At 35.6% G+C, this 287,837-nt stretch overlaps 2 protein-coding genes and 1 pseudogene across 12 annotated transcripts; all 3 read right to left on the reverse strand.

Annotated features, from left to right (window-relative positions):
• Nucleotides 1–5,622: 5,622 nt before the first annotated feature.
• On the reverse strand, nt 5,623–86,528 carry LOC141499054 (O-acyltransferase like protein-like). The gene is made up of 15 exons (XM_074202002.1): nt 86,378–86,528; nt 58,599–58,738; nt 53,321–53,399; nt 43,575–43,710; nt 35,420–35,658; nt 32,271–32,450; nt 30,040–30,142; nt 27,426–27,527; nt 25,968–26,133; nt 16,349–16,428; nt 12,836–12,949; nt 8,774–8,906; nt 8,000–8,186; nt 6,796–6,938; nt 5,623–5,757 (listed from the first exon to the last, which is right to left on the reverse strand). Exons 1-15 carry the CDS (start codon nt 86,526–86,528, stop codon nt 5,623–5,625), a joined length of 2,088 nt encoding a protein of 695 aa, XP_074058103.1.
• Nucleotides 75,855–77,003, reverse strand: LOC141500046 (V-type proton ATPase subunit E 1 pseudogene; annotated as a pseudogene).
• An 11,802-nt stretch (nt 86,529–98,330) lies between the features above and the next one.
• On the reverse strand, nt 98,331–223,428 carry ZNF532 (zinc finger protein 532). Of its 11 annotated transcripts, none has more exons than XM_074200648.1 (10): nt 221,280–222,212; nt 196,567–196,670; nt 166,601–168,966; nt 154,850–155,031; nt 149,140–149,316; nt 131,580–131,742; nt 127,019–127,300; nt 108,854–108,966; nt 105,992–106,139; nt 98,331–101,760 (listed from the first exon to the last, which is right to left on the reverse strand). In XM_074200648.1, exons 3-10 carry the CDS (start codon nt 168,944–168,946, stop codon nt 101,266–101,268), a joined length of 3,906 nt encoding a protein of 1,301 aa, XP_074056749.1. In that variant the 5' UTR covers nt 168,947–168,966; nt 196,567–196,670; nt 221,280–222,212; the 3' UTR covers nt 98,331–101,265. The 11 variants fall into 11 exon arrangements, with proteins under 11 accessions (XP_074056749.1, XP_074056748.1, XP_074056755.1 ...); XM_074200647.1 differs by lacking the exon at nt 221,280–222,212 and adding an exon at nt 198,464–220,677; XM_074200654.1 differs by lacking the exons at nt 196,567–196,670; nt 221,280–222,212 and adding an exon at nt 223,405–223,428.
• Between the last annotated feature and the right edge of the window lie 64,409 nt (nt 223,429–287,837).

Below are 287,837 nucleotides of genomic sequence, written 5' to 3' on the forward strand. Positions count from 1 at the left end.
TTCTCCTTCAGTAGACACCTTCTGTTGATGGTCAAACTAAAGGCATAGAGAGAACCCTCAAACCTCATTATTCTTTAAGATAAATGAAAGAAAATTTCAACAATACCACTTAATGCCTGCTTTCCCATCTATACAAAAATCTCAAAGAGACCTCTATCCATGAATTAAGGGCATCTATGACAAGTATATTTTTAAGATACAAGCAAGTTTTTGAAAGTGATATTCTTTAATATCAAGTTGAATTGCAAGCAATATTCTATAATAGATCATATATTTGTAATTTGGCAATTTACTGAAAGATATAGAGATTACAAGATTTCCCTGTGCTTGTTGTTTGTTAACTATGAAAAAGCATTTGATTCAGTCAAATGAAACATCATCTTAAAAATTCTCTTTCAACAAGATGTCTCCCATTCATACGTTGAAAGCACTCAAGATTCCTTGGAAGATATAACAGAAATCACCCTGTCCAACAACTTCCTGGTTATAAGAATCAAGTAATGCATAAAACAGGATCTGTACTAGCATATTTCTGAATGCTAGTAATAGTGATCACCAAAGGAGATACACCACAGAGTCCAAGTTAAATAGGTAGAAAGATTTTCCAAATGTTTTTGTATATGGATTATGCTGGTTGCATCAGTTCAAGACCCAGATCATTGCAGTCTTCAGGAATAGATCCATAACCACCAAAAATTTGTCCTGACTTATTTTGAAAAATGCTGTCCACCTCCAGAGAAAGAACTAATGGATTCTGGATACAGACTGAAGAATCCTTTTTTTTTTTTTTTTTACTTTCTGTGCTATTTTTGGTGTTTCGGTTTGCATTTTTCTCTTGCAACATAGCTAATGTATAAATGTTCTGCAAGACTGCATATGTATAATATGTATCAAATATTAGCCTTTTCAAGGAGGGGATAGAGGAGGGAGGGAGGGAGAGAATTTGGAACGCAGAATTTTAATTAGATTTGTTGATGATGAGATCATAAATCTTTTGAATTAAACATTTTTGTTTATATTTAATTGAGAAAAGATTAAAATTAAATAAAACAATAAATAAAATGTTTGGCTTGAATATGTGGTTGTTATCTACATGTTTCCCAGACTTCAACCTATGTCTGAATAGACAATCTTGTCCATGAGTATATGTTGTTGAAATAGACAGCATAAATGGACAATGTGTTGAATCTAGAATTAAACTGGAGTAGGAGAAAAGATTGGATTACCTTTGAGAACCTGAAAAGTTCGTTTAATGTCTCCACTTCTCCCAGAATCAAAGGCTCATATTTTTGCTGTTATTACATGAAGAGTGCAGCATGAGACACCATAATTTCTGAGGAATAGGAAATTAATATTGCATAGAAGGTAATTAGGAAACCCATTGTGAGTATGAGCAATCTTCAACATATAATCAATAAAGAATTTGGAAGAACTAGAGTTAAATATTTCATCAGTGAAAAGCATGGGCTGGTAATTTGAAAAGAATGAAGGATAACAGCTAGTCCACATGGTCCACCAATATTTTCTCAATGTCATGGGCCCTCCAACACACTGAGGGTGGACCATTTGTGAATGAATGGTGGGAGAACATGGGCAAGTGTAGACCAGAAAGGGAAAGCTCAGATAGACTATGATCTGCATCACTGGAGAAAACATTAAGACAGTTGAGATCAGAAAACTATCTGAATCCCAAAGAGAAATCTAATTAAAAGTTATACTCTGTTGTTATCAGGTCTTATGACATCCTGATGAGGCAGGACTAGGGTTGGACCTTCATCTCAATCTTACTATAGGATTATGTCATCTTCCTCAAAGCACCAGCTTTACATTTCACCAAGACCAGGTGCCAAGAATTTATTACTAGGCTACATCTACAGAGGCAAATGAGGAAGGGGTCTGTCACTAAGTAACTCCCACTGGGATCAGTGACCTTATTCACAGTCTCTTAGCATTTCTGGGTGAATAGACTTTGGGGAAGCTAATGGCTCGATAGATAGAGGGATGGGTCTGCAGTCAGGAAAACATGAATTCATATCCAGCCTCAGACACTTATTCTGGTCCTGGGCAAGTCCCTTAACCTTTGTTTACCTTAACCCATTGGAGAAGGAAATGACAAGCTATTCTACTATCTTTGCCAAGAAAACTCTATGGACAATATAGTCCACGGAATCATAGTCAGACACAATACAGTGATCACCAAGGAGATACAACACAGAGTTCAAGTTGAAGATGTAGAAAGGTTCTCCAAATATTTTCTGTACTATTTTTGGTGATCACCAAAGGAGATATAGCGTCCCTTATGAAGATGCTCAGTGTCCTATTCAGCATTCTTTCCATCAACTGGAAGTCACAGTTTCCCTTTGACCAGACTGGATGGATGTTGAAGTATATCTGACTCTTTGGCTAATTGACTGAAATGACTTGCTCAATATTACCTGGCTAGTAGCAGAGTCCAGGATCAATTCTCTAAGCTTTACTGTAACATATCATCAATGTTTTTTCCACTGCTCCATCAATTCTTTCTGCAGCAGTCCATCACTCCTCATCAATTGGTTGGTCTCAGGGAAACAGCATGAAACATTTTCTCTTTCTCATTCTTTCAACTCCCTACTCCCTCTTAAAGAACAACGAGGCTCAAACTTCATATTTCATTGAAGGTTGTATGTCAAGAAATGTTATGGTAAGTATTTATGGGCATTTCATTGATATGGGCCTGTCACGTTCTTTTAGATCATTTTAACTGTAGCTGCAGATTTTTAACATATTACCAAAAAGCAAGATGATAGCATAGAACTTTCCTGCTATCTCTGTACTGAATAACTCAGTTAGTCAACTAGTATTCATAAAGCACTTACTATGGTTTATAGACACTGTACCCAAGGCAGAAAATAGCTACCATTTATATAGTGTTTTAAGATTTTCAAAGCACTTCATACATGTTATCTCTTAGCTTCACAACAACTCTAGGAGGTGAATTTTGTTATTATGCCCATTTTACTGTTGAGGAAACTAAGGCAGCTGGTAGTTAAAGTCACTTGTTAGACTCACACAACTAATCAGTATCAGAGATCATATTTGAACATGGATCTTCTTACTGCCAAACCCTTTGTTCCATCTACTGCACCACCTAAGTGCCTATTCCTAATGCCTCTCATCTCTAACTATAAAGTTCAAAGATCTTAAATTTCTGTGTAAAAACAATAAGCAGGTCTGCATTCAACTGCAGTCTTTAGTTTATATTTTCTGAAAAAGGATATCAGAGTTGCTTTGATTTTCTTAAAAAGGGGAAAAACTTCCCTAAATTGTTTGTGATAAGATGATCCCCAGGCTTGCTAGCTTTTGGGGACATTTGACAATTCTGCTGCCCAACAAGGCTGTCAGTTGGATAATTTCCCATGAGGGTTCATCATTACTGTAGCATAAGTCTTTGTAATACCACTCTGCTCATCATGTCACCTTCCAGGCCTTATTACAAGATATGGTTTGTAGGTGCTAAAGCAGACACCAGGGGGCTCCCGAGGAACTCAATGAAGTCTTGATTCTCTTAGAAAGTCAGCAAGGTTTTATGTAAGAAAGATGTGGAGCTTGGGGGTGAAAGGATAGATCTCACACTCTGGCAAAATTCTGCAGCCAGAATAGGGCAAATTTCAGGGAGGTGACAAGTCCCACATTAGTTGCTATTGATTTGTCAAGCCAGGCTGAAAGGAATCCCAGTATCATAGAATATTAGAGCTGAAAGTAAGGTTGCCAACTCCCTGGGTCTTTGCCCAGCTTGGCTGGCATTTATATTGCAGGAGCCAGTTTCAGCTAATTGATATGTCATGGCATAGCTTATTTTGTTTTCTTTTGGCTTTTTAAAAAACTGTAGCCTAAAGACATGCTAATGACCATCTAGCTCACCCCATTGGTTTTAGATGAGCAAAATGAAGCTTCACAGACCCCGACCCTCCATCCATAATCAATCTGTACCCAAGGTCAGGCAATTTTACCTTCTTAACATTTCTCCCATATGGTCCTTCTCTTCTCTGACAATGCCACCTTACACTTGGACTACTGTAATAGCCTGTTGGTGGATCTGTCTGTCTTCCCATTCCAGATCATCATTCCTACAGTGATCTTCCTAAAGTGCATGTCATTGCTCTGCACAATGAATTCCAGTGGTTCCCTACTCCCTATGGGATCAAGTATAAAATCCTTTGTTTGGCATTCAAAACCCTTTATAACCTAGTCCCCTCCTGCCTTTTGAGTCTTCCTACACCTTATACCTCCCCTTGATCTATAAGGGCTATGAAAATAGTTCAACCCTGTCTTTTTGGAAACTTCATCCTTGGTATTATTCTGTTTTCCTCTCTTGATTTTCTGGGAAATGGGGTGGGAAGGTGGGTGAGGTCAAGATTTCTCTTCCTTCTCCCTCAAGCATTGTTAGCTTAAAAAAAAAAAAGCATAGAGTACAGGGACCTGAGTTCAAATCCTACCTCAGACACTTCATTACCTAGCTGTGTGACCTTGGGCAAGTCACAACCCCATTACCTTACAAGCCCCCCCCCAAAGAAGTGGATGGCAGTTGCATGTAAGAAACATGTTCTTACCTAGGTAAGCATGAAATTTGTCTTTAAGGCCCTGGTTGCCTTCCTCTTCCTTTTTTTTCTGAGAATAGGTGGGTGCTTAGAAAGACAGAGAAATGGATATTTCTAATCTTAGTATTTATCCTGAGTTTGAGAGTTCCTGAATCCAGAACTTGCCACCCAAGAAAAAATTTTTTTCCTTAATAGCATGCTCCATGGAAAAGAAGAATAACATTACTAGGACTATCTTATATCTGAAGAGCAAAAGTCCTGGATGTGTAAGAGATTTGACAACTTGCCATGATAATTGCTTTGAATTGCTTGGACAGTGTGTGTCTGAAATGAATGCAAAATACCTATTCTTCAATTCAACAGAGGTATTTACCTTTCGGGGACTATAATGAGTGTAATTAGCCGCTTGATTATTTAATGTTTTCTATAGTTGTTCATATATGGCTTTGTGTCTTCTGTATCTTATGCAAATTCTGATATGAAGGAAATAAACATCTTTCCATATTATGCACCAAATATCTTTTGGGGAGGACATTCCATTATCTACATTTGGGGAAACTTTATACATATTGTATACCTAAATATTGTTTTAGAGACTTCCCTGGGTTGGAGCAGTGCCATAGAGAGAACCTAGCCTGGAGTCAGACTCAACAGGATTAAACACATAATCTGAGCTTGGAGTATATACATAAGAAAATATAATAGATGAAATTATATGTCATTGTTTTAGTAGAAGGCGAAATAAAAAAAATCATGTTATTTCATTTAATAAAACATTAAATTTACCTTGTTTTGACAGATTCAGGTAATTTTTACTAAACATGCAAAAAATAAGACATAAAGAATTACATATAAAACTAATAATATTGAAATAATTATCAAAATAATTTTTAAAATTTCTGAACTTCAGATTAAAACTCCTGTTTTAAATAATGAATTCCCACTTTTACAATAACTAATTCATACACAACTTTTTTAGAAACACAACTACTATATAAGGTAAGCTATTCTTGTGTTGGTCAATCCCATCCTTAAAATATGAGGATCATCCATTCTGTTGATTGATGATCACTGCCCCAAGTAGATAATGCTTCAGTTCTTGAAATGGCTTCTCAATGAACATAGTTAGAATTAGCCCAGTGGTAAATGTCAAAAAGCAGTGTCCAGAGAAAAGGTAAAACTAGGGAATGAAAGAAAGGCAAAGTGAGTTGGATTATTCTTTAGAAAAAAAATAATTAACTCTCACCTTTCCTTTTACTTAGTAAACATTCAATTACAAGCACTGCTTCAATACAAACATGTATTTATATATACTTATATACATATATATGCATAGAAACATATGCCTTGGAGAAGAGCCTAAGATTCCTTCTAGTCATCTCATATATTATAACATACTTCCCAGACCTTTCCCCATATATCATATCATACTTCTCTCCCATGGAAGCTATATCTCAGGAAATTATCCCTTACACCCATCCCTCTTCCCCCAGAGATCTAAGCTTGTATAAGACAAGTTGCATATTTGTGTGGAATTATCCTACTGATGAAATAATAATAATAATAATAATAATAATAATATAATCACAGTTAGTTATAGCTATTCAAAATTTGATGTCAATTTTTAAAACCCAAAAGACATTGACAAAGAAAATGTTTTGTAGGAATAGTATAAAATGGGACAGCTGGATGGCTCTCTTGAGACAAGGACTTTGAGGCAAGAAGACCTATGTTCAAATCCAGCTTCAGACACTTACTAACTGAGTGATCCTGGGTAAGTCATTTAATCCTTCTTACCTCAATTTCCTCATCTGTAAAATGAGCTGGAGAAGGAAATGACAAACTTCTCCATTATCTTAGCCAAGGAAACCCCAAATGAAGTCACAAAGTGTCAGATATGATTGAAATGACTGAACTACAACAAATAGTATAAAAAGCTATTTATCTATATTTATATTTATATTTTGACTAGTTCCTTTCCTCTTTAAATATTATAATCCTAGGATTCACATCAAATATCTCTTCTGACCAGTTGATCCCCAAACCCTTGCTATACTAAGAAAAATTATAAGGATGTCATCTTATGCCAAAACCCTTCTTCCCACTTTCAAAGAAAACCAAGAACAATTAAGCTCAAAGAAAATGGCTTTTTATTGCTTTCATTTCCCAATGAATGAGCAGATTGTAAGTGTCACAAAGAGCCAACTAGAGAACTCACCATGTTGGTGTCAGTGTAGTGAATAAGAGTTTCCTGAAGGCCATTGTAGAGTATGATCAGCATCGGATGTACCAAGTAGCAGGCGTAACTAATGTTGGCAAGTAAATTCCAAATGTCACAAGAAAGGATTTGATTCACCAGACCTATGAAGAAACAGTCTTTGACTCACTGTGGTAGTAAACACTTTCTTTTGGCCTATGTGAGATACTCATTTTTGCTTCCTTTGGCTTAGAAGGCAAAATCTAGGAAAATTATTCTAAGAAAGCATACTTATTTGGATTTAAAAGGGTTTAACACCCTTACCAAAACATGAAAGAATAGCTTCTTTTCATATTATCAAGCCTAGAGATGTTAAATAGTCTGTTTGTACCCATATCCCCTGGCTCCAAAATAACCCTTCCACTACACCATGCTGCCCCCCACCTTTTACCAGTCTTCCTGGCCTTTGAAATTAGGCCATGGCAAGGTAATAACATTAATTTCTTTAGATTTTTACTATCTATGTGAACTTGGGCAAGTCATTTTACCCTGATTGCCTGGCATCCAAAGCCATCTCCAGTGGTCCTAATTTATATTTGTCCACTGTACCCAGATGGTTCTGGAGGAGAAAGTAAGGCTGGTGACTTAGCACAGCTGCCCCTCATTCAAATCCAATTCACATGCTTGTCATGGCATCACCTCCCTGAGGTCATGGTCTTTGAGTAGGAAGGGCAGACATCATTATTAACCATTATAGTTTCTAGAACACCACTGAACATACTTCTTAAAGGACTGTGTCTTTTTTAGAACTCAAATGTGAAAAAATTGAAAATTGAAGAGATTCAAACAAAATATTATACAATTTTAGCCATAAATATGAAATGTTTTACATGACCACACATCTATAGATTCTATATCAAATTGTTTGCCTTCCCAAGGAGGGCAACGAGAGAGAAGAAACCTAGAATTTGAAATTTTTAAAAAAGAATGTTAAAAATTATTTTTATATGTAATTGGAAAAATAGAACAATTTTTACCCCTACCCCAATGAAATGGAGTCATAATGACTTAGCTACAATAAAATTTTATAGTGACGAGTCATTTCACCAAGAAAAAACTCCTTTCTGGTCATCTTGTGACTTTCTTCCCATTTTTTTTACATCAGTCAACTTTCCCAGAAACAAGACAAATGACTCAATAATACCTGCTCAATGCTATATTATACCTCCATAGCCTTCTTGACATGCAAAGATGATCCAACCCACAGCAACAGCCCACAGAGTTCGGTGGAGTGCTTGATAGATGACAGTTGCCCCTGAATAAGTGTCAAAGGAGTCATCTACCATATATGCCAGAGCCACTACTGCTAAGAGGGTGAATAAGCAGTAAAGCCACCCAACAAGAGCCTGTACCTGGGGGAGGAAAAATATTATTTATAGGTTATTTTGTACTTGCTCTTTTTTCTTTCTTCCATTTCCCCAATGTATCTCCTTATTCACTGTGATTGCTAAAGCTGTCCCTGTGGAATGCTTTTGCAAGTTCTATCTCAAGGCCAAAGAATGGCAAAAAGAGGATCCTTGGATGTTTATTTGGGGGTGGGGAGGGGAGGGTTGTGGGATTTGTAATGTTCTGACTCCAGTCTGTGTTATTAGTTCTAGGACACTCCTAGTGCTTAAACCCCCAAGATCTCAGGCTCAGGAAACATGTAGGGAAGTTGTCTGTTGCCTTCATTGACTTTCTTCTCTCTGATTATCTACTCTAGATGGTGGGTCAGAGAGGAAGAGGAGGATCATAACAAATTTTAGAATTAAAATAGATATTAGTAATTATTTTATAATTCCCCTACCATTTCAGAGATGAAGAAACTGAATCTCAGAGAAACAAAATGACTTGTCTAATGTCCCACAACTAGTTAGTAGTAAGAGCAAAGCTAAAAACCTTGTCTTTCTGATTTTCAATCTGTGTATTCCCCTATACAATCTCTCAAGGAAGGACTTACCTTGCTCTTGAGAATATTAGACTGGTCATCATGGTTCATGAAAATACTAAGCAATACACCCACAAGGAAAGGTCCATATCGACAGTAGGGCTTGGTGTAGTACTCCAAGAAATACAAGTCAGCTACATGTTCTCTGAAAAACAAATTGAGAAAATTGGGGCAGGACAATGGATAGAGCACTGGTCCTGGAGTAAAGAGGACCTGAGTTCAAATTCAACCTCAGAAACTCGACACTTACTAGCTTTATGACCTTGGGCAAGCCACTCAACTCTGATTGCCCCCCCCAAAATTGGGAAAATTAAGATGGTCAAAAGATTTAGGCAAGAAAGTTGGAAGTTGAAGCCTATAGTATAGATCCATGGGCACAGGGAGAAGCAATTTGATAAAAGTGGGAAGATAACTGGCATAGATGAGTTTGGATACCAGCTCTGTTACCAAGTAACTCCAGTCAAGTGATTTCATCTCAGTGAGCCTCATTTTTTTCAACTATAAAATGAGAGAGTTAGATTAAGTGATCTCAAAGTTCCCTTCTACATGCCTTTAGGTTGCACAGTGGGTAGAGTGGTAGACCTGGAGTTAGGACTCTAACATTTATTAGCTGTGTCCCTGGGCAAGTCATTTAATTTCTGTCTGCTTCAGGTTCCTGAACTTTGTATATGGAGATGATAGTTATACTGATATCCCAGGGGTGATGTGAGGATGAAATGAGATCATATTTGTAAAGAGTATAATGGGTGCTATATAAATACTTATATTTTTCCTTCCCCTTCTAGCTTTAAGCCTATGAGCCTAAAATAGAAGCACAGTGGTTTTTAGAAACTAAAGGGAAGGAGAAGACAGGAAAGTATTAAGGTGTGAGAGAGGATTGAGGGAGTTTGAATCAAATGGCCTTGAGGTGAGATCATCTATTAGAGAAAGTGAGAATTTGAATTCAAGCAATTAGAAAATATCAAAAAAAATTTAAAAAGGCAGACATAGGGGTGGCTAGGTGGTGTAGTGGATAAAGCACCAGCCCTGGAGTCAGGAGTACCTGGGTTCAAATCCGGTCTCAGACACTTAATAATTACCTAGCTGTGTGGCCTTGGGCAAGCCACTTAACCCCATTTGTCTTGCAAAAACCTAAAAAAAAATAAAAAGGCAGATATTGTCTGGAACCATAGAATGTCATAACTATGTCTGTGCTCTGTGACATTTTATATCTTATTCCAGACGCTCTTGGACTCATTAAGAAAAGTACCAAGACTTGTTCTCTTTATCTGTGTGAACCACATAGCTGCTAATGTCATTCTATGTCAACCCTCAGATTTCTTTAAGAGACACATATAATCTTTATTTAAGTCCTTGGCAAATAAAGAAGTGGCCAAGAGAACAGCTAAAACCAATTCAGTGATTATTGTTGAGTTCACACACACTTTGGAAAGAGTCCATGATGTAGCAGAGTGCTGAACAATTTCAAAGGAAGAGGGGACCTTGATATGGTTTGGATGAAACCTGGGTGGAAGAACTCAGAAACTTGAAAGAGGCAATGAATGTGTCCTGAGCAGAGAGAAAGTAAAAGACTTGTTGGGTGGAACAAGAAAAAGAGAGGTGGTTAATACAGGCATATCTCATTTTATTGCACTTTACTTTATTGTGCTTCACAGTTACTGCATTTTTTACAAATTGAAAGTTTGTGGTGACCCTGTATCGAGCAATTCTATTGGTGTCATTTTTCCAATAGTATATGCTCAAATCTTGTCTCTGTGTCCCATTTTGGTAATTCCCACAATATTTCAAATATTTTCTATTATTTTATTTGTTATGATGATTTGTGATCAACGATCTTTGATATTACTGTTATCATTGCTTTGAGGCACCATAAACCATATCCATATAAGATAGTGAAAACTTAATTGTTAAAGTGTTCTCCTAGAGACTACCTATTTCCTGAGGCACAATAATATTGAAATTAGGCCAATTAATAACCCTACATTGGCTTCTAAGTGTTCATGTAAAAGGTGATCCGTTGTCTTTTTTTTGAAGAAATTGTTACAGTCACCCCAACGTTCAGCAACCAACACCCTGAATCAATCATTAGATATCAACATGGAGGCAAGACCCTTCAGCAGCAAAACAATTACAACTTGTTGAAGGTTCAGATGACCATATTTTTATTAATAAAGTATTTTCAAATTAAACTATGTATATTTTAGACAATACTACTGCACACTTAATAGCCTATAGTATAGTGTAAACGTGATTTTTATTTGTGCTGAGAAACCAAAAAAAATTATGTTACTTGCTTTATTGCAACATTTACTTTATTGCAGTGGTCTGGAACCAAACCTGCAATATCTCTAAGGTATGTATGTATGTATGTATGTATGTATAAATGAGGTCTAGCTAGGGGATTTACTAGTGGAGAGCCTGGAATTCAGAATAAAGAGTTTTATTGAGTTCAAGCATATTTGGGAGTCGTATTCTTACTGTCACATTTTGTGAAAGGAATTTTAAGAGCGAGTACAATCCATATTTCCCTTATATGTAAGTGTAGAATTCCAGATGCAATTTTAATGACTTAGCAGTTTAAGGGGAAAATATATTAAAAAGTCTAACCGGTGAACATTTACCTCAAATGTACTAATAAGAATAGGAAATAGATTGTGATTTTATTGGGAGAAAGAATAGACTGGTGAAGAAATTCCCCTTACTAATAAAACTTAGCACCTTCTCAGAAATAAAAATTATTATAGTTGCCTAAATTGGTGGTGTCAGATTCCAATAAGAAAAGGGGTCACTAAAGCCTATATATTAATAGTTAGTAACTATATTTAGTCTCCTGTACTACATATTTACTTAGAAAACATTATTTTTTATTTATTTAAAAATATTTTCCAGTTACCTTTTAATCTAATTCAGGTGATATTTATTGTGAGATGCTCTGACTTAGAACTCCTAGAGTTTAAGTGACTTATCCAAGGTCACATGGACAATATATTTCAGAGATATGACCTCAACCTACATTTTCCTGACTTAAAAGTCAGCTCCCTACCCTCTGCTGTTACTAATAGCCTGTACACACACAAGCACACACACATTCATACTGTATATATGTGAATATATATATGTGTGTCTGTATATATATATGTATTTGTCTACATATGTATATATAGTATGTTTATATATGCGTATATGAGATACACCTATGGTGTTTTGAGGTTACAAAGTGCTTTCTTTTGGATACACCAGTGAAATAGATAGTGTGTAAATGCTAAAATGTGATAGTAGTAGTGACAAAGATAAAAGGGTGATACTAATAACATCTATCACATTAGATTATTGTGAGGATCAAATAAGATAACATATCAAAATACTTTGCAAACTTTACATCCTTTGGTAAATGTTAATCATAGGTAGGATTATTGTTGTTTATTTCTCTTCTTGACCCCATGGACAGTATCTCGGCAAAGATCCTGGAGAAGTTTGCCATTTCCCCTTCTTCCAGTGGATTAAGGCAAACAGAAGTTAAGTCCAGGTTTACACAGCTCAAGAGTGTCTGAAGTTGGATTTGAACTCAGGTCTTCCTAACTCCAGGTTGAACCATTTGGCTGCCCCCTAGGTAAGGTACACATTATCATATCCTTTTCTCATCTTTTTTCTAGTATCCCAATGTAGAGCCAAGAGCAGGGTTTATCAACGATCAGCATTTATTTACTACCTACAATGTACCAGATATTGTGCCAGATGATGGGGACATGGAGACAAAAATGAAGCAGTCTCTGTCTTTAGGAAGATTAATATTCTATCAGGAGAATCAACAGTTAAATATGTAAAGAAATAAAAGATATACAGGCAAGAGAAGCTGGAGCTGAGGAAAATGAGGATGATTTTCACATTTGTGCTGAGCTTTTAAGGAAACTAGGGAAGTTAAAAGGTTTAGACAAAGATGGAATGAAGGTTATTCCAAGAATAGGAAAGAGCCTGAATAAATGTGCAGAGATGGAGGCTGAGAGTGAGGAACAGCCAGAGGCAAGTTTGACTGGATTGTAGAGGCCAGAAGGGGCTATGGAAATCACTACTTACCTTGCCTCTGATGGGTTTGCAACAGGAAGTTTCAAAGTCAGTGAAAGTTGAGCAGTGATGCTGAAGGATGTTAGGAAGAGGACAGTTCCCAGCAAAATCAGGGCACATTTTCCTCTGGGTTGAAAAAAAAAAGGACAACTCTGAAGGGTGGACTCTTCAGCCTCCTTAGGCTACAAAGTTTCAACAGGAAAGGCTGGAGGAGCAAAAGCCTTATAGAAGTTGTCTAAGTAGTGAATCAGAAAATATTCTAGGCAGAGCCCTGGCTCACAGTTGCCATGGCTCAAGAGGGACCAAAGTATCCTGCTTTCACTCATAGGCATGTAGGCATACTTCGTGTATCCCTAGGCCTTTGAAGCAGTGAATGAGAAGAGCATTCCCAACTCCACTATAATCTTTTCTGGTATTTTGTTTGCTTGTTTGGTTGGGGGGAAAGACACCAGAGCATCCTCTCAATACCATTCCTTCTTCTCAACTCTGACTGGACTGGTTTTGCAGGTACCCTAATACTAAGAAGTACTCAATCTCAAGTCAATGAAGGAACATACTCCAGAGCCCAGCCTTTTACTATGTCTCTTCATTTGGGAAAATCAAGATAGATCTACATGTAGTAGGGAGAAGGGAGGGCTATGTCAATTATCCTTGGTATCATGATAGAATTTCCAATTCTGAGCTTTCTGCAACAACTTCCTACAAATTTATTGATCATGACCTAGGACTCCCTCCAACACAAGGAGACTCCATGATCCTGTGATTATTGTAGTTATATACATTAATCTATGGTTCTCAACTAAGATTTAGTCTCTCCATCTTCCCAGAACACTTTGAACCTTCCTGTTAAGACCACCCAAAAGAAGTCAAATTCATGTGATAATTGTCTCCTAGTACCAGTGGAATCATAGGTTCCATATATTTCATGTATCTGCTTGGAATGAAGAACCAAAGGGTTCTTCTACCAGTCATGGAGTCCCCTGAGCCTGATGATGCCACATCTCAGAGGTGTCTCAGTGATGTGGGAAAGACCTACACTTAAAAAGTCAAGGTCTTCTTTTATGTCCTCATCAACACCAGTTGTTCTGCTCTGCTATATCTGGGTCATTGGGTCAGATGGTTTGAAAGACTTAGGGAGAATGGCTTCTTTGCACAATACTCTCTCACTTCAATCTATAGTATGTGCATACTATGACTTCACTGACAACAACAGCAAGCATTTATTAAGTGCTGATTGTACTTCAGGCACTAAGCCAGCACTAGGATAGTCAGATGGTGCAGTAGATAGAGCACCATAGACAGGAGAATCTGAGTTCAAATTCAGTCTCAGACACTTACTAGCTGTATGACCCTGCTGTCTCAGTTCCTTATCTGTAAAAATAAACTGGAGAAGGAAATGGCAAACCACTCCTTGCCCCCCCAAAAGGAATCATGGAGAGTTGGATATGACTGAAATGACTCAGTGATGCTGATATTAGCACTGGGGATATGAATTTAAAAAATAAAAATAATTAGTATCTTCAATGAGCAGGGAATATCGAAAGAGGAGAAAGGAGAATAAAATAATAAGTAAATTTTAAAAATAAAATAAAATAACAAATACATAGAAGAGAACTACAAAGGAGTTTAAGGATTGAGGATCTCTAACAGCTTGGAGATTTAGAAAAGGATTTTGGTGGGAGGTGGTGCTTAAATGGAAGTTAGTTAAAAGGGAGGAAAGTATTTTGAGAAGAACTGCAAAGGCAAAAGGGAGATGGGATATACTATGCAGAGAACATCAAATTAGATGATTTGGCTGGAATATAGGAGAATCAAAAGCAATCAACCTGGAAAGATAGTTCGGAGCCAGATGTAAAAAACTTTAAATGCCAAGCAGGAAGTTTGTATTTTATCCTATAAGCAATAGAGATCCACCCCAAGCTTCCTAAGCAAAAAAGACTGCCATGGTTGAATCTTGCTTTGAGACCATTCATTTGGTAGCTCATGTGGCAACTCTGGGAGGAGCGAGGCTGGATGAAAAAGGTGTAATGAGGAGGTTACTGTAATAGTTTAGGAGAGAGTGATTGGGTCTGAATTGGGATAATACAAACAATTGCAGTTGAACATCATGAAACTCCCCTGGTGTGATGGACCAAGTTCTTGGTCCCTAGTCTTAAAGAGAGATAAACTCTTCTTTATCCACTTGAATTGAGGCAAATGGTGGCCCTGATAATTCTGAGGCCCTGAACATGCATACATGCATGCATATATATGTATGCATGTGGATTTGTGCATATGTATATATGTATACATTTGTCTTGAGAATATATTATTTGTGGGGGAGGGAAGAAGAGTTTCAGATTTATCTTTTGTTTACTATGTTGTTAATAGCTTCATATTAAAATGACATTGCATTGTCTTTTTTTGCATTTAATGAGTGTCTGGAAAAGGTGGCAAATGGACTGTGGGAGATTAAACAGGTGAAAACTCTAATACAGATAATCCACAAATTGCAAGCCCACCCATAAAAATTAAGCCCTTAAAACTTTTCTGAAACAAAATAAGTGATTAAAAATTGGTGTTGGCAGGGTTCCAAGGAAAAACAACCTAGACATTGCTGGCTAACAGTTTAAATTGGTCTGGTCTTGCTGGTGAATAGTCTTGGATGCTATGTATGTAGCAAGAATTATGAAGCTGTTCATACCTTTTGACCTGGTAATCCCATTCTTGGGAATAAACTGAAGGAAACCAACCCGATGAGTGAGAAAATAATTTATGCAAAGTTATTAGTAGACCTGTGTATGATGGCCAAAAAATCCCCACCCAAACTGGAAACATCCTGAATGCACTATAGAAAGGGAAGTAGTTTATAAACTATGAATTATTGAAATGATGAAATATACAGGAATTTTAAGACTGTAATATGTAAAATATATTTATGAGACAATATTTAGTGAAAGTCATAGCACAAGCTACCATGAATATCATAATAGTAACTATAATGCAGCACCTTTTTTTACTTTTTTTTTACTCCTCAAGACTTGTACATGTCTAGCTCACAGTAGAATATTATTTAGACATAGACACAGAATATTCTGGGCCTGAGTCAAGAAAACCTCAGTTCAAATGCAGTCTCAGGTACTTGCCAGTTAGTTGGGGAACTCTGGGTCTCAATTTTCACATCTTTAAAATTAAGGGTTTAGATTACTTATCCTAATTAGGCTAATTCCAATTGAATTTCTCATTTAACTGGACAGAAATGAGAAGAAAACTTTGAGAACTCTTAATAGGTTAGCATTTGATATGCATTTATGTTGGTTTTTTCAGAGAAAGATGTTTAAGTGATTGTTGTTAAGTGTTTCTGATTCTTTGTAATCCCATTTGGGTAAAGATACCTTTCTTGGCAAAGATAGTGTAATGGTTTGCCATTTTCTTCTTCAGCTCATTTCTGTTGCTTATGTATCTAACTTTTAAAAAGCTTAGCTTCCCTTTACTCAGGCCAGTGGGAGAGACCATGGCAGCAACCCAGACCCAAATAAAACTCACCTTTTATGGATGAAGATCACAAAAGGTGTCGTAAGATGGAACTGGAAATCATCAGCAAGATACCATGACCAGCCGTTGCACTAAAATTGAGGGGAAAAAAAGTCACATCTTCCTCACACTTTCCAGAAAAAATAAACTTCTTGAAGTTACAGCTTTTCCTGACTACTCTATCCATGAGAAGGTGATAAAGGGCAGTGTTTGGACAGCTGCTAAACACTTCTGTGGGCAAGTTGTCTCTAGTGGGGCTGAAAGGATGTTTGGACAGCTGGTGGGTCATTCTGTGGGCAATTTTTGCCCTCTGAGTGATGATGGGGAATAAATGTTGCCATATTCGGAGTCACAACCTGAGTGAGGTGGCTGGGATTCTGCTACAGAAGCAGCATGGGGGAAGAGGGAGAAACATATTTTCCCCCAGAGCAGTCTGTCAAGCCCACTCTCCATGCATCTTGTGGTTTTGAGAATGAAGGACAAACATCATTACATCTACAGGAATTCCCTCTTTCATATGAATATTGCCCAAGACCTCTTCTGTGGTGTCCTTGTTGAGTATCCATTTTTCTGTTTAGTGTACCTTTTGTCATTGGGGGGGTCACTGAGCAGAGGAATCTTTGGAGACTGTGATCATTATAATTCATTTATTATCTGCTAGTACCCTTATGGCCAACAAAAGTCCCACCATCTGTTACTCTCCTTATCCCTTTATTATTTAATCATCTCCTACATAGGAATAAACCAAGTCCTGGCTCATTATCATTATAATCTCACATTCATGTTCCACTCCAATTCTGTCTACCTCTTCCACTATGCCCTCTAAGATTTCCATTTCATAATGAACAAACTTCCCTTCATTTTGGATTTCTTCCTTTCATGTTCCTTCCTACTGAGCACATAGAGTCCTACCTTCCTCTGGATGTCACTGCCTCCCTAGGCATCCTAAATGTGCTCTTCATACCCTTCTCTTCAGTTTTTGTCATCAAAACTCCTCAATCATCCCTTTCCCTTTCTCTTTCTCTAATCTTCAGTCTCTTTCTTTCTGTCTACTTCTTCCTTCCTTAGAGCCTTCAAACATGACCAAGTCTCTCTAATCGTTATAAAATTTTCTCTAGATTTTACCATCTTCTTTACCTTTACTCCATATTTTTTCCTCCCCTTCTCAAATTCCTAGAAAGAATAAACTGTTTTCTTCCTCTTTTCTCCCAGCCACTGCATATCCCCTTGCAATCAAACTTTCAAGCACATTACTCAGCTGAAATTACTTCTCCAAAATTTCCAACAATCGCTTGTCAATCTGAATTATCTTTTCTCATTTCTCATCCTTCTTGACTTCTGTTGCATATAATGATATTGATCACTCCTCTTCCCTCCCTCCTCTCTGGGGTTTAATGACACACTCTTCTCCCCTCCTATCTCCTATACATGACTACCTCATCTCAGTTTCTTTTGCTGGATCAGCATTCAAGTTAAATTCTCTAAATGTGGGTGTCCTTTCAATGCTCCATCCTTGACCTTCCTTCTCTTTCTAAACTTCTCTCTTGGTAACCATATCAGCTCTTTAATTTAACATCTCTAAGCAAAGATTCACAGGTCTCTAGATCCAATCAAGCTCATTACTGAATTTCAGTACTGAATGACCAACGGTATTTTGGACATTTGAAATAGATATTCTAGAGACATCTCAAACTCAACATGTACAAACAAAACTTGTTACCTTTCTCCTACAGACCACCTATCTACCCCAAATCCCTTTTCCTGTTAAGGGAGTCACCATTTTTCTAGTGCCCTAAAATTGTAACCTTGATTCTTCAAACAGTAACACCACATATCCAATCAATTGGCAAACTTTGCAACTTCTAACTCTACAGTATCTCTTGTATCTGATGCCTTTTCTCTACTTACGATACCACCTTTGGACCTTCATCGTTTATCATCTAAACTAAGTAATGCAATGTTTTCTTAATTGGTCTCCTTACCCATAGCCTTTTGTTACTCATTTTACTCCAATCCATCCCCACACAATTGAAAAAGTGATTTTTCCTAAGTCCAGATCTAAGCATTTCACTCTCCTATTCAAAATACACCAGTGGTAACCTCTTGCCTCTAAGATAAGACTGTTTGGATTGTAAATACCTTCAAAACCTGACCGCAATCTATCTTTCCAGACTGATGACACATTATGTTTTTCCCCCTAATTCTACAACCCAGCATCACTCTATTGCATGAATAACCCCATCTTCCATTTTTAGGCCTTTGCACAGGTACTCTGGCTATGCTCCATACATGGAATGAAGTTATTCATCACTTCCAATGAAGTTTTATATATATATATATATATATATTATATATAAAATAAAAATGTTAAAATTTTCTTAGTTAATTTATATTTTTATAGTATATAAGCTCCCTAAGTATTAAATTACAGAAATAAAAAACAATCATCTGGAGGAACAAAGGTTAAGATTCTCAAAAGGAGATAATGAAAAAAGTAGTAAGGACAGGAGTCTAGCAATATCAGTCTCAAACTATATAAGACCACAATTATTAAAACCATTTGGTAAAAGCTAAAAATATAGAGAAGTTGATAAAGGGAAAAGATTAGGGATACAATAAAGGAAAGCCAACAAAAAACAGTGGCTAATGCTTGACAAACCCCAAAGACCACAACTACTTAGTCAATGACTCATTATTCAACAAAAACTACTGGGAAAATTGAAAATGAGTTTGGCAGAAAATTAAACTAACTTCTCATATATTTGCTAAGATAAGTTCAAGATGAATACATAACAGATAAAAAAACATAATATGAACAAATCAGAAGAAGCAAGAAAAGATCTGTCATATCTATGGAGAAGAAAAGGTTTTAGAGGATAGAGAAAATCACAGAAGATAATGAACAATTTTGATTGCTTAAAATTAAAATTTGCATACAAACAAAACTATTTTAGTTAAAATAAGAAGGAAAACCATTAATTAAGGAAAGATATCTTGGCAGCAAGTTTTTCTTATAGAAGTTTGATGTCCAAAAATGGATTCAATTATATAACAAGAGCCATTCACTAATAAATAAATGATTAAAGGTAATTCTCAATCTAACCTGTCAACAAGCATATGAAAAAAATGTTTCAAGTTAAAGATAATTATAGAAGTACAAATTAAAATAAAACAGGTTCTGCCTCCTGCCCCTTAGATTAGCAAACATGGTGGTGACGATGATGATGATGACAATGGACAACAATGATGACAATTATTGTCGTATTGATCAGAGCTTTAAAATCTTTATTTTTCTTTATAGTGTTCTTGTTTTGTGCTCTACTTACTTACTTTACTCTTTATCAGTTCAAGTTTTCCAGGTTTCAGCATATATATATATATATATATATATATACACTAAATAGGGTATAGGCATCTGGAGTAAGAAAGGGGGGGGACAGAGGGAAGGAGGGTGATGTGGGTGATGGAGGAGAGGATGGACCATGAGGAAGAGTGATCAGATATAACACATTTTCTTTTTTACTTCTTGCAAGGGGCTGGGATTGGAAGGCCTGTCTGGGACCATAGGGCCAGGTAGATTCTGGGCCTAAGGGGTGGTATGGGGCTCAGGGCCTCTTGGCCCCAGAGCCAGAAATCTGTCTGCTGCACCACTCAGCTACCCTACAGCAGAGTCAGAGTGAAAGGAGAGAGAAAATATAGTACATGGTAGTGGAGAAATATGAAAGGAGGGAGTTGCGATCAGCAATGGCAACGGTGGAAAAATATGGAAGTAACTTTTGTGATGGATTTATCATAAAGAATGTGATCCATCTGCAACAGAGTTGTTGGTGTTGGAACAAAGACTCAAGCACCTTTCCCTGAAATTGTCTTTCCTCATTTCCTTTTTAGATGTTTTTAATTTTTCAATTTCAGATTTTCTCCCTCCCTCCATTCCCTCCTACTCATTGCAAAGGTAAGAAATACAACACCTATTATACATATCTTTCATAATTTCTTAAGGGGCAATAATATTCCATTATATTTATATACCATAAGATATACAAGCAGATACTTCTCAATTGATTGCTACGATAAAAATGCTGCTTTAAACAATTTAAATATATGGTTTCTTTTTCTTTCTTTGATCTTTTTAAAGACGTGATCTATCTATGATATATCTAGGTCAAAAGGTATGCCCATTTAAACAGTTCTTGGGGAATAGTTTTACATTTCTTTCCAGAGAGGCTGCAGCAATTCACAGTTTTGGTAACAGTGTATTAATGTAACTGTTTCCCTGCAATATTAAATTAAAAACTAAATTAATATATAATTAATTTAAAACCTTAAAGCTTTCTATAAATGCTATTATGATTATGTTGCTATTATTATATTCAGTTATAAAAGGTCTAAGACATTTGCCTGCTCTGTTTAGTTTTCTTCTGCCTAACTCACTCTGCTCCTTGGATCAATTCTAGTTCAGAACCATGGAATCAGATAATCAACACTGACTTTCATAGTCTGCTGCTTTAGCCCAAACTATGGCATGCAGGAGTTTGGGAGCTACCCAGGAACTCTTCTACAACTCCACAAGACAGTTGATCTGCTGTCTTCTTCTCTGGTCCAATGGATGGAGTCTGGGAAAGCCTACTCTACGTCTTCCTAACGTATAGCTAGAATGAGTCTTCTTAATTGTACTCAAGAACTGGTTTTCAATTTTTGTTTGCCATCAAGACAGGATACCCACTTGGTAAAATATATTAAATTATTCTTATCCAAGGGGAGTGTGATTTAGAATTCAGCCCCTTCAAGAAATTGCTACCAATTCTCCAAACCTACCTTAATTGCTAATAATTCTATTTCCATTATAGTTGATTCTTTGCCTAGAAGATAACTGTCCTGAACTACAGCAATTGGCAGTTACATGGGTTTTTAAATATAAGACCTATTCTTTATCTTATAATTCTTTACATCATAGCTGTTACAAAGTTTATTTCTGATGTGACTTTTCTATCAAAAAAGTATACTTAGGGCTAGAGCACCACAACAAAGAAACCAACATAAGTGTCTTCTTCTAGGCTTGAAAGATGCCTTATTTTCATTCCCATTAAAATCTCATCCCATTGGGGTAGCTAGGTGGTACAGTAGATAGAGCACTGGCCCTGGAGTCAAGAGGACCTGAGTTCAAATCTAATCTCAAACACTTAATAATTACCTAGCTATGTGACCTTGGGCAAGTCACTGAACCCCATTGCTTTGCAAAATAATAAATAAAAATCTTATCCCATTTTAGGAAATTGAGTCAATATCCACCAGTCACCTACTTCCTCAATATAGGTTAGATTAGATTTTCTCTAAAAGAGAAATAACAAAGCTGGAAACGTGATTGACTTTTGGATGACACAATACTCAAGCTGTGCCACCTTTGATGCACCTGGTGTCTTTTGATGGGAGTTCCTGGTCATCTGGGGCACAAAGGTGCTAAATGGGGTAGCATCCTTTAGGCTTGATGTTTGCTTAAAAATGTGTCACAATATCCCCAGTAGCTGAGATTTCAGGTATGCCTTCTACTACTGCCACATTTCTTCAATAAGAAAGGAAAGTTATCCTCAAGTATTTAAAGGGCTATCCTGGGCAGCTAGGTGGCATAGTGGATAAAGCACTGGAGTGGATAAAGCCTTGGAGTCAGGAATACCTGGGTTCAAATCTGGTTTCAGACACTTAATAATTACCTAGCTGTGTGGCCTTGGGCAAGCCACTTAACCCCATTTGCCTGGCAAAAAAACCTAAAAAAAGGGCTATCCTATCAAAGGAAAAAAAATTTAAGATCACAAATTTTAACAATCACAAATTTAGTACTGGGCCATCTGTTCCCACTTCTCATTTTACAGATGAGGCAACTGAGGGTCAACTATAATTAAGTTGACATTTTCCATATATAGGAGACAATTTTTAAAATATCATCCAAATCTGCAAAGACAAATTAAACTAGAGGGTCAGAAAGAGCATTGTAGTGACAAGTGGCAAGATAACAAGTTTCTAGGAAGTTGATCAGTCAAAAGGTCATAATTCCGTATTGATGATGCCCTTGTCTAATATGGAAAACTATCTTCCACTCATCCCTAAATCTAAATCTCACAAGATTATAAGCCCCATGTATATTCAGTGTATATATATATATATATATATATATATATAAGCCTGGATTCATACTAATCCATATAGAACTATAACTTTCTCTTTTTCCTGAGGAAGCAGGGTACTCCTGACAGTGACTGAAAATAGGTAAATCTCTTCATACTTCCCTCACTTATTCCCTCTAGCATATTGGCTGGTTACATACCAGGAAGGAGGTGATCAGGTGGTGGACAGTGATTGGCCAAATTCCTCTTAGCTAAACTGTTTTCCTGGGACCCCTTCTTTATATAAGGGCAAGGCTATTTGGGAGGAAAATCTGGAGAAGGGGAAGTAGAGCCAGAATTGAAATGGGAAGGACTAGAAACTTCAGGAAATGGTGGTCCAGGCCTGGCACTCACCAATCAGAAGAGAGGACCCTAGGGCAGAGGCATCTCCAGGATGAGAGGCTAATGGAGAGAAAGTGGAAAAGGATGGTGAGGGTGGATGGAATTAGGAGTGAAGGGAACCATCCTTATTGGTGCAGGTCCTTTTTCTCGAAGAGAACCAATGACATAATGATTTGAATAAGGCAGAACTGTGCAAAGTTTCAGCCTCATTTACCAGAAAAGTGTCACTCAACTTTTTCTTGAAGACTTTTTTTTAGGTTTTTGCAAGGCAAATGGGGTTAAGTGGCTTGCCCAAAGCCACACAGCTAGGTAATTAAGTGTCTGAGACCGGATTTGAACCCAGGTATTCCTGACTCCAAGGCCGGTGCTTTATCCACTGTGCCACCTAGCCGCCCCCGAAGACTTTTAATAAGGAGGGAATGAGTCTCCTGAATCAATGCATTCTACTTTTGAATACTTCAAAATGGTAAGGAAATATCTCCTTACATCTTCAGATTCTCAGTGAGCTCTCCCTCCAAAATCATAATTTCCTCCCATTCAAGAATAGCTCATGATATTAATAATTCCCTTAATAAAGCAACATCTCTCATTCTCCACACATCTCATTCTCCAAAGATTATGGAGAATTGAACTCTGAAATACAGATAGTTCTCTAATGAGAATTGCCCTCTACTAACTAGAAACAATCTAATCAAGTTTCTTCTTGTTTTTGAAAATGTGGTAGATCAAGTCTCAAAAGACCAGCTCACATTGATCAAGAAATGTCAGTCTTTTTCTTCCTTTAGTTGCCCCCAAACAGTCAAGAATTATCAGAAGACTCCTAGAGAAGAGTTATAAGGGACAAGAAGGACAGCTACTCCAACTGACACTGCCCAGTTTTTATTATTTAGCCATCACTAAGATGATTATTACCTATAAGTTTTATTCTTCTTCTCCCAACATCTTCACCACATGTGCTATCCCTTCCACAGTAACTGAGGTTTTATTTTTCAGTCATTTATGACTCTTTGTGACCTCATTTGGGGTTTTCTTAGTAAAGATACTTGATTCATTTGCCATTTCTGTCTTCAGTTCATTTTACAGATGAGGAAACTGAGACAAATAGCATTAAGTGACTTATCCAGGGTCACACAGCTAGAAAGTGTCCAAGACTGAATTTGAATTTAGTTTTCCTGACTCTAATTCCTACACTCTAGCCACTGTACCACATAGCTAGCTGCCCCTGTTGACATAGATGGCTTCTTTAGGGCTGCTCTGATCAGGGCATTTCAGCCCTAAAGTCTTAAACTAAGAATGTGTGTTCCTGGTACTCATCTCCTGGGTCTACACTGTTAGAAATGCTCTTCTACTCTTATGCCTGTTCCTAATAATGGACTGCAAAGACTACTATTCCAAATTCGGTCCCTAACTGTGCTAAATGAAGCAGCTGTTTTTTCCTAAAGCCAAGAAAATCCTTGGAGCAATTCATTTGATTTGTTCAGGGAGAGAAGGACCCTTTCTTTGTTGCAGCCTAACAGGGAGGGAAACAAAACAATCAGATTCCAAGCACAGCATTGCCTCTATTGAAAAGGAAATTCCTGCCAGGGAGGGATTTTGTGCACACTTGCTGTTGAGAACCTGAATAATTCTGATTTGGGGGATTCATGATGCCCTGTAATTGTAATTAAATGGCCCCAGACTCATGTCCTTACCACCCTGATTCCCAGAGTGCCATAGGCTGGCCATATTGGGACTAAAGTTCAGACTACTTCAGCAAGGACAGAGCAGAACCATCCTCCATGCTCTTGTACCCATCCTCAGGGAACTTTCCACGCCTGCAGGTATTTAGACAGTGATTTATGCTCTAATCTAAACTCCTGGGCATCTGTAAATGGAAGGCAGCTGTTTTGTTTGTCAACTGCGTTATGTTGGGTAATTAGGAAGCTGCCGCACATGAGTAGTTTGCCATTCAGCAGACTTTGTTGCTACATACCCAGAAACAGGGACATCATTTAATTACAGGCACCAAGCTTTTCTTCACAAGAAGCAAATTACAAGAAAATTCCTTCAGCGTCTTCAGAAGCATCCATGGGACTGCTGCCAGTCCAGTTACAAATTGAAGGCCAACTGTGATGCGGGGGTCAGGAGGTAAGGTTAACAAATATTCACATATGGACTTTCTGGGTATAGAGTAACCAATATGCACAACTTATCTCAAAGTGCTCAGAAGACAAACCACCAGTTAACATACATTTATACATTATTACTATGTATAAAATACAGGCACTATGCTAGGCTCTGGAGATTCAAAGACAAAATAAAATAATTTCTGGCCTCAAGTAGTAAGACCAAAATATGGGCAGAGGTCAACACTCCATGACATGTTGTACTAAGATATCCTGTAAACCATTTGTCTTCCTTGCCTTCTTCTCTGCCACCTGAGAGACTCATCTTTTTACTCAAAAGTGAATACCATAAACCACCCCTCCTCAAGATGATAGAAAAGGGAAATGACCGAGATTTGAGACGATTTGAGGAAACTGAACATTAATTCCTCAAACTGAAAATGACTAATCCGTAAACACGTTATGAAAAATATGGATGTACAATGTTAACCTGGCTGTTTGCCAGTGAGGGGAGGTGTAGGAAGGAAAGGTGGAAGGAAATTTTGTAACTTAAATTTTGTAACTTAAAAATATACATATGCATATATAGATGGATTTTGAAAAAAACTTTCATAACATGTATTTGGAAAAATAATTATCAATTAAATATCAATTAAAATCAATTAAAATATCAATTAAAAATTCAGTGTAATCATTTATACTTCAAAAATCAACAAAATCCTGCTGTTTGATTTACCATTCTAGACTTAATAAAGACATAAATCTAGACTTAATAATGTGTTAATAATGCAGCTAGAACTTAAAAGTGTGCTTGTTAAACTTTTCTAGCACAGCCTTAACTATAATCCTCCATTCCCCACTAGTGATAGAATTTGCAGCTGGAGATTCAGTCTTCAAACTGCTAAGATATTGCCCAGAGTTTCCTATCAGCCCTCTTCTAAACCAGCAAGTATATCCAAAGAAAAAGACTCAGATCCTTGACACATCACTTTTAAAAGTTTATTAACTCTATGAGTGAAGACTTACAGGATTCTGCACGGAAATGAAATTGTTCAGAAGGAGCAGATTCGTCCACCATATCCTCCTGCAGTTATCCAGATGGTATATGGGAATCTCCCAGAGAGATCCCCAGGGAACAAGGGAATACAATCCAACTAGCAAACATATTGAATACAAGTGGAGAGGCTGCAACCTGGCAAGAGATTCAAGAGAGTGAAAATGTAACTTACCAATGAGCCATTTGATCCTCCATACAAGGTGTTTTATTTGTTTTGTTTTGGATGGAGATGGGCAGACCACCAGACCTCTTCTGCCACCCAAATCATTCCTGTGACTTGGATTATTCATGTGATGAGATGAGAACCCTTAGGTGTAATTGCGAAAATGTTGTATTTAGGATCAAAGGTTTTGAGTTTAAATCCCTCTTCTGCCACTTCCTAGTTAGGTAACCTCAGAAAAGTCACTGACTTTCTATGAGTCTATTTCCTCAGTTGTAAAGTGGGATAATAAAATATATACTGCCAACATTAAAGGATCATTTTAAGGAAGGAGTTAAAGTGTATTTTAACTCCCTTTGTAAAACAGAAATCACTAAGACCCAAAGAGATGAAATTATTTGTCCCAAGTTCAAACAGGGAATAGATGATAGGACTAGAATCAAACCCAGATTTTTTTTTCTTAACGTCAGTATGCCTTTTACCATAATATACTGCCATCTTAACCACAGTAGATGTAAAGAATATGGGACAATTCTTGTGCAACTAATTTGAAGGAATCATCCCAATTCCTTAAAGAAATGAAAATGTAGTGATACAGAACCCTGCTTGAAATAACTGAGATATCTCCTAGGTTTAGTAGTACCATCTCTGAGATCCATACCACAGGGGATGTTGAGGCTGATGGATCTCAAACTTGGGAGTTCTGAGTTGCCATGATATTAGGAGATTAAGTGTTCAAACTAATTACATTAATATGGTGAGCCTGGGAGAAGGGGGTTATCAGATTATCTAAGGAGGGGAAAACTGGTCTCTGGTGGAAACAAAGTCATAGTTCCCATACCTATCCATGTGACCAGGTGACTGGACCAAGAAATAACCTCTACACTTAAAGTCTGACAGATATAGAGACCCCATGTGAGAGGAGAGAACAGGAAGGGAAGGTTAGGGAGAGGAGCCAGGACTCCTTTGGGGGCTTGTGAATTCTTTTGTAGAAATCCTCATAATCATACCTTAATTTGATCCAAATTCAACATTAAAATCCAATTTACAAAGGAAGAAATATCTTTTTTTGTCTGGTTTTCCTTTTCATTGAGAAATCTTCTAAAAATTCCTTTCTGGATTCAACAGATACTTTCTAAGCACCCACTATGCATACAAAGTCAGAGAAACATGATGCCTACTATGCCTACTATTTATATGAAAATACAAATTAGTCCTATATTGTTTTAAAAAGTGATAAAATGATAAAATATATAAATGAACATGCCTTGCAAGTCGATTGAAAAGGTATCTCAGTATGACTTTGAGGGTTATTCCTTTTTCAGCATTCTGGTACAGTTTTAAAAATGACCTTGCACTTAAATAGCCACTGAAAGAGAATGATAATTCAATAATCAAAAGAGATTTACTTATAACACTGTTGATGAAAATAAATCCCTTCCCTTTAATATTGTAGCATATAGCTTTTGAAATCCTTGCAATGTATAGCCCCAATTGATCTTCCTAACAACCCTGTGAGCTTGAACTATACCCCCTTTTGATAGATGAGAATACAGAAGATAACATTACTAAAATGTTTAACCCCAAATGATTTATTGACAAAGTTCATTAGCTACCCTTTATGAATAAACTGAGTTTTGGCTTTTGAAGCCAGTTATTTTTTTTCTCTTAGGTGGGAGGGAGGGTTCTGATGTATGATTTCATCATTAATGGGAACTCTCATTGTGGAAACTCTCTTCGTCAATGCAGATCAAAGATTCATTTGTCTTAAAGAATTAGCCAAGACACTGAGAGAGCAATGAGGCCAATTAATGATTCAAGATAAAAAGAAAGAACTGAATCCCAATCTCCTGACTTCCAAGTCTAGTATTCCTAGTCAGTAGTCCTTACTGATGGACAGCTGTGGTGGATATAATGCTGAACCTGGAGTCAGGAAGACCTGAATTCAAATTCAAATTAGCAGTATGAACCTTGGTAAGTTTACCTCAGTTTCCTCATCAGTAAAATGATCTGGACAAGGAAATAGCAAAACACTGCAATATCTTTGCCAAGAAAACTACAAAAATGGGGTTATAAAAATTCTTAATGATTGTTTGAATAAGGACTCAATATGTCTCAACCTGCAGAGAAAGGATGAAAGTGACAGTGATATAAGATGAGATTTCTAAGGAAATTTTTCATCTTATATTTTCCTGGGAAATTCAGCAAGTATAATGACTCACACTAGAAACTAATATCATGTAGCCCTCAAAGGATATGTAGCCAAAATGAGAAGTAAAACAACTAGTTCCAATTTCACCTCCCTCTTCATTTTAAGGTAGAATTAATGGTTAAGATCAAGAAATCCTTAGCCTTGCCATGGAAATTTAAATGTCTTCAACAGCCCTGATTTGTTTTCACAAATATGAGGGTACAAACTACAGAGAGGACCAAACACAAGAAAATGGAACCAGAAAAATATAAACAAACTCAAGGGATAGGAATACAGATAAACTCATGAAATTGAACCTCCCTCCCTCAAAAGACCAGAGCTCTATAAAGAAACATGGCCCAGTGAAAAGAGCCCTGACTAGTTGTTCTGAAACCTGAGTTTGTGCCCCAGATCTGACCTGTAATAGCTATGTGACTCTAAGAAAGTTTCAGTCACTGTTTTCTCTTCTGTAAGCTGGGATCACATTAGTGCTCCCTAATTGTCAGGACAGTTGTGAGGATCTAATGAGATAATGTATATGAAAGCTTTATGTGCCTATAAATGGAAGCTGTTATTATCATTGTACAAGCTTTTATTATCTAATCTGAAAAAGTAACTTACTTCATTCATTAGTTAATAAATAAAAATCATCCTGGTTCAAAAGGCAGTTTTATGAAGGTTGCCAAGCTCATTTGATCCACAGACACTGAAGAAAATGTGCAGATGAAAAAGAGAGGTTGAGGCAGATATGCTCAAGTAGGATCTTAGAGCTCTCATAAAGCTGAAGAGATCACGAAAAAAAGGTAAGACCCCACACGTACAAAAAACATTTACAACAGCTCTGTTTGTAGTGGCAAAGATTTGGAAATAGAGTAGATGTCCATCAATTGGGGAATGGTTAAACAAGTTATAGTATATGAATACCATATCAGAAATCTATTGGAAATTCTATTGGAAATCAGTGGGGATTTCAGAGAAGCCTGGAAAGACTTGCATGAATTAATGCTGAGTGAGTGAGATGAGCAGAACCAGAAGAATGTTATAGAGTCTAACAGCAACATGGTGGTGATGATCAACCTTGATGGACTTGCTCACTCCATCAGTGCAATAATCAGGGGCAGTTTTAGGGGATCATGTTGGAGAATACCATCTGTATCCAGAGAATGAACTATGGAGTTTAAACAAAGACCAAAGTTTATTATCTTCTATTCTTAAAAGAAGTTGTCTTATGTATTACATTATTTTACTATCTTTAATATTTTCTTTTTTTCCTTAAGGACACATTTTTTTCCTCTCAACATATTCAATTTTGATATATGCCTATCAGGGAAACAAATATAAAGACTATCAGACTGCCTTCTGTTGGGGGGAGGGGGGAAATAATACAATTAGAAACCTTGCAAAAATGATTAGTAGAAACTACTACTGTATCTAATTGGAAAACAAATAAAATATTTATATAAAAATTTTTAAAAGGTGGTAGATTGTTTTTAATTGAAAAAATATGACATTTTAAAATAGGAAGAGATTATTTGTGTCTTTAAAGTAGTGAATAGAAATGGGCAGAACAAAGTCAAAGTTACCTAAAATTAAATTTGTACTGTATACCTTTTTGTTTAGAATATAATTGAGGGTAGGGACAGGAAATGGGATAGAAAAGAATTTGAAAAAAATGTTTGACATTATTTACCTTATTAAAAAAAATGTGTCAACCCCAAGGTAGAATGGACCACTTCGAGAAAAGAGGTATAGTGGATTTTTAAGCACTCTGGTTTTCCATTCAAGCACATTATCTATAATGAGTATAAAAGTGCATTTAATTTAATTTAGACAATTTTACAATGAAAGATAAACTTATATACTTAAATATCTATGATAATTTATGAATAACAAACACTTTAACCTTTTTTATCCCTTGTGATATTTTTTAACAGTATTGGTGGGATAGAGGGAAATAAATTCTATTCTTTTAATTTCATTATTTTTCCTGTAGATTTAAACTTTTCCTATATTTCTGTAAAACTTTTATATTTTCCTCTTTTAATAGTGATATAACCTTCATTCGATTTTTTTAATATCTGAGTTGTTTCCAGATTTTTTCTCTATTATAATTAGTGCAATCATGACTATTTTTGTACAAATTGGTTTCTTTTTTGCTTCAAATCATTTCTTTGGAATGTGTTCTCAGGAGTAGAATTTTTGAGTCAAAGGATCATAAGAAATGTTGCCAGTCAGATGGTATTTGACCAGTTATGCCAGGTTTTCATCAAAGAAGCCAGCTGCTTATTTCTGACAGTCCTTCTTAATGTTGTTTAGTTTTTTTTTAATAGTTTTGATTTTCATAACTCACTCAAAAGTCACTTTTATGATTCTTGCTGCATGTTGCCGGAATGGCTTCCAAAAAATGGATACCAATATGCTTTGCCACCATCAATGTACCTATTTCCCCATGGTGTCCTTTTATAAAAGGTTTTTATTAAATTTATTTTTGCTACATATGATATAAGATGGTACTTCACACTTGTTTTAAAGTGAATTTCTTTCATTACTACTGAGGTTAAAAATTTCTGCAAGTTTTTTTTTTTTTGCTATTCCTCCCCAACCTTGCTTATGAAGTGCTTATTACTTTGGTCCATTGGGATCTGACTATTACCCACCCTGTTTTAATGGAAACAAGGTCATCTAATGTTTTGTGGTTTGTATAAAATACAAAATATAAAATAAGCAAAGAAAATAAGTTTCTTTCATGTCTGAAGATTGTTCAAGTACTACTGAAACTCCAAGGCAACATGCCGTGATGGATAGTATATTATGTTTAAGATCAGAAGTCTGGGGATCAAATCTTGACTTAACTTCCTGGCTTTCTCCCTGGTATCATATGTAACCTCTATGGACCTCAAATAACTTTCTACTTTACCTATTAAGACATAAATCAAATTCTCTAGGGATATTAGATATTATCTAGTTCAGTCCCACCATTTTAAAGACAAAACAGGGACAGAGAAGTAGAGAAGTAATGATTGATACCAGTGTCAAATTAAAAACTGAAGCCTCACTTTATCTAGGGATTCAATTTTTTTTTCATTTTTGCTTAAATTTGTAAATCAACCCTGAAAATTTATTTTTTAAGATTGCTCATTAAAAGTGTGCTCCAATATAAAATCTACTCCTTAAATTCTCAATGGCTATGCCAATAGAGCACAAACTTAGACAAGTCCCATCAAGTTAAAAAGATTTTAAGTGCTGACCCAGAAATAGACCACATACCTATTATCTCAGGACTGGCTATATTAAATTAGCTCCTGAAAAATGGCTATCCAGTGACAAATATTTTTGGCCATAGTTAATTCATGAAGATTGTAAACTAAATCATGGAAAGGATGTTGCCTTTCAATGAACAAAGATCTTTTGAATTATTGAAATAATAAGTCAATATTTATGCTTAGCTGATTAAAATAAAGCGTTCTACTTATCATTAAAGAAAATTGAGTTAAATTAAAGTTGTGTAATTTTTGGTCTTAATAGTCATGCTTATAGTGGTCTAGTAGTTCCAGAAATGCCAAACTTGCCACCACTATCCCCAAGTAGTTATGAAATTCCCAGCCTGAACCAGATTAAAAATGTAATTGGAAAATAAATAATACACAATATAACAGATAATATTAATTTGTGGGATTTTGAGTCAATATGTGGCCCACAGGGATCCATTTCTATTTGATTTTAACATGACTGGTTTAGGCATCCTTGGCAAGAGGGACAGTAAAAGAAGGCAGATACTTAGGGCAGATGTTTAAGGTTATTGAGTGAATAGCAAAATGATATGTAAAAGTCTCTTTGTTTCACTTTCAATAATAAAATGCAATACTGACCAAACTCCAACTGTAAATATGTCTAATTTAAATGTGCATTAACTCTCCATACCCAGAGACTGCCATGCAGTCATCTGACTAGTGTGTCCAGAAATGACCCATAAAAGACTCAAGACTCGGATGCCATTCAATGTGGAGCAGGCCCCTTCAGGGAGCTTCTGTGTCCAGACAGCATGCATATTCTTCTGCCAGGAAAAACATTTCAGAGTTCGATCCAAGATTCCTAAGAAAGCTAAACAACAAAAATGACTTCATGAGGAAGTCTGACCAAGGCAGATCATATTTTCACCCCAGATGACATCTCTAATTTAGTCAAGGTATAAGGAGAGGGTATATTATTTCATTGATGAAGAGGTCCCTTAACCAACATTTTAAACATTCTTTATATATTTGGGTAGGGGGAGAAATTAAGTTACTGTATTTGAGGTTGTTTTCTTTTTTAAAATTAATTTAACATTCATTAAGCATAAATTTTGTAGACTATAAAAGACAAAAATACCTCAGCAAACCAGGAAATGTCATCCAAGTTCTTATGTCCAACAAATAAATGTTTTGAATTTTGACTATGTACTGAACACCTTTGCCTTATACTTAGCTAGTTTATTACTGATGAGAATTCCAATGGCTTCAATGATAGCATCTCTAAAAGTTCCTGGCTAGTTTCTGAAAATTAACTTATTTATTATCAGAATCTGGTCAAACTTTTAAAAACACTAAACTTTTCAAATCAAATATAATTTTATTTGAAGAACACCAAATTTATTTTACCTAAATTTTTGTGTTCTGGCCTCAAACTTCAACCTCTTAGAGCTTCAGTTTATTAATCTCTATCGTAAAATAGAGATAATAATACTTTTGCATTACCTGCTCCCTAGGACTGCTGCAAATATCAAATGAGAAAATATATGTAAGCATTTTTAAACTACAAGTCTAAATCTTTATTATTTTTTATTTTTAGTTTTTTTAGTTTTTTGCAAGACAATGGGGTTAAGTGGCTTGCCCAAGGCCACACAGCTAGGTAATTATTAAGTGTCTGAGGCCAGATTTGAACTCAGGTACTCCTGACTCCAGGGCCGGTGTTCTATCCACTGTGCCACCTAGCTGCCCCAATCTTTATTATTTTTAATAGCTGTTTCCTGGTTTATAGCTGAAGTTATTCTCCCTCAATCTTTTTTTCCAGGAAGAAAAAATTAGAGGTAATAAAGGCAAGAATTTCTCAATTTGTATTCTGTACTGATCAATCTTTTCTCTGTATCCATAGTGAGCAAGGCACCATTCAGAATGAGGAAGGAGCTTTAGGTTAATTTATATAAATATATATATATATATATATACATATATACATACATATATATATATACATAAACTTTGTATTGCTATCTTTTGTTTTCATATAACCTTTACCCCCAAATATGTCCCTCTCTTCCTCAGAAGAAAAACCACGCCTCCTTTAACAGAGAATAAAAGAAACATTTTGTTGTCTGTTGGTTTCAGTTGTGTCTGATTTTTCATGACCCCATTTTGGGTTTTCTTGGCAAAGACACTGGAGTGATTTGTCTTTTCCAACTTCAGCTCATTTTACATTGGGGAAATTGAGGCAAACAGTATGACATGACATGCCCTGCATCAAACAGATTAGTAAGTAAGTGTCAAAGGTCAGATCTGAACCCAGGAGGATGAGTTTTCTTGATTCCATTCTGCCTTCTGTGCCACCTATTAAGAGAAATAGAAAAATGGAGAACAAGAGAGCAGTTCTATACTAACCAACTCAGCAACTGTGTCTGATGGTTTGTGCAGTATGGTATACTCCAGAGAAGGGAAGTAAGTTGGGAAATGTTCTCTTGCTTTTTGTAGCCCAAGTTTGGTCATAGGGGTATTCATCATGTTTATTTTTATTATTCTTGTTTTTGTTGAGACTAGAACTTTGTAAATAAGTGTGAGTTGTTACTTAAATAAGGCTTAATTGAAATCCATCCTAGTCAGATGATTATAGAAATTAGAGTGAGAGAGATCTTCCCCAACCACTTCACCTAGCCAGGTCACATATCATAGCCATTTCTGGTTCAGGATACAGTTTATCTTATTAGGTCTTATTGCTTACCTTTGGTTTATGTATATTTACACACACACACACACACACACATACATACATACATGCATACACATACAGCCCATTCCAGGAAAATGCTTAGAACCTTGGCACTGGGTATAAAGATAGACAACACAGAATTATCCCTTAGAGAATTGCTAGAAGGAAGCCCTTGGGCGTAGGATAAAGCCAGATCATTATTAAACAAAGTGGCATCTCTCAGCTGTTGTGCCCATAGATCAGTATTAAAACCCAGTCTGTGACCTAGTAAGAAGAGCCTGGATTCTAGGGTACAGAGTCCCTGAGTTCAAATTCCTACCTCTGATGCTTACAATACTCAGGTCATCTTGGAGGAGACACTTTATTTCCTTGGGCTTGTTTCTTCATCTGTAAAATGAGAGGGTTGGGATAGATGTTCTCTAAAAATCCCTTCTGAGCAGCTAAGTGGTGAAATGGATAGAGACTTATCCTGGAGTCAGGAAGATCTGAGTTTTAATAAGACCTCAGACACTTACTTACCTGTGAGACCCTGTTTGCCTCAGTTTCCTCATTTATAAGAATAAACTGGAAAATGAAAATGGCGAAACCACTGCAGTATCTTTGCCAAAAACCCTTCAGAAATGGGGTCACAAAGGCACAACTGAATAACAGAAGTCCATTCTAGACTTAGATCAGGGGCCTAGATCTGGAAAGAGTACTTTGCCTGTGGTTGGGAAGACTTGAGTTCAAATGTGACTTTAGATATCTATTAGCTATGTGACCCTGGGCAGATTACTTAACCTATCTGCCTCAGTTTCCTAAAATAAGGATAAAATAGGACCAACTTCTTAAGACTCTTGTGAGGATAAAATGAGATATTTGTAAAATCTTTTATAACTTTAAATCACTCTGTAAATGATGACTATTTACCATTCCATGATCCTTTCAAAGGTCTAGTTATATTGGAATATATAAAAAAGTCTAAAATTGTGTGTGAAAGAATACTCTTTGTCATGATTTCTCAAGGGACTTCTTGTCTCTAGGTCACACACTGGTGAGTGTGAGTGCACCCATACCCACACCCATGCCCCCCCATACACACACATACATCTGGGTGTCATATAAAGACCTACTTTTTCTTTGGCAGGAGATATTAACACAGGTTCCTGACAGTGGTGAGAAACTCTGAGACTCAATCCATCTGATATTTCTTCTTGATTCATCTCCATCTCTCTCAGCCAAAGACAAACTCCCATAAGAGGCCAGACATAAATCAGCAGATGGCAATTCACTTCGATTTCCTTCCCAGCCCACGGCTGTCACATAGAGAGTGCCAACCACAGGCAAGACAATGAACAGCAAGCTGATGCACCTGTAGAGAACAAAGACCATGTCTTCTGTTCACTTCTGCTTTCTCTCCCACCTAGGTCTCATAAAAAAAGATTTCCTTTCCTCCCAAATAGCTCGGTTTAGCCTTTTCTTTATTTTTTATATGGTGCTACAAGGCCTTCTCTAAATGAGCTGTGAAGTAAGTGCCAAATAACTCTTTTTAAAAGCCTCCTTTCCAAGAAGTTCTGTGATTGGGCTAGGATTGTATTAGTGTCTATAATTGATACACATATGCTTATATATTTTATATATTTAATGCCTCAGCATTAGTCCTCAGGGTTATTTGATAAAAATAGAAAAATCATGTCTTCCATAATGTATCAATTCTCCTGTCTATGACTCTTCCCATTTCAGTGCCCATACCAACCATCTTCTTTGCATGTCCAATGCTCACCTTCCAAGCTTTCCCTTCATACTATGGAGACTATTCAACTCCTTACTGAAATTTGTCCTGTTTACCCACCTGTGAAACCTTTTGAAGTAATTAGATTGCTAATTTCTGGTGACCTAATTAATGTTATTGTGTTAAAGACTGGTAATAGCTTGGATTTTACCCAGTTTTCATGGTAAAGCATATAGGATTCTTGGACAAATTAATCTCTAGTGTAGATATTTCAGATAATATAACATGGGAGGAGGCAAAGAGATATTTGAGTGCAGAGGAAAATTCTGTGACACTCTTCAGATCAGAGTACAACTCCACATAGGCAAAATGCTTTGCAAACTTTAAAGGGTCATATAAATATCATTTCTCATTATTGTTGTTCTTTCACCTGAAATAGAGGTCTTTAATGAAGTGACACATGATTCTCTCCTTGTTTCTTCTATTCAATAAGTTTATCAGTGATTTAGATAAACATGTGATCTATATGCTTATCAAATTTATGTATGACTGAATTTTTTAGCAATTTAATATTTTATTTTCCCAATTACATGCAAAAAAACAATTTTGACATTCTTTTTCAAATTTTTTTAGTTTAAATTCTCTCCCTTCCTCCCTCCCCATTGAGAAGGTAAGGAATTTGACAAAAGTTATATATGTGTAGTCATTTACATGTTGGATAGAAGAACTGAGATGCAAAAAGATTTCCACATGGAAAGATTGCTGGACCTGTGTTCAGGAAAGACCTGGGTCAAAATTCCCCCTTTCAAACCAGATCTATGATTATCTCTTAATCTCTCTTAGTCTTAGTTCCCTAATCTATTAAATGGGAATCATAACATGTCTTCACAGGATAATTGATCAAGATATAATATTGAAGCTCTTTGTTAAACTGAAAAGCTTGTATAAATGCCAACCATTTATATTTCAAGAGACTGGAACAATGAAGTAAATTTAAGAAAATGTAATTTAATGAACATAAATATAACAGCCTTAATCTGGAGTTCAAATATTTATTCCACAAGTACAAATCAGGGAAGATTTATCTTAATGGTCATTTATGCCAAGGAGGAAAAAAACAGATACTTTTGGTGGTTTGCCGGTTTAATATTAGCCAATAGTCTGATATAATTGGCACATACCCAATAATAATGCAATCCTAAGCTTCATTAATGGGAATAATTTGCTTGTATCCTCCTTCTAAAGTCTTACTCTGTATCACCATGGCCCAGAAATGAACCTGGGTTCTTGAAGACTATGCCAGGGGATCTCCAACTCTGCCAGGTCCTTCTAGGCTGCCAAGGTTTCAACTGACTCTATGCCAGTCATTTGAGGACACTTATCTAAGAGCTAGGAGAAATTTTATGATGAACAGTACATTTTTTCAGCCACCAAGAATCAAAGAAAATCATAGAGGGATTACCGTCTACTTTGGTGGAGAGAGTGGATGTAGACAAAATTACAGATCCTTGAAGAAGTGTTTAGGACCAAAGTGGAGGAGGAACAGACAGTCCATGGTACTTTGCACTCAACAAAGCCCATGTCGACTATTAAAACTCAGCTGTGAGTACTACATTTTAAAACGGATCAATGACAAACCGTAGCAGGACCAGAGGAAGATAATCAGAATGATGAGGACCTGGCATTGCAACTCAGAAGAGAAACTGGGAATGTTTATATTGAAGAATAGAAGATTTAGAGGGAAATGATGGTTATCTTCAAATATCTAAAAGGGGGGCAGCTAGGTAGCACAGTGGATAGAGCACCAGCCTTGGAGTCAGGAGTACCTGGGTTCAAATTAAGTCTCAGACACTTACTAATTACCTAGCCATGTGGCCTTGGGCAAGCCACTTAACCCCATTGCCTTGAAAAATCTAAAAAAAAACCAAACCAAATATCTAAAAGGAACCATCTGGAAGAAAGATAACATAGAAATTCCAAAGTATCAGAGGAGACAATTAGGAACATGAGGTTCCCTCCAACAGAAATTACAGGGAAGCTAACTTATTAAACAAATCATTGAATTTCAGAAACAGAATGGATCTTAGACATCTTGTCCAGGTTTTGATGCCTTAATACATGGTCAGTTTTTGTGTAGGTGCCACATAAACAAAAAGGTGTATATCTTTCTATTCCCAGGCAATTTTCCCAGAGGTCTATCATATCTACTTTTCTTAAATTCTGTTCACCTCCATACTGAAGTGAATGATTGCAGACAGTCAGTCAATAAACATTGTCAGGAAAGGCAAAACAGTCCTTGCTTTCAAGTGGCTCATAGTCCAATAGGGAAGACAACATGTTAACAATTTTATGAAAACAAACTAAATGTAGGATAAATTAGACCTAGCCAATAGAAAGAAGACACTTGAATTAAGGGGGGATGGAGAAAACCTTCCCATAGAAGGTCAGATTTTAGTTGTGACCTGAAGAAAGTCAAAGAAGTCAGGAGATGAAGATGAGGAGGAAAGCACTTACAAAATGGGAACAGTCAGTGAAAATTCCCAGTCAAAAGCTGGAGTACTTGTGAGAGGAAGAACAGGGAGACCAAAGTCCCTGGATCATAGAATGTCTGTGTTGGACAGGGAGCAGGATGTAAAATGTAAGAAGACTAGAAACACAGGATGTGTCCATATCATGAAGGTCTTTGAAGGCTGAACAAAGGATTTTATATTTGATTCTGACAGTGATGGAGAGCCACTAGAGCTAATTGAGTGGGGACAAAGTCAGACCTGTGCTTTAGACATTTTGTCAGTTGAATGGAGAATGAACTGGAGTGGAGAGAAGCTTAAGCTGGGTAGACTAACCAATAGCTTATTGCAATAGTCCAGGAATGAATAATTAGAGGCTTATGCAAAGTGATGGCAATGTCAGAGGAGAAAAGAAGGTATATTTGGGAGAAGTTACAAAGGTCAAATGGATAGGCCCTGGTAACAGACTGGATAGAATGAGTGAGGAATAATGAGGACTGAGAATTATGTGAGTAGGATAGTTGTGCCCTCGATAATAATAGGGAAATTTAGAAAGTAAAAGGATTGGGGGGGGGGAAATAACATATTCCACCTTGGACACATTGAGTTTAAGATGTCCATGAGACATTCAGTTTGCGATGTCCAGTAGGCAGTTGGGGATGTGTGTATGGGGGTCAGCAGAGAGATTAGGACTGGATGAATAGATTTGAGAACCACTGAGATAATGATTAAAGCCATGGGAACTGATGAAATCACCAAGTGAAATAGTAGATTTAGAGAAAAAAACAAAGCCCAAGACAGAGACCTGTAGGATACCCACTATTAGCAGGTGTGTCCTAGATGAAGATCCTGTGAAGAACATTGAGCAGTCAGATAAATAGAATGAGGAGAAAGTTAGTGTGCTGAAAACCTAGAAAGGAAAAATTTTAAGGACAAGAGGGTGATCCAGAACACCAAACACTCCGGAGAAGTCAAGAAAGATGAAGATTAGGAAAAAGCTATTTGATTTGGCCATTAAATGCAAAAGGGGCTTTACATTTATAAAAGTATAACACTCTAGAGCAAGGTTGAACCAGAATAAAATATAATTAGGAAATGCTTAACAAAATAGACAATTCAACATTTGTTATTGTTCACTTGACTCATGATCCCACTTGGAATTTTTTGGGCAGAGATCTAAAGTGGTTTGCCATTTCCATCTCCAGCTTATTTTAAAAGATGAAAAACCTTAGGCAAACAGGATTGAGTGACTTGTTTGGGTCACACAGATAGTAGATGTCTGAGGGAGGACTTGAACTCAGTTTTTCTTGACTCCAGGCTCAGTGCTCTTTCCACTGTACTGTCTGCTGCCCACAATACAATAATATAGTTATGATAATCTGTGATTCCCTAAATCAGTATGCCCATTTCTGTTTGAGTTTACTGCTACTGCTTATAGCATGTTCAGTTTGCCTAACATGGAGGTATTTTGAATAGCTTGTCCTAGACATGTTGAAATCTCCTAAGATGGAAGAATTTTTCCTCTTCAATCACCTTTGATGAGCTGATGAAACAGAATAGGTGGCACCTTTAAAAGTAGAGATTGAGACATTCACTCTTTTTTTCTGACTCTGATCCAACCACTTTCCTACTGTTTCCAAAGGGGGAAAATCACAGGTTACCCACAGTGGTAGTACCCTGAACTGAATGAAAAGAGAGGATACCTTTTCCTCCCTCTCTTCTTTTCAACCCCATGACTAATTGTTTACTTGAGTTTCGTTTGTCCTCCTCAGTTTCTGGTACCAGCAGTGATCCCCACCAGACCCAAATATTTCAGCAATAGTGATCCTGAAGCTATGATTCTGGGTAGGATGTTGCAGCCAGTTAACTTGGCAGAGAAGCTGTGGGAAGCCAGGGTGACCTGGCCTGGAGCCCAAGGAAGGTTTTGGACTTGGAACTGAGACTATACTCTAAAGAACTAACCTATATTTGTTTGTATATTTTTCATATCTTTGGAGTAAATACTTCTTTGTCAATTTTTTATAACTTTGAGGTAAATATTTCATTGTAAAAGTTAAATTAACTATCAGCAATTAAAGGAAACCAGGGTTCAGGTAAGGAACACACCATTAGTGGGAGCTGAAGTTATTTGCAAAGAACCTAGATAATCCAATCTCCTTAAGGGTACTAGAGATCTCCAGGGGAGGAGTGATAGGTAATACCCCTGACCATCAGACAGTAGGGGGCCAGGTTAGCTAATTTTATAGCAACTTTGGAGAGAGCAGTTTCAGGTAAAATGACAAAGTTGAAAACCAGACAGTAGAGATTTAAAAAGAGAATGAGAGGCCACAAAAGGAAAGAGGACTATGGAATGAAAGCTGGGGTTGGGGATGGGAGTGAGATGGATGGATAAAAGTGTTGTTGTGGAGGAGGTAGTTTTTGAGGATGGAAAGATATGGGTATGTTTGTTGGTGGTAGGGAAGCAGTTAGTAGACAGGGAGAGACTGAAAGCAAGTAAGAAAGTGGGAATAAGAGAGATGGCAATCTGATGAAGAAGACAGGATGGATGGGAGTACTTGTACATGTGGAGGGATTCCCCTTGGCAAAGAAAAGGGACTTTTTGATTGACTTTGAATAAATGAGCAGTTAAATGGCAATACTATTTGAATTCATCTCTGTTAATTCCCAGTGTAATGGTCTTTCTGCACCATTCATTCATTCATTCATTCATGAAATATTTCTTAAGCTCCTATATTTCCTGAAAACTTCTGTTCTAGTAAGGGATCTAACATACATCAATAACTTCAGTAACAAATACAAAGTACTTGAGAGGAGATAGATCATCACTGATAGATAGAATGAAGGAATTTTATGTGGAAATCACAGAAAATTTACATGGAATCACATGGTGGTATGTGTGTCCTCAAGGTCAAAATATTTTTCATAATAGTACTAAGATTTTTTTTAATATGGTAAATATTAATAAATGTTAATGATGTATCCCAAAATTCTTTAAGATTTGATTCATTTTTATATGTGCTAAAGGGTCCCAAAAGTTTGAAAAGGAAAAAAGATACATTTGTTAAACAGTGATTTTGTACCATGCCTGCTAAGTGCCTTACAAATATCTCATTTGATCCTTACAACAACCCTAGGAGGTAAATATTATTTCCATTGTATAGATGAGGAAACTGAGGTAGAGAGGTTAAGTGACTTGCCCCAGGGGGCTGAAGTCAAATTTTAATTCAGATTCACTCCAGCCAGAACTCTAGTATACTGTACCTCATTTGAAGTTTTCTTGACAAAGACACTGGAGAAGTCTGTCATTTCCTTCTCCTGATCATTTTACACATGAGGAAACTGAGGAAACAGGGTGAAGTGACTTGTCCAAGGTCACACAGCTATTAAGTGACTAAGGTCAGATTTGAACTCATAAACATGAGCCTTCCTGATTCCAAGCCTGGAACTCTCTCCACCAACTTATCTAAACCACTAAACTACCTAGTTACCTCTTAAAGTGGCAAGTCTAAAGTAACAACATCAATTTAAATAGAAATGGAGGCCTCTAAACTATCCATATGGATCCCTATGAGCTACATGTTGACTTAGAAATCTGTCACATATATAGATTTCTTTTTTATTAATACATCACCACATTAAACTCAGATAGGAATTATATTTTTTATCTGGCTGGAACTGCAGTTTGGAGAGTTGTGCCAGGTCTCTGCAGGTCATATATTTGATACCTCTGGTCTAAGGCATAAAGTACTTGGAAGAGAATAATATGAAATAAGGATGAGAAAATAGGGTGGAGCTGGGCTCTGAGCGATTGTGAATACCAGACTAAGGAATTTAAAGTTTCCAACCAATGGTAATCTATAGAAAAGTTTTGAACACTAATGCTGGTGGAGTTGTGAATTGATCCATCCATTCTGGAGAGCAATTTAGAACTATGCCTAAAGGGAAATAAAACTGTGCATACCCTTTGATCAGCAATATCACTACTAAGTCTCCCAAAGAAATCACAAAAAAGGGGAAAAGTACAAGAATATTCATAGCATCTTTTTGGGGTGGCAAAGAATTGGAATTTGAGGGAATGCCCATCAATTGGAGAATGACTGAACAAGTTGTGGTATATGAATATAAGAAACATTGAGCAGGCAGATTTCAGAAAAACCTGGAAAGACTTATATGAACTGATGCTGGGTGAAGTGAGCAGAACCAGGGGAGCATTGTGCACAGTAACAGCCACAAGATTTAGCTCTTCTTGGCAATATAGCAATCAAAGACAATTCTAAAAGATCTGAGATAGAAAACACCATCCACATCCAGAGAAAGAACCATGGAGTCTGAATGTAGATCAAAGTATACTATTTTTCACCTCTTTAAATTTATTGTTTGCTTTTTTTCCTTCTCATTGTTTTTCCCTTGTCTTTTCATAAAGTGACTAATATGGAAATATGTGTAACACAATTATACATGTATACCCTATATCAGAGGGGGATGGAAAGGTGGTAGGAAGAAAACTTTACAAAATGATTGTTGAAAATTACCTTTACATATAATTGGAAAAATAAATAATAAAAGATGTTTTGAGCAGAGGAATGAGATTATCTGCAATACAAATGAAGATAACATTGCTACAACATGAAAAATAAATTAAAGGCAGAGACAGTGGAGGATCAAAGATCTTTCAGACTGCTCAGTTTTCTCATCTGTAAAATGAAGGGGGAGGATGGAGTGAAGACTAAGAGGACCTAGTAGATGCTTATTAAATATCGAAAGAATGAATAATCTTTATGTTTTTTCCAATGCAAAGAATCTATGGTTTTCCAGATTAGTTATATCTAAAGTCAACTCTCCCCTTGGATGAATTAAGTTATCTTAGGTCTTTTTTCCTTTACTTTGCTTGGACTAGATTGTGATTTTTCAAAATAAAAGACTTTAATTACCTCAGAATCACTCAAATAGTGAGAAGTCATTTCATTTGACTTTAAAGACTGAGAGACTGATGTTCCTGCCCTTCAAGAAATATACTTTAACCAGTCAGACCAAAGCTTCTATACTCACAAACACAGGCCAGCAAAGGCATCAAGTGGGAGCAGTTCAGGTGCACATTTGGCAGGACCCCAAGTTGAGGAAGTCGAATTTGAAGTGACGTCTAGAAAGGAGACTAAAAATGAGATGTTCCTGAATTTTAAAATATCTGTCAAAAGAGAAAAAAAATAATAATGCTTTTCTCTTTAAATTTTATTTTTATCAATTGTCAAGCTTTTTTCCATCCTTGTCGTCTCTTCCATGATTAAAAAAAAGAAAAAGGAAGTGAAAACTCAAGTAACAAATTAAGCAAAACAAATCACATCAGCAATGTCAAAAAAGTATCTCATTCTATGTTTTAGTGTCTTTCCTCCCCATCAATAGCTAGAAGCATGCATCATTATTAGCACTCTGGAATCATGGTTGATCATTTTATTGATCAAAATTCTTAAGTCTTCCAAAGATCGTTTTCTTTTCAATATAGTATTATTGTATAAATTGTTCTCCTGGTTCTGTTCACTTCACTCTATATCAGTTCATACAAATCTTCCCAGATTTCTCTGCAACCATGTCTTTCATTATTTCTTATAACACAAAAGTATTCCATTCTATTCATAGGCCATAATTGGTTCAACCATTCCCCACTTGATAGTCACCCCCTTAGTTTCAAGTTCCTGGTCACCATAAAAAGATCAACTACAAATATTTTTGCATATGTGGGCACTTTTTCTTTGATCTCTATGGGAATAGTGATACTTCTGTGTTAAAGAGATATCTCTCAGGGACATAATTATTTTAAGTGAAATTTTTTATTTTATTTTTCCCATTACACATAAAAGTTTTAAAATTAATTTTTTAAAAAAATTTTGATTTCTAAATTCTTTCCCTCCTTCCTTCCTAAGCAATTTGATATAGCTTATACTTGTGCAGTCATTCAAAACATTTCCATATTAGTCATGTTACTAAAGAAAACACAGACTAAAAAAAAAGGGAATAGGTTAGAAAAGCATGGTCTGCTCTGCTCCATCAATTGTTTCTCTGGTGGTGGATTGCATTTTTATCTTAAATCTTCAAAATTGTCTTGGATTGTTGTATTGTTGATAATATCATTTACAGTTTATCATTTACTATCATATAGTATTGCTGTTACTGTCTACAATGTTCTATTCTCTTCACTTTGCATCAATTCATATATTTTCTCAGATTTTTCTAAAAGCATTCTGCTTATCATTTCTTAAAGCACAATACTCCTTCACAATCATAAATCACAACTTGTTTAGCCATTTTCTAATTGATTGGCAGCCCCCAATTCTTTGTCACCAAAAAGACCTGCTAAAATATTATACATTTAGATCCTTTTCCATTTAAAAAAAAATCTCTTAGGGATATAGAATTTGTAATGGAATTGCTAGGTTAAAGGGGAAATAGAATTTTATAGCACTTAACACATAATTTTGAATTGTTTTCCAGAACAGCTGGTCCAATTTGCAGCTTCACCAAGGGTGAATTAATATATCTATTTTTCCATAGTCCCTTCAGTTTTTGTCATCTTCTTTTTGGGAGTGGGACAACTTTGTCTAATAGATGCCAGATATGATCATTCTCAGAGCTGTTATAAGCCTTTATGTTTTTTAAAGTGTTTACCTAGCTTTGGTCTTATTTGATTCTAACAACTTTTTAAAAGATTTTTAAAATATCTATGAATGTATTAGTTTGGGTATACCCCCTGATCCATTGATGATAAGTTATTTTAGAAGTAACTGAATATAGTTGAGTAGAAGACAGACTCTTGGGGTTGACTAACTCTCCATCTCCTGTGACAGGTTGCCTTTCATTTTTAAAATATAAAATGGAAAAAAATTAATCTTTTTGAAGGATTCTATGTTTTATAATCTCTGGTGTGAAAACTTCTTCCACTTGATCTTGCCTGTAATTTTTAGTCTTAGAGAAGTCTTTGGAGGGCATGGACATAGAGAGGTTAAATGACTTTCCCAGAGTCACACAGCCAGCATGTGTCATAGACCAACCCAACAAGAGCTCAGGTTATTCTGACTATAAGACTGTCTTTAACTACACTATCCTTAAATGAAATCACAGATCCAGGCCAAAAATGGCTACAAAACCACAAAATCAAATTAAGAAACAAAGAACACCTCCATGGACCCAGCTTAAATTTCCATTTTTTCCAGGATTTTAAAAAAATATAACATTTCCCTCATTCTTGAGTCCTCAGTTACCAAAATGTACCAGCTAAGAGCAGCTTGAAAAATCACAATTCTGTTCGATATGAAAGACTCTCTGCATATAACTCATACCCCTACTCTCATCAGCATTATAGCCAGATGTAAAAGCAAGTTACAATACACGTTATCTCAGGATACAACCTCCTACAGAGTTGGCAATAATTTGGAGGTAGTTCTCTTAGAGAAGAAATCTGAAGCATTATTGCCCAAGGATTAGGAGACATGAGGTCTGGTTTCTGGACCTGCCCTCTACTGCTGATGAATTGAATGAACAGGGTCAAATCATTTAACTTCTGAAACTCAGTAACCCCACCCATAAGTAAGACAAATGATACTCTTTGTCCTTATTCCTAAGAAAATTCCAGGCTAGGTCATTGCAAAATGACTTCGCTATGGAGTTTCCCAGCAGAGCCAAGCAGTATGACCAGTATGCCTTATGACTCAGCAAGCAAGTATCACTAATAAGCCGCTGAGCTACTACAAAAGAAATGGGGAAATCCAGAACAGCTTGGAGAGTTTTTGAGGCCACACCAAAGGGTTCAGATGAGGTCTGCTCTAGACCTAAGGAGACTGTTCTGGTCTCTGGCTAACTACTCTCCATGATAGATTCAGGTTGAACCCAAGTATCTAGAGACCTCCAAGATTGAGATGGAAGAGGAAAAACTAGATTAGAAATCAGATCTGGTAATTCCAAGACCTTCTGAGAAAATACAAAGGAATTTGGAAATAACCAGAGCTTCCTTAGATCTATCCTACTTATGAGGTGGAGAAAGAGTTTGAAGCTGGAGAAGTATTCCCTCTGAGACTAAGGGCTTATTGACCAGTTCTGGTTCCTACCCAACCCTCTCTGCATGTTCTTTCCAGTTGTCCCAGAGCACCCCAGGATGTTTAGCACGTGAGCTACAATAGGTCTTACTATCTACTATCCCTACCTGTTGTGTTGGGTGGAGAAACACAATTCAATTAGGAGCTAAGAGGACTGGTTTTCCTTGGTTTGTATTATATGGATTTTTTACCCTGATGGAGATGCTAGCAATTTAATGCCAAATAAAATACAGTCCTGTTTTTTTCATATCTAATCTCATCTGCCATTCTTCACCATGAAATCACCTCCACAGGTAGGCCAATATGAACTGTTTTGTTCTTTCATGCCTCTGTATCATTACTCATGTTATTATTCCCATTTGGATGACCTCTTCTCCACCCATGCATATCTTATTTGATAAGAGAGAATGTAGAATCAGCTAGGTGGTGTGGTGGAGAGAGCATGATTCCTGGAATCAGTAGGACTTAAGTTTAAATCTAGTCTTGAGAGTTTTACTAGCTGTGTTGGCTCTGGGAAACTGTGATTGACTTTCCCCTTCCCACAAAAAAGTAGGAGGAATGTAACTTAATGGGAAAAGCCCAAGATTGGAATCAGGAGACCTGGATGCTAGTCCTAACTCTACCATTCACTGTCTTTAAGTTAGGGTAAGTCATATAACCACAGTATTCTGGGCTTGATTTCCATTGATCTTTCTTGATATAAAATCCTATGATTTTTGAGAACAGAGAATAGGAACAAAATAGAGACTATTCAACAAAATTCAATCTTCAGATTATTCAACTTCTATAGTGTATCTTACCCTTTTCTGAACTCCTAAAACCTCTAATGTTAATTCTTCTCACTCACTCACTAATTAGATTCAAAATGCCTGAAGAACAGAGAATATCCTCTTATCCTTTCCTTCCATGGTCTTAAGTTACAAGCAAGGCAAGAGATAGCATCACCTAGTAGAGTTCTAGGTCCATCACCTTGGCTATCCGACCTTGAACAAAATCACTGCACCTCAGCCTTCTTATCTTTAAACAAAGGCATTGAACTACATTAAACTACAATTGCTAAGAAAATTTGAATGTTACTAAGGTTACAGAAGTATAGAACCATCAAATTTAAGAATTGGATGACACTTCAAAGGCCAACTCTGACTGTATCTTAGCAAGAATACCCCATCATTCCCAACAGATGTTCATTCTATCTTGGTTAAGAGACATCCAAGGAAAGGGAATCCAATATCATCCCTTCCAGTCACTTTAACATCTGGATAACAAATTGGTCAGTAGACTTTCCATTTTTCAAGTCTTATTTTGCCTTTTTGCAAACCAACTTTTGCTTTTTCTAGTTCTTAATTAATACCCTAGATGATGGTTTTTTGCTAAACTGAACTAGACTGCAAGTAAGGTGTCTCCTAAATGAGATCATTATGTAAAGCCCTTTGTAACTAGGTTTCTGTATGAGTCTACATATAAATGTAACTCTCTATAAATGTAAATTGTTGGCATTCTTTGACATTTTTATGCCCCTTAGCCAAAAAATACAACTATACACAAAATCAAGAAATCTAATGAGCTTTATGCTTTGATATTTGGGAGAGTAAATATCTCTGAGAGAATGTACAAACTGTGATCTTGGATTTTACCAAGACAAGGTCTTTGATTATACCCAGTTACAGACATGGCATAGATGGTGAACCAACAAAGGAAACAGATAGAAAGGACAGATAGTTTGGAGAAAAACCAAGAAAGCAGTGTTATAAAAAACACAGAATGAAGAGGGTGTGTAGGAAGAGAAGTCATTCAACAGTGTAAACAGATTCAGAAAGTCAAAAAGGTTGAAGACTGTAGAAAAGGTCAAAAGAATGAGGAATGAGGATTTTACAATTAAGAAATTGATAATCTTGGGAATATTTCAGTTGAGTGATAAGGGTAAAAACCATATTGCAAGGAGCTGGCAAGTAAATTAGAGAAGAGAAAGCTGAAACAGTGATTTCAGAAAGCTTTTTTCTAGGAATTTGGATAGAATAGAAGACAACACTAGCTTGAGGGCATGATAAGTTCAAGTGAAATTTTTTTCAAGAATGGGGGAGATATGGCAACAGAGACTAATGGCATTAGTAATGGCATAATTAACTGGCAACAGAGACTGAATGAAAATTTATTATTTAAATGAATGCAGTTTATTCTTTTTTTAAGGGCTACTGAGAAAATAAGTGGTGGAGAGTTTCTCCCAAAGGTTAACACCAACTGGCAAATGGGATTGTGAATTAATAAGTCACTAGATTTTCTTTGTAAATTCAGAGCAGTACTTGTTATGTACACTCCTTTGATGATTTATCTATTTGTGTTCAAGGTCTTTGAGTTTTCTTCTTCCTGAAATTTTTGGTACTTTCATATTTCTACCTCCCCTCCCATTTTCCTTATCATTCACTTCCTGACTCCCTCCCTCAGATTGTGATTTCCTTGGAGGCAGAATCTCAAAGCATTTCAGTCTTCTCCTACACTGGGCAATTTGTGGTATACCATTGTTCACCTCAACTGGATGCTGTGTTCTTTTCCTCAGGCTTCATGGAGTGTTGTACAGCCCCCTATATGGTCTTGTTCTGGTGACTTGTCCTGCTCCCTTCTATTTCCCAGTCTGGCTCAACACAGGTAGTTCAAAGACTCTTTTCCCCAGCATTGGCAATTCTGAACTTCATAGTGTTGGTGCTTTCAGACAGCCTCGCTGGCCCCAACACCCCAATTTATAGCATTTTGCTCCTTAAGGACAGTGACCTATCAAGGTCCAGTCAAATTTTTACAGCTTGGAAACAGGGTGTGCTTGTTATATCCTTAAGTCTGCTGGTGCAGCCTCACTCCCAGCAGCATAGAAGGTTGGGGAAGACTTCTTAGTGAGCCCAAGGTCAATGATTGTCAGTGAACTTGGGTTTGTTCATTTATTAAAAAATCCTTCTTTTGGATTTTTGCTGTCCTATATGCTTATCATTGGAACATAATTTCTATTTTTTTGAGAGGTTTGCATAGTTTTGAGGATTGGAGACAATATCTGCCATCTTTTTTCTCACATGACCCAGAAATCACCTCACATTTCTTTTTGAAGCAGCCTTCACATAGAATGGCCTCCACACCTCCAATAGATTTTCTAGTTTCTCTGCTTTGACAAAATAGAAACTAAATATTACCTGCTTATGATTGGGATCTCATTGAGCATAATTCTTTGTGTATAATCATAACAACTCTCTGACCCAAGGGAGACCTATCCACTAGTCCAGAAGACATAGCCATTTCCATCAGCTGCTTTTGTAGAAATATTTTGGCAGAAATCTAAATTACACAGATAACTTCATGTCAGATCTGCTGAAATATTAACAGAATGTTTTCCTTTCTTTCTCCTCACATGGCCCAACCTAGCTACTCAAGGATAGTCATCACACTATGATAGAAATTATACTATGGCCTGGAAAAGAACATTGAGCAAATGAATTTTCTTTGCATGATGTTTGTTTATCATTTTGATTCTTTTATGTTAAATGATAAGGGTTTTGTATAGGATTTTGTTCCTTGTTCCATGTCTATTTCTTTTATTATTATTATTATTATTATTATTATTATTATTATTATTATTATTATTAAACACAAAATAAAAAATGTTTAATTTATTTTGCTTCCTTTATCTTTCTTTTTTGTTCTTCAAAATGGCCCAAATGTGTCATTAATATTATAACCAGGAAACAGGAGAATACTGTACACATTAACAGCAACATTGTGAGATGATCTACTATGACAAACTCAGGCTCTCTCAGCAGTTCAGTGTTCAAGGGCAATTCTTTAGAATCTGAATCCAGAACAAAGTATACTATTTTCACTTTTTAAAATTTGTCACGTTTTCTTTTTCTGTTTCCTCATGATTTCCCCCCCCCTTTAGTTCTGATTCTTCTTTCACAACATGATTAATGTGGAAATATGTTTAAAATGATTGCACATATACAACTTATATTGACTAATTCATTGCCATGTGTAGAAAAAAATGTGGAACTCAAAAGCTTTCGAAAAGATGAATGTTGAAAACTATTTTTGCATGTAATTGGAAAAAAAGAAAGAAAAGAACTGAAAAAACATAAGCAAAGTGTTCTATGGTTTTTTATTATCATTTTAAACTATTAAAGCTATTCAAGTTTAAAATATCAGTAAAAGTTTTGGAATATCAAAATATCAAGTATATATATCAATACTAGGTTACAATAAATTCCAAACCGACACTATTGTTTAAGGCAGCTAGGTTGCTATAGTAGATAATAATAGATCTGGAGTCTGAATTCTCTTAAATTGAATTTAAATGGATACTTTTTTGACCTTTGGTAAGTCACTCAACTTCAATTTCTTCATCTATAATATAGGAAAAATAAAGCCCCTCTCTCACAGGGTTGTAGTGAGGATTAAATAAGATACTATATGTAAAGCACTTGGCAAATTTAAGGGGATATGTGTTTCTATATGCATACATATACATGTATAAAAACACATGTATGCATATACTTATACATACATACATACATATACATATACTTGCCCCTGTTCATATCATGTGGCTAATCTTACTACCAGTCAGATGTGGAAAATCTATTTGGAAAATATCATGAAAGACAAAGGATGAAATTTCTTGTGAACAAAGATTAAAGATGTGTCACCTCATAAGAAAAAACTAAGCAGATGAAATTCCACTTATAATTGTTCATCTTGAAGGTGTGATTTAATATGAATAAATTTGTGCTTTATCAAGAAAAGTATAGATTATCTTATTTTGACAATCACTAGAATTTGCACCTCTTCCATTACTCTTTAACTGATACAAACACATATTAAACTATATGCAACTCCTGTGTTCAAATCTAAAGAGCCTAAGTGTGGCTTGGATGGGAGTTTATTTATTCTGCTCAGTATAAGTCAGAGCTAATCCAAGTGATAGGGCTGAACAAGACCTTGGAATGTCCAGCTCCCATGCTTAAATAACTGAAAAGGATGATGTTGGTAATTGTCTTCAGACCTCAAGCTTAGTTCTGCAGCTGTCTTCACTCTGATACCACTATACTCCAGTGCTTTCCCTTAGTCCTAGTGGTTTGGAATGGTCATAAGAGGTTGTGAATATGGGCATCTGGCCATTTGCACATGAGTGTGGTTATCTATGTGCTTATCTAAAAGAGGAATATTTCCACTTGGACCATATTGTAGAAACATTTAAAGTATGATGTGTCAAAAATAAACAACATAATAAAGTAGCTAAGGGAAAAGTAACAAACCCAATTAGAACATAATGAAACTTTGTGATCAGATTTAAAAGAACAGCAGCTATTTAACAATTGATTAATGGTCAAAGTTTATGCAAGAGAAGATATCCAAACTATCTAATGCCAAATGAAAAAAAATGTACTAAACTATTAATAATTAGATCAATGCACATTAAGGCACCCCTGAGGTTCCTTCTTATTCCCATTAGATTGACAAAACTGACAAAAATAGAAAATGATAAATGCTGAAGGGGCTGCAGGAATATAGATACATTGTTGGTAGAACTGTGAAATGGTTTAGCCATTCTGGAAAGCAATTTTCAATAAAACAGTAAAAGCTATTTAACTGAATCTATCTATTACTATTTCAGAGACCAAAGAAGAAAGAAAAGGACCTATACTTATAGAAGTTTTTTTTTGATGGGAAAAAAACCTAAAAACTAAGAAAAGGATAGGATGTCTATCAGTTGAGGAATGACTGAACCAATTATGGTATATGAATGTAATGCAATACTGTAGTGTTATAAGAAATGATGAAGGGAACAGTTGCAGAAAAACCTGGGTAGACTTATCTGCATTGATGCAGAGTGAAGTGAGCAGAACCAGAAGAATAATTTATACTATAACAATGATAGTGTCAACGGGATCAATTTTGAATGACTAAAGAATTCTGATGGATGTAACGTCAACCATAATTCCAGAGGACTGTTGATGAATCGTGCTGACAGAGAGTTGATGGAGTCAGAGTATAGAATAAGACACACATTTTAGACATGGCCAGTGTGTTAATTTACTTTGATTCAGTTTGTATATTTCTTTTAAAAAATGTTTTGGTTTCAATTTTCTTTTCTTCCCCACTGGAGAAGTTATGGGGTAGGATTGGTGGGGTAGGGAAAGAAGAATACAAAAATATAAATTCATATAACTGAAAAAATAAGATTATGTGAACCTGAACAAATTATCTAATCCCCCTGAGTCTCCTTCTCTTTCTTAAAAAATTTAGGATAGTAACATTTGGAACTTGCTACTTTGCAAGGTTTTTTGAGAGTACATTCAGCAACTAGGTGTTGCAATGGATTGAGCAGCGGCCCTGGAATCAGGAGGACCTAATTCTAATCTGGTCTCAGACACTTAATAATTACCTAGCTATGTGACCTTGGGCAAATCAGTTAACCCCATTGCCTTCCAAAAACAAAAACAAAAGAGAAGTGCATTAAAATCTTAAAAGCACTGTACTACATTAATATTTATCTTCTGACTCCTTTGACTTGTTGACCTTCCTCTTCAACCCACATAGCTCTGCACCACTTAATTCCTGAAGTACTAATTCATTACTGAAGGAATTGTCTCAACTTTAGGAAACTGAAGACATAAAAATTTTATACTCAGAACCCCCAATGTCTAACTCTGTATGTATTATTTTTTTTTGTCTTACCTGATTGTGCTATCAGAGCTACATCCTCTTCAGTGCAGGAGTCAGGAACACACAAACCAATACTGTAGCCAGTTCCATCCTAGGAAATTATGTTGAAAATCGTGAGTTCAAATGATCACAAGGATATGTGTGAAATTTTCATAATAACTCAATTATCTGACAAGAGAGAGTAGCAGATCTTATTCTCAACTACTTCTTGTTGATTGTCTCACTTATTCTGCTTTTTCCAACCTATTGTTACTACCAATGGTATTTTAACATTGCTCCTATATACAGCCTGAAGTTTAGCAAGGCCTGGATAAAAAGATCTCACCCTCTCTTTTTTACATTTTATTTGTATTGACGTATCAATACAAATTTTGTTGTTGTTTCATATTTATGCAAATATACCCTTCTCCCTTTCCAATTCAGCAAACCACTTATTGTAACAAAGATTTTAAAAAGTAGCTCAATAAAACCTACCAAAACCTTAGCCACATATGGCAGCATATGAAATATTCCACATCCATTATCTTCCAACTCTTTGAAGAAAGGAAGGAGGTGAATTTTATCAACTCTTCTCTGAATTCAATCTTGGTCATTATAATTCCAAAGCAATTCCTTTGGTGACAGCATTTTTTCTGTTTATAATCACAATCAGAATTGTAACCCTGTGCTTATTACCTTTTGCATGAGACTTTTCCTATTAATAAAAATTGATTACTCAATTCCTCATGTCTTTATGAGGAATAGAGTTAGTGAAAGCTTTTGATAAATGAGAAGTTTATTAGGTTTCTGACTTCCAGTATCAAAAGAGAAACATTGTAGATTCAGATTCTCTTTTGGGATAAGGGAAAAAAGGCACTGGGAAGAAGCTAACATGTAGAAAAGCCAGTTCTTTGATCATGGTCCTATGCCCAACTTACCACCCAAGAGACTTTGGGCAATTTCCTCTTGCATAAGACCTGAAACTCTTTCTCTCTCGAACTTTAATACCTTGCATATGGTGGTAGTTTTCACTGAGCACAATCTAGTACTTTCTCACCTATGTAAATTGTCTGATTTTTTTTGCTAATAATGATGATGTTTGTCCATTCTCAAAGAAGAACTTGACCTAATGCCATGACAAGCACATGAATTGGATTTGAGTGAGGGGGTTCTGTGTTAAGTCACCAGCTTACTTTCTCCTTCGGAGGCATCTGGGTCAAATAGCCAAATAGGAATCAGGACAACTGGAGATGGGCCTGGATGCAAGGCAATCAGGGTTAAGTCACTTGCACAAGGTCACAGCTAGTAAGTGTCTGAGGCTGGATTCAAACTCCCACACTCTTGGAGTCCTCCTGACCGCAAGGCCAGTGCTCTATCCACTGTGCCACCTAGTCAGGTTGAATAAATGGGTTTATTTGCTATTCACTATGTGTGATTATTGTGTAAATAGAATTTGATTCAAGGTATATAATTTGGGGACTCTGCTTGTTGAGGGATAGTAATGAGGAAGGCATTCTGAACCAAAAAATTCTTTTCCAAGACTAACAAATATAGGGTGAGCCAAAAGTCTTAGTGTAGGTTTTAAGCTATTAATCAATAAATAAACATTTATTAAAAATCTACTATATCTCAGGCACTGTGCCAAGTACAGGAAATATAAAAAGAGGCAAAAAACAATCCTTGTCCTCAAGGAGTTTACAAACAAACATAAGCAAAATTAATCTATGTACAGGATAAACAGGATTTTTTTTTACTTTTGTGGGGCAATGGGGTTAAGTGACTTGCCCAAGGTCATACAACTAGTACCAAGTATCTGAGACTGGATTTGAATTCATATCCTCCTAACTCCAAAACTGGTGCTCTATCTACTGTGCCACCTAGTTACCCCAAAATAGGAAATAATTGAAAGAGAAAATCACTAGAATTATGGGACTGGAGAAGGTTTCCTGTATAAGGTGACTAATATGAAACATATTAAACATAAATGTACATGCACAACTTTTACCAGACATCATGGGAAGGGTGGAGGGAAGGGATGATGGTAGAAAAATGTGTAACTTAATAATTTACAAGTGGAACAATGTTGAAAAACTACCAGAGAATGTATCTGGAAAAATAAAATAAAATATCATCTAAGAAAAAAGAAAGAAAAAAAAAACAAAGAACATTTGATCCCTAATCCCTATGGAGAGATAAATCAGAAAAACAAACCAATGTAAATTCCTGCTTAACTCTACTTTCTATAGAGATTAAATCAGAAAAACAAACCAATGTAAGTTCCTACTTAAGTCTACTTTGTAGAGAATGAGAAATAATGAAACAATGGCATGATGAGAATTAGATTAAGAGAAGGATACAAAGTAAGAGGCAGAAGGCTAAACATATTTTCTGCTTCTCCCTGTATCAGATCTTTAGTCTTATTTCATCATTTAATTTGCAAGGTCCAAAATATTAGGTACCTTTATGTTTAAATAGAAGTCAAAAAAACCAATGGCAAAAGTTTTTTGTTGTCTTTTGGGAAAAACTTTGCCTGTGACTTTCTCCATAAATACAGATGATTGTGAGGCAATCGTCCTTCATATTTTGTATCAGTAATTTAATGATAGTTAAAAATGTATCAACTACAGATTTTATTAATATCCTAGGCTAATAATTAGAATGTCATTCCTGAGGAAGAAAATATAAAATCACAAATTAAAACCTCAGGCATGTTTTTGTCAAAACCAAAATTTGTGACTAACATTTTTGATTCAAATTTATTAATCTATTTCAAAATATCAGAAAAGAAGTGTATATGCACTGATTAAAAACTTAATAAATCATCACTATCATTAGCATTGTCCAACAGAGCTTCAAAGTATAAACAAAATGATGAGGACAGTCTTATTTGTTACCTCTCTTTAATAATATAAATCAGTTTGATAGTATTAGGGTATGGCATATGTTGAAAAGCTCATTTTTCTTATGCTGTTTTTATTTAATATTTGGGTCCCAAGAAATGTGACTTTCTTTTTGACATTTGCACTGTTATTTTTTTCTTTGAGCCTAAAGAGAGAGTAAACCTTCTTGTCAAAGCAGGAAAAAAAGTTATTTAATTTGAAAATAGAAAAGTCTGCTTTTTAATCATCATCTGTGATCATAGATTTAGAAATAGAAGGAATTTTAAAGGTCATCTAAAATAGCTCTCACATTTTATTTATGAGGAAACTGAATTCTAGAGAAGTTAGAAGACTTTCTTAACATCACATAGGTAGTAAAGTAAGTAGCAAAGACTGGAATTCAACAATCACATCCTCTGATATCAAATCCATTGTTGTTTTATTCCTTTTCATCTTACTATAAATCATCACAGATTATTGTATTCATGAGCTCAATCTTCCAGATTATTCCTAGATTTGTGCTTCTCATTCTCTTCTCCAGGAAAGGAATTGTTGGTGTTAGGAAATCCAAATCTTATCTTAGCAACTCTAATACCTGAAAGGGGGGAAAAGACTTGCAAAAGTGGGGAACACATGTTTACAATATGATTTCCACAATCCTAAGCAACCTTGGGTTTCCCATTACTCTTCATTCAACTTGGGTTAGTGATTTAGTCCCTGGAAGAATTGAAACCCAGAATGGATTCACTTTGGAAGAATTATGGAGATTCTCAGAGTCATTTCAGTGGTGGGTAAACCCTGATCAGTCTTTATGATTCAGTAAATTCACTGATGTATGCTGGGTAGAAGAGAATAAATGGAATATTGGCCATATTACTTACTCTCCCATCTCCCTGTGACTGTAGAAAGATCAGGGTAGGGAATTAGTGGCTGATTCAGTTGCAAGAACCTCACACAGAGCTAAGACCTTTTCAGCTGAGGAATTAATTCTCCTAAATCCTAAACTCTAACTGATGCAATATATTACAGATGAGACCACAGATGCTATGAGTCATGGGCCTAGTAAGGTGGTGTTGAGGGATCTTGATCTCATATAGTTTGTTAGGAAGAATATTACAAAACCTGAATTGGTTGCAGAAATAGAACTTCATGTAGTTATTTGGAATCTGAATTTGCTGTTCAGTTATTTGAGTCATGTCTAACCCTTCATGGCTCTAATAGGGATTTTCTGGGATAAAGATACTCAAGAGGCTTGCCAGTTCCTTATTCAGGTTATTATATAGATGAGAAAATTGAGTGACTTGCCAGGGTCATACAGCTAGTGCTTGAGGTCAGATTTGAACTCATGAAGATGAATCTTCCTGACTCAAGGTCTGGGTCTCTATCCACTACACAACCTAGCTGCCACTGTTATTTGTAGTTGTTTGTCCTTCCTTCTTCTCCAAGAGAATTAATGATATCCTTGATTCCAGAGTCATAGGAGTCCAATGGCAAAACATAAGTCAAGCTGATTGGTGATGGACCAGCAGAAGTCTGAACATATGGGTTCAAATACCTCCTTGCTACTCATTATTTGTGTGACCTTAGGCTACTCTAATTGACTTTTCAGGGTCTCAGTTTTCTAACTGTAAAATAGAATTAGAGTGGAAAGAAACTCCAAAGGTCTTTTCAGATCTAAGTCTATGAAACTATGATTCTAAGTAGGAGCTTTTATTGTTATTTGATTCTCTGCATTAAGAGAATGCTCAACAAATAACACAATCGGGGAAATACCAAAGTTTTGATCAAATGGCTCTAATATACTAGAAGAGAAACTTAACGTTTTATTTAAAGATAAATTAAAAGACAAAAAGTTGTGTGGCCATTGTCATGACTTACTGAGTTTCTGTTTTTTCAACCATAAAATTAGGATTATCATACTTGCATTGGCCAACTTATAGGGTTGAAGAGAGATAAGCTATTTAATGAAACTTGTCAAATTCATGAGGACTTTCTGTTAATTCCCCTGTGATAGCACAGAGGGGAATTAACAAGAGGGAGCAGTTTAACACAAGATTTTTAGGGGATGCAAGTTCTAATTGAAATCCTATGATACCTCAAAAACCTCAGTTTATTTATCTGCAAAATAAATAGATACTTTAGCTCTTTCTCATGGGTGTATTTAACTGGATGACAATGGCAAATCACTTTCCAAAATTTTAAATACTGAAAAAGATTAAAAATCAAATAAAAAGAGAGATCACATATTTTAAAGTGCTTTTTGTCCTTGTGAAAAACTCCATAAATCCACAGGAATTATTCTTAAATACATGTTAGGAAATGAAAGGCTTTTGAAAGAAGTTGAATTTCATGGAAGAAGGAACCAGTGGGTTGGCAGTGAATTACAACTATGTCCCAAGGCTGCACAAAGAGAAATAAATGTAATACTCTACCTGCTGTATCTGAAGCTTGCAGTATCTCCCATGGAAACTCTCTGTAGGAGATCTGGCAGAGAGGCATTCACTGTAGGATCCCAGTCTGTCCACATTTCCATTCAGAATGTTGCTACCCAGCTTCCCAGTGGCATCATACACTAAGGATTGAGAGCACAATCACTCATGTCAAAAGGCTGCATGTGGGAATCTCAGCTCTTTGGAAGGGCAGCTGATCTTCAGCTTAGGAATCTTATCTGACCAGGAAAGGACACATACTATTTTGTACACATATTCATTTTCCTCAGTAAAAAAATAAATAAATTAGATAGATATATGGATGGAAGGATGGATGAATAGATAAACAGATAGACAGACAGATAGATAAAGGTAGATTCCCAACTGGTATTTTTTTAGACAGATAGTTTTCCAATTTAATTTTTGTTAATAAAAATGTTATTAGAAGTGAAAAACTATAGCTTGATTTCAGATTTTTTTAAAAAAAGACAAATATATAATGTTTAAATAGAATTTTAGGCACTATCTGGTTCAACTATTTGTCCAACAGATAACATATAATAATAATGACCAGTATCTTATTTTAAGGTTTACAAAGTGCTTCACAAATATCCTCACAATTAATTTTAAAAATGTTATCTTATGTAATTCTGCTATATCTCATACTTTGTTTCTTCCTTAAGGATATGATTTCTCTCTCATCACATTCAACTCCCATTGCATACTATGGGAATTATGTAAAGACTAATAGAGTACCTTCTGTGGGGGGTGGGGTGGAGGGAGGGAAACAAGATTGGGGGGGCAATTGTAAAATTCAAAATAAATGATTGGGGGAAAATTGTAAAATTCAAAATAAATAAAAATCCTTCAAAAAATAAAACATTTTCACACACAAAAAACCAAATATCCTCACAACTCTGTGAGATAATACTGTTATTATCATCATCCCCATTTTATGGAAGAGGAAACTGAGACAGATAAGAGTTAGATGACTTACCCTGAGTCATAAAGCCAGAAAGAGTCAGATGTCAAATTTGAACTCAGTTCTTCCTGATTCCAGTGCTCTGTCTATTGGTTGATTGGTTCTAGTCCTTCATTATCAAAGAAGACCAAAATGACATCACTATGTTTGAGATAAATTAAGTGTGTCTGACTGTAGCTGATTAGACTGATACAAGCTTGGAATGCTCTACCACAGGTTGGGCACAAATAGCCCATGTGAACATCCAGGGTGTGTATTCTAAACATATGTATGTTACATTTCCTTTGAGTTGCTTCAATTCTGCCCTTCTCATAAAGCACAACACCCTCACTAATGAGGGCATGCCATGCTGGGCAGTTTTGTGCCAGTGTCTCCCATGCTGTACAGTCAATGCTAAAGTTCTTTTTTTTTTAAGGTTTTTTCCAAGGCAAATGGGGTTAAGTGACTTGCCCAAGGCCACACAGCTAGGTAATTATTAAGTGTCTGAAACTGGATTTGAACCCAGGTACTCCTGACTCCAGGGCCGGTGCTTTATCCACTGTGCCACCTAGCTGCCCCGATTCTAAAATTCTTAAGAGAGACCATCAGGGAGTCCCAGTATTGCTTCTTCTGACCCTCTTGTGAGCCATTACATTGTGTGAGTTCACAATAGATTAGTGTTTTTTGACAAGAGTTCCTTTGGCATTCTAACAATGTGGCCAGCCCATCATAGTTGCATTTTCTGTAGTACTGTTGGACTGCTAAGCCGTTTAATTTGAGAAAGGACCTCAGTGTCTGGTATCTTCTCCTGCCAGGTGATCTTCAGAATCTTCCTGAGACAATTGAAATGGAAGCTCTGTCTACTAGCTGCCTGTGGCACTACCAGAGTGAAGTGACTTACCCAGGGTCACACAACTAATCAGGATATGAATTCAGGAAGATGAGACTTCCTGACTCCAGCCCAGTGTTCTATCCACTGCACCACCCAGCTGCCACAATACCTTGTGAAATGGAGAAACATTTTGGGATGAGATTGAGTCTTTGTGGGAGGTTGCTCTAATAGTCTTCACATATTTCCTCCGGATTGTATTGTGATCCAGTTTTGTATGGTATAAAGACTGCTAGGTACCAGGAATCAAGATTTTTTTTTTTTAATCTCAGCTCAACCACAAAGGAATAATAGATCTCTCCCATGTTCCAATTCTTCATCTGACAAATGGCAGGTGGCATTTGAACTATAGTCTCTAATGTTTCTACAGAGCAATGATTCTCCAATGTCACTAATTTAGATGAAGTGTAAGAGAGGACCACCTTAGAAAGACTTTTGGATTTTGAGTTAGAAGACTTTGTTTAAACCTTGGATTAGGTATTTAATATCTGTGAGAATTTGGTAGATTCCCTTACTTTCTCTGGGTCTCAGTGTCCTCATCTATAAAACAAGGAGGAGAAGACTGCATAACCTTTAAATAAGGTATTTGCAGCTCTAATCTATAATTCTATTCACTCCTGTGGAAAGCTTGGTGGGGCAGTAGATAGAGCACCAGGTCTAGATTAAAGAAAACATGAGTTCAAATCTGACCTCAGACCCTTATTGGTTGTGTGACCTGGGCAAGTGACTTAACCCTGTTTGCCTCAGTTTCCTCATCTGTAAAATGTGCAGAAGAAGGAAATGGTAAACTCCTCCAGTATCTTTGCCAAGAAAACCACAAATGGGATCATGAAGAGTCAGAGACGACAGAATTAATTGAACAGCAACAACAGTTTGTTACTCAAGTGACTGATAAGGAGATCTGTATCCTCTAGCTCAGTACAGTCTTAAGTGACAGACTCTGATCTTTGAAATATCTGAAGCTACAGTCAGTAGCTAAGTCCCTCATATTTTCCCCTTCTCCTCCAATCTCTATGCTTCACCCAAGTCTTGTATCTGAAGATCAAACCTTCTGTTCAGCTCTGGCCATTCCAACAGGAACATTTGAAATTCCCCTGGTTTGTTGAAAGTCCGTCTTTTTCCCTGGAAGAGGACATTCAGCCTTGCTGGGTAGTTGATTCTTGGTTGCATTCTAAGTTCTTTTGCCTTCCGGCATATTATATTCCAAGCCCTATGAGCTTCCAATGTAGTTGCTGCTAAGTCCTGTGTGATCCTGACTGCAGCTCCACAATATTTGAACTGTGTCCTTCTGACTTCTTGTAATATTTTCTCTTTGACTTGATAGCTCTGGAATTTGGCTATAATATTCCTGGGGGTTGGTTTTTTTGGATCTCTTTCTAGGGGAGATCGGTGGATTCTCTCAATTTCTATTTTGCCCTCTGCTTCTAGGATATCTGGGCAATTTTCCTGTAGTAATTCTTTGAAAATGATGTCAAGGCTCTTTTCCTGATCATGACTTTCAGGTATCCCAATAATAATTTATACATGACTTAACTAATAATCTTTCACTAAAATAAAAAATTTTAAGCCTTTAAATAAATCAAAACACAAAAGCTTAAATAATTGGTTATAAAACAATATCTCATATGATATTTCATCACACTTTGGGCACTAAACCATCCTATCTTTGAAGCTAGAAGGGACCTCAGAGGTAACTGAGACCATCCCTAATCATCTTACAAATAAGGAAAATGAGTCCCCAAGTGGCAAAAATAATATCTTAAGTCACACAAGTATCAAATGACTATAAATTTAGAATCCTTTCCATTTTGTCACACTGCTGAATCCTTATAACTGAGTTCCCAGAACTTTTGTTTTTGTTTTTGTTTTTGTTTTTGTTTTTGTGGGGCCATAAGGTTAAATGATTTGCCCAAGGTCGCACAGCTAATAAATATCAAGTGGATGAGGCTGGAATCTGAACCCAGGTCCTCCTGACTCCACAGTGGGTGCTCTGTCCACTGCACCACCTACATGCCCTTTATAACTTCCTTGAAAGTTAAATGGAATCTTTTCTTTTCATATAAATCAGCTTGAAGTGACTTAAGGTGTTTGTTATTTATGGTGTAAGGTTTTTTTTTTTTTACTTTGTTTTGCTTTTCATGAAGCCCTAAAAGCCATCATTTGGAAAGTATCATACTAGACCTTGGTCAGATCTGGTAACTAAATCATTGTTGCCAACAGACTCCTCTTCTTTTGGTAAGCTCTGTTGTTCAGGGTAGAGAAAAATAGCCACTGCATGTGAGTTAACATTGGCCTTTTAGAAATAGCTTGGTATGACTTCCAGTTTGCTATCATATGATGAGAAGAACTGCCTATCCCATCCCCCTCCACATATACTGATTTCTGTACTGGACTTAAAAGTCTTTGACTAGGGGCAGAAGTCATTGGCAGGTACCCTTGGACTAGCTACTATGCTTAACTTTACAGAGATGTTGTTTGTCCTTCATTCTTTTTTTAAAATTGTATTTATTTTATTTTTGCACAAATGATGCTTTTTTATGCATTACTAAAATATTCTCATTTAAGAGTAAATATAATACCCCCTCCCCCCAAAAAATATAGACCCTCATGAGCAATAAAGAAAAGAGGAAAAAAATTAAAATTAAAATTAAAAAATATAATAATAGGGGCAGCTAGGTGGCACAGTGGACAGAGCACCAGCCCTGGAGTAAGGAGCACCTGAGCCCAAATCCAGCCCCAGACACCCACCACCCAGCTATGCAACCCTGGGCAAGCCACCCCAACCCCATAGCCCCACAAAAAACAAAAATCAAAACAAAATAAAATAAAACGATAATAATAGGGGCAGTCAGGTGGCACAGTGGACAGAGCACCGGCCCTGGAGTCAGGAGCACCCGGGTTAAAACCTGGCCCCAGACACCCAATGATCACCCAGCTGTGTGGCCCTGGGCAAGCCACCCAACCTCATCTACCCTGAAAACCACCAATAATAATAATAATAATAATAAATGTGGTTCAGTCTGTGTTCTAACACCACCAGCTCTGTCTCAGGTGGATCACATTCTTTAGGATAAGTCCATCACAAAAGCTACTTCCATATTTTTCTACCATTGCCATTGATGATCACAACTCCCTCCATTCGTACTTCCACTCTACCATATACTATATTTTCACTCTTTTTTCACTCTGTCCCTCTTCTTAAATGTGTTGTAGGGTAGCTTAGTGGCACAGCAGACTGATCACTGGCCCTGGGGCCAAGAGGTCCTGAGCCCACATACCACCCCTAAGGCCCAGCAACCACCTGGCCCTGTGGTCCTGAACAGGCCATCCAATCCCAGCCCCTTGCAAGAAGGAAAAAAGAAAATGTGTTATATCTGACCACTCTCCCCCATAGTCCACCCTCTCCTCCATCACTCACATCCCCCCTTCCCCCTGCCCCCCTTCTCTCCTTCTTACTCTAAATGTCTATACCCCATTGAGTATATATACTGTTTCCTCTCCAAGCCACCTCTGATGAGAGCAAAGGTTCCCTCATTCCCCCTCACCTTCCCCCCTTCCATATCATTGCAATAGTTCATTGTAATAAAAAAAATCTTACTATATGAAATGACCTATTCCATCTCACCTTTCTCTTACTACCACTACATTTCCCTTTTAGCAACTGACTCCATTTTTACAATATATTATATCTTCAAATTTAGCTCTCTCCTGTGCTTCATCTATAAAAGCTCCTTCTACCTGCTCTATTAAATGAGAAGTTTCTCATGAGTATTATCAGTATCATTTTTCTATGTAGGAATACATGTAGTTCATCATCATTAAGTCCCTCATATTTTCCCCTTCTCCTCCACTCTCTATGTTTCACCTGAGTCCTGTATTTGAAGACCAAACTCTCTGTTCAGCTTTGGCCATTTTAACAGAAACATTGGAAATTCCCCTGGTTCATTGAAAGTTCATCTTTTTCCCTGGAAGAAGATGTTCAGTTTTGCTGGGTAGTTGATTCTCAGTTGCATTCTGAGCTCTTTTTATCTTCCAGAATATTATATTCCAAGTCTTTTGAGCCTTTAATGTAATTGCTGCTAAGTCCTGTGTGATTATGACTTCAGCTTCATGATATTTGAATTGTGTCCTTCTGACTGCTTGTAATATTTTCTCTTTGACTTGGTAGCTCTGGAACTTGGCTATAATATTCCTGGGGGTTGGTTTTTTTGGATCTCTTTCTGGGGGAGATCGGTGGATTCTCTCAATTTCTATTTTGCCTCTGCTTCTAGGATATCTGGGCAATTTTCTTGTAGGAATTCTTTGAAAATGATGTCAAGGCTCTTTTCCTGATCATGACTTTCAGGTATCCCAATAATCTTTAAATTATCTTTCCTGAATCTGTTTTCTAGATCAGTTGTTTTTTTTTTTCAATGAGATGTTTCACATTTTCTTCTGATTTTTCTTTCTTTTGGTTTTGAGGTATTGTGTCCTGACTTCTTGTAAAGTCATCAACTTCCTTTAGTTCCATTCTACATCTGATGGATTTCTTTTCCTCAGAGAGCTTTCTTATCTTTTTCCATCTGTCCAATTCTACTTTTTAAAGCATTCTTCTCCTCAATAACTTTTTGAACTGTTTTATCCATTTAACCTATGCTGGCTTTTAACATGTCATTTTCTTCAACAGTTGTTTAGATTTCCCTGACTAAGCTGCTGACTTCATTTTCATGTTTTTCCTGCATCTCTCTCATTTCTTTTCCCAATTTTTCTTCTATTGCCCTCACTTGCTTTTCAAAATATTTTTTGAGCTCTGTCATAGCCTGAACCCAATTTCCATTTTTCTTGGAGTCTTTAGATGCAGGAATATGGACTTCCTCATCTTCAGATTGAGTATTTTGATCCTTTTGGGGATCATAGATATTATATTTCTCAATGGTGTTCCTCTTTTTTCTCTGTTTACTCATTTCCTCAGCCTCTGCCTGGTCTAGGGGTGCTTCCTGAGTTTTTCAGTATTATTGGGACACCCCTACACACAAAGATTTCCGTGTGTGAACTCTGTCTTCCCTCCTGGTCTGGGAATGACCATAAGCACACCCCTTTGCCACAGGGCTGAGGTGGGGGGTCATGATGTTCTATGGGAGGCCTAGACTGTGATCAGGATCTGAACGTAGTCAGAGCCCCAGAGTACTGTTCCAGGTACAGAGGGCAGACCTCAGCAGTCTCTCTCTACTCCCCTCCCTAGGCTCAGCACTCACACCTGGGGGCTCCTGCTTACCTGCTCTTCCTGCTTCTGGTTCCTGGATCTGGGTTGCCACGGCAATGCTACTCTCTGATTGTCCTGAGGGCTGGGCTTCATATGCTCCCTCTGGTAGATCTTCCCCACTCCCTGCTGATCTTCCAAGTTGTGCCCAGTGTTCCCCAGGGTGTAGGTCAGGAAACTTCCCCTGCTGCCATCAGCCATGGCTCCCAGGTGCCCTGGAGCTGCCTCCAGGAGGCTGAAGTTCCTACGCTCTAGTGGGCCTCCCCTCTAACTCCATGGAGTGGAGCCTTTCTGCTATTTTCCAGGTTACCTTGGGCTGGAGAATTGCCTCACTGGATCCCTTTGTGGGTTCTGTCTCTCAAAAATTTAGTTAGAGTCCTTATTTTATAAGTTTTGAGAGAGAACATCTAAGAGAGGCTCTTCTCCTGTCACCATCTTGGCTCAGTCCCCTGTCCTTCATTCTTAAAGAGGATCATGACATGAGTGATGTGATGCCATAACAGAAATGTTCCATTGAAAACTTAATTCAAGTCCCACAAATAAAACATTGCCAAGTTTCACCACTGTGATTCATAAGAACATAAATCTATGACAGAAGGGACCTTAAAGGTCCTTGTGTCCAATGGCCTCATTTTATAGATAAAGAATACAAAGCTCAGAGACAACTAAAAAGACAGAGGGTCCACTAGGACTAGGAAAGGAATCAACACCTACAATGTTTCACATATATTGTCTCATCTTTGTAACAATCTATTATCATCCCATGTTACAACTAAGTAAAATTTTTGAATGTTTTAATGAAAGATTTTATTTGAGTTTTACAAATTTACCCCTATGCTTGCTTCCTTCTGCCCACCCCCCACAGAAGGCAGTCGTTTAGTCTTTACATTGTTTCTATGGTATGCATTGATCTAAGTTGAATGCAATGAGAGAGAAATATGTCCTTAAGGAGGAGAAATATAGTATAATAGATACAATAAGTAAATTGAGGCAAATAAAGGTTAAGTGGTTTGCCTAGAGTCACATAGTCAGCAAGTATCTGAGGTCACATTTGAATTCAGGTTTTCTTGACTACTGACCCAGTATACTATTCACTGAGCCATCTAGCTGCCTCTGGAAGGGTTTGAGGTAGGACTTGAACCCAGGTCTCTCAGAACTCTCAGTGGTCTTGTACTGCTCTTTTTACTACAACTTTACAGAATGTGATAATTCCTCATCAACACTGACCTGTCCTGAGCACTGTAGCTGAGGTTGATTTGATTGCAAACTATGGTGTTGACACTAAAATTTAAAGAAGATAGAATCAAGGATTAGACACAACCCAGAGGGAAGAATCAAGGATTAGATACAACCTGGAGAGAAGATCCCCCCCCCACCTCAGGCCTCACTTTGCACAATAATTTGTTGTTCATGAAGCTATTGCTTCATTCCCCATTTCAGAGGAGCCTGGAATTCAGGATTAGAAGCAACCTCAGAGATCATTTAGGCAGTGGTGTCAAAGTCAAATAGAGACTGATCCCTGTAAGTCATATATATTGACTTAGAAAACCACAAATTCAGGAGGACATGGTTCAATTCTGACTTCAGACAATTGACACATACTAGTTGTTTGACCTTGGGCAAATCACTTAACCAAGAAAAAAAAGAGAAAGAAAAAGAAAAAAAACACAAACTATCAATATCTGTCTTATTGTGTTTTTATTCATTTTGTTAATGTTTCCCAATCATATTTTAATCTGACTTGGGCTGCACTCAGGAGTTTTGCTGGCATCAAATTTGACTGATTCACTATAATGCAATCCCTTCATTTTACAGATAAAGAAGGTCTTTTTGAAGTTCAAAATGACTTTTCAAGGTCCACAAAGATAATGAGAAAGTAAAGTTATAATTCAAAATATGTCTAATGATTCCAAATTCTATGTTGTTGTCACTAAATAATAAACCTCATTTCCTGTGCATGGTTTATTATAGATATTGAGTTATTTTGGGTTTTTTGAGGGTTTGCCAAATGATGTAATTCTGGGTACCACAGGGAGACTTGGATTATATTTGTTTCCTCTCCTATTATGAACTCCCTTGAGAAAATTGCCCTTTTTCTAGTTATCTCTTTAATGTGCTTTTATTGTGGCCACAAGAGACCTAGAAGTATTTCTGTATTAAAATGAATGTTGTTGTTGTTGATTATGATGATGATGATGATGATGATGACAATAAAGGGAAAGAAGAAAAGTGATTAGAAGTGCCTGCTGTTTAAAGTAACATGGTGCTCAATGCAAGTTTTCATTTCCCAAAGATTAAAAGCAATTCATTCAATTATGTTGGAAGGCAGCCATATTGCCTTTTCCACATGGAAATGTGGAGACATTATCAGGTACTGGTCTCTGAAATGGAATGGAAAAGAAATAAAAACCTTGACCAAAGCCATTAAAAGGCCAAAATGTGCTCATTTTCCTGGAAAATCTATTTGATATCCCAAAAATTGCCTGAGAAGGCAGAGAACTGAGATACCTGCTTATATGACTCCATCATATGACAGATGGAGACACCTTAATGGTTAATCAGTTTATTAAACATCACACAACTAATCTGAGGAGTCATATAGCCCATAGCTTCATACATTTTGCCAAAAGGGAACAGAAGTAATGAGGAAGTGGCTTGCTTGAATAACAGTTTAAAAACATAATTTGAAACTCAATCTTTCTCCAAAGAATTATTTACTTCATTTCACAAGAGCAGTGTAATACAGGAGTAGGAGTTTTGACTCATTGCTCTGCTACTAACTAGCAGTACAACTTCAGATGAGTCATTTAATTTTTCCTGAGTGATCATTGGTTTTCTCATCTTTGAAACAAGGGAATTGAACTAGTTATTTCCAGTTGGGTCATTTTAATGCTGAACTTGGAGTCAAGAAAGATCTAGGATGCATGTTGCCTCTCACATTTGCAGACCATATGAGCGTGGATAGACAAACAACCTCTCTGAATCTTTTTCTTCATCTGTGAAATGAGGATAATTATACTCTTACATGTCTGTTGCAAGGATCAAATGAAATATTATATATGTAACAGGTTTGAATAATGGCTTTGCAAATGTTAAACATTTATATCAAGATCAGCTCTAGAGAAAGTGGCAAGGGGTGACACTGCCTACATGACCTAGTAGATTGCAATCACCTTGAAGGCAGGGACCCTGTTATTTTTTCATCTGTATATTCCCAGAGTCTAACACAGCACCTTGCAAATAGTGGGTGTTTAATAATTTTAATATAGATATGATTGTATTCATTTACTTACCAACTTGACTCCCTCCCACTGTAGTGAGGGTCAGCCTTAGTTTCAACACATTTACTTTACCTTATAGGTTATTATTCCACTTCAGTTGGAGACCAGCTTTTATTCCACTGGGGGACCTCCTTTGGACAAGGAGAGTCAAATACAGAGCAGATAATAAAGAAGGCTTTGACATAGTGATGAGGAGAATGACATGAAATGGGGACACTTATATGAGAGTACACCAAATCTCAGACCCCCAAAACAGATCTAATACTCTAACATATAGAGCATTTCAAAGGACCTGTTAGCTGATATAATCTATGGTTCCCAGTCATTTCCTAAACCATTTTGGGGCCCCATATAAAGCTCCACTACCTTTTCTTGGGAAGTGTGTGTGAGTGGGGAAGACCAAGATACCTAAATCATACTCATACTAGATTCTAAAGCAATCCCTTCTGTTTTGTACAACACTTCTCAATTGCCAAAGTTATAAAACTGGCAGGTGGAGGCACAGACAATAGAGAACTGGGCCTGGAGTCAGGAACCCATTTAGCTTGAATTCAGGCTTAGACATTTACTAGCTGGGTGATCCTGAATCACTTAATTTCCATATGCCTCAGTTTCCTCAAAGCAAAATGGGAATTATAATAGTCACCACCTTCTATGATTGTTATTAATCAAATCAAACTGAGGCTAACACATAGTATGCATTTAATAAATGTCCCCTTTTCAAAACATTGTCACAATTACCACATTATTTTAGTCTTGCCTTTTCCAGTTGCTGGCTGTGTGACCATGTGAAAATACATAACCTCTCTGAATATGTTTCCTCATTTGTGAAATGGGATAATAATACTCCTATATATTTGTTGCAAATATCAAATGAAATATGAAAATATATGTATAATGGGGCCTTGTAAAGGGCTTTATAAACTCAGATTTCTATATCAAGATTGTAAGAATATATGCTCTTACAATCCACCTGCCTTCTGTAATATTTGACTGAAAAATCCTGAAAGAAATTATCTTCTCATTCAACTTAGTCATTTTTAAGTATCTAATTGTTGAAGATACAAACGTGATCATCACTATCTAAAATTGGAAACGCACTGTGATTATTGGCTTTTCATTTCTTTATTCATTGACCATATCTCACAGTTTCTTATGTGCAAAGTATTAGGGCAGGCCTTGAGTATACAAAGAGAAAAACAATCCCTATCTTCAGGGAGCTTACATTCTATTGGGAGTAGACAATGTTAACACAAAAACATAGGGATAGAAACTAGACCTGTTGTCTATTGGTGTAGGGAATTCCCTGATGAGGAAACTCCCTCTATCAATTTAGGGAAGCATCTTTTTTAAGCAATTAGATGTAATGTAGACTCTTAGAGAATCAACTATAGCTCTGAGAGATAAAGTAACTTACCCATTGCTACACAGTTGAGAGGCAGGTTTTGAACTCATATCTTCCCAGCTTCTAAGTCAGCTCTCTATCTCCTATGAAATGCTGCTGTTTGTTTTCAAAGTAAATGTGAGCCATTTGGAGAAAGAAAGGTACTATAAATGAGGGATGAGGAAGAACTTTTGGGAGGTGATTTCTGAGCTTAAGCAAAATAAGGATCATGAACCACAGAGGTGAGAAGAAAGTGTTCTTTAGGAAGGGATGGCAATGACCTTGGCAAATATAGCAAAATAGGAAGAAGCCTGGTAGCACAGTGGCTGGGTCTAGAGTCAGGATAATTTGAGTTCGGCCTTAGATATTTTCAAGTTGTGTCTGACTCTTTGTCAGAAAACCCATTTGGGGTTTTCTTGTCAAAGATAACTGAGTAACCTGTCATTTCCTTCTCTATCTCATTTTACAGAAGAGGAAACCGAGACAAAAAAGATTAAGTCACTTGTTGAGGGTCTCACAGATAATAAGCAGCCGAGGCTGTATTTGAACTCAGGAAGATGAAACTTCCTGATTCTGGACCTGGTGCTCTATCTACTGTGCCAACCTAGCTGCCCCTGGGCAAGTCACTTAACTTCTTTGCCTCAGTTTCTTCAACTTTAAAATGGGAATAATTTCAACAGGGTTTTTCTCACATTGCACCTGGGGAGTCTTGCTGTCAGAGATTCAGAATTCATTTTCTCTGCTTCTTTATGTAGACCTCTTACTGGAGAAGAGCATTGTCTTAAAAAAAAGCAAAGCTGCCTCCTAAAGCATTAGGGTCAAGGTCTCCAGAGTGGCTTCTTCCTCTCCTTTCTACTTCTTTCATGTTTAGAGTTTACCAAATCTTGTCCCTCTGGGCAGGGTGGTCAAGAAATGCTCCACTTGGTACTGTGTCCTTAATCAGTGTTGATTGATCCAGGGATTAACTGCTCCTTCAGCTCTGCTCTGGAAGCTCTGGTGAAGGGACTCAGAGCAGGATTCCTCTAGTCTAGGGTCTTTCATAACAATGATGGACTTTGTCAAGGTCATTTTTCTGTTGATCTGCGCTAGATCAACATTGGAGATCCAAAGAAGAATCAGGCCAGATCCTTACCCTTGAAAGACTTTACAGACTATATACATGAAAAGTTAAGGGACTTTGTTCTGGTTCAATTCTTTTGGCAGAAGTTTACCTGACTCTGCATTAAATGTGATATAAAGTTTCTTATGTCTAACCCAAGGCAAAAAACATAAATTGTGTACTAATGTAGTCCAGGAGATCATTTTGGAGTACATAAATATCATTAACTGAGGGAGAGAGGAACTTGTAGCTGGTGCACAAGCATCACCAAATGATTTTCCCACCCCCATTCCCATTTCTTCACTAAAAGCTATAGTTATGACCTTGGCTTAATACTAAAAGCTATTGTTCAAGGGGATGAGAAATACTGCCAACTCTTGATTCTCCATGGAATTAATGGTGGAAAGTTGAAATCTATAGATGATCCAGAAAAGTCATCTCAGACAACAGTGCTAACTCCCTGAAATTTTTTTTAACTGATTGACGTGCATTTCACCTCTTCTCTTTGCTGTTAATTCTTTCTCTAAAATAAAGTTGCTCAAACAGACTCAAGTTAGACAAGAGTGGACTACAGTTACTCAACAGAGGCTGAATAATTTACAAACTAGATATTAGCACCCAATAAATCCAGGGTTGGTTATACTTGGGCAGAAAGTGGAGGCAGAGAATAGGAGGAACAGAGGAAAGTAAAAGCTGTCCTGTGAATCAGTTGTAAATAGTGCCCAGAAAGACTCTGGTATAGATAAAAGGAGAGCATAACCCTGGCCTGTCATTTATTACTCAGCAAATCATTTCCTGCCTGGATTTCAACTTCTTCATCTGCAAGATGAAGGGGTTACAAATGTTGCTATATTGCATACCCCTAGTCCCAGAGATACCACTATTAGGCTGGATTAAAGAAAGAGAATAAGGTCCTATAGAACAAAAATATTGTGCTGACAAAGAACTGGAAACTAAGAGAGAGTTCTTCAATTTGGGTATGGATATGGTATGATATCCAGATGGAATACTACTGGTCTCTAAAACTGGCAAAGGAGAACATTTCAGAGAAACCTGAACGGATTTGCAGGAATGATTTCTATTGTAACATAAATGTAAAAATGAAGAATTTTGAGACTTGAAGAACTGCTCACTGAGGTTATATCCCATGATTTCAGATGCTGATGATGAAGAATGCTATCTACTTCTCAATAGAGAGGTGACTAAATATGGAGAATGAGATATGTTTTGGGAAATGGCAATTATAGTATTTGCTTTGCTTAATTATACTTAATTGATATAAAGGATTTTTAAATTTTTATTCAGTTATTTCTTGGTTTTTTTGCAAGGCAATGAGATGTCTTGTCCAAGGTCACACAGCTCGGTAATTATTAATTGTCTGAGTTCTGATTTGAACTCAGGTCCTCCTGAGCCCAGACCCCATGCTCTATCCAATGTACCACCTAGCTGCCCTATTCTTTTTTTTAAGTGGATAGTAGCATGAATAATATAAATCAAATTGCTTACCATCTAAAGGAGAAGGAGGGAAGAGAGGAGGGAGAGAATTTAGAACTCAATTTTTTTTTATAAATTATTTTTTCAGATAATTGGGGCAAAATAAAATATTCAAAAAAATAAGTGGCAGGTAAGAAGTAGAAAAAAGAAATGCTCAGTAATTGAACAAATACAATTTAATTAAAAATAAAAGATTATAGTAGAAAATAGAAATTCTAACTTAAAAATTAAAATAAAAGGGCTAGATTAAATGACCTTAAATCCTGTTATTTTTCACAGTCTTCTTGTCCTTCATGAACTTCTGATCTAGTAGGGAGATAAGACTAATACATAGAAGACAATTAAATAGCAAAAATTCAGTGACTACCCTAGAATTCAGAGGCAAAGGAGCTCCACAGAAGAATGCATTATGGAGAAAGTAAAACTAAAGCTAAACCTTCAATGTCAGCTTTTGATATTAAATAGAACTCTAGAAGAGGGGTATTTCAACAAGATTTATGGTCAAGAATGAGTGTGATATGACTTTGATTTTGAGGATGGTGAAGAGAAAAGAAAGCAAAAGTACAAGATTCCTGTTGAGAAGTGGTAGGGTTAGTTTGCATGGGCAGGATGAGCTAGGCTTTGGAAAGCCTCATCAATTAGGCAGGGAATCAGGGACTTCATGAATTTGTAAAAAATAGTGGAAAGATTAATGACTCCTGAGTCAGAGGACTCCGGTTTGAAGTTGGCATATCTGCTTTTTTCTTGTTTGACCTTATGGAAACTCTTTAACCTCTCACCTCTACTCCACTGTAAAAGAAGAGGTCAGGATAGTTTATCTAGGGTTACTTTCAACCAATGACTTTATCCTATAGGTCTGGGAAAGAAAACTTTCTTTTTCCTAAAAAAGGGTCAGAATACCATAGAATGTTGTAACTGGAAGGCCTCATCTAACTCAAAACTCATTTTTCTGAATCAAGAAGATGAATCCCTTAGCAGTTAAGTGCTATGCCAAGGATGCTGACCACAGAGCCAGATCTAGTTCCTAAATCCTAGTCTGCTGATCTTTAAATCTCAGCAAAGAATTTCAGTGATCAACAGAAATAGTTATAGGGTCTCAATTTTCTTTTGTGTTTTGCAAAATAGTGGGGTTAAGTGACTTGTCCAAGGTCACACAGCTAAGGTAATATTAAATGTCTGAGATCAGATTTGAATTCAAGTCCACCTGACTCCAGGGGCAGTTTTCTATTCACTGTGCCACCTAGCTGAATCTGTTTGTTTTATAGGTTGTTTGTTTTGGTCTTAAATTTAAAGCTCAAAGGAGACCTTTAGTCTCTAGTTGAATTCCCTTTTTTATAGTCAAGGAAAATGAAGCCCAGAAGTGAAGTGATTTGCTAAAGGTTACATAGGCAGTAAGAACTGAAGGGTGGTGGTTTTCTGGTTCAGGAAGGAGGGTTGGAAATGGGAGGGAAAACAGAAGAGGTTAGCTTTGAGTTCAGTGGAGACCAGTGCAATTTGTGGTGCTTGGCTTCTGGTTAAGAGTTGTATATTTTCTAGCCTTTCAGTTTTCCCTAAATAAACTACAACTGTATTCCTTCCCATTTTCTCAGTTTCCTAGGCTGTCTTTCTATTCTTTCCTTTCGTCATAATTTCAGGAAGTGGATAAACCCAAAGTTTTCCCCTAAGTAGTGTCTCTTTGTATGGACTTTCTCCTCTTAAGATCTTAACTGTTCCCACATTAGTAATGCTTCCCTTATTAGCTTCTTTGAGTTCCCTGCTCATTTCCAATTGCTTGATGGATATATCTTCAAACCCAAGTTCCAAATATTTCTCACCATCCTTTTCTTCTAAATCTGCCATTTCTCTTGGGGCAAAGGGGGATGAGAGCAGTGTGACTAAATGGGTGACAGTTTTATAACAGAGGTTTGAATGATCTAGGGTCCCTTCCAGCTCTAAATCCTAAAATGTTTAAATCTCACGCCCCTCACTGCTGTGTATCTGACTTTTGAGACTTCAACACCATGCTTCAGATGCAAGCTCATGCTAGATGTTGTCTCAGGACCTGAAGTCTCCTAACCCTCACACATGCATCCTTCTCCATGGTATTCTCACCTTGGAGTATCTCTCCTTTATACCTACACTCTTCTTTTGTAATTGCACTCCTCCTGATTCCTATGGGGAGGAAAGATACTGCAGATATGAGGTGACAAGTTATGAAGAAGAAAGGTGATGAAGGTCCAGATAAAAATGATATTTGTTTTTCATTTTAGTTTTTTGTTACTAATTTTTTTAATATCAATTACTTTTTATGTGTGAATGAGTGCTGCATTGGGTTTGTAAACTCTTCTACCATCAATGGCAGATCTTGGAGAAGTCATTTAACCTTGCCTTAGTTAAAATTGTTCAGAATTCCCTAATTCTGCTATGAGAAAAAAAAATGAGCTTACAAATGTTTTAGTTTCCCAAGAATGAACTACTTTAAAAGCCCAGTCTTTCCACATTTCCCAAGACTACTATATAGCAGGAGAAAGCTTGTAGAGGATAGTATTTACATGGTTACATGCTCTTAATGAAATCCACCATAGTTCATATCCTTTAGTCCAAATGAATATTTTCCTACCAAATATCTTAGAATCCCTAAATCAGAGCTACCATTGTATTGAAGCATAAAAGATCAGGGAGTAAGACAATGACCTAGTATGACCCTAAAAAAGTAATTTATGAAGTAAATGCTCCAAAGTAGGAAGAAAGCTATTTTTCCCTAGATAACATTACCTCATCTCTCAAATCTGTAAACATCCTGAATAAGAGATTATTGTAGTTTGATCCACATATATTTTAATAAATAAAGCATATTCATAGCTTGGATGTTTGAATCACATACAACTGAGGAAAGTCTCTAAGCCCAAATAGTTAATAAGGGGTAATACTATTAATGCTGGAGTGAATGCATGCTCCATATATACATATATATATATATATATATATATATATATAAAAGTAATATACAGAAATCAATACAAAGAGGCTAATGTACCGCACATACAGAGCTCACTCCAATCTAAGGCAGATCACAGAAGGAGGATTCTCTGTGAACACCATGCAACTGATATGTAGTCCCCCTGCCCCTAGGATATAGGAGATCAGAACTTAAGTTACTTCTGATTAACAGTTTTAAGTCCATAAATCCTCTCCCAAAGTTAACAATTAGGCTGGCAGCATTCTACACAAAGGCTATTCCACTGAAGAACATAGGACAGTGTCAAAGCATCAAAAAGGAGTAACATTGATAGTTGTTTCTTCAATTTTAGATACTTTTATAACTTATCAATACAGAAGATGGAATGGATTCCACCTCATCAGATGCTTAGTCCAAAAATTTCCTGTTGACATTAGCACCAAACAAAGCCCCATGGACTTCTGGCATCATCTGTTGGGCTATAAGGTCCAGTCTACTTTCTAGGGTATTAGAAACTTTTATTTTATGATCCCCATTATAGATCTCAACACCTCCAGCTATTTCGTCTGGCAGGTAAGCCTCCTGATCAGCTTGAACATCAACATCTCTTTTGGTTGCAATCTTGTACATAGGAATTGCTTTTTGCACTGCAGCCTTGACCAGAGGAAGATCTTTCTTGCAACAGACAATCATTCCTGGCTCAAATAACTGGTATAAACCCTGAAGGACCAGACCATCCAAAAGCACCTGATACCTGGTTTTCTCTTTCACTATCTTGAAGAGTCTCTGCTTTGCTTCATTTAATAAGTCTGAGATAAGGTCATCTCTGGCTCTGAGGACTTTCAATCTTGCCTGATTCATCAAGTTGGACATCTGAATTTTTTCTGCTGCTCAATTTGTTTCTCCTTCTTTTCATAATATTCCATTATCTTCAATCTCTGTGTTTGCACAAGCCGACCTTTCTCAATGTTGAACTCTTCTTCTGCCTTTGTACTTATTTCTTCGGCCTTCTCATTTGCTTCCTGTTCAATGAAAGCCATCATGTGTTTGATCTGCTTTTGGACGTCGGCCTCGCTGAGAGCCATGGTGCCGGCGGCTGGGGAGCGGTTGGCCTCGGAGCGCAGCCGAGATGAAGCCTCAGTTTAGTTTTTTTAATTTTTAATTTGGTTCCAAATTCTCTCCCTTCCTCTACCCTCTTCCACCCATTTAGAAGGTAAAGCCCATTATACATTTGAAATCATGCAAAACATTGCCACATTAGACATATTGTGAGAAAAAAACAAGAAAAATAAAGAATAAGAAAAAATATACTTCAATCTGATTTAAAAATCCATAAGTTCTTCTGACAGCCAAAGCAGCTGTCAGGGAAGGTATCATATCTTTAAATCCTTGCATGAATAAATTAGAGAAACAGGAAATCAATGAACTAAGCAAGCAACTAAAAAATTAGAGAAAGAACAAATTAACCCCCCCATTAAATACCAAATTAGAAATTCTAAAGGAGAAATTAATAAAATCGAAAGCAAGAAAACTATTGAACTAAGAAATAAAACCAAGAACTGATTTTATGAAAAAACCACTAAAACTGATAAATTCTGGTTAATTTGATTTTTAAAAAAAGAAAGAAGAAAACCAAATTGCTAGTATCATAAATGAAAAAGGTGAACTCACCACCAATGAGGAGGAAATTAAAGTAATAGTTCAGAATTATTTTGCCCAACTCTATGCCAATAAATTTAATAATCTAAGTGAAATGGACAAATATTTACAAAAATATAAATTGCCAGGGTGGCTAGGTGGTATAGTGGATAAAGTACCAGCCCTTGAGTCAGGAGTACCTGGGTTCAAATCCGGTCTCAGACAATAATTACCTAGCTGTGTGGCCTTGGGCAAGCCGCTTAACCCCATTTACCTTGCAAAAACCTAAAAAAAAAAAAAAAAAAAAAAAAAAAAAATATATATATATATATATATATATATATATATATATATATATATATATAAAAATTGACCAATCTAAATGAAGAGGAAATTAAATACCTAGATAACTCTATCTCAGAAAAAGAAATTCAACAAGTCATTACTGAATTCCCTAAGAAAAAATCTCCAGGGCAAGTGAATTCTACCAAACATTTAAGGAACAATTGGTTCCAATTCTATATAAACTCTTCATAAAAATAGGGAAAGATGGAACTCTGCCTAACTCTTTCTATGAAACCAATATGGTGCTGTTACCTAAACCAGGAAGAGTTAAAACAGAGAAAGAAAATTATAGGCCTATCTCCCTGATGAATATAGATGCAAAAATCTTAAATAAAATCTTAGCAAAATGACTACAACAAGTTATCATTAGGATAATACATTATGACCAAGTAAGATTTATTCCAGGAATGCAGGATTGGTTCAATATCAGGGAAACTTAGCATAATTCATTGTATCAATAACATACCTATCAGAAATTACATGATTATATCAATAGATGCTGAAAAAAAGCTTTTGACAAGATACAGCACCCATTCCTAAAAGCACTAGAGAGTGTAGTAATAAATGGACTGTTCCTTAGAATAATTAGCATCTATCCAAAACCATCAGCAAGCATTATATTCAATGGGGAGAGGCTAGAGGCATTCCCAGTAAGATCAGGGGTGAAACAAGGATCCCCATTATCACCACTACTATTCAATATTATATTAGAAATGTTGGTTTCAGCAATAAGAGAAGAAAAAGAAATAGAAATAATTAGAATTTGGAAGGAAGAGACAAAACTCTCTTTTGCAGATGATGGTATACCTAGAGAATCCATAAAATCATCTTAAAAACCTACTAGAAATAATTAGCAACTTTAGCAAAGTCACAGGATATAAAATAAACCCTCATAAATCCTGAGCATTTCTATATATGACTAGTAAGCTGCAGTAGAAAGAGCTAGAAAGAGAAATCCCATTCAAAGTAACTTCAGACAATATAAAATACCTGGGAGTCTACCTGCCAAGGCAGACTTGGAAACTTTTTGAAAACAATCACAAAACACTTCTCACACAAATAAAATCAGATTTAAATAACTGGGCAAATATCAACTGCTAAAGGATAGGATGAGCTAATATAATAAAAACGACAGTTCTACCAAAATTAAACTACTTATTTAGTGCCCTATCAATCAAAATTCCAAAAAATTACTTTAATGAGTTAGAAAAAATTGTAAGTAAATTCATATGGAGAAATAAAAAGTCATGAATCTCCAGGGAGTTAATGAAAAAAAAGTGCAAAAAACGTGACTTAGTCCTACCAGATCTAATATCATATTATAAAGCATCAATCATCAGAACTGTCTGGGGTTGGCTCATAAATAGAGTGGTGGATCAGTGGAACAGAATAGGTGCAATAGTAGGAAATGATTATAGTAATCTGCTGTTTGATAAACCCAGAGTCCAGCTATTGGTATAAAAACTCTCTCTTTGATAAAAAAAACTGTTGGGAAAATTAGAAGTTAGTATGGCAGAAACTTGGATTAGACCAACCCAACACCTCATACCCTATACCAAGATAAGATCAAAATGGATACAGGATTTATACATAAAAAAAACAATATTATAAGCAAGCTAGGAGATCAAGGAATAGTTTACCTGTCAGATCTATGGAAAGGGAAGCAGTTTATGACCAAGGAAGAGATGAAGAACATCATTAAAAATAAACTAGATAATTTCGATTTCATTAAATTAAAAAGCTTTTGCACAGTCAAAACCACTGCAACAAGATCAAAAGAAATGTAGTAAATTGGGAAACAGTTTTTATAACTAGTATTTCTGACAAAGGACTCATTTCTAAAATATACAGAGAACTGAGAAAAGTTTTTTAGGTTTTTGCAAGGCAATGGAGTTAAGTGGCTTGCTCAAGGCCACACAGCTAGGTAATTATTAAGTGTTTGAGGCCAGGTTTGAACTCAGGTACTCTTGAGTCCAGGGTTGGTGCTCTATCCATTGCGCCACCTAATAAAAAAAATTAAATAAAAACAAGACATTCTCCAATTGACAAATGGTCAAAGGATATGCAAAGGCAGTTTACAAGTGAGGAAATCAAAGTGATCCATAGTCATATGAAAAATGCTCTAAATCACTACTTATTAGAGAAATGCAAATTAAAGCATCTCTGAGGTACCATCTCACACCTCTTAGACTGGCCAATATGACCAGCAAGGACAATGATCAATGTTGGAAGGGATGTGGGAAATCTGGGACACTAATACATTATTGGTACAGCTGTGAACTCATCCAACCTTTCTGGAGAGCAAGTTAGAATTATGCCCAAAGGGCAACAAAAATGTGCATACCCTTTGATCCAGCATTACCTCTACTAGGTCTATACCCTGAAGAGATCATGAAAAAGGGTAAAAACATCACTTGTACAAAAATATCCATAGCAGCTATGTTTGTGATGGCAAAGAATTGGAAATCAAGGGGATATTCATCAACTGGGGAATGGCTTGACAAACTGTGGTATATGTATGTCATGGAATACTACTGTTCTATTAGAAACCAGGAGGGTTGTGAATTCAGGGAAGCCTGGAGGGATTTATATGAACTGATGCTGAGCAAGATGACCAGAACCAGAAGAACATTGTACACCCTAATAGCCACATGGGTGTAATGATCAACCTTATTGAACTTTCTCATTCCATCAGTGCAACAATCAGACACAATTTTGGGATATCTGCAATGGAGAATACCATCTGTATCCAGAGAAAGAATTGTGGAGTTTGAACAAAGACCAAAGACTATTACTTTTAATTTTTAAAAAAGCCATTATCTTATTATATAATTTTGCTATTTCTTATACTTTATTTTTCTTCCTTAAGGATATGATTTCTTTTTCATCACAATCAGGCTAGATCAATGCATACCATGGAAACAATGTAAAGACTTAACAGACTGCCTTCTGTGGGGGGTGGGGGGAGGGAAGTGAGATTGGGAGAAAATTGTAAAATTCAACATAAATAAATAAATAAATAACTTTAAAAAAAGAATCCATAAATTCTCAGTTTGGGGGTAGATAATATTTTTCATCACGAGTCTAAAAAAGATATTTTAAAGGAAAACTCAATAATACTTGTAATTTGGAAATAGAAAGAGAAAGATTCCTTATAATGTGGAATGTAAGATTAACTGGGTAAGAAGAAGATGATTAGCTAAGTTTCCATTATCTCAGATTTGATGTAAAAGTGAGCGATATAACAAACAGACTATAACAAAGAGGACTGTGAATTTAGATTTGAGAGTCATAAACACAGAACTGACATTTGAAGTAATGAAATGGGATGTAGAGGGAAGACAGATTGAGAGATAAAGAAAGGCAGAGTGATAGAAAGAAGTAAGGGAAGGAGAGGAGTACAAAGAAAGGAAGGAGTTATCAAGAAGGAAGGAAGTAAAAGAGGGAGGGAGAGAAGGAGACAGAAAAGTGAAATGAGGAACAATATTAATTTAGAACAAAAACTCATTTGTAAAAGTAGTCAGAGCCTAGCCTTAGCATGGGCTCAGGTTAAAAACAGAAAGAATTATCAGAGAGAAACTAAAAAATGGGAGGATGTCTCTAGAAAAGTCAGTACCACAGTACAACAGAAGTGAGGAGTCTCATGAAAGAAAATGGTTGTGGTCATTAGTAATAAGCATTACAGAGAAGTCAGGTAGATTGTGAAGACTGAAAAAAAGTAACAAAACTGATCCAGAGGAAGGTCACTGGAGATCTCTGAGAGGGATGAAAAAGAGTAGAGGGAATGGAGCCCAAATTATAAGGAAATGAGGAAGGAGTGGGTGGTAAGGAAATGGAGGCATCAAAATTGTCATTGATAGGAGGCAGAGAAATAGAAAAGCAACTTTTTTGAGTCAATAAAATGCTAAAGTAGTAGGGCTTAGTTTTGTTTATTTTTGTTTGCTGTTTTTTTAATGGGCAAGTCCTGAGTACATTCGAAAGCAGAAGGGGTACCAGTAGAGAAGAAGAGATGCACCTTCACTCTCATACCTGAATTATCTTCATAGACTATTCAATAAGTATCCCTTCTTCCAGGCTGTCTCTATTTCACTGGAACAAGTCTAAAATTCTCATTTATCTTTTATGTAATCTGGTTTCACCCTACATATTCAAACTTATTTTCCTTAGCATATATGTATATATGTAAATATAAATATATACAGACATATTTATCGTACACACATACATATATATTCATATTCCCTACTCTTTATTAACCTGCTCATATGTTAATCTTCCTTCCACATAGGGGCCTTTGTTGATGCAGTTTCCACTACCTGAAGAGTCCTCTCTTATTCCTTCATTTTACCAACCTTTATGAAACAACCAAAGCTCAATGTAAGTCCCACTTCCTCCTTTATGAGGCCTTTTCTGATTACTTCAGCCATCTTTATGTTCTCTTAACTATAATTTTGCTTAAATGCTACAGAGCATTTTTCCCCATTATTGTTTTCCTCTGTCTAGACACATAGATGGGACAGTGGATAGAGTTTTGGACTCAGAATCAGGAAAACCTGACTTAAAATTTGGGCTTCAGTCACTTACTGTGACTTTATGTTGTAATAGAGGCCCCAGTTTCTATCTGAATTTGACACCATTGCACTGCATCATATTTCTCTGGACATATTATCCAGGGATTTCCCATAAATACCTGTTAGTTTTCTCATTTATTGATTACCACCATCAGCAGTCATTGTTTGCTGATTAGATCTATCTTTTTTCACCTAAGAATGACTATATTACTGGAAAAAAGATGAGAGAGAATCCCAAACACTACAAAAAATACACCAAATTAAAGAGCAGACAGTGCTTAAACAAGAACTTACTATTATATGATAATGAAAATCATTTCAGACATGAAGGAATTAAATCATATTCCCCATATAGCCAAGTGACACAATGATTCATTCTATTCAATTTGGGACCAAATAACTCTTGTCCTATTTTTAACTTTTCAAAAGAAAACATATCCCATCTTCCCCTCCAGCCCCACCCTTCACCACCAATGATCAATTTTCAGAATTCTACACATAATACAACCTTCTTGACATTATATTCAAGTAATGAAGCAGTAAAATAGATAGCTGAAATGGAATGGAACTAAAGAAACAAAAGCTCTGGGTAATCATATCAGCAGATGCTGCTCTGAAATAGGCCTGGTCCAGCCTACTAATTTGGCCTTCAGTTTACTAGACTATTCCCTGTCAACATCAGACAAGCCCATCAATTCAATAAATAGTAAACAAAAATATTTTGCTAGTCGTAACTATTTCTTATATTTTTCTTAAATAACAAGTGAGTTAGTTATTTGATAGCTGGTAGAAAAGTCAACTGCTTTAAATTATATGCTGTCATAAATAAACTTCTGTTAGTGAATGGGTTTTCCTGCTTCTTATTGCATGTTGAAATAAAGGATATTTTGATTGTTATTAGTGTATATTTATAATAATATAGAATATAGGTCTTAAAATAGATAAAAATGGAAACTATCATTTTAATTATTCCATATTAAAAAATAATGAATTTTTACAAACAATACACACACACACACACACACACACACACACACACACACACACACATGCACGGACCCTTGACTTTTTGTCTTAGCTCTGGATTTCCATTGATGTCACTGTCAATTCAATAAACCTTGATTAAGTGCATACTATATAAGGTACCAGGATGGTTGCACATATTATCTATAGTAGAGGTATCCAACACTGGTGCAGTCAAAACCAGATTAAAATGTTGGAAAACATTTAATAAAATAAATAAAAATACAATAGAACATAGGTGATGTTCATATCTGGTTTTCTAAGTCAATCCCCTGCAGGAATCCTTAGGCATGGCTCAGTGATCCCCATTTCTATTTGAGCTTGACACCATCAACCTACAGTGAATATGAGGAGTAGATCCAGGATGGAGGAGTATTATATAGGAAGATAGAATCAATCTATCAATCCAACTATTACATTTTATAGATGAGGAAACTAAGAGGCAGAGAGAGGTGACTTGATTAAAACTACAAAACTAATTAGCCATAGACCTGGGACTAGAACCCAGGTTTTCTTGTCTCAAGGAATCAAATAATCTTACAGTTGGAAGGGACCTCACAGGCCATTTAGTCTAATCCATACCTAGCCAAGAATTCCCTTTATAACAACTCCAAGGGGTGGCTAGGTGGTGCAGTGGATAGAGCACGGGCCTTGGAGTCAGGAGTACCCAAGTTCAAATCCAGCCTCAGACACTTGATAATTACTTAGTTGTGTGGCCTTGGGCAAGCCACTTAACCCCATTGCCTTGCAAAAACTAAAAAAAAAAACCACTAAAAACAAAACTCCAATAGACCTATTTTTTCTCAGCAATGCTGTTACTCAAGAGAACTCTGAAGGACTTACAATAAAGAAAGCAATCCATCCTAAAGACAGAGATGATGGTGTCTGAAAACAGACTGAAACAATACTTTTTTTCCCACTTGATTATTTTGAGGTTTCTCTTTCATTGTGTGTGTGTGTGTGTGTTGAGAGAGTTATGTTTAATTTTACAGCATGACTATTGTACTGAAGTTTTTAATGACTACACATTTTTAACCTACTTGTTTTCTTAATTGGGGGGATGGGGTAAAAGTAAGAAGAGAATTTGCAACTCAAGGTTTTGGAAGTAAATGTTGAAATTTGTTTTTGCATGTGGCTGGGGAGAAAAATTTTCAAAATAAAAAATAAAAACAATTAGTCATTCAGCCTTTGCCTGAAGACCACAAATGAGGGAAAACCTACAACTTCTCAAGGCAGTATATTTCATCTTTAGAAAGAGCTTCAATTGTTAGGAAGTTTTTTCTTTGTATAGAGCCAACATCTACCTCTTTATAACATCTATTCATTGTTCCAAATCATGCCTTATAAAAATGAGCATGAAGAGGTAAATCTCTCTTCCACATGAACATATTTTCAAAAATTTGAAAATAGTTAACACATCCCCCCCAGTTACTGTGTCAAACCTCTCAATTCCTCACATAGCATGATGTCAGAACTCTTCACTATCCTCTCTCTACATTCTCTAACTTATAAATGTTCTGAAATACTGTACTAACAACCAAACATGTCCAAGATGAGATCTCTTAGCTCAGTGTTCATTCTCTGCTACCTATTTATAAATGGAATATATGGTTGGCTTTGGGAAAACTGCTTCACCCACCTAAGTCTCAGTATCTTCATCTGACAAGTGAGAGGAATGGATTAGATAATCACCAAGGTCCTTCTAGTTAATTTAGCTTTCTTTTATTTTATAATTCCATATATCTATATTAAATTTGTCTTACCCCTTAGGAGAAACTCTATCTTTTCTGTTTAGTTGGCTTTGTGAGTGATCGTGAACAATGATTTTGGGAGATCAAGGAAGCAAAAATAATGCTTACCAATTTATCTTTGTTCCCTGCACAGAAACATGGCTAAAACTCCTCACTGCCCCCCTCCACATTTGGGCCCTGTACAGATTCACTAACAACATTTTAAAAGATTTTTATGGGTTATTTAGGAAGCAAAATTTATTGCCTGAAAAATAAGGGAATGAATTAATTTTGTAGATTAGGCCAGACACCAAGAAACCAAGAATAAACAGCCATTTCTAGCTAATCAATAGAGTGTTATTTCAATTAGAGTCAACAGAAATGTTTATTGAAATGAATTGCTTGTTGAAACAACAAACAAATATATTGAAATAACTTTTATCCTAGTTACAGAAGCTGTTTATAATTACTTTTGATTAGATTTGTAATCATTTGGAGTCATGTTCAAAAAAAAGTACCCCAATGTAAATGGAAAAACATTTAAGAAAATAAATCAAAATACAATAGAATATAAATAATGTTAATATGTGGTTTTCAAAGTTAAAATGCTGCTTGCAGAGATCTTTCTATGTAGTTTAGTGGTTCCTATTTCTGTTTGCACTTGACATCATTGGTCTACAGTAAATATGAGGAATACGCCAGAAGGAGTGCTATTCTATAAGAAGATAGAATCAGTCAATTCATCAATCAATCTAAACCTCTTTTATAGATAAGGAAACCAGTGTTAAGTGAGGAAAGCAGATTTGTTTTCTCCTCCATGAATTGTTTTCTTTTGGAAATTCTTGAATGTTTAAAAAAATAGTAATAATAATAATACTGACATTTTTTCTAATGTGTTAACTTTTGCAAAGCATTCTATTTCCTGCCAGCTTTTCAGCAACTCTATATATTATTATAATGGTATCCCCATTTTGTAGAAGAGAAAACTGAGGCTGAGAGAGCTAAAGTGACTTATCCAGGAACCTACAATAAACAACTCTATATGGCAGAATTTGAACCCATCTCCTGACTGTAAGTCTAATATTCTCTCCTCTGTATCTCGCAGTATGAACAACTACTCACAAGTCACTTTCCAAATCTACCCACCCATGGGCTGCCCTGCAGCCTATCCCCCAGACCCTGCCACTTACTTCTGATTGCATAAGCCTTGGGAACCACTGAATTCAGATCAGAAAGGAACTCATCAGTGTCTTGAAGGCACTTCAAAGAAAGGTTTCTTCCAGAAAAGGTACAAGACCAATGAAGAAGGAGCCAAAGTGCTAACAACCTGAGGATCATCATTTTCCTTTCACATGCCCAAATGGAATATTCTTCTTGGAGGTAGATTTCTATATTTATGGAACAGTGGTCTTAGACTGTGTGTCAGAGGAAATGTGACCCTTCTTTCCCTTAATATGCTGAGGCAGGCTGTGCTGTTTCCAACACCTGAAGAATAGCCAAGATGAAGAAAGCATGAAAGGCAATTTACACACAGCTTATTACTGTTGAATAGAATAGATCACTGGATTCATGTGTTCTCCAGAGCACCTGGTTTCCATTAGTTATGCAGCTCAAAATGTCCATTTCATATGGAAGAGCCTAGTTTCCTTTTGTTGGAAAGCCCTCTGTATATTCTGGAGGTTTAAATATCCAAAGTATGTTCCACTTAAAATACTCTTTTTTTTTGTCTCAAGAATGGTCATAAATTTAATCCTTAAAAAAGTTAAATTCAAAGGAAACAAATTTTGAGTCTCCCTTTCTTTTTGCATTTAATACCACTGCTCTACAGTGAGTATGAAGAATACTTTGGGAACAGAGGAGTGATATTTTATAGAAAGATAGAATCTTTCTTAAAGTAGACAAACACTAAGAAAACTTTTATTGTTTGTTGGGGCATATTTATATACATGTAGTCTGTTGTGTCAAACTTTTTATAGAGATATATGTCCTCTAGCTTTTGGAGGATTGATATGCTCTTGAATCAGAGTTTTGGTAGATATGATTTTTTTGGTAGGGGGAAGATTCAGGTCTGAAAACAATGATGTCTAAATTATATATTTTTTATAAAACAGTTTGTCAAAATCATGGCATAGGAATAGTACCAAATCTAAGAATAACGATTTTTGTTATGACTGTTCAGTTGTTTCAGTCATATCCAACTCTTTGTGACCCCATTTGGAGCATTCTGACTGGCATTTCACTGCCCTAAATATGAACTTACAAAGAAGAAAAATTAGGGTATGATTATTATATTCAAGACTATAAGGGTAGCTAGGCAGTTCAGTAAATAGAGTGCCAGGAGTAAGGAAAATTCATGTCACTTGACTAGTTTTGCCTTAGTTTCCGAACATGTAAAATGGGCTGGAGAAGGAAATGGCAAACCCTCTGGTACCTTTGCCAAGAAAACCTCAAATAGGGCCATGAAGAATTGAACATGACTGAAAAATGACCAAACAACAAAAAGAATCACAGACCTGGATGAGCCCATAGAGATAATTTAATTTGAACTATCTAATGGCTAAATTTCCTTTATGATGCCCTGGATATATCAGATTACAGACCTACAAAGGATCTCAGAATCCATGAAGTGCAACCCCCTTCATTTTTACAGAAGAAGAATCTGAAGCCCAAGGGTTTAAATGACTTCCCAAGGGCATACAAGTAGTAAATGTGGGGATGAGACTTACTCTTTCTATCATAATACCCTGTCCCTCAGTAGGTCATCCACCTACTGCTTAAATCCCTACAGTGTCAGACTTCAACTCATAAAGCAGACCATATTTCATTTTTGGAAAAAAATCTAAATTCTATGTAGTTCTAGCTTACAGAGTTAAAATTTGCCTTTCATGACCCATTGGTTGATTCTGATTCTTCCTTTCAGAATAAAGAACAAATTTAATCCTTCTTTCGAGTGGGACCTAAGAGGGTTCTGTCTTCTTACCTTCATAATTCCTCACTGAGGCTGAATCCACACCTAGACAAAAGCCTAATTAACCTAGTCTGGGACCAGATTTCACTAGCAATCACTGCCTTAAGCAACCTGACCAGTTCAGACCTGTCCTGACTCCTTTTATGTACTTCAGAATAAAGTGTAGCAAGTCTGTTTCCCTTACTTTTTTTTCTATTTACCTCTGGAGATCACTTTCTCAGCAACTCAAGAATGAGATATATTTCCTATGGCAAAAAAAGAGCAGTTTATTTAGATCACCAACATTTGACTCTGCTGATTCTAGATTAATCAAAATGACTGCCCAAATGAGGACAAGCAGATCACTTTTCTATTACCAAAGTCAGCAAAAACCTAAACATCACAGCAGGCTGACTAATACTGAAGAATTATAATGAGAAAGAACAATGAGTTACCTCTTCTGTGCCCAGACCTTGGAAGTCATCAGTAGTGGCAGTGACCAAGGTGAACTTGGTTTTTGTTATTGTTCTTCAGTTCTGTCTGACTTTTAATGATCCTATTCAGGATTTTCTTGGCAAAGATACTGCAGTGATTTGCCCTTTCCTTTTCCAGTTCATTTTACAGATAAGGTAACTGAGACAAATAGGGTTAAGGGACTTGCTCAGTCATCCAACTAGTAAGTGTCTGAAGCTGAATTTAAACTCAGGTCTTCCTGACTACAGGCCTGGTGACCTATTCACTGTACCATCTAGCTGCCCCATGAATTTGATAGCCCTCAGAAAAAGACACTACAGCAAGGCTCAAAGCACCCTATCATTATTTCTCCTGACATGCCATAGAAAGTCATGGAGATTCAGTACTCTGAAATTCAAATATTTACTTCAGAAGATATTTAACCTCAAGCAGTAGGGGTTAACGCAAACACAACACCCAAATCAAAAATGTAGCAGCCACTATTCCATCCAACAGTGGGACAGGGAGCAGGACCTTAGTTCAAGAACTAAGACTGTATGGATGAATAAAACAAAGAACATATCAGCCACCTTAAAAAAACTATTATATTAAAGATCTAGAGATATATTAAAAACTCACACTAAAAAGTAACTATCTTTGTAATAGCTCCAAACAGAAATTCAAAGGGAAAAATGGATTTTCACAAGAACTTCAAGAATATCTAGAAGAAATAAAGCAAGAGATTTACCAAAATGAAATAAAAAACTTTTCTGAAGTAAAAAATTGGTAAGAAAATAAATAGCTTAGAACAGAAACTGCTGTCTTAGGAAAATAATAGACTTCCTTAAAATTAGAAACCAAACAAAAATAAATGGCTTCATAAGATAGCAAGAAATATTAGTACAAACTCAAAAGATTGTATAAACAAAAGAAAATGTAAGATATCTGATATCAAACAGAATTGAACTGGAAAATGGATCAAAGAGAGATCATTCAGAAACTGTAGGACTCCTTGAAAACCTACAAAAAAAGTCCTGAATTCTATATTTCAAGAAGTCATAAGTGAAAACTGACCATATCTATTAGAACCAGAGGGAAAAATAAAGACAGAAAGTACTGATTAACTCTTGAAAGGAAAAGCCCCAGAAATGCCATAACCAAAACCCAGAGCTTCCACATCAAAGAAGAAATGTCATAAGCATTTTGAAATAAGGAACTCAAATAAGTATGAGAGGCAGTCTTGATCATACAAAACCTGACAGCTATTACTCAGAATGACAGGAAACTTGGTAATACAATATTCCAAAATATAAAAGGCATGGGTTTTCAACCAAGAATGACTGACCCTGAAAAACTGAGTATATGAGTATACTGCTACAGAAAAAAAATAGAGCTTTAGTTGAAGTGACTTTCTTTTTTTTGTTTATTCATTTTATATTAATTAAGGAAATAAAACAAGCATTTCTATAATATCATAGAATAATAAAAAGGTGATGGAAAATAAAATTGAAAATCATTTATGTACTACTTGCTATTCATTTTAAATACATAATCAATTTATCATGTAAATTTCTTTTTTCCACATTTGTTTCTTTCCTCTGACCACCATGGCTACTATTGAATTCAAATATGTATACATCAAGCAAGTATATGCATGTATGAAAAATCATTCTATAGATATTTCTATTTTATCTCTTCTGAATGCAGATAGCATCTTCCTTCATATGTCTTTTTTTAGTTAATTTGGGGATTTATAATAGTCAAAATGACCTATTCACTCAAATTATTCTTAAAACAATATTGCTGTTTTTGTATACAGTGTTCCCTTGGTTCTCTTCATTTCTCTCTTCATTATTTCATCCAAGTCAAACAATAGTTTTCTAAAATCATTGATCATTTCTTATAGCACAATAGTATTCTAACATGTTCATACATCACAACTTGTTCAACCATTCTCCAACTGATGGGCATCATCCCCATGATTTCTGGTTCTTTGCCTCCACAAAGAGAGCTACTATAAATATATAATCATCTTTAGAAATATTTAATCATCTTTAGAAATTGACCAAAATTATTATTATTGGGTAAACAATTTAATAATTCCTTGGGCAGTATTTCAGATTGATTTCTAAAGTAGCTGTATCAGTTCATGGTTCCACCTGAATTAGCAACCCGATTTTTCTTCATCCTTTCCAGCATTTCTTGCTTTCCCCTTCAATTATTTTAGCCAATCTGATAGGTGGAAAATGATATCTCAAGGCTGTTTTAATTTGCATTTCTTTAATTAGTAATTATTTGGACTTTAATTTGATTTCTTTATCAGAAAACTGACCACTTAGCAATTGGAGAATGATTCAAATTCTCATAGATTTTACAAAGTCCTTTACATATTTGAGATATGAGACCTTTGAAAGACTTTATAAAAAATTTCCCCTCTTATTTTCTGTTTTTCTTCTGATCTTGGTTTCATTTGTTTTATTTGTGCAAAACTGATTTAACTTGATGTAATAAAAATTATTCATTTTATACCTTTAAAGATTTTTGAATGGGAACTTTGAAACACAAAGCTGAGTAGCAAGGAAAATACATAAATGGAAATTTATGTGATTAATTCAAGGGTCTCTAAGATGATATAGTGCTACCCATCTATTAGGAGGAGAGAAAAACAAATCTCCTAATGTCTTCCAAAGGAGGGGGAAAAAGGAAAAAATCAGTCCTGGTGTTAGATTGTTTCTCTTCTGTGGGTTTAAGGGGAGAAAGGGGAGAGAAAAAAGCATACTATAGCAGAGAAGTGAAGAAAAAAGGGATAGAACTTGATTTTCTCTTAATTGGTGTGTGTTTGTGTGTGTGTGTGTGTGTGTGTGTGTGTGTGTGTGTGTGTGTGTGAAAAGAGTATACAAACATGGAGGAAAGGCTAGGGGAAGTGGGCATCAGATGAATTGCAACTTTATCTGAAATGGACAAAGAATCATGGAAAACACACACATACATACACATACACATTCACACACAGTTTTATGTGGAAAGAAATTAAACTCAACAAGAAACAAGTGGGGACATAAAAAAGGAGGGCTAAGAGGGAATAACAGGAAGGAAATAATCAAAGGCAAAAGAAACTTTTTGATCCCAAAGCAGAGATTAAAGGAAGAAAAAAATTAAATGATTGGAGCCTAGGGGGCTATTTGTCAGGGAAAGGTTGAATAATTTGTAGTATAAGAATGTAATGGAATAATATTGACATGCAAGCTGGTGAAACAAAGGTTATATCAGAGAATCCTAGCAAGCAGGATTTGATGCAAAGTGAAGTAATCAGAATCTAAATAAATACTAAAACAACATATCTATCTATCTATCTATCTATCTATCTATCTATCTATCTATATATATATATATATTTACAGAGAGAGAGAGAGAGAGAGAGTGAGCAACAAATCAGAAAAACAAATCAGAAAAATAATTCTGAAAGATTTAAGAACTCTGATCAAAGTAATGACTACTAATGTCTCTAGAACCCTAACATAGATGTGATGAATTGGATGTGCAGAAAGAGAGACATACGTTTTTGGACATGGGCATTCTGAGAATTTATTTTGCTTGATTATGCTCATTTGTTACTAGGATTTATCCCCCTCTACTTTTTTTTTTAGGTTTTTGCAAGGCACATGGGGTTAAATGGCTTGCCCAAGGCCACATAGCTAGGTAATTATTAAATGTCTGAGGCTGGATTTGAACCCAGGTACTCCTGACTCCAGGGCAGGTACTCTATCCACTACACCACCTAGCCACACCCTCCCCCCTCTACTTTTAATGATAGTAAGTAAGACCAGAGAGAGGTCAGCAACAGTGATGAAAAAGAAATTTAAATATTGTGAAAAAATGTACAGAGAAAATAAAATGATGTTCAGGAAGAAGCAAAAATGAGAATGATTTTGATAGTAACATGAGGAATTGTATATACATATATGCATATACATACATATATTAGATAATAAAAATAAAATAGTTATTTAATATATGCATGTATATTAGACCAAGTGGTATGAAATTGAGACTTGCAGTTTCATATACAAATCCTACTTTTTGTTCTGATGTTCATATGGAAATATTGTTTCTTTGTGTATTTAAGTTCAAAATTTCTTTTTTAAATATAAACTTCAACTGTCTCTGGGAAGGGTCAGTGATTAATAAGCACCTTGGGTCTAGTGGTATTTCATGTAAGGTTGTTTCCAGTCTACTACACACCTGCACCCTCACCTCCCCTGGGCATCTCAGCTGTAATGGCCTGAATTAATGACAGTTGCTGATTGGTAGGCATGGCTCCACTTGAGCATGTGTAGATATGTTTACATCCCGCAGCACCTGAACCACTAATGCCTCAAGGCTTTTCTAATGTAGAGTTGTCTCTGTTGTCGACTGGGCAAACCCCAAACCACTGATAAGCCCTTGAGATATTTGAAAACAGTGACTTGAGTCCAACAACATGAATCTATTTTTTAAAAAAGGTTGCTTTAAATAGCCACCTGTAAAAAGTTCACATGCAAAAAGTTGATTCACTTAAAATATGATTGAATTGACAAAAAATTGAAACTATGCTTCAAGAACACATATATAACACAGAGCAAGTCAACTGTATTTCATATGATCTCAGCACCTTTAATCTCTTTCTAAAATGTATGTACAAGGTTTTAAAATTTTTCTTTTATGCTTTTTTCTTTTTGCTTGTGGTTTTTCTCCCTTAGTTCTTTCACAACATGACTAATTTGGAAAGTTAAACAAAATTGTACATGTATAACTTTTACCAGATTGCTTGCCGCCATGGGGAGGGTGGAAGTGAAAGGAGGGTGAAAGAAAATGTGGAACTCAAAAGCTTGCAAATGAATGAATGTCCAAAACTACCTCTGCATGTAATTGGAAATAAAAATAAAAACAAAAGTCTGTGCAAGGCACTGTGCTAGGTAAGGACTGGTCGTTAGTGTAGGTTACAGCTTTTTATGAAAACATCTAACTCTTGTTGTACCTTAAATGTGAATGGTCATGTAGGTGCCAACCTGGGTGCCACTAGAAAACCCCTTTCTTCCCAGAGGCTATTCCTTAGAATTTTTAAAAATTGTTCTTTCCCTCTCCTTGAAGCATTCTTACCTGTGGTTTGATACCTCAACTTTCTCCAAATTTCTCTCTTTGATCACCTTGATTCAGTGATAGTACAGAGCAAGATGGCAAAGAGAAGTGGGAGGGAAGACTTTCCGCTCCAGTTGTTGAGCCTCCAGTCCCAGGTGCTCCCATTGGCAGTATGTTTCGCTCCTTCTCCCCTACCTCCTCTCTCCTTCTTCTTAGGACAATGGCCTCTTCCTCCCCCTTCTCAGAGCTTCAGGTACAGTTCCCTTGAGGAAATGTCTAGGGCACTTACTGGAATAATAGAGCTCTGGGTCAGTTAGGTGGCACAGTGGCTAGAGCACCAGCCCTGGAGTCAGGGGCACCTAAGTTCAAATCAAAGCTTACTAGCTGTGTGACTTTGGGCAAGTCATTTAACCCTGACTGCCACACCTCCAGGGCCAACTTAATTCATTCTGATCTATATCTGGCCACTGGACCCAGATGATTCCATAGTAGAAAGTAAGGTTGGTTGGTGATTTAGCATAGCAACCCCCCTCACTCAAATCCATTTCATGGGCATATCAAGGCATCACCTCCCTGATGTCTTGGTGTTCTTTGAGAAAGAAGAACAAAGAACCATTTCCCCAAAAGAAGGTAAATTACTCTTATTAAAAGATTCTGTTAGATACTAGATACAACAAAGGGGGGGGCAGCAGGAGGGGAAAGGATTTGAGGGGAGGAAATTACAAAGGAAGGTGACTTCTTAGATCCTTGCCTATTTCTGTTTCTCACCATAAAATATAATTGAAAAAAGCCTCAAATGTTTGTATGTTTACTTCAGAAATAGGAGGAAAAATAGAAAAAATAAAAGACTGCATTTTTCTCTGTTCCATAGTATAACAGAGGAGAAAAGCCCTTGTCAAAAGCAGCAGATGGTGCCCAAGAAGTAGGTGATAAAAAAAGAAAAATCCTCAAATAGACTTGATAGCAAGTCAATCTTGACTAATAGGTGTTGGGATTTACCCTAACAAATAAAAGTTACTGACACTTCTCTATAAGCTCCTCACTAAACCCTGCTTCCTCACTTGTAACATTTCTTCCTTTTCTAATTCTCCTCTTTTTTCAAGGCTAAAATCAGGGGAAATTTATTATTGGAATTCTGAAAAATTTAGATGCATGAAATGAACAAAAACAATTTCTGTGTAGGTCTTTGAACCTAACCATCTCCCTTCTTTAATTTGTTCCTTTATAAAATTAGGAAGTGGCACTATATTATCTCTAAGGTATCTTTTCATATTGAATGATCACTAAACTTCTACAGATGGTATTGTTTCTATAAGAAAACATATTTTAGATTTATAGGCTCAAAGAAGGTTCTTAGAGATCTAGTCTAACCTCCTCATGATAAATAAGGAAACTGAGGTCCAAAGAAGGGGAGTAACATAAGCATGTTCACCTTAACAGTAGGCAAGAGTCAAAATTTGAACCCAGAACCTTACCTTCCAAATCCCACATTAATTCCACCACAACATACTATCAAATGAGTGACATAAAAATGAGGAGAAAGGAGAAAGTTATATTTGTATGTAATTTCCCAAGGAAAAAAATAAGAAATTTATTGATGGTCATTACTTGTACAAAATTTATTTTGTTTTTAATTCTGTGAAATTTTTTAAATTTAAAAATTTTTAATGTAATAAAATAAAAATGTAATAGAAATTAATTCAATTAAACAGAATTATTTCATTTTATGAAGAATTTATTTTTAAATTTTAAAATGTAATTTTACTTTATTTTTAATTCTGCATAATTTTTTAAAAAATCTTTGAAATAGGTCTTACTAATTATGATAATTCCATACGGGAAAATTTAATAAATGTAAATCTATTACCATATTAATAAAGACCAAAAGAATATAAAAAGTGCCTTGGTCAAAATTGGTTGACTTATCAAGCAAAGAGATGTAGCAACCAAGGGCAACAACAATTCAGAATATCACTTTTTTCCTCCTAAAAATCACACAAAGAAGAATGGTAGAAGATTAGAAGCACTATAACCTCATAAACTGAGAGGATCTAACAAGTATAAAACTAGTTTCAAGAAAGCCTGACAAGAGACCCATGAAACAAAGTCATCCTGAGGGCATTTAAGGACAAAACTGAAAAGAAGAAAATTAATACCTGATGAAGCTGGAGCATATAAAAAAATATGGAGTAAGTCTAGACTTAAAAACATCAAGGAAATGTAGAAGAAAAAACTGACACGTCTGGTTCCGTGGAAAAGCCAAGGGATGACAGGTGAATGTCCCACGTGATATGCTGGTGTGTCCCTGATGTCAAGACAAAGTGAGTTAAAAGGGGGTGGACTGTGTGAATTGATTTTATAGGAAGATATAGACATATTAACTGAATAGAAAAGGCATAGATGAATTGAGTTTCATATTGGAAACATACACATTGATGGATCAAGGATCTGTTTTGAGTGTTTCACAAATAAACAGTTTTAAGCATCTTAACATCTATAAATGAAATTGAGAAAACAAATCCTTGTTGAATCAAGAAAAAGTCTTCAATTCTACAACTATATGTGTATATGTATGGGTATAAACATATGTGTACCCATATATATACATATAATCCATACATATATTTATATACACATTATTTATACATATAGTTACACACATATACATATGTATCCATTCAGAATGTTTTGCTTCTAAAGTAACAGAAGGAAAAGTACTTGCCACTTAGTGTCAGCAAGTATGAGGCAGATTGTAAAGCAGGTGGAAACCACAAACAAGAAACTCTGCACAGGGTCTATCGGGGCAACTGTTTGAGGCTGCCGCTGAAGTTGCACTTTATCTCAGCATCTGGGCCACTTCTGTAATAACTCAAATTGCTTGGCATATTTAGGCAGAATCTTCATTCACGTGAGACATGATTCAAAGAATGGAAGCTGATCACAGGGTTGGATTAGTGTTGTCCCTGTGTAATGACAGTTGTGCTTGCAATGTTCCAATCACTACTTAAATATTATCTCATCTGATCCTCACAATAAACCAAGGGAGGAAAGTGCTAGTATGATTTTGTAGATGGGCTGAGGGAATCAGAGGTTAAGTGATTAGCCCAGGACCACATACATAGCTAGTAGATGTCTGAGACTAGATTTCAAAGCAGTATTCCCAACTTCAATCCAGTATTCTATCCACTGTACCAAAACAAATTATTTTTAAACATGAACTATGTTGTGAGAAGGGGCACAAAAGAGATACCACATACTGCCATGTGACCCTGGGCATCTTCATGACACCTTTGGATTATATTTCCTTACCTGTAAAATCAGGGGATTGAACTAAATACCCTCAAAGTCCTTTCCAGTTCTGGGTCTATGATCCCATGGATTTCTCTTTGATTATATGGAGTAACTAACTCATGGCAAGAATATGGCCCCTCAAATCTCTCCAAATGCACAAACGTGAAAATACATTTTTATATGTGTATGCACATGAGAGCATCAAAAATTACAGTAGTGGAACAAGAAGGAATTGATTTGGAGCCTTAATTCTATATCTTCTAGGCTGTGTGACTACCAGCAAGTTAAAGCCCTCATCTATAAATTGGAGAAAAGCATATTCACAGCATTATTTTTCAGAATCAAATGAGATAATTTCTGGGAAAGAATTCATAAGCTAAGGGTGGCTAGGTGGCGTAGTGGAGGGCGGCTAGGTGGCATAGTGGATAAAGCACCACCCTTGGAGTCAGGAGTACCTGGGTTCAAATCTGGTCTCAGACACTTAATAATTACCTAGCTGTGTGGCCTTGGGCAAGCCACTTAACCCCATTTGCCTTACAAAAAAAAAAAATTCGTAAGCTGTAAAGAACTATAAAAAAAGTGTGCTCCAATTTATGAAAAGAGAAGGAAAGACAAATTGTTCCTTGAAATCAATTCTCAGTCTTGACTAAGATCATTTGAGTGTACACTCAGAGGAAAAAAAGTAATTTAATTTGAAGCAGCAAATTTTTCATCCTAAAATGTTATCTACCCTTTAGTATCAATCCAACTTAGCCTTGGCCTGAAGTTGGAGTTTGTTTTTCTTCTGGGGCAAGAAAAATAAACTTTTGACCCTGCATATAGTTGATTAGCAGATGTACCACAGGTGAGTAGGAATGAAATTCACATTTATTAAATACCTACTGTATACCAAACACTGTGCTAATGTATATATATCTCACTTGATTCTCACAACAACCTTCTAGACAGATGCTATTATCCTAATTTTATAGATTAAAATCAGAGGTGATGTGACTTGTTCAGGGACACAGTATCTGAGACCACATTTGAACTCAGGAAGCTGAGTCTTTCTAAGTCTCATACCCAGCAATCTATCCACTTCTCCATCAAGCTGACCAATTTCATCCTAAATGCCTTGTAATTCTAATGTAAAGAAATAATGAGATTTTAAAAAAGAATTGTAGCTGGTATTCCAGATAAAATAAAGTTACTCTCCCACCCCCAAATTGAGCTCCTAAGAAAAAAACTTAAGCTATACACTACCTCCCTTACCCAAAAAGAAAAATATTATGATTCCTAGTATCACCACTAGTATAATTTACTAACTAATCTCTTCTCTTTCCCAAGCCACTTCATTTTCTCTCTCTAAGCTATCTTGCAATCAGGTCTGTCCCCCATCATTTCTCTTTTCAAAATACCCTCTGGGCCCTCATTCACTTCTAAATTACCAGATGGAATCCATATCTACCACCAATCTACCTTTCTAGCATTGGATGGATGACTAGCTGTTCCATGAATACACCTTGGCTTACATAACCTTTCTGCATTTTATTGAAGTCATTCTCACCATTTAAAATATCCATATTCCACATTGTTATTGTTGTTGTTCTGTTGGGTCTGATTCATTGTGACATATGGACCACAACAAGTCATTTCTGTCCATGGAATTTTCTTAGCAAAGACAGTGGAGTGGTTCACCATGTCCTTCTCCTTGGATTGAGGTAAACAGACACTAAATGACTTGCCCAGGGTCACACTGCTAGTAAACGTCTGCATCTGGATTTGAAATCAAATCTGCCTGACTCTAGGTCTAGCACTCTATCCGTTGAGTGACCTAGATGTCTCCCTAGTTTTGCCCTATTAAAAAACCCAAAAAACCCAAACTATTTTCCTTTCATCTTAATGACATCATATAGGAAAACTCTTTTATTTCCCTTCCTCTCTCCTTCCTAGGAACTCTTACATTACTTTTAAATGGATAGTGTTGGATCTTGAATCAGGAAGACCTAAGTTCAAATTAAGCCTCCCTTACTAGCTAGCCTGGATAGATTACTAAACCTAAACTTCAATCTACCTAAATTTTCTCATCTGAGAAATGGGAATAGCAGCACCTACCTGCCAGCAATGATTATGTGCAGATAAAATTTGATATTAATCATTTCTTTGGAAACCTTAAAGTACACTTTGAACACCAGTTATTACACACCTTATCTCTCCTAAGGCCATTATTCTTCTCCTTTATAACACAGCTATTTAAGTTTCATTTCCCAACCAAATTGTCGCCATCCTAAAGGCAAACTCATGATATAGTGGATACAACCCTAGACTCAGAGTCAGAAAGACTGGAATCAGAATCTAAATTCAGGTATTCACTCTGTGACCCTGGACAAGTGACTTAAGACTATTAATTTCTGTACCTTCCTAAGAAGGTTATTGCAAGGCTTATATAAGATATTTGCAAAAACTTTAGTATTAGTGCTTGATGCACAGTAAGCACTTGCTTATTCCTTTCCCTTCCTGGCCCCCTATTGCCTACCCCAATATAACCACATGCCCTGAGAAAGTCTAATAATATATTGCCTTTTACCTAGTAGAGGGGCTAAAAAAATATTTGTTGAATGAATAGTGGAGATCCTCAAACAACCAGCTGGTAATGGGCATGAGTACTTCTATATTTCTAGAATGAGAATTTTAAAAATCTTCCTATAGTTCATTTTTTAAGAATTAATCTTACTAAAGTTCATAGAATTATCAGAATTATAAATAAAAGTGACTCAAAGACACACAAGGGCAAAATGTGCCACATTTATTTACATATGAAATGTGTTTAATACAGTTATAATGAACGTAGTGTATAACATTTGACAGCAGCAAGACCCTTTAAGGAACGGAACGATAACTACAATATATCATGCAAGTATCTATATATACACAAAAGTTTTTTTTAAAAAAAAGTACAAAACTTGTTTAGGGATAAATACAATATATAAAATGCAAAACAAAAAACACAAAAAATATAACTCTCACAGAGAACTATATATGGAAGGGACAGAACGGTACCTTTGCTGTGCTTCATTAAAGCATAACTACCAATATTAATTATACTTATTGAAATGACAAAATGAAAACCTGGCAGCTTCGTGCTCTATCTGAAATGGCCAATTGTGATTCCATAGGCTGCTGTATTAACACATCAATAGGTAGCAGCTTCAGTTGTGCATCCTAACTCTAAGTACCAGAATATTTGGCATTAGCACCCAGAATAGGAAAAGTCAATTCTTGAGACAGCACAGGGTAAGTGAACTACTTTCTTCCTTTAAAAGTCAAAGAAATACTTGATTTTTTAATTTGTCTCTATGTTTAATAAATTACAAGACAAAAACCAGACTGTATAAAAATCTATTGATCTAGTTACATATTTGTTTCTTCTACAGCAGTCCAGCCCTTTCATCAAGCTTACATCCCTGTGATCTTAAAACAGTCTTGCAAAAAAATACAAAAAAAAAAAAATTTGCCAGATCACAATTATTCTGAGCTACTTTTACAATGGATTCCTTCCTTCTCTCTTCACAGACAACATAAAGGAAAACATCATTCCCTTTGACTTGCCTGGTCTAAGTTCTGGCCCACTAGTAGCGAATTACTTGCAAGGCTGCTTTAAAAACTTTCTCTTGTAGACCTAAAAATATCTAGAGATGCACAGATATGCAGTGATGAGTTTCAAGGCGCACACATACTTTTTTCAAAGTAGATACACTGAGTACTAGTGCTAAGACACTTGAAGAGCCTAGTGTTCTTGACACCTATAACCAGCTACAATTTATGTAGTGAATTCTAAAAAAAATAAAAAAAAATACTAAAAAAAAGGCATTGTGTTAACCTGTAATTTAATTAGCTAAACCATTCAAACTCATGGTGTACAAAACAGTTTATCTGAATCCAAGGAACTGCCCCCAGTGCTAAGAACTCTGTTTTAAAGAAACTTAGTACAAAAAAAAAGAAAAATTCTAAACAAAAAATAACTCAAAACATTTTTCCACTAAATACCGATACAAACACGTAACAAAGTATAAAAGTTATTAGTTTAAATATATACAAACTCTTTTTAAACTCAAATACTGTTTTAATACTTGTTGAGGGTATATATGATGAGGTGAAGAAGATACATTTAAGGAGAATATATTGCAACAGCCTAAACAGTACTGTCAACTCTATTATACTGCAAACTTTCTGTAACAAAAAAAAAGTTTTTCCATTCCAATGTGGAGAGAGATTTTCCTTCGGGAATACTCATTTTTCAGCTGAACTCATTCTTTTAGACTTAATGAAGGCCATGCCATGTGTTCTCATGTGAGTATTTAAGGCAGCTTCAGTTTCAAAAGTCTTTGCACACACTTTGCATTTTCTGTCTGACATCAGGTTATCGGATGATTCGTCTTCATGGCTGGGTTTGTTTTCCTGTTGATTATCTTCCCCAGAACCGTTCTGTTTAGATACCGGTTGAGGTTCCTTTAATTTGTGGACTATGAAGAGATGCCGGGAGAGAGACACATGGGAAGTGTAGCAAAGGCCACATTCTCGACATTGATAAGAGGAGCCGTCAGACTTATGCTGAGGGATGTGTTCGTGAAATTGTAGAAGATTTTCTGTTGTAAAGCCACAAACAGCACACTTATGAACTTTAAAAACATTTATCTTTAGTTTCTTTAATGGCTGAGTAATTGCTCCTCGTGGGGGTCTGAATTCTAAAACAGGTTCTTCTAATTTCCGTTTTGGACTGGGAGCCTGTTAAGAAAAAACAAAAACCAGAAATTGATCAAATTAAAATGGTTCTGCTATTTCTCTGAACAATGATCACCTCTGAATGAGTTAAGTCAGTACAAAGAGATATGATCATATTGTGAAAAAAACATGCTTCTACAAATATTTACTCTGTTTCCAATATTAATGTGATCTCACCCTCATTACTGCCAGTCTTTGTTCAATAAATATATGGACATATATCTCTGGCTGAGCCCACAGCTAGGTGATGCAGTGAAAAGAGAGCTTAGGCCTAAGGTTAGGAAGACCTGAGTTCAAATATGACCTCAGACACAAGCTGTGTGACCCTGGACAAAGCATTTAATCCCATATAACTAAGTTTCCTCATCTGTAAAATGATCTGGAGAAGGAGATAGCAAAGATTGTATCTTTGGCAAGAAAACTCCAAATAGATCACAAAGAATCAGATATAACTGAAAAAGATTGAACAAAAATCTTTTTCTGAATAGAGTATTAGAAAGATTGTACTCTATCTCTGATATTTAATATTTTTGTCACCTAACTACTCTTAACCTCAGTTTCCATAAAATAAGGAGGCTGAAATACTTGATGTCTAAGCCTGTATACAGTATAACCATAAATTCCCCAATGAAAATTAATACAAAGGCAATGCCAAATTCATTCGACTTCCTCCAGTTAGAATGCTTATTTTAGCCAATGGTCTTGTGATTCTTTAAAAGGAAAAACTATTTACCAAATGCTGGAAAAAGTTTGAAATCAGTACCCAGGCAGGGAACTCCACTGCAATAAAAAATGTTATTAAATCTACCAACTGTATATGTTCTACTCACCATTCCTCCTCACATTTGTTCATGCTGCTCCTCTTTTCTCCTCTCTCACTAAATCTTATTCCTTCTTCAAAGAATCCCTTTTCAAGATCCAGAGTCTCCACTTTCCTAGATAGCTCACAATGATCTCTCCTTTTGCATTCTTCTATCACTCTCTGACAGTACCATTCATTTGGCCCCTATTCATTTATTGCTTTGATAAATCAGTTCTCTCTCCACAGGTATATCTTCAACAACTTCAACAACAAATAATTCTTAAACATATTATATATGCCATGGCATCTAGGGGTCAATGCATAGATTCCTGGACATGGAGTTCAAACCCAACCTCAGAAACTTATTAGCTATGTGCCCTGGACATTTGCCTCAGTTTCCTCATTTGTAAAATGAGTTGGAAAGAAAAATGGAAAACCACTCCAGTGTCTTTGCCAAGAAAACTCCAAATGGGGTCATGAAGAGTCAGAGAGACTAAAACAACCCCACAACAGCATATGTGATGTACCACTGGGAGATACTGAGAGATTAAAAAACAAAACTTAGAAACATAGTCCCTGTTCTTCAGAAGTCTAAGACTGAAAAGAGGTCAATGTGCTTTTAAATAAGGATCAGACAAAATAAAATGTGACCAGGCAAAGATCAAAACAAACCTTAGAAGAGAGAGAACTTACTTTCCCTTGAGAGGGAAAAGGGAAGCACATGAAGTTGGGCTTTAAAGAAAGAGAAGGGTTTCAACAGGTGAAGATGAAAAGGGAGGCCATTTCAAGTGGGGGGAGCATCTACATAAAAGCAGAGATGAGAGGATAATAGGGATGAAACTGGGGAAAAGATAGTAATTCAATGTGGCTGGATCACAGAGTGTATATAAATGGAAATAGCAGGGAAAGGGTACATCATAGCCAAATTGTTGTCATTTTAACTGACAGGCTAATTGTTTTATTTTACCCTCCAGGCTAGCAGTTCTTAAAAGGTGATCCTCTTAAAGATTGTTTAAAAGTAGGTGTGTCCAACCCACAGTACACAGGTTGCATATGACCCCTCAAAGCCCATTCATGTGACATTATTACATTTTATTATTATATTCATTGGTAATATGGGTTACATTGTAGTCATAAATAAATATCAAATTTCACAGGTGGCCCTTGACAAACTTTTGTTAGGCAATATGGCCCGGAAGAGCTAAAAGGGTGTACATCCATGCTTTAAAGGGGTTCCCAAGCTCAAGATCATTTTCATAATATTAAAATACTTCTACTTTTAGTTTAACAAATATTGATAGATGTGTTCCACATATACAATAGCTCTTTGGGGGATCCTCAATAATTTTTAACAGTATAAAAGGGTCATGGAATGAAAAAGTTTGAAAACTACTTCTCAAAGTAATAGAAAGAATCAATCAAGGTTGTCTGGGCTGAGTTTGAGATAAAGACAGACCTATGTAATGTAATGTAATATTTTAGCTTACAAGAGGCCAAGATCCTAAAGGTAGAGACAACTTAGGAGTCTATTATAACATGTGATATAATATGATATTGCTGTGAATATATCATAAGAGCACTGGCTCTGAATTTAAACCCATTTATATTATGACCTGGGTGACCTTGAGAAATTCATTTATTCTCCCTGGGCTTCAGTTTCCTCATCTCTAAAATAAGGCAAATGGCCTGGATATTTATATTGTATTTTACCATATTATACTATATCACATATATTACACCACATCATTTCATATTATAGTTACATTATATTAGAGCAGCTAAGATGATATAATGGATAGAGTGCTGAGCCTACAGTCAAGAACATTCATCTTCCAGAGTTCAAATCTGGCCTTAGATACTTACTGTATGATCCTGGGCAAATCATTTAACCCTGTTTGCCTCAATTTCCCCATCTATAAAATGAGTTGGAGAAGGAAATGGCAAATCACTCTAGTATCTTTGCCAAGAAAATCCCAAATAGGCTTACAAAGAGTTGGACATTAGCAAAATCACTCAACAATAAAACATTAAATTATAATATTAATAGTTTAATAATTAAAGTTAAATTAATAATTTAATGATATTAAATAGTTCAGGTGATATTAAAAGCCTGAATTAGGGTAGTATAATAAATTAGATAACTGGAGAAGAGGGGATAGGTATAAGAAGTTTTGTGGAGACAATCAACAGGAATTGCTTAGATGGGGGTGGGGGAAGGATTAAAGAGGAGGAAAAATATTTTAAAAATTCTGAGATTTTAAATTTTATGTGAATCAGAGAGCGACAGTGCCATTAACAGATAGACAGAAGTTGGAGAGACAAATGATATTATGAATAATACATCAGGTATGAAGTAGTAGTGGTACATCCAATCCAGATAGTTATATACAGTTTATATATAGAAGCGTGAAGCTTAGGGAAGAGACTAGGTTTGAATTTTCTAAAAAATTATCTTTCCTCCTCAATTACATAATCAGTGAGGGGATTAGAACAGCAAATGGTAGTGGAGCATGAATGAACCACACTCACTTCATCTTGTGACTCAATTCTAAAGGTAGCTTTGTTCCCATTCTATTCAATTATGGGTCTAGTTCAATTTTTGTATTGTAAAGAAAACTTTATTAATTGTGGTAATTGAGAGAAAAGTTTCTCTTTTGCTGGTCACACTCCCTAAGTATAAAGACTATATCTTATACTTTTCTCAGTATTCCCCATATATTTTGCATAGAGAAGGTATTTGTTGATTATCTGTATACTGAATTAAATTGTAAATGTGATCTTAAGCCCCAAAGATAGAAAAAAACAAGATGGAAAAAATTGGTGTGCTATATTAAGCCCCAAACACCAATAAATTTCCAAATCCTGGTCTACATTTTTTCTGTTATAACTAAACAATTTATAATAAACAATGTATCAAAGAGAATTAAGGAAGTACTTTATAAAATACACAGAAGACAACATAAAAAAGTTCGGAAAGAAACACAGACAGATGAGAAAGTAACATATTGACCTTTATTATATTCTTTGTTTAAAAAGCAAGCTCATACAAAATAAAAAATTACAGTTTCACATATAACCTTTCTGTTCTATTTTGCAAATGAAAAGTTTCTCTCTTTTGTTATCTGTGGAGTATGTGATAAAAAAATTAAATTAAAAATAAGTAATATCTTGTAGTGTTATGTAGTGGAAAAAGCACTGGACTTAAAGAGTCCAAAGACCTGGTTTCAGATTCCCTATAAGGTTTTTCTCAGGACATTTATCAAATGAAGGGGTGAGATTAGATGACTTTTAGGGTACCTCCAACTTTGATATTCTATGATTATCCTCTAAATATCTATTTTTCACTATATTAGTATCAGCATTCAGATATAAATCTACCTAGCTTCCTATACTAATATTCACTGCAAAGAGAGCAATTCTTATGTGTTTTACCTTGGTCTCTTCTTTTATTTCTGTTTCCTCCACACTGGTAGATTCTGTCATTTCTTTTAAATCAGGGTCCTTAATCCCATGCATCAGCTGAATGTGTTTCTCTAGCATTAACCGTTTTGTAAATGTGCGCCTTGATTCTGGGCAGTGCCTACATAAAACAACAAAAGTCATGTATACATTTTACTTAGAGGGATTTTCAAAAGAACTCTAGGCCCACAAAGATGTTTATTGGGTCTTCAAAATCTTCACAAGCCAATCTCATACTTACCAGCATAAAAGGCATAGGAGAACAGCAACAGCCCTAGAGCAGAGGCTCTGGAATCAAAGGACCTGAGTTCAAATCCCACTTATGACACTACCTGGGTGACCTTGGAATTTATCCTCCCTGGTTTTTAGCTTACTCATCTCTAAAATGAGCAATTGGGTATGATAAGCTCTGATGTCCCTTAGAAGCTCCAGATCCATGGTCCTGTTGGTCTTGTTTTACCCTTTTTAAAAATATTTTAAATTGTTGGGGTCACTTAGGGAAGGGGGGGAAAGGGTGGATTCAGGTCAATTTGTTTCAAATTTACTATGAAATATCTTTGGTTAGCACCAGTATTCTTTACAATCTCCTGAAAAAGAAGGTCTCAATTTAATTTGACTTCAAGAGTGCTTTAGTACGAAAGGACAAGGTGCTTTTCTGCCATCTAGTAATTAGGGATGTCAGCTACATAACACAGAGAAACTTTCACTTTATATTCTGGAATATGCAGCATGGACAATTCTTAATAAAAATAATAATCTAATAAATATATTAAAAACATTAACTTTATGTAAAAACTGTTTTTCAGTGGCTAATAAATGGGTTATACAGCAGGTATTTAAATACATTCATCTATGTTAAGTGAAAGTATCACAGATAAAAGGAGAATACAATAAGTTCCAATTTAATATTGCACTTTACAAAGAAGAAGCTTATTGACATGAAGTGATTTGTTCACAGTCACACAGTTAGGAAATGAACCCCAAGTCGTGGGACCCCAAGTCCAGTACTTTTTCCATTTTACTATTCCTCTCTCTAAAAACAATTCTGTAGGAGCAAGGGGTATCTATGTAGAAATATTATTTTGTTTTCTTTTTCTGAAATGAGAAATCATCATTTTTTTAGATAACAGCTTAGGAAATCCCATAGTTTGTTAACAATAGCTATTTCAGATTTGTACAATATAATGTGGACACCAAGAGCAGTATTTCAGTGAAGAGACAAATAGGTGATTGAAAATTCTATGGGCTTTTTCAGAACTTTCCAGAAGGCTCAAAAAAGCCTTTATATGAACACTAAAAAATAACTTAACATTTTCTAAACACTTCCACACAAGCAATAACGTGATACACTGATTCACAGGTTGATAGCATCCTTCTGTTTAATCATTTTTAATGACAGCAATTTTGCTACCACCAATGAGTTTGCTGGATTGTTTTGTGAGTCTCCAATGGCTTCCCAATACATTAAAAATCAATGATGTTATGCTTCTATATCAAAAATACTAACATTATGTTTCAAAGCTACTGTTTCAGTAGGGTCACACTAAATCACCTTAAATTCCTTATGTTCTACTTTTTGGTCAAATCTCTATGCTTATCTATTGCTTCCTTAGCATCATAATTCCAAGCTTAAACCTAATTCTTGATTATACTCTATTCCTAGAATGGTAATCACCTCAATAAACTTGTACTTTTTTCCATTTTATTCAGACAGTTCCTATGTCCTGTGAGTTTCCCTGACAAACCTCAAGAGATGCAGGAATTCTACTTCACCAAATTCTTGTCCAAACATGAAATTCCCATGACTGTTTCAAAAAAAGTACTTAACTTACTTCTCTGTCTGTAGGTTAACCTACAACATGTGTATTGCGTGTGTGTGTGTGTGTGTGTGTGTGTGTCTGTCATCCAAAGGGACAGTACCACATTTTCACACTTCTTTTTAGGCAAAAATTAACACAGCCACACAAGTAGGCTATACTACTTCAAACACACTTGTTAGTGATAATAATGTAATGATACTACGACCTTAATTATCAAGATGATAGATTTGGGTCAGCTTCTCACTTACTGATGCCCTTATGGACAATGATACAAACTGGCTTTAGAGCTAGACATCTCAGAGCATATAAAAAAATGTGTCTGGTGAGGAATGAATTCATGTCGTATTGACATAAAGCTTTAAACAATTGGGCAATAATGAAAATAAAGTTTTACAGGTTGGCACTGACTGGAAAACCATTAAGTTATTCTGAAAAAATATTCTCTGTAATACAATTTATCACCATGTGATGCTTTAGGCCAGGTTAAGCATAGAGCAATCAAGGTTATAATGATTTTTAACTTATTTTAGAAATCTGTTAATGTCATGTTTTATATACATATACACATATATGTATATATCTCAAAGAATCAGGTAATAAAATTATGCACAAATAAGATGAGTTGAATTCTACAGCAAAACATAGTAGTGTAAAGAACCTTGACTATAACATCAAAGAGAGTGGGGTTATTATCTTCCCTCTGATGCTCAGTACCTGTGTAACAGAGCAAATCACTTAGTTCCATGGTCTCAGTTTCTTGCTCTGTAAATTGAGGAGAGGGAGATGAATCAGATGGTCCCTAAGGTTTCTTTCCTTTCTAAATCTATGATTCTATGATATATAAAAATGAATAGGTGAGATTAGATGGTTTCTGGGGTCCCTTCCAAAAGGCAATGGAGAATGTAAAAAGAAAGATAGCAAATATTAGTTAAAATATATCTACTTATAAAGTCAAGCAAACAAAAGGTGATTTTTAAATTCTCTCATGACCTTTACAATGAAAACCATCACTTACGAGCAGGTGTAAACTTTCCTAATGCCTTTGTGTTTGATTCGATTATGGCGACAGAGGCTGTGCGATGAACTGAATGATTTGTCACACTGGCGGCAAGGATGCTTCTTCATTTGCTTTATTCAAGAGAAGAAAGGAACATGTTAGTGGCAGGTTTATAAACCAGAACACTGTGTTAGAGGTTGAGTTTAAAAAGTATTTGCTATGATTTGATGGCTCTTCAATGTATGAACCTAGATGAGGAAGTGGGGAGGGGGGTGGGAGAGGATTAAGGGATAACTTTACCATGGGAATAGAAAGTCAGGATTTTCTAGGAAGACTTTTTTGGGGGAAGGGAGAAGGATGGGGGTTAAGTGACTTGTTCAGGGTCACACAACTAATAAGGGTCTAAGACTGGATTTGACTTCAGATGTTTCTGACTCCAGGGCTGGTGTTCCATCTACTGTACCACCTAATTGCCCTTCTAGGAAGAATTTTAAGTCAACTGTCCCTTTCAAGAACAAAGGCATGGTCAAAGGATATGCAAAGGTAATTCACACATGAGGAAATTAAAGAGATTCATAGTCATATGAAAAATTGCTCTAAATCATTACTTATTAGAGAAATGCAAATTAAAGAATCTCTGAAGTACTACCTCACCTCTCAGACTGGTCAGTATGACCAGAAAGGACAATGATCAATGTTGGAAGGGATGTAGGAAATCTGGGACACTAATACACTGTTGGTGGAGCTGTGAACTCATCCAACCTTTCTGGAGGGCAATTTGGATCTACACCCAAAGGGCAACAAAAATGTGCATACCCTTTGATCCAGTAATACCACTACTGGGTCTATACCCTGAAGAGATGATGAAAAAGGGTAAAAACATCACTTGTACAAAAATATTCATAAATATTCATGTGGTAGCAAAGAATTGGAAATTAAGTGAATGTACTTCAACTGGAGAATGGTTCAACAAAATGTGGTATATGTATATCATGGAACACTATTTTTCTATTAGAAACCAGGAGGGATGGGAATTCAGGGAAGCCTGGAGGGATTTACATGAACTGATGCTGAGTGAGATGAGCAGAACCAGAAAGACAGTGTACACCCTAACAGCAACATGGGGGGGGTGAGGATCAACTTTGATGGACTTGCTCATCTCATCAGTGCAACAAACAGGGACAATTTTGGGCTGTCTGTGATGGAGAATACCATCTGTATTCAGATAAAGAACCATGGAGTTTGAACAAAGACCAAAGACTATTACCTTTAATTTTTTAAAAAAAAACCCCAATATCTTATGTAATTTTGCTATCTCATACGTTATTTTTTTTCCCTTAAGGATATGATTTCTCTCTCATAACATTCAACTGAGATCAATGTACACCATGGAAACAATGTAAAGACTAAGAGACTGCCTTCTATGGGGGGTGGGGGGAGGGAAGCAAGATTAGGGGAAAGGTTGTAAAAATCAAATTAAATAAAATTTTTCTAAGAAAAGAACAAAGGCATGGTTTTCTAAACTTATTCTATCTGAATTCAGAGGGAAAAAAATTATCCTTTAAACTTTTCCACGAAAGCAAGCAGTAAACATAAAAGTACCCTTCAACACATTTCCAGTAAGTGAATTTTAAATTATAGTATATGTATAGAACTCATTCAGCAAATCATTTTAAATTAAGTCCCTTAAGGAGGCAAGTCTACCTGATTAATTTTATAATTCCATTTCTCTCACCCAATAATAGATTAATGGAGTAGGGACAGAAAACAGAACTGGAATTTCACTAGTGGATAGCAAGGAAATTTCCTTCAACAATTTCTCCAATTTAGGGGGTCTAGTGCTCTGGAGCACTAAGAGATTAAAGTTACTTGCCTATAATCCAGAACTTCCTGATTCTATAGGAGATAATGCCAGTGGTTTGCCTTGGTTTTTCTGCATGTGCTGTATATGTGTGTGTGTTTATGTATGTGTCATTTAAACAGAATTTCCCATGAATATTAATATTTGAAGCTTCTCCAGAGGAATAATTTTAAGAATATAAAAATAATCACATAGCATAAATGTAGTCAAATTTAATTTCTATTCTACCCCAAACATATTTTGATTCCAAGAATGACTTTCATATCTTTGAGAACTCAAGTTAAAATAATTTAATATCTACAGTTATACATTGTGGAGCAGTTGCTGCTTTGCACTGACAGAGGTAGTTTCCTAAGTGGGGGTTCCCTTACCACTGACATAAAAGCCCATGCCACTCCCCCAAAAGTGATGGTGATGAAGAGATACGAAAGGCAATAATGGTGAACTGGGGAAAAGCATTAAACCTGACCAGTCAGAAGATTTGAGTTCTATTCTGGCTTTTTTAAATTACTTTCCCTCCTTGAGTATCAATTTCCTGTAAAATGATAAGGATAACCTAAATTTTTTCTAAGGTCGTCTTAGCTCTAAAATTTTGTTATTTTCAGCCATCTGTTTTTCTTCATCTTTGTTAAAATATAAACAAATGCTGTAACACTGGGAATATAAAACAATAGTCCCTAAGTGCATATACATGAAGGATTATGTATTAGTGACAGCATTATAGAACTCAGGAACTTCCAGTTTTAAGATAGAGCCTATGGCTCTATGCACCCTAGAACACAGTGCAAATATTTACTTTTTTTTGGCTTAACAAATAAAATATGTAGTTTCTACCAGTTTATACTCCTAAAGTTTTTACAAAATTCAAAATGGCTTTAGGTATTCCAGTTTTGAAGTGATTTTTACCCATATTTGTGTTCTTTGCAGTTATGAGCTAGTGGTCAAGCAAAAATGTGACAATGACTAATGACAACTACAGGAATTTAATGAATAAAAATTGCCATGTGGAAATCCATGATAAATAGATGGCATGCATGTTCTGCTCATTTTTCCTGGGCACATTCTCTCAACCCACATTATAATCAAAACCTTTAAAGCCACACTCTCAGTCAAGATATTTTCACAGAACTGATTTCTCTCTATTTGCCACAATCTTATTATACTTGTGCAGCTTATTTCTGGAATCCAAATAGAAGATTTTTCACTGAAATGTAGTGTAACTTAGATGCATTCCATTTTTCAGTCTATTAAGATCTCTGGGGAAGCAAATTACAATCTGATTTATACAAGAAGTAAACCAGAAGTTTATACCACTGAAATTAAGAAATCATTCAACATAAGTTTCATGTCATCTAGAAATTTGATAACTGTGCTCTAAAACATTCATCTAAGTCATTGATAAAAAATGCTGAATTGAGTAGAAAATGATTATGGTAAATTGACTGTTTAATAAATCCAAAAATTTCAGTTTCTGTGATAAGAACTCACTATCTGACAAAACTTGCTGAGAAAACTGGAAAACAATATGGCAGAAACTAGACATAGGCCAACATCTCACATCTTATACCAAGATAAAGTAAAAATGGGTAAATGATTTTGACATAAAGGGTGATATCATAAGGAGAGCAAGAAAGAGGTTATCTGTCAGAACTCGGGAGAGGGAAAGAATTTATGACCAAACAAGAGATGGAGATCATTATAAAATGCAAAATGGGTAATTTTGACTACATTAAATTAAAAGGGGCTTTCACAAAACCAATGCAATCAAAATTAGAAGGAATATAGAAATCTGGGAACCAATTTTTATCACTTGTATTTCTGATAAATAACTCATTTTTAAATTATATGGAGAACTTTGTTAAATCTATAAGAATAAAGGTTATTCCCAAATTGGAAAATGGTCAGAGGATTTGAACAGGCAGTTTTCAGATGAAGAAATTAAGGCCATCTTAGCTCAGATAAAAAATTCACTGTATCATTATTAATTAGAGAAATTCAACTTGAAACTCTAAGATACCACCTCATACCTATTAGATTGGCTAATATAAAGAAAAGGAAACTGATAAATGTTAGAAAGGATGTGGGAAAAACTGGGGTACTAATTCACTGTTGATGGAGCTGTGAACTGGTCCAATCATTCTCCAGAAGACAATTCCAGAACTATGCCCAAAGGACATTAAAATTGTGCCTACTTTTTGATCCAGTAATACCACTATTAGGACTATATCCCAAAGAGATTATAAAAAGGTTAAAAGGACCCATATGTACATAAATATTTATAGCAGCTCTTTTTTGTGGTGGCAAAGAATTGGAAACTCAGGGAATGCCTGTTAACTGGGAAACAGCAGAACAAGTTGTAGTATATAAATATAAAAATATAACAGAACACTACTGGTTCTATAAGAAATTATCAGCAGGTAGATTTCAGAAAAACCTGGAAAGACTTACATGACTTACATGCTGAGTGAAGCAAGCAGAACCAGGAGAACACTGAAAACAGTAACAGCAATACTGTGTGATAAGCAACTATGACAGAATTAGCTCTTTTCAATAATACAGAGATCAAAGTCAATTCCAAAAGACTTGTGATGGAAAGTGACATCCACATACAGAGAAAAAACTATGGCATCTGAATGCAGATCAAAGCCTACTTACCATCTTTCCACAGTTTCTATTTCATTTCATTATCTTGGCTTTTCTCCTTTGATAAATCTTTAAAAAATCTGGTTAATCCTCTCTTTTTTCTCTTGCCCTTTATCTTACACTCGTCATTTCTGAAAGTTTTTCATTCTTTGCTGTTCTCTTGCCATTATATACTCCTCCTCCTTTGATGATCACAGACATTACCCAACTATGGTTCTCAATATAGTTACTTTCTAAATCTATACCTTCTACTTCACATCTCTATGAAGTTACAGTCCCTCATTTTTTTCCAAAGAGGCAGAAATTTTGGGTTATATCCCTAAAATACTTGCTATAGTGTTACACACAGAGTATGTACCTTATAAAATTTTTTTGGATGAATGAGCCATGTATAATGAGATTAAAATAATCATATATTAAATATTTCCATGGTAAGAATGAATGAATGAATGTCCTGCACAGATAGTTTCAAAAAACTCACACTGTACCTATAATAGGCTTATGCTTAAACAAAAGAAAACAAAAAGCATCCCTTGAGTAATTCAGCAAGAGGTTAGAAATTGCAAGACAGAGAACTAACTCAAGCTTTGCCTTTACCTTAGGTTTTGATTTTTATTGAAAAACCTTTAGCTTTAATATTCCAATTTGTCTCCCTCATTCACACAATCCTTTTCTTCCCATCTGTCTTCTTTCATTCTACAAACCTCTTCTTTACCTATTCCTCTCCATCACCATCATATCTGCTTTCCTATAATATAATCAGGAAAAACTTTCAAATAAAATAGAATTATGCTATGAAAATTTTTAATATATTCATTAACTAAAAACAACAAATAAACAGATATGAAGTTTTAAATTTGAAAAATCTTAAGGTACTACTCATTTTTTTTGACTAAATAATATCAAAGTCTTCAAAGGTATTTGTGTATCACTCCAAGATTATAGTACTACCTAATTTGTACCAGTTCATAAAAATATCACTATTCTTTAAAGAATTTAAATTTAAATGAGTCCTAGACCTGGAGTCAGGAAGATCTGAGTTCAAATCTTGACTAAGACAATAAGCCATGTGATTAGTAAGTCATTTAAGCTCTGATAGCCTCAGTTTCTTCAGCTTTAATGAAATGATAGCACCTACTTCCCAGGCTTGGTGTGAGGATCAAAGGAAATATATGCCTAGTGCTTTCTAAACCTTTAGAATCTATAATCACTGAGTATTGTTAGTATTATTTGTTACTATCACAAGGTCCTTAAATTTAGAATGCTACAGGAAACTCCAAGAGTATAAATTGCAGAATAGTTGGTAATTTAAATGGGCAGAGATGGTTTCTTCACTGTCTATACCAATGAAACCATAGGTATAGCCCAAAATAAATATGATAGCTATAAATGCAAATGTAAGTATAGATACATATACATGACTATATATAAGTGCAATGCTGTGCAGAAAAGGAAGAGACAAATCTAAAAGACATTAAGTAGCTAAACTTTCCAGGGCTTAAAATTATAAAAAATATGTACAATATCTGATCTTGAAAATATTTGAAGAACTTTTCAGAATATCAGGATTCACAGTCCAATCTGCATATTCACAAAATTAATAAACTTTTTGTCCATTCATTTCTAGCCAAATCTTTCTTCTCTAAAAGAAGCATCCCCAGATCTGTAATCTGATTCTCATGGCACATTCTCTAATCTTCTTACCATCTCTGACTATCCTCGGCTCCTTTAGCTCAGAGAGAATCTTCCCAAAATATGTTATGTTGAATGGAAAACGATACTACAAATGTGGTCTAATTAGGATAGAACTATTCCCCCTCTCTGGCTGCCAGTTTAACAAATAATGAGAAAGTGAGATAATAAATGACTCAAGTAAGACAATTTTACAAGATACTCATGAAAATCACCTGTTTTTAAAGAATTAAGAGAAAGAAAAACAGGCAATATTTACAAATATTTTAATTTTAAAAAGATCTCTAATTTATAATTATCACTACAAATCAGTAGCTGGTCTGAAAAAGAAGTTATGTTCAAAAAAAAGATTATTGACCTACCAAACTGATGCTAAGTCTTTCCAAACGAGTCAAGATATTTCTCAGTTGATAGAAATATAGTCAGTCCACCACTGGGTCCATTGCAAATTTGGTAGAATGTTGGAAAACTTGCCACGTTTATTTGCTGTCTACCTAGCCTCTAAGAATCCAGAATTGTATTCATGGCAATATAATGATTTGGTTGAATTTTAAAACGGAGAACCAGTTGTAAAAATGACTAGAAAAAAAAAACCTAACCTAAATATATGTTGGTATTAATCTATGAAAACGCATATGTAATGACAGTTTTTCTTTTAAAATAAAGGAAAAACCAAACAGCTAGAGGGATATCCTTAATACATTCTTAAGATAATCTATTATAATAAAAGTGTCAGTATCTCATGTATTAATTTACAGATCTCATATAATACTAATGAAAATACTGACTTCTGGGTCATGTGAGAAAAAGATACGGCAAACTAAACATTTTCCCCTGATCCCTCCACCTCCAAAACAAAAAACTTTGAGCTAAAAATAAACAACTTTAGTTTTTTTGATGATCTAGAGTACCCAGAAACCCCCCAAAAAAGAATTTTAATATTTCCCCAAATCAGGAAATGATGTCCACTGACTCTGAGCTCATTAAGAACACCTTCCCTAGTTTCTATTCTGCCAGCAGGAAGGTTGCACTAGCAGACTCAAGGACACAAAACAGACTTACATTAACTCTGTGGTACAGTCCTCCCCTCCCTCTATCCATGCCATAGATAACCCTGCTCCAGTATTCAGAAGTTTCCTTAACCCTTAAACAGTCAATATGATCATAGCCCTTAGGGGGCAAAAGCCTCGGATGTTATAACCCAGAATCACCATTGTGGTAAAGCTCTGAACTATCGGTTCCAAAACCTCAGGCTCTGAATTGCAGTGCTATGCCAGAGAAATGAAGAATAGCAGAGTTTAAGACAGGTCACCAGAACAGGACACTGTGCACATGGGTCTGGGTAGCATTGCACCAAGTCTGAATGAAGGAAACAGCATAGCATCTAGCTGGGGCCAATTCTGAATAACTCAAAGTCAATGGAGAAGAGACATTGCAAATTGTGAATTCAGTTGGAGAAACACTTTGAGATCAAGTCCTCAAGGAAATCAAAACAAGAGAGGAGAGAGCCAGGATGTAAATGATAAGAAAAATAAAAGGCATGGGGGGGGGTCCCTGAAAGTATCAAAGATTTCAGGAAGAAAATTCTAACTCTGAATATAGATTAAATAAACAGGAAAAACAGTAGCAACAGAAGGAAATATGTATGTCTTCTCGATCTAGCAAATAAGTTCAGGCATCTACGAAGAAAAATGCAATATAAGGGAAAATGATGAAACATTTGATGAGAGACTGAGGAGAATATGGAGTGGTTTAAAAGAGAAATGAGAATTATGAGAGCAAAACTTTTGTCTTGCAAAGCAAAAATAATGTGTAAAATAGAGAAACTTGAATCTGCAATGACAAGCGTCACCAAAGAAACAACAGAGAACAATTGTTTGGAAATGTAAATACAATGAAATGAAGGGCCACCTAGAAGAAGAGAAGCAAATTACTAGAATATTACAAGAAAACTTGTTCACTCTGCAGCTAACACACACTAAGCTCGAAGATAAGATATACAAAGATAATAATCCAAGGATCATAGGTCTCCCAGAAGAGCACAAAAGGGCAAAAAAAAAAAAAAAAACCTAATATGTAATGAAAGAAATAATAGACAACTTCCCAGGAAGATTAACATAGGGAACTTAATTCCAAAGAAAAGAATAAAGATAACTTCCCAGTAAGTTTAAATAGAGGAAAACTAATTTCAATGAAATGAAAGAAAAATGAGGACAAAACCAAATAATATATAAATAAATAAACTCCAGGGCTACAAACTCCAAATTTAACAATTCAATTCAGAGACAACAAATTCTACTAATCTTCAGAATGACTTTCAAAATACAAAGGAAAGGCCATTCAAATAAGGCAAGACTATTTTGTACTCCTTGGAAAAATAAGTAGGGAAAGGGATGATGTGATCCAAAGAGCAGTCGAGAACAGCTCAGGGCAACCTATTCTGCCAATCTGAACTTAACCATGCAAAACAAAAATGGCCATTCAACATGAAATATGGTCTTGAAATATTTTTAGGAAAAAAATACAAATGAATTATTTTATAGTACTGGATAAAATGATCAAATTTTTATGAACTGTAGGCAATTCTTAAAAGAAATATAAGATTACCAGAGCTATAACAAAACTTCTCCAATTCTCATGTAATTGGAAAAATGCAAATTAAACCAATTCTGAGGTTGCACTTCATACCCACCAGACTGGCAAAACTTACCAAAAAAATGACAAAATGTCCTAGGTGCTTTGAGAAAACAAGAAAAACAATGCACTGTTAGTAGAGTTGTGAACTGGTCCATCCATCTTGGAAACTAATTTGGAATTATGTTCAATAAGTCATTAAAAAGTATGTACTCCCTGACATTATACTCCTACCCCCCCAAAAAACCCCCTCTACTTTGGTCTGCATTCCAAAGAGATCAAAAAAGGGAGAAAAAAATCCTCTATGTCGCAAAAATATAAATAACCACCTTCTGTAGTGTCAAAGAACTGCAATTTCTTTTTTTCAGTGAGTTAGAAGGGATTAGAAGAAAAAAATTAATACTTGATAAACAATAAGCAATTTTAAGCTAAAGGACAAGAACTTAATGGGAAACTATTTTTAAAAACTTAGGAGGACTTAGCCTTCCAAATTCCAAAATATATTATAAAGTGATATTTATGAAAACTATTATTAGATTAACAATATAGAAAAGTAAATGAATTAAAGATAACACAAAATATAGAAAAAAGAAACAAATATTCACCCGTTTGATAAACTCAAGGTTATAAAATGCCATAAGAAGTAATTATTCGATACAAATTATTTTAAAATTAGAAATATGATAAAAATAAATGTACAATATATATAATAATAAAGCTCATTTGAATCCATGTTTAACATTTTTTAAATTAGAAAAAAATTTAAAGAATAATTATCATATGTGAAAAAGATATATATTTTTTAAAATTTATCAAATCATCCATTAAATGGAAACATTACTGGAAGAAAAATAGATGATTCCACTATGTAAGCATTTCAAAAATTCTATACAACAAAAATTTATTTTAAAAAGTGAAAGTTTAAGATTTTTGACAGAAAATGTCTTTAGCAAAAGTCTTAAATCCTGAATTTTTGAGGAATTGCTACAAACATATGAGTTAAAATCCAATCTTCAATGAATAGCAAGAGATAGAATTAATTTATGAATTTTTTGAATTAATGAATTAATAATGAAATAATGAATTAATCTATGAATTAATTTAGAATTAATTTATCAATTTAAGGTATAGTTTAGCTTAAAAAATTCAAACAATAAGAGAAATTAAGTTTAAAATAACTTTTGAGTTTACTGTGTCATTATCCTGTATGTGCTCAAAAAAGAACCCAAAACACAAAACAAAATTTTTTTTTTAGGTTTTTGCAAGGCAAATGGGGTTAAGTGGCTTGCCCAAGGCCATACAGCTAGGTAATTATTAAGTATCTGAGACCGGATTTGAACACAGGTACTCCTGACTCCAAGGCAGGTGCTTTATCCACTATACCACCTAGCCGCCCCAAAACAAAATTTTAATAGAAAAATTCAATGTTATCAGGAATGTGGGGAATAGGTACTCTGTTATTATTGTAATTTGGTGCTTTTTTAAAAAATGGTAATCTTGAGCAATGCTTCCTTCATAAATTACTTTAAAACTGATTATAAACTTTTTAACTCAGCAAATTTATTAGCAGGCAGTACCCTGTTTATAATCAAATTTCTAAAAAGTTGTACAATTAATGTACAGTTGAACCAAAAGCTAATTCAGGGATCTTGGGGGGAAAATTTATCTATGCCTGAAAGGTTTTTAAACTATTCATAGTCTTTGACCCAGAAATATCACCCTAAAGGTATAGGTTGGTCTCTATCCCCAGAAGAGCAAAGAAAAAGGAAAAAGTTCCAAAAGTACAAAAATATTTATAGGAACTCTGTTTGCAAAGGTAAAGAACTAGAAAAGAGGAAATACTTATATACTGAGGGATGGCTTAACAAGTTATGATAGAGGAATGTGTTAGAATACACAGGAAATGATGAAGGGACTGAGGTGTTTTTTTTTTAAATTTAATTATATCTATTTTTAAATTAAATTCTATCTTTTTTCAGTTCCAAATTCCCTCCCTTACCCTTTCCTACTCATTGAGAAAGCAAGAGAAATAAAACTCAATGCAAATTTAATCATGCAAACAAATTCTCATATTAGTAACGTCAAAAAGAAAGTACTTTTCAATCTATATTCTAAGTCTAATAGTTCCCAATCTAGAAGTAGATAGCATGCTTCATCTTGAGTTCTTTGGAATTGTGATTGATCATTATATTGCTCATAATTCTTAAGTCTTTCCAAGTTGTTTGTAATTATTATTATTATTGTTATTGTATAAACTGGTCTCCTTATTCTGCTCACTTCTGTTTGCATCAATTTGTAGAAGTTTTCACAGGCTTTTCTGAAAGCATCAAAAGGGCATCCCCTTTTGTTCAACTAGAATCTCTCAATAAATTTATTTCAGGGGTAGTTTTATCTTGGGTCCTCAGAAGTCTGTAGCTCTCCTCAAGCATTTTTATCTGAGAAGTTGTGTTTCTATTCAAACTGGTTTTTATGCAAAAATTTTCTTTCTTTGACCTTTTTAATAACCTAAATCACCATATGATTTATATTAGAAACTTATGATTATGTCTAATTGTGCCTCTCCCAAGACTGGAAAATTATCATTCTTAACATTCTAAGTTCTATTTCTTTCTTCACCTCACACCTATCTTCATCCTCAACATAAACTCTGGTCATTGCATCCCTCCTCTGGTCTCACTTGAGAGCCTCTTTTCATCATTAAACTATTGCTTCAGTAAAATATAAGTAAGAAAGGAGAAAAATGGAGACAAATGAGAAATGCAGAGACAAATACTGATTCAGAACTGTGGAAAAAACATATGGACAATCAGTTCATCTATACATTTATCTTCCAACTTTGAAACCCCTTACTGCCTTATCCTAATGGAATTTATAGTCTGTAAATCCTTATTCCAGGACTACCACAACCTGCTATCTCCACTCCAACTATCAAAACTTTTGAATGCTACTAAGGGAAGTTACAAAATAATGACAATTAATTTCATTAAATTTTAACAAACATAATGGAACTTAAGACATTAGAATGGCTCCCATCTCCTTCCAAGTAGTCATCTTGGCAAGCTATGTACTTGTTCCAACAGTGCTGCTAGTCAACAATCAACATATTTCTAGGATTCTGTGAGAAATTGTTTTGGACTCTGAAGTACATTCTTTTCTGCAAATTTCATGCTGGCAAATCTTTGACCATTTTGGAACTGACTTTTAGAAATTATCAAAAGTCATTCAAGAGTAAAGGCTCTGATGCAGTTTGCAGTAAAAAATCGATTTGCAATCAAAAAACCAAGTTGTGACCATAAAATAATGTGTTTGAACTGGGGAGTGAGGGAAGGGGAAAATGGTTGTGAACAGTATATATAAACCATCATAGAAGCTAGTTTCAAAAGATGTACAAAAATATTTTGAAGATCAGCAATATGATTGAAATAAGTATGCAGCCCTCAATGATGATGACTACTATATGAAGGAGACAATACTCATTAAGTGCAAATTCTGTTCTGTTTATTGAAATAAAAGTTTCATCATTTGTAAGTTACTACTTATAATTTTTTACTCTTGGATCATAAGACTGAATAACTGTGATTTCGGAGTGATTCTACAGCAGGGAAAAATCAGGACTAAAATAACTTTTACAAATATGCTATTTCAAGACCAAACTCAGAACAGAGATAGTAAAGAAGAATAGTTTACCACATAATTTATTATTTTGGTTCTCAGGACAGTATCACACATATCTGGGCAATGTGAGAAGGGGAAGAAATGTTGAAAAGGAGACAACAATTACTGCTATGTCCACTCTGTTCTACTGACCGACCTTTCTGTTTCTTAGCCAGACTATTATAAATACTCAAATTAACCATAAAGGACATATGAAGAAAGATGCTATCTGCATCCACAGAAAGGACTGATAAATAGAAGTAAGAAAAATTTAACACACACACACACACACACACACACACACACACACACACCCCTACCTATTTGTGTGGTCATCTCTAGGGTGAAAGGTGGGAAGAAAAAAAAAGGAAAAAGGCATTTACATAAAAAGGAGGGGAAAGTTAATTTATCAGAAGATTATAACAACTATACAGATGAAAATGAGAAGGCTACAGGAACAATGTCGCTTGTACATGCCCAAGACCTCCATTCAGAAAAAAGATTTCCATCATTACTGGCTTGTGAGCTGTAGCATGGGGTCAAAGGCCTATTTCTCTGTTCCTAAACTCCTCTGTTTCTATGTCTTTTCCCTTGGAACAACCATCCCATTCCTCTCTTCAGACTCCTTTAAAAACACTTTCTAAATGATCATTCCTGTCTCCCTTTCTCATCACAACCTAAGTAAAAGAACTAATTGTCTGGTGCCTTTATGACTTCCATTATCACATTTTCCAAGTCATGCATTGATCATTCATGAATTAAAGATACTGTGATCATATAAAAACCCTTGGTTCCAAATACCTGTTTAATTCTTTAATTCTTTTTTTTCTGCTGTTATAAGCATTGCCCTGTCTTCAGGATAACTTTACTTCCTAAGTAGCATTTTGGGTTATTTTTCAAAAGAACCTTTTTTTCCTAATTTCAGAGTGAAAGGTTTTAAACACAAAGAGTAATATAAAATATTATTCATAAAAAGAACATGGGAGTATGTATAGGACAGAGAAAGAATGAACTACTTCAAAGTTTTTTTCAAAATATACTAAAAACAAATCTTTTCTAAAATATTATTTTCATTTGCTTAATTTTGTCTTTGTAAAGGCATGCTAGGCTGGTTAGGAGGTAAAAAGGAGGTCTCTATTAAGGTTCTGATGAGAAGAGGGGCAATCGAGAGGTACATGTGAGGGAAAGGATAAATAATTCAACTAATATCAATTGAATTTAAAATATAATATACCTGCTCATGGATCTTGTGACAGAGTAAGAAGTAAATACCGAAATTAATTTATACCCTGAAAAATTCCTAGAAACCTCTGCAAAATTAATTATCTCATGGTCATTATCTCATCTGGAATTCTACAGGTGAAAATTTTCACATCAGTGAAATATACACCTTAATGTATACCTTATCTAGCAAACTACCATAAAATAAAAATAAAATTTAACCAGTTAGAAAAAAAGAAAAATCATACAAGATAAGCCAATTTATTTCCCCCATTACTACCAGATGCTTTCTGTAAAAACGACCATGGAAAATCTTATCTAACAATTACCATTAATCACTTTGTAAACCACTAGCATAAAGGAAATGAATGCCAGTATTTACAAAATCACTGCTATTTTAATAACTCTTTATGTTTGATGCTGTTCTTAAAAATATGTTGTGAAAAGAGCAACAACTCTTAACTTATACCCATTAAGCATTTTCAATGGACTCAATCATTGCTGATATTAATTGAAAATCTGTAGGAAAAGAATTTGGTCCAAGAAAATTGTCCATTAGTATTTACAGGAGAAATTATGCAAGGAAAATATTTAAAATGGATTTAGGTGTGGGAATCAGTGAAAAAGTTTGAAAATTAAGAAATATATATACTCACAAAGTAACTTAGCTATGCAACAAATTGAATTTTAAGCTCAATGTGAAAATATGAACTTAGAAAAAGAACAGTTTGTTTTTTAAAATGAAATTATTGTAAAACTTAACTTTTAAACAAATAATCTTGGTAATGGGAATAAAACAAGAAAGAAAATTTACTATGTTATGCCTGCACATACATGTTTAATAATAATTGTGGTGACCAATGAGGCATCTAATATCAGTGGTTAGAAGATAAATGTAAAGATTGCCTTGAAAAGCTTTAGCTCATGGTTCTTTAAGAACATCATGTATTTTATATATAAATCCTTTATTTCCCCATGTATAAGACACACCCTTTTCCAAAAAATCTGGGGTTTAATAATGGGAGAATCTTATATAGTGATTGTAGATTTTTTTTAATTTGCATTTCCTGCTTTTCCACTTTTATAATCTTTGGCTCATTCTTTCACATTTTTTTTCTGGTATATTAGGTTACATTTACCATGTTCTGCCCAGAAATGGCTCAGAAAAGATTTTTCATACAGTGCTGAATTCAAGTTCAAAGTGATCTAGTTTGCAAAAGTGAAAGGACATTGCTGCGAAATGTCAATTTGGTCCTCCTCCAATTGAGAAAACAATCCAACACTGGCTATGGGAAGAAGAAACCCTGCTGAAAATTCCCTGACAGAAGAAGGCCATGAGAGGCAAGTCAACCAAATGACCTGATGTAGAGAGGGAAGTGAAGAGATGGATGGAAGTGCAAAGGGCAAGTGGAATTCCTGTGTCCACAAAGATGGCTCATCAGGAGGTAATAAGAATTGCTGATGAAAAAGAAGAGATTAATTTTAAAGGAAGACACAATTGATGTTTCAGGTTCATGAAACAGATGAACCAAGCATGCATCCACGCACCAGACTTGCCCAGGGAGAGCTTGTGGTCAACCACAGATCAGAGCACAGGCAGGAGAGCAGTCACAGCCTCTCCTTAGATATTAATTCATCATTAAACACAGATAAGGATGAGCTAATGGATGGGAGTTTTGACCAAGTGATGAGGAGCTGTATGAATTTTATGATAAATAAAATTTCAGTTCAATAACTTTATGTAATACATTTTTTCCAAATTTTGGGTACTAAAATTCAGGTGCAATCTTATACATGGAAGCATCTTATAATATATATATATATATATATATATATATATATATATGTATGTATACATATATATATATATATATACATATATACATATATATACATATATACATATATATCCTTGCAAGTTCTTCTGAATATGACCAAATCATTCATCATTCATCACTTTAACATACAAACACAGAGTTGCATTACTGAAGTCATCTATACATTTATGGCACATAAGTTAAAAGTATCTCTGAACTTATTATAATATGTCTGTGGGTTTTAACTTAATCAGAGTCAAATTCAATTTTCCTAACAAAGTTTTCAATCATATAACTTCAGGTCAGTTGGGGGAGGATAATGGAAAATTATAAGTGATATCATCTCACTAAATAATGAAGAGCAATAAAGGAAGGGTAAAACAAGTTTGTGGAAAACTTGATGTGAAAAGCAACTAAGTCCAATGGTAAATGCACATGAAAATGAAAATATGTTAGGTAAGCAACAAATAATCACAAAATATAAAAGACCTGACAGTCTTTCTCAAGCAATCGATTTTCATCATTTTGATGACAAGGTAATCACATTTGGAGTCTGTGTGTAAAATGTGTATATGTATTTGTGTGCATTTACACATATATTCAGACATATATATGAATAAAGCAGAATACTTTAAAAGATGGAAGTTGGGAAAACAGCTGAATCTGATCACATATAAAAGATACATGTGCAGGTGGCAAACATAATTTTGAAAGAAACATTTACTTTTAAAGACATGTGAAAAATTTGAAGATGCAAAAATGTCAAATGATTGGGGATAATAAAAAAGTGATTGAGATAACATTAGTAACCATTAACACATATGAAAATCTTATCTCTGTAAAATCTTAGGAAGAACAATGCTGGTGCATATTGAGTTTCCTTGATAAAAACATGCTAAGGAAATAATGCTTTCATAAATGATTTTCTATATCAGATAATATTTTTGATATATAATTAATGGGAAGTTGTAGAGAATACAATATTCAACTGTGTGTATATTAATAAAAAATTATTTGGTTCAATAATGTATTCATTGATCTAGAGTTGGAAGGTATTTCTAATACCTTAAAAATAAACCTAAAATAGTTTTCCTCAATAACTTTATAAGGAGCCTTATCAGGTAAGGCATGTTATATGAAATCATTTTATCAGTGTCTTAATGATTAGTTTTTACAAAATTCAAATAGATGCTAAGGACCACCAGATGTTAGTTTGCACATAATATGAACTAACTGCATCAAAGCCCACAATTCCACAGGGCTTTCACAATGAACTATAGAACCACTCAAAAAAAATCAGTCTAACAATCCACAGATAAAAATATATATATATATATAATCAAGAATGATTTTTTTTTTAGGCTATACTGTGCAATCTTTTGAATAGACTACTGAATTAGTTCAATTCACATAACTTGGATAAACGTTAAGCTTAGGATTGGATTAGAAAAAATAGAACCAGATTGAATTTTTGAAACTGGTTGTGTTTTCAGTGTTGGTGTCCAGTTATTCATGACAAGAAAACTCTTATTTTTAATGTCAAAATTCTTCAAGTTGCGTTACCAAGTAGCACAATAATCTTCGAAGAACCAAAATTTCATGTGATGAAAAGCCCAACAGAAAAATACCTGGTGTGTATGATTAAGCTAAATTATATTACAAATGATGACTTCCACAAATTAAAAGCTATCCAGGAACTATATAACTGGAAAAAGAGGTAGTCATGAATCAAGACCAAAGGATAACAGGCTGACCTAGATAATAGATAAATGACCTAGACAAGAAAAATATTGGAAATGGTAGACAAGTCTTCATAGATAATCTATGGAAAGGCATGGGTAAGAATCACACAATGAAAATAGTAGAAACATTGTAATCTAGACCATTGGAGGAAAAAATCCACTAGTAAATCCACTAGAAAAATTATATCTAAAGAAATGTCCTTTCTCGCTGTTTTCCTCCTATTGCACTATATTCCACAGACCTCTTCTCTTTTTCTTTACTTTCTTTCTCCTCTTCACTTTCTCCCTTCCCCTTTCTTCTACCTCCTATGTTATTTCCTCTAAATAGATTATAGCATATAAATATTTTTAAATTTGACACTTTTATTGAAAGGGTATATTTTTAAATTCACATTAATATCAAAAGCTGTCCTCATTTAAAAATTAGGTGAACTGAACATTTTACCTCTCTCTTAAACACACACACACACACACACACACACACACACACACACACCCCAAAAAATATAAATGTATTTCCCTTGTATTTGGTCATCAATCCCCTTTCTTCTTTGACCCTTCATATAAAAGGAGAGACAAATCCCAAGATTCAGAACTAAATTATTATCTCTCATTTTTTTCTGTGACTGTATCTCAGAATATCTCTTATTCCCAACTTCTTCAATTAAACAAAATTAGGTTGGCAGTAAAATGTAGTTCTATCTCAATGCTCAAAAACAAAAAGGATCTATGAACTCACAGAATGTCATAAGTGGAAAAAACCACTCACACTACATCTGGTCCAACCCCTTCAGCAATGTGCCCAAGATCACATGCTAAGAGCTAACCAGCAAGCTGCTGTACAGGTTCTGGAATCCTGATTTCTGCTCCAAGTACTCTTTCCATTTTAAAGTAGAAGAAATTTTATCATTTTACTTACTTTCCCATGTTCTTTCCTCATGTGGGTTATGTAAACATCTCTTTGGGTGAATAGGCGGTCACACTCCCAGCATGTCCATCCAGGATTGGCTACCTTCTTGGATTCAGCTACTTTTTTCACAGGAGATGGCAATTTCTTTTCAAGCTTCTCTTTCCCATTGATGGATTTCGGGTCCTCTTTGTTATGGCTGGCTGAGTTTTGAGTTGTCGGCTTAACACTAAAGGGCAAGTTTATTCCCAAGTTTGGAGGCCCTTCAATACTTTTTAATGTTCCATGCATAGACTACATGGGGAAAAAATTTAGAAATCACATCACTAAAAGTATAAAAATTTTTAAAAAGAATACATTTATCTATTATCAGTTTTTTCCTAGTTTATAAATCACTTTTCTAACCATATTCCTCTAAATTATGAGAAATTAAAATACAAACTTAACTTTAAAAAATAATTTGCAACAAAAAAGGGCCTACAAAAAGACTGCTACAAATTATATGTTTTGATCCCATATAATCAAAAATAAATTTATAATTAAAAAAAATCTCATCAAAACCTAATCTTGGTATATCTTTACACCAATTTGTAGCAGTTCTCTCTTTTTTCTTTTTTTTTTGGTTTTTGCAAGGGTTACATTACAAGGGTTAAATTACAAGGGTTAATTGATTTGCCCATGGTCACACAGCTAGGTAATTATTATTTCTCTGAATCCAGATTTGAACTCAGATCCTCCTGACTCCAAGGCTGGTGCTCTATCCACTCACTGTACCACCTAGCTGCCCCCCAGGCAGATCTCTTAAAAAAAAAAAAGAACAAGACAAGGGGAGATTATTATGCTATGGTAAATCTGAATGATTCAAGCTAGTTAGCAGGGGTGAGATGGGGGGGAAGACCAGTTTTACTAATTTCAATTTCTGTCATAAAAGGGTCTTCTCCAGGCCTATTTTGATGCCTCTCAAATTTTTGCAACTGCATAAAATGATTTCTTTTTTAGGAATTTTTAATCACTTTTCCTCCTTGATCTTGTTTTGTTGCTATTCTTACGGTCTTTTTAGTCTGGACTTGTGATTCGTTGGTATGGTGGACTCTTTATATGTAAACTTTCACTGATGCATATCAGCTAAACATTAATAACTTATAATCTTACAAGAAATGCTCTGGGCACTAATGGAGAATTTAAGTAACTTGGTCAGGGTTATAAAGCCAGTATGTGTCTGAGATAAGACTTGAATGTAAATATTTTTGACTCCAAGTCACTCAATCCAGTATACCTACCTGTCTCTGTATAAACTAAATCACAATTCCTACCACTCTACCTTGTAAATAACAAGCATACAGAAAAAGTTTCCAAACAGATGGATTAATTTGCTTTTAGTAAACCTTTCTTCATAGAAAGTACAAAGGTAAATTTCCACCTAGCCTTGATGTACATGATCTCATATTCTCCTGAAAAAAATGAATTTTTACTCCAGAGGCTAGGTTGCCTATTTCTTTCCTGTCTTCAAAGCTGCGAAAAACATGAAAATAAGAGGTATAAAGGACTAGAAGAGAACAATTTTGAGTTTTGATAAATAACCCAATTCTTAACAGGTACTTCTTGTAATATAAAATCTTCTAAGTTTGCTATGATTATTTTAGACTTACAGGGAAGCACAGATAATGTCTGTAAGATAATTAACATAAATGCAAATCTTTTATATACATATATTAGTTATGTAGACAAATGCACATTCATAAAATTACATTTATATATATATATATATATATATTTAACTTCAATGACATAAGATTTACATTTATAAAAACTACTTTAGATACATTTTTCAACTTTGCTTTATGTCTAATTAGTGTCTGACCAAAAACTCGGAAGATTTATATGCCAAGGGACACCCGCCCAAAGCAATATTGTTTAGACAAAAAAGTCCTCTTTTTGTTCTATATACTTCCTATTTTTTATTTAAAATTTCTGCCCTAAGATTTCAGAGTTTAACTATTCCAAACAATGTTACTAGAAGATGACCACTATTTTTCATTAGTTCTAGCTTTCTGCCATAGTAGAATGTACAAAGGATGTATCTAATTTTTTTCCCCATTGCTTGCACCTTCAAGAGTGGGATAATTGCATTTTCTTAGCAACAGGCGTTTCTTTGATCAAAATGACTACTAACAATACAACAATGAAAACTGTCTGAACTAAAGTTTTATATCATGTTCCTTTGCAGATAACTGGGGGAGAGAACGAGTAAATGATATTCAACCAGATTCTTTTTTCAATTCAAAGTCCTATTCCTTTTGTTTGAATGGACAAACATAAGACATATATTTTCAAAATCAAAAGTCAATGCAAACTTTTTTCAAAGTGCAAGATTATTAAAAAATCATGCAGAACACAAAAAGAAAACAAAAATATCAAGTTCCTAAAAATCTAAAACATATAATGTCAAAATATGAATTAAAAAACTAATTGTCTTAATCTAAACTATAACTTGATAACATAATAATAGCTAAAGAAAATAAGAAATTCTGACATGGGAGAAGAGGGGGAACACGTATGAAGGGAAAATGATTATACTTTCCAACATTTGACAATTTTATACATTAAAAAAATATTATTCACGGGCAGCAACTACTTTTATGTCCAATTTCAAGCAAATATATTTAAAATTCACCTTTCCCTAGATGCTACAAAAGCAATAATTATAGTAATGTTATTTTAATTTAAAGTGTATTGACATAATAGGGATGCAAAGGTTGAAAATTTATTAGAAGATTTGTCATTTAAAATGATCAAAGAATTGATGGAATTTGGGGTTAAATTGGACTAGCAAAGGTCTACCTTGGAATGCATAAGTGAAGAGAAAAAGAGACACTTTCTCCTATTTCTGATTAATTCCTTTTGCATAAATACCTACACAGATAAAGAAATTTTTGGTGGCAATTAGAGAAAATGACACATGATGCTAACACGTATTTTTTAATGGTCAGAAAGGGTAGCCATGTACTTCTTCTGAAATCTTATTTCTTTTCCTATTCTCTCCCATATACAAGAAATGAGAATGGCAAAAGAATATTGTTACTGCTTCCTTATCTGTATTCTGTAGCTCTGTGAAAACCCATGCAATTTAAATATACTCCCTCCTTGTGCCCATTTGGATCTTACCACTCCTTTTCAAACTCATAAACATTCCTCCATATTCACAATGAATACAACAAAGACTTTAACCACAACGTGGATGATTGTATGTACAAATTTAAAGATGTATTCTTAAAAGATATATGCCTGTAATTTTCCCCATTTTATTTTATATTTAAATATACTGTAGCAATTACATTTTTATTTCCCTCTTTAAGATTTCTGTGAAGGAATTTTTTATAAGTAGATATGCCCATGAAAATGACTTTTTAGTGAATGAAAAGTGAAGACAGGGAATTTTTCTTTAGCTCATTTTATTCACATTTTGTCTCACCATAACCAGCCCTTAGTCAAAGATATACTGCAAAAATATCAAAAGAGCGTGACTAGGATTATGAGTTTTGTGAAATAATTGCTTATTTCCAATGTGCACTGTTCCACTCATGTTCAAAACAGAAGACTTCAAAGGCTAAATATTTATTCATCTAGTGACAAAAGCCAGAATAAATCAGGGACCTTTTAAATGTATCCTGCCTGAGGTTAAAAAATTTTACCCAATCTCCAAACTGTAGGCTTCATACTGTTCAATTTTTTTTTAAAGAGCAAAGACCTAGATTCTAGAGAAATTGGGACTAATTGATTTTCTTTTTTAAAAAAAAGTGATTTTTTTTTTTGGTCTGAGCACCCAATAAAGGGTATCATCACCAAATCACACAAGGAATCAAGATTGCTTAACCAGTCAGACTGGTTTTTGAAGATTGTTACTAAAATACTGGCCTTTTAGGGGAAATCTAAATAATTCCAAGTGCATTTAAATGCCTGTACCTTTTCTGAAAAGTCCAAATAGGTCATTTATTGGCCAGTTTATTTGCAGCCTTCAAAGAAAGACCTAAAAAGATCAAGGGATGAATAATACTACAATGAGAATTTAACAACTTAGGAATTGTCAAGAAAAATTTTCATTTTTCTACATATATACATACCTCTATCTACATCAGTGTTTTCTCTACAAATTTCTTAGTTCAGGAAAACCTGTAAGGCAGGTTCAGTATATACTTCCATGACGTACATGGAAATAGCACAGTGCCACTCCTCAATAAATATTTAATAATAATATTCAGCAATGGAATTTCCACTAAAATGAATACTGTTTTAAAAATCACTTTATAGAATTATAATTACAGTATAGTTTTGCAGAAATTTTGGTTATATCTAATGACTAATCAAGTTGTCTACTGACCACTCAATTAAAAAAAGCATTTCATATTTCAACTGATTACAAAAATCTGTAGGTTATTTCTGAATAATTAACACCCTGCATTCATGCCTATCCTTGATAGTTCATACTTTAAAACAATTTACAGCCTTAATCTATAACCAATGAACTTATCTGCCAATTAATTTAAAGGATAGGAGTTGATAGATGCACACACACCTTGATATGGTCCATCATTAGTTGCTTCTGTGCATATAAAAGAGAACAGTCTGGACACTTGAAAACAGACACCTTCTGGTTTTCAATGTGTTGGTCAAAGTGGCGATACAGCAAGGTTTGCAGAGTAAACACAGTGTCACACATGGAACATTTATATATTATTCTAAAAATAGAAGAAGTGTGGTAAAATAACGTCAGTCAGCCTGATTGCTCAAATTAAAGGAATTGTGACTTTACAATTTTGCTTTTAGGAAGTAGAGGCACAGTAAGAACAAATATACATGATAAAATTAACAACATAGCTTGGCTAAGGAACAAGAACTTTAAAGGAAATCATTATCAATCATCATCTAATCAACTTTGTCATTTGAAGTGAAGAAGTAACTACTTGATCTTAGAAGTCAGAAATAATGACCTTTGCCCCTCTTATAGATTTATAAAGAGGCAGTGGCCTAAGGTTTTGGACTATTAATAGTTCAACAAGCAGACACACCCATGAGTCTTTAGAGCCACTTCTGAGCATAAGGAAAAGTGCCCACAACTACATACATAATCCCCTCATTGTTGGCATGTTGACCTTGATTAATAAAATTTGATAAATGATCTAAGTGGGCTGCCATATTCCTATCTACTTTAGTTCATAAAATGAGCATTCCCTCTTTAAAATAAAAAAATAACTTTTGTATCTAGTCTCCCTACAATGGGTTCTTTTAAGAGAGTTCACATATAAATGTCATTAACACATTTTCAAGAATCAAAGGTTTATTTTTCTTAGAACAGTCATGCTAATCTCTATTAAAAACCATACTATCTCATTTAAAGGGACTACCAGACAATCTATTAATATATTCTGAACCCCAGTGGTCATTACCACTGCCACCCATCATCATTTACCAGTGATGCCCTGGACAAGAATTGTCTAGGAGTTCTGACCTCAAATTCTTCATACCACCAACCTTTCTCTTGAAATGGATTTTATCAGTCACTTGTCAATGGTTCTACCTTCAGGAGGGGAGCCTTCTGTGAGCCATTGTTCTAGTTCATGTTGGTCCTCATGGGAGGTCCCATGAGAACCTGTGATTTCTTTGAAGGGCTGTGGGAATAGGCACAAAGAATTCTATAGGGCAGTGAGGGAAACTGATTAAGAAAGCAGGAATGTGGAGGTCATGGAATGAAAGAGGGGGGGGGGGAAGAGGGAAGCCCCTTTTGGTTCATCTACAGTGAAAGCCAAGAAGAGAATGTGCACTCAAAAATATAAAATCCAGCCTTCCATAAGACAATTCTTGCCTGCACTTGAAACACTTCATGGAGTATTTCCCTTTGTTGAAAGAGTCTTTTAAAAGAATTTTGCTGTTGCTGCAAATTTTATCTTCTGATGTGACTAATTTATGATTTTAATTCGGCAGTATTTTTCTTAAAAGTTTTGAATGTATTAGAAACATATGTCTCATGTAAGAGGTTGAAATTTATTAACTTTATAAAAATTTTCAGGATCTAGTCTCACATTTACATTACATTCAGAATGGTGTAATTATATTCAAAAGTGTTGTACTTGCAAAAAAGAACAATAGACTATTTGATTCTTTTTTTTTTTGTTTGGCAGAATTCTGAAGGCAGAGAAAGATCATAGGATTTATATGGTTGATACTTTTTAAAACTCCTCCCCTCCATTCAAAGCATCATAATTCTAGTTCAGTAGATAAAATTATACCCCTTTGTCTCTCACAGAACATCCTAACCTGAGATGAAGCATGGTGGTGACTAGAAAATCTACCCCTTCTAGACACCTTTATTAATCTTCTTTATAAATATCCCATTAGAAAAAATAAAAATCACAAGGCAAATTAAGCAGAAGACATAGTAAAAGTGCTGGACTTGGAGACAGGAAAAACCTAGTTCAAATCTCACTTCTGACACCTACTAGTTCTATGACCCAGAACAAGTCATTTAAGCCCCATGGGACCAAGCAATTGCCTAAGACTTCTCAAACAATGTCATGTGTTCGTTGCAATCATTAAAGGATTCCCAAATGGAAATACTCCACAATGATAAAATTATATTTACTTGACCTATTAATTTATTTCACTAGGCAAACAATACTCTTTAACTAATCTTAGGGATAATCTAATGCACTCAAAACTTTCTTCAAACATACTTTCTTTGGTATCTAATTTAAGACAAATGATACTGGTGCCATCACTTTTTAACCACTAGGATGTATTGTAATTCTCTAAACCACAAAAGTATATTTATTTCTCTCTTTTTCCCTATGAAAAGAAAAAATAATCATTTAAAAAGTTAAATTTATTAAATTTAATAGTTAAATTTTATTCATAAAATTGGCCCAAAATTGGTCCTAGATTTCTTCATGCTACTATTAAACATTACAAATTTCAAAACAATATGAAAAATTTATCAACTATATTACACAATATAAGAATCATAAATCTAGAATAAATTTTAAGAAACTGTTTACTTGATCAATATTTCTTCTCTTAAAAAAATAATCATGCTCCTTAATTTTTTTTATCTTTTGCAAGGCAAAAGATTTGCCAAAGGTCATACAACTAACTATGTATTTAGTGTATGAGGTCACATTTGAACTCAGGTCCTCCTAACTCCTGGACTGGTACTCTATCCACTGTGCCACCTACCTACCCCAATGCTCCTTATTTTTATATTTTTAAACTACAATGGTAAAAAGTAGGATATATTTTTAAAACATAATTAACATTTATTTCAAGTGAGGTAGAAAGGTTAATGAAAGTATAATTTTACTCATTCATTACTAGGAATAAGAAAAACATTATTTCAGAAAAATAAAAATTTTATTGAATTAATAAATCAAACATAATATTAATATAAATTTTGAGGTATTTCTGAACATATTTTCCTTTGCTCTAATTTATATAAATAACACATTCCCTAAAATACTTAAGAAAACAGAACACAAATGTAAACTCTCATTTTAGACTAAAAGGCTATAATATGCTTATCCTAAAATATGTCTTAGTGATTCACTTTAGTTCAATTAATGGAGGACAATTTAATTCATTGTACTAAATTGTATAAGTTATACCTACTCTTAAAAAGTTTGATATCATAAACCTCCAAACTCCTTCCTCAACAAGCATTATAACAAAGTTTCAAGATCAAAAAGACAGAATGCTCCCAAATAGGAGAGATAATATAACTTTATCAAACTTTGACCCCTTCTAATTTTCCACCAAAAAAGATCCAGGATAATGAATGAACACATCCCATTCTGAGAAATGTGAACAATGAATAATTCTACTTGGTATCACTGACTAGTTGAAAACTTCTTCATTTCTGAGTGTATTTCATGTTATCTTCCATCTTTTTGGAGTACTAATGTTGACTACAAACATATGTAGGAAAGAATGTCTAGATGGTAAGGGATCCAAATAGGTGAATAGTCAACTAGGATGTGCTTTTACTTGCACACTAAATCGAATGTCATATGAACTGGTAATAACCTGCTGAGATATTTCCTGTTCATGGGGCTAAAAAGACAGGCTACAAATCATGAGATAACCATGATTTTGGGATTCATATTATTCTACCCCTTGTACACCTGTGAAATTAAACAGATGAGAAGCTAGTTGAAGTAGATATTATTACCCTAATCATGATGATCTGTTTTTTTTAAATAAGATTATACTTCCACAAAAGACAAATTATCTGTATTTATTTTTAAAAGTTATTAAATTCGAAAGAAACCACAGATGAGATTTTTAAAAGTCATAAGGTTGAATTCAGGCATAATGAAAAACTATTTCTATCATCTTTTTTTTAGTAACTGAAATGGACACTGAAAAACACCACTTAGCAATACTTTTAGTACAACTTTTATGATTTTGTAATCACATAGGCTATAAAATTTTAGAGTTTATGATCATATGTTGTGTTAAAAATAAAATTAATTCTGAACCAGGCTTTGATATCTAAGATAGAAAAGTTATTATTACTCATTATTCTGTCAACACTGGGTTTGATTACGTATTGGACTTGGAAGTAGGAGTTGCTGAAATATATTTTCTGAAATTTTAAAATAAGTGAATTTAATTTTTTCCCATTAAAAATAACTAGGGTTTTAAAAAGCAAACCAGCATGTTGCAGCACATTCTTTCTATTAAATGACTTGGGTGCTATACTTGGACTCATGAAATCTGTGTTAAAATCCTATAGAGAATAAATTACATGACCTCTCTGAGTCTTAAGTTTGCTCATTTGCGAAATGGACCATTGAAATGGTGCTTGAATTGGTTACAGTGAGTAGAGTGTTCTGTAAACCTGAAAGCATCATATAAACATTTGAAGTAACTACCACAAATTTGACATTCCTGCTTTTTTCTACCAAGGTTCTATGGAATCCTCCATATGCTTGCTAGATAACTCTCTCTCCATCAGTAAATTTTGGGATTTATTTCTTCCAAGTTGACATTTTTTCCGAATTTTCAAAAATGCCAAGAAGAATTTCTTCAATTTATAAGAGTTGTTTCATATATATGTATATATATATATGTATATATAAATACACACATATATATATACACACACACACATATACATACACACACATACATACACACACACACACACACACACACACACACACACACACACACACACAAACTATTGGGGCAGCTAGGTGGCACAGTGGATAGAGCACCGGCCCTGTAGTCAAGAGTACCTAAGTTCAAATCTGCCTTCAGACACTCAATAATTGTCTAGCTGTGTGACCTTGGCCAAGTCACTTAACCCCATTGCCTTAAATTAAAAAAAATTCTCTCTCTCTCCATATATATACATATATATATATATGTATATATATATATATATGTTACTATTTCTCCAAACTGGATTATTATTTTAAGGATTTAATAAACTTATTCTTTTATGAGCTCAGAGAATGATTCTGAAGAACAGAAACTTCTGGTTTTAGCAAAAGTATCCTTCAAAATCCATTTTGTGTGTGTGTGTGTGTACATGAGTATATGTATTTGTGTGTATTTTTGTACACAGTATGTAATCTCATCCTAGGTTAAGGATGAAAAACCTTAAAACTGTATCTCCCAAATGTTTGCTGCCTCTTTTAAATATCTTTAAATATCTTATAAACAACTTGTAATGAATAACATGTTTACAGCACTTTCTAAGGTTTGTAAAGTGTTTTCCAAGTAATAATGTTTGGGAGTCAGTGAAAATATTAGTCTTCTCATTTTGCAGACGAGAAGTCACAGTTTAAGATTTATCTAAGGTATAATTTGAATCTGAGGTTCTTAAATCTGAATCTAGTACGTTAGAGATTACAATGTCTCCAAATAAGAAATAGCAAATTTGATATAATTTAATATAAAAACAACCAATTTACTTTTGAAAATAAATTTAGAAATCTTTTTGGTTTATGAAATACCTATTATTATGAAGAATAAAATGAAAACACTCTTGCTCTTACAGAGTTTATAGTCTATTATATACAAGTAAATGAACAAAGAACAGCTTAGAACCCTTAATGAAAGCATGAAATATGAATGATTCCACTTTTTGAAGTAAATAGAAAATTTTAACAAAAACCTAACTGAAACATAATTTCACATATTCATCTAATTTCACCTGCATTTATGTACACTTATGAGTGTGTGTCATTATCTATGGATGAACATATTATATATGTGATATGTGCACATATATACACAAATATGTAGGTTTAAACATGCATGTGCACCTGTATATATATTCATAAAATATATATAACACTTCATATACCAAAGAAGCATTAGAAAATATCAAAAATCAATTAGTAAATCTAATGCCAATCTATTATAAAGTATGGTAACAACATTGTTAATATTTTCAAACATTACAGCAGCATACAACTATAACAATTATTGTCCTTTTGTTTCTGCCAGCACCCTTCCTTCCTATAATTGGTCTATATCTAACTCCAATTACCATTTTTTTAACTTATCTACCACTAGTATAGTTTTACTTTACCTGATTTCTGAGGGAAAAAACTCATTTTTACTGTAACTTTAATTTTCACTTTAGTTTGAACCCCTGACTTATACAGATACAAATATACTCTAAAAGGCACAAACATAGACTCATTTGATTCACATTTCCTTCAGATTCCTCACTGATACTTAGTAAATTAGGGTCATGTGTTCCCCCCCACCCCATCCCTCCCTTCCAATCATTTACAGAGAGAGAGAGAGAGAGAGAGAGAGAGAGAGAGAGAGAGAGAGAGCGAGCAAAGTAGCATTTATAATCCTTTCTTTCCCACTCCAAACTTGACATAGGTGCTATGGAAAAAACACAAGGCAATGAAGGAAAGTGGGAATTTTATTTCCCTCATTTTCACAGTATCTATCACTTTAGAGCTTTATGAGGATATTTTCCTCAAGAGGAAAATTTCTAAGTTCCCTGCTCTAAAACGTCAAGTATTTGATCTTAAAAAATTGCATATTTAAGCTCAGGGACTACTGTTGGGTAGTGCCCATGCTATCTCATGTGATATGAAATTGTAAATTAGCTTTGGAATTAAAGACTGGATTCCAATGCACACTGGATGCTTTCCTATGAAGAGTTGCTTTTTTTTTTTAAGCTTTTCAAGGCAATGGGGTTAAGTGGCTTGCCCAAGGCCACACAACTAGGTAATTATTAAGTGTCCGATGTTGGATTTGAATGCTTTTTTTTAATGAAGAGGGATTAAATGAAAAATGAAACCTTTGCTGTAGTTCATTTTGTCCTATTCTCTTTTTTAAAAATACCTCCCACAATTTTTTTTATTTGAAGGTGTTTTTGTCCCTAAGGAAAGAAAATGAATTCCCAGTTTGAAGCAGCATGTGAAGTTCAATTTAATTCCAACATTGAAAAAATGGTTATTGAACTGAACTGAAAAATCATTTTTAATAAAGAAATATTATTAATGAGAAAATAAGTAATAAGTATAGCAATGCATAAACATAGATATGTGCATACATGTGCCACACACACACACACACAAAAAACACACACACACACACATATGAAATGCTTTATAATTGACCAAGTACTTTCTTCCCAATTCTAGTGTTGAAGATAATGCAAAATAATTTACTCTATTTTCAGGCAAGTAAAATGATATGACACTAAACGAAAAAAAAAGTTAGGGAAAAAACTAGACCAAACACAATGTGAAATACACAGTAAAGTTCATGCTATTTAGAGAAAGCAAAATATTTTGGGGGTAATGAAAGATGAGAAAATATTAAATGAATGAAAATATTCAAGAATGTTATTACTATCTCAAAAAAGTCAACCAAAAAGATTTCTAAAAACTACCAATTCATATACCTACATTTTCATCACTGCAGAGCTTTATGAGAATCATTTATACATATATTTTTGATGATGATGAGAATAAATATTCTTTCATAAAAGATATTTTACAGTAGATAACATCTTTACAGTCTTGGAAATTGATTGAAAGTTATAGAGAATAAAATATGATATTGTGTTTGTTAACTATAAAAAAAGCTACTGATTCAGTTGAGTCAAATTCAACTCTTAAAGTCTCCCTTCCAACAAGATGGACCTAGTATCTAAGTTAAGGTCATTAAACATTCCTTAACAGAGGTAACATCAGAGATAACTTTGTTTAACCAGCCTTTAACTATTAACTGGCAAAGAAAAAACATAAAATACATATTTGGCAAAAGCATTTCAGAGAGGATGCCCAGGGTAGACTTTAGATGGAATAGTGAGTTAGTGGGTGAGGTCTTTCAGATGCTCCAGTTTTTGGTTGGCATTATGTTGACTGAAGCAAAAGTAGAAATATCACAAAGACTCCTAAATGGGATCTATAACCACAGAAAAGGATTTAGAGCTTAACAATCTATATAGGAAAAATGAAATGAAGAGGACTGAGGGGCAGGGGGAGTCATGACCAATGAGAGCAGAGTGATGGAAAAACTTTGAAGTTTAAAAACAGAAGGGAAGGAAAAGATAAAAAGGTAAACATAAAAGAAAAACAATAAAGAACTAAACAAAGATAAATACACCAGTTTGGTAAGTGCCAGGGAGGAATCTAAAGGAAATCTGAATTGACTGTGAGCCTATGTGAGCCATAGCCATATAAGTCATGGGTTAAAACCAAAGTGAAAATTTAAGCTAGAGTAAAATGACAGCTTTTTAACATTGTTGGTGGAGCTGTGAACTCATCCAACCTTCCTAGAGAGCAATTTGGAACTACGCCCAAAGGGCAACAAAAATATGCATATCCTTTGATCCACTAATACCACTACTGGGTCTATACTCTGCAGAGATGATGAAAAAGGGCAAAAGCATTACTTGTACAACAATATTCATAGCAGCCCTGTTTGTGGTGGCAAAGAATTGGTGAATGTCCTTCAATTGGGGAATGGCTTAACAAACTGTGGCATATGTATGTCATGGAGCACTATTGTTCTATTAGAAACCAGAAGGGATGGGAATTCAGGGAAGCCTGGAGGGATATGCATGAACTGATGCTGAGTGAGATGAGCAGAACCCTAACAGCAACATGGGGGCAATAATCAACCTTGATGGACTTGTTCATTTCATCAGTGCAACAATCAGGGACAATTTGGAGCTGTCTTCAGGAGAATACCATCTATATCCAGAGAAAGAACTGTGGGGTTTGAACAAAGACTAAGGACTATTACCTTTAATTTAGGGGAAAAAACCTGATATCTCATTGTCTGATCTTGCTATCTCTTAGACTTTATGTTTCTTCCTTAAGGATATGATTTCTCTCTTATTACATTCAATTTAGATCAATGTATACCATGGAAATAATGTAAAGACTGGCAAATTGCCTTCTGTGGGGGTGGGGGAGAGGGATGTAAGATTAGGGGAAAAATTGTAAAACTCAAAATAAATAAAATTTTTAAAAATGACAGCTTTTTCCCCCCTTCAACAATCAAGAAAATTTGAACTTTAACAAAGATGCGGGAGATGAGAAATAATTTGTCATTCCCCAATTAGTAAATGGTCAAAGGATATGAATAAGCAATTTTTAGAGAAATAAATCCAAGTGATCAAAATAATCATATTTTTAAAAAGGCTCTAAATCATTAATAAGTAAACAGAAATTAAAACAATTCTGAGTTAAATTATCTTACACTCATATAATAGGAAAGATGATAAAAAAAAAGAAAAATGACATGCTGGAGAGTTTTTGTGAAAATGGGTATACTAACATACTTATAGTTGAGCTGTAAGTAATCCAACAATTTTGGAAAGCAAACTATATTTGGAACTATATTTAAAAACCTATTAAATTATGCAATGCCAGGACTAAATCTATGCCTCAGAGATCAAAGTAAGAGGAAAAGGATTCAAATGCACAATAATATTTATAACAACATTTTTAGTGGCAAAGAAAAGGAAACAGAAGATACCCATCAATTGGACAATAGCTGAAAAAGTTATGACATACATGGGATGGAATACTGTTGTGCAGTAAGAAGTGATGATGAAGATGGTCTCTAAAAATCATTGGGAAAACATGTGAATTGACGCAAAATGAAGTGAGAAGAACTAAGAGAATAATTATGAAAATAAAAAACTTTGATTTAGTAACTGATCAATACAACAACCAACCACAGTTCCAAAGGGTTTATGATGAAACATGCTATCCATCTCCTGATAGAAAAATTTAGAGTACAAACTGAAATATAAGTTCTTTCTTTCTTACTTGGACATAGTAAATGTGAAAATTTGTTTTGCATGTCTAGACATATGTATAATGAGTTTTGTTTTTCTTTCTTTATCAATGCAAGGGGAGGGGAAGAAAGAGGAAAAAAATTTTAAACAAAATAAAATTGTATTTAAAAATTTTTAAAGAAAATTATAGTCGCATTAAAAAACCCAAAAGATAAATAAAAATTTTTCTTTAAAAAGAAGTTTCTAAAGAGAATTCATTGATAAGATTGAGAGAACCTGACTTTCCTGTGATTACTAAAAAGACAGAAATATTAAGATGTTTAATAGACTTTATTAACTGAATGAGTTGAATATTTTGAAATTAAGTATATACACAAGTAGTTATAGGAATGTCTTATTAAGTAACAATTTCATTTGATAATAAATTTATTAAAAATTAATCTAAAATATTCACCAAATTAAGTCCTTGTAACAATGTCAGGAGCTATGGAGGCTATGAGATGAACAGGAGCAATAATGATAATATTTGTTCTATAGATTTAGTTTTCCAGGCCCATTGTCCACCTAAATTTGGTAGATCTGCTTTGAAAAGCATTACAAACTATAGGATGTTTGCACCTATAGCTAAGAGCAGAATCTGGAGAACGAACTATACAATTTCCTTTAGGATATGTCTCTACCTTCCTTTAGTGATACAAATAGCACAAGCCTTTAAATCAAAACTCAATTTATTTCATGATAGAATCATAAGATTCCTTAGAGGTCATGTATTCTATCATTCATCTTCATGTGGAACATTATTTAAAATATCCCATAGGGACTGGAATCTTTCTGAGTTCTAACTCCACAAGCTTCCATCCAAAATCAACTTTAATAGTGTAACATTCTCTTCTCCTTCCTAGCCCAAATAACTTTACCTGAAGCTTAGATACATTTCTTTTTGTCTTGACATCAATAAAGGAAAAAAAAAACTACTTACTCTCCTTTATTGAAATTAACCTGAATACAATATGCAGTTATACAAATATAGCTTATACATTTTACAGATGACTCAAAATCATCCTGGTTTTCAGATCCTTTTCTCACTGTCTGCTGTTAGTGCATGCAAAAGAAATTCAAAGTAAGTTTAATTATACCTGAAGAAAAAATATAATTAGCAGGATGACAGCTATAAAAAGAAAGTACAAAGTCAAATACAAATAATACCCTACTTTGGGCACAGGCATACGCTCTTTTTTTTTCAGTTTTTGCAAGGCAAACAGGGTTAAGTGGCTTGCCCAAGGCCACACAGCTAGGTAATTATTAAGTGTCTGAAACTGGATTTGAACCCAGGTACTCCTGACTCCAGGACCAGTGCTTTATCCACTACGCCACCTAGCCGCCCCGTAGGCATATACTCTTAAAAAGCTTCAATTTTTATTTTTTTAAAGAACAGTCAATACTTGCATTTAAAATTCATCAAGAACAGACAACTTAGAAGACTCAATATATAGCAATTCTTGCCAATTATATATTCATAAAACAAAATACAAAGTGTCCTTTGGACAGTCACCCAATGTTTTGTATCACATTAAGACAATAACATAATGGATAAGGGTATTAGAAGTCAAATCTTTCCTCTAAAATAGTAAGTGTAGCTCCTTGAACAACTGGTGACCTTTCAGTGCCTTGGAACATTCTGTAAGACCATAAGGAGACTTGTTGATATGAATCAGTGAAGGAAATTTCCACACTGTAAGTATTCTATACCAATGAAGTCACAGGTCCAGACCCTCCATTTCCTCCCCACACTCCCATAATATAAACAACTTGAACTGATAATCAAATGCATAAGTAAGTAAGGAAAAACTACAACTTTTATCCCATGAAATACTGATCCTAAAATTTCCACATGGGTGTATGTATATTTGTCCCCTACCTCAGCTTACATCTTATATGAGGTAAAAAATAAGGTCCCCATTAATCTGGAGGTCAGATTCTGGCATACTCAGTCCTCCAAAACAGAGCCCCAAATTGGAAACAAATTAAGAAAGTCTAATGACTAACAAAGTTTCCAAACCAGCTATATAATTAATTCCTTAAATTCTCATTCAAAATTTTCCTATCTCCTAATTAATATATAATTTTGATATGCTAGAATACATGTTTTCTCCACTTATAGAATCAAATAGAAAACAAACTAGAAAGTTCAAGGAACTGTTGTTAGAAGAAATTCCAATAACAGCATTTTTGTCTTTGCATCCCTAGCATGCAGAAAGTGCTTAATAAATGGCTGTTGATTAACTGGTTGACAAATCAGCATGGAGCGCCAAGCCAAACAACCTGAAAACAAGACATACATTATCTCACTGCCCCAAAGCAAATATCTATATTGATAATCATGAACCATCAAAAATATTTATTTAGGGGGCGGATCCAAGATGGTGACAAGAAGGGATCGAGTCTTAGGAGCTCTCTGATAAAAACTCATAAACTAAGGACTCTAACTAAATTTTCAAGAGACAGAACCCACAAAGGGACCCAGGGAGGCAGTTCTCCTACTCAAGGTAACCTGGAAAAGAGAAGAAAGGCTCTGCTCCCCGGGGTTGGAGGGGCTGCCAGGAAGAGGGGTGGCCCACCAGAGCCAAAGAACCTCAGCCTCCCGGAGGCAGCCCCAGGGTGCTGGGAGCCTCAGCTCACAGTAGCGGGGGAGTCTCCTGGGCTGCACCCCGGGGAGCACTGGCACAGAGTGGGGGAGCAGCGGGGGACCTCTGCCAGAGCAAGCACGTGGAGCCCAGCCCTCAGGGCACACAGCCAGCAGCCTGGTCTTTCAGCAGCCTAGACCTGGAAACAGAAGCAGGTGGAGCCAGTAAGCAGGAGCCCCCAGGGCATGAGCCCATTGAGCTGAGGGAGGGGATTGAAGAGAGAGAGAGAGACTGCAGAGCTCTGTCCTCTGCCCCTGGAACAGGACTCTGGAGCTCTGACCACATTCAGATCCTGATCACAGTCTAGGCCCCCCATAGAACAGCAGGGCCCCCCCCAACTCAGCCCCGTGGCAGAGGGGGGCGCTTATGGTCATTCACAGCCAAGAGGGAGGACAGAGCCTCACACACTGAGAACCTTGTGGGAGTGTCCCAAAAGCTCAGGAAGCACCCCCCCAAAAACAGGCTTAGGCTGGGAAAATGAACAAAGAAACAAGAGGAAGACCATTGAGAAATATTTTGCAAATGAGCCCAAGAAGGATCAAAATACTCAGTCTGAAGATGAGGAAGCACAAGCTCCTGCATCTAAAGACTCCAAGAAAAACAGAAATTGGGCTCAGGCTATGATAGAGCTCAAAAAAGACTTTGAAAATCAAATGAGGGAGTTAGAATAAAAACTGGGAAAAGAAAGGAGAGAGATGCAGGAAAAACATGAAAATGAAGTCAGCAGCTTAGTCAAGGAAATCCAAAAAAATGCTGAAGAAAATAGCATGCTAAAAACCAGCTTAGGTCAAATGGATAAAACAGTTCAAAAAGTTATTGAGGAGAAGAATGCTTTTAAAAGCAAAATTGGCCAGATGGAAAAAGAGATAAGAAAACTCTCTGAGGAGAATAAAGCCTTCAGACAAAGAATAGAATTCAGGGAGATTGATGAATTTAACAGAAATCAGGAATCAATACTTCAAAACCAAAAAAAATGAAAAATTAGAAGAAAATGTGAAATATCTCATTGAAAAAACAACTGATATGGAAAACAGACTTAGGAAAGATAATTTGAAAATTATTGGAATACCTAAAAGTCATGATCAGGAGAAGAGCCTTGACATCATTTTTCAAAGAATTACTACAGGAAAATTACCCTGATGTTCTAGAAGCAGAGGGCAAAATAGAAATGGAGAGAATCCACCAATCCCCCCCGAGAAAGAGATCCCAAAAAACCAACTCCCAGGAATATTATAGCCAAGTTCCAGAACTCCCAAGTCAAAGAGAAAATATTACAAGCAGCCAGAAGAACACAGTTCAAATATCGTGGAGCTGCAGTCAGGATCACACAGAACTTACCAGCAGCTACATTGGAATACAATATACCGGAAGGCAAAAGAGCTTAGAATGCAGCCAAGAATGAACTACCCAGCAAGGCTGAATGTCATCTTCCAGGGAAAAAGATGGACTTTCAATGAACTAGGGGAATTTCAAAGGTTCCTTTTGGAATGGCCAGAGCTGAACAGAAGGTTTGATCTTCAGATACAGGACTCAGGTGAAGCATGGAGATTGGAGGAGAGGGGGGAAATATGAGGGACTTAATGGGGATGAACTGCATGTATAGAAAAATGATATTGATAATATTCATATGAACCATCTCAGTTAATAGAGCAGGTAGAGGGAGCTTTTATAGTTGAAGCACAGGAGAAACTGAATTCGAAGATAAAATATGGTGTAAAAATGGAGTCAATAAGAAAAAAAGGGAAATGGAATGGGAGAAAGAAAAAGGAGAGGGGGGAATAGTCCAAGCTATTTCACATAATGAGATTTTTTTTATTACATTGAGCTATTGCAATGATATGGAAGGGGGGAGGCAAGGGGGAATGAGGGAACCTTTGCTCTCATCAGAGATGGCTAGGAGAGGAAACAGCAAATATACTCAATGGGGTATAGACAACTGGAGTAAGGAGGGGGGAGCAGGGAGAAGTGATGGGGATGTAAATAAAGGAGGAGAGGATGGACCATGGGGGGACAGTGGTCAGATATAACACATTTTCTTTTTTTACTTCTTGCAAGGGGCTGGGATTGGATGGCCTGCCCAGGACCATAGGGCCAGGTGGATTCTGGACCTAAGGGGTGGTATGGGGGCTCAGGGCTTCTTGGCCCCAGGGCCAGGGATCTGTCTGCTGCGCCACTCAGCTACCCTACAGCAGAGTCAGAGTGAAAGGAGAGAGTACATGGTAGTGGAGAAATAAGAAAGGAGGGAGTTGCAATCAGCAATGGCAACGTTGGAAATATATGGAAGTAACTTTTGTGATGGACTTATCATAAAGAATGTGATCCACTCATGACAGAGTTGATGGTGTTGGAACAAAGACTGAAACACACTTTTTGTTATTATTATTTGGGGGAGGGTGCAGGGCAAGTGGGGCTGGGTGGCCTGCCTGGGGCCACATAGCAGGGTGATCATTGGGTGTCTGGGGCCGGATTTGGACCCAGGTGCTCCTGGCTCAAGGGCCAATGCTCTGTCTGCCACCCAGCCACCCCTACTATTATTACTATTTTATTTTATTTTGGGTCTTTTTTTCCCTTCTTTTTGGTTTTTGCAGGGCAGTGGGGATCGGGTGGCTTGCATGTCACATGGCTGGGTGATTATTGAGTTTACGAGGCTGGATATGGACTCGGGTGCTCGTGGCTCTAGGGCTGATGCTTGGTCCATTGCACCACCTGGCCATACCTACAATTATTACTATTATTTTTTTAATTTTAATTTTTTCTCCCCCCTTTACTTTTTTTGCCCAAGCAAGTCTATCTATATTCAATGGGGGAGGGGTATTTTGTTTACTTGTAAACAAGTATATCTTATTAATGTAAAGAAAAACATTTGTACAAAATGAGAATAAAAAATAAAGTAAAAAAAAAGAAAAAAATATTTATTTAGAAAGAAGTATGCTGCAGTGGACAGAGTTAGGAAGACCTGAGATTAGAGCTTACCATTCACATAGACTAACTGAGTGAGCCTGGCCAAATTGGCTGAACTAGACAACTCCCTAAGTCTATAAGCAGCAGAGCAAGTGCCACTCTACATTAATGAAGAAAGTAATTTCATATTAAGTTCCTACATTAGCAAAATCACAGATCTGAACCAAAAGGTAAATAAAGCAAAACTCAAAAATGAGTTGATCCTAAACAATGAGAGTAAAAAGCTTAGTGGATTAAGTTTCAATTATAGAAAACAAATTTTGTGGAATACATCATTTCCAGTGTTAGTAGATAAAAGACAGTATAAAATTACTTGGGGATTATCCACTTTTTCTGGCTACAAAAGATATAAAAGAATGCAGTGTGGAATTTTAGTCTCCCTTCTTCCTCCATAAAACACTGCAAAAATGTTTTGAGTCTGTTTATCAAGTGAGTTAGAAGGAGTTATATCTTAGCCTGCATTCATAAAATTTGATCTCTGTCCTTACAATCTTCATGGAGTCAATGTCCCAAAGAAATACATGACTCTAGATTTTACATCAAAAGATAGGACAGTATGGAGTGGCATTTTTAGATACTTAAAAACCTAAGTTGTAGTATATACTGAATCTCTTTTAAATGAATGATAAGATTGTAGGGATAGCACATGTTCAACTTTTTACCACTGTGTTTGTCACCATGGAGAAGGGTGAAGGAAGGGAGGATGTTAGAAAAATATGGAACTCATAAACTTGCAAATGGATGAATGTTGAAAACTACCTTTGCATGTAATTGGAGAGATTAAATAAAATTTCAATAAAGATTAAAGGGATGCCTAAGAGCCTCATGCCCTTGCAGATGTCAAACTAAATTTACTACCAACATCTTAGGAGAAAGGAGATCAATTTCTACTAACTAATCTTTGCTAAATTTGTACTCTCTCTCTGAAGAAGCCTTTGTTTGCTTCTATATCTCTTATCTAGAGAGATCAAAGAAGAAGAAAACAGTTACAAAATCACATAACTTGTGAATTATTATGGATGTCAGCTACTACTTAGTCCAATTCATATAATAGAAACTGCTGGTCATCCAATTTCTACTTGAAGATTCTCAAGGAGGAGGGTCTATGATCTATCAAAGCAATCCATACAATTTTTGGACAGTTGTAATCATTAAGAAATTCAAATGCTAGGAAAGAGGCTTCTTTGCACCTCCTCCTGATAATGTGTTTCAGGACTAACCAGAAAAGGTTTTATCAAAATACAGATCAGTACTAGATAGAATCAGAGCGTTTAATGGTCAAATTGTGTCCCCCAAATCCCCAAACTACCTATAGACAAGCCCATTGTACATAATTAGCCTACAGAGTATTATATTCTATATTCAACATTAGTGTGATAGAGGAATTCCATTCTATTTCCTCCAGAAACTCTCAAGATAATTTTGATATGATTTGTAAAGTATCTTGACTAATATTGTATCAGACATCCCTTTAGCAACCTGGTGATCCCTATGATCTCTCTCAGAACAATATTTTTTAATGCTTAAAATTAAATACCTAGGATTACAAAAGGAAATCAATTGTACTGAAATGCAGTTCAAGATGTTTTTATAAAAATCAAGTTTACAAATCCCAGATATGAAATCCTGTTACATAATTAATGGAATGAACCTAATAAAACATACTTGAAGTAATTTCTACAAATTTTATGTATATGAAAATTTAAATTTGGATTTAAGTTTTAATTGTGCAATAAAATAGACAACTGAGATATTTGAATAGCTAGGACAAAGATAAAATGAGAACTTCATCAATAAATTTAGTAAGGAACATTCCCCACTACTCTTTTTCTATTTACTCATTAAGGAAAAATGAAAAGACTCCTGATTAGAAATTCATTCTACCAAAAAATTATCATTAAAATAGTCCTTTCCCTATAAATGTTATTCATTCATGGAAATTTTAAAAAAGGAAGGGAGAGGATTGAGAATGAAGTTTTAAAAACTGCTTATTTGTAATACATTTATGAAAAGAGAATATGTAACATTATATTATTTACAGTTATTCAAAGAAACAGCAACTTTCAATTAGCATGTAGCAAAGTAATCACAATGTGCTATACTTCATATTTCATCAAAATATCCTCAAATATTCTTAAACATACTTAGCAGTCTATATATCATTAACAAATCATGAGAAAGTATCACAAATTAATATTACTTACTTTGGTTCTCCTATCTTAATTCCAGGATGCTGTGTGTAGGCATGTGAATGGGTACTTGGAGCAGATTTAAATGCCATTGGACAGATAGGACACTTGTAGAACACTTCACAATGAGAACCTTGAATGTGAGACTTCAGGGCTGCCACGTCAGAATACACAACATTGCAATGAACACATCTGTTTTTTTTTTAAAAAAAGCATTAATAGAAGACAGTTAAATTAATTCCAAAATAAAAAAGAAAAGCATTAAATCACTTTTTAAAAATTCAAAATGATATATTTTATTTGTCTTTTTTGATTTCGAGAGATTCTCCATAGATTTTATTTTTTTTTCTCTGCAGTAAAACTTTTTAAGGACTGAGAAATACCAAAGGAACCAGTAATAATATTCAAATGATTCATGTCTCACACAACTTTAAACTTTACAGGGACAAAAAACAGTCTAAGGTAATACTGAGAGACAGGTCTATTAGTTTGCAATACAGAGTTAGATTGCTGTGTTGAACAGAACCACTAATAGGAGCTGGATTTGAATCCTGGCTTTGTGAATTTCTGTATGATTAGATTACATCAACTAGCCACTCAAGGTTTCAGTTTCCTCAGCTGTAAAATCGTAGGTTGGAATATATGACCTCTAAGATATCTTTCTTCTAACACTTAAATCCTGTGATTTGTTAAGAGCAACTCTGTACTCAAGGTGATTCTTAAGTTGGAGAATCACTCTGTAGAGTGGATCGGTTCCATCCCTATAGCCCAAATCACATCTTCAAACAGGGGGTGGGAGTAAATCATATTCTACTACAAGGTGGCTTAAGAGACCACATCAAGAAACTGACACCAATAACATGACTGGTGGGAACTTTCTCTACTTGCTTTCCAAACATATGTTAGCTGTTAATACATTAAATTATTTGTCCCACAGGTAGGTACATAAAGATGCTAAGCAAAGTTAACCTTTCACTGTATTACCATCTGCCTTTTATCTACCGAGTAATATCTTCCATTATACTGGTCTAATTTAATGGCAAACATTTTAAATGACAACATTAACTATACTCCGGAAAAAAATCAGTATTATTGGACAAAAAACTGCTTCTCCACCTCCATGACATTGCTCTTCACACAGTATCTCTTTTATACTTGGCCATCTGTCTTTTTTTTCCTTTAGGATCATTTCAGTGACTGCTAAAATTTATTCAAATCACAATTACATTCTGCAAATTCTGTCTTTACCTAGACTTCCACTTGCTTTTAGCTTTAATCAAGATAATTTCATTCTTATTATACTCACTATGGCCTTTATCTGAATTGAAGTCTTTCTTTTCTGAGCCTTCAAGGTAGTACACACATACCAGGCATTTTGTGAAGTCATTTTTATTTAACTGTTAGCACATGTCATGTAAAGCTTCTTCTACTCAATTTGTTATTCTTATACTATAGGAAAGTATTACTCAAAGAACTTTGTTGGTGAAGCATAAATCTTGTTAACATATCAGATCCATTATTAATATTAAAGCCTTACCCACCTGAACTCATCTTGAGAGTAGAAAAGCAACGTAAGCAAACTAAAATCCTTCTGGATTATAAAGAACTGCTATTAAATTAAACAGAGAGTCATTACAATATGATGAACAGAGAACTAACTGGACAGTTATGGTAAGGAGATCAGGGATACTCCAAGACAGTGCTGCCATCAATTCATCAGAATGACCTTGGCCGATTCAATACCCCTCTCTGTGTCTCAGTTTCTTCTACTTTCTAGTTGGATCAAAGAATCTCTAAGATCCCTTCCAACTTTAAATTTTTATAAATGTTGTGAATTCAATGACTCAAAAATTAAGCTAATCCCACTATCATTTATGAGTTTTAAGTAATATAATGATTTGTTTCACAGTACAATGAAATACTTTGTTGTGGGTCCAAGTTCTTTTCCTGAAGGCATGCTTACTGTATGTGACTTTCTCAAAAAAAAATATTGTCAAGATCACTAGAAAAGAGATCTTCCCAAAATCACATGTACTCTGCAGATCCCTTGAGGCAAAACTAAATACTTTTAAATATTTCTCTCTTCAAGGAAAAACATAAAAGTAGAAGCTCTCCATATCTTTGCTTTTGAGTCTTTTTGAACCTTGACAGAAGTTATTCAAATAATTGCTTTTATCACCGCCATGAAACCAAAACATTAAATTGTGGAAAAGGCAATGATTTAAAACAAGGAAGTAGATGACCAGGGTAAAACTTGCAAAAATCAAGTTAGATCCATAGATACTGAGAGGAAATGTGACCTAGTATAAAGAGTGCCAGATTTAGACTCAAGGAACCCCAAGTTCAACTCTCCTGTCAGAGCTCTGTTAAACTCTATGAACATGAGCAAGATATTTACTTAGAATCTCAATTTCTTCATTTGTAAAATGGGGGTAACAATACTTCTATATCCTATCACAGGAGATCATAATAAGCAAAGCACTTTTCAAACCTTACAAAGCTATATATATATATATATGTATATATATATATATATATATATATATATATATATGTATATATATATATACATATATATATATGTGTGATTTGTTATTCATTTTTAGATATACTTGGCAGGATACAACATACAAATAAATGCTTGCAGGATGATAAACAATGAAGAGGTCACTAAAAGTAATGTGAAGTTAGGAAAAATACAAAAATAAAGGGAGCTCTAAAGAGACAGAATAATTTTCTGCTTTAATGTAAAAATACTCCCATTCATAACTAAAAAAAATGATCTTTAGAACAAAGGCTAGTCCAGTGTTGGAGAAAGAGGAATCTGTAGGGGAAGAATAATTATCTGACAACACAAGTTAGAAGGGAAATCAGTCCTCAAAAAAAAGGAAATCTGGGAGTTAAATTATCTCTAGTACCAAAAGCAATATTTCTTTGGAATATTTTGGGATCCTCAAAATCTAAACTACATAAATTACATGGAAAACAGAATTGCAACCTTGGTAGCAAAAGCAAATAAAGTAATAAATAAGGACTTAGAGATAGGTATTGTGGTATTGTGAGATGACTGTGGTAAAATTTGGGTTTCTGAGACTTCAGAGGCAAGAGTATAATCTGAATTTGAGAGAAAAACAGGACATAGACCTCATCCCAAAGGAAGATCCAGTTGCTCAACAAAATTCTCTTTTTTCTATGAATCACTTCATGAATCTCAAGTTGTATTGGGTCAGATATCATCAGGGTAAAAAGAAGGTATATTTTAAAAGGTACAAAGATACAGTCATTCCACTGAAGAAGCTTTCTGTGCAAAGCAAAAGTCACTAGAAGCAAATAGGTAGGCACCTCACTGACTAAAGTAAGTGATCCAGGGATAACTATATTAGGAAAAAAAAAAATTGAAATGGGAGAACTGAGAAGAAACAATCTTCATTATGAAGTTAAAATACTAGTTACTATTAGCCATCATGCAAGCAATGTTGAAAATTATTAATCATTGCTTTGGGTAGGGTTTGGAAGTATGGCCATAGGAGAGTGTGTCTAACTAAGTCTTAGTAATAGAAAGGTATTTTCATAAGTATTTAGGCAAGAGATTTAGGTAGGGTAGACCACAATTTGAAAATTCTGTGATTAAAGAGATTTTTTTTCCTTCAAGAAAAGTATAATGGAGTGCCAGAGCTGGCTCAAAAGAGCCAACTATTAAATTTTTAGTACTGAGCATTTACAACTTGAAAATTAGCAAACACTACAAATAATGTTTTTATTTAGAGTTATGTTAGATTACTTAGGTTTAAGAGAGTGATGAAGAAAATGTTAATAATTCAGAGTAATCTTAGAAGTATCCCCTGTTTTTTTCTAAGAATCAGTTTTTAACATTTATCACCATACTCTATTTACAAACTATATTTAGAGAAGATATGCATAGCTCTATATATCTGCAACCTCAGGATGAGACAAAGAATTTGTCATTTAAAAAGATTTTTACAAAAAAGTTAAAATGTAAAGTAATGGTCTTTTTCAAGTAAATTGAAAAAAGTCAACAGTTACAATTTTTTTAAAGTCAAGGACAGAGTTTATAAGCTTCTTTCAGTCTACTCACAGGGCTAATTTTGAGAACTGGAAAAAAAGCATTTAGGTATACACTTTTCCTTCTACATTAACTTCAACATTTTCTACTTCTACCATGCTCCAGACAGTAATATTTCAATTAATATTTAAACAATATAAACTAGTGGCAAAATTTAAAATCTAAGGGAAAATGTTTAAAACTAATGTTTATTAAAATATTAAATATCATGGTATTCATTAAAAGTATATAACAATTATCAAATGTAGTGTTCTAATGTGTCAATCTTTTAATACATTAACACATTAAGCTACCTTACATTTATATTTTCTTTATAAAGCTTTCTATGTATCTTTCTTTATAACCCAATGCTTTTCATAACAATTATTTCATTTTTATCCTAGTACTATTGTTATGGAATTAAGGTATCAACACCCCTATTTTATGGGTTGGGGCATCATGCATGACTTTATTATGTGACTTGTCCCAGTTGATGGCAAAGCCAGAGCTAAAAAAATCTAGGTCTCCTGATTTCTAGCTCAGGACTCTTTCAGCAAGATACTGAAATAAAACAACATGACAGGTTTTTGTAGAAGCTAAAAACTGTAGGAAAAACAAGGACTAAAGTATAAATATGGAGCTATTAAGAAAGGGAAAAGGTTACAGTAGATTCAGAATTTAACCTCAGGCATAACAGAGTTCCCTCAAAATCATCCCATTAACAACTTAATTTTAGTGCATTTAAGTAACAAAGATTTTAATAATAACGCACCTTTGAGTATCACATTTTGAATACAAAAGTACTATTGTACACAATATTATTTTATGTTTGATATATAATACAGTAATACCTCTATTAACAAGGAAGATGTAGTCTACAGTTCTGTTTTCAGAAACATCATTGTCAGAGGCAGAATCTAAGCAACATATATCAAAAAGTAAAGCAAATAATTTATAAATATCAAATGCTAATTGTGTCAGAAAACAAACTACATCTGGGCATTGTGAAACAGAGACAGGAGTTGTTTAGGGGTTTGGGGACATAAATTGTGCTTTATTCAAAGAAGGAAGAGAGGACAGGAAAGATCCAGAAGGGATCTGTCCAGTGGGATGGGCTCTAGGGCTCCAGGTTTTAAAGGACTGGTGTGGATAATACAAACACCAGGTCTTTTCTTACAATGAAAGAAGATACCATATGATTTAAGTGAAGTGATAAAGAAAAGTAAAGCAAGGACACCTAAGGAAAGCTTCAACTTAACAACACTGTCTAGTACAAGCTGCTTGTCTCTGGCTGTGCTCCAGAAGAACATTTGTGCTGAAATTCAGTTTACTTTGTTTTTGCACAGCTGTACACAATAAATCAGGAACACTATGCTGAGCTCCAAGGTGTACACCAAGGTTGCTCAGGACCTATATGGTTTTTTTTCTTGGTTTTTATCAGTATTTTACGGAAAGTTTAAAACAGAAAAAAAAAACTTCGTTGTCAGAAGATTCGTTAATTGAGGTATCACTGTATACTAATGAAAACTGAGAATTCAACTTAAATTCAATCTTTATTAAGCACCTACTATGTGCAAGGCACTGTGTGCATAGACCACTCAAAATGAGATCTAATAACAAACAAATAAATAGTACTTGCACACAAGCAAATGACATACTGACCGAAAACCAACTCTCCGAGTATAGTGCAGACAGTTCTTGGTGACATGGGTCTGGAAGTGGACCGATCTGCAGATTGCCCCACACTCAGGGCACGTATATGGAGATTTGTGCTGATGGATTCTCTGGTGTGATGCAAAACTGCACTGGTTAGGAAGCAGCATCTGGCAGATATTGCATGTCTTCTAAATAAACCAAAAGGGGAAAAAAAAAGTTTGGTCCCACTATATAATTTCTAATCTGCAAAGAACTTGTTAAACCTCAAAAAAATCCATCTCTCATTTTAAATATTATTATTGTTACTGAGGTTAAACCCAAGGAAAAATGCAAACTAAAGAATCAAGTCAACATGTCACTCCCTAACTCATGAAATGCAAAATCAAAGAATGGATTAAAGTCAAACCAAAAGTGGGAGCTAAAAAATACTAATAGCTTTACACATATTTCCTAATTTTGTTAGTTTGTGGCACTTGCTTCATGCTATCTTAATGCAAACATTTGCACTTAATTTTACCTTATAACAATAAGGGAAAAACATTTTACTTACAATTAAATGTTAGAGACTAAATTTTACTAATACTTATACAATTAAAAATCATGCTTACTTTTTAAATGCAGACTTGGACCTTGGCAATAATCACAATCCCAACCAAAGTACTAAAAATAAATTTTAGACTAATCCATTCTCTGTCATTTCAGTAACATGAAATTTGAAATACAGGAGTGCAAAAGAACATCTACAGTAATTAGTTGTTCTTTTTTTAAGTACCTTAATTGGTCTTTAAACTGATAAAGAGACCTTTTTCTTTTCCCTTAAAAGTGATTAAGACTGCTGATATATCAAGGTCAGAGATTAAATGACAAAATAAGCTAAAATTCTATGAAAAAGCTTTAAATTTTGAAACTGTTCACCTATAAAATGAAAATGAGTCATTATGACCCTGTCTTTAATTTTAAAACCTATTTAAAGCCAAAGCATAGGAATCCAGGACTTAGTCATAGCTAGCAATTTGAGACAAGAACTAAACCCAGGTCTTCCTGACAATAAGTCCAGTATAACATACTGCCTGCTATAAACAAGGTTGAGGCTTTCTAGAAAATCTAACACAACGTAACAAATGTGTTCCCTTTAGTCCTGGGACTCAAATAAGAATTTTTCCAATTATTTTACTCACATGTCAGGGAATTTGGAAGTAAAAAATGATGTTTTCCAGTTTTCCATTGTTGGTCAATTTTTGGCTTTTTGATCAAGTTTGCTATTTAAATTTCAAATATAAAATAATCACAAAATTTTATAGACTAAAAATAATGAGCAAATGATTTTATATTGATTTTTCCAGAAAACAAGGCAGCACAATTTGATGTATAGAAAAACCAGTCTCAAAGCTAGGAAGACATAAGTTCAAGTTCCAAATCTTAAATAAATATATCATCTTATTGCTCTGGACAAGTCATTTAATTTCTCAACAGGACAAGTCATTTAATTTCTCAACATTCTAGGAAAGTTTCTAAAACTATGATTTGTGATAAATATCTGTATTGCTAGAGGGAGCTTACTATACTAAAAAAAATTGTATGTCCTATCCCTTTACCTTTGGCCTTAATGTTTTTAAAGTGAGACTTTAAAATTCATTAAATTCGTTAAATACTAATTATCATCAAAGAAAGACAGCTTTTGAGGATCTTAGAAATCCATCTAGTTCAATCCTCTTTTTAAAGATGAGTGATTTGCTCATAGTCACATAGTGACCAAAAATACAGAACTCAGGACTTACAGTTTTTATTATTACACTATAGTTCCCACCACAAAGCAAGGATGTTTCAGATAGTTTTTTTTTATGAAATACAACCCTATTAAAAAGATGGCAAGGTCCTATCTATGTAAATACAAATAAACATATATGTAAATTCATCCATCAGGATGTCTACAATTTCATAATAACTATTCATTTCTTTAAAAATCTTCTGCCTTCATGATGTATTTTTCGATGCCTACTAATGAAGGACAAGGTTAATTCCCCAGTTTCTTGAATTGTCTTGGGTTTATGCTGTTGATGTTTTCATATACTAATATCTAGAACCGAAGTACAAGTCTTATTAAGCCAACAATGGGTTATGCTTTGCAGAATAATCTCATAAATCAAATTTATTAATGGTTTCTCCTTTTACAAATCTAAGTAATACAAATATAATTGTGGGCTTATTGGTTGATAGAAAGATTTTATTGTTTTTAACAACGTTATTAACTAGTGCCAAAGGCATCCCTTGGTGTCAGACAATTCAAAAAGTGTATTTTCATTCTGAAATATTAAGAATCTTTACTCATAGGGTTCTTTATAAAAAATGTCAAAAATATTTTTAGTTTGCATTCTCATTTTATGTTCATCAAGGTCATTCAGGTGACAACAAGCCTGTAGGGCAGAAAGAAATGAATAGGAAGAGTTCTCACCAGAATCAGGATCTACTATAATACACTGGATATGGGGGCAAAAGTAACTGGTGAAAAGTTGACTAAAGATTGGCTTGTGCTTGTGCTGTTAGCTGCTTTGAATTTGATTTTCTCCTTTTCATCCCAGTAACAATACAGTTTAATCCCCAAACTAAAAATAAGTTAATTTGATCATCCTTAAATCTGGGGCATCTTCTGGGGTATTTTAAAAATATTTATTGTTATATACATACATCTATAGATATACACACATATATAATATATTTAAACCACATTTATTCATATATTTCTCCTCTTCAAGTCACTTCCTTTTTTTCCCCCTCATCTCCATTCTGAAGAACATAATTTACGTTTTCTCCTTTATTCCTTTCATCACAGCTCCCAAACTGCTTTTATCACAACAGTTGCCCTAAATCCCCAAAGGCCTAAAATAAGACTAAGTATTTTTAAGCTAACTCATCACTTTCAGCACATAAAGAACTAAGTCTTACACTGACTAGAGAATGATGATCTAGACCAGAAATTCTTAAACATGGGACCTTTGAAATTAAAAATAATATTGGTTTCCTTTATTTTATTTCATGCATTAAAAAACCTTATTCTATGAAGGGGTCCTTAGGTTTCATGAGACTGTCAATGACTTCTATGGAAAAAATATTAAAAACTGCTGATAGCTTAATTTAAATTGTCACTCGTTTGGGGGGAAAAATAAATTTCTTACTGGCATAATACTCAGAGAAAATGGTAATGTGTTTTTAAACAGCACTGGGGGGACCTATTCTGCTGACTTTCCTTATAAAAGTTGAAATTCATGGCACTGAATGACACATGTGTTTTGGTAGGGGTTTCCAAAGTTTATATGTTTTTCAAATCCCTATCAATGTTTGATTAGCTCAGTCAAAGCACCCATGACTCATCCTGAAAAAGTCATATTTATTTTCATCATTTTGATTATTTGTGTAAATAACTCATTAATTTTTGGACTAATTGGATATTGGTAGGTATAATACATAACAAAAAATGAAAATGGGGGATCACTAATTACTATTTACTAGGGGCAGAGAGATGGCATGGTGGAGAGAAAGTGGAACATGTAATCAGAAAGTCTAGAGTTCAAATCCTGCCTCAATCACTTCCTTAGCCATATGGGCTAAGTTCTTTAACTTCTCTGTGCCTCAGTTTCTTCTGTAAAATAGGAATAATCTCACCAACCTCACAGGGTTGTTATGAGAATGAAATGATTTAATATATGTAAAGTGCTTTTGCAAACCTTAAAGCACCATATAAATTGCTATTATTATTGCTGTTGTTAGTAGCAGCATCCTCACTGTACTTATAAAATTTTCATAGCTGGTTGTATAAGGAACTTCTTGTCTATGGCTTTGCAGTTAATTAAGGGGACAAGATATATTATAACTGCTAGGCTTCACTGTCAGATGGAGATGACACTAATTCCATACCTCTGACATCCTTTCTACTTCCCACTCCCAATTACACTTTAGCAACAAAATATTTTCTTGTTATGGTAGAAGAGAAATATGTAAGTAAATGTGGCACATATTTCTTTCTGTTGAGAATTCCATACTTGACTTTCCATCAGTATTTGGTCAAAATAGACTATATTCGCTTGAATCAGTATTTTAATTAGGGATCTAAAGGTCCCATAAACTCTGATAGTTTAATATGATGGCCCATACATACTTTTAATAAATTGGTTCTGTTTCCTGACTGGTCAGGCAATCTACCATGCTTTGTCTGATTTTTTAACAGATTTATATACTATTTTGTTAGCTGACTTTTTTCTAATTTCAAAATGAAAACACAAAGCATTTCATTTCATTCACCTGATGCATACTAAGTGTTTAAATTTAAAATATTTATATATAATTTCAAAGGCAATTGTAATTTTTTTAAAAAGAAAATTCTATAGTTAAGAGAAATGCTTTTAGATTTTGACTTATTTTGTCACAGGCTCAATTAAGAGCAAAAGCCTAAGCAGAACTCTGTTTAAAATTATCTTACCACATTTATTGAGCTTCAGAACCAAGCCACAATTTATCTTTTGCCATCTATGTATTAATAAGTAGCAATATAAAAGTGGAGAATCTGGAGTATTCTTTGATAACATAAGAAAACGGCAAAAATAAAACTTCTTATTCCAATAATAGAAACATATGGATTTTTTTCATATTCCTTCCAAAGCATCTTTCTTTGCAGCACTACAAAAGAAAATCTAAATGTTATGCCACAGAAAAAGCCACAGACCAACCATATGAATTATTTTTGAAATGATTAAGTAAAAGAGTTTACAGTATTAATAACCCCACACTTACAAATCCCCACCTCCACTGTTAGTGTGGGCCATAATTTGGCAATCTATAAAAGTGAAACTCTACTAGCTTTCGAAAAAACCTTTGTTATTGAAAATTTAGTTAGTGGCTAGATTTTGATTATTTTTTACAAAAATTAAAAACAGACAGCATATTTTCTATCCCCAAACCATCTTAACTTCACCATTTCAGTTTGACAACTATATACTGTCATTATGGAACTACAAAGGAGTAAAAGGGGGCAGAAAAGATGGAGACAGAAAATGAAATGTCATTTCTTTGGTCTATTATGTTTCAAACTCATATGATACAAAGCCCAAGTGTTAATTACATATTAAATCTACTATATTCAACTCCAGGAGGAGCTATACTTTAAAATTCTTCCATATATGCATACTTTGAAAAATAAATAGTATTTCTTAAAAGTGCTTCTCATCTCCAGAATTCCTTGTCTGTGTTTTAAGCAGCAAAACAAAAAATAAGACTTACCTTTTTAGTTAACCTATCCTGATGAAGTAGAAAAATGAAGCTTCTCTTATTACCTTTCCTATTCTACAGGGTACCCATTTCAGTCACGTTACAACATTTTTAATAAAGAACATTTCACTAGGCCTAAACATCCTGGGATTTTAAGAAGAAAAAGATAAAATTTATTTATTTGATGAAACATCAAATAAAGAATGGATGGATATAAAAAATGCTTTGAGTTTAAAAAGTTCAATATATTTGTTTTGAGAAAAAAAGACATTTTCATATTCATTCTCAATTAAACAGTCATCATCATCATCAGAAGGTGATGGAAACAAACCTGCAATTTCCTCAGTTCCAGAACCTTTCCAGATTTACCATCTTTGACAACAATTAGAATCAGTATGTGGAGCTTTCTCAACAGGTTGGTTGCTGTTATAAAGTAGGTCTCCCTCATTTAACACTTTCATCTCAACCTGACTGTTTACCCTTGCTTTCTCCTGTTCCCTCTAAGACCTGAGAGTCTTACTAGGGGTTTGTTGCGAAGACTAAAGGAGAAAGCCCATTGCCGCCTCATGAACGTGATTAATAGTCACACCCTTCATCCAAATTACATACAATACAAGACAGGTTTTTTTTGTTCCCCCCCATCTAGGTAAATCAGCCTGCACTTGTACCACTAGAGTTCATTTAAATGTTCAACCCAGAAGCCATAGAATATCACACTTAAAAAACATACAAGGTATCATCACCTAGGACAACCTTCTCATTTTTCAGCTGTAAGAAACCAAATTCCAAAATGGGGGATGTGACTTGCCCAAGGGCACAGCCCTGGCAATAGAACTCAGCTTCCCTCACTATTAACTCTTCCTACCTACAATATTCTAGTTTCTTTAAATGTCAGAAACATAGAACTTTAGGTCTAGAAGAGATTAGGAATTCACTGTGCCAACAGGCCTTAATCAATGGATTTAATAGAAATCTTTTAATCATGCTTGATTTAAACACAAGCCTAAAGACACATTCTTTAAGATTCAGCTAATGTACATTAGTTATTTCATTTTGTTGGCCCTTCTGCTCTAAGGCTTATTATTTATTTATTTAAGTGCAAGCTTTGTTCTCATTGTGAGATTTTAATCGAAAGAACTTTTAAAACAAAAGTAATCAGGTTGGAAGTATCATGAACAATTATAATGTATGACATGTTGAGTTTCAGTAAACTTTTAATTGTGTCAAAAAATCACTAGGAAGGGCAGTAGTCATTAGCTTAGTAAATTAGAATTTGCATCAGAAATCACTTATATGAACAATCTATCAATTTTCAGATTGGTGAAATATCATGAAATAACATGAACTATTACATGTTAGAAACTGTGGATTCTAGTCCCAGACTAAGTGACCCTGAGTAAATAAAAACCTCTCCAGATCTTCTTTAAACATTTAAAATTCCTTAATTTCTGTATTATTATAAAGAATTGATCTTCTGCTGTGACTATATAGACCAACCTGGTTAGCCAGGGAAACAAGGAGGTAGGTCTACAAACCTTAAACACAATTATTTTGAAGAGTCAGAATACATAATTAGAAAAATGAATAACAGAAGGAGGTAAGAAAATGAAGTTCAGTTTGCATTAATCAGTATCTAGCTACAGTTTTATTAAAGAGATTAAGTAATGACATGCCAATACATTTGAACATTAATTATGAAAGCTGACTTCAACTCCCTAGAACTGTTTTGCAATTTAAGAAAACCAAAATATATTTATAAAAATATCTATTTTCTATACACAGAAGAGACTCAAATTTAAAGACATTCTATTAATTTACTCTTTTTTAAAAAAAATGTAATTTTTAATAGAATGGCAAACAGAAAAAAAGCTCCCATAAGAAACTGAAGAACTCTCCTATGAAGTCATAGAAACTTAAGTATTATACTCTTCCCTGTATTAAAGAGAACAACTGGATTTCAGCCCAGGTAGGGTCAACATTATTCATAATGTGCACAGTTTAGTTGAGTACCTGTTGGCTGACTCTGAGAAAAGTATTTCCAAATCACCCAAATTGTCTGACTCAGAAATATCTGGGTTTGTTTTATTTTGTTTTTCTATCTATGTCAAAGATGAAGTAGTTTGAGATCCAACTTACAAAGAGTGAATCATGAATCCTTCATCTAAATAAAATTCTCCTTCAATCTGGAATTAATGCTTTGAAATAAATGTGGACAAAAGACTACAACTACATGCCTTAGTTTATCTGTTTTCATGACATGGTGTGTTAGTAGTTTTATCAACTCACTGAGTTTAATATTTATTTCAATGCCAACATTTCGGCCTTAAGTCCAAATTTTATTATTCATAAAATCTTGACAATTTGAAATGTTCTAACTGTTCCATTTTTTAGTACTTTTTCAAAATCAAATTGTATGTACCTGAAAGGTTGCTCTTTTAGCTTCCTCTGAGCAACTATAGCATTCCATGGTTTTCTTATTGCTCATTATATCTGGTGTTTTATTTTGAAATTTCTTCAAGTTGACTCCAAGTTCCATGAGGGCAGGAAGTATTTCTTATCATTACTGCTAAAGTCTATGGTGTCTAGGACACCACTTCCACACAGTAAATGCTCAAAAAAAAATTGTCATTTGACAATGAATATTGAGCATGTGTGTCTAAATGAGAATCTATACACAAAACACATATAAACATACATAATACACATATTAAAATCTTTTTCCAATGGTTTATATTTATCCTTGATTTTCAAAACTTACGATAGCAAAGAACAATTTCCAATAATGTTGGCTTTGAGAATTGTCTCGGAAACAACAGAATGTGTGTTTTGTTCTCTGAGTACTAGCCTAACTAAAAGTGGAAAAGCACATCATGAGAAGATCAATTATCCCACAACTATTATTGGTTATTTTAGTCATAGCAACTTCTGAGGGTCATCTACTAAATAAAACATAGAGAATTGGAGCAATAATGGTAATACAAATTTCACCAATGAAAATGTCTCAAGTATATGCCTGTATGTTTTATATGTATACATGTGTGTGTGTATATATATATATATATATATATATACACATATATGTATGTCCATGTATTTGTATATGTGATCTACCTGTAACACATACTGGCTTGTGGGACCCTGGGCAAGTCAGCCAACCCTTCAAACTCCCAAACAACTCTCCAAGGCTGTAAACACTACAGAACAGTTATTTATCTGCACTGGTAGAAGGAATTTCTTAGCCAGGAATTCACTGAAACAATGAAAGTACAGCACTGGACACTTTCAACAAAAATAATAACAACACAAACTCTTTCATATTAGAAAATTAAGTTCATCAAATATTTTTATGTGAGAATCCCTTGATGAAGTTAGAAGCCTCAACAAAAGAGATTAACCTCAGAATAGACATTTACCCAAGCACATTTGCTAGCTATTCCATAATGTGTATACTAATATTTTCACTCACTGACTATTCTAAAACAAATAAATAATGTAATACTAACAATCAATCCTAAAACCTGAAAACTATGTTAATAATGGTATTATCTTTAAAAATTTCTAGATTATTATTGCATATTTGGGGTAAAATTTCTGCTGAGAAAATGGAAAATTTTTCATGAGAAAATGTCTTTTTGTCAAACACAATCAGAGATAGTCTGTTTGAAGTTAAAATATGCCTAATGTTAAAAGTTATATTGATATATAAGTTACTCATAAATATCATGGCCACCTAGCAGTAACATCTGAAAATAGAATGGAGAATTAGGACCCAATCAACTCTATATAAACTTCTACAACTATTCCAAGAAAAGCAGATCTAGAAAATAATACTAAATAAAAGATTTCACTTTGCCAAGGCTAACATTTCTACTTATATCCTCAATCTCTTTCCTTTTCAACAATTCTTGATACTTGAGCCACTGTTCATTCCCCTGATTCCTCACTGTATATCTCTTCCTATTCACTTGTTCCTCATTTACTGTCTGCAAATACAATCTGCTCCTATATCTCCAAAAGTCAAAGAAAAGAGAAAAGTAAATATTTTTACAAAAATAAATTATAACAATTCTTTGTATAGGGTCAAAAAAACTGGAAAATTGAGAGGTGACCATTAACTGAGGAATAACTAGGAAATTATGGTATCATAATGTAACACAACACTACTATATGGTAAGACACAATAAAAAAATGGTTCCAAAGAAACCTGAGAGTTTCACATTAAACCTGTGATTTAATGAATAGAGAAATAAGCAGAACTAGAAGGAGGATAATCTAGATAATAGCTAGTGTGAAAATGAGCATTTTTGAAATGATTAAGAAATCTGGGTAATGTGATGATGACCAATCATAATTCCAGAGGATAAAAAAGGGAAGTATGCTATCTATTCACCACCTGATAGAGAGGTGATAGATTCATGATGCAGGCATTTTTGGCATAGTCAGTGTGGGAATTTGTTTTGTTTAAGCATGAATGTTTGGTTAAAAGGATTTGCTTTTCTCTCTTTTGAGGTAGTATGGGATAAAGAATTTGGTTTTCAGTTGGGGAAAGGAGAGAAAATAAATATTTTCTGATTGGGAAAATATAAAAGTTTTTAAAAGAGAAAAAAGGGGGGGGAAGCATAGTTCACTCTCCTCTATCCTTGAAAAATCTTTCCTTTTTTATGACATCCACCTTTACCTTTGATTCCTCCTCTCTTTCATCACCAAATTTCCAGAGTCACTTACATTGATGCTTCTATTGCCTTGCCAGTTATTTACATCTCAACACTCCATAATTTGACTTTTTAACATATTACTCTTTGGAAACTTCTTTCCTATCTCACCAGTGATCTCTTACTCCTAAAACAGTGGCCTTTTCTCAACTTCAACATTTCATCTTGTTTGCACAATTCTGTAGCACACATTCTCCTCATCATTACCTCTTTGAATCCTCATCAAGGTATCATCTTATTAAGCCTTCACTGAATTTCCCCTTCTAAATCCTAACGAACTTGTTCTCCTCAAATTTATTTATATTTCCTTATCCATGTAAATATTATATTTTCCCACTAGAATGGAAGCTCTTTAAAGGAAAGGATTATTTTTTGTTTTTACATTTCTATTCTCTTCCTAATCTAAATTTGACTTTTTAAAAATTGTTTAACTGAGAAAATCTTATATTTTTCAGTGTAAAGAGGGCGCTAAAATTGAGAAAAGTTTTTTGTGACTTTCCAAGTCCCTAAGATACCAAATTTGTAAATATATTCACAAAGAAATGTGAGGAAATGCATTAACTAAAAAGCAAAGAAGATACAACTGCATCTATATCTAGACCTGCTCATCATTTTGAAGATTAAATAAATTCTAACCTTAATCATAACCCTTTTGAATGAGAGAGAGGTGACAGCATAAGAAGCTTACCTGATTGAAAGAACACCAAGCATTATTACTAGAATATCCCCTAGAATATCAATTTATTATTCTCTTTATTTTGACTCACCAAGTTGTCCTACTCTTCTTTAAGGGCTCAACTATTTATAACAGATTCAAAATATTGCAAATATGCTATCAAAATTTAAAGGCTGAAATTAACCATGATATATTCAATACTTCTGAAATACAGTGGAACCCCCCTACTAATTAACTTCCTTTGGGAAAGGGGGGGGGAAACTTCAATATAAGTTTAAGGTCCTAAAAAAAGCAGAATTTGTTTAAGTGAAGCTCACTACATTTTGTCAAGTAACTTTAAAAATAATACATGAATACTCAAATATTTTAAAAGGTTAATTTCATTGATCATGCAGACTCATGAAAAGAAGCAGCATGAAATAAATAAAAGGCTGCCCATTGGGAAATTTATTTCACTAAATATCAATTCATATTTGTTAAACTACCCCCCTTCAAAAAAAAAAAAAAGATTTGCAAACCCCAGCAGGAATTCCTTTTAAATGGAAGGAGTGCCACTTATTTCTAGCTGAGATTCACTGAAGTGAAATATATTATTCTGAATTTATTTCCTGGCTATCATCCCAGATACACCATTAACCAGGGCATCAATTAAGTATATTTGACTTTATGTGAAACTCCAACAGATACAGTTGAATGAACACAATAAAAATACACCAAATTTGTCAACAATGCTAATAACCTCTGACAGTGAATCTGACCCCTTAAACATATAGGACAATGTGAATATTGACTAAACTATCCAAAATCTCAGGTTAAATCCATGTTCCTGTGAAAAGATTTCTTTCACTATTCTAAAACTAATATTCTTTCACAATTCTAAAACTGATTTGGAATTCATTTGCTTAAAAGAATCAATTTCCAAAGGAAAAATAAGATACTTGCTCAATATGGATCACAGCTAGTCACTTTTACCTTTACTGTAAAAAATATGCATCTTATACACACTTTCCCAAACCTCTATTTATCAAATCATAAATTTCTCTTATTCCTATCATACCTACACTGAGACTTAGGGCTGAAAACATGGAAATTAAATATAAGATACTCTACTTGTCCACTGGTGTCTGCAGCCTGTTGGAAATGTGTAGCCAGTGATGTCTCATCTTGGAAAACTTCATTACACTCCAAACATTTTAGACTATGTCTACAGAGTTTAGATGGGTCTTCATCTAGAGGCATAGCTGGAACAATAGGTGTACTTGAGGGAGCTGAGATGACTGTCCCAGTTATGCCAGACTGGATTTTTGTTACATTATGTGAGCCACCTCCGGCAGAGCTCTGCAGAGTAGAGGATGTTGTAGAAGTATTGCTTGAAGGAGAAGCTATCATTTGATCTGCTGGGACCGGTTTTAAAATTAAATGAGAGCACTGCATCACAACTCCCTTTTCCTTATGTCCACGAGCATGGGAAAGCAGACTGCATTTGTTATAAAAAACTAAGTTCTTTGTACAATGGTTACATGTGACTTCAATGCGCACACTCCGCCTGTCGTAATGCTGGGTCAGGCTCTTTTCCAGAGCAAATGAGTCCCCACATTCCAAACACTTGTAACCCCGAGTTGGTAACGTGATACCTGCATTAGCTGGAGGACTAAGATTTGGGATGTAAACAGGGACTGGGTTGACACTACTCAGCACCTTATTGAAAGCTTCTACAACAGAACTTTGCAAAGAAGATACCACCTGGACTCTGGACACCTTTTTAGGGGGCTGCGAGGCTGCTGCTGATATTATTGCCTGCTTTATTTGCTGCTGAGGTTTAGTGAGCACTTGGCGGAGTTCGGAAGTGGCCTGGGCACCTTGGGGCAGGAGATTAAGGTTGGCAAGGTGCACAGTCTTTGGCACAAGTTTAGCATTAGCAAGGCTCGAGGCAGGCACCACCACCGTTTGCTGCTGAATAGCATTGGCAGCTTTTATGATAGCGCTGCTGGCACTCTGGACAGATGCAGCAGAGATGACGGTGGCTTTCACTGTGGTATTGTTAGCGAGCTTCAAATTAATCACTTGGGACCCCGCTGTCTTCACTGCTGAAACAGGAAGGAAGGCAGTAGCCACAGGTTTGATAGTAACCTGCTTGGGAGCCAGTTCTGCAGAGGAAACTGTATTGGTCACCACGGCAGACTGGAGAGGCGCTCTTGGGGGAGAAGACAGGACAGTGGCTGAAGTTGGCGAGGATAGAAGTGATGTCACTGAAGCCACCATGGAAGGAGTCTGCTCGGAAGGCTTTTTTCCAGAATCTGGGTCAACTTCGGGTAAAACCCTTGTGACCGTTCTCTTGATTTCTCCAGAAGATGTCTTGATGGTTTTTATGCGGACTTTGGGAATTGCTGGTGTTGACCCTGCAGGAGAAGACGGAGACCCTTTACTGCTGTTCTCACTGGAGACACTCCTAGGGCTATCAGGTGGCTTTACAGATGCTTTTTTTGCACCATCAATAAGACTCTGAGACTCAGGAGACTTTTCAACAGCCCGAGGACTATCGTTCATTTCTTTTGGTAATGGAGATGGCTCTCTTGAATTGGCCACTGGTTCTTTACAGGTGTCCGTGGCAGCTTTTTTAGCACTAAGGGCTGCGATTGCAGCTATGCATGAAGACAGCTTGGCTGATGATTTTGCCTTCGACTGGGCAGCACCAGCAAGGCTGGCTTCATTCTTCTCAGAGTTTAGCTTTCCATCAACTACCCTGTTTTCAAGCAACTTATCAGAGTTTTCTTTCAATTTATCTTCCACTTTTCTAACTTTGAAGGGCTCGTACACACCCAGTGTTATGGAATTTGTTTCTGTTTCTCTTTTAATAACTTTGTTTTTATCTAAGGTGGTAGCAGCAGGAATTCCTGGCTTGATTAAGGTTTCTCCTCCAAGCGCTTTGAGTTTTTCATAGTCCTGTTGGGAAATCGATCCTGTCAACACATTTGCTCTGAAGTTTGAACGAATTTCTTCCTTATCAGGTGGGTCATCCACCTCTATTTTCTCATCTTCATCAAACTCTTCTGCACTTGAGATAGGACTGAATTGATTGAAAGTTGTATCTTTAAGTTTTACTTCAGAGGCTGGTCCATCATCTTTCAGTGACTTTGCTCCATCTTTATTATAACTTTCCAATGTGGATGCTGTCAGGAACCCATTATGCAAACCATTGCCTGTAGTATGGTGTCCATCTTTATCAACTCCTTCAGAAGAATCAATGTTCCGAACATTTTTAACAATAACACTGACACCAACATCAGAAGAGGATGGGGCATGTGAATCCTCATCAACATGAGCATTTTGTTTTATGTGACTTTCATGGTCATCATGGCCGGACTCAATCGCTGCTTTGGGATCGACCATGTCTGGGATGTCAAAGGCTGCAAGAAGATCATCAAAGTCTGGGGTCTTCATATCCCCCATGGTCATGAATTTGTTTAGAAGAGATTCTGTGAAAATAAAGGAAAATAATTTCATTAGCACTTGGAACTAATTACAGCTTTAAAAAATGTATACCAGCAAATTGATAATTATTATACAAAGTTGTTAGATATTGGTAATTATTAGACAAAGTTGCTAGATATTGGTAAACATGCTTACAAGGACTGAATTTGCAGTCACAATATCCTAGGTTCAAATTCTGCTTCTGAAATTTCCAATTTTGTAACCTTGGACAAGGTCACCTGTCTGAAATTCAGTTTCTTCATTTATTAAATAAAAGAGCTGGACTAAATAGATAACTTGGTCTAAAGCAGGAAGGATATGCATTTTTTAATTAGTGGTACATATAAAAAATCCAGCTGTGTCTGTGTGTGTGTGTGTGTGTGTGTGTGTGTGTGTGTGTGTATGGGATAGAGGATCCGAGTGAGAGGAAATATGATTTTAATTTCATGGCTCATAGTAGCACAGCCTGGGCAGATGCTTAAGGATCACCCAGATCAATTCCCTCATTTTGCATTTTAAAAATAGAGGTCCACAGAGGTAAAATAACTTGCTTGAAATGACTAAAATAAATGGAAGAGATAGTATTTGAACTTTGACTCTAAATAAACCTATTTTCCATTACCCTTTTCATTCAATTTTAATTATAATTACGAATTGTTTCAAATATGCTACCAAAAGCACCTGTTAGCAGTTCAGTTACACAACTGTTAGTGGGCAGGTGTTTAGGTCCTACTGTTCCACTACTTCACCAGTGGGTACTAATTAAGCAAAAAAAAAGTTTTCTATTAAAACTCTCCAGCAAGAAGAATATGATATATACATTTATTGGATGCTTACATCCTAGGGAAAAAACCAGAATAATTTGGCAGAATAACTGTAAAATATAAGATCTATCAGTGACCTTGGACAGACTACTTTCATAAGCATTTGCTTACAAAAATGTTATAGAAACATTTGACTTTGACAGTTAATTCAGCTAACAAAATAATCGTTATTAAAATCTCCAGCTTTTTAGCTAATAATAAATTTGACTCTTCATATGGTTTGTAACACTCAGTTTAAAAATATAGTAATAAAATAACCAACTAAGGATTTCAAATTCATGGAAGACAGAAAGAGGATCCAAAGGATATCTCTCAACAGAATTAATTAAGCACCATCTAGTTAGGTAACAATGTACATAGAGCACTGCCCCGGAATCACAATGTCCAACATTCTAATCCTACCTCAAATATTTACTGGGTAAGACTAGGCAAGTCATTTTACGGCTCTCTGCTTCAGTTTCTTCATCTGTAAAATGGGGATAATAATAACATTGACCTTCCCAGGGTAGTACTTGGAACTAAATGAGATATTTCAAAGTACTTTGTAAACCTTGATGCACTTATATACATTAGTTAAGATCAATATTATACGCTGTTCAATTGTACACTCTTTAAGACCCCATTTTGAATTTTTTTTTTGAAAAAGATACAGGAGTGGTTTGCTGTTTCCTTCTCCAGTTCACTTAACACATGAGGAACTGAGGCAGAGGATTTAGTTATATATCCAGGGTCATACAGCTAGCTCATGAAGGTGAGTCTTGCTGATTCTGAGTCCAGTCTCTATCTACTGCACCACCTATCATTATATAAACTAGTTCAAATTAAAATAGAACAGTGGATTTGCAGTAATGAACCCTTAAATTCAAATCCTGGCTCTGAAATTTACTAATTTTTTTTTTGTTCAAGGTTACAAAAATGCTAGATGCTATTCCTAGCTATTGTGCTTATCTATTATTATTAGGGGAAATTTTTTAGGTCCTTTTTTATTTGTATTTTTACTCCAACTTTTTCTTTTCCTCTTTAAATATCAGCAGAATAAATCACGCTTGTTCCTAACAGGAAGAATAAAGGTTTCCCTCCTCCCTTGCCCTTTCCTATTAAGTACAAGTAACAAGCTGACTTTCCACCTGCCCTCAAATTATCACTCAGCTGACAGAGATGAACTTCTGACTAAATGGAAGCTGAGAAAAGCCCCTTCCATAATTGATTTTCAGCATGTGAAAATGGGCACACAAGAAAAGCTATCACTGTACGCTTCTTGGCTAAGGGGGGAAAGACAGATTAGGAGTTGGCAACTTTTTCTAAAGAGCTATTTTCCATTTCCTTGAAGCAGTGAGAGCAAGGAGGTGCAGAGCAAAGCATTGGGGAAGTGAAATATTTAACAGGAGCTAGAGAGAGTGTTGACCATCTAAACCCCTAAATGAAGGAGAGGACAAAGCTCAGTTTCTGAAAACCCTTTGCTTTCCCTCAACCCTATAATCCTAAAAAAATCATGAAAAAATGCAGCAACCACAAGACTAAGGGTATCATATAAAGAGTACAGATTCTGTTCTGTTAGTTGGGGATTCCAGGCCTAAAATTCTATCATTTTTCCCTGCTCAAGATGCTTAGGAGAAAAAAATATCAATGAAACATGAAAAATAAGAGAATGAAGCAGAGGATACAGATAAGGCAGTGTTGATACATTAGCATAATCATATAAAAATTAATATGTATATTTTAAAAACAAGCTGCTAAAACCAGAAGAACATTGTATACCCTAACAGCAACATGGGAATGATGATCAACCTTAATGGACTTGCTCATACCAAGAGGGCAACCATCAGGCACAATTTGGGGGTATCTGCAATGGAGAATGCCACTGTATCGTGAGAAAGAATTGTGGAGTTTGAACAAAAACCAAAGACTATTACCTTTAATTTTTTTTAAAAAAATGTAATCTTATTTTGTAATTCTGCTTTATCTCATACTTTATGTTTCCTCCTTAACGATATGATTTCTCTCTTATCACATTCAACTTAGATCAATGAATACCATGGAAACAATGTAAAGACTAACAAACTGCCTTCTGTGGGGGGTGGGGGAAGGAAAACAAGGTTAGGGGGTAAATTTTAAAATTCAAAATAAATAAAATCTTAAAAAAAACAAGCTGCTAATCATAGATTCATAATCTAATTTTTTTATATACTGAAATGTTCCAAAACTGATGTGATTATTGTTGTCATGATAATCTATGATTTTCAAAGAGTGAAAACTGTGGCTAAATCAAAGGGCAAGATTGAAATGTGGTTGATAGGAGAGGCTAAGAAGTAGCCTGTGCCAGTAATGTGACACAAAATAAATGACTAAGAAAAATTATGATTGTAGAATGAGTGTGTCAATTGTGTAACATAAGCAGGAAGGACAAGTGTTCAGTCTGGGGGTTGCAGAGATACCCATAAAATGTTAAAATATTTTGTTGTTTCAATTGTTTCTGACTCTATGTGACCCATTTGGGGGGTTTCGTGACAAAGATACTAAAGTAGTTTACCATTTCTTTATCATCTCATTTTACAGATGAGGAAACTGAGGCCTTCAGGGTTAAGTTACTTGCCAAGGGTCACACAATTAGTATCTCAGGCCAGATTTTTAACTCAGGAAGATGAGTCTTCTTGATTCCAAACCCAGTACTTTATCTACTGCATCATCTAACTCCCCTGTTACAATATTCACAGGACATTTTAGTCAACCTTCTATGGAAAATTTACTCAAAGAGACTTTTAAATAATCAGTGAGGATTTGAAGATACGGATGTACTTATTTTATTAAATATTTCCCAATTACATTTTAATCTGGTTCTAACTCCTCTTAGGACTGTTCTAGACTGAGGTTGGTGTGTGATCTGACAGATCATTCTGTTCTTAAATAACCAGTAGATATTTTACATTCAATTCTGCACTTGAAATCACTGATATGTTTTCTTTATTTTTCTGGGATGTTTATTATTTTTAAAACTTGCATTTCTATGTACATATTCTACATATATGTGGGATAGCATTGTTTCATACATAGATTATACCTGAAAATATTTGCTTATTCAATAAGTATTTTAAGTACCTACTCCTATAAGCCAGAAAAGAGTGAAATGTGATGAGGCACAAATGAGATGAATATAAAAAGCATGTTACAAACCCTTAAAGTGATTGTAAATACTTATCATCATCACCACCAACATTATTGTTACTATTGCATATCATCACCAAGTTTCCAAACTGATGATGGTCATTCCATGAGCCTTCTGTATTCCTTGACTGAGGTCAAGCAATGTTTACAGAACAATACAGAGCTGTGTTGGCAAATGTAGGGGAATATATGTACATATGGCACACTTTCAAATTTAATATGCATTATTAATTTTCTTAAATCTAAATAATAAAAAAATAAATGAAGCACAGATTTGGAGTGACTGCTGCTTTCTGAGGTATCAATGTTCACACTGAAAACTGGATTTCCAGTTAGAGCTGATTCTATAAGAATGTCCAGTGGCTAGATAAGAATCAGGAAGACTGAAGATGGCCCTGGATGTGAGGCAATAAGGGTTAAGTGACTTGCACAAGATCACACAGCTAGTAACAGTCAAGTGTCTGAGGCCGGATTCAAGCTCCAGTCCTCATGACTCCAAGGCCAGTGCTCTATCCACTGCACAACCTAGTTGCCTATATATGTACACACATACACACACACACACACACACACACACACACACACACCCCAGACTCTTTAATGGTCTTTTGTTTAATTGTGGTTTTCAGGATGGTCAGTGTTTCTTAAATTATTATTTCTTCTGTTTGCTAGATCAGTTTGTGTCTGTTTGTGTGTATGTGTGTGACACATACACATACACACATCAGATACTTTGCAATTTCTTCTATTTTTCCAGTCTTCTGATTTTGTTCTAGTATTTCAAACTTATTATAGAAACATTCTTATTCTATTTGGTCTATTCTAGTTTTTTTATAAAAGTTCATTTTTTGGATAAGGTTTACCACTGTTCTAACTACTTTATTCTGCCTCCAATTCTTTACTCAGTAGTCTTATTTCATTTTTTTCCTCTCTTTGCATTTCTTGAAGGTATTCATGTGATTCTTATAGAAAATCTATTTTTGCTTTTGAGTTTCTGCTTGCAACAATTGTGGAGTTATTTGCTGGTTTTGGGAGGTGGGGTAAGGAGAAAGGATTCCTTAGATTTGCAATAACTTTTGAAAATGGTATGAAGGAGCAGGGCATTCTGCTTCCTGTTGAGGTAGCCATCTTGTGACAGTAATTTTTATCTAACTGCTTCTTCCTTTATGAGCATCTCTTCTATCTATTCCCTTTCTCTCACATACATGTTAACCACCTTTGTTTAGGTCCTAATTTGCCTCTCTGCCTTGTCTCCCCTTTCTCCAATTTATGCTAGTGAAGTTTAAAAAAAATTCAAGTGACATAGTTCTTGACATAATTTATTAATAAGGCTAGCATGTTATTAATAAAAGAGGTCAGTGGCATTCTCAAATGCCAGAGACCGTCATGGCAGTAAGCTAATAATGGCTTATATGCCCTTGGAAAGGAGGGTGTTCCTAAGGATGGCAAGCAATTCTGATTGTAAGGCTGGACCTATTCTAATGAACTTTGATTATATTATTTACTACTAAATCCCCCCACCCCCCAGCCTTATGCAATCTAATCAAAGAATTTATCCCCCACCTAAATCTGAGTAGAACATTGTGTGGCATTAGATTCCTTATAAGGTTGTATGGGGTCTGACTGTGATTGAGTAGGAGTTGTTTAAAAAAAACCCACAGATTTAGCTTTGTTGTAAGGAAAGTATTCCTAGCAATTAGAGCTAACCTAAAGTAGAAAGTGTTACCTCAGGATTATGCTAAGCCACTGGACCCAAATGGCTCTGGAGGAGAAAATGAAGTTGGTGACTTAGTACAGCACCCCCCACATTCAAATCCAATTCATGTGCTTAATGTAGTGATCGTCTTCAAAAACGAAGGACAAATATTAATATATACACATATGAAGAAATAATTCATGAAAATATATATATGAAGTAATAATATATGAAAACTTCCTAGATATTAGAACTATAAGGTAAAATGAAAAACAAAAAGAATTCACTTATCAGTTCCTAAAAGAAACCCCAAAAAGGAAAAGTTTCAGGAATGTCATTAATGTAATAGGCAAACTCCCTCATCAACAAAAAAATTCTGTTAAGGATCCCAAAGTAAACAGTTCCAAGAAACTACACTAGACTTTATAGCTTTCCATATATGAGAGGAGAGCTTGGAATATAATATTCTTAAAAAATTAAAGAGAGTTTACAATGAAGAAAATTACTTTCAAGATAATCTGAGTCTCAGGTGTTTCCTTAGATATGGGCAAGTCATTTAATCTGTCTCAATCTGTTTATTATTATTTTTTATTATATCATTATAAGTTATAATTTATTATTATCAGCCTCAGTAAAATGAGGACAGTAATAGTCTTCATATATATATATATATGTATAATATATACATATATTTATATATAACTCCTAAGGTTAAGATAAGTATAAAATGAGAACATATATATATATATATAAAACAACCTTTAAGATGTTATATATGCTATTACTGTTATTATTATTGGCAGTACCATGTAAAAAGTGAACACAAGTTCACTTTTTTATACATATCTGTGTATATAAACATGCACATATCAGATTAGAGGTACTTATAATCTCATATATTAACCACAAATTGGCTTGAAAAAGATTTTGTGGGGGGGAGGGTTGACTTCAACTGGTCTATGGACTGGGAGTATTATATGTGTTGCAGTGAGTTTTATAATTTAATATTAAAAGAACATTTTCCATAGCTTGGAAGATGAGAATCTCACTATACTTTGCATTGCTCAGAGACAACATCTAGGATAGTATATTTTATTTTGTGTCACATTTTAGGAATAGTGTTGATCAACTGGACTGCATTCAGAGAAGGAACCCACAAGATGGTAAAAGTTCTTAGTATCTTACCATGTGATAAGTGAAGAAATTAGGGGATGCTTATTCTAGAGTAGAAAAATACTTGGTTGGGGAGAAAAACGGAAAACTTGTTTGAAAGACCTTCATGTGGAAGAAATATTAGACTTATCTTGTTAGATCCCAGGAGGCAGTACTTGCCTAGGAATAATGAGTAGGAGTTGTTTAAAAAAAACCCACAGATTTAGCTTTGTTGTAAGGAAAGTATTCCTAGCAATTAGAGCTAACCTAAAGTAGAAAGTGTTGCCTCAGGATTATGCTAAGCTTTGAAAGTAATTTTCTTCATTGTAAACTCTCTTTAATTTTTTAAGAATATTATATTCCAAGCTCTCCTCTCATATATGGAAAGCTATAAAGTCTAGTGTAGTTTCTTGGAACTGTTTACTTTGGGATCCTTAACAGAATTTTTTTGTTGATGAGGGAGTTTGCCTATTACATTAATGACATTCCTGAAACTTTTCCTTTTTGGGGTTTCTTTTAGGAACTGATAAGTGAATTCTTTTTGTTTTTCATTTTACCTTATAGTTCTAATATCTAGGAAGTTTTCACATATTATTACTTCATATATATATCTTCATGAATTATTTCTTCATATGTGTATATATTAATATTTGTCCTTCGTTTTTGAAGACGATCACTACATTAAGCACATGAATTGGATTTGAATGCGGGGGGTGCTGTACTAAGTCACCAACTTCATTTTCTCCTCCAGAGCCATTTGGGTCCAGTGGCTAGATAAGAATCAGGAAGACTGAAGATGGCCCTGGATGTGAGGCAATAAGGGTTAAGTGACTTGCACAAGATCACACAGCTAGTAACAGTCAAGTGTCTGAGGCTGGATTCAAGCTCCAGTCCTCATGACTCCAAGGCCAGTGCTCTATCCACTGTACAACCTAGTTGCCTATATATGTACACACACACACACACACACACACACACACACACACACCCCAGACTCTTTAATGGTCTTTTGTTTAATTGTGGTTTTCAGGATGGTCAGTGTTTCTTAAATTATATTTCTTCTGTTTGCTAGATCAGTTTGTGTCTGTTTGTGTGTATGTGTGTGACACATACACATACACACATCAGATACTTTGCAATTTCTTCTATTTTTCCAGTCTTCTGATTTTGTTCTAGTATTTCAAGCTTATCTTGTCTTTATGTCCAAAAATTTTATTCAGCACACCACCTGGCTGTCACAAAAGACTGTTTTGAAAAATTCAATGGACATTGTTTAAGACTAAAGATAAACTGGTCCTACTATATTCTGCCCTAGCCAGCAACACATTCAGATCTTTCCATATTTTAAGGATACTGATTAGCAGGAGAACATTCAGAGAAAAAAGACCCTGGAGGGGTGAAAGTCCTCCAGATCAAGCTACCGTATTTCCTCATGTATAAGACAAAACTTTATTTTGAGGATGGAACTTTGAAAAAAATGTATTACATAAAGTTATTGAACTCAAGTTCTATTCATCATAAAATTCAAGGACCTTCTGCTCCTAACTTCCAGGCATCCTTTAGGCAAGTCTGGTATGTGTATGCATGCTTAGTCCATTCCATTTCATGACCCTGAAGCACCAATTGTGTCCTCCTTTGAAATCAGGAACTTCTTTTTCATCAGCAATTCTTGTCTCATGCAGAACCATCTTTGCGGACACAGGAATTCCAAATGCCCTTTGCTCTTCAATCCATCTCTTTCAATTCCCCTTCAGGACATTTTGCTGACTTGCCTCTCATGGCCTTCTACCATGGCATTTTCAGGAGGGTTTCTGCTTCCTGGAGTCAGTCTTGGATTGTTTACTCAGTTGGAAGAGAAGCAAACTGACATTCAGCAACATAATTTCCATTCCCTTTTGTAAACTGGATCATTTGAACTTGAATTCAGCCCTGTAAAAAATCTTTCCTAAACCATTTCTGGACAGAATGTGCCAAAGCATAAGCTAATACATTGATTATAAATGTGAAACAATGAGTACAAAGCACAAAAAAGCAGGAAATGAAAGTAAAAAAAATCTAAAACAATGAGCGCAAAACCAAGCAAAAAGCAAGAAATTCGAGTAAAAACTCTACAACCACTGTCAAAGGCACTCCCAATTTTTAGACCCAAAATTTTTTCAAAAACCTGCGTTTTGTACATGGGGAAAAACAGTTTATGAGGATTCATTGAAGGGAATGAGGATGTTTAGTTTACAGATGACTTGACAGGCACATGATAGCCATGTTTAAATATCCAAAGGGCTACCATGTGGAAGAAAAAAGACATTCTACTTGATCCCTGAGGGGGGGGGGGAACTAGAAAAATAAATTCCTATTGCAGAATGATACTATAGGCTTAATGCAGGAATAAACTTACAAATAATCAGAGGTATCAAAAATGTAACTGATCGAAATAGGAGAAAGTGGGTCCCTCACAAAAGGGATTTTTAAGCAAAGGATAGATGACTATTAGTCACAATTGTTATAGAGGACGCTCTTGTTCAGGTATAGATTAAATGAGATCCGAGGTCTCTTCCAACTCTAAGGTTTTATAAAGTAATCTCTAAAACTGAATTTTTCTTTCTTTCTTTTTTTTTTTTTTTTTTGCTTTTGAAGATAATTGAGGTAAAGTGACTTGCCCAGGGTTACACAGTTAGGATCTAGGACCAAATTTGAACTTAGGTCTTACTGACTGCAGTGCTAATGCTCTATCTCTTCTGCACCATCTAAATGCCCCTAAAACTTTTTATCCTTGAGACACATTCCATACTTGCTCATATCTCTGTCTTAATTCATACTGTTTTGTTTTTAACATCTCTATTGGCTTAAATTCTACACTTCAAAGTCTAGGTCAAATACATCTCTATAAAGCAGCTCTATCCCCTAGTCAGAACTGATCTTTTCCTCAAATGAAAAACATATTCTTGCTACCAATATATAATTTTATATTATAATTTGTCAAATTAATTTACCTACATTTCCTATTATCCCTATGAAATTTTTCAAGGATCTTTAGGATTAGAGCCTGTTTTATGTTATCTTCCCTCTTAGTACCTAACAAAAAACATTGCAGTGTTTGTTTATAGTTTTTGAATGTTGGTGAGTGAGAAATCTATGTCAACCTAAACTGTTAAAAGTCAATCCCTCTAGGGGGCAGCTAGGTGGTACAGTGGATAGAGCACCAGCCCTGGAGTCAGGAGTACCTCAGTTCAAATCCTGTTCAAATCTAGCTGTGTGGCTTTGGGCAAGCCACTTAACCCCAATGCCTTGGAAAAAACCACCCCCCCCCAAAATAAACTCAATCCCTCTGTCTTCCATTTAAAACCATATAAAAAATATAGCTACCATTAGGAAACCATCCTCTGATCTATCTTAACTAATCATGTTTTCCCTATTTCAAAGATAAAAGATTTTGGTATATTCTTCCTCATTTCTCAGTTACTCTCACTTTATGAAATTAGCTTCTGCTTTTATAAATTCAATCTTTATGCAAACTGAGTAATAGGAGACATCACAGAGTTTCAAACAAATTCACAGACTATTAGACCTACTACCAGATAGAAGGCAAAGATGAGTCAAATACTCAGTAGGTACAATACCCAGAAAATCTCATGAGAAAATAAAAATTTAATAAAATGTTTTCTGATAGTGAAAAAATAAGATATTAAACAACACATGAGGTGAAAAACCCTAGTGAGCCATAAGCTATGCTGGGGTAAGTGCTGGTTGTTTTTTCATATAATCAAATTACCTTAAAAAGGCTTCATATTAAGTGTATATAACCTGGATTTTTATGGTGTCAACATCTACTTTTACATTCCATTGACATGCTTGATGGTTTATAATGGAAGAAAAGGGGAGGAAGAAGGAGAAAGAAACTAAGACTACTATATTATTTAGTAATCCTCAGTATGTGACCCCTAATAATTAAAAGCATGCTCCTTTTTGTAGCCCTTGAAAGCTCTCCTCACACAAAAACTCTGAGAGCTGCAAAGTGTCAGGTTTTCCTATTCCCATTTGACAAATTCAGAAAACCCTAAGTCACAGAACTAATAAATAGTTGGTTGGTGGGTTGGTTGTCTTTTGTTATCAAAGACCAAAATGACATCACCGTGTTTGAGACAAATTGTAGTGTGTCCAATCAGACCAATATAACCGTGTGAACACGTGGGGTACTTATTCTAAAATAAAATAGTAGTAAATAAAAGAGATAGAATGTGAAACCATGTCTCCTCCATCCAAGTTCAATGTTCTTCTACTCTATCATTCTGCTCAGTAGTTTTGGATTGGACCTGGTCAAAGTCACTTTTCTCCCAATCCTTTAAACAGTATATGAAACCACTGATGAAACAACTGGAGAGAGCTGTCACTTTACTTATTCATTCTAATGCCCCTCCTTACCCCAGCTTGGGCTTCTGGGTAGGGATCCCAGAAGCAACATGGACCCCAGGCACTGAAGCCTTCCAAATACTGGCAGATCTGGGAAGGAGACAGAGCTTTGCAAAGCCCCATGACGGGAGGGAGAAATCTATTAAAGGGTCCACTTAAGTGAAAACTGGCTGCCGAACCCAAGGTTAAATTCACAGATCCATGCTAGAAAAATATTGGTTTTGAAATCACACTGCACAGAAATTTTGTAATTAGGGTTCAGAACTTAGGGTCTGGCAATAAGGAGAGATGTACTATTGAATCCAAGTCTGTCTCAAGGATGGGGCCTTAAACATCCAGCTCCTATATTCCATTGTAAGAGTAAAGAGGTCTTCCTTTTGCATTGATCAAAGCCATTTCTATCTGGCTACAGTGTACTTCAAAATCTACTTTTCCACACAAATGACTTAAGCCCATCTCTGGGAGGAAAATGAGAAGGAAAATAGGGTGGGGATTAGCGTACCAAACCAGGAAAAGAAAAGTAATGAAACATATCTTGGAAAGATGGAAGGTTTGCAAATGGATTTTCAGTGGTTTTGAGAAATAGGAGTTGGCCTCCTTCACTGAGTTTCAGCTATAAACAAAAAATGCATAACTGGCATAATGGTACGAGTACAATGGTCAATCTGGAAGGTATCACATTGTCTGAAACATAAGAAGATTGATTGCTTTTCTGAAGGTTGGTTCATATCTCTGGGTTTGTATAATTAGTGTAATAAATACTACTATCTGTAACCTTATACTTCTTTTTTGGTTTATAGAAATGTTCTTCATACCCACAATCACAATGTCTCATTACCCTTTACCTTCCCACATTCTAGAAGGCAAAATCAAATTTTCCTATTGGGAAAAAATGTTTAATGTTCTCATTTAACTTTTGAAAAGCCATATCTACTAAGGGAAGGGAAATGCTGAGAGTTACAGATGTCTACATGCTACTATTCTAATTATTTTCTTTGTAATTCATTACAAAAGTAAATTTTGGATTTTTCCGAAAAAAAATCCCGAGTTAGATTCTTAAGTCTCTTTCCTTTCTAGAAAGAATGTTTGAGATACTAAAACATAATTAGTCTTCTAATCCATCTGTATCTAGTAAAACACATCTTTCCCCAAAGCATCAAATGCTATCTTTTCATTTGATATAAACCCTATAAAAATACCCATCATTTCACAAATAAGATTTCTATTTGCATTATATCATTTTGTCCAACAGCTTTGAATAACTGCAAGCACACATACATACATAAATTTAGACTGGCACAATTTACGGTAAAGGAAGAAGGAGCTTACGTCATTTGTCTAAAGTCACATGGTAATTCTATCTGCCTTAGAAGGTAATAAAATGAAAACCTCTATAATCCTTTCTATCACCTGTCATAATCATCAAAAACACAATCTCTCTCTCTCTCACACACACACACACACACACACACACACACAGAGACTCTAAGGAAAAAGCTGCCAATCCCATAATTAACCCTCTTTATCTTGCTCCCTAGTAGAGAACCATACCTCACAGAATCCATTCCAAATTTCCAAATGAAAAAACTAGGCTAAGGAAAAAGGCTTAAGCATGAAAAGAGAATCTGGGCTAGAAATTGTCCTCAAACAGAAAAGATTATATGCCTGAAACACAGCCAGCAAGATGCTGGCACTAAGACAGTAGCCAATACATGAATCCATAGAAGTTAATCAGCTGAGGGGCAAAAAAATCATTATCATCTTATCTGAATTTAATATTTTAAAGATAAAAATAAGGGAAATGTAAATCATTCTATTCTTTTCACAATCAAACAATATGTTGTCAATACTATATAAATAAAATAATGATAATCCCATAAAATAATGATACTATAAAAACAGGGCCTATTATTTTCTTGGGGGCTGGGAAGAGAAAGCAATGCTTTTCTTGCCACTATTTCATTTCTAGAAACATCTGGCTGGCTGAGTTTTGTCAGTGTCTACTTTTTTCCATTGAACCATTTAAAAAAAATCATTCCTTCAACAGTTAGTTTTAAGAGATTTCATGATTTAATTTCCCTTTTTTTCCCCAATAGCAGCTTTAGTCCATTAATTCACATATCTATAGGAAACTTCCATTTTAAATCATACATTCAAAGCATTGTATATTTTTCATTTCTCTTCAAATAGTGAAAGAAGTGAAAAAAGATGAATAGAACCAATCCAAGTGACTGGTCCCCTATGGATAGGGGACAAGAAATGTTTTCTTGTCTTATTGGTTTTTAACAAGTGTCCTTTCCTACATAAAACCATAGTTCCTTTCTTCATCCTCCATCCCCATTCCTTTTTTACTCTCTTCATTGTTCAGAAGCTCTCATTCCTGCTTCGTTTACCAAAAATTAACTCAAATGAGGAGTAAAAAGCATTCCTACCCCATTCCTTATTCCCATCTGCCCCTAGCCCACCTCGATCAGACTGGAGTGCTAACTTAGGGGAAAGATCTACTCACTGCAAGTCCATCTGAAGCATTAAGTCAGGAAAGCTACTTGTGCAGTGGTTCTGCTTCCTTCTTCTCAGCTTTTCCTAGCCCAGCTGGGAACAGATGTCAGTTCTGTTGCCAAATGAAAAATAACTGACCGACTACATCCCTGGAGCAGCTGTAGTGAACTATGGCTACAGTGCTCTAAGGGAAAAAAGGTTATGGGTGGCCCTGAAATAGTTCCACTTAAAGCTGCCATTCTTCCAGTATATGTATAAATCTATATAAAATTATATGTTTATGTATGTTATTTGCAAGTGTATACCAATGTGTACATATGTAGATATGTAAAATGTTTGGCATACTGCCTAAAACAGTCTTTTATTATTATTACTATTATTAGTAGTAGTATATAGATATGTATACATATACACAAGAATAAATTTTCTGTGAGCTCCTTATACCCCTAAAAGTGAATTGTTGTTCAGTCATGTCTTATTATTTATGATGCCATTTGGAGTTTTCTTGGCAAGACACTGGAATAATTTGCCATTTCCTTTTCCTGCTCATTTTATAGATGTAGAAACTGAGGCAAGCTAGGTTAAGTGACTTGCTCAGGGTCACACAGCTAGTAAGTATCTGAGGCCAGATTAGAACTCAGGAAGACCAGTTTTTCTGATATCAGGTCCAACACTATCCACCTATCCACTGTGCCAACCTAGCTAACCCCCAAAAGCGAGTAAGGATGGTGAAAATTTTTAAAAATGACTTATAAATCATCTGAGGACCCCACAGAAATTTGGGGGTGAGAGGGGAGAGAAATACTATTTTCATTTTTGTCTTAAATCACAAATACAATGAGGTCTGGGCTTTCAGCTCTATAGTTAGTGAGTGCTAAAAACAGGCACTGGCTTCCATCTTTTCTGCTTGCCTCTTACCAACTGGGCATTTTCTAGTCACATGAAAGCAGCTGGTATCCCCCAGGACTACACACCTTCAGTCACATACCTCCTCTTCCATCTCTCATATTTCAAGCCTTGCTGGAGCAGACAGGTACATAAAGAGCCCAGTAACCTAATCTTACTTAACCACCTACAATCCTGATTTATATGACATGTAATTCAACTGAACAAGCTTTATTTATACAGCTCCTGCCACATGCAAAGCTCTGTCTCAGAGCTTTGAGAAAAACAGAGACTTGGAGGATACAATTCATAATCTCATGGAGCTTGCAATCTAGTGGAAATATAAAGAAGATGATTCCCTAAATGTTCACAAGTCAATATAAAAGGTAGCCTCTGCTATCAATGTTATATTCTCCCAATGAAAATATAAGGTTGCAGAATATCACTGCTGATGGCAAAAGGCTACCACTAAACATTTATTAATTAAACTATTCTAGAAGAAAAAAGTTCAAATAGGTGGAGTTTCTTCATGTCTTTGGAAATCTTTAACATAAGACATTTTGGAGTGACAATTTACAGTCTTCTGAATCAAAGACAAATTCCATAAAATAAAAATACATTTATGAAGCATAGATTTCATCATACATAGCTTATGTCATCAAACAGAATAATAGTCATTTAAAATCCTAGTGCAATCTGGAGAATCATTTTCCTAAAACTATCCAATCTTTTTCTCACTCCTTATAAGAATTTTCCTTTTTGACTCAGAGAGGAAACAGCATACACACTCAAAAGGGTATAGAAATCTAGAAAAAAAGAGAGAAGGACAGAGGGAGGGGAGAGGGGATGTGGGTGAAAGAGGAGAGCGTAGATCATAGGAGAGTATAGTCAGGTATAACATATTTTCTTTTTTGCTTTTTGCAAAGTGGTGGGATTGGGTGGCCTGTTCGGGACCATGGGGCCTGGGTGGCTGCTAGGTCTCTGGAGTGGGATGTAGGCTTGGAGCCTCTGGGCCCCAGGACTGGTGCTCTGTCCACTGTGCCACTTGATTGGGCACAGTTGGGCAACAGCACATTTTTAAAGAGGGACAGAGTGAAAGGAGAGAGAAAATATAATAGATGGAAGTGTGGAGGAATGGATGGAAGGAATTACAATCAGCAACAGCAACTGTGGAAAAATATGAAAGTAACTTCTATGATGGACTCATGATAAAGAATGTTATCCACCCAACACAGAGCTGATGTTATCACAACACAGACAGAAACACATTTTTTTCTCTTTCACTTTATTTCTCATGAGGTTTTATATTTTTGTGGGGGGAGGGAGTATCATGTTTACTCTAACAACAAGAACATTTTAGTAATGTGTAAATAAATTAAAGAATTTTTTATTTAAAAATATAAGAATTCTCCTTTCTATCACAGGTGAACTTAAGAGACACTTCCCTTAACTCAAGTAATCAAAGTCTTTCTTCAGTACCTGAATAAGGTTAAAGAGGTAAAAGGTAATTCTCTTAAGTTGACAATCAAGGGTCTCCCTATCACTGTCCTATCATCACTCCAACTCCAAACTCAGGGAAACCAGAATGCCATCCTTTTATTCAGTTTCTTCAAAGAGCTTTGGTATGAGGGAAAAAAAAGGTGCTGAATGCAACTTATTGTGTGTTGTTTCCTCCCTTAGACCCTGAACTCCTTGAGTCAGGCCTGGGTTTTTTTTGTTTCTTTGTTTCTTTGTATCTCTAGTGTTTATTAGTGTCTGGCAAAAGGCAGGTACTTAAAAAAATGTTTTCTGACCTAAAAAGTTAATTAGAAACTACAGTTCTTCAAGGCAGCTAGGTGACTTGGTGGATAAGAGCCTCAGTTCTGGACTCAAGACATGAGTTCAAATTTGACCTCAGACACTGTGTGACCCTCCCTGTACAAGTTACTTAACCCTGTTTGCCTCAGTTTCCACATCTATAATATGAGCTGGAAGAAATAACAAACTACTCCAGCATCTCTGCAAAGAAAATCCCAAAGGGGGTCATGAAAAGTTGGAAATGACTTATACAATTGCACAAATTCTTCACTGAAACAAGTTAGGAAAGAGCTTCAGTTTGGAGAAACATTTATTTCTCAATATATTAAAGGAAAAAAAGATGCTTTATGTCTCCACATCATAACCTCAAAAAAATCAAAACTGTGGGTGATCCAAAGGATAATGGAAGGTAAATATTAAAAATAAGCATGCTGCAATGTTACCAATGATACCTTGCATTTGAGAAATGGGATAGACCATATCTTCAAGAATATTTATGACTGGAAAAGAGAAGTAAAGTGGGGTATGATTTAAAGATACAAAGTGGGGCGGCTAGGTGGCACAGGGGTGGGTGGTACAGTGGATAGAGCACCGGGCCCTGGAGTCAGGAGTACTTGAGTTCAAATCTGGCCTCAGACACTTAATAATTACCTAGCTGTGTGGCCTTGGGCAAGTCACTTAATGCCATTGCCTTGCAAAAAAAAACCCTAAAATAAATAGATAAATAAGTAAATAAAAATAAAGATGCAGAGTGTAGCAATAACATCCATGATTTTATTTTAATTTTTTAAAATTTATTTTTATTTTCTATCTATGCAAATTTAAAAAGCCTACAAGGAAGTTTCCAATAGTCTGAGTAAATCCTCAATGGAGGATTTATGTAACTGCATAGACAAGAACCACAAAGGATAAAAAAGTAGGGAGAGTATCCTGCAGAAGTCCCATGATGATATGGTTAAAGATCCATTCAAGTATTGAAGAATAAATAAATACTGAAGAATTGATTGATTACTCTACATTAGTCACATTTAATCAAGACATTCTTGCTCTTGCAGCTGCCAAGGAAGGACCAGACCACAGACATGCTGATGGTACTATATCCAAGCTCTTCCCTGCTCTGAATAAGTGACTTGATTTTTTTTAGTCTTTCATTCTAATTTGAAAAAAAACAAAAACAAATGAGAGCAGTAACAAACAACATTCCATACTCCCAAATGGCAACAAAAATAGGCATACCCTACTGGGTCTATACCCTAAAGAGATGATGAAAAAGGGTAAAAACATCACTTGTACAAAAATATTCATAGCAGCCCTATTTGTGGTGGCAAAGAATTGGAAATTAAGTGAATGTCACCAATTGGGGAATGGCTTAATAAACTGCGGTATATGTAAATCATGGAACACTGTTGTTCTATTAGAAACAAAGAGTGTTGGGAATTCAGGGAAGCCTGGAGAGATTTGCATGAACTGATGCTGCAGTGAGATGAGCAGAACCAGAAGAACATTGTATACCCTAACAGCAACATGGGAGTGTTGATCAACCTTAATGGACTTGTTCATTCCAAAAGTGCAACAATCAGGCACAATTTGGGGGTACCTGTGATGGAGAATACCATCTGTATCCAGAGAAAACTGTGGAGTTTGAACAAAGACCAAAGACAATAGTCTTACAATTATCTTACTATGTAACTTTGCTATCTCTTATACTTTATTTTTCTTCCTTAAGGATATGATTTCTCTCTCATCACATTCAACTGAGATCAATGCATACCATGGAAACAATGTAAAGACTAACAGACTGCCTTCTGTGGGGGGGGAGGGAGGGAAGCAAGATTGGGGGAAAATTGTAAAAGTCAAAATAAATAACATCTTTCTTCTGTAAACAAACAAAAAAATCAAATAACATTCCAGGAATGGGGCATGTACTTATAGGATATGGTCCAGAAGGTCAAGCTGGTGCTTTCCATTATTCCATCTAGAGTTATCAAGATTTCCAAAGGGAAAGACAACTTCTCATAGGTTTTCATGGTAACAATGGCTTGTCTATCTACTGCCTTTTGCTGTTCTAAGTAAGTTCCAGAAATAAAACAAAATAAGTCTACAAGAGACACAGTGGCCAAAGTGCCAGGCCTGGATTCAGAAAGATCCAAGTTCAAATCTGGTCTCTTACTTAGCAGCAACTACATTGGAAGCTCGTAGGGCTTGGAATACAATATACCAGAAGGCAAAAGAGCTTAGAATGCAGCCAAGAATGAACTACCCAGCAAGGCTGAATGTCCTCTTCCAGGGAAAAAGATGGACTTTCAATGAACCAGGGGAATTTCAAATGTTCCTTTTGGAATGGCTAGAGCTGAACAGAAGGTTTGATCTTCAGATACAGGACTCAGGTGAAGCATGGAGATTGGAGGAGAGGGGGGAAATATGAGGGACTTAATGAGCATGAACTGCATGTATTCCTGCATAGAAAAATGACACTGATAATACTCATATGAACCTTCTCAGTTAATAGAGCAGGTAAAAGGAGCTTTTATAGATGAAGCACAGGAGAAAGCTGAATTTGAAGATAAAATATGGTGTAAAAATGGAGTCAATAGGAAAAAAAGGGAAATGGAATGGGAGAAAGAAAAAGGAGAGGGGGAATAGTCCAAGATATTTCACATAAGATTTTTTTTATTACAATGAGCTATTGCAATTATAAGGAAGGGGAGAGGCAAGGGGGAATGAGGGAATCTTTGCTCTCATCAGAGGTGGCTAGGAGAGGAAACAGCATATATACTCAATGGGGTATAGACATCTGGAGTAAGAAAGAGGGGGGGAGCAGCAGGAACGGGTGGGTATATGAGTGATGGAGGAAAGGATGGACCATGGGGGGAGAGCGGTCAGATATAACATATTTTCTTTTTTACTTCTTGCAAGGGGCTGGGACTGGATGGCCTGTCTGGGACCATAGGGCCAGGTGGATTCTAGGCCTAAGGGGTGGTATAGGGGTTCAGGGCTTCTTGGCCCCAAGACCAGGGATCTGTCTGCTGAGCCAGTCAACGACCCTACAGCAGAGTCAGAGTGAAAGGAGAGAAAAAATATAGTACATGGTAGTGGAGAAATAAGAAAGGAGGGAGTTGTGATCAGCAATGGCAACAGTGGAAAAATATGGAAGTAACTTTTGTGATGGACTTATCATAAAGAATGAGATCCACCCATGACAGAGTTGTTGGTGTTGGAACAAAAACTCAAGCACATTTTTTGTTGTTATTATTTGGTGGAGGGTGCAGGGCAAGTGGGGCTTGGATGGCCTGCCTGGGGCCACATAGCAGGGTGATCGTTGGATGTCTGGGGCCAGATTTGGACCCAGGTGCTCCTGGCTCAAGGGCCAATGCTCTGTCTGCCACCCAGCCACCCCTACTATTATTACTATTTTATTTTATTTTGGGTCTTTTTTTTTCTTCTTTTTGGTTTTTTGCAGGGCAGTGGATATTGGGGAGCTTGCATGTCACATGGCTGGGTGATTGTTGGGTTTATGAGGCTGGATATGGGCTCCAGTGCTCGTGGCTCCAGGGTTGGTGCTTCGTCCATTGCGCCACCTGGCCATACCTACAATTATTACTATTATTTTTTTAATTTTAATTTTTTTCTCTCCCCTTTACTTTTTTCGCCCAAGCAAGTCTATCTATATTCATGAAGAGGGGTATTTTGTTTACTTGTAAACAAGAATATTTTATTAATGTAAAAAAATCTGTACAAAATGAGAATAAAAAAAATTAAAAAAAAATCTGATCTCTTGATTCTTACTAGCTATGTAATCCTAGAAAAGTCAGTTAGCCCTGTTTGCCTCATTTTCCTCAGATGTAAAAATGAGTTGGGAGAAGGAAATGGCAAATCACCCCAATTTTACCAAGAAAACCCCAGGGGTCACAGAGTCAGATATGACTGAAAAGACTAAACAACAATAAAAATCCTAATTCTAATTATAAATGACTAGAGGGCTGAATTTCTGTCTAATTCCTTCTCAGGGGATATTTAATACATTTATGGATTGAATTTCTGCATAGTCTTTTATTTTCCAAGTGATTTTTTATTTAAGTGAGGCCTATTTCCAGTATATCTGGCTTCCCAAAGTAAAACTTGTACACTTGAAATATGCTTAGAGAGGGGTAGCTAGGTGGCATAGTGGATAGAGCACCGACCCTGAAGTCGAGAGAAGCTGAGTTCAGATGTGGCCTCGGACACTTAATAATTACCTAGCTATGTGACCTTGGGCAAGTCGCTTAACCCCACTGTGTGGCAAAGACGAGAGAGAGAGAGAGAGAGATGCATATATATATATATATATATATATATATATATATATATATATATTTATGGGAATTAAAATTATAATATCATGCACTAATAGTCCCTACTTAAGGCAAAGCCACTTCCTTAAATAGTGGGTTTCAAGAGTAATTGTAAATAACATTCAATGAACAAATGTGCTGACTGTTCTTTCCTGTGAATTTGCATTGATATCTATCTGTATGTATGTATATGTACAGAAACAGTTCTCATTTTATATAAACTTGAATTACTCAAATTAAATTAAGAAATCTGCACTCCAAAAAAAACCCCCATCTATATTAATTTTACTAGACAGTATGGTGCTCTTTGTCTTGGTACTCCTGTCCCTTGGCTTAGCACTTTGGCTTCTCAGCCTCCCTACCAAAACAACCAACCAAATAACCTAAAAAAATAACCTTCAAATAAAAGCGAAAGGACAGACCTTTGGAAAAACCACAGTAAGATGGGTGCTTGGTTTCGGACTTATGGGTGCCGAGGTCCCATCTAGTGGACTCACCCACCCATAGCTTCTCATCCTCAGATACCACATGTCTGTCCCAAGCCCATGCTGTTCCTGTCTGTGTCTGTTTCTACCCCTCCACCCGACATGTTTTTCCTCTCTATTCCCAACAGGCCCACACATGACTGGCCCCAGTCCACATGATTCTCCTCCTGCTCTCACTTGTCTGTCCTGGCTTTAAACCATATGTGGTCCCCTTCCTCCAAGGGTCCCCTTCCTGACTCTCCCTCCTTTCTCTATGTTCACAATATATAAAAATTGTTTTATTTAGAAGTCATTAGAATGGTCCACCTATGTAAAAACAGAATTGTCTATACAGCATTTCCAAGACAGGCAGAAACAGAATGATCCATCCAATCTTCTGTGGTGCTTTGCTTAATATAATAGACATTTTTCAAAAAAGAACAATTGCTCAGAAAATGAATGTCATTATCCTAATAAAAAGAAGGTAACATTAAATTGGTGGCAGTAGACAGAACCCTCAGTCTGGAGTCAAGACCAGTTCAAATCTGGTCTCAAGACACTAGTTGTGCAACCCGGAAAAATCAATGAACTTCTGCTTGCCTTAGTTTCTTCACCTTTAAAATGGAGAGATTAGTAATACCTACCTTATAGAATTATTGTGAGGATCAAATGTAAAGCTCAGCACAGTATGATACATATAGGTATCCTTCCTTCCCTGTCACAAAGCTACCTAGTTTTGACAGCCCCTTCCTCTTCCATTCTGGTTTTCATATTAATTTTCTTTTAAATCTTTTATTAAAAAATGTATAAAATGAGAATACCTACATTGACCCAACCACAGAAAGGTTGTGAGCAAATTTTTTTTTAATTGAGAATCCTTGAAAAATCACGAAGTATTTTAAACAAAATTCTGCCTGGTTCAGTAAACTACTACAAAGAAATTATGCTGGACACCAATTTTCATGGAGACTTTCTAATCTCTGCATCTGTACAAACATCATCTGTCATACAATGGAGAACCTATCTTGCTGTAATATCTGTATAACATTTTGGTTTTGTAGCTTGATTATGGGTGAATTATTCTCCTCCAAAAGAACATTTTGTGATTTAGTCATAAATCTTACCAATAGAATCTTGTATTGCTCCAGAACTAGATTCTGAATTCCAACAAGCAACATTTACTGTAAAAATTGAATTGGGGGGGGGGGGCTAGATGGCGCAGTGGATAGAGCACCAGCCATGGAGTCAGGACTACCTGGATTCAAATCTGGCCTCAGACACTTAATAATTACCTAGGTGTGTGGCCTTGAGCAAAAACTAAAAAACTAAAAAAAAAAAATTGAATGGGGGAAATGGGGAAAATGGGGGGGGTGCAAATGGATGAAAATTCTTATTCTCTTTTCTTTCTGAGATGGAAAGTAATTTTTCAAAGAAAAAGAAGTCAGCAGCACCTAACTTTCATACAGTATTTACTATTGTTAGGCATTGTGATGACTAAGCACTTATTTTAACCTCATATAGACTGGAGGTAGAAACTATTAAAGCTAACTCTCAAAGGTTTTTCTGCCAAAAAAGCAAATGGAGAGAAGAAATAATTTCATATTTTACTGTAAATATATATTGTTCTGTTTGTCAATACTTTAATAAAATATAATGTTCCTGGAGGCCTAACTATACCTTAAGTTTGGAAATTAAAATCTAAATTTTAACACAGTTCATTTTTATTTCACGTTAATGTATTTTTAAACCAAATACTAATTAGCAAAATAACAAAAAAAAAATTTTGTGTGTTTTTTGTTTCTGTGTTTGTATTTTGCAAGGCAAATGGGGTTAAGTAGCTTGCCCAAGGCCACACAGCTAGGTAATTATTAAGTGTCTGAGGCCAGATTTGAACTCAGGGACTACTGACTCCAGGGCCGGTGCTCTATACACTGCGCCACCTAGCTGCCCCTGCAAAATAAATTTTAATGTAAGCTTTTCCTCTAGTTACTTAAAATTTTATTAAAGTACAAAATTCATGGAAAATGTAGCTCAAGAAATATAAATTACACAGTAAAAATACAACAAAATGAAACCCAGAGTTTATACCCAGACCCCTTTGTGTAACATGGATAAGATTTGTCACATTCAAAATACAAGCCCCCTGTATTACTTAATCCCCAAATCAAGAAGATAGTTTTGTATTTATCTAGCATTAGTCCTCTGGAGATAATACTATTACAAAAATCCAAGTCAAAGACCCATTAGCCTGGATAGAATAAATGGGCAGAGATTGGAGGTGAAGATATTTGTGGTACTGTTCATGAGTAACTGAGAAAGAGAAAATGGATATGTAGAAAGAACAATTTGATATGAAGTTGGGAGAGGGTAGTTGAAGTGAAAGAAAGGTATGTAATACAACCCTGTCACAGAACATACCATAATTTGAGTGGATTAATGGCTATGACAATGGAGAAAAGATTCCTAAAATGTCTAAACGATAAATAAATGTATAAGCCATGCAAGGGAGTTCTTCAATTTCTTATCTGCTATTATCATGCTTCTTCTATTTCACCCATGCCTGTCTTATAAATAAATCTCAGGGCAAATATTCATGAAAGTTAGGACAATTTTTTTTTTACAATTTCAAATCTAATCTAATCTTCTCCAGCTAATATTTTCACATTCATGCCTTTTCTCTTCCAGCTACAGATTATTGCTAGGTCTTCTTAAAATACAATACATATCACTGAGGAAAGAATGAATACCATAGACAAGACTGAGTTTCAGTGGTATTCTCTAGCATGCCAACCTGATTACCACTAGTATTAAAGGCCTTTATTACTTGCTCTCTTACTCATGCCCTACATATACAAAGGGATGCTTAAGTGTCCTACTCACTAAAACAAGAATCTTGTAATCAGAGATCAAAGGATCATATACTTTACCATAGATCTTCTAGTCCAATACCTACATTTTACAAATGAGGAAACTGAGGCCCACAGAGGTTTTTTTTTTTTAGATTTTTCAAGGCAATTGGGGTTAAGTGGCTTGCCCAAGGCCACACGGCTAGGTAACTATTAAGTGTCCGAGGTTGGATTTGAACCCAGATACTCCTGACTCCAAGGCCGGCACTCTATCCACTGCGCCACCTAGCCACCCCCCCCAAAACAGAGTTTTAATACCTTGCCCAAAGTCAGCATTTGAATGCAGGCCATCAGCCTCCAAATCCAGAATTTGTTCCATCATCAAAATTTTTCCTTATCAATTAATAACAATGCTTCTGAATGACAAATTGTTATGACGGTAAATTAGGCAAATTTCATAGGAAAGCTTAATGCCAAGACTAAACCATAAAATTTTAAAGAAAAGCTGAAAGAAATTCATATCATCTAGCATGCAGGTCAGGGATGACTCTCAGGATAACCAAAAATATACCTAAATGGAGATATTCCCCAAAGTTCAATCCTGGACTCTCTGGTTTTTGTCAATGATTGGCATCTAGTATAGCCATTAATGTGTTAATTAACTCCCTATACTCATTCCTCTGTAGAGTCACTCCTACAGCTACCATGGTCTCAATCATCATTCTATGTTGATGAATCCCAATTCTAAATCTGTAGCTGTTCTAACTTTGCTCTGGAGTTGTAGTCCCCAAAATCTAACTCTCAGGGAGATATTTTCAATGGAATAATATACCATGACTTTAAAAATCATTAAGTCAATCCAAAAATTATCTCCCCAAATCTAATTCTTTCTTGTATTTCCATGTCTTCAAATACTATCATGTAAAATGAGACTAGGCCAGCACTGAATTAGGGATGGGCAGAGGGAATCAAAGAAAAGACCACAGATTAGAAGATGGAGGGGGATCTTAGAGATTATCTCCATTCATTTTATGTAGTGAAATGAATGAATAAATAAATTATATTGTTACCACTACTGCCCTGCTAAACCCTCAGATACAGCCAAACTGGCCTCATCATTATATATCATGCACTTCCTTACTTCCCAGTCTTACCCTGAGAGACCCTAAGCTAAAAACTTACATATTCTTCAAGTCTTTTCTCCTTCATAGAACATAACCAATCCATTTCAATTTACATTTTCTTTCTCTCCTGAACTAAACTCCTAGCATTCTATAGAATGAATATGTCCCCAAATAAAGTCCCTACCAGAGTTTGGCACTAAGGATCCATATAATTCCAAGTACATATTCCAACACTAACTTGGTAATCAATCTCACAGAACTATCAGTTTCTCGTTTACAAAGAGGTTGTGTTCCAAGAGTCCACTGGCAAATCAAAGAATCATAGAATTTTACAGTTGGAGGAGACTTGATGTTCATTTCATAGATAAGCAAACTGAGACCCAGAAAGTAAACAGCATGTCCAAGGATTCCAATCTCCTGACTAAAGTCAATACTCTTTCTACTACCATCATTTTTCCTTAGCTATTTGGAATGCTTAACATAATCCCAAAATGTTATAATCTTATATTGTAATAAAGTTACAAATAGAATATAGATTGGAATGGGCACTAGGTTGGTAGTGATAAACTACAAAGAGCACAGTCTGGAGTCAGGAACTAGTTTTAAATTCAAGTTCTTATCATAGATTTGTCACACACTTGCTGTAGTGTGACAATGGAAAAGTTTCTTCACCTCCTCAATTTTCTCATCTGTGAAAGGATGTTGAACTGAATTATCTCAAAATTTCTTCCAGTTCTAAATAATAAGAGCTAATATTTGTAAAGTACTTTAAGGTTTGAAAAGTGCTTAATAAATATTCTATCATTTGATTCTCACAACAGCCCTCCAAGATAGAGGCTATTATTACCCTTCATCATGTTTTCCTGATTCCAGACTCAGCATTCTATCACTGCCCTTCTTGGCTGCTTCTAGAAGGCAACATAATTTTATCAATTCCCAAAGAAGCTTTGGAGTCAAAAGATCTTGCTTAGAATCCTAACATTTAGTACCTATATGATCCTTAGATAAGTAATTTAATCTCCATGAACTTTATTTTCCTGATGTATAAAGGCAGATATACAAGAGGAAGTTGGACTAGATGGTATTTGGTCCCTTCAAACTCTAAATCTATGGTCCCACAATTAGATACTTCATAAATTTTAATTCATCTGATGCCAAAATTATACTGTACTCATTTTGTATTTTTTTATACAGTTATATGTATACATGGCTTTTCTCCATAGAATGGAGGGTAGACTGTTTCTATTTTGTTTCTGTATGTCTAGCATACCTAGCATACTGCTGGATCCATAGCAAGTGCTTAATAAATGACTGCTGATTCTCTAACTCTCTAAATGTCTTTTCCTCCTTGATTTACAGTGTTTATATTTCCAGTTAATTCCAATAATCAGGTGCTAATTAACTAGAGACAAGGCTATAAGCTCTGATCCCAAGTCCTTCTCAAAGTATTCTCTGGTTTTCCCTTAGCAGACAGACCTAGATTCCTGGGTTTCATCCCATTCAAACTTCAATTGATAAGCAGACTTAAAAATCAAATTGCCATCTGGGAGGTCAGTCTGACCCCAAGTTCTAATTGGTGCTATGGAGCCAGGAAGGCAGCAGATCTGTTGTTTAAATCTTCAAATACAAAGTCATACGTTATTGGACCTCTGGAATGCAGATGGATGGATTGATGGCGGGGAGAGAGAGAAAGAGAGAGAGAGAGAGAGAGAGAGAGAGAGAGAGAGAGAGAGAGAGAGAGAGAGAGAGAGAGAGATCACACACTCACCCTGAGGAGACTACTCTAATGGGGAAGAAAGCAAATAGAGGAGCTGGAAAACAGAAAGAATACCTGATAACAAGACTTAATAACAAAGCTCTGTATTTCAGAATGAGAAAAGAGAGTTCAATAATCAAAACATGAGTTTAGCAACATAGTGAGAAAGAGAAAAGTTTTCCAGTCTAGGAAAGAGTTACCTAAGACTACAGGCCAGAGAAAAGGGACAAACTCTAAAAGATTCCCCACTTCAAGGAAAGAGATTAAAAAAAAGTTTAGAAAAGAGTTTAAAGTAATATAAATAAAAGGAGGAAAGGAGTCCCCAGTTAGTGAAACATTACATTTCTAAATTGAATATTTCCAAGTCTTGTATCCTTCATAGTTCCTTTGCAATCCTTCATTACCTGAACCCTGTCTAATATTCCAGTCTTTCTAGATTTGTTGTTCTTCAGTCATGTCTGACTCTTTGTAACCCCATTTTGGGATTTTTTTTTAAATTTCAAATAAATTGAGTGGAAAAAGAAATTTTGTAGTGTGATTTAACTTTTCCTGTGTTTATGGTCCCTAAAGACAACAGATTTCTTATGACATTACTCCTGTGAGTACATAAGGCTTGAATTCCTAGCAAGAGTATTCCCATAAGTAATAAAGTGATAACCTACTTGAACCTTGCTACATTACTCCTTTGCCCTCAGCTGAAAGATGTGTCATGAAAAGCTGAAACCAAGAACAGTATGTAGGCTCCTAGTTTGGGGTTTTAACAATTCTGTGTAAGAATAAAAAGAAAAAGTTAAAAACAAAACCAAACCTGACTTCACACACATAAACACACAAAGGAAAAGAAGGTAACACTAAGTAAGTTTTTTCCTTGAACTTCTGGGAACATTAATCAACATCTTATGGAAAACTGTTCAGATTAATTAGAATATAATATAAGCAACAGCAGATTTTAATCTCTTCTTCAATACAAATAACCATTAACATTCACTGAAGTTATGAGCATTTTTCTCAAGAAAACAACTTAATCAAATGCAAATTTCTTTTAATGCATTAAGTATAGCTTTATAGATTACAATAAAAAAAAATTTATACACTGATACTGACATTTAAAATTATAAGCTTGTATTGTTACTATGTTTGAATTAGTAACAAAACTGTTGACAATAAAATACAGTAAATTCCATTCTTTGTCAGACAATGTTATGTAACTGCAAATATCACAGTTCCTGGAATAGTAACCTTAGTTGGAGAAATTGTTTTCTATGAATATTCAAATAGAATTTTAATTGTGTGTAATTCCTTTTTAGTTCATTCTCTCCCCAACCCAAATTTACTTAGGAAACCTTTGATTCTGTGAGAATTAAACATATGGAAGGAATAAATTTGATTATTTTCAATAATTTAGATGCCAGGGGGGAAAGCAAAATAAAATTATTTGTTAATCCTTATTTTGTGCAAAAACAGTTCAAGTTTTATTGAAACTTTAAAAATGCAATCAAATACACAGTAAAGTATTAGTACAGATAATTTACTCAGACCAAGAGGAAAAATTTAACTAATGGATTTGAGGTTGCTCAAGAATAAATTTCTAACAAATCTTTTTATAACAGGAACAGAGATCTAGGAATGGAACTCAGAATCCAACTAAATTTAGATATGAAGAAACTGAGGATTAGGAAATTTAAGAAACTTGCTCAAAATCACATAGAAAGAATCACTCTTTAATGATTGAGTATATCTTCAGGGTCTTTTTTATGTTTCACTGGATCTATTTTAGATTATAAACCTCAAGAAGGGTGAGATATTATTTTTTTTAATCTTTTTCTATTTACAAAAATAGTTTCTCTTATCCTTGCACTGAAAAAAAAATCCTATCTTTTCAACTTCTTTCCTGCTTCCATCTTTACATATGCCATTCCCTCTACTTAGAAAGACTTCCGTCTTCCTTCATGAAGCTACACTCAGGAAATAATGTTTTTCATCAAGTTTCAATCACCCATATGCACTTGGGGGAGATTGGGGGGAGAGGAATGTATAGAACATTGTACATATTGTCAAATTAGACTGTTGTGTGAGTAAGCCTGGTAAACTACTTTAATTTCTTCTTTGTTACAAGGATTGCCTGAGTATGGAAGAAATGAAAGTGATACAAAAATAAGGAATATGTCTATAAAACATTTTTTTAAATTTAACGAAGTCCCAATAACTCTATTTCTCCTAGTTTTCCAACATTAATGAAAATGTAAATTTGAATTATATTTCTTTGTGTTGGTTTAGCTTTCTTTAAATGTATTCTTACAACTTTTCTACTTGTTTTTAAAATAAACCATAAACTGATTCAGGGCAAAGTTTAAATCATACTTCCTGTGTGTGTGTGTGTGTGTGTGTGTGTGTGTGTGTGTGTGTGTGTGTGTGTGTATATATATATATATATATATATATATATATATATATATATATATTTAAAATCCCTTGCACAAAGAGTACTATTTAGTAGGGTCATTTGCATGGTATTTCAATACTTCAAGGGTCTGTGATTTTATTGATTCGGGTACTTACTGTAAATCACACACCCTCTGGATAATGGTAGGTGGTCTCCCAGAGTTCTTGTAGCTGAAAAATCCATCACCCTACAGGTGGTACCCCAATGATCACATTCTCTGAATTTTAAGAGTCCTCAAAAAAACAGATACATAGTCCATCACTGGGTCTTTCCGGCTTGATAGAGCCTGCCAGGGCTTTTACTTCAGCACACCACCTACTATACCAAAACAAAGCTATAAGAGTCACTAACTGAAGCTACCACTCAAACTCTGACAGTAAACATGTATAAAGTGCCCAAAATAACTTTATACCCCATTTCATGAATTTAAAAGCAAAAGTTTAACCACAACAAAACTACTCTTCATTCAAAGCATCTAACATGAGGCATGTTAAGAAACAAAATATAAGGAAATAGGAGCATCATAGATTTAGGAATTTGAGAGATCTAATCCGATTTCTTCAATTTATAGAGAAGAAAACTAAGGCCCAGAGAAGCAAAGTGTTTTGGCCAAGGTCAAAATACTACAGTAAGTGACAGAAGTATGGTTTGAATCCATGGCTTCTGACTCCAAATCCAACAATACTGGATCATCTAAATAAAGTCTTTTTTTTGTTTTTGTTTTTTTTAGGTTTTTTTTTGCAAGGCAAATGGGGTTAAGTGGCTTGCCCAAGGCCACATGGCTAGGTAATTATTAAGTGTCTGAGACCGGATTTGAACCCAGTTACTCCTGACTCCAGGGCCGGTGCTTTATCCACTGCGCCACCTAGTCACCCCAATTAAGTCTTATAGAATCAAACTTATAGAAAGCGATCATATTGTTTAAACCCGATTATCAACAAATAAATAATGGAGCATTGATCCAAACACTAAAACTCACTTGCCTAAAAGACTATCAAATTTTTGTACCAATTTAAAACAGGCAAAAGAATTATGACCCTTATTCAAAGTGCAACCCTATGAGGAAATGCCTTAAGGGTTTCTACCTAATAGATGTTTACACCCAAGAATGGATGAAGAAAAAGAAAGGAAGAGTAAATAAGGGACTAATAAAGGGGACTAATGATTCCAAATACAGGTATTTTTTTTTCCTTTTTTCCCCCATGGGAAACTGATTTTTCTCAATTCCTTTCCAATCAAAATATCACAAACCAAAAACTATGTACGTTGGTTCTACAATGTCCTAATCATTACCTAATATTAACCTAAAACAAATTTCCCAAATTCCTGGAAAAATTTAAGTCTACCTATAGTTATAAAGTGCCAAAAAAATTTTAAAAAGTCAAAATTTTAAGTTTAACAAACTGACATCTGTGAAGAAAAAGATAAGAGCAAAAGTTATAGAAAAATAAAGATAGATACCATATGCTCTTTAAGAAGAATAAGGCTGCCAGTACTGCATAAGTCTAATAAGTTATGGCATAGTATGCAAAAATAAAAAAATTTTTTTCATTAACTTTAATACTTCCATTAATTCTGGGAAGAGACAGACCTATTAAAAATTATCTAATATTTAGATTTATTTGCAAAACTATTCTAAGTGGGTTTCAGATGAATCAAGCCAGAATAACTCCCTGTATCCTGTGAACAGTTAAAAGCCAAAAGATTTCTCCAAAGCCATAGCCAGGACAAATGTTTCTCTTTCACCCTCTTAAAAAGTTCCAGTCAAGGGTAAGAGAGGTATTGGTTATTATCGTAAAAGCCAAGGCAAAATAATAATGGTCACAGGAAAAGGGAGTTATTACCAGTTAACCATTTTTCCAGTATCATGGTACAAGGGCTCTTATTCTTTATTCCTTTTGAAGTCTGGTAAAGCTGATAGATTCCTTCTCAAATTGTTTCCAAATATGTAAAATAAAATACGTAGGATTAGAAAGAAAACAAATTATATTGATATACATCTATGATGGATCCCAGGTTAAAAGCCTCTGGTACAGTGAATCAAGTTAGAATAGAAGACAACTCTAAATTAATCAGAGGGAACATCTATCATAGACTATATAGCTCACATCCATGTGAAGATGTACCAACCATAACCCAGCTTGACACTTCAGATAACAATTAGTCCTGCTTTTTAAAGAAAAGACAACAAAGGCAGGCACTTTTTTTAATGTCATAAATTAGAAGGCTCAACAAAAAGCTGAAAGGACTGACTGATAACATTGCACCTCTATACTAGGTAGTAAAGCATCCAAATGTCTTGAGAGATGCTTTCTAAATCTGTCTGATTTATTTCTAGCAAGGAGCTACTCCATTATTACAGTCTGGCTCCATTATATGAAATGTGCAGATTCCTGAAGGAACTGTTGCATATACTTCACAGGATCCTTGAGTTAGAATTGGAAGGAGCTGTAGGGATTGCCTAATCCTGTTCTCTAAATTTAAAGATGAAGAAAAGTTCCATTAAGTTTAAGTGGCTAGCTCAAAATCATATAGTAAATGACCCCAAAATGAGCCAAGGTTTGAACTTACATGCTTTAACTCCAAATATGCCTTTACTTTCCATTCTACCATCTTGCTTCTATTTTACAAGGTATTCCAAAAATGTATGTTATTTGATTTGTTACCATGGATAGAGATAAAACTGGTCATGTTTGTTATTGTTCAGTCATGTCCAACTTTTTGTGCCCTCATTTGGCATTTTCTCAGCACAAATAATATAGTAGTTTGTCATTTTCTTCTCCAGCTCATTTTAATAAGGAAAATGAGAGAAACAGTGCTAAGTGACTTGCCTAGGGTCACACAGTGACTAAGTGTCTGAAGGAAAATTTGAATTCAGAAAGATGAGCTCCTAATTCCAAGCTGGCACTCTATTCACTATGCCATCTAAGCTGCTCTGGCCATCAGTTAAACAAGGCATTTATTGAATACATTCCATGTTCTAAGAATATTTTACCTATGGTTCAGGAGTCATATAAACATAAATAACTATATAAATATGTGTATATATATATATACATATATTTAAATGTATAGTTCTTGAAGTTAACTAGGTAGAGTTTCCTAATACACTATATATAACTATACATTTAAATTGTTTTCTTAAAAATGCTCATAGCTCCAACTGATTTTTAATGGTTGTTTGCATTAAAGAAGGAATTACAATTTTGTAGTTGCTAATATTATATTCTAAATAATCTGACCAATTTTCTACAAGATGTTGATTAATGTTCTCTGAAGTTCAACAGAAGAATTTATTCTGCATTCTCTTCCTTGCTACTATAAACCCTTTTGGGTTTCTGTGATATCCATCAAATTTGGGAACAAACTCTTTCCCTAAAGTCCTCAAGAATTTGCTATCAAGAATATGCCCTTCTAAATTCAATACCTGTATATGAAAAGTGATCTAAGATATTACCAGTTGCATTTTCTGATCCATAAACTAGTAAATTCAGCCAGAGGAAATCATGAAAATGTCAAATTGGTCCACTTAAATTTCATATTATCTTCCAACTCCCAACTGGACCTTCTAGGTTATACCCTTTATTCTTTCCTCATTGACTCTATCATATTCCCCATAATGGCCATTACCAATTCATTCCTCTTTTTCCATGTCCTCAATTTCATCTTCAATGCACTCTCTCCAAATGACTTTTCTTCCCACTTCAATAAGAAAATAAAGTCCACCTAGCATCAACTTTCCTAACTTTTCTACTTCATATCTCAAGAACCCTCTATTTAATCACTTATTTCTCTTCCCTGTCATTTTAATCCCAAAGGATGAAGTAGCCCTTCTCTTTGTCAAGGCAAACCTTTCTACTTGGGCTCTAATCTCCTCTAGGAGCTTATAACCTCAAACACTTTTTATCTTAAATCCTAAACACCCACTGCCTACTGCCAATTCCCTTCTCCACCTGGATCTCAAATTCAGCATGTCCAAAACCTGAATACTCAAACTCACCTTTCCCCAAAACTTCCTAATATCACTACTGAGCACACTAACAAAATCTCAGTCATGCCTGACTCTTCCCCCGACCTACCATATCTAATCATTAGCCATGTTCTGTTCATTTTTACTTCCAAAATCTCTCCTCACACTTAGGGCCACTCTACTTCAAGTACTCACCACTTCTCTTCTAGCAAAATTAATTCATCACTCACTGCATTCACCTGTTTAAAAGCTTTCAGTGGTTCCCTACTACCTCAGGAATAAACTCCAAATTCACCAGACAAGTATTTAAAATACTTCACATTACTTTTGCAGATTTCCCTTTACTTCTCTTCATAAGCATGACATTTTAACCAAATTGAACTACTAAAGATTTTTCAAATTCAATTTAGTATGTCTCCATGTACATACCTGCAATGACTCTCCTTCCTTATCTATGTCTCTCAAAGTTTTGATCATCCTTGAAAGTCCATCTCCAGCAGGATATATTTTGGGAAGTCTTTCTTGATTACCATGTATGACTCTTCTTGGTAACTTTCTCTTTCCTTAAATTTGTGGTGAATGCTTTAGCTTATGTCTCCCTTTTCCTGCTCACTCTGTAAATAGTTTGCTTATTATATGTTCATTCAAGCACTGTGTATATTTTGTATCCTCCTGTAGAACTTAAGATCTTTAATGAAAGGGTTTTTTTTTTTTCAATTTTGTCCTTATCTCCATAGTACATTGGTATACAACGTACTACATGATAGATGTTAAATTTGATGAACTTCACTGAATTAAAGAGAGGGTTCTAAGCAATAGACAAAGGGACCTACATACTTTTCCACCTCCCCCTGAATTGAATTTTCAATATGACTCCAATAGTTTAAGTGAATAAATATTCAAGGTTAAGTTAATAAAGATCTATATCTAAGTTTCTAACTATCAGAAACTCTAGACATAAAAGTTTAAAATAAAACCATATTGCCAGCTTCTTTGTCTATCAAGAATTTTGTCTATTCTTCTTTAAAATATGTTCTACTTTGTTCAATGGTTATATAAGGTTCAAAAGTAAAAAGGCATGTCCCCAATTAAAGAAGCCATTTTTTAGAAGACAGTTTTTTGAGATCATAATTCAACACAAGAAGAGAGAGTTCAGTTAGCACTCCCAAGAGTAACAAAGAGGTGTTAGGGTAATTATCAGTAGTCCTACAAGAAGAAGCAAGGAAAAGACAGCTGTAGAGTCTTCTTCTAAGTATCAATGAAAATTAGTGTTTAATTAAATAGTACATATACAAGCTAAGTAATAACATATTTAATTTTTACTTAGGCATTTACATGTCATTCTAAAGTATATGTCCATTTTCTTAAGTCATATTATATGTGTGCTTTCCTCAATTATCTGAATTTGAAAAAAAGTCTGCCAACTGGATCTAAGTCATATCCTAAAAAGACACTACCATTCAGAGTCAGCTAAAATGTAGGCACTATGCCAAGAAGTTCATTAACTCCAGCCTTGTTTCCTTTAACATATTTTAATGGCAGAAATTTCAAATGACCATTTGAGGTTTTCTCTAACACTACTACCTAGTATTCCTAGAAATAATTAACTATATATAAATTAAATGTCTAAAACAATTACTACATAGAAGATGAGTACAAATGTTCCACAAAAGAAAGAGGGAAACAACACTTGCATTCATTACATGTGAACATTATTTCTAAGGAGAAAAATGCAAAAGCATACAGTATTTTGACATTTGTTGAACTTAAAAATATATAATGGGATCACTATCTGGGGGAAAAAAAGAACACATTGTTATGTCTGCTTCAGAATTCTTTCATTTGATATTTAAAGATTTTCAATTTACCAAGTTTTCCTCTGTCAACTGAAGATAAGGCATTTTCCTATAGTCTGATTTGGCCTATATTAAAACAGTGACTGTAAGAATGCTGTAAAGAATAAGTAGATATCTTTCCAATTTCTCTTTTAAGATTCCATTAATTCCTAATAGAACAATATCCTGGACAATCCTTTCTAGAAACTCTGGAAGTCTGCTACTTAGATTTGAAATCCCTTCCTTACCTCAAAACACAGAATGTCATATCAGAAAAAAAGTTATATATCAAATGTTCAAAGGATTAGTGCCTATCATTTTAGGTGGTTCCTTTGCTTTCTACATTTTCGGCTGATAGAAAAATCAATCTTCATATCATTTTCATCATCAGTTCAATAAATGAGTCTTCAAAAAGCATCATTGCTTTTGTTTCCAGTAGAAGCTTTGTCAGGAAGTGATTCCAACCACAGCCTGAACTACGACTCAATGTGGTTTCAAACATTCAGTGAAGTACTATGATTTGGAAGAGGCCACGATAACCACAACTAGCAATACTGGTTATTCCTGCATGACACAGAAGCTCCTTTTAGTTCAGGTTCAATTTTTTTTTTCAAACCCAGGTGGAAAATTAAAGAAAACAACAACAAAAAACATTTCCATGTTAACTGTAGGCAGGTTACTTGCTCATTCTTCTATAAAATGTCAACTTCATCACTTGAGGAAGGTTCCCCTTCTCAACATTTTTGATAGAAAACTCATTTCTCACTGTGTAACTAATTTTCCCTCAAGTAGAAACCAAATATCACAATACAAGTTGAATCTAAGGGGTCTTTTATTCTTATTAAAGTGACAAAAATAGCCATCTGTTTACTTAGCTGTTACCCTAAAGGTATTTTAATGCTGGTGTATCAATTTACAGAATATTATCAAGCTTCCAAAAATACTTACCATCCACTGCTTTTCTTTGTACCATAAAATGGAAATATAAAGGACAAAACTGACTTCATTAAAAATGGTTTTTTTTCAATTTTATTGCTCAAATTCAGATACAAAAGAAAAATTTGCTGATGTGAAAACTCTCTCCACTCAGAACTACCCCTGGAGGTGTTGACAACTGGCAACTGGCAAATGTTGTTTGCAGACAGTCCTTCCCCCCAGAAACCTTAGCTCATTCATTTGGCTGTGTTCCTCTTAAGGGGTGTTCTCAATTCCATACCCATGGTTATTTTCAGGAACAAGATTACTTTACCTGGCTTACCTAGGTAAAAACTCCTCCAATGTGCCACCTAGAAAAGGGAGTCCAGAGCCCAGTCTATTGTACAAGACTTAGCTTGCCCAGATGTCACAATTAGTTACATAATACAAAGTTATTCACAGCAGTTCGATTACAGTCTCTTCTTCACAACCATCCTGTGAGATGGTTAGTAGAAGTTTTATTTTCCTCATTTCACAAATAAGAGCAGTTGAGTGGCTGGCTTCCCACATCTAATAGTGTCTGGGTTAGGATGTGAACTGAGTTCTCCTGACTTTTACTAATGAATACTACCTCTATAGAATGATGAAAATCTTCAGTTCTGAAGAATATGAGCCTATGTAATTCCAATTCAAAGAAGTAGATCTATGTGGATCTAGAGGAGTAGTTTAAAACCAAATTTACAACACGTAGAGGGAACAAGACTTTTGATACAATCCTTCCTTGTCCAGGAAAGGAATTATTGTATTAAATTCCACTTTTGTGATTATGTTTTCCTCTACCCAGAATTCACTTCTACCTCACCTCTTCCTCTTGCACTCCCTTGTTTCCTTAAGCTTTGCTCATACCATTTTCTACACAAATTTTCTTATCTTCCACCTCTTAGCTAGTACTAACCTTCTCCATCCCATCTCCTACCCCACCATTTTTATTTTGAATATAGTCCAAGGAAATATAGAATGGATATAGAGCTAGAAGGCATCTCAGAAACTATCTAGTCTCATCTCCAAATTTTATAGATGAGGAAAATGAAGCCCAGATAGCTCAAGTCACCTGCCCAAGGTCACACCAAAATGTAAAATGAACCCAGATGCTCTGGGTCCTGAGAAAATTCTTATCTAAGTCATACTAATATGAAAATATGACACTCCTTGAGAGATGAAACTGTGTTTCTTTTTTGTTTTTGCGTACTAAGGACATAGCACAATGCTTGCCTGGCACCAAGTTGGTGTTTAATATATGCTTATTGGTCAAGTGATCTAAACTTCATTATCTACTCACAAATTGTATTAGTTATAGCTGAAGAACCTTTTAAAACCTTAAAAGACCTCAACAAGAGATCTATTATCATGGAGGTGCGAAGTGAAAAGAATATTGGAACCTAGTTCTGCCACCTATTAGATGTGTGATTTTAAATAAGTCACAAGACGATTCTAAACATGTTTTATTTTTAATTTGCTAAATAAAAATCCTAGGCCAGATGATCTTTTAAAGCCCCTTCCAGTGCTTAGCACAATAACAATCAACTTTTTTATTAAATTAAAACATTTGATAAATGATTATTTGAGTGAAATACTTTTTCTTTTCTGTGCAAGTCTTCTTCTGACTTAGATACAAGACTTCTGTTGGCAGTTTACTTACTAGTTTTATCCAAAAAGGATGAATTTATTTTCAGAAGCAAACCTATTTCCAATGAATCACATCATTCCAGCTTTTACTTTCAGTGATTTGATTCTTCAAACTCTTTCTCTGGGAGAATGGAAGAAATTCTTAAATTCCTAGACTGTTAGGTCCCAAAAAGCTTTTTTTCTTATTATTTTTAAATAAATTAGAATCATGGAATTTTACAGTTGGAAGAGACCTCAGTGACCATTGGGAATGGTCAAATATACACTCCAAAAAGAATCCTCCTACAAATGAGCTGCTCAGTCCTCATCCATTACCCCCAAAAGACCATCCATTCCACCACTGGATTGCTCTAATTGTGAGGAAAAGTTTTTTTGACATCAATCATAAATTTCCCTCTTCTACCCATTACTTCCTGTTCTTTCCTCTGGGTCTAAACAATACAAATTTAATCCCTTTCCTCCCTGACAGCCCTGGACATACAGAAAGTCAGCTATTAGGATTCCTCCTGAAACTGTTCTTCAGACTAAACATTCTGTTTCTTTACCAATTGTCATGATATGTACTGAAGGCTTTGCACTGTCCTGGTTGGTTACCTTCCTCTGGACACTATAGTTTATCAATTCCCTTCCTAAGAGATAGTTTTAAAATGCCATAGTCTCTCTCCCATTGAATGCAGGTCTTCCAAATCCATATCTGGCCACTGGACTCAGATGTCTCTGAAGGAGAAAGTGGGGGTGGTGACTTAGCACAGCATCCCCTCACTCAAATACAATTCACTTGCATGTCATGGCATCACTTCCCTGATGTCATGGTCCTCTTTGAGAACAAAAGACAAACAACAACCTCCTAAAAACTGTGGTATCCAGAACTGAATATAATACTTCAAGAATGAAATAACCAGGGAAGAGTACAATGGGACTATCAATTCCTTATATACCCAGAAGCTACTCCTCTCTTTTTGCAAAGTAAGCTTGCATGTTTGTTTCTTTGTGGGCTGGGGGTGGGGAGTGTCATATGACAATGCTGACTTATGCAGCATTAGTTTGCTAAAAGTTCAAAAATCTTTTTCAAAAAAACTGTTATCCAACCATTTTCCTACTATTTCTAAAGTATTAGGCTGATTTCTTTTAATTCAAACTTCTATTTCCATTTCTTATTTTCATTAGATTAACTTCTATTATTTATTACTTTTGCTAGCTAGATTTCTAATCCTCTAGCCCATCAAAACACTTTTGGAGTCTAAGACAAATACAAACTCAAACCTCAAAACTGAGCATTTACTTTATCATTCCTGTATGGTTTAACATATGTAAATGTAAATATACTGAGATAATACATATTCCAGTTCTTTGCAAACCTTAAACTGCAATATAAATGAGATATTATTGTTTGGCTAATAAGTAATTCTTCATTTACAAATACAATTCAAAATTTCATGGTGCAATGAAAATTTTATACAGTACTTAGAACTCATTTGTATGCTATAATTTAATGAATTTATTCAGGGGAAACTGAATTGAATGATCTTTTTATTTGCATAACATCATTCCTAACATGGAAAGTTGTAGTTTATCTTCTATCTTCAAATCGAACTTACAGGGGTCTTACCAAATAATATGGTATTTTTACAGCTGAACAGGCATGCTTCTATTGCTCTATTCAATTTAGTGACTTTATTATCTTTCACTTTTATAGACATTAATTTTTTACTTTTAAAAAAAGCAAACCAAGAATTGTTTTTGAGCCATCTATATATAAGAATTCTAACTTGAAAAATTACAGAAGTGAATTCTGGTGGATTCATATATTATCATTAATATATTGTTATTAGCATTTTAAATATACCTTAAAACATTTTATTGATGATTTTTATTATTTATATTTTAAATTTTGTGGGACTTTGTAAAAAAAAAAACAGGACAGAGTATGTGCTTCCTTACTTACATTAATGGAGTCTTTCTTTTGGATCTTCCATTACAAAAAAACTTTAAAACACTTGGCATTACTGTTTATGCCACAAAATTACAGAAGAAAGATAGAAAGCTTTCATTCATCTAAATCTCCCTTTCAACAAACACCAAACCAGGGGCTGATTGGAGAAACACCAACACATATGATTAAAAGTAGCCACAAAAATTTGCTAAACTTTTATGACCACTTAATGTGAAAGAGATTAATTTAAAAGTTTTGTTGGTGGGGGCAGCTAGGTGGCGCAGTAGATAGAGCAGCGGCCCTGGAGTCAAGAGTCCCTGAGTTCAAACTCAGACTCTTACCCAGCTGTGTGGCCTTGGGAAAGCCACTTAACCCCATTTGCCTTACAAAAAAAAAAAAAGAAGAAAAAAAAAGAAAAGGAGATATAAGAATAAGGCTTATATACCCCCTAGGCCATGCCCAATCTCAAACTAGTTAAACCCTCCCTTCTACTTCTATTACAAGGTCAAGTTAGCTAAATTCAGATGGATCTTCAAGCTGCTCAGCAAGACTCCTTTGGATTGTGGATTCCCTAACATATCACTCAAAAGAAATGATTTCTATAATCCTCAGGGTTAGTCCTAAAATGTGACTCCTGAAACTGAAAACAATACTCCAGAGGTATTCTAGGACTATAATTCCCTCATTCTGAAAGTGAATTGTTAATACCTTTGTTAGTATAGCCTAAGATTATAATATCACTTCTGAGTATTATGTTCCAATTAGACTTTTCCAAATATGCTGCTATCTAGCCACATCTCATCAATTTCTATTTGTAAACTGATTTATAATCCATATTAAGACTTTACATTTAGGGGAAGCTAGGTGGCGCAGTGGATACAGCACCAGCCCTGGAGTCAGGAGTACCTGGGTTCAAATCCAGCCTCAGACACTTAATAATTACCTAGCTGTGTGGCCCTGGGCAAGCCACTTAACCCCATTGCCATGCATAAAAAAAAAAGACCTTACACTTGTTCCCAATAAATTTCATCTTAATAGATTCAGACTATCAAATATTTTGGCCTATTGATATATTTTTTGCATCATTTCTAATATCTGATGTTATAATATTCTATTTTTCTTCATTTACAAATTCAAAAACATGTTATTCATGTCTTCATCCAAATCAATCATAAAATGTTTAAACCACACAAGACACTTCACTAGAAACAACTCCCAACTTATATTGATTTGTTAATCACTACTATTTGGGATATTCAACCAATTTCAAATCTAGCCAATATCTTCCCTACTTTATTCACAAGAAGATCATTTTAGACTTCATCAATACTCAAGGGCATTCCCTTAATTCAATGATTAGTAATCCAGTCAAAAAGAAATGAAATTTGTCTGGCATGACCTTATCTCAATAAAGTCATATGATTCCTAGTATTCATTAGTTTCCTTTTTTGCATCCTATCAATAACATAAAAATTCAGAATTTCATCAGGAATTTTAAATGTCAAACTCAACAGACTATAAATATCCTATCCTTCTCACTTTTTAAAAATTAAGACATTATCTTTTCCCCTATTGTTGGACATCTCTCCTCTATATTTTTTCCTCTAGCTCATAAGGAATTCAGAACTACATGTACCTGAGGACTTAAGATTGTCATTTTGGATAATAATGATATAATCGCATTTAAACAGTGTTTTTAAGATACATAATGTGAGGAGGTGGTGATCTCTTCCTATTTTTCTAATCAGAAAATAGTGTTTCCCTGGTAACTTTTGGTTAGGCCTCTAAACATTCTTTACAACTTTCCAGATGGAACTACAGAGCAGAATGGGCAGAGAAAAGGAAGTGCATATAAAGTATATACAAAGTGTATATATATTATAAAAAGAACAATAAAAGTCCTTGGAAATATAAATTCTAGGGGGGACTGAGTTTGGAGTAAGAGTAATCATTAAATATTAACATACTTATGTTTTAAGACAGTTTCTTGTTTTGTGAGATGGGATACACCAAGAAGGTGTATAGTGAAAGGAGGTAGAGGAGATTATCAGTATCATTTAATTCCATCAATGAGTCCTTTTCAAAAGTCAGGCTCTTAACAATAGAGAATGGTGTAAAACTCTCCATTTCAACTGTCTGAACCAGATTAAAATATAATTGGGAAATGTTTATCAAATAAATAAATAAATATAAAATAGAATATAGATAATGTTCATTTGTAGATTTCTAAATCAGTATGTAGCCATATCTATTTGAGTTTGACCCAATATCTAAGCATGTCATAAAAGTTGAAGAAATCATTATCCACATATTCACAATAACATTGAACTGAACAGGTTCATGGAAAAGAGAGATTATAATTATTCTGTCCAGAAGTAGGAACTCAAGACCAATTAGTAAAAATCACAGTGACAAAGACTTTGTTTCCACTTAAGCAAAACCCTAACTTTTAAAGCTGCCAAAAAACTAAATGGGATACATTAGAAAGGAATGAATTTAGTATCAATAGAGACCTTCAAGGGGAAGCTATGTCTCCCTACTAGCTGTGTGACCCTGGGCAAGTCACCTAATCCTTTTTACTTTAGCTTCTTCATCTGTAAAATTTGCTGGAGAAGGAAATGACAAACCACTCCAGTATTTTTACCAATAAAACTCAAAAAAGGGGTCACAAAGAGTCAGATACAACTGAAAAAAAAAATCTGAATAACAACATAGAGGTCTTCAAACAAAGACTGGATGAACAAAAATGTACTGGTTATATTGGAGACAGGATTCCTGCATGGAAAAATGGTTGGAACAGAAGTAACAAAGATGATTATAATAGTCTTCTACTTGGGCTGCCGGATTATCAATTCTCTGCCAAGTCTGTCTCAAGATTCTATGAGATACTTAACACATAGCCTTTCAGGATCTACTGTAGAATCAACACCTACATGCAACATTTAACAAGCAAATAAGATATGTAATATAATCCTAGGCTAACTCAGAGATTCCTTGGGTTTTAAAGCAATGGAGCTACAAACATGAGAAATGCTCTATTGAAAAAGAAATAATAAGCAAGAAGATGATCTTGGAATGAATGCCTAACTTAACAGCCTCAAGGTCATAATGAGCAGGTCTGACCTGCTCTCATAAGATTATAGGATAAAAAAAAAAATCTAGAACCTGGAAAAGGATCCCATATAGTCCTACCCCCTCACTTTCCTGTTGAGGAAACTGAGGTCAAGAAAAGTTAAGACACTTAACCAAGGTCACACACAAATAGTCAGTGGGAGAATTAAGGATTTAAACCCAGATTTTCTGACTCAGAATCTACTTTTCTTTCCTTGTGCTTTCATCAAAATAGCCTAGCTTAAGGACTTGTGAAAAACAGTAATAGACACAACAAGTTTTTATTTTCTTTCTTCAATCATACAATGGCTATTTGGTAAAATATAAAAAGGTTAAAATCCAAACTGCATAAACTCTAACAATATTATAATATTTTACTAAATTTACCACCAGATAACACCATCAAATTATTGGCTCACCAAATATTTAGCTAATACTGCTCTAAACTCTGTTTTTCAAAGGACAACACCAATCGAACCCAAATAGACACTAACTGATATTTGGATGTTAGTCAGTAATGCAAACATGTATGTAATAAAAGCTAACATTTTTATATGAGTCTTTAAAGCTTCACAAACTGCTTATTTCACAATATCCCTGTTAAGTAGGTTGTACATTATTATCACCATTTTATGGATAAGGAAACTGAGCATCAGAGGAGTTAAATGACTTGCCCAGGGTCATAAAGTTCATAAAGTTGTTCATTGTCAAAAGTTACAAACTTAAATCTCTGTAAGTCAAGTCCAGTGTTCTTTCTCTAAATCAGAATTTCACTCATCCAGTCAAAAAAGATGACAGGGAGATCAAGGCAACAAATTTAATCTCCATATCATCAAGGAAGGATTCATGTTCTGCTACTAGACCGTACCTTTAATTACAACGATGATAATGGCTAACATTTATCTATAGTAATTTAAGGTAATAAACCACTTTGAATAAACTCTCTTTTGTATCTCGCAACTGTCCTGTTCCTGTGAGAAGGATGCTATTACTTTAAAGATAAGGTCAATGAGGTTAAGTAACAAAAATGAGAATGTGACCAGTTCAATATCACACAGATATGTGAGTTATTTCAGGCAAAATTTGAACTCAGGTCTTCTTGACTCCAAAAATGTATCAATGCCTCAAGGGAATCCCTTACAAAATAGATATCCTTGATGATGAAACAAACTGATGAAGGAATGTGATTGGATCAATGTAAAACATATCTTTAACCTACAAGCACCAAAAATTAATTAAACAAATCAATTTCCCACCACCCTATCCTACCTTCCCAAAAACGTTGCAGTAAAGGAAGTAGTTTCTAGCTTTGGGCCCAGAGATGTTAATGGAAAAAGTGATGGTTGATCACACTGTCATATGTGTTTATATCATGGATCTTCCATTTACTAGTTATCTAATTTGTGCAAAATACGTAACTTCTCAAAACCTGTTTCCCTATTTGTAAAAATGGAACTAGTAATATATTGATTAAATGAGATAACAGATGTGAAATCACGTCTTTAGTTGTAAAGTGTGCTGGAAAAATAAACTAGTATTTATATACTGTCTTACTAAGCAATCCTTACTTTCTCCCTTTTAAGTAACTGGACCCTTCAATGCTGCCTAAAATAAATACCTATAACCTTTTCTTCCCTGACCTCTTCATTTGAAGAATTCTACTAGAGTCTCAACAAAAGATTTCTACCACAGAGCTTTAAAAAACAATCTCCAGAGAAGGGACTATCCTGCATAGCTCCATACCAATGAAATTATTCAACTTGCTCTTTTGCTTCTGCAATCTATAGGTACAATCTTCACTGGATTGATCCTATTTCCTTAATAGATTGTAATTTTCTTGAGCACAGGGGTTCATGTCTACCGGAGTTTTGTTACATAAAGCAAAATGTCTGATTTAGTATCTCCCTTTCACTTTTTACCTGCCAGATGTAACTACTTTCCCAAACCCATACTTCTTTCAGCTCAGACAGATATTCCCAATTACGTATTCCCACACTGAGGAGCTGGGCTGGGACTCCTTTTTGCCTGGGTTCAAGTCATATAAAAGCTGAAGGTCCGATGCAGCATGTGGCTTCAGCTATCTGGGCTCTTCTTAACGCTACTGGTTTGAATTTGGTTTCCTACTTGCTCTACTCTGACCTTTCAGCTCCTTCAAATCTCTTGCTTCCCATGCCTTGGGATTTTCCATACTGTTTTGACCTTTAACGTTCCTGTCTGTCTTGGCCTTTTACTTTATCCCTTTGGAGTTGCACGATTTTATTCTGTCCTTCTGTGTACTCTTGATTTGTCTGGTTTCTAAATCTATTCCTGGCTATTTATGGACATCCTGACTTTAATTTGCTACTCAGTTCTGACCCACAGTCTTGCTCTGCTATTGTTTTCTGAATTTGTCTCTACTCTATACTTCTTCCTTGACCAGCTGGCTCTGGATCTAGCCCATAGCCACAATTAAACCAACTCTACAAATCTTCATCACTATATGATCTAAGCAAATTACAAAGAATTCTGGGTTTCAGTTTTCTCATTGTTAAAACGGGGTATTTGCACTAGATGGGTTCTAATGTCTCTTCTAGCTCAAAATCTAGGGTTCTATAATCCAATAAATCTGAGTTCACTCCCTAAATTACTGCTGATTTTATGCCACAGTTAAGGACAGAAGAACCTGGCATCTGATGATGGGGTTGTTCATTCTGAGCCCTGGCCAAAAAAACAGCTCTTTGCATGTTGACTCAGGACCTGACAGTCTCTATGACAACCACTAAATTACAACAGGTGGCTCTAGCCCAAACATCCCTCACATCTAATCTCTGTATTGAATTTACCTTTTTATCCTGTCAACACCAAGACTTCAGGCAACAATTGGTTGAGGATTCAGGGCAAAGAGCCAGCACTTAGAGAACCAGGAAAAGGATTGGGGTTCAGGAAGAAGAATGACCTAGAGAATGCCCACAAACCAGGGGTCAAGCCAGAAACAGACACTGAGAATCAGGTTAGGAAGGAGGATATGTCAGTGCCAAAGATCAGAGACAGGCACAAACCAGGGGTCAAGCCAGAAACAGACACTGAAAGGAGGAGATGTCAGTGCCAAAGATCAGAGGCAGGCAGTAGATCAATCAATCAATCAATCAATAAACATTTATCAAGTACCTATTAGGGGTCAGGCACTATGCTAAACTCTAGGGTTACTCCCCACCCTCAAGGAGTTTCCAGTCTTTTTTTTTAAGATTTTTCAAGGCAGTAGGGTTAAGTGGCTTGTCCAAGGCCACATGGCTAGGTAATTATCAAGTGTTTGAGGTCGGATTTGAACCCAGGTACTCCTGACTCCAAGGCCGGTGCTCTATTCACTAGCCGCCCCCAGAGTTTCCAGTCTTAATGAAGACCCAACATGCAAAAAAAAATTTCTACAGAGCACACAGTATATAAGAGAAATAGTAATTAGCAGAGGACAGGCACTAGAATTAAGAGGGATTGGGGAAGTCCTCCAATAAAATTAGAGATTTTAGTTTGAACCTAGAGAGATCAGTAGGCAGAGTGGAAGAAGATATTCAAAAAGGCTTAAATGACTTCACATTATGTATCTTGTACCCTCCCTTTAAGGTGTCAGTTATTACTGTGTTTTACTGTTGTCAATGCTTGTCTTTCCCCCAGTGCTATATTTTTAAAGGCAGGAACTACAACTTATCTATTCCCTATTGCCCAACACAACACACTACAAGCAGTAATCAATCACTTAACAAATTTTAATTTTAATTTGGTAGATTATAAAAGGTCAGAAAAGGCAATAAGTCTGGAATCAGGAAAAGAATTCCTGGAAAGGATACCAGATAACCAAGGTTTAGAAGGCTATAGTCAGAAAGAGCATGAATAATTGAAGTAGGAATCTAGACTAGAAATTGAGAAAATAAGCACCAACAGTTTTATCTTATACTGGGCCAGATCCCTGGTTCTGATCCTGAGCGTGTCAGAGACCAACTGTAGCTCCTTTGGTAAGGAATAATTTCATATGAAGTACTTGGCATATGAGTTGGAAAGCAGAGATTCTGGTACACGTGGGATAGTTTCACATCTATGTATTTTTTTTTGCAAAAAAGTCTTGTTCAAAAGTTCTCGGTAGTATTGTCCATTATTACAAAATAATCCAGTAAAATGGGATTTACCAAATCCTGAGGGATTTTGTTTAGATGCTCTATCCCTATAAGAGGCCACAATGTTTCCTGTTGTCTGTTGATGGCCAGCATAGTGAACTGGAAAATGTACTGGAATTAGAAAGTCACAAAGACCCAGACTCAAATTCCATTTCAGACACTTACTAGTTAGATGGTTTTGAGCAAGTCACTTAATCTTTCTAGGTCTCAGCTTATTCACCTGTAAAATGAGGTTGAACCCAGTGACTCTAAGGTTCCTTCTAGCTCTAAACATATGAACCTATGTTAAATCCCTGGTCAAGTTTCTCTGATCAAAACTAGGTTCTGGTGGCCTGTGGTCTCACAAGACAATGGTCTTTATTGGAATAAAGGAAGTCGGTATATATTCTCATTTAGAAAGTCATTTCTATCTAAACCCTCAATCTGTTCTTATTCATTGGTTGCTATTCATCTTCCTCTACATTCTGAGGAAGAGGAGAAGAAATAGGGCAAAGAGGTAGATGAGGAGAAAGGAAGAAGGAAGAGAAGGACTATTCTTCACAGGGACTACTCTATGAAATGATATGTACAAGTGATTTTCAAGAATATAAAGGAAGTGGAAGGATTAATATATCAAATTCTGGCTGTTCTGGGAAAAAGGTTAATAATAAGCTACTCTATTCAAAGGCTAACTGAAAAGAAATGAATACTGAATCTCCATGGTAGTGTCCCAACTATCCACATACAACTATAGTATCAGAAGTAATTAAATTCTTAAAACTAGACATAACTACACATTTCCTCCTTGCTTAGCATATAAAAATTCAAACTTACTTAATAGCAGAGATAATATATGTGGATGTGTGTGAATATATAAAATTCAGGACATTTTATTTTGGTTTTTCAATTATCCAAATTCACAGTTCATTAAGGATTATAAAAGTGAACAAGAGTATAAGGAATTTGAGTTTTAAGTATAATACAATGAAATCAATGACTAGAGCTCAGTTCCAAGTGAGCACACATAAAAATGTAGCCTATCAACTTTTCTAGCATACGGCTTTCTTTTGAATTCTTCAACTTGCCCTAGTGATAAACAGGAACTTGGAGAAGACAATCACTTGTGGCATTTGCCACTAGTTCAATTGACTTATCTTCCTTGAAAAGACAGTAGAAATCTCTAGAATGTGGAAGGTAAATAACAAATTTCAAGGAGATTGGAATATATATGATGCTTTATCTATCATCTTTGCTACAATCTCTATTAGGGTTTGATTTTGAGAAATGCTATTAAGAATTTTGTATTCTCGTTCAAACCAAAAAATTACTGAAAAATTTACCTGACTGAACAAAATTGTATATGTCTTACCGGATAAAACAGATTTCATGTCTCTCATAGTCACCTTAGGCACCTACATTATTAATGGGATAAAAATTTGCTCATCTTTAAGTGCTACATAGAGAGGTGTAGACATATCAGGTATTGGGATCGTTATTATTAATATTAAAAAAAAAAACCTTTTCTTTTCAATTCATTTGCCACCAGCAAGCAACTACCAAGCCAGACCTAACAACAACTTGCTCCTTCTACACTCTATCTCTTTCTCCTTCTGTTTCTTTCTGTCATGAGAAAAATTTAGTCAAACTTGGCTCCTTCCCCCCAGAGGAAGGGTGGAGTGAAGATGGGTTGACAGAAAGAAAGAGAATTACTGACTAATCCATAGGTGATACCACTAAGCACCAAAGGAATTGTACCAAAGTCTGGGAACATTACTTCTTACTTAATTCTGACATAGTCAAAGGTCCTTGGGGTCCCCAGATGGGTTTCTGTAAAAGGATTCAGTTCCCTTTGTATACTTCTGAGGGTAATGTTAATATTTGGGGGTTACTTAATAGTCAACATATATAATCTTGGAAGAGATTTCCTGGGTGAAGTCCATGTGAGCTATGACACATTCCTGAATCATAACAGAAGGGACCCAGGCAGGTATATCACAGGTCAAGCATGTGCCCTCACTGTATTCCTTATTTTGAGACGAATAAATTATAACTAGGTTAAACTGCCTGATACATTAACGTGCATGATTTGTGTCTCTTCTGAAATTCAGAATCTAACTGGAATAAGCCTAGAACTTGGAGCTAGCTCTTAGTAGAATATAACTATTATTATTTAATATTTTAATGAACCTTAAGATAGCTGTAAAAATTAAGCTTCTGGAACTACAGCTGTAAAGAATAAAATATTCAGTATTTTGATTTTTTTGTACCTAATTTAGATTAGTTTTGGGTTATGAAGCATGTCATCCTATTAGACAATTCTCTATTATCACTTCATCTCACATTCTGATATCCATTCACAAAACTTCTGTAATACAAATGACTACAAAATTCTGAAATGCAATTCATAAGGGTGGTCTTTTTTAAGGTGATAAAGGTAGTTGTTTCTTTTATCACTCAAAGTTATTTCTTAATTCAAGAGAAACATGAATTATCTAAAATATTAACACAAAGAAGAAAATTCATTAGGGGACATATAATTAAGGAGAGTAAAAAATTAATAATCCAGAATAATTTTAAATGTTGTTTCCCTTTTATTGGCCACTTTTGGTTAGCCTACATCTGACCAACCTAGCTATCAAAGTCTGAATGACTATATGGTGTTCTACTAAAGACCATTCCAAGGATATGAGAAGGTTACCTGAAACCAACTAATGACAGTGTACACCACAGGGTAAAGCTCAGAAAAGTATTTCAAGGGAAAACAAAAAAAAAAAAATGTAGGCTGCAAAATTTTAACTTATATACAACTCAAATAACCTAGCCACCAGTAAGAAACAATAATCTGTTAAATATTGATGAACCTCTCCTATTCCTCTAGAATTCTTTTGAAAAGATAATCTTCCCCTCCCCAAAGTAGAATAGTAAAAAAAAAATCTAAAGAGAAAAAAAAAGCTCATCTTTCCCAACATATCAGATTTCATTAATTTTTTAAAATATCATTAATTTACTATATGTGGAAAAAATAATTCTTCAAATAGGAAATAAAAAGAAGTATGGGTTTAACACTCCAGTTTCTTTTTTCCTTCTGAAGCCAAACTAACAGTCTTTTCTCCAAACTAAATTATAATTCATGCTCAGAAATATTTCAATACAGCTGCAGGCAATCTCAATGAGCTTTCTATTTGAGGTTGGGTAGGGCCTGCCTGTGTGTATAACCACCTACCATCAAAGCAAGGGTCCTGAAATGTCTATGTCAACATTTTGCCCCTTTCCCAAAACTCAACATACTAATGTTAATAGACCAGTTTGCATTCACATTTCTAACTTCAGCTCCCTCTCAAATGGGACCTGAAACTTGCAAAATTGTTGTGCTTCTGTGTGAGTCCAAATACTGGAGACAAACCTCAATCCAAGATGAGCTCATGATTACTGATGCAGAGAACCAGCCCTCCAACATTAAACAGCATTTTCAGCTGGAAATACTGGCCTACATACAAAAACCAAATGCTATTTTTCCAGAAGATTTATGAAAACATAAAGCTAAAACCACCAACAGGACTTCAAACCAAAATGCTATTTAAGCATATTCTATGCGTGCAATTCCCAAAAGGCATTTTTAAATCTTAGCAAAAAAAAAAAAAAAAAAAAAAAAACCTGCCACTAGTCAGAGGTTTGCCTTTCAAATTTAAATAAAAAAGAAACATTGACTTTAAGGGAATGATTTCAGTGACCACAATTTAAAATCAGCTTATTGTTCTAAAATTAAGAGTGATTATGTTTAGTCATATGAATTTTGGTTGGCAGGATACAAAACGCAACAAATATGAAATATGGATTCGAGTCTGCTTTGCAAGCATAATAGTGAAATTCAGAACCTCTGACACTCTGAAATGATACTGAATTTGAAAAACAATTTAGCAACATTTTTAAAGGAATTTTGCTCCAGTAGTATATGAGCTTAACAAATCTTTAAAGAATATCCATATAAAACACAGTACAAAAGTATTTTTAACCTACAATGCAATCTCCTCTTCCTTTTGTTATACTTCATTGAAATATCTTAGTCTCAAGTAAAGCAAAAATTTTAAGTAACAACAACAAAAACAACAACACACCCTTACATACCTGCTGCCCTTTAATCCAGCTATCCTGCCCACAACTACCATTGCTTAACTGAATTTTAAAATTCTCAATGTTTCTGAGATTATCTGCTCTTCTGAAGGGCCAGAAAAGCAAAATAACCACTTCAGCCTAGTCACAAAAAATTCATTTCCTATCATTCCCTCCATGCTCACCCTATGATTATAGTTTTACTAAGCTCTAACAGGCAGGACTGGTTATATTTGTTAACATCATTTTGGAGAGACTCGCTGATTTCCTGTTTTAGGAAGTTACAGTCCTTTCGCAAGGATCCCTAAGGCAAAATGTTTAGTGTTCCTGTGTAAGCTTTAACAGCCTTTGTTCTTCACTTTGCTCCGTTCATTACTGCTTTCTTCTCTCTTCTCTCTCTCCAGAGCCCTTACTTTTTTCCCCATGATAAATTTAAATACCAACTCAAATCTAAGAATATACTTTTAAGGCATTAGAAACTTTCCATTATCCATGATTGTGACATTGTAAGTTGGAAATAAGCATCCTCTGGCAGCCAGAAGATGCCAGCCCATCCCAGTGTTCTTTTGGTATGTCATTATTATTCCACATTAAACTGTATCCCACAAAACCCCCCCTAGAACATTCATCTTCCACTCCATCTCCCTCGTTCCACCCATCCCCCCCCAACACACCCATCGCCACTACTACCACCAAAATCACAACAATATTCCTCTACTGGGTTTCCAAATGAATCCCTTTCAGGATGAGAAAATGCTGCAAAGTAAAATAAAGCTGGTCAGTTGAATGAAGAAAATGCATACCTAAGTCCAAAGTCTTAAATTCTAAGATGATAACCAGGTGGCCTGCATTTGCTGAAGACTGTTACCCTTTATGTAACCAAACGGAAAATGCTACAAGTGAAAATGCTACATGGGGGTAGGACATGGTGCAATGCAAAACAATGCACTTCCCCAACAAGGCCCAGGGTTTCTTACCAGCATTTACAAGGCCTATTTCTCAAAAACTGAGCAGCCAGCCAGAAGCCTATGCACATGCTATTTAAAATGAAGCCATCCTAAGTTATCTCTGATAACAATGTCATCCTAGAGTCAGGCTAATCCCATTAAGCTTGGAGAAGATAGGAGGAATTTCTTGGAGAGTCAAACCACGATTTCTTCACCAGTGCACCAATCAGTTGTCAGGGTTAATCTGCGTAGGGATGTATCTTCAAATTATTATATTCATGCTCAAAATATCGTCTCTCACCTTTTGAACCTTGACCTTTGGGAAAGACTGATCAATGGTCAGTTACTGTCACACAGATGCATTACCTCTGCAAATATGAAAGGGTTAAAAGCAGCCCCAGTCAATAGGCCTACAAGGGAAAAAAAGACAGTAGGTATGCCTTCCAGCATCACTGAAATGCATTTATGCTCTTTCCTAGAACACCATTGTTACCTTTTGGCCTTCACCACGGTCGGATGGAAGGAACCCCCCACACATCAACACACACACGCACACATACACCCTTTTAAGAGCATCTAAGATGAAAAACGCAAGACAGTGCAGATCCTGCAAAAGAAAACAGCATGCAAAGCAGCAGCATTCTCCAAAGTAACAAATAAAACCACAATTACACAGCCATCAGTTCGTTTTGGTTTGGTTTTCTTACAAGAGAGAGAGAGAGAGAGAGAGAAAGAGACTGTAAAAACCAAGTGTCCCCACCCTAAGCAAAGCACATTTTTTTTTCTTTAATAAGGGTCATAAATCTCAGCTCCTTGTCCATCCCTTAAGCAAAAGAAAAAAAAAAAAGGCAGGAAAAGCCCAAGTCACCTCAGATCCTGCAAACCTGTCCAGTATTTTTTTCTCCTCGTCCCTATCCAGAGCCTCTCAGGACTACCAGACACATACCAGTGCTGTGTGGTGTCTAAGTGTGCATTCACATAGTGTGTTGGGATGGTACCTTCCTGCAAGCTCCTCTGCTTTTGGCTGCCATGGAGGGAGGAAGCTGCTATCCCACTGTAGTAGCTCAGTGACTGCATTGTGTTCAGGAGCTGATCTGCCTCAAACCAGTTTCAGCCGGTTCTGGTCACCCTACATAAAAAAGCTATGGCAACCCTCGCCGAGTTGCCAACAAGTCCCCGTGAACGCACAGCGCAGGGGGGTCTGCCAGGGCCGGCGTTCCGTCCTCTCGGGTCCTCCCGCACCCCCGCCCCGGGCGGCCCCGCGCCACGCTCACCTCCGCGGCGCCCCGTGCCCCCTCCCCTGTGCCCGGGCTCCCGCACCCCCGTGCCCCCTCCTTCCTCTCCCCACTTACCTCCCACAACCTGGCTCAGATGTGCGTGTGTGTGTGCGCGCGTGTGCGTGTGCGTGAGTGTGTCTGTGCGTGTCTGGGCGCCCACGGGCAGCCCCCCCGGGAGGGAGGGCTCCCCGGCTCTGCCCTCGCCGGGGCGCGTCGGCGGCACACGACGGCCTTCGAGCCCACGGCCGCGCGGGGCGGCCGCCCCCCGCGCGGCGCCCCGGCCCCCGCGCCCCGCTGCCCTCCCGCCGCCGCCGCCCCCCGCCCCCCCGCCCCCTCCGCGAGCACCTGGGGAGGAGCAGAGTCCGGCCCCCGCCACCCCCGGGGAGGGCGCCCGGGCCGTCCATGGGGAGCGGGGCGGCCGCAGGAGCGGGGGGCGCGCGGGGGCGGGGGAGCGCCCGCTCACGTGGCCCCGCTCGGCGGCCGCGGGGCCTAGCTCCGCCGGCGCCCTCGGGGGCGGCCTGCCCTGCCCGCCCGCCCCGCCCGCGCCCGCTCCCACGCGGAGGCGCGCACCCACCCCCTTCCCGGTGCGGCCTCGGCGGCGGTCAAGCCCGGGCGTCTGGGCCGCGGCTCGGATGACCTTGGCGGGGCGCGGCGCCGGCCGCTGCTGGGGCCGTGGCGGCGGCGGCGGCGGCGGCGGCTTCCATGTCACGGGCGTGTCCTCCGCGTCCCCGCTGCCCGGCGGTGTCGGGGCGGCCTCGCCGGGCCGGCTCGGCCGGGGCCTGGGGCCGCCCGAAGCCCCGCGCCGCCCCGCCGCGCGCGGCCCTGCGCCTCCCTCCCGGGGAGCTGCGCGCGACGGCCCGGGGCGGCTCGGCGGGGTAGGCCGCGCGCGGCGGGGCGAGCCCCGCGCCCAGCCCGAGCCGCGGCCTAGGGAGGGCGGGGAGGCGCCGCCGTGGCCCCGGCTCGCCCAGGCGCGGCCGGAGAGCCGAGCGAACAAAAGAGAGGAGAGGCAGAGGGGGAGGGGAGGGGGGGCTGGGGCTGGGGGAAGGGAAGATTGGGGAGGGGGTGCCGGTTAGAGACAACGCATGCAATATGCTATTCTTCGGAGCACCAGCTTAGATTATTACGGATTTTAAAACAAGGCTGACAGACCTGCCAAGTCTCACCCATATGGGGCTGCTGGATTTTAACTCTCGCCCTGGTGATGGTGGTGGTGGTGGTGGTGGTGGTGGTGGTGGTGGTGGTGGTGGTGGTGGTGATGGTGATGGTGATGGTGAGGAGGGTGGAGAGGATTTTTTTTTTGTCCAACGTGTATTTCAATCAGACATTTTAGGATCTGACTCAGTCCTCTGAACGGCCACAAGCCGCAGCTCCTGGAGAGCAAGGCCTTGCTAAAGATGGCTGGAAGACGGCGAGAGGCAGAGGGTGGAGGGGGGGTGGGAATCCTGAGGGAAAGAAGGAGTGGTGAATCTCCGAGCCCTAGAATGCTGGCAAACCAAAAAGGGGAGGGGGGAATCTTAAGGGAAATTAATTTTAAGCTTCTCCCTTCAGGAGAAAGAAGGGGCCTTTTATTTATAGGTGCAGCCTGAAGCCCTTTTTCTCTTTAAACCGAGCCACAAAAGGAGTGAAGACACCCCAGTGGGGAGAATGAGTCAAAAAAGCCACGCATTTTGCCATCAGAGAAGAAAGGGGAATTGAGACTTGATTAAACTATGCCATTTTCCCTTGCTGTAGTAGTTTTCTTAAAGTGGCAAAAAAAAAAAATGGTATGAAGAAAACCCAAAGGAAAGAGAAAACAAGATGCAACAGCCCAAGTTTTGTTTTGTTTTTTTAATTCTAGAAGCAAGGGGTTTTTTTTTTGAGTAACATATGCAATTTTTCAAAAAGAAGAATACACACCAGTCAAACTCATGTATAATATTGAAACTCTCTGTGTCTTAAAGGTGAGATTACATGGTTTTCTATTGTAGATTGAGCCTCTTGTTTTATCCCTTTACAAATGGATGTCATGGTCTTTTGAAATGTCCACTTTTTATTTTTTTGCTTTTTTGAGGGGAAAACATCACACCAAATTGAAAACCAATTTAAAGGACACAATGCTAATTGAACACTGGGAATAGAACAAAATTCTGAAAAAAAAATAAAGAAAGAAAAGATGCCTTTCTCTCCAAATCTGCTAAGACTCCACTTGGCTCTATCACCACAAATATTGCATCAAACTAGGCTACACCTTTTTAAAAACCTGCTACACCATTTGACTTAAGTCCAGTGTCAAAGAATATTTCCGGCTCACTCTGTGCTCATGAAATATTTCTGGGTGTTTCCTTTTGTTGGGTTCAAATTAGATTAATTAGTTAATGTCTGCAGAGGGTTTGGAGAAAGAAAAGCATTTGAAAGATGCATACTGTACATTAACTTCCATTGTTCTTATGTTATGGAGGTAGAATAAAACAGTTTTGCTATTTAAAAAACTTCTTGTGAATGAACTGAAACATAATCTGAGAGATGTCATTATTCTGTAGTCTAAAAATCAAATCCCTTTTGATTTGCTTCTAGTTGCATAAAAATTTGATTACATTTGCAGTTTTAGAAAGATCTTTCTAAAAGGAACATTTTTTCAACAGCATACCTCATTTGCCAGTAACATGATAAAATCAAAGTTCATCAAGGACCTGAAAATAATCACTTCCAATCCTATATGAATTGTATTTTCAATTTTACTTGAACCTTGATTCCTTTTTCCTCTCTACATCTCGTATGAGTCCATGGCCCTATGAGTTACAGTGTACTCTGTATTGTCTGCAACAGATTGCAAATATGGTATTTTTATATATATTCCATGGAAGTATAAGACAAGCATGCCATAATATTTAATAAATGCTTTAACATTTAATAGATTTGGACTCTGGCTTATTTGGTAGCATGTCCTCAGCCCTTTTCATTGTCGTTCATGTTAAAGAACAGTTAAATGCATTTGAAAGGTTCCAAGATTTTTCAGTAGATGGAATGTTTTCCATGGACTGTCTTCATCTTCAGAATTTTCTCATGGTCTCAAAAAGGCAAAGGTAATTTTTGAACAGGTCACTTTGCAAAATCATTTCAAATCATGTCTTTCCCCAAATGGCAGAAGTCCTTTAGAAAACTGATTTGCATTTGTGTCTCAATACATAGATAGTAGAATCATTGTGATAGTCTTCAAAACATATCAATATATCACACTGGTAGTAGAAGATTCAGTTTTTCCACAAATCATCAATCTCTTATTTCTAAAAGGGTAATGGAATATTTTGCTAACTTTGTTATTTACAAAAGAAATAAACAACTAAAAGCATAACACTCCAAAATACTGCCTTTCAAAGTATTTTAAAAATTCAATGTTGGAAGGATTTTTTTTAATTCAAAATATAAAATAAAAAAATCCTTTACCCCATCAAAAAATCAATACAAAAATTCTTTGGAAGAATGCACACTGTCTTCTATTGCTTTATATAACTATAACAGAGGCAGTTACTTGACTTTGCAAGATTGAAACATTAGTGTTTCTAAGTGTCTTGCATAAAGGTCAACACAAAGAAATCATGTAACATTAATGCCAAAAAAGAAACTACAAGAATTTCAGTTCCTTGGAGAGTTTGTTGTTTGGGGGGTGGGGCAGGATTTTTTTTTTTTTTTTTTGCTAAATAATGGATTTTTCAACAGATACCCATGAGTAGACCTTAAAATGCCAGCTTCGGTTTTTTTAAGATGGTTTTTCTCTTTCACAGACTTCGTTGGTAAGGCATAGAGATATCCCTCCACATATATTTTTTCTTCTATATTCCTCAGTGAAAATAGGAAAACATTCTATAGTTAGAATACATAGGAGGTGACAAATACACTTTCCTAGCTAATTTGCAGTATGTGACTCCTCAAACTGAAAGGTCTATCACCCCTAAAGAGATATAGGCTAAATTTATCAATTTTTTTTAAAGTATTGCTCACTTTGTCCTTTAGTCATGTAATTTTAAAATTTGTATACCAGTGGTTATCCAAAAAAATCTACCAGATTTTATTTTGGTTTCAGTGATGATAAAAAAAGATTGCTTTGATTATCTGCTTTGATTGGGATGGAAAATTGAGGGAACTTATAACTAAATTAATATGATGAATCCACTAGAAAGATAATGGTGTAGATTTCAATTCTGGTGAGCCTAAATGAACTAACAAGGAAAATCTTTGTGTCTTTCTTTAACTATATAAATTGTATAATAAAACATCTCTCATGGCAAGATTCATGTAATACAGTGGGTCTTAGGCAGTCAATGCCTAAAGGTGAAGGATATAAAAATCTGATCACTGAAAAACTAGTATAGATGAATCTTGAAGTTTGACATTCAAGCTAAACAATTAGAAAAATGCATCTTTGGACTTTTATGAAATAATTTTCTCAGCCTGTTAGAATGTGGTCCCAAGGAGGCCAGATCCATGAGTCTAATCCATTACAGGTCAATATGCTTAACAGACAAAAATACATCCTCAAAATCCATTCTACTGAGCATGGAGGGTGGGATGGGGGTTGAAGTTGGGAATAGGAACTAGTTGAGATAGAAACCATTCCCTCTCCTGGAAAGATTTACCAAAAGCAAGTTGGAACTATACTCCAAAAGCTATTTTCCATATATTTTAACCCACTGATACCATCACTAGTTCTATATCATAAAAAGCTCAAAAAGAGGAAGGAAAAGGATCCATATTTGCAAAAATATTTATGGCACCTCTTTTTCCAGTGACAAGTAATAAATGAATGAAATATTGTATTATAAAAAATGAAGGGGTCAATTTCAGAGAAATCTCAACAAGACTTATATGAACTGATTCAGAGGGAAGTGAGAACAAGAAGAAAAATTCATAAAATAATATTGTAATAACTTTGGAAGACCTGGAAATGCTGATCAATATAATATCCAATCACAATATCAGAGGACTAAATAATGCTGCCCCTCAAAGAGGTGAAGTATTTAGGGCGCAGAAATATTTTTCAAACACAACCAGTGCAGAATTTGTTTTGATTGACTGCAAATATTTGTAACGGTGTGTGTGTGTGTGTATCTGTGTGTCTGTATGCATGTCTGTGTCTATGTTTTCTTTCCCATGGAAGGCAGCGATAAGAGGAAGACAAGGCAAATCTTAATTTGAAAATAAAATAGTCAATTCTACCATAACTTTTATTTTGAAAACTAGAATTTGTTACAACAGGATTGATATATTAGGAAAAATTTTGAGCATAACACTAATTTTTACTTTGCTGATGCTTAATTTCTTTCAAAAACACTCCATAATCACTCACAAACTGCAATCCTCTTTATGCCACTAGATACCCACTCCTACAAGCAAACTTCAGGTCTTTGTCAAGAAAAAGTTCCATATTTATTTTATGGAGGAGCTTTGGGGAGCTAATCTGCATTCCCTTCCCCACTGAGAATTTTCCAGCCCCTGAAGCAATCCAAACCATTCAACATGTAAAAAACTGTGCTACCACTTTTGGTAAGTGTCTAGCTTTTTTGCAAAATATGTCACCAGTAAATTTTTTGAGTATAGGGCCCCTAACTTCATTGTCTCAATAAGTACTGTGGTTTTTATTGTGAGAAAAGCATGGTGCTTTTGGGGAGCACATATGTCTGATTAGAAACATAACCAACTATAATTATTTCAGAAAAAACAATCTACAGCACACATCCACTGAGATTCTAGCTCAGGACACCATCTGGTCAGACTAAGCTAGCACCAAACTAGAAGGAAAAAAATAAAACTTGAAGAATTTGAGCAATAAATGATTTTTGTCAATGACTTGAATTAAAGGCATAGATGGCATTTTTAGCAAAGGTTATAGATAATACAAAATTAGGAGAAACAGATTAGACAACATATCCAAGATACAAAGTTTATTTAGAATAGTAGACTAGAGCTAGTCAAATAAAGCCCAACAGGAATAAATTAAAAAAAAAAAACCTTGGAGATAGATATTTGTGTGTGTGTGTGTGTGTGTGTGTGTGTGTATTTTAAATCAACCATGCAGGTACAAAATGGAGAAAAGTATTGGCTAGATAGCAGTTCATGTGAAAAAAAAATCTGGGCAAAAATTCAATATGAGTCAGTGTGCCATGGCAGCCAAAAGAAGAAAGGCTAGCAAAATCTTTGTCTATATCAATAGGGGCATAACATCAAGAACATGGGAGGTGATAGTCCTATTGTACCAGTTTCTTATCAGACCACATCTGGAGTATTATGTTCAGTTCTTGGCACTGTAATTTAGGAAGGCATTAAAAAACTGGAGAATCTTCCTACAAAGCACGACCAGCATAATAAGAGGTCTGGAGAATCAGTGATTGATTGAAGGAACTGATGATGTTTAATTCAAAGAAGAAAAGACTAAGCCAGAGACATGATGACTATCTTCAATTATTTAAAAGGCTATTGTGTTTTTTTTTTCCGACCCCACAGAGTAGAATCAGTAGCAACAATGCAATAATGAAAGTTGGAGAGAGGATTTTGCTTCAATGTAAGAAAAAAACTTTCCTTAAATTATAACTGTCCAAAAATAGATCCACTTAATAGATTGTGGGGAGTCCCATAAGTGGAAGCTAGAGGGCTTGTTGGGAATATTGTGATATGGGAATTCCTGTTGAGGTATTGGTTGAACTCTGCTGTATTTGAGATCCTTTTTCACTGTTTGAGTCAATGATTCTATAAAACATGTCAATTCCTGTCATCCATCAGTGACTTTCGGGTTATTTTTAAATTTTCCTTTTATAATAACATTCCTCAATAAACATAAACATTTAAATAAACAAAGAACTAAAACGATTATAATAGATGCCAGGAACTTCTATTGCAGAGAGTTTTTTAAATTATTTTTATTAACAAGATAGGAACTAGATTAATATATTTTTATTAACAAGATAGGAACTAGATTAATCATTCATTGACAACTTTCAAGATTTAAAGGACAGGACAGATTTCTTATACCCCCAAATTGAGTTCCTATATCAAGTTATTTCCTCAAGTCATTTTCTCTAACCATACCCATTTCTCCCCTTCTTTCTCCTGCAGTATAGTGCATGTCATCAGTTTAAATGGTCAACTAGATTTTATTACACTGTATGGAAATTTCAGGTTACAATATGGAAGCTTATGAAATATCTTTTTAGTTGAATTAAAATATTTTAATAAGTGATTATCTCTCTAACCTAAAATTCTTTCCAGACTTTTCAGACTTTTCCTCTTAAGAAAGTTTGTAGATGGTCAAGAAAAAAAAATCTAAGTCTTAGGGAAATGGATTAAGAGTGGTCACCAAATTGATGACAAAAAGTATTTATATTTTAGTTGAGATGTGGCACCCCAGGCTCTGAATTAATTCACTTTATGATCCACTTAAAGAAAGTGCCCTTTTTCACGGGGAGGAAGTCCTTTGAATCTGAAAAAAAAAGTGATCAGATTTACTAAATCACTACTGTTCTAGAATGTGGGCTTCAAAACTATATTTTAACATATTGCAACCTTTTGGGGGTTCTGTTGCTATGTAACCTCAAATTGCCTTGGAGTAGAGAAGTGTTTCAGTGATTATGCACTGAAGGGGAAGGGAGGGAATTACAGCAGTTTGAACATTTCTCTATATTAGAAATGCTTAGATTTAGAAAAAATGTTAAGATAATGAAAATTTGTTTCCCCCAAACTTGTACCTAAATGTGCAGAGTACAATACTGGCATTTTTCTTCAACAAAAAGACACAGCATTACTCCCTGGGTTTGAAGCATTAAACTATTCCTTCCAAATACAAAAACCCTGTCATTTCCCTTCAACATTCAGGTTCTTCAGGCAGCTGGTCTTAAGTCTGGTTTTCACTTTCAGACCTTCAACATTCTATTTGGGGATGGGGGGTGGGAAAGGGAAGGATGGGTCTCAAGAGAGCAACAGAATTTTTATTTAGGCCCTAGGGGTATAGCTAAGCTTCCTCCCTTAGCAATTTAGAGATACTGTCCCACCATTCCTGCACTAAGCATGCTAGTTTTTATATACTGTGAATGTCCCTAGAGCTTCTTTTTGTATCCCTAGCATTTAGCATGACGCCTAACACATATTAGATACTTAATAAATGTTTATTGATTGACTGATTTTATATTTAAGCAAATTAGATATTCTCTACTTTTCCTATTTCAGATGAGTCATTTTTGGAGGTTCTTGGTTTCCCTTCCTTCTTTCCTTAATCATGACTCTCATTCCTTTCTCTAAAAATGACTCTTCCTTTATTTTTTTCTTGTCATAGAATGACTGCCAAGTCAACAGCATTGCCATAAGTCTCTACACTCATTTCCTCCACCAGAAATTCATGTTCTTTCTCAAGAGAAGACAAGAATAATATTTTAGAGATTAGAAAGCACTTTCCTCAAAACATCTCCCCCTCCACTGTAACCAATGCTATTCAACCAACATTTTATTATGTACTTATCAAGTGGAGGAAGAGTGAGAATACAAAGACAAAAATGAAATAGCCTAGCCCTCACGGAGCTAATGGGAGGTTGGGCTAGGAGAAGGCACTAGTTCCCAAATAAGTTAGAACATAAAAACCCCAAAATAAATTTCAGTCTTAATTTTTTCCCAACTAACTGGAGTTGGGCCTACTGTGCATTTCCAACTGGCATCCCATTGGCACCTCAATTATATATATATATATATATATATATATATATATATATATATATATATATAATCTTCTATGTCTTTGTGGGATATGTCTGGATAAATATGACCTCCTCAGACCTAATTAACATTTAGAGTTATCCACAATCTAGATTCATTCTGTCTTCATATTACTTCCTGTTCAACAGTTTCTATTCCAATCTAACTAATCTCTTAGGCAACACTACAAGCCAACATTCCCTTTTCCAGGTCTTGGAGCTTTAGTATGAACAAATCACTACTTGTCAGGAATGCTTTCTGCTTCTTAGAATCTTTATCTTTCTTCTAGGCTCAGGCCCTCTAATGAACTCCCATGTTTAATAATCTTTATCTACTCAAATTATTTTAGATTTACTTACAAATCACCACCACCCCTGTAGAATAAACTCCTAGAAAGTAGGATGTTTTGATTTGCATGCCCAGCATCTACCACAGGGCTATCTATTGAATTTGGGAGTAATTTGAAGAAAAAGTAAGCACTATTAACTAAGTCTCTGGGGGAGTCCTACTGAGCATGTGGCACCTGAGTAGCGTCTCTAAGGAAGATAAGGATTCTGAGAGCCCCAAGGTGAGGAGGGAAGGCATTCCAGGCACTAAGGACAAGCCCAAGCAAATGCAATGAAAGTTGGAATGCTGAAACTGAGAACAACTATTATTAAAATTAAGTATCATTTAGCAATTTCTTCTGTAACAGTATATCTGTTCTATTTCAGTATCTCTCTTTCAGAAGTCATAATACATAACCTCATCTTTAAGACAATTCCCAACTTGACTACTTTTATATATTTTTTCAAAATATTTTTGAATCTCTTCTCTACCACAATATAGAAGCAGACTTGTAACTGACCATCATTTTTGAAAACATGGTATTTTACAACAAGTCCAGTCTTGGAAGCTTGGAAAACAAATAAGGGCCCATAAAGTAGAAAAGGAGACTTCATGATATGAGATCAAGATCTTAAACTGTTCAATAGATGTGAAGGAGGGAAAGAGAAAATATCCCATAGTCATATCCCCAAGAGCCTACTGAGATCTAATGCATTTATTTGAAATGGAAAAGAAAATAGAGCTTTGGAAATATCAATTCTCTATATATTTCTAGTCCAAGACAATCATCCAGCAAAGCCTTTATTGTGATCAGATAAAATTTGAGGAGATAATATAGGTGTAGAAAGAAACTACAATATTTTCATTGGTGGGAGGTGGGGAGTTAAGGTTTTGTTCTGAATATCTATTTACATTGCCTACAAAGAGGAAAGGGGAAGGACCAGAAAATTAATTTCCAAATAAAATCCTCTTTTTTATTGCTGAACTACAAAAGTTAACTTAGTCAATATACCTTTATTATGTAGCTGTACCATGTTTACAAACTATACTAAATGCTGGGCAGAAAGGCAAAGGACAGATTCTACTCACAATCTAATGGCATAAGACAACATCTTAAAATGTTGCTGACCTGGTGGTGATGGTGAAGAGAGGGAGGGCAGCAAAGATGGGAACTTGTTGGATGTATGGATACTCCAGGGACTTCACTGAAATGGACAATCGGGGAAGAGCTGTCCAATCAGGAAGGTCGCAGGAGTGGACAGGAGTTTCAGAATTTATGTCATCTTGCATTTCTGGAGAACATAATGAAGTTCAGAAGAGCATATGAGTAGGAAATTCTGGTGAGGAAGGTCCATTCCCCATGCAAAGCATAGCTGATCTGTAACTTGGATAGTTACCTGGTATGCTGGGAGGGTAAATGATTTGGTCATCATCAGAGTTAATGTGAATCAAAGTTCAGGACTTGAACCCAGGTAGTCTTCCTAAGGATCAGATCCAGTCTTTACCTAGTCAGCACATCGCCTCTCATGGACCCCTTTACTACCCCAAAATCAAACCCTACATAGAAGGGGAAGAGAACATCTATGAAGGACCTGCTATATGCTTAGCTGAGAGCAACACTTTAGATATCTCATTTGACATAATAAATTAAGTTATATATTTTTTTTCCTCTAGGGATCATATAGGGTACTATCTTTTTAATATTGTGCATCTTTTCACCTGTTCCACCATCTTTTACTATTTCCTACCCCTTATCTATCCCTGAACAAGCACTCTGCAGAAAATCATACAGTATAATTATCTAAGCATATAACACCATCAGAAGAGTTTTCACCATTTAGCATCATTTGTGCAAAAAATAAAAAACCACCTCACTATCCTAATACTTTAGGAAGATACAAAATTATTCTCCCTGGGTAATTTACAACTTACTTCAGAAGAAAAGCATATTTGCAGACTAAATAACAGCAGTCAACAATAACAAAATGCTACAGTATCAATCTCTTTTCAGTGTCACAAGGCTAATCTATATTCCACTTCTATTCATATCTTGGCCTCCTTCAGTTTATCCAAAAACTGTCAGTTGTCATGGAGATTCAGTTGGTAAAAATATTCTTGCTTTCTGGCTCAGATACTAGATGAAGACCACCAGCATAAGCTGCCAAACTACTAACATGGAGAAGTTGTCTGTAATTCCTAAAGTCCAAACTGGATTGGAACCAGAAATGGCACCAAAAGATTAAATCCTTATTTGGCTAATGCCTTAGCCTTTTTCTCCCCCGGTGTGTTGCCATCATGGAACTACTGTTCCCATTCTTCTCCTCACTATTGCATTACTAATCTGTAATCCCTTTCTTGGACTATCTTCCCTAATGTACCAGAAAATAGCAAAATAACAATTAAAGATTGATCAATATAGGAGGAGATTCCCCCGTCTCACAGAAAGTATTCCCTAAAATATTTTCCCTACCCTGATAGCTAGCTTCTCAAAAGGCCAGCTTCAATTTTGATCAGTTTTACTTTGATATTGTCATATTATCCTGAAGATTAAGATGTTTTTATTAGATCTGAATCAGCACCTAGGGGTGTTTTTTTTTTAATTTTTCTCTTCAATCACTCATTTATATTTACTCAGGTGAGTACTTCTTGTGACCCATGGCATTCTACTTTTCGATGACTTCTCAGATGGCAGGCAGCCAAAAAGAATGCAGTTTGGAGCCCTAAATGCTCACCTCTTTCATCAGGTTTCTTTCCTCTGAAGACAGAGAAAATTGCTTCTTGTACTATAGTGACCTGTGCTTAAAGAGAGTTTTTATTGAAGGGAAGAGTGTATTTAAGAATCGTCCCTTGACTAGAAGCCTAGAGGCTTGGGTTCTGGTGCCCAATACCACTAACTAGCTGTCAGATTTTAAACATTTACTTGATCCTATTGGTTGGTCTCAGTTTTATATCTTTATATCCTTTCTGACTCTCAAAGTCCATCATACAAGTTTTCTCTTGTCTACAAGAGACCAAACCTTGAAAAAAATATAGTTTTGTATTAATATATTATTAAAGATATACTTTTTCTTCTCCCCTTAAAATGAGTTTACCTAGAATTTATTTCATTTCATTTCATTTTTTAGTGATTTCCTTGGTAGAGGAAACTCTTGGTGAAGAAAGGACCTCAATTAAAGCTGATCAGCAACTACTTTGCAATTTATAATTTTAGATTCAGTGCCTTGGGGACACAGAGAATTAAATGACTTTTATCAGGGTTATAAATTCTGTTTGCATAAGAGACAAAAATTGTACAAGAACAAGTCTTCCTGACTTCAAGGCAGCTTTCTATCATACTGATTCTACCTAGAATTTGAACCTATAGTTTACATCTTGAATTTTGAAAATTCAAAGAAATATCAAAACCTGGCAAATTTCAAATTCTAATTTCTATGTACTTTCAAGTTACTGGAAATAAATTAGGCTTCTGAGATACCTCAGGAGGGGTCAGGGAAATCCCTAGCCTATTTGTAGAGTCTCTCAATTCATTTGATATTTCAGGCTATGGATCTTTGTTGGAAGGATGCCTCACATGGAGCTATACACCTGCCCCCACCATGTCCCAGAAAAGACATAGGAAACACTTGATTAATTTCCAGTGTCTAGGGTTTTCTCCAGAATGATTGTCAATTGAGAGTCAGGAGAGATGGAATCTAAAAACCTTCTCCAGGAGCAAAAAAACATGTCTACTACCCTGTGCTTGCCCAATCTCTCAGAAAAAGGAGCATTCATGAATCTTGAACCTGTGTCTAAAGTATCTTACCTTTGTTCCCTTTTCTAAGCGCCTCTCAGTCTGGTGTTCCTGAGAATGGATGTTGCTGTGCCTTGAAATTCTGAGCACCAGATGTCCTTGATTAAAGGATACCCTGTCAGGCCCTAGCCTAATAGAAAATTTTTTTCAACAGTTCTCTCCTTGAAGGAGAAGAGAACTGTCAATAGGACAGTGATCCTCCGAAAGTTCAAGACTCTGAAATCAGATTGAGGTCTGGCAAGAAGGTTGGACCTAACTAACTCCATTATTTCCATAGACGGTGTAGTTATGAGGTGATTAGGAAGTATTCATTCAGCAGTCCCTCTTTCATTCAGTTATCTTTCACTTTCTAAGAGGGACTATGATAGAGAAACATTGTTTCTATATTTGTTCATGGACTCTGATGGCGCCTTTGCATCTTACTCATTTTTTGAAGTGGGAGAAATAAATGTTGCCAGATATTCAGTGTCTTTATTATTTAAGTGCCTGGGTGGGAGTTGGGGTCTTTGTTATCCACTTGTACCAAAATCTGGACACAAGCTAACCTAAACTATATTCTGAAGACTTAATTCTGGGATGGGTTATGAGTTAGAGAGAGAGAGAAAAAAATAAGGGAAATGCAGAGGTAATTCCCCAGTCTATGGCCATGGTCTTTGTGAACCCAGAATCCTGGGAGTGGGCTGAATCAATCTTTTGATCAATCAAAAAATATTTAAGTGCCTACTATCTAACAGATATATGCCAAGTACTAGAGGGGGGAGGGAGTTGGGAAGATCAGGGACAGAAGGCAAAAGACAGTCTTTATCCTCAAAGGACTCACAATCTAAAGAGGGAAGATAGTCTATAAAAAGAAATTTAAAAGTAAGGAGAAAGGGTACCTGCCTCATAGGCATTATGTATCTTTATGGGAAATTTTACCTTGGGCTGGACCTTTCTTTAAGTGGAGGGTCTGGGAGGAGTTCTCTGATGCCCATCCCCCACCTTCAAATCATAGGGAGGAAGTGGCCTCACCTGCAGTGGTCACATCAGCATTCACTTGCTTTCCTACTACTCTAACCAAATTTTAACCTCCTCTGCTGATTCTTTACCCATTTCTTCATTTACTATAAATATGCAATGATCTTTGTTTTATTCTATTATGTAATAGAAATGCTAGTCTTATTTAATAAATTAAAAATAAAATTTTAAAATGATTCCCACCCACCCCCAAGGTTTTGCTCTACATTTTATCTCTTTTTTTCTCTTTTGTCTTTCTATCCCCAGTGCCTGGCATATTGTCTGTTGGTGCTTAATAAGCTCTTGAATTTCACTTTTTTTCAAACCCCTTGCTAATCTCATTCACTTCTAAAAAAAAGTGTACTTTTAAGATAATTCCCAAATCTCCTATCCCATGCTCTATCTCAGATCTGTCTATATCAATAGATATCTCTATCTTCTACATTCAAATCTACAGTTGCCAAATAGTCATGGCAGCTAGATGGCACAGTGGGTAGAGCATTGGCCTTGGAATCAGGAGGATGGGAATTCGAACCCAGCCTCTGACACTTACTAGCTGTGTGACATTGGGCTAGACATTTAACCTTAATTGCCTAGCATCCAGGGCTATCTCCAGTTATCCTGATTCATATCTTTGGAGGAGAAAGTGAGGCTGGTGACCCACTTCATTCAAATCCAATTTGTAATAAAGGACAAACATTAGTTCATGTTCTAATAGCAACTCTAACATAATATATAAAAAAAACTGAACTTACCTTCTCTACCAATGATTCATCCCATTTTCATTAATCCTTTGAAAAAATACATTTTACTGATGCAGTTTGTTTTTACATGGTGGAATTTGAGGAGAGTAAAAGTACCTTCCCTCATGCAGATCAGTCCTCCCTTGTGACACAGTGTAATAATGAGGCAAAAATGTCTGATACTGAAGGTTATTTCTCTCAGTGGGATTTCCATCTCTCTAGGCTTCCATGTTCATGACCTCAATGTAATCTCTAAACCATTTTCTCTTTATTTATATCTAGTTTTATACTAAAAACTATGTGGTTTTAATCTATTAAAGGTATAAACTGCACTAAGACTTTTGGGACACCCTATATAATCCATACCATATTTATTATTCCTGTTGTCGGGATCTGTATTACATCTGCCTTAGACTTTTACAATAGATTTCTAATAAGTCCTTACTTATCTATTTCCTCCTTATTCCACTCTATTCTTCATAACATTTCCAGACTCATCTTCTTATGCATAGAACTGGTTAGATTACTCCTCATTTCAAAAGCCTTCAATAACTCCTATATCCGCCTTTATGCAGGCCTATCATATCCACAGAACAGAGAAATGTAATTGTTGCAAATTTACAAAGTCCAGGACTCTGCAAAGATGTCAGAGAAGGCATGCACATCCCATCCCTGTGCAGAAGTGGACAGTTCACAGGTGTGGTCCTTTGCATATTTTCAAAGTCTTTTAATGTGTCTATGAGTTTTGCTAAGTTTTGTCTTTTCTTTTCTTTCCTCTTTTCCTTTTTTTCCTTAAAAATATGTGTTACATTGGATGACTTTCTTGGGGGAGGGGGGGAAATGCTAGAAAAACTGGTGATTTAAAAATGAAAAAATCAATAAAAACTTATTTTAAAAATAAAATAAATGTGCTCCTTTTCTTCACAAAGCCTTCCCTTATCTTTTCATCTTCCTTGAGTCACAATGGGATCTCACAGAGCAGTTTGCAAATACTTCTCTTATACAATTATCATGTAGTTTGGTTGCTTTTCTCTAAACTCCATGAGGACAAAGCCCATTTCTTATCTGAAATTTATATCTCCCCCTGTGCCCAGGGCTTTACTCTACCCAGAGAAATCACTTAACAAGTATTTGTTAAGTGCAAATGCAAAGGAATGCAAAAAAAAAATGCAGAAGGAAAACAACACACACACACACACACACACACACACACACACACACACAGAAACATGCACACCAAAAAAACCCCAAAAAACCCATGAAAGCTGTAACATTAAAATGATCAAGGAGAGTTCCCCCCACCCCAAATGATAAAGTGTACTTCTGTTTCTTTTTTGCAGAAGTGAGAAGCTAGGGGCATATACTATCAGACTCAATTGATATGTTGATTTGTTTTGTAGAACTATTTTTCCATTCATTTTTTTCCCTTTTTTGAATAAGGGAGTAGGAGGAATATATTTGGAAATGAAACTGATGAATGTAAAAGAAATCAGAAAAATTAAAGATGTTTAAATGTTTACTGAACTGAATTAACTTTATAGAGAATTAAAGCATCTTGTTTTTTTGAGAACATTGATTTTTTTATTTGTTTTTTTTTTGAGAACATCAATTGCCAATTTCCAACAATCCAAGAATTAATATCAGAAAGAAAAAGACAGTGGTACAAAACCACCCAGGGTTTCTCTTTCTCTGTCTCTCTCCATTTCTCTGCATGCCTCTCTGTTTTTGTTTTTCCTTTCTGTCTTTATCTCGTCTGTTTCTCTCTCTCCCCCATCTCCCTCTTCCCCCAACTCTGTCATTTTATTCTTATACTTTAGAAGTATGATAACAGGGACGGCTAGATGGCACAGTGGATAGAGCACTGGCCCTGGAGTCAGGAAGATCTGAATTCAAATCCCAACCTCAGATACTTAATAATTACCTAGCTGTGTGATCTTGGACAAGCTACTTAACCCCATTGCCTTGCAAAAAAACCCAAAAAAAAACTTAAAAAAAGAAATATAATAACAAGGACATCATTTCTTTGCACATTATTTTCCTTCTGTTGTTTTTGAACATCATGAAGACAGGGATACTGTCTTATTAATGTCTACATAGCTAACTTTACATATTTTTCTGGGAAAAGTTTTCTTTTGTCACCCACCTTGACAAGATTTTACCCTTGCATCTTTGTGTCATTACAAGAATCCATTTTAAACAGAATGGACCCAAATAACTAGCTCATTTTGAATCTTAGCCTCATCAATACTGCTTTCAGCAAGTTCTAGCTCAATGTTTCACTTTCTATAACACAAATTTGGATGTGTATCCAGAAATGTTTATCTGTCACGAGGAAGGAATAGTGGGGCATATGACTGGGAAGCCTTCAGAAGACCACTAAATAAAGGAGAGGATATATATCTAGAAGCCAGTGGAAGTCTTCCTCCTTGAATCCTGAAGGCATTCCTTCTTGGAAACTATCTAATTTGAAATGCTCCCTGATCATTATGACTTGACAGCAAGATATACAAGCAAATGGATCCTTAACACATACAAAAAAGTTGGAAGCTCCAGTTTTTACCATATTGAAGCATCTTCAGTTTGTTCAAATCAATTTGATTTTGCTCAATGAACATTCATGGTTATTATTATTATTATTATTATTACTAATATTATACTATGGTTATCATTATTACTAGTATTATACTATGTTCAAAGCACAGTGGTAGATATTAGGGGAATTATTAAGGTAAAAAAGAAAAGGTCCATACCCTCAGAGAGTTTATAATCTAGCAGAGCAGGAAAATTGTATCTACATAAAATGACTTTTTAATTTTAAAATTTCTTATAAGTATTAACTATTAATAAAGATAATCAAATAGACAAACAATAAGGTAAATAGTAAAAGAAAATGATTAATTTAAGAAAATAAAATCAAAAGAATTATCAGACAAATGTATGTGTTAATTGACTTTTAATATACTAAGTATCTTCATTTAATTATTCCTCCTTTAGATTACACATATTTGTCATCTCTTCTTCATCATCCTTTGGGTTCAGTAACAATCCTGATTCTTCAGAGATTATTCAACACTATACAGCATCACTAGAAGAACATTTATCTTAAAAAGATGGGGCTTTGTGCAAGACAGTATCTTGGGGTCATTGACTGTAAATGCATAGTTTCCCAAATGCAATCTAACTCACATTCTTTCTCCTAATCAGGGAATTAGAAGTCTTCAGTGACTAGAGTGAGGGATAATAAATGGAAAGGTCTCTGCACTGATTGTCACAAAATATAAAAAGAAGTAGGATGAATAAGAATCACAAGAAGGATTAAGAAAGAGTGGTTGGATTGAAGTCTTCACTAATAGAATACACAGACCAGTAAGATCATAATGCCTCAGAAGTTTCCAAATGTAAACTATTTCTGGTTTTGTTGTTTTGATTTGGTATCACTTTAGTCAATCAATCAACCAATATCCATCAAGTGCTAATTATGTGGAAGCACTCTTTTAAAACCAAGGGTGCAGGGCCATCTCTAGTTGTCCTGACCTATCTCTGACTCTTCTTCCCTCCCCTCTTCTCCTCTCCTCTCCTCTTTTATAGGTGAAATGTCACAAGATACCTTGGCATTTACCAGTTACATTTCTTTCTTAAGGACCAAGCCTTAAACCCAAATCATTCCGAGTCTCAATGATAGACACTAAGGTTGATCTGGTCATTGTTTGGGCCCTGATTGACTCAGAATAAATGTAAATAGTAATTGTTTCTATTTTGGCCAAAAAATCTCAAGAATCTTCCCCTCCTGGACTGATTGATTGATTTCTTTCTTTCTTTTTTTTTTATTTGGTAAGAGGCCATTCTTTGACTCATTTCTTCCCTAGCCTAAATCACTGAATGAGTTTTGCCTCAGTCCAACTGAGACCTATTAAACACCCTAACTTAAAAAGGTCAAGATCTCCTGTTGCATCCAGAGCCATGTCCAGATAATCACTGGATCCAGCTGGCTCTGGATGAGAAAGTGAGGCTGTTGACTTTGAACAGTCCTTCCTGGCTTAAATCCAATTCACTTGCAAGTCACCTTTCTGATGTCAGGGTCCTCTTCCAAAATGAACAACAATAACCTAAGTCCCAGGTGTTCATAAATAACTTGAGTTATTTGGGCTCTGTCTCTGAGGACTGAGCTGTAGCTTCTCAGATACACACAGTAATCACAAATTTCCAGAATACTCTAAGGGTACTGTTTCTACTACAATCAGCTTGAGGCTCCACTGACTGTATCCCATGCCTTTTTTTAGAGGGTCAGTGACTTCCCAGTTTCATTTAACCATTTAACTTCTGGTAGTTTTTACAAAAGGATATTCATTTCAAAATTATAGCAAGAACAAATATCCAAATATTTTCCCCATATCACCTTAGGTCTCTGGTGGGATAATTCTAAAAATTCAACTGAGTTCCTATTTAGCATTGATCCCACAAATTTCATGTCCCATATGTGGCAATCAGATAAATCTTTCTGCTGGACTGGGATCTTAAAAGATAATTCTCCACTATGGCTCTTTGTCCCTTGGACCATTGATATTGTACTGGATACAAAATCTGTTCTATATTCTGACTTACAGATTATTGATGTTAACTCTCTAAGCCTTTGAAATGTCCAAGGTTAGGTGTGGAAAAGAACAAAAAAGGTCAACTGAGACCTGTATCTCAGAGTCATATGGTCTCAGAAGACAGAAGGCCCTAAACCTACTCTGTCCTTGTAGCATGATCTCTCACCAGGTGACTGAATTACTTAGTGAAGTGTAGGGAGAGCTGAAGCTGATGCAAGTCTTTTTAAAAGAAGTCAAAAGTTCAGACTATACAGCTGCCTAAAAAAAGTTCTCCTAATCTTGTGGGCAGCTGACTAGAACCAATTATGGAATATCTACATACATAATCTCTCCAAGCTTCCTACCATCCTCTGTGTAGAGAGGTTGTATCACCCAAGTAAGTTAGTAAGACCTAAGCATGTACTAGACCTCCTTTATATTCAGAAAGGCAAAAATACAAAAATAGTCCCCAACCTCAAGGAGCATACACACACACACACACACACACACACACACACACACACACACACAAACACACACACATACAAAAGTGAGGGCTGATTGACTCAAATAACCCCAGTCCACTTAGTGAAACTAATGAGATGGAATATAGGGTTACCTTATCAAGGTGGGAATACCTCTACTGAGTCAATCAGTCAAAGGCTTTTACACTTAACCTTGATAAATTTGGGAATCCTTGAAAGGCACTAGATGAAATAGTATGACATTACATAGAAAATGTGTTTAAATTGGTTAAGAGACACAGTACTGAATGAAACCTAGAAGCTAGTTTTGAATTGGGAATTTGAGTATTTGGCATTTTAAGTGATTGAAGCCTTCTAGCCAAGCTCCCGAGGAAAAAACATTCTCTTAATGAGAGCAGAGTTCTGGTCCAAGTTTGCCCTAGACCCCCTTAGTTGGAAGAGGATCTTTCAAATTTTGAAGGACCTTGAGGATTCAAGAATTCCCATCAGCATCATAGAGGCAGCCCCAGAACAGCTGACAGCAGTGTCTGTGTCAAGGGCAAGGATAGACTGGGTGACAAGAGGAAAGTCAAGTTCAAATTCTACAAGCAGCACAGCAAAAAATTTACACCAAACCCAAGGGGAAATTAATGAATACAAAGAAAAAGATCTTCAGCAACTGGAATTTGTGAATTATTCCCTTTGCCAACGTTCTTTAAGTCTGATCCCATATTGATGGACGCTGTATGTATTTTTGGCATATTGTGCCACAGATTTTGCAGCAAGGATGAGGGTTTGTATACCGGTACAGTATATACCCTTTTTTAAAAAATGAATTGTGTTGCTGACAAATTTGTTTGAACTGATTATAATGGTTATCAGATGATTATAATGATTATAAACACCCTGATGGAGGTTCATGAGCCACAGCATTAGCAGTCGCCATCCTCCTTTCCCATCATTAACCCAAGTTTTGAGAAGATACCCTCAGGGCCCGAGCCTGCCAGTGCCAATGGAGCCTTGGAAAACAGCTCTATTCCCTGCACTATAAATATATGATATATTCAAGTTAGAAAGGAGATAAATGAAGAGTACAAAGCTCAAGTGAATAAGGAATCTTTGAAAGTCTCCTACAGAAGATGGTATATCAGTTGTGACTTCAAAGAAGCCAGAAATATCATTTTCCAACTTTATAGCTGTTCATTACTTTAACTTATTATAGCTTTTCATCCATTGTCCACGTATTGATTATATAGTTTGCTTTCAGTTTTCTATTATAACACATTAAATAGATACCTTATTGTATGGATAGATTCTGTTTTAAATGACTTTTTTCTCCTTAAAATCTTCAGTACTTTTTGGTTTTAGCCATAAGAACATTCAATTACATCTCCCCACCCATTCCATGAGCCATCCTTTGTAAGAAAAAATTTGAAAAATAAAGAGGGAAAAAAATAATTCAGCAAAGGAATCATGATATCAGATATGTCTGATAATATTTGGAATATTTTACTCCCATAATATCCCAACTCTAAATGAAAGGAAGGGCGGTGGTTAGGTGGTGCAGTGGATAGTGCAACTGGCCCTGGAGTCAGGAGTGTACCTGGGTTCAAATCCAGCCTCAGACACTTAATAATTACCTAGCTGTGTGGCCTTGGGCAAGTCACTTAACCCCATTTGCCTTGCAAAAAACCTAAAAAAAAATTCTTCCCTAGATTGGTCATTATAATTACACAATATTCAGTTTCTTTTTTTTTGTTATGTTTTGTATATTGTCATAGTCCTAGCATATATTGTTTTCTTGGTTCTACTTATTTCACTAATAATGAATTTGTAAATGTCTTTCCATAGTTCTCTTATTCTTGATATACTTCATTTCTTAAATACATCAATGTTCCATCATTCTTGTATCACAAGTTGTTTTCTTTTTATAATTTCTATAAGATATTACCCTAGAATGAAATTGCTGGATCAAAGAAAGGACTTAATTTTATAACCACTTTTGTTCAATACCATATTATATTCCAACACGTTTAGACCACATTTTACATGATTGTAACATGTATAACCTAAAAATGATTGTTTACCACCTCAGAGAGGGGGAAGGGCAGGGAAGGATAGAATTTGGAACTTGAAACATTTTAAAAGTGTTAAAAATTTTTTGCTAAAAATAAAATATATTTTTAAAAATAGCAAAAAAATTAGATCAATCCCACCAACTGGTGGTTCATTGGATAAAGTGCTGGGCCTGCAATCAGGAAGATATGAATTCAGATCCACCTTTGGACACATAATAACTGTCATCTGGGAAAAATTACATGACCTCTGTTTGCCTCAATTTTCTCAACCATAAAATGAGGATAATGTCACAGTACATAGCTCACAGTGCTATTGTGAAGATTTTGAGATATCTGTAAAAAGTGCTTAGCACAGTTCCTAAAGTAGTAGGTGCTTTACTTATTCCCTTCTCTTTCCATCCTATCTACAAAAAGTATTTATGATGTAAATTAGAATATGAAAGGGAATAAGTGTACAAAGTGCCCCAAGAGTTCAAAGGAGGGAAGGATCAGAAGATAATCCTGAACTTAGTACCTGAAACAGTTACTAAGTTTCTAAATAAGTTTTAATTAAAAAAAAAGTTTTCAGGGGTGGAGCCAAGATGGTGACAAGAACGGATCATGTCTTAGGCACTCTCTCATAAATGTTCGAAACTAAGGACTCTAACTAATTTTCGAGAGACAGAACCCACAGAGAGACCCAGTGAGGCAGTTCTCCTACTCAAGGTAACCTGGAAAAGAACAGAAAGGCTCTTCTCCCCGGGGTTGGAGGGGCGGCCTGCCAGAGGGGTGGTCCCCCAGAACAAAAGAACTTCAGCCTCCCAGAGGCAGCCCCAGGGCGCTGGGAGCCAGCTCACAGCAGCAGGAGTTTCCTGATCTACGCCCTGGGGAACATCGGGCACAAATTGGGGGAACAGTGGGGGACATCTGCCAGAGCCAGCTTGTGAAGCCCAGCCCACAGCAAGCAGCTTGGCCACTGCAGCCCAGATCCAGGATACAGAAGCAGGTGGAGCCCTTCAGCAGGAGCCCCCAGGGCATGAGCCCATTGAACCTAGGGAAAAGAGTGAAGAGAGACTGCAGAGCTCTGTCCCTGGAACAGAACTCTGGGGTTATTACCACATTTTACCACATTCAGATCCTGATTGCAGCCTAAGCCCCCCACCATAGAATAGCAGGACCCCCCCCCCCCACCTCAGCCCCATGGCAGAGAGGGTTGCTTATGGTCATTCACAGACCAGGAGGGAGGACAGAGCCTCACATACTGAGATCCTTGTGGGAGTGTCCCAAAAGCTCAGGAAGCACCCCCAAAACAGGCTAAGTCTGGGAAAATGAGCAAGCAGAGAAAAAAGAGGAACACCATTGAGAAATACATTATCTATGAGCCCAAGAAGGATCCAAACACTCAGTCTGAAGATGAAGAAGCACAAGCTCCTGTATCTAAAGACTCCAAGAAAAACAGAAACTGGGATCAGGCTATGTTAGAGCTCAAAAAAGACTTTGAAAATCAAATGATGGAGTTAAAAGAAAAACTGGGAAAAGAAATGGGAGAGATGCAGGAAAAACATGAAAATGAATTCAGCAGCTTAGTCAAGGAAATCCAAAAAAATGCTGAAGAAAATAGCATGCTAAAAACCAGCTTAGGTCAAATGCATAAAGCAGTTCAAAAAGTTATTGAGGAGAAGAATGCTTTAAAAAGCAAAAATTGGCCAGATGGAAAAAGAGATAAGAAAACTCTCTGAGGAAAACAAATCCTTCAGACAAAGAATAGAACTCAGGGAGATTGATGAATTTATGAGAAACCAGGACTCAATACTTCAAAACCAAAAAAAAAATGAAAAATTAGAAGAAAATGTGAAACATCTCATTGAAAAAACAACTGATATGGAAAACAGATTTAGGAAAGATAATTTAAAAATTATTGGAATACCTGAAAGTCATGATCAGGAAAAGAGCCTTGACATCATTTTCAAAGAATTACTACAGGAAAATTGCCCTGATATCCTAGAAGCAGAGGGCAAAATAGAAATGGAAAGAATCTACCAATCCCCCCGAGAAAGAGATCCCCCAAAACCAACCCCTAGGAATATTATAGCCAAGTTCCAGAACTCCCAAGTCAAAGAGAAAATATTACAAGCAGCCAGAAGGACACAGTTCAGATATCGTGGAGCTGCAGTCAGGATCACACAGGACTTAGCAGCAATTACATTAAAAGCTCATAGGGCTTGGAATATAATATACTGGAAGGCAAAAGAGCTTGGAATGCAACCGATAATCAACTACCCAGCAAGGCTGAATGTCCTCTTCCAGGGAAAAAGATGGACTTTCAATGAACCAGGGGAATTTCAAATGGTCCTGTTGGAATGATCAGAGCTGAACAGAAGGTTTGATCTTCAGATACAGGACTCAGGTGAAGCATAGAGATTGGAGGAGAAGGGGAAAATATGAGGGACTTAATGAACTGCATGTATTCCTGCATAGAAAAATGACACTGATAATACTCATATGAACCTTCTCAGTTAGTAGAGCAGGTAAAAGGAGAGAGCTGAATTTGAAGATAAAATAGGGTGTAAAAATGGAGTCAATAGAAAAAAAAGGGAAATGTAATGGGAAAAAGAAAAAGGAGAGGGGGGAATAGGCCAAGATATTTCATATAATAAGATTTTTCTTTATTACAATGAGATATTGCAATGATATGGAAGGGAGGAAGGCAAGGGGGAATGAGGGAATCTTCGCTCTCATCAGAGGTGGCTAGGAGAGGAAACAGCATATATATTCAATGGTGTATAGACATCTGGAGTAAGAAAGAGGGGGCAGCAAGGGGAACGGGTGGGGATGTGAGTGATGGAGGAGAGGATGGATCATGGGGGGAGAGTGGTCAGATATAACACATTTTCTTTTTTACTTCTTGCAAGGGACTGGGATTGGACCGCCTGTCCCGGACCATAGGGCCAGGTGGATGCTGGGCCTAAGGGGTGGTGGGGGGCTCGGGGCCTCTTGGCCCAGGACCAGGGATCTGTCTCCTGTGCCACTCAGCTACCCTACAGCAGAGTCAGAGTGAAAGGAGAGAGAAAATATAGTACATGGTGGTGGAGAAATACAAAAGGAGGGAGTTGCGATCAGCAATGGCAATGGTGGAAAAATATGGAAGTAACTTTTGCGATGGACTTATCATAAAGAATGTGATCCACTCACCACAGAGTTGTTGGTGTTGGAACAAAGAATGAAGCACATTTTTATTATTATTATTATTATTATTATTATTATTATTATTATTAGGGGGGGGTGCAAGGCAAATGGGGCTGGGTGGCCTGCCTGGGGCCACATAGCAGGGTGTCTGAGGCCAGATTTGGAACTGGGTGCTCCTGGCTCAAGGGCCAATGCTCTTTCTGCCACCCAGCCACTCCTACTATTATTTCTATTCTATTTTATTTTGGGTCTTTTTTTTTTCTTTTGGTTTTTGCAGGGCAGTGGGGTTGGGGTGGCTTGCATGTCACACGACTGGGTGATTGTTGGGTGTACGGGGCCGGATGTGGGCTCAGGTGCTCATGGCTCCAGGGCTGGTGCTCCATCCATTGCACCACCTGGCCATACCTACAATTATTACCATTATTTTTTTTAATTTTTTCTCTCCCCTTTATTTTATCACTCAAGCAAGTCTATATTTTTTGGGGGGGTTATTTTGTTTACTCTTAAAAAAGAATATTTTATTAATGTATAAAAAATTATTTGTACAAAATGAGAATAAATAAATATTAATAAAAATGTTTTCTCTCAACTATGGCTACAAAAATGGAATAGATTTAAAAACTAGACTCACAGAAACTGTACAAATTGAATACTCGAGAGCCAAACCATATGAACTATACAAAAGAGACAAATGGAGATATCCTCCCTAAGAATTTGCCAAAAAAGATTCTGAAGACCCAAAAATCAGAACCAAAGAAAAAAGAGGAGACAGAAATAGGAATTAAAATGATAAGGTGGATTAAAAACTGTATTAAAGAAAAATGGTATTATAATAGCCTTATTTAAAAATGTCTCTTTGATGGAAACTAAGATATATTCCATAAAAGTTGTGTTTCTATTTAGAGCAGAAACTATAAGTGTGGCCTCTCAGGTTCAAGGAAAATTTCCAACCTTGGGTCTTCATGGTACTAGGGGGTCCATCAGTGCATTAGTGTAGTTCATCACTCCACACAGAAAATTTCCAACTTGCCATACTCTATTTGCTGAAGACTTCATCTTTTATTTTGCTGGAAAAAAATAGAAGCTATGCTATGTGAGCTCCTTCTTCCACCCTCCTTTTCAGTTTATAGTCCAAGCTTTACTATCTCCTCCTTTCGTCCATTTCTAATAATGAGGTGGCCCTTCTCCTACTTCTCAATGACAACCCATTCTCCATATGCCTTTGGTCCAATTTTATGCATCAGCCCCCTCAGTCATTCTTACTGTCTTTCTCCTTGTCTCTTGGTCCCTGTCTCTGATGACCTGTCTCTGTCTGTCTTACTTTCTTCTTCACTAATCTTCCATCTCCCCCCCCCCTTTCCCTCCCCATCTTTCTTCCTGTCATCAACATGAGTTAGCTAAGCTAGTGTTCTGTAGTAATTCTTTCTCCTGAATAGGCTAAAACTGAAGTATAGATGGGATATGAAAAAGATGCTGAGCTACAGGAACTCTAATGCTGATCTGGTGTCCACAGTAAACTAGCACCAATATGATGAAAACTGTAAGGCAGCCAGACTGGTAAATTCATCTAAATTAGAAAAATGGATCAAAGCTTCTATGTTGGGTGAGAGAGGAAAACATCCCCCCCAAAGTAATCATCTCCACTATTCTTAAAAGAACAAAACAAGCAAAAAACTTATGCTCTCAGTCTAGTAGTTCCCTCTCCCACTATCACTTTTTCCTTTATTTCTTGTAGCCCAAAAAGGCCTCCTAACTCCATGTGTGAGAAATTAGACTTGGTCTTCAAGAAACTTATTGCTACCAAGAAGAAAGACTGGTACACATGAAAGAATCAAGAACAATAAAAAACATCAGTTAAAAAAAACAGTATATAATGAAAGGTCAAATAAGTCAAACAGATAATCAGTGCTGTTCAAGTTCAGAGGAGAGAAACATTCATTACCATGGGTTGGGGTGGTCAGAGAAGGAAGTGGGATTTGATCCAGACTTTGAAAAATGTATGGCATTTCAACAGGAAGAGACAAGGGTGGGGGAGGGAATGCTAGAGTGGGAAATAGAATCAGCAAATATGCCGAAGTGGGGAAGAAGCAGATGTATTCAGGGAACAGACAGTGAGTAGCCCAGAAAATAGCATAGCAATGCTGGAAATGAAACTACAATCTAGACCACATGATCCAACTCCCTCTCTTGTAAAGAGGCAAAACTTGAAGGGACTTGTATAGTTCACACAGCTGGAAGTCAGAATTCTAAGATATTCCAAATGCAAGGTCAGAGCCTTTCCCACTCCACTGTGCTGCTTGCCTCTCCAGCTTGGCTCATGTGGTAATGCATCTGCAGTCTTTGATTTCTGATATCAGGACAACTTCCTCTACTGATGAAGACTATTTCCCCTTATAATTTAGTAGATAGAATTAAAGTCATCTGTGTTTGAAGATTTAGGTTCTTTTCCATGGGAACAGAATTAAGATCAGAGGCAGAATTCTAGCCCAGATCCTCTTGACTCCAGTTCTTGTACTGTATCCATTATGCAACAATGACTTGGTTCTTTTTCATGGAGGGGGATGGGGGTGAGGGGAATAGAGGTGAGGGAGAGGCATCCTAAAATACTCTGGGAATCGAAAGCTTTCTAGAAATAAATCTGGGAGATGGCCAAACAAAGGGTTATTTGTTTGGTCTTTAAGTTTGGAAGGGGTGTGTGCCTCTGTGTGTGCGTGTGTGTGTTTGTGTTTAGACATGTTTTCTACTCCTACAGTCAGGTCTCAGAAGTAGAAAGCATAATATATTATTATCAGAAAGACTTTGAAGGCATTGTGACTTGAGAACTGTTTGACCTGTCTTCTTTGTTCTATCTTTTTGTGTCTCTGCTTTACTATATTTCTTTTAAGCAAGAAAATAAAATGTGTAAAAAAATACTCATATGACTGCAAATGATCACATGGTGATACAACTAAAATTAGTTTCATTATTTGAACTAAAATTATGACCTTCCCTCCATATGCATACACATACACACACAAATACACACTTCTCTTTGCCTTCCTTTTCTCTATTACTCTTCATCTCTTCTAAAATTCTGTCATTCTAATTTCTTCTTCCTTTAGTTTTTCTCATTCACCCTATTTTTCTTCTCCTATGTCTTTGCCTCTACTCCAGTACTTTGCTCTTACATTCACATATGGATCTGAGTGAAGGTTTTTCTGATCCATTTTGTATTCAGACAGTAACTAAGAATTGGTGAAACACTTCAAAAAAAACTGTTGAAAAAAGGAAGAGTGCCAATAACAAAGTCAGTTCTCTGAATGAACTGATGGAACTTCTCATTTCTCTCCAACACAACATGGAAGTTGTGCAGCATTTCAAGAGAAAAGGTGGTGAGAGAGAGATAATAGATGGGCTAAGTACCACACTGGAAGCCACAAAATATAAAATGGTCCTAAGGAAGACCTCCACCAATTGGGTAATCCTGTTAATTTATGAAAGATCATGAACAAGGATTGCACAGATTGAGAACAAAAATGGGTAGAAATCTGCAGTAATGAGGGTAATATCCATGTGGCTGAGATCATGGATCCAAAGGGCCCTAAAATTTCAAAGTATTTCTTCAAAGGTATCTCTTCATTAAAATTGTATTTCTAGGAGGTTGTTTTTATCTTCCTCTGAGAGATGATTTTTGATGGTAGTCTTATAATTTCAAGGTCAAAGGATTTTGTTTTTGTTTTAGTTTTGCTTTTAATTTAGCATGGCAGTAGGGAGAAGCAATAAATGCTTGTTAAGTGAAACTAATTTAATTTTTAAAATGTAAAAATCATTCTGCATTTTGAATCTATCATCTCTATCTGGTGGAGGCAGCATTCTTTATCATCAGTCCTCTGGAATTGTGGTTGGTCACTGCACTGATGAACATTTTTAAGGCTTTCCAAATTGTCATTACATTATGGTTGTTGTATAAATTGTTCTCTTGATTCTGCATAATTCACTTCATTTCTATTCTCATCAAATTTTCCTTTTGTGATCTCTAATTTTATAACCATCCATTCTGTATTTCTAATAGCACAATAATTTTCCTTACATTCACATAATTTGTTTAGCAATTCCCCAAATGATTGCTGCCCCCAACTATAAATATTTTACACATATTGGTCTTCTTCTTCTTTTATTGATCTCTTTATTGTATAGATCATATCACTAATTGAAAGATAAACACAGTATAGTGATTTCTTGCCCATAGTTCCAAACTGCTTTGCAGAATGGTTGGAATAATTCATAAGCTCCACAAACATGTATTAATGTACCCATCTTCCTGCAGCCCCTCCTACAATTGTCATTTTCCTTTTTTTATCATATTTGATTAACTGATGAAGCAAAACATCAGAGTTGCCGAATGTGCATATTTCTAATATTAATTATTTGGAGTATTTTTAGGCTTTGATTTCTTCCAAAGTTTATATATACTTTTACCTAAACCTTGTCATCACTTAGTTCCATGGAAAAGCCTTGTGGCAGAAATCACAAAGAAATCAAGAAAGCCCTATGTACTTGTTAAAGGTCAAACTCACTATAAACTCAAATAACAAGAAAAATGTAAAAGACAGAGAGAAGGAAAAAAAGCAAAATCACATAGATGCAACAAAAATCACTTTAGGTAGTACAACTGGAAGACTTTTTCATCAGTCCCCATTCCTGGTTTTTTTTTTTTGGTTGTTTGGGTTTTTTTTTTGTTTTGTTTTTTAGTCCCTATTCCTGTTGAAAGGCATTAAAGAAATATCTATAGACACATTTCAGCTTCAGGAAGATCTTGGTTGCTGGTGATCTGATTTATTTGCTGGTCCCATGCCAGCTAGTTCCAATATTTATAGCATAGAAGCGTGTTTTGCTAATATTAAGTGGGAACAATGCCACAGGAAATTTTCCCATTTCCCTCCTCAACCCAGGTCTTAGGATCTTGTTCTTTATTATAATTCTGTTGCAGTGGGGTGGCTAGGTGGCGCAGTGGATAGAGCACCAGCACTGGAGTCAGGAGTACCTGGGTTCAAATCCAGTCTCAGACACTTAATAATTACTTAGCTGTGTGACCTTGGGCAAGCCACTTAACCCCATTTGTTTTGCAAAAACCTAAAATAAAAATAATTCTGTTGCAGAGAGTTAACAGTCAACCAAGCAATTAGCAATCAACCAACTAATCAATAAGTAAGTATTGTGTAACTGGCACTGTGTTTGCCATTGTGGAAATAAGTACCAAAAAATGAAATAATTCCTGCTCACAAGGAACTTACATTCTAATGGGGGGGGGGGGCAAGAGAGAGAGATATCGAATACATTTAAAATTATTCATTTGTTGTTCAGCTATGTTCCATTCTTCATAATGCCATTTGGGGTTTCCTTGATCAAGATACTGGAATGGTTTGCTATTTCCCTCTGTAGCTCATTTTATAGATAAAGAAATTGAAGCAAAGAGGGTTAAGTGACTTGCCTAGGGTCACACAGTTACTGTTAAAAGTTAGATTTGGACTCAGGAAGATGGAATTTTCTTACTTTGGACCTGGTACTCTATTCACTGTACCACCTAGTTATCCTTTAAATTGTACATGCAACATAAATACAAAAAAATTAATAAAACAAACACACACAAAGTACCTAAATATAGAGCTTCTTGGGAAGGAGGACACTAAGAGTTTGTGGAATGAGGAAAGATTTCATCTGGAAGACAGTACTTGAACTGCATCCTCAAGAAAAAGAGGGACCAGGACAGTTAGGTAGGGCACTGGCCCTGGAGTCAGGAGGATCCAAGTTTAAATCTGACCTCAGACACTTAAAGATTGCTTAGCTATCTGACCTTGGGCAATGCCCCCCCCCAAAAAAAAACAAAAAAGAAAGAGAGGGACTTTATTAGATAGAAGTAAAGTAAAGAGTCAGTGAATTACAAGCATGTAGGACAGTAAGAGAAGTACAGGGATGGAAAGTGCAGGGCAGAGTGTGAGGAACTCAGTTTTCAGAGAGTAAAGAAGTTGAAAAGATAGGATAAGGGTTAGGTGCGTCAGATTATTTGGAAAGGTCATCCCTTACCCACTGATAGAAACTAGCTTGCTCATATCTGAATATCTCTACATTTACTCTTATCTTCACTCTCAAAGAAAACAACTAAGAAAGAAGACTTTCTCAAAGAGAAAGTTTCATATGTTATCCAGTTCAAAATACAAGATCCAGTATTTAGTAGGTATCCCCAAAATGTTTGTTGATTAGATTTTCATGAGCTTATGGGCAAATTCTACTGTTTATGTCATTTAATGAGAAATAGTGTTGAGCAAGAAGAATTTTTTTTTAAGTTAGGTCTTCTATAAACACCTTAGAAATTGTGTAGAGATACCTAGAGCCAAAACAAATAGAAAAAAATATTGTATCACAAATCCATGGTCATAGTCATTGACATTTTTTACTGCCATCTACAAGTGGTGCAGTAAATCTATAATTTTTGAAACTTATGGGTTTGGTCATCTCAATGTTGACTTTAGGCAACATAGTGCTAGGAGAACCATTTTATTTTTCAGAATTTTTAGGTGATTTCACTGTTTCTTTTGTTTTTGTTTTGATTTTTCCTTCTAAAGTCAGGAGGTTTCACTGTTGCTTTTTGATTTGTTTTAATAATTTTCCTTCAAAATTAGAAGGAAATTGATTCTAAATAATCCACATCCCAAAATATTTAGAACAATTTGAAGGAGGCAGCTAGGTGGCAAGGTGGTAGAGAACTGGCCCCGGAGTCAGGAAGACCTGAGTTCAGTCCAACTTCAGACATTTAATACTTAGTTATGTAACCTTGGGTAACCCTACTGCCTTCAAAAAAATCTCAAAAAAAAGGGAGAAAAGAACAATTTGAAGGAAACTTATAGGATATAAATGACTTTAAATAATATTTTATTTTTCTCAATTACATGTAAAATTAATTTTAACATTCATTTTAAAAAATTTGAATTATAAATTCTTTCTCTTCCTCCTTTTATTTTCCCCTCCCTGAGACAGTAAGAAATTTTTATACATGCATAATTGTGCAAAACTTATTTCCATGATAAAATAAATTTTAAAACATCTTTAAATCAATATTTTTGCTGCTTTGTTTATTTGCTTAAAAACATGAAAATAAAATAGCTAATCAAAGAAAACTGACTTTCCCCCCTTTTCTTTTGAACAAAGAAAACATTAATATAAAAAAGAATGATGAAATGGCAGAGTCCATTATCAATTTTTTAGTGGTTGATTTATTAATGGTTTCAGAGAGATAAATGATACAGTAATTTTAAAATTCTACTAGGCCTCCCACATTGGATATGCAATATTGTTTTTGAAATCATTGGAACATAACCTACCTAAAACTTGTCACAAAGGAGCCAAATCTTTGGTTTGATTTTAGTCAGAAAGAGACAATAGGAGTTATCAGCAATAGCAAAAACAGAGGAGAGCTTTCCTGCTGACTACTCGGAGCATTGTTCTCTTCAGTATGGAAGAAAAGGCTTTTTAATTATAGTTGGATTTTATTAGGTGACTGTAGCTTTTTTCATGGTGTGTCAGGGTCACAGCTGGAAAAGTCTTTTATTCTTTTATTAGGATAGCAGGTAATGATATCAATGCAAACTGTGGATTGAACCAATAAATCTTAACCCCAGGCTTTAACAAATCTGGAAAAATTGCTTCTCATTTAAGATTCCTTATTCATTCATTTTTCAGGTTGCTAGTCCTTCAAATAGCTTTTGTAAACTTGGGAGTAGAGAGAAGGGGAAGTCAAAGAGGTTCAACTAAGGTCCACCCAATGTATTTAGAATACCTCCACATTACAAATTTCAAGAAGAACTCTACTTCTTTCTCCAAGAGCTGTGCTGAATCAGCACTTTCCCCAGGCTTCTCTGACATGAGCTATTTTGATTCTATTGACTCACAAGAACATAAGGCTGCTTACCAACATAAGGTATTGGGGACTAAGATTTTGAAAGCATCAGATTAGCACAACTTGTTTGAATTTCTCCTGATTAATTTATGACCTTCAAATTACTCCAAAATTTAGTAGTAATTATGTTTACACCCTAAAAAAGATAAAATAAAGACTATCAATGGAAGTGTAGGGCTGGACAGCACTACAGAGAAAAGGTATGATCCCTAGGAGTTCTCACTTAATTGTGACTTACTGCACCTTAGAGGACTTTTGACTGCAGGGTCTAGGGGCCATATCTTAAATACTGATATATATATATATATATATATATATATATATATATATATATATATATGTATATAATATACACACACACACACACATATATATGAAATCTGCCGTTCTCAGGGCCATCATCTTACTTTACTTATTTGCCCATAAGCAATGGGATTAAGTGACTTGTCCAAGGTCACACAGTTAAGTCAGTATTAAGTGTCTGAGCCTGACTCCAGGGCTGGTACTCTATGCACTGCATCACCTAACTACCCCTTATCTTACTTCTAACCTCCAATAACATTTCTATTGGAAGCTAAGGGCATCTGATGTATCTTAGGCCTGGCTCAAGATGCTTCAGAGAAGCAGTGTGCAGATGGATTTGGAAACAGTTCAATTTTATCCCTCAGGCATCCCCTTGGTGACACTAGTGTTTCCATTTTCCTTTCTGAATGCTCTTATCATCCTGGCCAGAATAACCAGTGTCAATCCCCAAATGTTCCTCTCTCAAGAGAAGCACGAGTCAACCAAACCCCACACAAAAACAAGGTGAAAACTCACTTGAGGGTGAGAAAACAAGAACTTTCAAAACACCACAGAATCATTGGTTCATTAAATGGAACTTTTCTGCCCCATCTTTCTAGAGTTCAACATTTTTATTTATTTAGTTTAGTTTAGTATTTTTTTCCCAAGGCAATGGGGTTAAGTGGCTTGCCCAAGTCCATACAGCTAGGTAATCATTAAGTGTTTGAGGCCGAATTTGAACTCAGGTACTCCTGACTCCAGGGCCAGTGCTCTATCCACTGCGCCACCTAGTCACCCCAATTTCAACATATTTAGATCTTTTTCTTGTTCCACTTATTGCTGGAATGATAATGGATCACTTTCTCATTTATTTATTTATTTGTTTATTCATTCCTTTATTTGCTTGTTGGTTTGATTATTTAATTACCAGGCTTTTATATTCTTTTCCTTTCATATCCCCTTCCACTTGAGGTATGGGGAGACCTTTGTAACAAACTACTTCTGAGTAGAAAACAGTGTCCTCAGGTTGTCTATCAAAATCCATTGTGCCCTACACTAACTCTGGTGGCCCTCATAACTCTATCACTAAGTGACTTATTTGAAAAGACAACTGGACCAAAGTCTCTGTCAAAATGTCCAGGACCATGAATGGTTAGTTATTCTCCCCTGATGCTTTGTGAGTTCATGAATTTTAAAAAATCAAAACAAGTACTGAAAATGCTAGCAATTTTCCAATTGAATTGTTAAGTGGCAAGACAAAAACAAAGTAATTGTCAGAATCTCAAAATTATTGCATGCTTCAGTGGTACAAGAGACAACAAATCAGAGCTAGCTCTGAAATTTGTCATATTGTTGTGAGTAATCAGCACCTGCCACTTACTTCATGGAACCTCAATTTTAAAAGTATTTTAAAGGTCTGCAGTCCCCATGTTCCTTGCTCCTTTGGCTAAAATTATTGTAAGTCCCAGTTCCGATGAAATGTTATTATGGAAGGACAATATGTTAAGCTCTTACAAATCATTCACATAGAAACCCAATTTAGTTTATCAGATTAACCTTATCAAAGAATACACAATTTTATTTCCCTCCTTCCCTATTTACTTGTCTCATCTTCCTATTTCCCCTCTTCTAATCTGCTTACCTCTAGACATATTACTTTCATGCCTTTTATGAATATCTCCTATGACACAGTAGCACCCATCCTCTCAATTTCCTGGGTTCATACAGATAGTTTACTGAATGTGTCTGTGTGTGGTGAGAGACAGAGACAAACATAGACACACACACACATACATATATAGAAAGAAAGGGGGAGAGACAGACTGACACACAGAGGGAAAAGGAGAGGGAAAGGAAGAGGAGACAGAATCAGATATTATTGAGTGACAGGGCCAAAACCTGAATTTATCTTGTGACTCCTGACCCAACACTCAACACTAGAAGCTATTGCCAAATACTTGAAATCTGTGTGTAATGTTGCAATGAGGAAATTGCAATGAGCTGCCAGTCCTGGGAGCAGGTGCACATCTGGGGATTGGGTGATTCTGCTTCTGGAAGTTCTATATGACATGTAATGGAAATGTCTTGCCCCCAGTTTCATATGTGCATGCTGTTCTATGGCCATTTCCACTTCCTGGACTAGATTTAAGTATCTGGAACAAAAGGCACAAACTAGTGGAATTGCTCTTTGTTGGTGGTGATTGAGGCAATAAATTCTGAAAGCCTCCAACTGGGGAAAGAGATGGGAGAAGTGACAACAGTGACCTCCTGCTCAGCCTGACCTATGACCATGGACACCATACCTCTATTATTCTGCCTTTTCCTAAAGCATTCAACCTTGTCCTATCCTGTTCTTAGGTGAAGGAGGTTAGAGATGAAGTTGTCTAGAGTCTAGACTATGATCGTTTTGAAAAATAGGGAAAACCAGGATTCAGTCATTGGTTTCCATACTAGAGTTTGCTGGCAGTCAAACTAGGTGAGGTACTAGTAAGACCCAGAGAGAGCCAGTCCAACAGTAGACTGATTCCAAAGTGCTATATCCTGCTGTAGCAAATAACTTTATCCTTCAACTATGATGAATTTTAAAATGATTTTGGGGGAAATAAATATTTTATGTTAAACATTTTAAGTTTGACTCCATTTTCCCCAGGCCCAAAGTATTCCAAGGGAATATGCCCTTGGTTAAGGGTGTGGGGCATGCTGGTACTAATCTTCTTTCTATACCTTGTTAGTAAATATTCTTTTTGTAGAAGAGGAGAATGACTTGCATGGTTTTCAAGAAGCCACCAAGTTAAAGGAACCCTCACTCTATATAGGTGGGGCTTTCTTTGCTCTTGGGTGAGCAGGAAGCTTCATCAAGAGACATAGAGAATAATTAAGACCCAGAGATAGCTTTGGTACAACTTAGGGAAAACTAATACATACTGGGGGGAAATGCTTTGTAGTGGCTTTGTGTGCATATGCTGTCATCCCAAGGAGACTGAAATATCCTTAAGGGCATACTGATTCAGTTTTGCTATATTCTTGAATTCCTGAAACTTCATTTTTAAAAGGTGTCTTGTACAAAGTAATAGCTAAGGAAATTGAATTGAGTTGAATTTGAATTGAGCTTAAGTCCTGTCTCAAGGATGTTTGTAATTTGAGACATTACTTAGAAATCCAAAATCTTAGCCAAATACCAACATTCAAGTCCCTTCTTAAATGAAGGATATTTTAGCTTGGACATACTGCATGAAAATCAGGTTGTAGGTCCCCAAATCCTTTTTTTCAATGTAAATGACAGGAGAGAGAGAGAGAGAGAAAGAAAGAAAGGAGTCTTTCCCCCAAAGGGATACTTCATCTTTCTTTTTCATGTTGTCTTACATTTCCAACACTTCAAATAGTTCTTCTCACACAGTAGGTACTTAATAAATGTTTATTGTATTCAATTTGGAATGCATTCCACATTTGCCTTCTTATATCACATGGTCATTTCTAAATGGAAACTATTTCTCAATACACAGGAGCTTCAGAACCCTTTCTTCATTCCTCTAGTTATCTAGAACATACCCTTTGTGATTTAGTTATATCTCTGCTAGGGCAACATAGATCAGAAAAAAAAACAAATCAAAAAGGAAAAGTTTCTATATATGCAAAAATATTTATAATGGCTCTTTATATGGTGTCAGAAAAATGGAAACTAAAAGGGCACCCATCAACTGGTGAATGGCTGAATAAACTGTAGGATATGAATGAAATGGAATACTAATCTGTAAGAAATGAGGAAATGTAGAATTTTGAAAAGGTATGGCAAGACTTGTATGAACCAATGCAGAATGAAATTGAAGAACCAGAAGAACAATTTATCCTTAAAACTGTAGAGAGGGGCAGCTAGGTGGCATAGTAGATAGAGTACCGGCCCTGGATTCAGCAGTACCTGAGTTCAAACCTGGCCTCAGACACTTAAGAATTACCCAGCTGTGTGGTCTTGAGCAAACCACTTAACCCCATTGCTTTGCAAAAAATAAAAATAAATAATGAAAACTGTAGAGAAAAATTTGAAAGTTGAAAGAACTATGAAAAATACAATGTCCATCCATGAATCCAAAGGACCAATGATGAAATATAATCAACCTTCTCACACAGAGGTGATATATTTCAGGGTGTAGAGTGAGACATATTTTTGGAATACAATCAATGAGGGAATTTTCTTTTGCTTGACCAAGGATATTTATTAAAAACAATTATTTCTCTTTTTTTCTTTTTCAATGGAGTTAGGGGAGTAAGGAGGGAGAGAAAAATAGATTATTGTTAATAAAAAAAGGAATTAAACTAGCTGAATAGTGGTCCCAACTCCTGAATGTCAAAGGCTCTCAATGATATCAAATGCATGTAAATTCAGGGCTTAGATAATGATGCTTTACATCCTTTTCTTGCACTTATGAGGCAAATGATATCACATCTGAAGTACAGCAATATCTTAAGATATATTATAAATCCCAAAGTGCACAATGAAAGATGTTACAAAGCCATTCCACACAGCATGGTGTACATTTTGGGAGCTCCCGGTGATAATGTGAGGCATGGAACTAAAAAATTGAATTTAATCAGCCAAGAAATTCAGTAATAATCCAGAAATGCACTGCCTAGATTTTTTATATTATAAAATGAAATTTATACAGTACATTAAAAAAATCACCAGACCTAAATATGTATTACTTATATATGCGAAAAGTCTGTCTTGAAACTCTGAAGGTTCCATGAATAAGCCTAACACATCTGCCTTAGATCAGCTGTGCAATAACTAGTATGGATGACCATGTGTCAGAGATGGAGTCAGCCCCTGATAGATCTATTAACTTTTTAATAACAGAGGATTTTCTTTCCCTACAGGTTTTACTAATATAAAGTGATATTTGCTCTGAGACCAATTTCACTATTCATTCCTCCAGCTCTAGATCCATGATTCTATGACCTCTTTCTACAGCTAATCTATCACTGAAGAAGAAAAAAGACCTTTATTTTTAGATTGAAATTTTAGATTAAGCTATCACATAGCAATATATATTTTTAAATTCAAATTTTAAGCAGTCAATTAATTACTTGTTTTCTGATTATATATGCATTTATATACATATACTTATGTGTACCTATGTGTATATATATTCATTATAAATATATATGTATGCATATATATATATATATATATATATATATATATATATATATATATACAGAGAGACAGAGACAAAGAAATATTGATCATTTTCTTCTCTTTCTCAAAACTGACTTCTGCCCTTGGCATCGTGTAACACTACATGAAGTATTATAGTTCTCTTCCTTCAATCCTAGTCATTCATAGGATTGATTGAAAGTTCAAAAGGACTTTAGAAGTCCCATTATTCCTCTCATTTTACAAATAAGAAAACTGTGATTCAAAGTGGTGAGGTAACTTGCCCAGTGTCACATTGGCGTTAAGCCACAGAATGGGATTTCAACAGGGGTCTTCAAATTCCAAATGTTCTGCTTTTTCTACTATACCACACTATCTTCCCATTCCTTCTGTCTCTCTCCTAACTCCTAATCCCTAACTGTGAGTTTAGCCAGGTCTGGTCTCCTTCCTCTTCCTCTTCCTTCTTCTACTAAGAATTTATCCATTTCCATGTTTTCATCTCTAAGCAGATAGAATTTGCTAAACTGATTGATCCAAGGAATGCTATGGAGAGTGTGTCCAGAGTTAAGAAATCAATTCATGTTACTTTTGTGTAAGAGGGGGGAAATGCTGGCTGGATAATAGTATATAAATTAGTTAGGTTCATAGAATAATAACATTTTAGAGCTAGACGGGAATTTAGATAAATTAGTTGAATACCCATATCCAAAAAGCTTAGATTAATGGATTACTGTCAACCTAGGAAGGTATAACAGCCTGAAACATTTTATTACTGAACTGGATGAAGATATTGGATGGGAAAACCCATCAAATGTGCAAGTGACACAACCTTGTAATATGATATATAACAGAAGTGACATTCAAAACATCTTGATAGACTGAAATGATGGGTGAAAACTAAACATAATCCTTTTTAATTGGGATATTTCAGCTCCAAGAAGCAATTAAACAAGTAAATATAAGATGGGGGGGCACTCTAGCTTTACAGTTCAAGTAAAAATTACTTCTAAGTAGACTTAGAAGGAGTCATTCTTAGCACAAAAGGAAAAAGTTAATTTTCAGTTCCCACCTGGCTATTCTCCTGGGCTTCTGAATCTCCATGCCAATTGACATTTGAAATACATCTCTCCTCAGGATCCCCTGCCCCTGGAACCTCTTCCTCTCTCTCCCTGGAAAGACAGAATGAATACTTTGAGAAGCTCCATCCAGATCTTCAGTCATATTTAGGACATTCACCTCATTATTTTCCACTACAGCTGCAGGACTTTATCAACTTTCACTGGTTATCCTGCCCTCTCATCCTTCCCTTTTAGCTTCTTTTTATGTGTTGTCTTTCCTCGCATTAGATAATGAGCCCCTTCAATGCAGGAATCATCTTATGATTTTCTTTGTGTCCCACTGCTTAGTATAGGGTCCAATGTATAATAGGTACTTTTTAATGTTTATTGATGCTGACTCTAATCTTCCTATTTTACTCTGAGCAACAAGACTGGTGAGTGACCTGAAAACTAGACTACATGAGGAATATTTGAATAGAATATTTGAAAGAACTAGAAATGTTTAATACAAAGATATGAAACTTTATGTTGTTAATTGAGCTGAGTTAATTGAGACCATAGCAAAATTTAGGAGGACTGACAGAAAGAATTCTGAATTTGGATAGGATCTGAGTTCAAATCCACCTCTGCTATTTTTTAACCTGGGTAACATTGAGTAAGTTACTCAGCTTTCCTAGGCCTCCATTTCATTAACTATAAAACAAGCTGTGGGTGGAGGAGAGTGGAAAGAGGTAGATTGAATGATTAATAAGGCCCCTTCTAGCTCTGAATACTATGAACTCTTTTTGTCCCTGGAATTCTATCTTCTTCTATCTTCTTCCTTTAGAACTGGAACATCTCCAACTTGTCAAAAAGCCAGACTGGAACAGGCACTCAAGATGGTCTGGATCAATTCAGCCTGCTGAACAGTGCCAGAATTGAGATGATACTGTCATTGAGATAAAACACCAGCCTGTAATCCAGAAAGTCTTGGGAAATGGAGTACATTAACCTCTAAAAGGCCATTGTTGAAGCCATATAGTATAATCCAGTATTTATAGTATCATAGATTTAGACCAAGAAAAGACCCCTGAGGCCATTTAATTCCAAACCTTCAATTTATAGATAAGGAAAGAAAGACCCAAAGAAGTGAAAAAAAAATTGTCCAAGGTTGCCCAGGTATCAAGTAGCAGAACTGAATTTCAAATCCTTATCCCCTGACTTCAAATCCAGGACTTGTTCTTTTACACCAGGTTTCCTTCTACAGTCTATCCATATAGCTATACTAAAACTTGATGGTAACTTTCCATAATCTATCTGTTAAATTAATTCAAATTTAAAATTTTCCTTAATTTCCTAAATTTCCTTTACCATGAAAAATATAGGAAAACTGGAAACAAATTTATTTTAAATTAGAATTTGGAAATTTTGAGATATCTCAAAATACCTCCAATAAGAATAATTTTAAAATCTAGATGTTAAACTTCAAATTAATAGGATTCAACTTAATTTGCATCCATTTAACAAATATTTATTAAGCATTCATTATGTTCTTTGAAAAATACAAAATTTATATAAATTCTGTATATAAGGTTCTTTACATTACTATTCCAACAAAGCCTTAATGACCATTTGTCAATGTTATCAAAGGAGGTGATTTCTATATGGAAGGTTGGACTAGATTGTTTTTTCCCAAAAATTTTTTTTTAAATTTTATTTTTCCTCAATTACATATGAAGATAATTTTCAACATTATTTTTTGAAAGATTTTGAATTCCACATTTTTCTTCCTCCCTTCCTTCTCCTCTTCCCGACAGCAAGTAATCTGATATAGGTTATATATGTACAAACATGTTAAACCTGTCTCTATATTAGTAATATTGTGAAAGAAGAATCAGAACAAGAGGAAAAAACATGAGAAAGAAAAAACAAAAAACAAATTTAAAAAAGTGAAAATAGTATACTTTGGTCTGCTTTCAGACTTTGGTTCTGTATTCTTTGATTGTGGATGGTATTTTCCAACACAAGGCTTCTGAAATTGTCTTTGGTCACTGTATGACTGAGAAAGAGCTAAGTCAACTATGGTAGATCAACTGTGATACTTGATCTAGAATAGATTGAGAGTTAATCTGGATTTTAGGAACCTGAGTTTTAAAAAGTAATAAATATTTTGACAATTGATTTTTTCCTGGAATCTTCTATAATTTTGTTTTAATCACTTAAACCCATTATTCTAAAATATTTCCTGAATCTTAAAAAAAAAAAGGATTTAAGAACCTTGACACTCCAGATACAACACACTATAGAGGAGGGAAAGGGTGAAAGGAGAGAGAGAATAAAATAAATGGGAGTAGGGAGAAATAGGATGGAGGGAAATACACTAGAAATAGTAACTGAGGGGAAAAAATTGAAGCAACTTCTCTGATTAACTTATGAAAAAGAATGTGATCCATCCCAGAGACAGAGCCAAAGGTATCTGAACAGAAGACTGAAGTACACTTTTTTTTTCCTTTCACTTTATTTTTCTTGAGTTTTCTCTATCATTGTGGGGGGGGGGGGGATTATGTTTACTTCCACAATAGGACTATTATAGTAATGTGAAAATAAAATTAATTAATTAAATGTAAAAAAAAAAGAACCTTTGACACAAAGATTTTATTAGGTCTCTTTCAACTCTAAGTTATATTATATGTTAAAAATTGTTATAGAACAATTGACATTATACATTGATCCATGTAAAAATCTTAAGGCTTGAAATTACATCTGCACCAAGGAAAATGATTTGACCTTCAAAACTTTGGCTCTGACAATATGATTTGACACCTTCACTGGCTAGAAACAATTCAAATCAATTCAATTCAATCAAACAAATATTTATTAATTGCCTTTGACTGCATGTATATACTCCAAGAAGTCAAAGATGAATATTTAAAGTTACATTTTTATAGTAGCAGTGAATTGCAAATAGGTAGATGCCCACTGATTGAGATATTACTAAACAAACTGTGGCCCTTTGATCAGTGAGTTCCTCTCTGACCATTCATTTGAGGAAGTTCCCAACCCAGACACCATGCTCTTTTCAAACTTGGACCGGTCCAGGATGCTCCAGATAACCTCTCCACCCTGTGCCCACTCCAACCTAAGTGATGCCTTACTCATTATCTCCAGAGTTTTTTCCTTGTGTTGTCCCCCCACCCCCTTCTCCCACTGGAATCTAAACTATCTGAGAGCAGGGACTAACTTTTCTTTTGCTTATCTTTTTAATCCAACTGCTCAACACAGTGACCAGCATTTAGTAATGTTGAATTAATACTTTATCTATTCATCATCTATCTATATCTTTTCATGTATTGGAATATTACTTTCTCAATGCAAAATAGCAAATATGAAGGATTCAGTGAAGTAAGGAGAATCAAATCAAGTCAACAAGAATTATCAAATACTAAGTGATGAGCACATAAAGTTGAAACACAGTTGGAACTCGCAAGGAGGTCATAGCCTAGAGGAGGATGCCCCTTGCAAATGAGTTTGGACAAGCTAAATATTCTCAGAGGGAAGATGCTAAGATTCAGGAGGACTGGAAAATGTTTCTTGCAGAAGGGGAGACTTTAGATGAGACTTGAAGTAGTCAGAAGCCAGGAGGCAAAGATGAGGAAGAAGAGAGTTTCAAGCATGGGGAACAGGCAGTAAAAGGGACCAGAATGGGATAAGACCAGTATTACCCAAATTCTGATGGAAATTAGGTATGAAAAAACTGAAAAGATAGAAGGGTACTAGATCAATGAAGGGTATTAAAAATCAAAGAGAAGATTTTTTTTTGGTTTTTGAAAGGCAGTGGGGTTAAGTGACTTGCCCAAGGTCACACAGTTAGGTAATTAAGTGTCTGAGATCGGATTTGAACTCAGGTCCTCTCCAAGGTCAGTGCTCTATCCACTGTGCCACCTAGCTGACCCAAAGAGAAGATTTTTTTAAAAATTTGATTCTGGATGTGATAGGTTGGTGACAATAAAATTAATAAATAGAAGAATGACATGATCAAACATGGATTTTTAGGAAGATCAGTTTTACAAATGAGTGGTTAATGAACTGGAATGAGAGATTTAAAGCAGAGAGACCAATCATCAGGCTTTTCTAATAATCCAGATGTGAGATAATGAGGATCTAAACCAGGGTGGTGGCAATTCAGAAGAGAAAAGGGAGCATATATGAGAAATATTATAAAGGCAGAAACAATAGGGCTTGGCAACATATTGGATATAGGGGAGGGGAATTAGATCAAGGAGTAAAGGATGACACTGAATTTACAAGCCTGAATATTGGGATGGTGGTAGTACCCTTGACAGTAATAAGGAAGATAAGAATAAGGGACACTGGCAGGAAAAGATGAGTTTAGTTCTGAATATGCTGAGTTTAAGAGGTACATGAAATATCCAGTTCAGGAAAATAATATAAACAATGACTATAACAATGTAGATCAAAAGAAATGTCAAGAATACAAACATAACACAAAAATAAAAATATCACTGCAAAATGAAAATGATCAGGTCTTTCAAAGAAGAGAGAAGTTACACCTCTTTTCCTTTGCAGAGCTAGGAGACTGTGGGTGTGAAACATTGCAGATACTGACAGACCTTGCTGAGATGCTGCTTATTTTTGTTGAGCTGTTTTTTCCTTCTCCCCTCTTTATTCATTTCTGTAAGGAATATATTGTGTTTGAATTTAGCATTCACAATTATGTAGACATATTTATATACCTCATCTATCATGTGAAATACAAAATTAGGGACTAGATTTAACTTCATTAACATTTTTTCTAAAACATCTGATACCATGTTATAACACTCAGATTACTCAGCTATTAATACTTATTAATTGATTGACAAATCAGAGAATCTGAGGACTCATTAATCAAGTAACAAAAATCTGTTAAGCACCTACTATGTGCTAAGCAATGTGCTAGGTTCTGAGATGACAAAGACAAAAGTGAGTCTTGCCTTTGAAGAGTTTAATAAATTAGTTAGGGAAGACAACATATACAAATATTTAAATTCGTACAAAATAGATACAAGCTGTATTGAAGAAGAAAGCACTTCGAGTTGGGGAGATCAGAAAGGTTTCACGATAGAAGGTGTTGCTTTAGTTAAGTCTTAAAAGAAACTAAAGATGTCTTGAACTGAATTTGAGATGAGGAGAGAATGGATTCTACTGGGTAAAGACAAGAAATAGAAAGAAAGTGCTGTGTATGAGGAACAGTAAGAAAAGCTTGATGGATTGGATTGTGGAGTGGATGCAAGGGAGTAATACATAGTATCTAGAAAGTAAGCTGATGTTGAGAAATATGATTAGAGCTTTACAGAAGCTCATATATGTTAAAGCATCTAACTGAAACTGCTTTACATTATATAACTCCCCAAATCAATAACAATTCTTCATATTTGTTAGTGCTTGAAATGTTAAATAGCACTTTTTTCATCCATTATCTGATTTGGAAGTGTGGCTTAGTGGATGGGCTGCAAAGCCAGGTAGACTGGGGGGAGGGGAAGGTTCATGATTCTCCCCTCCCTCCCCTTCTCACACACACATACCCACTTCCCCTTCACCCAGATCAAGTTGTTTAATGTGCTTTATACAATTAACACTATAAGGTACAAAAAAAAAGTGGTATAGGGGTATATCTTCTCTCAGGGAGGAGCTTATTTTTCCAATGAAATTATAGGTTCAGTCCTTATCCCTATATCACTTGAGCAGCAAGGGAGAATACAGTGGAAGAAAAAGGGCAGTGAATTTGGGTCCAGGGCACTTGGATTTGAATACCAGCTCAAGTTATGTACTAGTTGTGTGATTAGTCTCATGATGGGAGTCTTGAACCTCAGTTTCTTTACATATAAAATGGAATCTTAACACATTAAATGTTTCCCAGGATTGTTAAAATGAAAGTGATGCAAAAACCTTAAGACTCTACAGAAACATGAGTTATTAAAATCCCTTGGCATTTCCTTTATAATTATTAATAAATCTTTGTGATGGGCTAATATTTAGTTTTCTGGATTTGTTTTCCCTAGAGGGAAACAAATCTGTCTTCAGGACTTAACTGGCTCCAGTTTCCTCTTAATTGTAATTTCCTAGTGATTGTGAGCTCCTGGAAGGTAGAGATTGTCTTTTGGATTTTTTTAGCACATGACTAGGTTCTTAATAAATTTTTATTGACTATTAGTTGTAGTGGCATAAAGGTATTAAAAAATCCTAGCCATGCATAGTCATGGCATTTCAGATTTGGTGAATTTCTTTCTTGTTTTTTTTTTAGGTTTTTGCAAGTAAAATGGGGTTAAGTGACTTGCCCAAGGCCACACAGCTAGGTAATTATTAAGTGTCTGATGTTGGATTTGAATTCAGGACCTCCTGACTCCAGGGCCCGTGCTCTAGCCACTGCGCCACCTAGCGGCCCCTGGTGAATTTCTTTAAATCATTCAATTTAGAGATGTACCTTACAGCTAAGTGAGTTAGGACAAAGTAAGCTTCTGCTTGTTCAATAACATGCAAGTGTCTCATTTTGTCCCAGAATCAAATCTGAACTAAGAGAGTACTGTCATTAGAGCTGCTGCCAATTTGGCATAATTTTGTCATGTTGAAATGAGTTTAAATTAGCTTTGTGGCTCAGGTGGTATGAATTGGGCTAACCTCTGGATGAAGGATGAAGGTGATTCTGAACACCTTCAGAGGTGGGAAACCTTTTTCTGCCAGGGACCATTTAGATATTTATAACATCCTATTTTCCTGCTGTATTTGGTCAAATATTTAATTCATTCACCTCTAAAAATTCCTAGATTTACTGAATTTCAAATCCCACCTGTAGTTAGCTGCTGTTGCAGTGTCAGATCAAATGACTCTCGAGTTAGACATTCCCTGCCACTGAATAGATTGACACTGCATGGTTCCCAATGGAGAAAGCCTTCCTGATTGTATAGAGCTCTCTCTAAGGAACAGGGGCCAGGCTTTTACTCAGTCAGAGTGATGAGCTTAGTACTGGAGTAAACAGCCTGGGTGGTTCATCATTCTTTAGCTTCTGTGAACTATTTTGCCCAGTTGAACTGGTGTGCCAGAATAACACACAAGGACTGAAAGCAAACTGTGTTATCAAATCAAGTGACTAGAGACTGAGTCCTTGGCTTTCAGGGACCATATAATGAAAGCTGAGGAGAAGTTAGGTGCCTAGAAAGTGAAGAAGTCTCTTTGACTGGGGGGTGGGATTCAGAGAGCCCAGCCAGGATCTATACTTATGGTCTCTGACTTTGGGAACTCCCATCTCACTGTATGTGTGGTCTTATTGCTGCTCCAGAAGAGTAACTCCCTACCCTGAGGGAGCAGGTGGTGGTTAGAGGTAGGGGTGAGGGGTAAGGGAGGAAGGGGGGAAGAGCCATGGGTTATAGTTCTAACAGAAAACTGAAGAATCCCAGGAACAATAGCTCCTAAGGGTGCTCTCCACTGATGACTTCTGTAGTCAGCCAATCAATGGACATTAGGTCCTACTATGTGTGAGGCACTGTGCCAGTCTCTGGAAAAACAAACTAAGGGCAAAAGTTCTTATTTTCAAGAAACTTCCGGCCTTAATGGAAGACAATATACAACTTTGTCCAAACAATCTCTGCACAGGATTAATTGAAATAATCAACAAAAGGATTCTTTAATTAAATTAAGGAAGATTAGGACAAGATTTCCTGTAGAAGGTAGGGTTTTATGTGGAACTTAAAGGAAGCCAGGTGGCAGTGATGAGAAGGAAAAGCATGCCAGACACTGGGGAGAACCAGTTAATAAAAAAAAAAAAAGACCTGAAGTTGGGAGATGGGGTGTTTTATTCAGGAAATATCACAGCAGAGAGTGTCACTGGATTACTACATAGGGAGGTATGAGGTATTAAAAAAAATAAAATAGAAAGGTTTGGAGGACTTCATTATGAAGGACTTGGAAAAACCAAACAAAGAATATTGTGTTTGATCCAGGATGAAGGGAGATACTGTGAAAACTAGGCGTAGGGAAATTCTGGGGACTGAAAGAGATCAAATTTGTGTGTACCACAATACCTGGAGAAAATAGCTGCTTACTAAATGTCTGTTTCTTTCCTTCCTCCTTCAATTGGAGTTTAGGATGATGACTTTGACAGCTGAGTAGACAAGGGACTGGAATGTCATGAGAGATCTCTGGCAGGGAGATCAACCAACAGGCTAATGCAATATGGGGTCCTGCACTAGGGAGGTGGCAGTGTCAGAGGGGAGAAGGAACTATAAATGAAAGATGTTAAAAAATTAAAATATGAGAGAAAGCAAAGTTGACAGACCTCAGAAACAATTTGGGGATGAGATGGGGGAAGTATATATGGGACACTGAAGAGTTAAAGATGACAACTACATTTTGAGCCTGTCCACCTGGAAAGATGATGGTGTCCTTAATATGTAAGAGGGAAAAGTGGGAAAAGGGAGAGATTGGGGGCAGTGGGGTGCATATGTGTGAGATGATGTTTTGGACATACTAAATTGAAGATGTCTATAGATCATCCAATTCAAGATGTTCAGTAAGCAGTTTGGAAATATGAGCCAGTAGAGGAGATAAGCAGATTTGAAAATCATTAGCTTAGATATGACAGTTGAATTCTCAATAGCTGATGAGGTTAGCAAGCAAAATAAGTATGGGGGGGGGAAGAGAAGACACCTCAGGACAGAACCTTGTGGGAGATGTAATGTTAGTGGATGTGACCTGAATGAAAAACCAGCAAAAGAAATCAGGGAACAATTAGAAAGTTAAGAGGAAAACTTAAAGAGCATTTTCAAGAAAACCTAGAGAGAAGATTATCAATATACTTTTTTGTTTGGGGAGAAATCACATTTCTCACCTGGGTATACTGATGACCCTTATTTACTGATTTATCAGCAAATCTGCCTCTTTCAAGTGGGGTCTAAAAGTCTTGGAAGATATAGCACTCTTTACCCTTGGACTCTTATCATCCTGCAAAGGTTATATTTCTGGAAGTCTCTGTCATAAAGACTGGGCTGAGAAGCCTTTGTCATGCAGTAAAAAGTGGCCAGAATATTCAGCTGCTAGGTTTCTGGAGTGCTCCCAGAATAGCTTGCCTATTACTGACCCTAGTTGCTATTGAACAGGTGACACGGGTTCATAAATCTCCCTTTGTTCAGAATTGCTTATTATGAGTTGGTTGATGCAAGCTGGTCCATCTAAGAAGATGGGAAGAATATCTGAGATATCTATGGCTAAATGGAAATAATATATTATAAATCATACTTACCTGAGTTTTTATGGTAGTAAGATCCTTTACAGACAGGTAGAGACCATATTAGAGGCTGATTCTTCCAATCACAACCCTGGAATCTTGATTTCTCCACTGACCCAGTGAATCCCAATTATAAAAACCTGATTCCTGAGGAAATTTACCTGATTCATCAATGACTCCATCTACTAAGAGAAAGAAATATGCAGCTGAACTTCAGTAGTAACTGTCTAGTACCAGGGGGATACCCTATGAGACCCTGATCAAACCCTTGGACTGAGCTTCATATTGCATGGATGATATAGGGGAGACCCATGAGGTATGGAACAGATAAGATCTTCAGTGACATTAATTCTTGGGCGGTGACCATGGGTTTGACCTAGAATGCAAAAGACTGAGCAACAAAGGTGAGTCTCCCCTTTTGGGTCAAGAATTTTTCAGTATCTCCTACTGCATACAATTCTGGGGCAAGTCAACATCCAAACAAGATATTATATGCTAAATGGCCAGCTTGGACTTAATAACTGAAGTTGAGGAATGAATCCAGTGTCAATTTGAACTTTGAGATAGTTTTTTTCACATTATGCAGTGGCCTTATGATTCCCTAACTAGGATGAGGCAGCTATTCCTTCTCAACTGGGCTGCTTGTGACGATTGGAATACTCACTTAATCCTAATGATCTTCAATTGGTCTCCAAATGGCAAAAGAACATTCTTTCATCTCAAGCAAAGAGGTTCACCTCTTGCTAATTAATAGCTGCATCATTATGCATCTGACTACCCAGGTCAGATAGTCCATCTCTAGAAATCATTTCTGGACAAATCAATGCCCCCCAGGAAAGGAAGGGCTCTTTGGTCTAGTGGTTTCTGGAATTCAGTCTGAAGGAAAACTGACAAGAATGGATTGATTTTTTGGATACAGTTCTGGCTGTGGACCTTTTTATTTCTTTTTGAGTGCAGAGTTGCCTTGAACTCAGAGTCCTTATCCTCTGGGGGGGGGGGGGGGGATTATGCTCCAGAGAAGTAGCTCATATTCCTTTCAATTACCAGGCATCCTTTCCTCAGGGTTGGTTCAGGCAACTTCTTTCCAGAAAAGGTTAGAGGAATACAGAATACAGGGTTACTATTATTGAGAGGTATCTCACTTTCTAAAGCATGGGGAAGGTAAAATTGTCACTATCTGTGGTAGATATGTATTTGTTTAGTTAGGTAATTTATTTATTTTTAGAAAGATTTTATATATATATATTATATTTAGCTGACATTGATAATTCTAAGTCACTGGAGTTGTGTGAGGGGCAAAGTCATTTCATTAACCCTTTTGGAAGAAGAGGGAATCCCCTGTATTGAGATCTTGAATGGGAAAAAAGATTCTATATCATTCTCTTGATGTGGCTCTTGAGGAGGACATGTTGACCATGGAATACTAAGTGAATAGTGGGGAGGAGAGCCTTGGCATCAACTTAGACCTTGGGATAGGTTTCATGAAAATAATTTTATGATTTCCTAGCTTCTCTAACTACAGATGACTCTGATTCATGAAGAAGAATGTATGCGTCAGATGTATTCCTATTGTGTACTGAGGTATTTGGAGCTGCTTCTGCTCATAGTTTATATCTTACACCAGGTATAAACTGTAATTGAGGTTTTATTATCTGTCTGGTGACTCTGGAGTCCCTGGTGCTGCTCCAGTTTACCTTCATCATTTTGTTTTAGGAGATTCACTGAAAGAATTTGGCAACATTTACCCCATGGACCAATCCGTTGACAATTGACTGTTGATTCTTCTGAAGAGAAAAAGCCTAAGATCTTTGGCCTCATTTTATCCTGACATCAAACTTGAACTGAGGTAGTGCTGGCAATAAAACTGCCTACAATACCTGTAAAATAGATATGACAAGTGTTGTCCCTATTTTTTAGAGATGAAAGAACAGATATCTGAGAAGTTAAGTGATTTGTCCGCAATAATGCAGTAAGTGGGTGAAGCAGTTTGGCTTAGTGGAAAGACCACTTGACTGGAAGTCAAAGGGTCTAGGTTTTATTTCTGCCTTTCTCACTTACTGACTGTGTGACCTGATATAATTCTCTTCATTTTTTTGATCCTCAGTTCTCTCAAATGAAAAGGAAGGTTTTAGAAAAATTGACTTCTAACACTTCTTCCAGAGAAAGCATTCTATAGACCCATATGACCCATGCTTCCAGGTTTTCAGTTCAGTGTTATTCTAAACCACATTGTCTATGGCATGTGAACCTGAGTCAATCAATGATTTCCTCTAGAGGACTAATAAATAACACATATGTACACAGAACATTGTTGTTTGTTTGTTTTAAATATTATAGGAGTTTTCCCATGAATTATTCAATTGTGGACATAAATCTCTATTCAAGCCCTACAATGATGCCTCATTGTGGACTTAGGGTGACATTCAGTTCTCCATACGGGTGGACCACAAGTTCTGGTAGTTTCCACCATGATGCAAAGGTTTTAAAATTCAGGTCCAGCATCAGCCTGGTGACCATTCTTTAAAGGTCAACCCAGTTAAATTTGGAGAGATTCATCAATAGGGAGTTTGGTCACAGGATGATAAAGTTTTTTTAGCCCAAACAACTCAGAAAGACAACAAAGCTAAAAAAAGGATTCATGGGAAGGAAATCAGAGGTCTTTAAAGCATTAATGCATCTGGACAAAAATCTTCCTGAAGAGGATGGAACTACAGCAGGGAAAGATGAAGTCATTTCCTCAGTAGCATACAACAAACTAATGAGAGAGAAGTGAAGAGAGCCTGGCTTCAAGAACAAATTTAGAGCTCTTTGCCTTAGAGGTTGCTGCTTCTTTAGGGTGAATGCACTTGTCACAATGATTAATTCATAAGTGGAAAGCAACATTTCTGTCTATACCAATAGGAAGTAGCAGAGCAAAAGTTTGAACTGTGATGTGTTGCCTCCATTCTTGACTACTCCTACTTAGAGAATGGCACTTCTGTAGAGAGTATTTTGGTGGTAGAAATTTTCCAGATGCTTTTAATATTGAGATAATCGAAAGGTAGGATGGGATTCAAGGATCTAGACTACATATATTTGTATATATGTGCAAATATACATACATATATACACATGCATACACACGTCTGCTGACATATACACATACATACACTTGCAGAAGGTATATCCCATAAAACTTTAGAAGTTATTCGTGGTATTTAGCCTTGTTGCTTTCCTAATATGGAATTCTATAGCCCAATAGCCCTCATGTGTTGTTATATGTATATGTTGTTTGCCCTTAGAGAATGGAAGTCCCTTGAAGGCAGGGAGTGTTGCTTTTGCATTTATTAAGGATCTACTATTTCTGAGATACTGTGCAAAGCACTGGGGAAACAAATATGAAAAAGAAAGATAGTTTTTGCCCACAAGAACCTTGCAATCTTACAGCTTACAATCTAATTACAACAAACACAAAAGAAGTTGAAAATGGAAGAAGGAGTGAGTGGGAGGGAAGGGGGGAGCTACCTGGTATAGGAGCATGATACAGAGGTCCAAAAGAGTTCATCTGGGTAGCAAACCAAGAGAATACTGGTCCGGGAATCCTTCTTTAATTTGTTTTTTTTTTAATTTTCTTAGTTTTTCAACATTCATCCATTTGTAAATTTATGTTACACATTTTTCCACCACCTCCCTTCCTTTCCCTCTTCCCCTGGCAGTGAACAGTCTGATAAAGTTGTACATATACATTTATGTTTAACATATTTACATAGGAGCATCCTTCTTAAATGGATGTTTGGGGAGGAATTGTCCACCAATCTGCCTACCAATCAGAGGGCCACAGGGTACTGATAACCAAGAATGATGTGATATTGCAAGATGTTGAATTTTCTGGATACAGAAGGCCAAAGGAATACAACTAGCACAGTGTATGACCTGATAGAGGTTTATTATTTAATAAACTCAATGACTTTTCTTTTATTACCCCATTAGATTCTCTTTTTGATCTTAGTACTCATCCTGCTTCTGGTTACCAGGTGATTTCTCAGTTCAGTATCCTATCTATCTATCTCTTCAATTGCTATAATCTTCCCACACTTCTAGATTCTCCTGAAGCAGCAACTTTCAAGCTGACATTTTTCCTCATTTTCCAACTGAGGAGGCATCAACCTGCACCACAAACATGCTCATCATCAGTCCATATAGTATGTCTCATCCTTGACACTTCCTAGGAACAGGGCTGGAAGGAGCAGTGCATTCATAATGTCCTTATTTTGTTCTTAGAAAATACTAAGGACTTAGAAGATATGAAAGAAAAATAAAAGTCAAATCAAATTGGTTGCAAAGTAGAGGTAAAAAAATAATAAAGAAAATAAATTTGTGGCAAGCTTACAATATACTAGATCATAGATCTAGCGTCAGCAGAGGCTTTAGAGATCATTTAGTCGAAACCTCCCAATTTTACATATGAGAAAAGTGAGGCCTAGAAAGATTATATGATTTAATAAAGATCATACCAATAGTAAGATGGACCTGAATAAAGGTCATGCAACATGAGGTAATTGCATGAAACAAAACATTTTGAAAAACGTTAATATATATATATATACATATATATATATATGTATACATAAATTCAATATCTTTAAATAACATCATAATAGATTCAAGTGCTAAGTAGAATTACATTAGGTACTGCAGTGAAGGCAATGGCTTATAAGAGTTGGATAAATAGGACAGGGAGATATAGAAAATAGCTGAGTTTAGCCCTGGGGCTCATAGAATGTAGAATGGAACTCAAGCCTCACCATACCTTGAGGCCATGAAGCAGCTGTATGCTGACTGTAGTCAGCCTGTACAAGCTTGGGAGAGTTGATTTAAACTTTTTGTGGGAACATTTACACCTCCAAAATCCACAAACACTATAAATCAGGACTCCATTTTTTGTTTTGACTTAAGAAAGTTACAGAGAAAATGTTAATAATACTTATTAAATTTAAAAGTATGCCCTGCATATTTTTTTTTCTCTCAAGCTAGTTGTTAAACATTTACCAGCACATTGCTGCCAAGAAGCCACTATTGGCAAAAGCCCTAATAACCCAAAGCATATTTTTAGCTCACCATGTCATTTAGGTTAACCCTGTGGGCCTCTAAACTTTGGGGACTCCTAGACATGTCTAGCATGCCTCCTGGTAATATGGCAGTGTTTCTTCATAGCCACAGTCAATATTCCACTGAGAAAAAATTTTCAGTTTATTATGGTGGTTAAACCCAATTTTGTTCCTCTTAATATCAATGGTAAGTAACATTTTACCCATTTATGCAAAGATAGACTTGTATTATTCACATATATATATATATATTTTTTCAACATTCCAGATTGTTCCCAAAACATCATTTATTATACCTCATAGATTAATTTTAATAAATAACTGATCATAAATGATAAAAAATAATAATCATAATAAGTGATCACTAAAAAATAATTGAACTAAGGTCAATTTTAGAAAGTGGAAAATATTTACTCCAGAAAAAACAAATAACAACAACAACAACAACAACAACAACAATAATAATAATAATAATAATATGAAGAAGAAGAAGAATGAATGAATGAATGAATGAATGAAAAAACCCTCTGGGGAGTGATTGTCACTAGTTGAAGCTACTCCAGAACAGAGGCTTGATAAGGCAGGTATGTCATCATTGGCTGTCTGCTTGGATCTCATTTGAATGTCCTGGAAGGAAAGGGTGAGGTCATTCTGCTTTAAAAGGAAAGAAAGCTCTGAGTAAAGGAATGACTCACATTCCTGGCCCTAAATACATGGAACTAACTGGCAACAAGCAGAGAGATTTATTTCCTGCAAACTATATAGCTGCTCCAGGACATGGCCCAAGTCTAGCTTTCTCCATGTTCTAAGATTCCCCTTGTTTGGATCAGGTCAGTGATCCAAGCCTGTGGGAGAAAAAACACAAAAGCTTTAAATCCAATACTTCTGTTTTTCAGCTAATCAACAAAAATTTATTGGACTTACTATGAGCCAAGTTCTTTTTTAATTGCTATTTGAATATCATGAAAGAGTGGATAGTTGGACTAGAGCAAGGATGATCTTGTTGCCAGTCTTGACATTTAATGTAGCCAAGTCACTTAATATCTTTTTGTCTGTTTCCCCATCTCTAACATAAGGAAATGGAAACTGAGTAATTGCAAAAGCAATGAAGGGATCAGAAAAGTATTAATGAAGCATCCTTACTTCCCATCTCTCATCTCAAGTCAGGGTGATCGGGAATTTCAGTTATCCCTTCTACATCACCGGGGTTGGGGACATGGTACCTCCCTCAAGCTAGAAGATCCCCATAAAATTTTTTGATTTTTCTTTTGTACCACTGAAGAAGCTTGAATTATTAAGATATTAAAAGATAAAATTTGTTGATATCATACAATACTATATACATCAGGAACCTTCAGTGATGGGAGGTAGAGGAGGTGGCTCTGCCTCACTTCAGATTGCTGCAATCCCTCACAAACTGGGTTGCCTCTGCTACCTCTAATAGGTTCATACCTTATAAATCCTAATTGTGATACTGGTCATGCCTCCTTAGTCATGGACCCCATCATATGCCTCTGCTATACGTATATCTTAAGCATTTCTGAGTTTCTAAACTTACTCTGTGTTGTCTGCTGGTCTTTGCATGGCATCCGTAATTTACACATAATTCTCAAAAAATTCCCATTTCTAATGTCAACCCCCAATATTTCTGAACCAAGACAGGTAAAGCTGTGATGTGGAAAAGATAACTGTAATGGAACAGATATCACATATATTGTCAGATATACTCATTGTATCATGTTTTTTTCTTAATTGTTTGTTATATGGGAAGATTTGATAGTAAAAGGTTGAAGTGTTGGTTGAAATAAAGACAGAAGGCTTCAGTAAAAATAATAAAATAGAATCCCCTCACAGTGATGGTGTGAGGTTAAAATCAAATCTTAAAGTTCTATATAAAATTTCAGTTATTATTCGTACAAAATGAGAGATAACAGCTTCCATCTTCATGAAATGCATTCCAGTTGGGGTGGGGTGTTATTGTGAAAGTGGAACATACTAAATAAATCACCTAATACTAAGTACCAGATGAGAGTTGCTGATGACTGAAAAACATTCACGAGCTGGTCATGGGATAATTACCTAGCTGTGTGGCCTTGGGCAAGTCACTTAATCCCATTGCCTTACCTTGCAAAACGCTAAAAAACAACAACAATAAAAAAAAACAAACCTTGTATTGAAGAAAAAACCCTAGGACTTATACCCTTGGTCTCATCCCCTTCTGTCTTTTCTGGCAAAGTGTTCCTATAATTATAACTTTTCTCTGATCTTTAAAATCTTTCTATCAAATTCCCTATTTCTTTACTGTCCAGGTCTGTCATATCTTTAACATAAAGATTCCCTCTCTCAGATATGAGTCTCTGCTCCTGTGGGCCTGGCTAACAAAGAAAAACAAAATGAAACAAAACTCTTGATTTCCCTCCCCTCCCCCAAAGTTACTGTATATATCTCCTTTTTTAGAGCTAAACTCCTGGGGGAGGGGGAGGTGTCTTAATTTGTTGCTCCTCTTTTATCTTATCGCTCACTTCTTAACTCTTTATAATCTGCCTTCCAACATCTTCACTCAACTTAAACTGCTCCCTCTAAAATAACCAACAATATCTTCTTTGTCTAATCTAGTCTTTTCTCAATCTTCATTCTTCTAGAACTCTCTGCAGCATTTAATACCCTATGGCCTCTCTCTCCTACTCAATCTCTCCTTACAACATCTTTTCCTCTTGCAGGTCTGACAACTTATTCTCAGCTTTCTTTTGTAGACTTTCACCCATGTCTACTATCTAATTGTAGCTGTAGCAGAAGTCTCTGTCCTGGACCCTCTTCTCTTTTTTATTAAAACTTTCACATTAGTCTTTTAAGCTTAACCTTGTCAAAGAGCTCATTTGTGCCCACAAATAGTTTTCAAAATTTCTTTCCCAGTACTATGAGATTTCCACGAATTCTTTTTTATAGCAAATAAAAAGGTTTGGACATGATCTCTCCTTTCATATCTCCAACAGAAATTAATAGTAATTTACATGAAGTTCATTACTGAAATTATATTTTTTAAAAATAAATCTCAATACCCCAAATCCATCAGACAAGAAAAAAAGGATGTGACTCTGGTCTATTTAAGAATCTATTTCTTTATATCTGGAGGATAATGAAAAATTGGGAAGAGCAGGATAGGAATGGAATCATCCAGTATTTTAAATTACATATAAGTGCCAAAACTTCTCCAGAGTATTTTGGTCTTTGATTCTAGGAAAATTAGGCCTTTCTCAGCAGTATATTTCTAATTCAATAATTGGTTGACTCTTCTTTAGCTTCTGGCTATCTTCAAAGTAAAGATTCCTTTGAGTTGGGAAGCATTTTCCATGATAATATGGAGAATTGTGAGGGCATTTTCCATTATTTTCTTTCACTTTTCCTTAAATAAGAGAAAGGTAACAGAATTTAAAATACCCCCATCTTCTATTAAAACTGCTCTCTCTGGAACAGAAGCTGGGTAAACTGCTAGGCTGTCTTTGAATCTGCTTCGGGATGTGGCTGGGTATTTTGCCACAAATGTTATTTAATATGTGGCATTGGTTTCCTTATTCTAAACCACATAAATGAATATATGTTCTTTGCCTTCTGAGAAAAGAATTCTTTGAGAATGAGAAAACAAAAAACTGAACTTTCAGCAATTTATATCAGGAAAATTACCAAATAAGCATGATGATGCCAAATGATGGATTTCTCATATTTGGGGCAAATTCTCATTTTTCATTCCAGTACATCACTAGTACTCTAATAGTACAGAAGATCTGTGATTTTACCTAAATAAATGTTTTCCATCTACATAGAGATCTCTTCCACCTCTGGTAGGACTCAGTAAAGAAATGGGGAGGTGACTTGTGAGCCAGTTAGTGGCTTTTGAAAGGCTATGTATGACAGAAGAAAAGCTACTTCAGAGGAAACAAACATTGTTTCAATTATTTAAAAAAAAAAGAAAGAGAAGCTAGTCTGCAGGCTATAGAACAATGAATTTACTTCAATTTATGGCCAAATTCTAGACCATATTATTAGAAAAATAAGTTGTGAGTATTTAGAAAAACAAATGGTAATCACAAAGAATGAGTGTTAACGCATTAAGAAGAGGTCATGAAACTTAGCTGAACTGAGTGAAGTAAGCAGACCCATAAAACAAAACTGAATGCTTAAAGCTGGGCAGCTAGGTGGCCTGGGAGATTATAGTTCCAGACCTGGAATCAGAAAGACTTGGGTTCAAATCTGTTAGATACTGCCTAGCTGTATGTCCCTGGGCAAGTCATTTAACCTGTTTGTTTCATTTTTCCATTCTCTAAAATGGGAACATTGTAACATGGCACCTTCCTCCCAGGGTCATTATGAGGATCAAATGACACTATAATTATAAAGCACTTATTCCAGTGTTTGGTATATAGTAATTGCTATATAAACATTAGATATTATTATTGCTGTGGTTCTTATTGTTAATTGTAAGGAAAATACATCCCAGAGGGACTATCTATGAATGTTAGCTGTGCTGGTAGTGAGCCAGAGAGGCAACTGGTTTTACAGAAATTGGTTTTGTTTTCAAATCAACCTTTTTCCTAAGGGAAAGCTAGATGAAGGAGGGGAAGAGGGTTATGTTCAGATGTGAATGTGATATAAAATCAAAAGGCAAGAATAAAACATACCAGATTAAACTTGTTTCTTTCATAGAGGTATACTGGTCTGATGGATCAGGTACACCCATTAATTCCTCCAAGTATGTATTAAATTTCATAAAGTTCTGTACTGAGTGCTGGAATACAATTTTTTTTAGAACACACTAAAGGGGTAGCTAGGTGGTGCAGTGGATAGAGCACCAGCCCTGGAGTCAGGAGGGCCTGAGTTCAAATTTAACCTCAGACACTTAATAATCACCTACTTGTGTGACCTTGGGCAAGTCACTCAACCCTATTGCCTTAAATAAAACAATTAAAAAGAAAAAAGAACACACCTTGACTTCCTTCAAGAAGTTGACATTCTATTAGAGGGCACTACTTGTAAACTGACAAAAATACAAGGCAACTTGAGGAGGGGAAAGAGAATTAAAGATCAGGGGAGTTGGTAAAATCCAAAGAAGATGGCACCTAATTTGGGTCTTGAGGGAAATTAAGGGATAAAATTGAAGAGGAAGGGAATTCCAGACATGTGAGTAGGAAGTAGAATGCTGACTTCAAGGGATAGCAAGCAGGCTGGTTTGACTGGAATGTTGTATAGTAGCCAATGTCTATTCACTGACTGGGGGAGACCTCTGTGGAGGGGAGGCATTCTGAAACTAGGGTCTGTGGTCTTAAAAAAATTGACAAGATTATTTAAATATAATTGATTTCTTTTGTAATTCTATTTATTTTGACTTAAGTATTTAAAAATATTATTTTTGAGAAGGAAAGTGTCTACAGACTTCCCAAGACAGTCAAAGGGGTCCATAATACAAACAGATGTGAAGAACTCTTAGTCTAAGAAAAGTTTCAGCAACCCAGCACCTGGTCAGATTTAAGATCTTTGTTATATTATTTTCTTATTCCTTTTATTAATGTTATGTGAAAAATGAAAACTGGAGTTGTCATCTGTTGTAAAGCAGGGAAGTGATATATAATTAGATTTATGCTTTAGGAAGGTGATTTTTGACAACCATATGGAGAGTGAATGAAGAGTGGAGAAAATTTAAGAGATCTCTTAGGAGATGGGCTTCATCATGAAAGCCTCTAAGATTAACCTCTTGAAACAAGAGACTTTGGAAAGAACCAAATAGCAGCTTGGGTGGAAATGAGGTATATGGGCAACTGAGAGCAGAAGTCAGAAGAGTTTGGAAAAATGTGGTTCATAGTCAAAGATGAGAGGGTCAAATGACAGGGAGGGGGAGCAGCAATTCAAAGCAAAGCTTAATCCTTAAATCTAATCATCATCTCATCCCATCCCCAACCATCATCAGCTCCATCTTGAACAATGAGCTGGTTATATTGAGAAAATATTGGAGGTATTTTTTATGATCATGTCTTTGAATGGAAAATCACTGGCTTTGGGATCTGATAAGAGCCAGAGAAAGCCCAAAGGGCCCATACCAGAGCTGTAGAGGAACATTGTCTGAATCCAAAATATTACAGATTGCATTAAGAAGTTTTTGGTAAATCCTGCATTAGAGAGAATTTGTTGATTTTCAAATTGGAGATATCTGACTCACTGAGAGTAGTTGAAGTTAATACTAGTAGCAACCTGGAACTATGTCTTAAAATCCTCTTGTTGGATCTGAGGGGATCTTTGTATCCCTTTGGTGGAACCTAAGTGCCTTGAGGTATTTCCTAATACTCAGTATCTTTACTTATGGAAAACCTGCATTAAAGAGAAGTTTCACCACAAAACCATGCGGTAGGTGTTCTCATATACAATCTTATTCCTTTTAGTGATGCTATGAACAGAATAAACATACCTTACATAGTTAAACATGTTTGTCTATGTAGGCAAACAAATCCTTACCACTGGGTAAGGTTACTGGGACTTCACAAAATAAAGACAATTCAATGTCAAAGGGAACTTTATTGGTATGTGAAGGTTCGGAATAATTCTGGTTTGGTTCCATTAACTATACCCCTTAGATGAATAAGAGAAAAAATATTTACATGAGAAGAGAGACAGAGAAGAGGGATAGATTTGTCACTTTCTGAAAATCATGAAGTGCACTTATACTCAATTTCCTTTGTGTCTGGGTGGAAGACATAAGTACTAGGGTATAGCTGGACTTCCTTTCAGTCAATAGGATTAAATTTGTAGCTGACAATTTTACATAGTAGTTAATTACATAGAGAAAATAATTAAACCTCCAAGAGAAGATAGAGAAAAAAAATTTGCATAGTATAGTATATGAACTCAAAGGGAAAATGGGGGAAGGACACATGAAGAAGGATAGTGGTGAGATCTAGGAGGGGTACAGTCAAAAGAAAGATAGAGAGAGAGAGAGAGAGAGAGAGAGAGAGAGAGAGAGAGAGAGAGAGAGAGGGAGAGGGAGAGGGGAGAGAGAGAGAGGAGAGAGAGAGAGAGAGAATGAGAGAAAGAGAACTGGAAGGCTGTGATCAGAACTCTGTATGAGGGAGTTAGAATCAAGCAATATCAAGATCACCGTGTTGTGTGACCATCCCTATGTGGTCAAACAAAAGTGAACATTATAAATGTGGTAGCTATAAACTATTTAGTTTTTAAAAGAGCATTTAATGATGTTTTTGCTATTCTCATGGAATAGATGGAGGGATAGCACAGTTAGGTTGCTTCATAATTGGTTGAATAGCCAGACCAAAATAGTCATTAATGGTTTGAAGCAATGGTGTGCAGATAAATAATTAACAATCTCTTTTGGGGGTGGGGGGCAGGGAAGTGTACTGGATTCACTTTTAAGTTTAATCTTCATTATTATCATTATATTTATTGCTTTCTTTTTTTTAGGTTTTTTTTTTGCAAGGCAAATGGGGTTAAGTGGCTTGCCCAAGGCCACACAGCTAGGTAATTATTAAGTGTCTGAGGTTGGATTTGAACCCAGGTACTCCTGACTCCAAGGCTGGTGCTTTATCCACTACGCCATCTAGCCACCCCTTATTGCATTCTTAAATACAGATAATTAACAATACATCAAGTTCTCATTTATAGGTTTTTGGATTTGCATTTGGAAACATCCACACTGTTTTGAAGTCAACATAGAAGGGAATCCGTTAGGGAATGTTTGGCCTTGAGCTGTTCAACTTTGTTAACCGTGATTGGGATAAAGGTATAAATATCTTAATTATTAAACTATCAGATGACATAAAGCAAAGAGTAATATCTGATACATTTGATGGCAAGATCCAAAATGATTTGCACAGGTTAGAACATTGGACCAAATCTAATAAAATAAAATTTAATATGAATAAGTATAAAATATTACATTTGGATTTTTTAAAAACCCAATATCACAAGTATAAGATGGGAGAGGCATGACTAGATAGCAATTCATCAGAGGATTTAGTGGATTATAAATTTAACATGTAAGTCTTTGATAAGGCCACCATTCTGGCCTGATCTGACTTGGGACAGTCCCTAGTAGTTTTATGTGTAATATTAGAATGAAATGAGACATCAGTAGAGTGTTCAGCACTTAACAAAAGGAGATTTCCTTAGTCACAAACAGAAACAGATATTCAGTAAGGATATATATTAAGGACATTCTGAATTAATTTAGCTGAGCCAAGTTCCCTAGCTGAAATTGCCCATTTTGGTCCATCATTACCACACAGAAAGTGTCTGGAGCTCCTTGTTGCTCTTTTGATCTGAGGTGACCAAGAAATGATATCAATAACCTGAAGCTTTTGTCTCCTTCATCCATCAAGTCTAGAGGATGATTTCAATATCTTTTGAAGAAAAGCTAGCAAATTGATAGCAGATAATATATTGATGCTATCAGTCAACAAAACTGACCCCTTCAATAAAAGTCTTCCACTTAAAGAGGATGGCCAGAGGACCTCAGAAAAGCCTGGAAAGACTTTTTTTTTTAACAACTTTTTTTTTTAGGTTTTTGCAAGGCAAATGGGGTTAAAGTGGTTTGCCCAAGGCCACACAGCTAGGTAATTATTAAGTGTCTGAGACCGGATTTGAACCCAGGTACTCCTGACTCCAAGGCCGGTGTTTTATCCACTACGCCACCTAGCTGCCCCAGAAAAGCTTGGAAAGACTTTCATGAATTGATTGATGCTGAGTAAAGTGAACAGAGACAGGAGAATATTGTATGCATTAACAGCAACATTATGTGCTGATCAAATATGATGGACTTAGCTCTCTTTACAGTATAATAATCAAAAACAATTCTAAAAGACTTGTTATTGAAAATATAATCCAGGGGCGGCTAGGTGGCACAGTGGATAAAACACCGGCCTTGGAGTCAGGAGTACCTGGGTTCAAATCCGGTCTCAGACACTTAATAATTACCTAGCTGTGTGGCCTTGGGCAAACCACTTTAACCCCATTTGCCTTGCAAAAAAAACCCTAAAAAAAAGAAAATATAATCCACATTCAGAGGAAAAACTATGGAGTCTGAATGTAAACCAAAGTATACTGTTTTTCACTTTAAAAAACTTGTTTTATGATTCATGTTTTTTTGACCCTCTCATGTTTTTTTGTTCCCTTTTGTTCTTTCTTGTCTTTCACAACATGACCAATATGGAAATATATTTAACATAGTTATACATGTATAACCTATATCATATTACTTGCTGTAAGGGGAAGGGGGAGGGAAAGGAGGGAGGGAGAAAATGTACTCAAAATATTACTAAAATATAAATTTTGAAAACTATCTTTGCATATAATTGGAATAATATATAAATTTAAATTTTAAAAAAAGGAAAAATAAATTAAGAGGAGAAAGAGGCCAACTAACTCTTCATTTCTCCTCTGTTGTTACTCTTTTGGATTTCTCCATCATGATCCCAGATCTATACCTTATCTCCCTCACTCCTCATGACACATTTTTTAGCTTTCTTTGTGTGTTATATCCCCCCATTGGGGGAATGGGAAACAAGGGATAAGGATTATCTTTTTAAAAAAATTTATAGCATCTCAGCAAAGAATCTGGCACAAAATAAGTGCTTAATAGATTTTTACCAGTTGACTGACAGTCCTGACATTTTTTAAGTCAGTAGTTCTTGTGTTATCTGTTCTTATCAGGCCATAGCTAAAGTTTAGTGTTCAGTTCTGTGACATACATTTTAGGATGGTATTCATAAATTTCAGAGATTCTAGAATGATGAAGGAGTTAATGAAGGTGCTATATGTGGCTCTATAAAAAGCCCCAGCTAACAGTTAACTAGGTGGAGTTAACTAAGAGAAAAATGGTGACATCATAGCTATTATCAAGTTTTTGAAAGAGGTCTTGTGGAAGAAGAGTATATTTTGCCTAGAATCTGGTAGGAGTTCTTGTGTTCATTCTAGAATTTGAGAGATTTCCAAATTCATAGGACCTTTAGAACATTTCCTCCAATATAGGAGATTTATTCCTCTCATTTTTGTACTACTGAGGCATTAGAGAAGCTGGCATTAGGGAAAACTTTCTTCTTTTAATATTTTATTTCTCTCAAATTACATTTAAAAACAATTTTTAGCAATCATTTTAAACATACTTGAATTCCAAATTCTCCCTCTCCCTCCATTCCTCATTTTCTCATATCCTAAGAAAGTAAGTGATTTAATGTTATCCATGTGTAATCATGCAAAACACATTTCCATATTAGTTGTTGTAAATGAAAAAAGAACAGACCAAAAAATTAAAAACACCCCTCAAAAAAATGAAAAATGGTATGCATCAATTTGTAATCAGACTCCAATTCTTTATCTAGAGGTAGATGACATTTTTCCTAATTAATCCTTTGCAATTGTATCGTTGAGAATAACTAAGGCATTCACAGGTTATCATTGTATAATGTTGACGTTACTGTGTATAATGTTCTCCTGGTTCTGCTAACTTCAATCTGCATCAATTCATGTAAGTCTTTCCAAGTTTTCCTGAGATCAACCTGCTCATTATTTCTTATAGCACAATAGTATTCATTATAATAATATACTACAACTTGTTTAGCCATTTCCTAATTGATGGGCATCACCTCAATTTCCAATTTTTTGCCACCACAAAAAAGAGCTACTATAAATATTCTATATAATTGAATCCTTTTCTCTTGTCTTTGATTTCTTTGGAATACACATCTAGTAGTGGTATTGCTGAGTCAAAAGTTATACATGGTTTTATAACCTTTTGACCAAAGTTCCAGATTACTCTCCAGAATGATTGAGTTAGTTCACAACTCTACTAACAATCCATTAATGTTCCAATTTTCCAACATTCCAATTTGAGGAACTTACAAGAAAATTGTGTACAAGGGTATAACTGACTTGTCTCTGAACCTAGTCATGTAGTCTGACATTCTCATTTTATAACTGAGACAACTGAGAGTCTAAGAAGTGAAATGATTTACCCAAAGTCATATCGAAAAAAAGTAGATGCTAGAATTCAAACCTAATTGGGAGCATCTAAGTGTTTTCTGATGCCAAAAACAGCCCTGTTTCTACTATATTGTATTCCTACCAAAGAAGGCACCCTAGAACTGTGCCCACAAATTTTAGTTCTCAGTTGGCTTAAAAGCTCATACCCAGAGTGCTACATCCTCCTTCTATAGTGCATGAAGAGTGCCTGTAAGGTTCCGTAAGGCAGGCATAGTGATGCTTATTTATATTGAAGTTGAGAATGCAACAGAGGGATTGAGAATTAGAGATGAGGTGTTGGGAAATTTTTTTAGCCTTGGTTCCTTAAAATTTTTCCCAGGAAAAATCTCATTCATTGGCAGGTCTGGTGCACAAGGTCAAATAACATGAGTAAGCAAATTGAAAGGAAAAGAAACTTATTAGTAGATTAATGAAGACTGCTTAGCTATATTTAGCTGGTAGCTATTTTAGGGACATGATTTGGCTTATATAGTTTTTTCAGGTCTGTCTAAGGTCCATAGCCAATCAGTAAAATTCTGCAGCATTTGAATGGACTAATAGATTACAGTCTTCCCCTAAAAGAATGATATGTGGAAAGTCCTCAGTTGTATGTTGGATGCAAGTCTCTAGAGTGTGTTGTGTGAAGCTAAAGATTACTGGGGTTTTGTGTATTTTGTTTTTTCTGTATATTCAGCATTAAGCATAAAGAGATGCATTTCATTCAGGTTTTATTATTTAATCTGCAACAGAATGGAAAGAAAGGACAGGAACTTTTTCCAGAAAATTAGGTAGTCTTGCCAGGAGGTCAAAGATAAAGTCAAGGTAGAGGCCAGTAGAGTCCTTGTCCTCAAGAATAGTATAAATTTCCTAGGCTTCTCCTGATTTTCAGAGGCAGAAATTATTCTCTTATTCTCTTAATACCCACCCTCTATTGACCTGAAAATTTCCA

Source organism: Macrotis lagotis, chromosome X, assembly GCF_037893015.1.
Source record: "Macrotis lagotis isolate mMagLag1 chromosome X, bilby.v1.9.chrom.fasta, whole genome shotgun sequence".
Classification (NCBI taxonomy): domain Eukaryota; kingdom Metazoa; phylum Chordata; class Mammalia; order Peramelemorphia; family Peramelidae; genus Macrotis; species Macrotis lagotis.

Bases quoted from the DNA above. Each gene is read 5' to 3' on its own strand.
- LOC141499054 (XM_074202002.1), bottom strand. From the start codon at position 86,528: ATGATGATCCTCAGGTTGTTAGCACTTTGGCTCCTTCTTCATTGGTCT. The intron at 58,739-86,377 runs GTAAGTGGCAGG...CTCAATCCTTAG, and splicing joins CAAGGCTTATGCAATCAGAA to TGTATGATGCCACTGGGAAG. The intron at 8,907-12,835 runs GTAAGTAGTGAT...TTTGTTTTTCAG, and splicing joins GCAAACCCATCAGAGGCAAG to AGAACATGTAGCTGACTTGT.
- ZNF532 (XM_074200645.1), bottom strand. From the start codon at position 222,055: ATGCAGTCACTGAGCTACTACAGTGGGATAGCAGCTTCCTCCCTCCAT. The intron at 108,967-127,018 runs GTAAGTAAAATG...TCTTGAATAAAG, and splicing joins TGAGGAAAGAACATGGGAAA to CAAATGAAGAAGCATCCTTG. The intron at 101,761-105,991 runs GTAAAACACATA...TTTTCTTAACAG, and splicing joins AAATAAAAGAAGAGACCAAG to GCTCCCAGTCCAAAACGGAA.